Below are 247,784 nucleotides of genomic sequence, written 5' to 3'. Positions count from 1 at the left end.
TAACTGTACTCCTACCATAACCATTATGCCTCCGGCAATTACGCACAACATCTCTGTGGACCGACCAACATGTCAGAAAATGACTGGCATTAAATATGACATTCTGTCCTCATGCCATCATTTCAGAGAGGGCCATTTTCCTCTTGAGTGAAATAGAGGATGGTGCAGAATGGATATTTTTTTTGACAAACAGGACTAACGCAGACTTTGAGTCATCTAACTTTCACAGTCTTGGTTACGGCAAAATGAGTTCTTGCCCACAGCAATGACAAGTACGGGATCAAGAAGCCACGTATAGTACATTGTTGTTGGGTGCTGAGACATGTCGTTCCCAGCAGATTCACCGTCTGCTCGCCTGCGGCAGCACGACCTGCCCACTCCCGGGCTGTGTGCTGCGGCTGCACTGGGATCCTCTCTGCCTTTATTGATTCCAGCCTGTCCACCCACCAGAGGATCCGATACCAGTTAACATGGTGCAGCGTCCACATATTCAGGGGCTGGAGGGTATCAGCACACCAAAGTCTGATTGGCATAATTGAGAGTGATAGGGATCAGTTAGAGCCAGGTACACAATTGATTAGGTGTGCGTATCAGCAGATAGAGGCATCAATGGAGACGGGTCAATAGAAATTATAAGGCATTTTGACAAGCACCAGTGAGCAAAACCAGGAGTTAGGAGGGGATATGGATGGATGCCAAGCTTTCTGTATGTTAAACCACCTTCAGTTCTGAGTTCCGTCAGTCGCTTGGACCTCGATAGTGTCCATGCTGAAAGGTCTACTTACTGTTACATGTACTTCCAGAACTTTTTCTTCCATAATAGTGCCCTAACTACTATTTCTGCACAATCATTCATAATACTGCAACCACTATATTCTACTGCATCTGGATTTTACTGCTTCTACGACCTCCCCTTGCAAAGAAATATTCAGCAGCCGATCTTATTCAACTATTTCTCAGCCTACACATCATTTTATAGGGAGATATCTTTATTTGCCAATTTCCATATAACTGGTGTAATGTTGGCATCTTATCATTCATATTCTACTGTAGCCCGCTCTGCATCATTACTCTTGGGTTTGGAGTGGTGCTCAATCAAGCCGCAGGATGTTAATAAAACATGCTGGTTACCACGGCGAAATGAAGAATCGCAGGTCTCGAGCACGATTTCCAGTGCGCGCGGCCGCCGTCGCGCTAATGGGAGGGGATCACACCGCGCCGCCTGCCTATCAGGGTGGCCGAGCGGTGACGGCAATGGTGGCAGGCCGAGGGGAGGCAGGCCTGGCACGGTGCACCGCGCGATAAGGTTTCTGCATCACTGTGGACAGCGCTGGGGGATTGTGGGAGAGAGCGCTTATCAGTCTGCGTCAGGGTCTATCAGCATCTGTCATGTTTACTCCTCAGGTGTGCTGGCTGCTGGCTGACTGCTCTGCCAAGGCTTCTTCGTATCAGCCGACTGAGAGCTAACCGGGAGTGTAAACAGAACCCCCCCCCCCCCCCCCCCCATTGCTGTTACAGACAAAACCCCCTCACCATTACTAACCTGTTTCTTCCTCAAAGTTTACTTGTCACATTCTCCGCTCCTCGTCCTTCCACATCTCAAACGCCGGCTGCTCACTGGTCACTGAGCGGACATGGAGTGAATCGTCCCTTAAGGGGATATCATCAGACCTTACCAAATAGGGTCTTGATTCATCCGTGTCGGACTAGTTGAGCTCATTTCCTCTCGTTGCCGTTCACTTTTGCTTCTCTGCTCACACAGGAGCGAAAAATGTGGTTTGCAAAAGAGGGCAAGGCCCAGTGAGGGAGAGTGAGAGAGCAAGGCACAGAGGAGGATGATGTGAACTGAAGTGAATGTAAATGATAGAATTTAATCGTTGCGTAGAAGATGTGTGTGTGTGTGTGTGTGTGTGTGTCTGTAAGAGACAGAGTGGGAGAGACAGACACACACACACACACACACACACACACACACACGCAAACACAGAAAGGTGAGAGAAAAAGTAAGAGAGAACGAGAGATTTGAAAGAGACTGTCAAAATGTCACAGGTGGAAATGTCTGCAGTGAGGTGGAGAGGAGTCAAACTGAGCGAGAGCGGGAGGTTGAAACCATAATTAGTGTCTGTGAGTCACTTCAAGTGGCCCAGTGTGATGTCACCGGCTCCCCGTCCTCTGTATCCGCGGCTGCGGACGAGCGTCCGGGACTAGCACGTCCTGACCTCTGGCCTATCGGAGGAACGCGCTGTACTCACTTCTGTATAACCGCCGCACAGTCTCCCGGCTGTGTCGGCCGTAATGACCTCATCACTATTTGCGAGGTCACTCTCATGCCTGCTGTGACTGTCAATGTGTGCGCGCGTGCGTGCGAAATACCCCTCCTCCAGTGCGCATCGCCCTTACCACGAGCGGCCGCTGCATGACTGACGGCAGAAGCTGTCAGTCATGCAGCTGTAGCAAATACCGTCTGCCCGACCATCTCGCCGTCAAATCGATGGAACACTGGAGCGAAACAGAGCAACATATGAGAAGTGGCCTCCGTGCGTTCCTTTCCTGTTCTGTTCCGTTCGGCAGACGGCCGCGGTCCGTGTCGTGCTGTTTTTGGTCTTCACTGTGGTATCATGGGGAGACGGGCAGCCAGCCACTGTGAAGGAGGGCACTTGGGAATGACAAACAACCCACTTGATCTCATGAACCTGCATAACAAATGGTTCTGAGAGCCACGGACATGGCCAGTGCCACGAGAGATAGGAAGGTCGAGGAATTCAGACAGCGCGCACAAACTAAACAGAGCAGGGGAGGGAATCATATTTATAAAGAACCATTCAAACATGAAGGCAATTTAAAATGCTTTATATAAGATGAAAAAAACAACCCTGTAAATGGGTGGGAAAATAACTGTGATTTAACTGAACATTTACACGTGGCAACTGCCACGTGTTAACTGCCATGTAGCTCACGAAACGATAGTTAGGTTAAGATACTTGGAGATTTTCCACTCATTTTAAACAGCTTCATGAATACAGTAAGCAAAACAATAACCTCTAGACACACATTTCCCCAGTTGTGGCAGCCAATGTATCCCCGAATGAATCAAAGATGCGATATTTTGTTTAGACCCAATAACAAAGGAGTGAAACGAAAAAAAAAAGAGAATTGTAAATACACCGGTCTCAGTGGCGGTCGTTCCTGCCGCCGTCTGGTTTCTGCTGATTGTGTTAGTGATGCGCCGTGTTTAACAGATGAGACAGTTCCCGTGCTTCTGACCCTGCAGCAGGGAAAAAAAGAGCCAGGGAGACATGGGTAAAAAAAACCCCAACCCACCTGACTGGTGCTGAAAATAAGCAGGCTCTCCTCTCTGTCCGGTGTAACTCTCACACGTGTTCAGCCTCTCATGAAATTACGAAGTCCCAAAAAATCCTTGCTCTGCGGGGGATTTCACCGCCTTGCTCCCGCTCTTTTCTGCCCCGATCTCTCTGGCAAAACGTGATACGCAGAAGGTCTCATCTGTCATTTGAAGAAGACACTGTCTGATTCAACCTGGCTGGGAAAAGCACACCGCATTCATCTTGTACCCGCCCTGTACACACCCACCACACACACACACACACACACACACACACACACACACACACACACACACACACACACACACACACACACACATGCACACACACAAACAAAATGGACAAAGCGTACTTTGTGCTTTAAATGAATGTTGCACGGGGGCACGGCTGTCATAGCAAATCACAGTAACGCTCAGCGTGCCTCGGTGCCCCCTGCTCAAAGAACAGCAAGAGCTGCCTCCGTTTATCCATTCTCCATCTCAGGCATCTAAGTGCAGGGAAACTAAATGGGGCATTTTTTTCCCCGCCGAACGCGGCCTTCTTCTCATAATATAGCTGGTACACATAGTTCAGTGGCCTCATTTAGAGCCGTTGATGTTTTATTGCTGCGTGCATGTGTGAGCCTGTTTGCGTCTACCAGTAAGACGGGGCGGACCGAGGTAGAGGAGGCTGTGATTTTTAACAGGATGTGCATGTTTAAAATGTACGTGTGGTACATTTGGAGGACGACTTCATGAGGCGAGTACAGTGTTCGCAAATGCTCTCTGGGCAAACCTACAAATAGCGAGGCTGACATTCTGCCGTCTTTTCATAATTTCATAAATGTCAGAGAGGATCACCGTTGGCCATTGACAGAAAGGTTTTTTTTCATGAATTTCCAAGTGTTATTTATGAAAGCAATTTAAAAGGGAAGTGTCATGCAGGACCCATTGGCCCGCTCCACTGCACGCTTCTTTGATCATCTGTGTTTGTCCTCACTGCTCCCTCTACTTCAGGTATTTTTTTTTTCCATATCAATCACTGTTTTATATACACTTCCTCAAAGCCGCTTCGGGGCAAAATAGCAACAGAAAACCTCAGCAGAGGCCGCAGTTGGATTTCAGACATAGATGCGAGTCAAATGGGAGAGTCTTGTTTTCCTGCTTGAAACAATCTGCAGTAATCCTACTCCCATGGAGACAAATAGAGGTGAAGAGTTTTGTTCCACTCCCCTGACCAAAAAAAACGAAAACATGCCAGCCACAGACTTTGAGTTATATAGCCAGAAGTTAGATAAGGGACTGGGAACATAGGTGCGGTGCATGCAGTTGTATTCTCTCTGTCAGCCGTTTTTCCTACGACGATTTTCAGCAGCACCCGGAGACCGACATTGTATTCGGTTCCATGTAAAATGTGAAATTCTGGAAGGTTTCCTTCAAGAAATCAAGCCCCAAAAGAGCCTGAGTGAGAAACTACAAGATGCAAGAGTGGTAGAGTTTTTCCTGACATAAATGTGACCCCCCCGTTTGTTTCCCCACTATATTCCCTGTAGGAATCTATCAAATATTTGTTTCCTGCTTGGAATGTGTCCACCAGCCATTCATGGGTCACATGAGGTCCCCATATCCATCCATCCATTCTGCTAACTTGTGAAGTGCCTGTTGGTCGGACAGAGCAGAGGACATCAACTACACATTGCAATGCACCAGGCAATGCAGTTGCAGAGGGCCGTTGTTTCTCTTGCAAAGAGAAATATGGTGCAGGGATGTTTTGATAAGAAGGGAAATCTCGGTAAAGACACAGCCATGTGAATAATAAAATGTGCTGTCTTTATTATTAAGTATCTATGTGGAGGGCAGGCTCTGCCACGGCTGAATATGTAGCTGCATGGCAGGAATCATGATTTCGTCAAGGTAAAGGAGACTGACCCTGCAAAAATCTTTGCCTTGCGGCTGCATTTACTAAGACAACATGTCCTAACCTTTTGATGACATGCCATACTATATCATCAGCTTTAGCATCATGGCTAACTGTGCCGTAAATCGAGTCGTCACTTTTCTCTAAAAAAACGTGTCCCGTTGGCCAAGAGAATAAAAAGGGATGAAAGCAAGGCTTATAGATATAGCGATAGATATAGATATAGATACCAATATGAGCACAAAAAGTTGTCTTCTTCCGCTTTATGTATGAATCCCTTTGAGCCACCACATTAAAAGAGAGGATACACACTACTTTGACGATACAGCGTCCATTGTTTTTTCTGTAAAATAAAAACGCATGTTATGTTTTCCCCTGACAGCAGCTCTGACCTTTCTCTATCACTGTTTCCGAACGGAAACAATTCCGTGAGCTCCTGCGTCCGTGTGTCTGCACACCTCCCAAGAGTCATTTTCAAAATGTTTCATCCGGCGTAAGTGTTCACATTATACATGTAAAGGCAACATAGGATATCTTTAAATACCTCCATTAGCGAAACATGAATAATTCATCAGCTGTGGACCCGAGATAGTGTTATTTGTAGTCGAGATTAGGGCGACAACATGGGGTTTATGATTTATGAGGGCTCGGCTCGGATGCAACCACTTAACTGTGCCTGTGACACATGCTACTCATGAGTTGCGGTCGACTGGCCTGTTTTGTGTTCGAGGGGAGGGGGGGGGTCACAACTTCATTACGCTGCCCGAGATCAGTGTGAGAGTCCACTCAAACAAGCACCAATTATTCAGATTAATTCGATACGCCCTTCCCAATCTCATTCTGTTTGGAGCATCTGCCGTGGCTCAAGGAAATGATGATGCACGAGGTGTAATTTAGCCTTGAGAGAGAGAGAGAGAGAGAGAGAACCAAACCGCTGTGGCTAATTGTGGCCATGTGGAACTAGATGAACGGGCTTTATTAAGAGGTGGGGGCTACGGGGACGTACAGGTAAGGGGTATATCACCGTCTGTTGATGCTACGGCCATTTCCTCTGCAAGCTCTATCAGAAGGGAGCCGGGGGCGCCTTCATTCCTCCAAATGGACTTCACATCATCTGTGCCTGCGAACGACTGGAGATATTACATCTGCTCATCTGGGGGAGTCAGTTGACGCTTTCCCGAGTGCATTTCCCAGCAGTTGATGAGGAGCACGTCGTATGGATGTCCTCTTACGGCGCCGGTGTTATGCAGAATTAACAGCGATGTCTGCGATGAGAAGTCACATCGGGGAAGAGGCACAAAACTATAGCGACTGCAGTCCAAATGTCATTATTACTTGTGAATTACCGGGAGCTCATTTTAGCAGCGATGAAATCTTAAATGGGGTTACGAGAACATCATCACCACTGTGTATCACTGAGGTTTATAAAGTAATGGATTTAAATGGAAACTCACCGCCAGCCTTAATGAAGCATGAAGCGCATTCCCAGTTTACACAGAGGGAGAGCGAGAGGGAGGGCTGGAATGATAAAAGAGGAAGGGATGTCGCACGCATGTAAAATAGAATCAGAATAAACATCGATGGGATCATCAAGGTGATGCTTATCCACAGGTGAGACAAGCTCACATGCTGCTGTCCGTGTCGTTCAGAGGGCAGGGGCATCGTCGACTATACAATAAAAAAAGATATGTGGCCCAGTATAATCCAAATCTTTCATGCGTGTTGTCTTCCATTCCCAGCAAGTTTCAAAGCATTTTATAAAAAAAAAAGGAAAACTTTCATCTCAGTACTGGAGCAATCCCTCTAATCCTTTTATGATTTAAATTAGATTAGATCTATGGTTCATTCAAGTCGAGTTAGATGGCGGTAGGTAATCATACTGCTTCACCGCAGGACAAATACTGCGTTCAAAACCCTTATTTGAATAAAAGCTGGTGTTGGAGCGTATTTCTTTTCCCCTGCAAGGGGTATATATCCGTTTGTGCTGGACCCCACTTTGAGGTATAGATCCGTGCCTTTGTGCGCGCCCGGACGCAGCCGTGTGTTAGGCTTGCTAATGAAGCCGAGGGTGGAGAAGAAAGAAACCTTGTTTACTCAACGGAGATAACAACAGCTCAATCGGCGACCTGGCCTGAATCCTTAATTGGTATCATTATTAAACTGGGGACAACCGAAAGAAGATAAGTTTTCCGATTTGCATATGGCTCACCGCAGAAGATAACTGATGCTGCCTGTCACCTGCAGACGAGGAGACTTCAATCACGGCGCAGGCGAGATGTCTAGTTTGCTCGACAGTGAGCCGAAAGCATTTAATCCAAGTGAAGAGCAGATATCAGAAGATCACACGTATACTCAATATAATATAAATACCATATGGTCAAACCTACAACTGAACAATTCAGCAGCTCGTGGTCATCTGTAAGTCTCTCCTGTGGATCTATAAACCTGGTCAGCCCACTTGACGCTGCCGTGGCGGACACCGACTAATCCCAACTAATCCATTTGTCATAGCACTGTTGAAACTGTGATATTGCTTCCCGTTGAGCGCGGTGACAGGTGCCATCTGATGTGCGTGCATGCATTAGCCAGCCACCAGCGGGCTTAAGTGAAATGTCACTTTGTACAGTGTGTTTGATTGCATATGCCTCTCTCCGAATGACATCGACCCGGCCCAAACTCACAGGAGGCTTCTCTGGCGAGATATTAATTTCACTCAGATGTGCCCCCACGGTGGGCCCGAGTGCATGAGTGGATGAATGCACGGAGTCACTCATATATAGCCGCAAAACCTCGGTTTGAGCCCTTGCTCGAAGATTTCATTATCGCTGTGACTTTATTGCCACTACCGCTCCGTTGGCAGCCCATTCAGGAATGAAATGTCCCTTTCCCTCGTTATTTGCATGGCGACTACAGCATGTGTGTACGTGGCATTGTGTCTGTGCTTTATGGCCACACACACACACACACACACACACACACACACACACACACACACACATACACACACACGCTCGGCCTTTGCTGCTCTTTCCAGTGGACCTGTGTGACAATTTCACATCCTGCTCTGCTATCAAACAAATCCATTTTTATGGTCATTTTCTGTCTATGTGGATGCAACACTTTTCTGGCCCTCCGGTATAATTTAGTCCAGCGGTTCGAATGTCTTTGGAGACTTCGATCCATCAGGAGGGTACAGGACAGGAGGGCTGAGGGCACAGATTTTGGGGGTTTCTTATTGACGTGCTCGGTTCTATTCTGTAGTTGGTTCCAGTCAAACATTCTCACTCTAGAAACTCCAAATTGGCCTGTATGAAACAAAGAAATAGATTGTATCCATTACCTGGACTCTGCAGTGTGCACTTTGCATGTCATTACCCAGCCAGCTCCTATGTATCAGCCATCAGAACCCATTACAACAGGGAGTGGGAGTATAACTATATGCTCTAGCTCTATCTTTTCTATAAAGTAATTTGTAGTGAAAGGTGTTTCAGTCAGGCCTCTGACAGTGGCTCTGAATATTGAAGAGACTGTGTCATTCTTAAGTGCCAGATATTGTATATGTGTGCGTGTGTGGGAATGCGAGTGTGTGTGTACCTGTGTGTACTTGTACTGCCTGAATACAGATGGTCTATTATGGATATAGAGAACACTGAATGACAGCACTTGCTGTTCCAGCAGCTCAACAGCCAACAAAGGAACATTTACTGCTACACTGACTCAACTAAAATGGCTGGAGGGGAACAAAAGGCCATTTCCTTGCAGCTTTGCTGTGGTTTGTCAGGACAAAGAGGGCGAGCAGTGGTCGACCGGCCAAAAAATATGAGCTCAAATCGATTAGAACAATACAGAAGCGGAAGCGATATCGATAACTTACTTCTCAGAACAGCATTTTGTCCCATAAAGAATCGGACGTTGGGGGTTTGGGTTCATCTTGTTCAGTTTGCTCCCGCTTTGTTCACCGCCCTCTTGTGGCCGCATTAGGCGATTGTCTCAGAAAGCTAGTGGGACTGTTAGCCGCTAGATCTCTATTTTCTGTCATTTTTTGTGGGCAAGGCCGTGCCCCTCTGTTCGAAAAAAGACTGCGGCGTGTCAAACACAGGAGGGAGCAGCATTTTTTTGGGACGTTGTGCATGTTTCTGGGATTTTTGTAGGGTCACTATCTTGAAATAACACAACCCGCCCTTGACTAGGCTTCCACTGCTCTGAGATCCGTTATGAAATTGTGCACATTATTGTACCTTATGCCCTCATTCAAGGACAGCATTAATCTCATGGTGGTTGTGCGCATCACAGCTCTCCTCTAATGTTACCTGCACTGACACAGGGACAGCGACAATGTGACAGGCATACGAGTTAGAACAATACCCTCAAGATGTCAAAACGTCAAGCCTGTAAGCGTCGGTAAGTCGAGCGACTGAGTGTAGCAAGATGCACAGGAAAGACGGGCAGCACAAAACCATGAGACAGGCCCTGAATCTAAAAGATATTTGCTGCTTTACTGTCACGGAGACATATGTTTTATTCCGGTCCATTTTTCTTGTTGGTGCAGTGAACAGCTGAATCGCTCAGTGAGATTTCAGATAGTCACCAGACACCGCTGGTATCCAGTGTGTTGTTAGTGTAGCGAACTGGACCCCGGTGCCTCACAGCGACAAGAATTGATTGATGATTTTCACCCGGAGCTTCTTTGCCTAAAGTCCTTGCATAATGACTAATTGGCCAGCAAATAATTTGAATGCAAACAGTGGCAGTTGCTATCGAGTCTGCTCACCGGGGTGGGTAATTATTCAACAGCATTAACTTAAATACACTGCCGTTGTCTGCTTCAAAAAGGGAACGCTTCCATCACGCCGCAACCACTCTTATTAGTGTTGAGTCTGATTTGTTGGCCATTTGTTGGAGTGAGAAAGTGTAGTTAGGGGGACGGTAAATGAACTGTCTAATACACTGAATTCAGTGTGTGTATTAGTCCGTATCAAGGTTGGGAAATTCACTGGGCCTTCAGGGGAAAACACCCTTGAAAGTTCATTAAATGCCACCGAGCTCATAAAATGCACCTAAAATTAGTTCAGCGGGGGCAAAATTCTATCTGGTTATATATTTTAGTCGCATTTATGACTTTTACACTATGGGCAAAGATTACGGGATCATTAAAACATTAAGACACTGGGATGCTTTCGTACCCCAGGAGCTTTATATTACTAGTGTCACCATCAGACTTCCAGTTTCAACAGCAGGAGCAGAGGTTATTTATTACACACTGTAGCAGCGCTGTAGTCAAATGAGGCAAAGGCGTCTGATATATAATCGTCTCAAGGCTAAATTATGCTCCAGACAGAGTGGGTAACTGCCCCCCTGTTTGACTGTGTGGCAGTTTTTGATATTAGAATAACTACCAATCTTTTTGTGCATCACCATAATCTCTGAAGCAAAGGTCCTGAGGTGGCTGCTACATTTTTATCCAAACCCGAGGCCATGCTAGCTAATTTTGGCACCCATTGGTTTCCCACTGAATCTATGACAACATACCGCAATTATGGAAAGCCTAGTTCCAAAAATTATTTTGTTCACATTTGAGGACAGTTTGTTCATAAGAATGCCAAATTTTCTCTATCACAAGCCAAAGGGCTTTACATATCTGGATTTATTAATCAACAAAGTGAGAAAAATGAAGCACTTAGTATGCAGCGACATAAAACAACTGTACAGAAAGAACAGTAAATTATAGATCACAATCAGAATTTGGATGGCATCAGAATTTGGAGCCAGGGAGGAGCAACTGCGGAGGAAAAATGCTCTGCGTGCTTGCAGATTTTTTTCCCCCTTGATTCAGCAAGCTAACAACATCCTGCAAATGGAGTGTAGGCAGGGCAGGTGAAGGATGAGGAGGCTGAATGATAAGGGGGGAAAAGAGAACATGTCAACAATCGCACTTCAATATTCAAGCTGGCTTGAATTGGAAACTGTAAAGGATGTCAAAGCAGATATGAAAAAAATATATATAATCACCATAGTAAAAAAAATAAATAATAATTGCTTAAAAGAGGTCATGGGGAACCTATAGTTTGTTATGGTTAGTAGGATAAAGAAATGCACAACTGCATATCATCTGCATAAAAATGACTTATTGAGAAATGAAAGCCTTGACATTTTGATGAACTGTTGATGTGACCGAGGGGTGACACACACACACACACACACACACACACACACTCACACACCACACATATACATGTTCCTTCGGGGTCTCCACCTGAGTACGATTGGACAGAAAAGCGATGGGTTCCCATTATTATCGAAAACTTCCCATCAGAGAAATATTGCCAAATGCTAGCATTGAAGCAGGTAATGGGCAAGGCGTTCAGAATATTGAGCAGGGCAGCAACAACTGATGTATGTTGTTCTGCGTGGAGGTCAAGCGTGGGAGGGAACGGGCTTCATGGGATTTTGTTAGTATTAAGAGTTGTTGAACCTGTCCCCCAGTTGCGCAGTCGTCATCAATCCACAAGAGCTGTATCTTGGACCCATAGTTAATCTCTCCACTCTCCTGCTCTGTCAGGTTAAGTAACAGTACTAAGTCTTCATTTGCCTCGTCTTGCTGCTCGCCTCATAAATAAACCAATTAACTTGGTCTGAGCAGTGCTGGGCGTGCAGAGATGAAGTAAACTAACCCAAACCTGGGGGTGCACATATACTCTGAGATATATATATATATATACATATACATATATATGTATACCAAAATATATGCATACCTAAAACGCTCACTTGCCCACTCACTCCTCCTTTCCCTGCACACCTGCCGTGTCGTGTGTAGGTCCAGATGAATACAAATCAGTCCTCTCCTGCCTTTCTGGGTTTAGGGGATTGGAGCTTGGTAAATAACCAGAAACAATATCGCAGCAAATGGAAGTAGAGATATCACAAAGGACCAACGGATACAGGAACAAACAGTTGGGGGAAATGTAGTGTCGCCATTAGTCATCAGGGGGCAGAAGACGCACAAATCCTACCTCAACCACAGGGACAAGAGCATTATTTCAGTCATGTTTTGATATTAAATATTTCGGGTTCTCACTGTATGTCTTCCCATGAATGTCCAAACTGCCAATATGTCAGGACCCTGACAGCCTAGAGTTATTAGATTCATAAGAAAAAAATACATTTAAATGGAAAAGGTGAATATTCCAGGGACAGCTTCACTAAAGGGAGGGAGAAAGGAGCAGTGGAACATCTGGACCAATAGTATTTATTTAAAGAAGTAGAATTTTCCTCATTATAAGCTCATAAACAAGAAAAAAATATATTTATTAACTAAGTAATTGGTAACAAGTTACAGGAACTAGGGATACGCTGAAATGGCTTAACAACAAAGTGGTACCGATTTGTGTGTAAATCAATAAGGAAACATCTTCAATTTTTAACTTAGTACATATACAGTCTACCTAATAATAGGGCATTATGGCTGTGTATCAGTTTGTTGCAGCAGTAAGAAGTCAACGATTGAGCCTCTTATATGGGCAGCAAATAATGAGTGCAATACTGTATATTCCCATATGATACAGTTTTTTACCTCCTCAGCAAACCACGTCCTCCACATCTACCAAAGGCATCAAAATAACTTCTCACACTCCTCCGAGAAACAGATATTAAAGAAAAACCCAATCTATTGCAAAAGCTCAGGGAGAAAAGTAAGACATTCTTTTGGGGGAATGGAGAGGATGAGTGAGAGTGGGGGAAAAGGTAATCCATTTTAATAGAGCTGTCTCAGTATTATTGGCAACTTTCCCTCTGTGCACCTCTTTCCCGTTTCATATAGGACACTGCATAAAGTAAGATTGTGTGTGTCAGCACAATACTGTAAATAATAAAAGAGCCACAGTAGCGATAGGACACTGCAAGTCTTGAAATAGCTTTGAGGGGAGAGAATATTTATTCACTAATGATCAAGCCCTTTATTGACTTTTTGGAGAATCCAATATTCCGCCTGCGAGCCAGTGAGAATCTTTCTCATCGCACTGCAATTTCACCCTGGGCTCTGGGACAATAAGCATTTATAAATCCTGCGAGGAGACGTCACATGCAGGCACATGCAGAGATCTCCACGGACATAAGTGCAGATACTGATGTACTGTGTGTGCTTTTACAAAAATTTGCATCGGCTTAAAAATGAATAATACATTACTGATACTAAGGGTGTGTGTCCCGATAATTTGGGACTCGTCACTTTCTGTCATCGCATTTTGGGTGTGACAACGTATTCATACAGACAAACGCATGAGGTCCATATATACATATGGTTATATACACACTTGCATGAGAGACACCAACTTCCTGTCTCCTGGTCACACCTGGCTTTCCTTCTCTTGTTCCCAATGTCATACGATGTTGGACTTCATCACACGGCTGGAGCCAAGGATAAGACAAAACACGATTTGGTCTGGCAGTTAGTTTCTGGCGCTGCATTGATACATGGTAATCCAACTGTCAGCAGGGAGCTGGGGAGGGGGGCTGCAATGGGGAAGAGAGGAGGAGCACAAAGAGGGAAACAAAGACAGGAGAAAGTAAAAGAGAGAAACAGAAGATGGGAAACAAGCAGCGCCATATACACTTTAGCAGCAATATTGAACAGCATCCAGGAATCTAATGGGAAACCGGCTGCGCAAATAACACACCAACCTGCTAGTTACAGAAAAGGCACCTCTAGAGGATCGATGCGGTGAGGGCAAATCTGTTCAATGAAATTGATGTTAAGGTGGCTGTAATCAAATGTTTCATAATCATAGATCACATGACTGCTTGTACAGTGTGTGCAAGTGATGACGCAACAGAGAACCATCGTCAGATGCACAGTCTGAGCTCATCTCAGCTGTCAACCTTGCAAGAGAACGAGAATCAATCTGGGTCTTGAGAGGCTTCAGAAACGACATGCAGTTTCTTTTCTTTCTTCTAGATCAGCAAGTGACACAACCAGCCTACTTATTAATACAACCAGACAATTAACTCAAGGTATTTATTTGAAATTGAGATTTTTTTTCTTTATGGTTGGACAGTACCAAGGCTGCTGGCATTGAGTGAGCCATGATGCTAGGAAACGCCAGAAAATGAATTGGGAGCTTCAGTGTTTATAGGCTACTTATTCTTTCTTCACCTCCGTTATTTCCAGAGTGGTGGGAACAAACTCCTCAGGCTCTGAGGAGAAGTACCTGCGTCCCAACCAGCATCTGGCTACTGCAGCGTTTCCGCGACAGTCACCAGACAACAATACCACCTGGATCCACTAGGGGCACGAAAGTTGTCTTTTGCCTCCTAAAAGCTATTGAGTTTGCGATTCCTATGTTTTGTTGTCCGGACGGTTTTAGCTTTAAAGTTCAGTAGAACATAGTGGGCCCAAAATGAACAAAATTGTATTTCATTCCGGTGAGTCAGTGAAGTTTAACATTATAGTCAGCAGTCAATGGCGGTTACTCGCCCCTCACTAGCCCACCGGGGTGCCAGTAATGTCTTGTTCACAGACACTTTGATCCCTGACTTGATTATCAGCTGAGCAGGCAAGACAAACTCATCAACTTCCCATGACCATCGGGAGCGCTGATCGATTGCCGGTAATGCATCTGTGTGTAGATAAATTTGCGATACCTCATTAATGTCAGTCGGAATATGTTCAGCGCCTGTGTTCACCGGCCCCAGTTTTACAATACCAATCACACAGCGTTGCATAAATGCATTAAATTATCCTGCTATGAAAGTGAGAGAGGCTATCCGGAGACAAGCTGTCGGCATTGATGAAATGTCTCCACTCTCGGTATTGATGATGTATTGATTTTGCAGTTAGGTGTTAAGGTTGATTTAATGGCAAATGTGCAGTGAAAGCTTTTCAGTAAAGAATCTGGGGCAAATATATATATATATATATATAACTTATTGCTAAGCTGCCACGTTAACCACAGAAGCTTATGGTTAAAATAACCTCTAAACAGAGCGTACCATATTCCTGTATTCTGTTGCACTATATACTCAAGTGCTTGAAAATTGAATACTGTGCATTTATGTTTTTTCCTTTAGACCTCTGCACAATGGACAAAGTGTTTATGCACTGGAGTGTGCCACTTACAAACTGTCAAAGTTTGAAAATGTTCTCTCTTTTTTTTCATTCAGCTGTCACTTTAACACCACGGCCATTGCATGACCCACCTCCACCCGTGCACCACCTCAACTCCAGATGCCTGGTCATGTCCCATCAAACCGTCCAACCAGAAGCCCTTCATGAGACGTCCCAACTTCCTGCTCCATTTCTCATCGCCCGCGCCAGTGTCTTGGCTGCGGGGGGGGAAGTCTTCTTCATATTTGAAGCACCTAATTCAGAGGACAGCTTCCATGGTGTTCCACTTCCTGCCGGGCTTAAAGTGACAAAGTCTATCCTTCCTCCTCGAAATGAAACAAATTTTATTCTAACTTACTTATTCTCCATCTTTTGTCAGTAAATCTCTCCTGATCGTCACTTTGTATAGGTTGAGGCACAAAAACAAACCTGGTTATAGGTGTAGAGGAAGATCATGGACCTTAATCATCATGGTCAAAATGATAAACATGCGTTTAAGGTTGTGGAATAGTCATGGTTAAAGTTATAACATAATTGTTGCATACTGGTTTAGTTTAGTAAACAAAATCACCAAAGCCGTTGCTCTATTACACGTTTCTGTATCCAGGAAAAGCTTGGGCAAATCAATGTTCAACACTTTGTGATTTGTGTGACTGGAGCTCTGTGGTCAATTCAGATATGTACAATGTTCTATTATGCTGCATTTGCCATGTTTGCTCCAAAGATGAAACTCAGCATGTATGACATGGCAATACCGATTTGAAAATTTGACTCTGTTTCTTGCCGTGGTGGTGGAGCACCGTTGGCATACACAAACACTTAGCAGCTCTTAAGTCCCCTCGGATACATATTGAGCAGCACCAAAACAAGTGGTGGTGCTGGTGAGGATCCTGAGGCAGTGCCGAATGGAGAAACGCGGCCAACATGTGCGGCGTGTTGAGCAGACTGCCAGTGTGTGTACTCTGCTTTAATTAGAATGAGCCCATTCGAATCGATAACGACGGCCAGTATTTTTAAGTGCCTTCCGCACTGTAGCACAGCATCCCGTGTACAACTCATCTCCATGTTCAGACTGAGCGTGACAGCAGTATTAACAGCAGTGTGGAGGAGCCCTGAGGAGGGCACTGTGACGACATGGACAGAAACAGACTCAGAGTCTGAATTTAAATAAGGACACAGTTGATCAGACTCAAGCTCTGTTCCAACAGGGGCCGTGGAAATGACTTTTATTATATACCTTTAAAACCTTCAAGGGAAAACCACACCAACATTGTACATGGCAATAAATGTGCACAGAGGATGGATATTACTTTTACAGTCAGTCTCTATGAAAATGATATGGAGGGCCCACATACACAATCCTGCCATGTATACTTGCTACCCCTAATTAATTATTTTTAAATGGTAGCGGAGAAGAGGATTTAGAGAGCGTGGAGCAAAAGGGATCTGAACTCAAGCAGCTTAAAAAAACATTTATTTTTCTGTCTTCAGTGAAATTTGGAGCTTTCTTCAACATTATATAGATAGAATAACAAAAGTGTGTTTTAGAAAGCAATATGAGCACCATGGTTTGCACCCTATCTCTCTCTCTCTCTCTCTCTTTCCCTCTGTGTGTGTGTGTGTGTGTGTGTGTGTGTGTGTAGAGCAGATAACAGAATACACATGACAAAAACTAGGAAAATAAATTAGGAACAAAACAGGAAACCTTGTGCAGGAAGTAAATCCACAGGGAAACATGGGGGAACAAACACGGACTAATTGATAATGGCTGCGGACTAATAGTCTGTACCCGGAAGTATTAGTATAGTATTCATGGCAGCCCTGATAAGAACTATTTCAGTTCTCTAAATGATAAGGAATGAACCTTGTAGTCGCACCAGGGCAGACCCACGTGAGTATAGAAAAAAAACAAACAGCTGTTTAACTCTTGTGATACGATCTGAAGCTTGTGGAAATCTTCACATGACTTCACCACACTGAACTCCAATATCCATACATATAGATTTCTTCTTCACATCTGTCCTGTCAGGGGTTGAAGAACACACGGATTTGATATATAAGTTCACAATATGATCATCATAACATAATGCACACTATATAAATGTTGTGGAATGCACAAAAATTAATTTTCTTTTCTCAATAGATATATAGAAAATGTAATGTTATGTCTGACGATCATTTGTTGTGACGTTTTGCTCAGTTCCTTATCTTTTAGTTGTTATTTTAATGGTCTTTCTCTACTTGTATATTCCTTTCATGTCACTGTGTTATTTTAAAATGTCCGTCCCTATTTCCGTTGGTTTGTCTTTTGTAAATTTTTATTTTCAACGACATCTATTTTGTTGTTATGTCCTATGATTACTTGATGGTTTAATGTAGCCTATTGAAAACACATTTTCTCGGGAGGATAGTTTTTTGTAATTGAAAAAAGGCTTTTGTGTATGTGCAGTCAGATTCTATCCTTCAAATCTTTCCTTGACCTTCATCGGGTCAAGAATTTTTATTTCTTGCCATGGAGAATCTTTTGACTTTTCGCCCGCAGCCAACTAGACAAGGAGTCTTTCTTCTTTCTCTGGGTTTCAGGAGACGGGATCCATCGCGTTTGCGGCGCTGCTTGTCTCAGGTTGGGATTAAATTGCAGTAACTGACAAGGAGTGATAGGAACACAGACTCAAACACACAGGGTGAGGTGATTGGGAAAGGGTGAAACACATCAGGGCGAACCTGGAAGACAGGGAGTAAGCGCAACCAAGTAAAACAAAAAAATAATAACATTTAAAAGAATCACGTGGATTGGACTCTCATTAAAAAGGGAGGGAAGCGGTGTGTGTTGGTGGCAGGTAGAAAACAACAAGGCGTGTGTGTGTTTGTGAAAGACAGAAGGATTGGCAGAATGGATGGACGACAAATCAATAGATGGAGTGCAGAGCAGATGAGGAGAGCAGATGCTCATTTCTGCAGTAAATAGCCCCATGCTTAATGTGAGTGTGTCATTGATTCATTATTAAGCATATAGGAGACTCTCACCAACATGGAGTAACAGCCACAGTGAGCCTATACTGTTAGTGCCCTAGGTCCAGAGACAGTGTTGTAGAAAATTTAAAAAAAAAATCATCAAAACCTATTCATATTCTGGAGATGAAGCTCACAGTTGTTTAAGCCTTGGGTAATCGACACCCAGCTCAAAATGTCTTCCTTTGACTCAAGTGGAACCGAGAGCCTTGTCACCTGCTATGTACATACATTACCAAGGAAGTTCAAACTTCTGTGCTCAAGATTTTTTATATTGGCATTAGCAATTAGCATTGGTTAGAAAACAAACTACATTTATGTGAGAGAAGTTCCCCGTTGTAACCGACCTGCAGGTAATTGTCCCCTCAGCTCGAGCTTTCAGCTCCTTGTTTTGGTGTCACGGCCCACAAATCCAATGTTTCGGTTCTATCAGCAACTCTCTTTGGTTTTTCATCGATAAAGAGGACTAACATTGGATGTAGATTCATCAGGCCATCTTCTATAATCCTAATCCCTTGTGTGTTGTTCAGGTCTGCGGGACCCGTTTTCCGTGTTTACTGAAAGAAAAACTACACCATGAATTCTTTTTTCCAACCATTGGCCTTGGATCATTATGTGAAGAACACGGAAAAGGAAAACATTTTCATTGAGTGCACACTGTGTAGCCCCACCTACACATTTATATTACACCTATTTTGTTCACCGGACTCTAAGGGTGATAAAAGGAATTGAAGGTGAAAACAAATAAACATGGTAAAAATGAAAGAAGAGGTTTGCTGTGTGCCTGTCTTCCTGCTACCTGGGCCTGTGCAGCATGTTTCATAGATTGAACACGGCCCTCTCCACTGTTTTATAGCCATTACTGCCGCGTCCCAAGTTTTTATTCTCATCAACACACACACACACAAACACACACACACCCCACCTACGGCACTAGTACATACACACAGAAACACACACACACACACACACACACACACACACACACTGCTCTGTTTACCTCTGTGATCTAGCGGAAGCAAATAACATATATTAACCCCACACACCATCTATATTGCTTGTAACTGAGTAGACAACACGTTTGTGATTTTTTACGTACATCCACATTTGGTTTCGCTGTTTATTATAGCTGATATCGTTCCCTCTGAACGTTAACCTTTTGTATCGCTCCGTCAGTTTCTCTGTGGCAAATTTACCCACGCTTACACTGCTTAGTTGACATGCAGGGCCGAAGGCTGTGACTGTCCTCCCGTAAAAAAAAAAATACAAGCCCATATATATCATCTGTGCAAGCAGCTTATTATGACACATGGTTACATTTTATTGCTAGGGGACCACGAGTGGACAGAGTAATAATTATTACAAGAGCAAAGGAGGAAGTCGGGTGATGGAGTATATCGAACAACATCGACTGGGTTATTGGGCCATGGATGAATGGGTGGAGAAAGCACAGGACTTTAACACAGGAGACCGCTGTTCATTTCCTGTGTGAAACCAAAACTTAATGCTGTTGTTGTCGTTGTTTTCCACCATGAATGTTCCACACCCTTTGTGTGTATTATTGTTACCTTGACAACGAAGGTTAGCCAACCTTAAGGATGTACTCATTCTAATCCAAACCATGAACTTTTACCTAAACGTTTACCTAAAGGCAGATTTTATGCCCAAACCGCATTAAACCATGTTTGTTTATGTTACCATGATGAAAAAAACACTATTTTATGTGACTTGTTTTGGTCTTCAAGTTTTGACTGAAGCAAACTACTGCAGAAACTTCAGCAAATGTATGTGATGCCTCACCGTCAGCGGTTCTCCTGCCTCTCTGCAAATATTTTTTCTTGTCGGCTGCCTACAGTCATTTTGCATAATGGGGAACCTTTAATACATTTGAACTCCGTAAGCTGTTACAGCAGAAAACAGCTAAGAACTAAATTTAATAAAACAGAAACCAACTGTTCTTTGAGGTTCAAATATGAAGATACACAAATCAAAACAAAGTGTGAAAGAGGATCCTGTAATTATTATTCGACAAATAATGCTGACCATAAGAAATATGGATTAACAGTATGGACAAAAGATGATATTGGAGTTTATACATGGATGTCCGAAAATGAGACATAGCATAACTTAACGTAATCAGTCCATATAAAAATCAGGTAACATCCAGCATCATTTCTTGTGCCATTAGGAGCAGAGAATGATGCTATTTTTCCCCATCATTAAGTGCACAAGAGAAAAGGCAAGTTCTTTATAGAGTGGACTCTGGTTGGCAGGGAATCATCAGTCCAGATGCTTCTGAAGAAATCATTTCTTAGAGTTCATTCTGAAAGATAACTTTCAAATTGGTGTTTAACTTGACCCCGGGGGCATTAAAATAGGTCAGTGTACACCCCCCCCCCCCCCCGTCATTTCTGAATTAAAATCTACATTTTTTTTAAGTCTTGGTGGACATGAAAGCAACTCATTAAGGAAACAGATTTTTCACTGGATGTATCGTACATCAGGAGTCTCTTTCAGGTTGGGCATCCAATTAGATGGATTTCTAGGGAAGTTCTGTACTGCGGGACTGACTGCAATAAATATGGTGCCACTGTAGAGTGTTAAGGAATACCTCCTGATGAAAAGGATGAATGAATGTTGGCTATGGATGGATGAACTGTGGACCTGGCTCTGTGGATCTTGCTGGACAGATTTTTTTTGGTCCTGGTTGGCTTCAGTATTCAGCGTTATAATGTTAGAACAAAATGAACACTCCTTTTTTCCTTCCACGCATTAGATCCACAGAATCCTCAAAGGCAACCTGTCATGTTTCATCCAAATCCAGTCCTGCATGATAACTAGATTGATCCTCCAGGCTTACAACAAGGGAGTGTTCAAAATGACATGAAAAGACACAACTTGTCAGCAATGTGAGAGCAGGTTCATGCTCACCCAGGTACATACAGTACACATGCAGACAAGGGCAGATCCGCACACCTCAACGCCCATGTATTTTCGGGGCAACGTCTTCGTTTTTAAAAGTCAACACATGCATGCTGGCATCATTGCCTGGGGGATGTGGAATCAGAGCGGCGCCTACAATTGATTCGGATGTTTGTCTGATGTCCACTGCCTCTGCATTTAAATGAGGACGGGGAACGGAGTAAACACTGACAATGCAACCAAGATTGTCTCAACACAGGTCCCTCTGGCTACTTAGCCAGAATTTATTAGTTGATATATCATACTTAAGCCTCAACATTATGGCTATGTGTTTGTGCAAGTGTGCATAAATGCTTGACTGTGTGTGTGTGTGAGCATGCAAATCAGTCGTTCAGTTTCATAGACGTGATTGAATTCGGCCGACACATAACAATTGCTTCTGCAAAACCTTGTTTTGTGGCTCCTTCACTCACTGGTTCATAATTTCACCTTACCGACCCTGTGAAATGTAATATCCTCAAGCACACTATGGAGTAGGGGTGCCACGGGGGCTTCAGCAGCTTCTACTGGTGAGACACTGCAACTGCAGTGCAAAACAGTTGACCAAAATCAGTCTGTTTTAGTAGAAAATGTTCTAAAACTGGTAAGAATGAATGTTGTTGGCCATTCAAATTGTGCCACATTCATACACAAATCAAATTCACAAATGTTGCACTGCTATGTACACTGCATTCAATAGGAGTACGCCTTATATAAACTTGCTCTCAGCACTCTCCTCTCTGAGTGACCTCCAGCATCCTTGAAAAGTTTACTGCATCTCACAGTAAGGTTTTGCAAGAAAATAGAAAGGGATGAAAATTGACAGAGCCCATGCCTTAAGGGAGTTTGAATTCAAGATTTGGTTCTTTAAACACTCGGTGAAAGGTTCCTTAACCTGCACACCGGGTTGTGACATTTTTATTGACATCCCTTAGCTAGCTGTGTGGAGAGTTTGTTTCCAAAGTATGGTGCAATCATTGCTTTAGTTCATCTGTTGTGTGTTTACAATAAAAAAACAAAACTTTTATCACCTTCATTGCTTTTAACGCTCACCAGAAGAAATACTATCACAATCTGTTCCCTCAGTTCCCCTGCAAGCCTCCAGTCTGATTCTGACCCTGAAGCCCTTGAGCTCACTTGAAATCCCTTTTCTTGGGACTTTCGAGATATCTAGGGGTCAGAAACTCTGGAAGGAAAGCGTGGGTCTCGTAGTTGTCAGTCCCTGGCGACCCAAAACCTCATCTGCCAAGGGACCCAGAGCCTCAAGTGGCCAGTGACCAGGAGCCACAGCTGCTGCCCTGCGACCCAGAGCCTCAGCTGCCCTGCGCCATTACCAACGCCCCGGGCCAGGCGCTGAGCTGAGTCGGCTGTTCCGGCCGATGCATTGTCTGTTCCTGAGTGGGCCAACGTCACGTCTGCTCCTGCTCCCCACTTTGCGGCTCAGCTGACACCTCCTCCTGACCTGCACTAAAATCCCCAGTCATTTGTCCTTGCTGTCACCCTGCCTGATCTCCAGCCGACAGCCCCACCCCTGTCTCTACACCCCCTCTTCTCGCCTTTTTCTTATATTCAATCATCCACTCACACACCTTTTTCCCGGCCAGTAGTTAGCCCTGCCAGTGTCCTCAGTTCCTGGTCGGTTTGTTCTCTCGTCTTCCTCAGGGTGTCTGACAAATGCGTTTTGTAGAACCTGTGGCTGCTTGTAAAGCGGTCTGCCTGTACTGTAAGTACATTTTCACTATTCAAAATACTTCACTGCATCATTCTGTCAGTGTTTGGTTCCTTCCTGTGCTGTTATCAGCAACTGTGACACATATTGTATATCCATTCCAATGTTGAATAATTTAGGGCGGGAATGAAACATCGTTCTCGAAAGATAATATAGACAAAATGTAGCACAAATTGAACATTTCAGAAGAGTCACACATTGATAACACATCGCAATGTTGGAGTTGCAACTGGGAACATTTTTATTACAGCAGGGGAAATTGCCAGTGCCAACGGCCTTTTATTTTAAAACAGAAACCATAATGGATCTAAGAAATGTCAAAATTTTGACAAGAAACTCTGAGCTTCTGTTAAACATCCCATCATCTGCAAAACAATAAAATAAAAGAGCACAGATTTGGCTCAGTCCCACTGAGCATTTGCAGTTTTGCATTCACTGCATGCCAGACATCAAGTCCTTTGATTAAGGTCCTCCAACTCCTATTGGGAGACGAGATGTACAGTATTACTTCAACTTCTGAAACGACCCTTTTCATGCATATTAATCTCCATGTCATGTCCTGGTTATGCGTTTTCAATTTACATTTGCCTTGCACTTTTTCCCGTCTTCTCTTGTTGAAGGAAACTGATGTACATGTAATCCATACATTCAATATGCATTGAATAAAGCATATTACTTACCCTCAGATAGAAATAGTCAATTTAATCACGAGTGAGCAAAGAGCTATGGAGAGAAAAAAAAATTGTTATCATTCACCGTAGGCTGAGGAGACAGGGGGGAACTTTCCTTATGAGGCCAAGGAGCGTCAGGTGTGTCTAACCAGGTGTTTCTCAAGTCACCACTTTAGTGTTGATTTCTCAGATGTCGAACATGTCGAAGAAGAGATTTTTGATCCCTCTCCTTGCCAACACTCTGGTAGTTGCATGTCCTACACACCTATTAAAGGCATAGACAATATATAGAAAGTAACGTAGACTCCAGGTCTGGAAAGTGAAGACGAAGTGCCTGAAGCCTGTGTTCTCTGGAATCACCAGCAGAGGGCAGCTCCACTGATTCCAAAGTGGAGCCAGTTTCTATAGAAGTAAGAAGATGACCCTACTTCTCATATGATGTATAATGTCAGTAAAAAAAATTCTGCTGAGTGGTGGTGTGGTGGAAATTTCTGTAATGCAGACTCACAAACAAGAGAGCCTATGTCTGAGTTTCATCCACTTGCAAGTGGACGACCACAATCATCAACAGATTATCAGATTGTTGGCGCACTGGGCTGCTGGTACGATGGTTATTCATACAGTGTGGCCACAATGAAGTGGGCAACTATAAATCACCATCTCTAATGAGACAGTCTGCAACTACATCATGATACATGGAGTTCTGTCCTTGCTGATACAGTATATTCCGAGACAGCCTTGCAATCTTGCTTAATGGGTAAACTGTCTGCACAATGAGTACACTGTAGTGTTATGCTAGAACATTGTCCGAGGTTGAGGCTGTTAAGGCTGGATACCTGCATGTTGGGGGTTTTTTCCCCATTGCATAAGTTAAACTAATATCATGCATCATATTTACATTCAGAGGGACCTAAACGCGTTTTAATTCCCCATTGTCAGCAGATGATTTCTTACCTGACCCATGACATATACTGTGGTGTTTATGTTCTGCTCATGAGCAGACCTGTGGTGTGATGGTGCCTGCTCCTGACTGAGCCGTAATAACATTGTGGTCAACTGAGTGTCCGTGGCCATGCAGGGAACAGGAAGCAAGCGACGGTGACATTTAAGAGACACACCTTGTTGAGCACGCGGCACTGTCTTAACATCACTTACACCTCTCTGTTTCTGTTTCATTCATTCCACCGACAGCAGCCTCGCTGTTTCCTCATAAGCTCCCCTTGCTTGGGCGTTTTCACAGCTGTAATGAAAATCCATTACGCCAATGCAATATTAATCTCAGCACTTTTCTGCTGCTGTTTAACTGTAAAAGCCTTCCAGCTGTGTAGTATACCATTTGGTGCAGCACAGGTGCCCAGCCCAGCCCAGGGGAAATCTATTATGTCTTCTTCTTATTACCCTCCGCGTCGGAAGCAGGCTATTGTTTTCAACCCTGTGTGTGTGTGTGTGTGTGTTTGTGTGTGTGTATGTACAGATAAACTCAAAAACTGCAAACGGATTTTCACCAAACCTGCTGGGATTATTATTTCGGAGGGCATCTCCAGACGATTAATTTTTGCAGCTGATAAGTCAAAGGTCAAGGTCATTGTCAACAAAAATATGGTCATAATAACACATTTTCCAAACTATGTCCCAAAAATAATAGTGCTAGAGAAATAATCTATAACTTATATTGATCTGAAAAGTACTCCCCATTCACGAGCTACAGCTTATTTAGATTAGCCGATCATTTTTCCTCATGACCTTTTGATGACATCATTATGAAATGGCATCATTATAGTATAAAAAACATAAGAATGCACAGTATACATCGCTCCTCTCATGCTTTTTTATTTCTATTTTCCTCAACTACATAAAGGTTATTGCCTCTTACTGTATGTCCCAGTATGACTTCATGTCGTTTTTCATTAATATATTGTGTTGGGATTGTTGGTTGTCTGTGTTTTAAAACCTTCATTTGTTGTGATATTAATTAAAATTTCCACAACGAAGGTCACGACTTCCTGCTGCGATGGACCGGGGACTAGTGTTGGTTCATTGCATTGAACTGTCTCTAAAATAATCAAAGCATGAACAGTCAAACACAGAGAAGACAAGGAGTTTTTTCTGAACTTTAAAAGAACATTGTAAGAGTTTGAGGATTCAGAGGAATGCTGTAAATTCATAGTTCAGATTAAAGATTAATTTAAATAAAGCACATACTCAGTTATGCATACTGCAGTGCTCACTACCCAACTGCCAATTTTGTATTTTACTTCTGCCTGTGATTATACACAGACTGGGGAGACTTCCTTGTATCTTAAGCTGAATTGATTGACCCCAATTTGTCTTTAAGTACAACAGCAACAATGGATTTGTTGAGATTTAATGCCAAGCACTCATCTGCAAAGCTACTTTTTTGATATCATAACTGAGAAGTAGACGGATTGTTCAGAACATACTGATGCCTCTGCTGATTTCTTGTATATGTCTATTTGCACCCAGCTGAACACATTTTCTCTGGATTTTAAAAGGCATATCTGAAAGAGAAAATTACATAAAAGATGCCATTATAATTCGATGGCTTCTCCTAAGATAATAGGAATCATTTTTGTATGGCATTGGCCTATTTTCTTTCAGAATTAATGCTTAGGCTGGCAATCGTTCACCTACTTGGCTTTAGTAATTGCTTTATTTAAACCAAAAGTCATTACATCCACTCACACAAGATTGGACCCCGTTGTGCTCGCCCTAAAATGCAGTTTTCTCTTTAAAAGAATCCCTTTTACATCAATTACCATCTGACAAGGAGGTTTTGTTTTCACCCATGTCTACTTCTTCCATGTCTACTTACCAAACTCCTAAACTGATGCTCATCAAACTTGGTGGAGGGATGAGGCTGTTGAAGAACCCATCACATTTTGGGACGGATCCAGGAAAAGTTTTTTCCTTTCTTTGACACTGCAACATGTTTCAACATTTTGTCAATTTTTCAGGGAATATGCACAGCTCCAAAAGAAAAAGAAAAAAAAGGTTTATTTAATAGGTGGATATTTATGAGTGTGTAGGATATACAATTTGGTTGGGATCCAGGCAAAAAATTATTCTATCTTAAATCAAGCTCTATTTTCATAGGGAAGGTAGTCTTTTTTCAGCTATATAATACTGTGTTAAATTTATATACACATATACATACTTGTGCATTGATTTACAGGGTAAATAGACGGCATCACATAACCCCAGTTTTAGCTTCACTTCATTGGCTACCCGTCCATTTTAGAATTGATTCTAAGATTTTACTAATTACTTTCGAAGCACAGCTTGCTCTTGCTCCACGCTACATGAATGAAATGCTGATCCCCTACAAGCCAGCTCGCAGCCTTAGATCCTCAGGTGGGTCTTTACTGGTTGTTCCAAAGTCGAGGCTCAAATCTAAGGGTGACCGAGCTTTCTCCACCAGGGCCCCTCGACTCTGGAACGGCCTGCCTGAGGAGAGGAGCCTGGCAGAGTCTGTGCCTTCTTTTGAGACACTTTTTAAAAAACCATTTCTACAGACTTGCTTTCATGTGATGTCGTCTTTTTATATCTTTTTTTCACACAGATATGTGACCTGAAGACCGTACTATTTTTAAAATGCTGATTGTAATTGCCTGTGATTTGTATGTTTTTGTGAAAGCACTTTGTGAAGCTGCTTCTGAAAGGTGCTATATAAATAACAATATTATTATTATTATTACAATAACATGTCCACCACCATTCTGGACTACGTTTTAATGAAAAATAAAGCACTGAAGTCACCAGGTGACTTCTCTCTTTTCCTACAACAACAACACAATCATGTGTAGGATTGCTCAGACTCGGTGAAGTCATTGATGTGCTCTACTAAATGACACTGTATTTATCAATGTTGTCTCATTTTATTTCTTTCTTTCACATTATTTTAAGGTGTTGAAACAGCGCCCCCTGCATGGCGAAGGCTGGTAGGTGTCCAGGTGTGTCGTTCCAGATGAGCAGCCAGGTGAAGTCAATGAACCTTGATTACAAAGCTCTGCGCCGTGTGGAAGAAGATAAACCCCCTCAGCTTCTCGTGGACGTCGGCGAAGAGCTGCTGTGAATGGACTCTGACCTTCCAGGGAACTTCGAAGACGTCGGCATGATCCCAGCTAACAAGTCCTAGGAAGTGGACGACAGTATCTAAACGAGCTCGTCCTTCTCTCTCTCTCTCTCCCCCGGTGAATGGCCTTAAGCCACGGAGATGTTGTAGTGCTAGTGAGCCGAGGCGGACGTCGGACCTGTGAACAGTTTTTGACACGGAATATTTGACCACTTCATGTCCCCGAGGGGAAGGAGAGAGCACCTCCTCTTCGACTGTGAGTGGGTGAGTCGAACACCATTGTCTGTCCGTGTCCGCTGGCTGAACTGCCAACACACCTGTGTGTGTGTGTGTGTGTGTGTGTGTGTGTGTCATGTAGGTATCACGTGGTTGTAATTCAAATACACCACGCTGGAGCTGCTTGTCACCTGCTCCACTCACATAACCGGGGGTGGAACATCATTTTGTTTTTGTGGACAATGTGCACTAGTAGAGAACTAGGTCGTCAGCGTGGCTCCCTGCTGACTGGTTTGTGTGCAGCCTCTGCAGCAGGTCTGGTACTAACTTTTTAATCCAGGTCCAAGTCCGTCATCTGTGTGAGGATGTGCAGCGTTTTCATGTCTCAATGTAATTGTCACCCTGTGGTTTGCTAGTTGGATAATTACATGCAGTGCTACCTTTTGGACCGTTGTTTTCATCGTCCAGAAATCTGCTGATTGTTCCTCTTGAGCCATTGTTTTGTCCAAAGCAATCGTGGACATCGTCCAGTTCAGTCTCCCCGATCACAGTGTTGACAGCAAAGTCATTGTTTCGCTAGAAAAATGTGCAAAAATGATTTATCAGTTATTTAAAATGCTTGGTGATAAATTTCCTGTCAACAACCCCCCCCCCAAAAATGGACTGGCTGTCCCATCTCTAGTTTGTGGTAATACATCACAATGGAACCGCTGTACAAATCTGAATTTGTTATCTTTATAGTTGAAATGGCAGGGAGTCCTACTTTATGCCCTGGTTTTATTTGATGGCTTGTCTAACTTGGCTTCCTAACAATGTTTTTCTGAAAAATTCCTCCGCTAAAATAACTCATGGAGTTTAGTTTCAGGGTCAATTTAACTGGCACCTCTAAAGCAACAGCTGGTCCCTGTGGTTGAAATGAGCTGCAATGGTCTTTGGTTCATATAGTCACTGTTTTCTGGCTTTAATTATCATCATTATTTTTAAAACATTACAGATGCACACGATTAAACCCACATCTACCCAAATGGCTCCAGCACTGCTTTGCCAGATACAATTCCTGTTTCAAATCTTAAAATATTGTTTAAACGACAGTTTTTCCAAAATGTCTTTGGAGAGGACGGCATGTATCTTATTTGTGTTAACATTGGCTGAGTGCAGGTTAATGTGTTTTGGGTTGGAGTAGGGTTGCCGCAGTAACTAGTGTTCCTGGTGTTGTGATGTTCAGGCACACATTAATTACATGACTTGCCCACCGGCCCCACAGTCCATTCAATTTTTCATATAGCCCTCAAACCCATTTGGTTGATTTTCATGTATCAGTCAGTGGTTGTGCCCACATTTATTAAATAATTTTTTTTGGCATTTTGTAAAAATACCATCAATACCTAGTGGCATGCTAAAATTATAAACAGTGTTTGCTCCTTGCAGAGTCACATCACGTGAGAATCTGACTCATATCACATGGCAAGAGGAGAGTTGAGTCATGAAGGATTCGGTGTCAAAGTGAAAACCAAAAGCACCTATTTGGCATTATTTGGGATTTAACTCGAAGGCCAAAATGGAATCTGATAACAATAATATGGTAAATCTGCAAACGCTGTCTGTTGAAGGTGGCAGCATCAGTCAAAGGTGTAAGTTAGCGCTCCACAGATACTTAGTCAACACATGTCTTTCCCTGTATAATGTCCGGTGCAGTCGGTGTTGTCTCAAGTTTATTACCTAGTGGGAAAATGTCCACTCTGTGGCGTCCCTAGTACGGAGGCACACATTACTGTTGATCTCCCATTGTCGCAGTTCATGTTCCCTTGACTAAATGTCTGGACTTAACGAGTCCTAAAGATTTGCAGTGTTCAGTCATCCAGTGTGTGTTGATTCTGTTGGGAACATCTTATCGTTTGGAGAAAAAAAAAAATCCTTATCAGTTTGCAGCACCTGGCTTTATGACATTCACTGACATTTCTGCTGTTCCATTAAATTAATGAGGTTGACCTTTGTGACACCATACATTCATTTATGAATGGAAATATAATTTACTACACCATTAAAGTTTAAGCTGACTAAAATGGCTTTTTTAATCTTCTGATTCAGGCGGTGAAGTTTCTTGTTTCACTTTGTATCTGGAGAGAAAAAAAACCCTCTTCCTGAATGACTGTGTCCCCTGGCTGTGTCAGTCTGACTGCTGTCTCCTGTAAAATAAGGACCACACTCCACAGATGAAGTGGCTGCAGTTTTGTCTGTGTTGGATGTGCAGAGTTTGGAGTCCTCCAAATGGTCAGAGGTGCCTGCATTAAACACCCATGTCATATACCATCTATGGCTGTTTAATCCCTTTTGAAGCAACTTCCTCGAATTGTCTTCTCCCAGTGTAACGCAGGCTAATCCTTATACGCTTATCAAGTCCCCACATTGTAACGCTGTGTCTTTTGCTTGGAAAGCTGGAGCATTAATTCCATCTCGACTAATTCGGTGAATTGGAAGGCATTTAAAGTCTCCAAAGTCCCTCATTCCTTTTGTGCCTCTTTCCAATGGTAATACCTACAGTTTGACTAGAAATGTTATTTCAGTAATTTACCATGAATCTTATTTAAAAGGCCCTGCTCTTGAAGAAATCCTAAAGAACAGGCCGATTACATTCTCACGTGCACACTGGCTGCTGTTATCAACTGATTAGATGGTTTAGGCAACGGAAGACTCATTTGATGAGCCACAAATGTGTCATTTACATTTTGTTCTACCATTAAAAGGGGCATTACTGTCTCTGGGGCATAGCTCTGCTCTAACAGATTGGTTATATTTAAGGTGTTTATAGTCAAAATGTGAGAAGTTAATAAGTTTCCAAATGGCATAAACATTTAGTCTGCATTTAATTTTAAAAGCAGACATTTTCAAGATGAGCTGACAACTCACATTTGCTCATTTTGTTCCTTCTAGTACAAAATGTTTATGAAAAGTATCATGAATTGCTGAGTGGAAGGCAATTTTTAGACTCCAAGGGCGACGGTGCTAGACATTAATGGAATCTAATTGGTACAATATCTCTCCTCTGTCCTCTTAATCCTTCATATATTGTTATTCATCTCCAGTGGACCTCTCCTTGTTGAATGCTCACACAGCAAGGATGTGGCTAGCCTAAGCAGATGAAGTTTCGTTTGTCGAGTTGTTTTTGTCAACAGGGCAACGGTCTGATTAAAAAATGTTGATCCTGTCGGGCAACGTCTCAATCTGGTCAGGTGTACTCAAGGCTGAGCACTAAAGAGGAGGCAGGCTGTAATTTTTTGTTGAGGCTAATGGGCTATTTCTTACCTCTGCAGAGCATAACTCTGCCATCTGCTGCAGGGAGTCTCTTGCTCGCCCCTCTCTCAGGAACAGGAAATGGACAAATGGCAACCTGAGAGCCGCACTCAGCAGCTGAGAACAAGACTGTGTGCACATGGACTCTCTGCTATTCTCTCTCACCTCATCCTGTATCCTCTTCATCCTCCCTTACGCTGTTGCAACTTTGCTTAGTTTGGCCTTGAACACACGCGCACACACACACACACACACACACGTGTCATTGACATAATGTATTCCCTAGCCTATTACCTTAACCATCACAACTAAATGCCTAACCTTAACCCTAAAACAAAGTCTTAAACTATATATAGACTGCAACCTTTTCTGATGAAAGCAGCATTTAAATACAAACAAAACACAACAGAAGAAGTAACTTGCACCAGAGATAACTGCACTGGAGGGCAAAGTGGAAGCTTGTAATATAGGTGGAGGGGAGCCATCCCCTTGACATAATGCCCTATTTCACTGCAATTTGTTTTATTGGATGCTACTTTACTGATTATGATTGAAGATCATAAGAATTGGATGTTAAAATAGTAAACCTAATTATTTTTTCCCTCGGAGGCGACCTTTACCATTATTGCCCGTATTACATGGTTCAGGGTGCATCTTTTTTCTTTTAATGCCATTCTGACCTAAGGACAGTGGTGAGGTGAAATACAGAAGATTGCACAACTGCAGGCCAGTCCAGAAAAAGAGAATTACAAAGATTTAGCAGAGTGACAACCCCGGCCTGCAGGCACGTTGTCATATCACTCATGTTCCCTCATGTACGACAGCCGGGGCACGCTGCCCTCTCTACAGCCTCAGGAATACAATAATGACTGCACATTGTGCGTGTGGGGGAGAATCTATGTTCGCCCATGTGTTGCTGCAGACTGTTGTTTATATGCATACAGTACATATGTGTGGAGTGCTGCTGAAGCAAGCCTCAGTTTTTGCAGAACAAGAGGAGTCATGTTTCCTCTGATGAGCAACACAGTCCGACGATTAGGCTTTGTTTTTGTAATATGGTGGCCCCTCCTGGGGCTGAGCACAGGCATCTGTATTCACATCCTCAGAGTAGTCTCAACATGTACTTGGTATTCCTGATAGGACAGAGCTGGCTAACTCAGCTTTGCTGACAGTCTGTCAGATCTGTGCTATACGCAGCTCTGTGGTGGCACATTAGAATAGCATTACAAACAACAACAGCAGCAGCAGCTAAGCGGCAACTGAATGGACTGTTTGTTCATGACAGGAGGAGAATAATTGGTCCAATTTATCCATGTGGATTTATTGTAAGCTGTCGCACATTTGGTAGAGGCCGTTATTTTATTTTTTTTGTCATCGCAAAAAATTGCATGCATAAACATGGGCTATGTTGTTAATACTACTGAAAAAACATCTGTGATTGTGTACAAGCAGACACATTTAATATATAATATAGTCACAATATTTTCATTTAGCCATTAAAGCCAGTAAAACAGCTCAAATGGGAAGATGGAAATGTAATCTAGTGACTGCGACAGAAATCTGAAAATGTCATCAGCGTCATGTTGCACGCACTCATACTCATATCATCTCAGTGCATCTCCGAGCTAAGCCCAACTTAAGTGTTGTGTGATCCAGTCTCTTGCAAATGGCTTGTGTCTCAGGTCTTTCTGTCCTGCAAGGTTTTAGGGGCGTTAGTCTTCGAGATCAATGGAATGTACTCCAGTGGAAGCAAGAATGAAACACAAATCCATGTACTCATAACTGTCAGATATGAAGACTAATATATTCCTCCCACAGACTGGTTATGCTGATCTGTTTCAGTGCATCTATCAGACCAGTTCTAGGCTGAAATACTGAAGTCGAGAATATTTATGAAGCTGTGCAGGTAGACTCACACACATATATTATACAAAAACGCTCTGCTTTTGGGCTGGGCCATGCAGATGCAGACATGTGGCAAACATGATAAGCTCTGATCTGAATGATGAAAAATCATATGTATATATTTTCATTTCAAATGTGAGATTTTTGTGACATGAGCTATGGTGTGTATAGACTCAGAGGAGCAGGAGCAAAGAGATTTCAGTCCATTTTTGCTCTGATGTTATATTAATCTTGTCTGCCATTATTATCAATTACTATAGGAGTATACCAATCAAATCCAAATGATCCGTCTTTGATGGATCATGTGTGTTTGCTCCAGATATGCATCTGTCAGCCATCAAAGCGCCATTGCTTTTCTGTACAATTATACACAGTGATAAATCATCATTACATAAAAATGTATCCAACCGTTTTCTTTTGATTTCCTTCCCATGAATGAAAATACATCAAACTTTGCAGATTTGTCCATCCAAGGTCAAGAACTTTCAAATTGATTATCTATCTAATTGAACTCTTGAGTAAGGGCAGAGTTTATAAATGAACTTTTTTACTTACTTTGCACCCATGGTAAAATTTGTTAAACCATGTTGCTATATTGCTGCTATTACAGCTGTCATTTTATTGCTTTTCATGCAAGAGGCTTCAGCTCTGCCCTAGTGTCCTTGAGCAAGACACTTAGATATCAACTGCAGTGACCATGATCATTTTTCAGTCAGCAAAATGCAATAACTTAAATATTCAATTCATGACCTTTTTATTTCAGCAGTTATCAAATATCTCTAGAATACTACATCATACAATATAACAGTAGATTACATTTCCCATACGCTCTGCGTGTTTGCTCGTTGATCTGGACCTGCTTCAGTTTCACCTGACATGCACCTAACCATCATACGGCAGCTGCTATCATGAAGCCGTGCCGTGGGAGACGGCCTGTGAACTATTGATAGTTACTGAAGTGGAACAGTGGAACTTTCCCTTTGTTCTCTCTGCAGCTCATACAGGATGAGTTGTAGATTCATATAGAGATTCTCACCTTCGCCCACATCACCGGCACCCACTGCTGCTTCCTTTACACAAGCTCGTCACATCGATTGCTCCGATATCCCGAATGTTTGTTTCTTCCATGGAAGATAAATAAGGGGAACAGCGGAGATATGCTGTGAACGGCACCTTTAAAAGACCATGTGTTCACTGCCTCATATGGGCTAACTCGGTGAGGGCAGATACATTTAAAAATATGTTGCTCTTTAAAGACATAAAAACGCACACACTCTCGATTGTTTTTTTTGGTTTTCAGTGAACTTTTTCTGTGCTCTCAGCAGGAAGCATGTTCAATCATTCCCAAGGTAATTCTGGGAAGAAGAGATTAATCCTGAGTTCTCGAGTTCTCCCCATCGCCCCAACACGCCTCCCATTCCTCATGTCTGTCAGTGACCTTTTCTCCGCTGACTGTACGATTGTTATTTCCATAATAACTAGGCATCATTTAAGGATACACTTTACACAAACAGCACTGCCAACTCTTTTTCTTTTTTTTAAAAATTTTATTGTTGCTGTGGATTCAGCATTGTATTTAAGCATGCAGTATATATACATATTCTGTTGTTTTTGCTGAAGTACACGAATGTTGAGATTTAAAGGCTGTGTGGTTGTTGGAGGGAAGAAGCAGATGGATAAGGACTGTCTGTTGAGTGGCTGTAGGAAATTAAAACTCTTTATTACCTCTCATCCTCCTACATCCCCCCCCCCACACACACACACAAAGAAACATTCCATTACTACTACTACAATACAGCAAAGCGTGGCAGCTCCCAAAGCTTGTAGAGAGAGGGAGATAGGAAATGTCAGGATTATATGACAGTGTGAGCCGTAATGAGATGATAATGGTCTCCCATGCTGACGAGTTGACAGAAGGATGAACAGGCTTCTGGGATGTTGCTGTCAATAACCTGCTGAAGCAGATAAAATTACATTAGTCAATTAGCTCTTGAACGTGCATGGATGCGTACTGTAGCAGCGCATTTGGTAACGCAACACTTGAACCCCCGCAGATCCTGATGACACTTTGCTGTTTCGCTGTCATAAACGTGGCCAGAAAATGTTTTACATTGTGTAAACAAATCATGGTGGTGTATTATGCAATAGCGAATTTTAAATATTTAGGCAGAAACTGGTTATAAATGATGTTTGATAACGTGGAAGAGATGGAAATCAAACTGTCTGCTTTGTGATTGTCCAAGGAAACATATGATAGGACTTTTTTTTTCCATTTCATTTAAAAACCTTATGAGCAGCAGACTGAAAATAACATTGACAGTGTAGGGTGAAAAGATTTGATTATAACACCTCAGTGAATGCACAATATCTGGCTCTTCACTTGAGGTGAACTGTTTTCTCAAAAGCTTGTAGGGGCAATTTTTATTTTCTTAAATTAAAATGAATGATTCCCACATCGCCTCACTTTAAATGGGCTTTCAAACATCAGGGTTCTTGTCCTTTTGAGGAGTGCAGGAGTGGGAAGAAAAAAGTCACATTTTCTGTCCTAGAGTCGGTTTCATCTTTGTAAACTCACCTCCACTCCTCTCCACTCCCCTTTCCCTTTCAGTGTGCCTCTCACTCCCTCCATGTGCTCAAATCACCATCTGGGAAAGCCTGATAAGCTCAGAGGCAGACACTAGTATTTGGGCGTTGAGTTGAGGATCTGACTTGAGACAGCTGGTAGGTTAACCTGACCAATGCACAACCCTCGAAGCATGGAGGTTAGGAAGTCACAGCTCATTCTCTTCCTCTTTGCTTCTGTCTCTCTCGCTTGTGTTCCTATGTCTACATATTTTTGTCCCCCTCTGTCAATCCCCACTCCTTTTACACTCAGAGTCTGTACTACTTTTGAAGGGTGGTGAACAGATGTGTGGACACATTTGTCAAAGGGACTTAGAGAACGTGTCATCCTGCACGTGTGAGAGATTATCCTCACTCCAACAGCTTATGTCTTCCCAGTCTGAACTGTTTCCACGTTGAAGGCCATAATTAAACACAGCTAATTTTTTACTCATTTGATCCTTAAACCTGGACCTGATTAACACTGCAGATCAGTAGTCAGAATCTGGAGGACAAACCGTTTGTTGCAACCCTCTTTGTTGAATTCCTGCATGGAATTGATTTCAGTGTAGTTTGCTAAAGGTCTCTGAAAAGTTATGTGTCTGACACACACAAATACACTTGCAAATTATTTTTCAGGACCCCAGTGTGCTGTTACTAGCACTTGGGTGCATTTTAATTTGGTTGCAGTGTCCTTCATACGCGTCTGGATTTCACTCTAGCTTAAAGTTTGGCTAGAATTTTATCTGTGTCGCTGTCCATGGTCCTGACTTACAAATACTGTGAGTAAAAACCTATTACTGCCAATACCCTCTTCCGCCTTCTCTCCAGTGATTTAGTCCTTTTTCGTTTGTCTCGGACTCTAACATATTCCATCTAATAAATGGGTGGCAGCACAAATCTCTGCATGTCTGGCGAACATTTCTGAGTGGATGTCGATGCACCACCTGAAGCTCAATCTGGACTAGATTGAGAAGCTTTTCCTTCCAGGGAAGGCGTCTCCCATCAACAAGCTCTCCATCACAATTGAGAACTCTGTGGTGACTCCAGCGCAAACTGCAAGGAACCTGGGGGTGACACTGTATGACCAGTTGTCCTTTGCTGCCTCTTTTTGCCACTCCTGCATATTCATGCTTTACAACGTCAGGAGGATACGTCCGGCTCTCACAAAGAAGGACGACACGGGTATGTCTTGACTACTGCAACTCCCTCTTAACTGGTCTGGGCATGGGCCATCCGACCTCTGCAGCTCTTCCAGAATGCAGCTGGTCTTCAACCTACCCGAGTTCTGCCACACTCCACCACTCCTTCCAGCACTGGCTGGTGGTGGCGCAAATCTGATTCAAGGCACTGGTACTTGCTTACCGTGCTGCGAATGGCTCAGGCCCCTTCTCCATCCAGAACATGGTCAAACCTTACACCCCAGCACGTCCGCTACGCTCTGCTACTGCCAAATGGCTTGCTACTCCCTCACTGTGGACAGCCACTACTCAACTAAATCCCATCTTTGCTGTAGCATTAGGATAGCAGAATTTTTTTTTCTAAAATAGAGGACTTGAATTGCTTTGCCTATTTGATGAATTCATTTTTTTATACTCGCAAGTATGTAGACCCCATTTAAAGTCAGTAAATATAACGACAAAGTTGGGAAGTTGGCATAACTGCCTGTAAACGTCCTCCCTGAAGTCTTGGTAAGAGATGTATGTGCCAATTCATGTGGAAGGAACAATGGACGATGGTGAAACTCCTCATCACACAGACGTGGTATTTGATCAATTGTGTAACTATATCACAGTCTACTCACTCGGTCATGGACATTTGCTTTCATACAATGGATTTCGCTGTTGCGGTCCAGCCAAAAATGTGTAATGGCAGTATATCTGAAGTAAAAGGCACAGTGACGGGAAGGTTTACAGTTTGTGTGTGTGCTCTGAAAATCGTCACTGTGTGGAAAAAGGAAAATCACTGTCCACTCGGGTGTCATGTTTACCAGCAGCTTCACAGGGAGGGCTGACATGCACTAGCATGAACGTGTTCCCGGACTGGCTACTAATGCAAAGAACAGAGAATCTTGGATCAAAACACATTTGTTTGCTTGAATAATAATAATGATTAAAATATACAGTATGCCTATTGAGCTGAAATCATTATTTGATTAACCAATTTGTAGATCAATACAACATTAACTGTATTACAACATATATACAACATATTTCTGTTTAACATTTTATCCACCACACAATCATGAAAATAATTAACACATTTATCATTAAAAGTAATTGTTAGCCCTAGTTTCCAATGAATGTTCAGTTTAGTTGCTTTATTGTATTTTAATCATTTTCTTTTTGTATCCCCCATCCACGTTGCAGCCTTGTATCCCCTGATGGCAATCAGCACAGTGAACACATTAGAAACCGTTTTATTGTAACACAAAAAATCTGCTTGCTTGGCTTCTACCAACAAATGTGAAGACCACTCTTATTTAGCTGATGTATTTTTGAGTGTCTTTGGATATCTCTTGAACCATAGAAAACTAATAAAATATGTAGTTGAATCTGCAGAAATCCTTCATACAAATCTACTGCAATGTGAATCCTGCCTTTGCTAGCATCTGTAAATGGACAGTGTTACACAAGGCAGGACTGAATATTCCCAGAGGAAATCTAAAGAGATCTAGACATCCCTTCCTGGACACTCACTTATTCATGTGGGGGTGTTGGGGGAAGAAGGGAGGGATACATGCCAGCCTGGAAAGCTGAAGGCTATAGGGCCTAATGCAATGGAGGATGAGTGTGCTGAAAGGTTTGCAGGACAGGTATCAGATAAGGTCAGGGAAAAAGGGATTTGCCATCCATTCCTGTGGATTTGATAGGTAGACGACTGCCAACATGTCGCCTGTAACACCGACACCTCAGGCTTAGTATGAGGATATCGAAGGTCTGACGGGCAGTGAAAATAAGTTGGGTCAACTGTGCAGTGGGGGTTATTGTTCGGATCCATTATGATGGTTAACTCGACGATTTAAAAAACAAACAAACTACAAAATGTATAAAAATGCAATAAAACCAAAGCCGAGACACTGATGCATATTTTCCAGTGTTCGTCTCACAGTCGAGTAAAGAAGAGAAAGAAAGTGTGGCTACTGAAAATGAAAATCACAACTGTATGATCAAAGGTCGAATGTCCTCACATTTTACATTTGGACCTCTTCCACCAACTTAACAGGCGTTCTGGCAGCTGCTTCGGAAGTCCTATAACCTCTGATGATAATTGCAACCCCCATACCATAGAGGGGGGTTTTATTCAAATTAGTCATGTCATTATCCCCAAGATCACTCCACTAAATATTACTTACTGATGTCTATTTGGTGACAAAATGTCCTACTCTTCAGCGTGTCATTGCAAACCCAGGGGAAAGTTAATCTGAATGTTAACTACACTCACAGGAGTGAGATGCATAAAAATACTGAGACATTTCATCAGATCTGCTCCCCCCTCATCTTTTTTTGAAGTGGCCACATAAGGAAAAAAGCGCTGAGGACACTTAGACTAATGTCTTAGACTGATTTCAATTTCTCCCCAAAATCCACAACATGTCAAATGGAGTTGGCTGATAAATTCTGTATCACCCTGAAACAGTGTTGTTCCAGTGCTGTAAGAACGACTACAACGTCCTTGTGCATCTGACTGACAGGGAGTGCACGACTAGATAACTGGGGTTAGAGTGTGAATATAGAATAATGAACATAGACAAAAGGAAGATGGATCACATTAATCTGAGCAGCAGAGCTCCCTCCCATGCTTTTTTGTACAATGGATACTGCGGTTGTGTAGCTGACACTGCAGCCTTCCCATTTGATGAGCAATTAGCATACCCTCGCCTGAGTTTGTATCATGATGATCCCTTCATTTCCGTGGTGTAATTATGTGTATAAGGCTTCTCATTTGGAAAACATTGAACTCATCAATCTTTTTGCACCCGTTTTATAATTTGGCCCATTGAGAGAACCCTGGGGGACACCAAAACCACACTTAATTGTCGTCATTGCCGACAGCTTATAATTACACTCTGTGCTATATATCTGGTTAGAAAAAGTTCAAGATCTTCGCGCTTTCCCCCCCTTTACATAACTGCTCTCTGTAGCGAGAGAGAGAGTTTCCCCTCATCACCTTGCCCTCTGGCAGCTGCACCCTGGATAAACAAACACGCGTCGCTGCACATCAGTCAGCCGGTTGGGAGCTGGGGCTTGATTAAAAAGCTCCCTCTGCTGTATCTCCATGGCCTTGCTCCTGTGAGTGCCCAGATAAATAAATTAATGAAAAGCGCTTGTTGAACTAATGGAGGGACTGGGTGTTTGTCTTAACAACGGCTATACTGTATTGTGCTGGGTTTGTGTGATTGAGTAGCGACTGGAGCACATTGAGCAACACTATAAATCAGTGGAGTCCTGATTAGCACTTACACAGTAGATTACTAGCGAGAGCACATTTTGTCCTTACCTACTTTCCGCTGCTGCTCTTGTCTCCGGATTTAACTAGAGCGCCAGTGTTGCACCTGATCCCAAAAGTCACCATCCACATTCCTTGTGTAGGAATAGATAGATGCTGGAAACTGGCACAGATGGTGGAGCTTATTTCATTTTTCATGAAGCCAAAAACGGAAGGTATAATGGACGATTTAGATGACATGGAAGAATTGGTTTGCACTCAAGCTGAAATCATAGCAAGAGCCTTATATAAGGCAAAACAGTCCATCCACACCAGAACGATACCCTTAATGATAACGATAACGATACAAGCATGTAGACTGAATGATAACATAACTGATCCTCCTCCTGGTTGCCGTCTTCATAAATACTGTCACCTACGGACAATTTTAGAGTCTCCAATTAACCCAAGCTGCATGTGTTAGGTATGGGAGGAAACTGGAGTACCTGGAGAAAACCCACTTAGACAGACTACTACTGTTAAAAAAAAAAAGGTTTTGATCTTGTTTTGTTTTTTTATTACACAAGCCTGCAGTGGATGGGCTAAATGTCCTATAATACACAGAGCATAGCATTCCCCTTGTACTGTGTCATGCAATGCATTGGGGTTGAAAGTGTTATTTTTTCTTTTTCACCATCTCTCTGCCCTTTCATCAACTCATCTGACTTGGGACCTCTCGTCGGGTCAACCTCTCAACCAGCCCTCCCTCTCTCCCTCTCTCTCTCGCCCTGTGAGCAGGTCCTCTTATGCCCTTGCTCTAAATAATCAGCTTTACAGAATTATAAAGTAACCTACATCTATCACACATCTCTCTGCACCCAGACAATAATTTATAATGCATTAGGTGGTTTTCGGGTCGGGTGATTCACCTAATGATCCTCATGCAAGGATTCGACTGTGAAATTTTTATTCCCACTCTCTCAAAAACGCATATATAACTGTTTTAGTCGTTGTCTGGAATTCTGGTTATTAGAAACATGCTTTTCCTGCAATGGCACGTCAAGATGTCTGTTGTGAAAATAGCCTTGAGTCAAGAAAATCATTATGTTCACATTTTTCTATATTGTATAATCACACATCAAACAACAACAACAACAACAAAAAAGATTCAATGAAAGATAATTAATTTTTGGATGAAGAGAGTTGAAGAGCTCAGTCACTGCTATGGCAACAGTGCAGAGCTCTGATCGGCAGCACAGGCAGCGATGAGCCACTGGATTTCAAAGTGGAATCAGACTAGATGAAGATTATTATAAGGGATTGAGAATCAACAGCCTTACTTTAATCTTCAACTGGGTGTCTGTTCCCTTTAGTGAAATATCTGTGTGCTAATACAGGCTCATTTCACTAATACAGTGAAATACATTTTATGCTTGTCTGTTTGTGTATGTAGGGCTCACCAAAGATTTAGTCGACTGGTAGTCGCTAGTTCAAGACATTAGTCATCACGAGTTTGACATGAATTTCATTAGATAAATAAATATCTATACAGAAAATAATATAATAGTGAGAAAATTGTTCTGATAGTGCATTTCATTCTAGGTTATATAATGTCATCCATGCTAAGTGGCTAATGTTAGGTTTCAAATACTGTATATTTATATACAGTATTTTTACACACACACACACGCACACACACACACTGACCCCTGTCATCCTGCCATCTGCTAGACATCAAGGTCAAAACTGACCTGTGTGTACCTGAGCCAGATCACACAGCTGGACCACTGTGAAGCTAATGACCTTGGGTAACCCCCTCTTTCCCCCAAGACAGACACACACTTACTCTCTCTCTCATAAAGCAGTGTGACAAACGCACACACCAGATGCACCTTAGCATTTTAACTGAATGGTATTTTTGACCATATGAACACATACTAACCTAATATTGACCTCCTTAACTTTTTGGTCTTAAATGTACTTTTGCCGGCTGTAAAACTGATTGTATAAAGAATGTGTGTCACAAACAATGTCCAATTCATGTTACCCAGTCTTCTCAACGGTCATTCCTTAGCCATCAGCCAGATGCCCTTGGACTTTCCTTCCTTTAGCTCTGACATTAGCAATCATCCAGGTGTCTTCTTGACTTTTGAATTCCTGCCTTGACTGAAATAGTGGCCTCTTCCACCATAGAGCTTGAGCCCCCTTGTTGCTATTTGTCAAACCAGCTTCAAAGTCGGTTAGCATCAGGCCTGCTAGTCATCAGCCTGTTTCCCAGTTAGGTAACCTCTGGCCTGCAGGCAAACCAATTACACTCATGCTTCTTTGCATCATGCCTATTCTGTGGCTAATTCTCTGGCCTGCTAGCCACCCGCTTGCATGTCAGTCTACTATGACCATACTGGCATGACCATACTAGCCATGGTCATGCCACCCCCCCCCCCCCCCCCCCCCCCCCCCCCCCTTTCTACCGGCTCACTGCTAGATGTTGTACCTCGTGTCACTCCAATTCTGGCCAAATGACCTGTTGTCTGACTGCCTGTTTTTCTCTTTGCCTTGGCCATTGTTTCATTCTACTCTCTTCGCTGCATCCGCCTGCTGGTATCTCTGTATCCTCCTGCTCCTTACACCAATCATGACTGTGTGTTTGTGTGTGTACTCTGTTTGAACAGCATCAGCATGTCTGCTCATCCAAAGAGATTAATCATCTCACACACACTGATTCTCAGTACTTAACATCATTTTGTTAATTTTCATAATTACCGAGCAACCTTCACTTGTGAATTTCATGATTTCACAACAACACAGAATGATCCTATTTTTCTCAACACATAGAACTCTCTACATTGGATTGAAGACACTTGTTAGATTTAAAAAAAATTGTTTCATTTGTTAGCATTTCTTTCCTTGTTAAATAATATCTTCTTTTCAGTTGTCAGATAAAAGTAATTCTATAATAAAAGGAAAAGGCAAAGGTCATAAATTTCAACACTGCCTGTTACATGGTGAAATAGAAACTGTCATTCACAAATTCTACATCACATTGAAGCAGAATAGGATGAATGTGAATCCAGCCTTTGCCCAAAACATGGCCTGTGCACAGTTAATAGGAATGATATCAGAAAACCTCTGGTAAGACACTGTGGTGGTGCTCATTGCAGATATGAACTCAAAATTGCCTGACCTCTACTTATCATTAATGATTAATGGTGCCACATAAGATCATGGAAAAAGACTGTACATCTGTTAAAATGTTTTTCTCTATAACATCCTATGCATGATACATTGTCCTTCTACAGCCATCAGTCTGCTCCTCTATCAGCTGTCACCAACTACCAAACTGAAACTCTAAATGCAAACACAGAGCCTGGCTCACATTAGTAATTTAAATCAAACAGCCATGGACACAGTCAACCTTAAAACTGCTGCTTATTCCTGTAATATCAGTACGAAACCATCCACGGCCTTTTTGACCAATGACTAATTCTGCTCTCTGGACAAACGGGCAGATGTCCTTCAACATTTTCAACTAATTTCTTTTGCGTTCTTTGCATTAATATATTATGTTGTAAGGTATAACATTGCATGACATCGTAAGACATTAGACACACGTTCCCCCTAAATAAGTCAGAAAATGTTTAGGTTGGTACATTACATTCTCTAGTGTTTGTCTTTCTTGCTAAACTTAGTTGCATGCTGAGTTCAGAGGGAACGAGTCTTGCTCTTGCATTTAATGTAAAAACAGAACAGTGTGCATGGTCTCCCATAATGGAGCTGTCACTCAACGTTTGTCCTTGCAGGGTTTGTTTTAGTTGACGAAGCTCTGGGTGTTACCTGAGCAATGATAATTTGCCGCATCATGTAATGGAGCGATCTCCATTGATTTTTGGTCTTATGCTCCTGCATAAGGGACCGTTGTTTCAGAATTTTCACATTGATACAGTTGTGTGTGTGTGTGCGTGTTGAATTGCAGAGGGTTATTAGAATATAAACAGGGGGCCACGAAGATCCTCTACAGGATTAAGTCACTCACGTTTTTTGAGGTGTTTATAACGCTTCATTAACTGTTGTAACAACTAAAGTTGTTGTGCGATTCTATTTATGCTAAAAGATCAATGCATTAAATCTGCTCAAGGAAAACACAGCCTCACACACAAGAATATGCACATGCCACAATAATGGATTCTTTCTCTCCGACATATATTAATATGCCGTTATCATAAAAAATGTTATTATTGTCATTTTTTCATCTGATACAAAATCACCATAGTAATGTAACTGTGATTAAATAAGTCTGTATCCCTGTGCTGACAGTTTCCCTATTAATAAAGTGTCAGAATCAAGTTATATATGCATATTGAATGTCGAAAGGCTGCATACTGGCTCAAAGCTCATCTCAGGTGGTAATTTGTGGCCTATTTTCCATTTAAAAGAGACAGATTCTAGTTAATTCATCCAGCTGGAAATCCAGGATTGTCGAGCTCTCTGATATAGTAATTTGCCACCGTTATACCTGGGCCAGTCTTAGGTTTGTGCTCTGGCACGGTTTCTGTCAAATATCTTAACTTCAACCTTAACCTCTGCCTCAACATGCAGACGCATGCTCACAAATGCAAGCACACGCACCCACACACACTTACTCTCATGTAGCCACTTCCCTAGGGACACGAAGCGATGCCAGAAAAAATTGTTGTACGTTTTTGTTTGCACTTTCTCGTCTGTGCAGTTGTGCACGTACGGTCAGACTACACCTTTTACATCTCTGGGGATTGAAGCAGGTGTCATTCACAACACACTAAACCTGACATGGAGTTTGCAGTTGTATAGGGGAGAGAGGAGTCTGGTTTTGTGTTAGGAATATAGACTTGTGAGTCTGCGCTTCATGACTCAGAGGTGGTGATGGGCACAATTACAATAGCAGAAAATTTCATGGCATTACAATATTAGATAGACGATGCATTAAATTAATGCTAGTGGAGGGAAATGTTGGGAGAGGGAGGGAGGGAGCGAGCGAGCGATGGGAGTCTCATTTCTATTCAATATCCATTACCAGACCACAGGAAATAATATGAATGTGGAATTACATTATCAGAAAAAGTTTTTTTTATTCTGGGGGGACTGTCTGCTAGTCTGTATAAAGCCAGATTGACCTGAAGAATACATCAGACCAGAGAGTATGAATAAATATTTGTGTGACCGGCCCAATCATGTAGCATGCTATTACATTCACATGAGTGGTTGATCATGATGCAAGCTGTCCAGGTGCACTAGCAGACTCAAGCCTGCAGCCTCATCTGTAAAAAACCACCTCATGACCGTGATGCACGTTATCCCATCTGTCTTTTGTAGTCTCTGCTTAACAGCACGCAATCAAACCAAAATTAGCAACGGGGAGTGACTCTGAGCTAAATCGGTGATCCTATCTCCCTAAATGTGCTCTTTTGCCTGCCTGTGGAGGGGGCCAGCAAAAATTAAAATGCATATTAAATAAAATAAGCATTAGTATCATTGCTGGTGTGTGCAACACACGGTTCAATACAGTTATCAAAAGTTTCACGTGCTGGTTATTTCCAGGCTGTTACCAGTGAAATATAGGAAATTATGAAGAGCTGTACAGTTTTGCTTTAAAAACCAAATTGTGTTTTCATTTTTTTACGTGCAGTGCAATAAGGTATTGACCAGTTGAACTTGTTTTAATTACATGAGCAGAATTTAAAAAAAGGTAATACTTATGTCATGTAAATCCATAATGCTTGATCATAATTCGGTGCAGAACCCTCACCCTTGGTTATTGTCAGTAGTAGAATAACATTTTTAGATAGTGTGTACAAGCAAAAAAACTTGAGTGCTGTGTAGTAGCTGGGGAAAATGCCCGAGTGCACACAGTCCTGTCGAGCTGTGATGAATGAAGAGTCTTCACATGTTGATACATGGTCTCAGAACAGTTTACTCGATGAAACCTTCTGCTCTATGAAACCTACTGTTTGCTGTCGGACTAAAGCACCTATAGCATGAATGGTGTTTGAATGTTCACTTCAGTGTGACTATAAATAAGCTGGTGATGCAATAACATCTTACTTTACAAATAAAATTATTATTTTAAGTAGTATCATCTTGTTTTAAATGCAAAGACACAATCTGGCTACGGGTTTTGCTATGCCACTAACTTCATGTTATTACAGGTGGGCAATTATTTAAAAGTGCTAATCATCCGTATGTGAGTGATTAGTGGTGTGATGTCTGTTACCACGACAATCATCCGATTAAGAAATCCAGCAAGAAAACAATATTCATGAAAACGCATAATACATTGTGTTGAATACAATCACTTAGCAATGTGATAACTCATGATGCAATTATAGCACGTTAATTTTTCACAGAATTGTAAGCAATTATTAGGTAGCTTCCCTTTTGCAAATGAACATAATATAATTCAGACATGGATAAAAGAAAGTAGAAACCACAATCCACATTAAAAGTGAGGTAACCCCCCGCCCACACACACACACAAACCTTAGAAGGAAAAAGAAACCCACCATGAAAGGTCTTACTCATATTACTTAACTTCAGTGTAAAAGGTAAGCTCTGTATTGTCAGAAAATTTGAACATTTAAAAACAGTGGGTTGGCCAGTAAGTCCAGCCATTTACTCTGTTGGTTTGTAAATGTGGCAAGAGCGATTACAATCTAAAATCCTCAGTCAACACTTTGATTGAAAACTCTCTTTCCATATGAGGAAATAGGAAGTGACTGGCCCACAGAACAAGCTATTGATATTCATGTGAGGGTCCAGCAAACTAATGCCTTTCATTTGTACCTACGGCATATCGTAAATGGCAGTCTTTACCCCGATGATCTGGCTCTTTGACTTCAAAGGGTGGCGTGTAGAAAGATCCTATTATTCTGCTGCAGCAGAAATCATTAGGCCCCAAATCTCTGATGGGACTGTTGAGGAAAGTGAGTGCGAAATTAATACTTAGCCACTGTACTACTCATGTCCTGCTCAGAATATACACGGTATCTCCCTCTCTCCCTCAGCTGCAGGAGTACGGGAGTGAGCAGGAAGGGAGCAGGTGGACAAAAGGTCTAGAGGAGTGGTCCACAATGATTAGCTTACACAACATGAAAGAACTTGTATACAGTACATTTAGATACACACATTTAAAGATACCTACTGAAAGGTCTACCTTAATTCTAAATAACTTATTTTATCAAAATCATTTTTTCAGAAAACCAAAGTGTAGAATTTAATAAAAAGGTATACTTCCTAGATCAGTATTGGCTCACAACAAGTCCAGTCCTGCTAAAGTGTAAGTATCAAGATGCTAAACCTCTACCTGATACTAGGATATTGTTGTTAAGCTGAGTGTAACCTCTGACCTACCAGTTAAAGGAGACCCATATGAAGTTAAATGTCAAATCTTGAACTTTCCTCACAGTGGTTTTGGTTGCAAATTCAAGTCATTTGATTGTGTTTCTGCATATTGGTCAACAATGTGTCTGTTGTCCTTCCATGTTAATGTCAATATGTACTGCTATGACGTACAAAATGCAGCTGATAGCAGCTTTTTTAAAAAGTACAGTCGTTTAATGTATATTTTTATATTCTTGCACTAGAGCCCAAAAGGTTTGGATTTTCATGATATGGCATTTGTAAGTTTGCATACATTTTACTTGATAGATTACATTTTAAAAATGACATTCCTTTATATTGTTACAGGAAAAGACTGGTCACATTCTTTATTTTGCTTATTGTCATCAAGTCCCATGAAACAACAAAACCAACAATTAATTTACTCTATAGATTGATTCAAGATGCAGTGCTACTCACGTTTTCTGCCTGACCTAGCTCACAGGCATTGTCATTAATATTCAGTAGTCAAGACTTGAATGGCAACTATCATTTTAAATAGATAAGGTATTACATTTGTAAAATGGTTGACAAAATTCTTACATTAAGTGTTAAACACCGCAAAAAGTATGAACAGCATGTTTTTTTTTGTTTTTCCTACTTCAATTCCAAGTGTCCTCTGCTACTTTGCTTCCTGCAACTGCAAAGCTGCTGTTGATATTCTTTCCAGGCAACAGCAAACCACAAAGTACCTCCAAAACCTTTGAAAAATGTATGACTGAAACATCATTCACTTCGATCCTTAATTCCTAGCCAACACTACACACCTCCTTTCTGGTAAGTGCTCACATACATCATAGGACTGCATAAAAAGCCAAAGACCTATAAATCATGCAGTAAGACACTTTCTCAGTGCTGCAGTCTATATGATTTCATCCTCCATATCTACCATATCTCGAGAGCAATTTTTCATGTGCACTCTAATGCATGTGCACAAATATTAGTAACACAATATAGCAATATATTGTTTCTTAATCTGGGGTCTCATATATTAAAGTGGGAATAGCTATATATGAATTAAGACTAATGGTTGAATGACCATGAAGTGTGAGCAGAGGTTTATCATGGCAAACTACTGTGCAAGATTCATTAGCTGAATGGAGATGGCGCAATTCCGCTGCAGTCTTTTCAAAAGCAAATTCATGAGTACACATTGGCTCAGGACAACTGAGAGATTGTTGGTAAATTGTTTTTGCAGATGAAATGGGCAGGTGACAGGAAGCAAAAGTGCATATCGCCAGGCTACATCTCCCTCTCAGAGCACCTTCGTATTGGCCTTCCATCTGATAGGAGCGCTCTCCTTCCACTTCGCTGACTGTCCCCACAAGAGGAGAGCTCTCATCTCCAACTCCAACGACTTTCCCATTATGCAAATGATTTCCCCGCAGAAAATCTCCACGCCTGGTGCCCATCAATTCAATAAGGCTTCCAGTTTGAATACATGTGTCCCTCCCCTCTTCTCTACTCCCCCCAATTCCTCCCGCCATACTTCTGAAAAGGTATATTTCTGATGCATAGCACTGGTGTTCACATTGCTGTGGTGGGGGAATAGAAAGAGCTCTTAGCCAATCAATTTATACAACCCCCTTTGAAGAGTATGCTTTTTTTTCTTTCTATGTTGAGTGAAATTATAAAAATGTATGGGGAATAGCAGCTGTAAAAAGTAAGTACTGCTACATCCCCATGGGTTGTTTAGAGTGATGCCGTTGCCATTCCAAACGCATACATCTCACCAGGGTATATAAATAAACTTCCCCAACACATTTTATTAACTTCTTAGAGGCCCTGAAGGTATGTGGCCTTAAAACGGAACCATTGCTTAATCCTCTCTTCTGCAGAACATTCCTGGACTAAGACCATCAAAAATATCTTTATTCTTTGCATTGCCACTGGCACAGTCCATCTGCAAGCTCACTACACAGTGAGCAGCATTGAGATTATTTTTGTATTTTCACTCATACTTATCTGAGAATGCATTTTCTTTTAACTAACAGATGATTGAAAGATACCACACATACAGTTAGAAGTTGATCTTATTGTGCATTGATTTGCAATTTATTAAAAACTTACAACCTAATGTGTTTTAAGCATCAACATCCGTCCATCCATAAATATACCGCTTATCCTTTGAGGGTCGCAGGTGAGCCTCAACTCTACAGTTGTTTTCCAGACTTGTATGTCACAAACTCATTTGCTTTAAGCTACAGATGAGCAAAGCTGTTACTATCAAACCTGTTGCACACATGCCAGCCTGCTCCACCTATAGGCAAGAGAAGTAACACTTGCAGATGTTCAAACTTGCTCCACCTTCAGGCAATGTCTTTAGCTTCTGTTTTCTGATGTTGAGCTTTAAGATTGAATACTTGTACCACCTCAAGGCCACAATAATGTTCTTGCTCCTGCTGTTACTTCTCTTGCATCTTGATTGTATTGGAGTTTTAACTGCATAACTCACATAACCCAGTGCTCTCTTTAATCTTGGCACTTAGGGAAAAGCAATAATGGCGGCTGTTTCTGGGCCTTTTGGAGAACTGTGAACTGCACAGACTGCAGTTCAGATGCAAAGTAGCTTCCTTGTTTTTTGCCCTGCCAGAGATGTTTAGTGTTGTATCAGTGCGGGTGAATGGATGTCATAAATTGACAAAATGAATAGGTTAGTATTGGCAGGAATCGATGAATACTGACCCCTCAGCAGGAAATAATGACACATTTGAAGTTGATTGCCACAAGGGGCATTGTAGAACTTGAACTGACCAATTCCATAAAACTTGGAGTTTCTCTATGCAGACCAGTGCCTTCACTCCTTCCCCTGGTCTGGAAGTTCTATCAGGTCTCCTAAAAAAGGAGAACCTGCAATATCTGTCAGATTCTTTGACGCTCAGTGAGCGTTTGAAAACCATCACTTCAGTCCTCGAAAACTTGATTTACTTAGTCTTCACTAAATGTGTTTGGCTCCATCCACCTGTGTCACACTCAGAGCGAATTATTGAGCAGACAAGAGAGCAGGCAAATGAGTAATGAAAAGATTGCAATTCAGAATCAAGATGGATTGAAAAATGTATATTCTTGATTGGCGCTCAAATTGATGTTGCATTCATATCTAGCTTTGGCCAAAATGATTGATAAAAGGAGCTGCTAATCTTGGTAAAATGAATACATTGCTAACTTTCAGTGTATGATATTTTTGAGATGGGTACAGAAACACGTCATTATACGGGCAGATTATGAAAGACCGAAGTATTGATATGCGCCGAAGTTCTCGGTGCTGCTAGTAATTCTTATTTCCTTATTTTTGTTTTTCTGTTGCATATTTTCTTCATTCTAGAATGGACTGAAACTGATTTCATGTTTCATGCCCTCACATTTCTGAGAAGAGGTCTAACATGATGAGGAGTGTGTAGCTTTAAAGATGTTCTACATTTAAGATTGACTTTGTGTGGACATGTGCAAGACGTCATTTCATACTGAAGCGTGTGGCGGCGAGCTTTCATTTGAATGCCCTTCCCGTGAACTTGGCACATCAGCTGTTGTTTAATCGATACAACCTGACAAGTTCTCTCCTCCCGGGCTCCGACTGTGTGAAGTCTCTCACCCTCAAAAAGTGGACACTACATTAAATCAACCTGACCATGGGTTAATTTAACGAGATTAACAATCCCCAGCAGACGTCTCGCATAGAACTGCTGATCCCTACGCCAACATCACTTTTTTTTTTTACATATGTATGATCTTGCATAAGCTGTCACCGGCAGTGGTTTTGCTCCTTTTTGAGACATTGTCAGCAATGAATTTTACTTTAACATCTCATCACAGACAAGGAGATTATCTCTCTGGTATTGTAAAACCAACAAGCGGCAGATGACTAGGAGGCATGCCTCTTAATGAGCGAGTGGCCCATGCTATTTTGTTGTGATTCACCAGTGATTAGTGTGATTACAGTGTGACAGCTGTGTAGTTACATGGGAAGCCCCCAACAGGAGAGTAGGTAACATGTTTGAACAGCTACAAACCATGACATTGTCCCTCTGTCACTTTGCTGTGTATCAAACCCCTGATTGTGCTCACAAGTCTACATTTACTCCTGTTCCTGCCAACATTTGACGGCTAAATGATGTCTGAGAAAACATTGGTGGATGATATCAGTGTAGAAACTTGCTGTGGGTAGTGTGGAGCTGATGCTGGTGTGGGTAGTGGGGAAGTGTGCTGTTTTGTTGAATTAGGTTCACGATGCCTCAAAACTCTCAACCCTAAAATTAAATTGACAAAATACACTGCAAGTTATTCATAAATTACCTGAATGTGTACCCGACTCTATATCGCATATGCAATTTTTAGAACTTTATTCAGTCTGATGCCTTATTCCTCCAACATTATTATGAGTTAGGGGGGTTTGCTTTTGTTAACATATAAGACATATAAGATAACACATAAGCAAAGAAGTGATGAAATGTGAAGTGAAAACAGACTATTCATTTCAGCTTTTCCAATAAAGAAGCACAGATCCTCCACCAATCTACCTCACTTCTGTAGTTATGAATATGATTATTTCTGTTTTTGCTTATTTCTGTGATTATTTTTCACATGAAACAAGGTGTCTAAATAAAAATGAAATGAAATGGAAAGCAATCTTGCCTGCAATATGATACATTAATGATTCACTGGTTTTGTGATCGAGGTGTTTGGTTAAATTTCCCCAGTTTCTTTCCATCGTTCGCTTTCTGCATGCCAAGCAGAAGACGCTGACAGCAGCGCACCTCTCTGTGGTGTAGCGCTGCTGGTTTTATTCAACAGTCACGCTATGGGGACAACGGAAGCAACAATTGTAATAAACAAGAAAATAACATCACTTGGTTTAGAGGTGAAAGTGAGATAAGTAAAGTTATTACCTAATACTTAATTTTCAGTTTCAGTGTGCTCTTTTTTTAGTAAAGCTTTTCATCTTATTTCTGCCTCATATCAGTCGCAGGATCTTTAGGTACAATTACCCTTACAATCAGATTCTGGAACCAATTTTCTTTATTAAATTATTTCTTCATATTAAAAGATGATTACAACTCCATAGTCCAAATATTTTAGTGAGTTTAATTAAATAAGAAAATTTGTTGTGATTTAAGTTGGTTGTTCACTCATGAAAGAAAGCTTGAACACGCCTGGGTTGCATCTACACAGCAATCCAGTTTGTGTAGTGAAAAACAGCAGGTGTGTTGTACAGTGTGGAGACATCTTCAGGGCACAATGAATTTCAATAAAAGTGAAATCATTTGTAGGATGTTTTTGTAATTGTTAACCTGTGTGGCTAACTAGCCTACAATCTGTTGTGGTAAGCTTCAAATGAGAAGCCTGCTTTTGTATACCTTTCTGAAATCAAGGACTGAAAAATGACTTCTTAATTCAATGATACATCTGCCAGCGTAACCATTATAAAATTGTGTGAGAATAGAATTGTTGATGGCCTGGACCAACGGTTCCATCTAACAGTTCTTAGCAGTCATTTAAAAGCCTTTTTTTTCTTGTATTTGCTTCTCATGTCCTTCAAAACCACCCTTTTTAACATCTTCCCCGATCAACATCACAAAAAAAAAATTAAAATAGGTAACCAGGGCAATAGTTATGTGGGTTTTCCACCTCTTAAGACTTTGATCCATAGTTGACCAACATGTACAGCAGAATCTAACCATTTAAACAGTGTTAGATGGTTTGACTGCAGATAGGATTCAGTATTTGGAACATATATAAGTGGTGTATCCTTAACAGGATAATTACAGTAAACTGTTGTATTCTATTTGCTTTAAAAAACTTTTTTTTCTTTAATTTGATACTAATTTGATGATTTTGCAAGAAGAACAAGGATAAGGATGACCTGTACTTGTATTAAGAACTGCAGTGTTATCAAAGAACTCCGCCAAATACTGTGACTCTCGACTTTCAGTATGTCCACAAGTGTCAAGACTTCATGTGGTGGAATATGTGTATTTGCACATGTGACTCAGAATGCCCCGGACATCTTAAAGGAGCTGCCCTGGACTTTGTTTCAGTAAAAAGGGAAACATTTTTTGCTGCTGTTTGACCATACTTAATACTTTCTCAGTTGTTTAAACCATAGGTCTTTATTTGTCACATGAGTTGTGATTTGACCTCTCAATCTGGATCTTGCATTTTACAGACTGTGATCACTCGTCTGGCCGAATTGTGACAAGCATGGCTACAGTCTGTTTGGTGGTTTTCTGTTTGTGTGCATGAGCAATTCTAACACCATTTTTCTTATTGGCTTCCCTATTGTAGAAGGATGGCTGGTTATGAATATCTGTCAACACAACAACAGAAACAGATCCGTTGTCTGTGTTATATACTGGCTTTGTCTATCCTCTACCAGGTCAGTGCTAAGCTGCCTCCTGTGAGCTCACTTGCACAGCACACAACCCCCGCTTTTACTTCAATTATTTCTTCTTTTATACAGGAGACGTGCCCTTGCCATGACGAACCTTTTGTTATCAGGAGCAGACAGAAGTGTTAAACATCCTGTTTTCTTCACATTATCTTGAGTCAAAGAAAGCATATTAATAATCATGTCAGAAATGTAAAATATGTCGCTATACAAGGGATGCAATCATACTCTGCTCTCTCTGGTTCTGTCCTTGTTAGTCAGCCTTTGGAAAGAAAAACAAGGTTCACTCTCCTTTTTTTAGACGTGTTACCCAAGTTTCTTTTCAAAATTAGAAATCACTGACCTCAGTGGTTGACAATATACAGTACAATATGTACTCTACTGTATATTGTTGCTAACCCTTTTTAAAAGCAGATCTAGTATATCCCTAGACAAAGACAGGCAATGGAAAAATGACCCTCAACTATGGAGGTAGCCTCCATAATAAATAGGGTTTGGGTTTTGTTAGGGTTTTTTTCTGATATAGGTGCTAAATCCATACTTTTTAAATGGCACTGGTTCCTAAACGGTGCCAGAACCGATACTTTTTTCCCTTAAAAAAACACAAGATGACGGTTTGCGATAAGAACTACTTTTTTATTACTAATTTTAATTTAACTTGAAATTTAACTTATACATTTTTGACAGTTTTAAGTATACTTAAATATACAAATGTAAATAAGTCTAAAAACTTTGAACAAACCCAACTACTACTCCAGCTCCAAACTCCTGCTTCAACCTTATTCTCATGCTGCCGGCCGATGTGCTTGGAATGTTGGCATGGAGACAGCCAGCGACTGTCGGGCGGTGTTGAGAAGTCGGTGCAGTTGAGCTCGCAGAGGAGAAATGCTCACTCATGACTAGTGTTTTGCACTCGCAGATACTGATATCTGCCATGATGTAAACTAGGCACGTGTGATGATGTTTATGTTACCAGTACGGGGAAACCATTTCAGGAACCGAAAAGAGGCACCGGAAGCTGCGTTGTGATACCGGCCTTGTAGAAATGAGGCACTGGATGTTGATACCCAACCAAAGTAATAAATTCAGAAAGATAGAAAAGCACATTGACCAAAGGCTGCTGTTAATACTTAGGTTGTACTGTACGGGTGTATGATGCAACTCTAGTTCAATTCCTGTGTTTCTGCTCAGGCAATGGATGGAGGTAGAGCTGTGAGAAGTCAACACAAGCCGCCACAGTGGGGCAGAACACTTGATAACAGAAGAAGGCAACTCTAACAAGAGGCCACACTTCCTGGGATGAGTTTTTTGCGTTGGTGTCCTCAGAGGATCTCGGACTATTCAACCTCATTAAAATGTGTTTTGTTGTTTTTAGAAAATTGCTTGGTTCGTAATCGCAGCGTAACATCTACAGCTCTCAGCATGAAATATAAATAGTGTGTGTTTGAAGTCCATATTGTTGAATTCTAGCTGTGCTCCAGAAATCAAAGGGCAAGAGTGTACTCACTTACATAAGGCAGCAATGTGCCTTCTTCATAATGTGCTGCCTGTAACTGATGCTCACGTGTGTGTGTGTGTGTGTGTGTGTGTGTGTGTGTGTGTGTGTGTGTGTGTGTGTGTGTGTGTGTGTGTGTGTGTGTGTGTGTGTGTGTGTGTGTGTGTGTGTGTGTGTGTGTGTGTGTGTGTGTGTGTGTGTGTGTGTGTGTGTGTGTGTGTGTGTGTGTGTGTGTGTGTGTGTGTGTGTGTGTGTGTGTGTGTGTGTGTGTGTGTGTGCTATTGCTATTGCTATTGCACACATAGCCTGCCTGTGTGTCAGCCCACTCCTGTGTGTGATGCTGCACATAGCACAGTAGGGCCACTGGGCTGAAGCAGTGCTGCTACAGTAGTAATGAGCTGCCTGGTGCCTTCGCATTTCTGATTAAGTTTTCCCTGTGATCACTTCTCTATCTAATCCCTGCCGGCCAGGTTCCTAGCAGCCTTCCTCCCATTAGTAAAGCTGCTATCTAATGCATGCTATGGAACTCTCACATTGACCCTCTCCTGACCAGATTAATAAAAGCCTGTGGCCCACGGTTGGGCTTTGCATGCATTTCCATGTTAACAAATCTCTTGTAAAACATGATGCACATTTTGCACTGCCTAACGAGGCCTCGATACAATACAGAGAGCAAAAAAAGGGGTACACGGATACATGGCCTTTCCCAGCGACGCAGTAGCTTCCCCCAGTTCTGATTTCATGGGTGTGTGAAGTCAGATCTTGCAGAAATGTGGATTAATTTGTGCTCTTTCCTTCTGGGTTATGTCCGTCCACTGTATTCTTGTGTCCTTCATACTGGCTGAATTATTCATGTGCCAAAGCCACTGCTCATATCTGTTGTGGCAGCAGCTTCCTTATGTTATGAGCCCGCAGAACTGTGACTTTATGAGGCCTAAAGCTCTGTTTACTGAACCAGCCAAACCCACATTCTGTACTCTTTACCCCAGACTCTCTGGCGTTCACCCCCTTTACCTCTCTGTTCCAATTTTTAAATCCTTTTGCTCATTTGTCTCTCTCCATTTCTGTCTCCAATGACTCTTTACACCCCCTCAGCTTAAAGGTTTTCTTTTCTCTCCCTCTGATATTGCACTCTTCCTTTTTCTCATCTTCCAAACTCTGTCAGTCAAACAAAAACCTTCTCCCAGTTACTTTTTGAAACTTTTTTCCTCTCAATCTTTCCAAAAATGCTTGTGTTTGTCAGTCTTGTTAGTTCTCTATATAATATAGTGTAATATTTAGTCTGAGACGATGTTGATCTACAATCTACAGACCTCTCCAAAACTATTGAAACTGCCAGACCAATTCCTTTGCTTTTGTTGTACATTGAAACCTTCTGTTTTAAAAGCGAAAGATGAATATGAGACGGGAGTTCAGATTTTAAGCCTTTATTTCTTTGTATCTAGATTCATTTAAGTTTCGGACATAGCACTTTTGTTTGAACACAGTCATTGAAAACATTGGAAAACGTCACTGACAAGTGTTCATTTCTGCCCAGGTATCGCTTTTTAGATTGATTGATTGATTAAGTCCCGAGTTACACCTGTGAAGATTACATTTTTGGATAAAAACCAATAAACCAACATGAACACCAAATTCCTGTCAGTGGGAGAAAAGCAAGCCATTTTTAAGATGTGAAAAAGAAAGTATGAGTGTACTGAGCGACAAACATCGAAGAGGTCGGCCAAGGACGATGAGCAGCAGTTGATGACCAATATATTTTGTGAGCTGCGAAAAAAAACAACAGTCAATGACATCATCCAAGTCAATGACATCCACCCAACCCCCACGGGGCAGGGGCGAAGGTACCACCATCCAACATTTGAAGAAGACTGTGATTCCAGAAATGTAGATACTATACCTCACAATATTCAAACCACTCATCAGCAGTAAGAATTGGAAGGTCAGATTAGAATTTGCCAAGAAGTACAGAGGAGCAAAGCTCTGAAACACTTTGTACTTTTATGGAGTGATTTGACAAAGATTAACCTCTACCAAAGTGATGGAAAGGCCAACGTGTGGAGAGAGAGAGGGGAAGGATCTGCTCATTATCCAAAACGTACAATCTCATCTGAAGCACAGTGGAGCTGCTGTCATGGCTGCTTCTGGAACAGGACCACTAATCTTTATTGATGATGTAACCGATGAAGGCAGCAGGTCATTTAAGTCTACAGAAACATTCTGTCTGCCAGTTTTCAGAAATATACATCCAAACTAATTGGGAGGGACTTCATCATGCAGCAATACAATGACCCCTAAACACACTTCAAACACAGGACAATAAAGGATTTCATCAGGGGGGAAAGGTGGAAGGTTTTAGACTGGCCAAGTCGTTTGACAGACCGTAACCCAATTGAGCAGCATGTCACCTCCTGAAGGGGAGACTGAAGAGACCTTCCCCCCTCCCCTACCCTGACAAAGACAAGAACTGAAAGAGGCTGCGGTAAAAGGATGGAAACAATAAAGAATAAACAAGTTTGGTGATGTCAGTGGGTCGCAGGCTCAACGTAGTTATTTAAAGTTGCAACCATAAATTAAATACTATTTATATTAAGTTACTTTAACAATATCTGTTCCCTTACTTTTGATCACCTATTATGGGGTGGTCTAATACAAATTGTGTCCTCAGTTGTTTAACACATTTAGATGTTATAATAGGAAAAACATTTTTTGTCTTGCAATCATCCTTTGATCTTATACTCCAAGGTCTTGTGTGCAACAAAAACAAATGAATTGGCCTCATGGTTCCAATAGTTTTGTAAGGGGATTGTACATACAGTAATTTATCCTCTGCACATCCAGCTCCTGGATTCAAGGGCATTTATCATTATTTCCATTGAACCATACAGATCAATGCAAGGCCATGCGGGATTTGCAGGCAGCCATGTGTTTCAGAGATGTGGCCCAACAAGGTGGCCTCTTGGGTCTTTAGGATTTGTTTTGTAAAGTTGAATGTAAATTGAGAGTTTTGAGGAATGCTGAAAACTTGAGAGGCTCCCTTGAGAGAAGAAATACTGTTCAGCAGCTCACTGTCACTTCGTGGATGTTCAATTCAAGTTGTACTAAGAAAATACGATTTTTCTCTTACCTACATTAAAGCATCATGGCAATCCTTGCAAACAGCATAACAACAGAGAAATATGATATTTTGACAGGAAAATAATGCAAAAAACTATCTGAGGGTCCCAGTTCCCTGTGACACTGGAAAGTTTGTATTTATTAGGCTAACACATGTAAAGGTGACACATTTGTTACTGATTGGTCCAGACAGGCATGTCATTATTCATAGGGAAGAACTTGTTCACTGTTGCCATGCCTTTTTTTTTTTTTCTCTTTCAATTCCACAGCCTCACATTTGTTACTGATTCAGGCCATCACCTTACCCTAATGACATTTCAACAACTGTCATTTTCTCAATTCAACTTTACATCAACAAAACCACACGGCAAATCCGGCTGACCTCAGGAACACCATGCGTATGTGGTAAAACTCGACTGAAAATGCAGCTGCGAGGAGCAATTATGTCATGAAAGATGTTCATTGAAGTGTATTAGAAATAAATGCACTTTTATTTAATCAATAGGTCTATGTAATAAAAACATGAAAGCAAATAAAAAAAATACAAAATGCTCATGTCTTATATTTAAAGGGAGTTGGAAGAAAGAAGTAGAAAGAAAATCTACGATGTGTTAAATGTTTTTTTATTTTAGAATTGTGGCCTGTGGCTTCTCCTATAAGCTCTGTCTATTTGTAGATGGCTTTTAATAGTCATTGCGTTTGATTTCTGCCTAGTAGCACTGTGGGCATTCAAATGTCATAGAAATGTCTCCACTCAATTTCCCAAATTGTCACACCAAGCGAGGGGTCCTTCAGAAATAATTAGTTTGTCCCATGCTGTCAGGACCAGTGATGCAAATCAAGGCCCAACATCTTGTTATGTGATAATTTATCGATCCAGTCAGAGAAGATAACATCTAATTTACTAATGGAGGCTGAGTGAAAAGTTCACCCTGGGAGAGGGAGAGAGAGCGGGAGATAGAAGAGACCGGCGCTCTACTCAGCCACCTGGACAAGTTTTTTTTTTTCTTTTTCTCCCCTCTATGTTATCGGAACAGCTTGCTAATAGAAATTCTCTCTTTCCCTTCACATAGTGGCAAGATATTCATCACACTGCTTTCAGTAAGATGATACAGTAATGCATTTTGGACAGACCAATTTCCCTGGAAGCTTAGCCAGAATAATATGTTCTCTTTTTTTTCTTCATTTTTCGATACAAGGCGTGCGAGTTTTCACTGTCTGTACTAACTCCCTGTCTCGTTGGGGTCAAAATTCAAAGTGAGGGCAATGCTAATGTTGTTCTGTACTGATGCTGCAAATGTTGAAGAGTCAGTGAGTTTTCTAATTGTGGAAATACCTGCTAAGCACCAGAGCACAGCTTTAATCCGAGCCCCAGGAGTAGTTTCACTTCAAGATGTCTCCCAAAGTGTGAGACATATTGGTAGACTGATTCAATTTTCTGTTTGCTCTTTTGAAACTGGGAGAATATACTTTTCCAAGGACATGTCTTAAGAATAATTTTATTGCTTTTGAGACCAGCTGAGATCTGCATTGTAATAGCACAGGTATAGGCTTGTGTTTTATCCTAGCAGTACACCAAGGTGTTGTTCAGATCTTCAGCTCCGAGTTCAGTCGAGAGGAAGAGGTGTATAGAATAGATGATAAAACAGAATTGGAATACGGGATTGTGCTCACAACAAGCAACACAAGCCACCAGCCATCATGGTGGACAGTCTAAATGTTGGTGATGATAGTGAAGATGTTGGTGCCGCTGGAGGCAGCATGCTACTGGTGCAGCTAATTGGGTTCACCAAGGCCATGCTAATTGTTAACTGACTCCCATGTGTGAGAGAGAAGAATGGTGTGGAGCAGCTTCAATTAGCTTCTAATCTGATAGGGTAATAGAGGGAAGTAAGAACGTATATAAATGTAGACATGTGCCTTGATCTTATTAGATGAAGCAATGATTGAAGAAAGCTGAAGCATTGTTACAAATATTAAATATTCTCGATATTCAGTATCATAAGGTGAGGGTTACTTAAGTTAATGGAGCAGGCCAGATGTTTCTGTATATGCTACAAGATAAACAAATAGTGTTAGTAATTACAAGTAAAAGCCCTTTATTGCAAATCTCACTTTAGTTAAATTTTATATTTTCATACATTTTGGTTCCACTAAGTCTTTAAAGGTAGTCATTGTGTGGAATCGCACCTGTCAGACTGACAGGAACGCATGAATATTACATGAATGAATTTCAATGTTGTAGCTGGTTAAGGTGAATATGATTTCAACAACTTTTTACTGCTGAGAAGTTCAAGGTCTAACAATGCATCATATTCTATAAACTGATCCTGTTGTCATGTTTGCCAAGTAACTAGTTACTGTAGCTGTAAAATAGTACTCTAACTTGAAGAAAAATCTTTTTTCTTAACATAATGAGGTATATTTTTTTGTGCCTTAAACCAACCCGTGGCCTTTCCACAACCTTAGTGTGTATAATGGTTACCGTGACAATGAAAGTCTGGAGCCAGTGGCAACCCACTGTGATGTCACCCATTGGTTTTGTGAACTCCTGTTTTGGAAGGGTCAACGAAGCACATGACTTGGACACAGGAGGCTCCTATTTGTTTCCTGATTACTTTTCCTGCCCAAAGTCAACATCAGCTATTTCCCAGACCAAGTAGTTTGTTTGCAAACCTTACCGAACTTAAAACTATTGCAGCTGCAGATCAAAAACAGTTGTATCAATTATATTTTAATGTTGAAATGTCGACCTGCCAGGAGCCATCAGATAAGAAAATGCTTGTGTGTGACAGTGACAAATTACACATTTTTGTCATTTTGTTTTGTGGCACTTGTGTGAGATCCAATCCTCGAAGCCAAGAAAACTTTTACCGTCGAGGCCCATTTCAATTTTTATAACAGGCTGGAGGTTCCCAACCCCTGCTCCAAGTGAAACAATTCCAGAATACAAATTAACCATTATACCAACCCTGCCAAATATTGCATGGTCTTTCTAACTGCTTTATTCTTTGAAAATGTTCCCATTATGTCTCCTGAAACTTTGGAGGCAGCTTCATCTGCTCTCCAATCACTTCTTTTCTTCCTCTTTCATATGTGGGGTATTTAGGGAGTTTTGCAGTGACGTCCCCGCTCTGTTCTGACATCCTGACCCATGATATTACAGTGTGGCACACCTCTCCTTGTTGCCTTGTCTGCAAATGCCAGAGCCACTTTGTGCCTAGGGAGTATGCAGAGATCAAATGGCCACAATTCAGTGTTGTGAACCGCAGAAGAGGAAAAATGTCACCAGAGGTCTCCCCAGCGCACACTGTGTGCCAGGATGAAGACGTTTGCTGATCGCTGACTGATAGAGGTTTCAAGGATAACACCTGTGCTTTTTTTCTCACTGAAACGGCCTCTCCCAGTGACAGATAAGATGGACTCGGTGGAAAAGTGCTGTTATTTCCCCATCTTATTCAAGTGTCTATAAAAGTTTTTTTTCATTACGTAATTGTTGGTGTAGGGTACCAGAGGGAGACCTTGAATTACCTTGCTCATACGTCTAGCAAGAATAAAAGTTGAAAAGTGCACTACTTTAGAGTTACTCTCTCAAAGTGCAAATCCAATATGCATATGTAAACGGCTATCATCCAGCCTCACAATGCGGTTCATTTAAAAAAGAAAAAAAAGATAATGCACAATGAGTTTTTTAATGTGTGGTGTGTATGCATGAAGGATGTTGCTAAAAGAAGTTATTTGCATTTAATTAGCCATGAATACACATGAGCCACAGAAGAACAAAGAACGGTTACATGAGTTTTGGCATCCAGCCCCTGATGGGCCGGTGGCTGTATGAAGCTCTGCACATTTTAAGCTTGCATAATAATTGCACTTAGAGCACCATGTTCACAGAGATGAATATAACCTCTAACTTCCAAATAATTTGCGCTGCATTGGGAATTAAAGGTTTTTGCAAACTCCAGTTAGAAGGGCCATGCTCAATGCTTATGCAAGATACTTGTGCTGTTACATAAGAAACATAAACACTTTGCAAGGCCAGCTGGTTTTAGGTGTTGATATTCAATCGTCTCCGAGTCCATCGGTACGTGGGTGGTGTGCAAACCAATCCTGTGCAGGAACCGATCAAATCTACCGTGTCAGCACAGATGGGACTCCCTGGACGGGCAGAGCTGCCTACCTGATTGGCTGTCACTCAGCGTCAGTCACTCTAAGCCAGACTGTCAGTCATACAGGACCCACTCGCACATACAGAGAAATGAATTGGGCTTCGGAGAAGCCAAATTATTTGCAAGTAAATTGCAAAACTTAAATTCAGACAGAATTACCCCCGAGAATGGATTTGGAACGGTTGCCTGAGCTCACAACTGTTCCGCAGAAGCAGTTTACTTGTTGAAATGTGAGAGGCTCATTAGGCCTACGGGTCCCTGATGAGACAGTTTAATTACATGCCATTGGGACATGTGCAAGTGGTAAAGCTGCCATTACAACTTTTATTAGAACTGTGAACCAGCAATATGCAAGTTCTTTATAATGTCATTGTTTCCATGCGCTTGCAGTAATCTGAACACTGTCAGTGCATGCGGGTGGCTTTTATTTTGTAAGACTAATACTTTTATTTTGTGCAATCGATCCAATCAGGGTGCTGTGAATCATGTGTTTGTGGAGTAAGGTGAGCAGCTTCAGTACAGCACTGCAGGGCAGAGAGTAGGTGGCATGTCAGCTGAAGATTTCCTCTCCTGTGTGTACTACATAGGTGGCCTTCTAATGGAGCTGATGGCTATTGACAGGAACACCTGACAAGTGTTTAGGAGCTGATCTCTGGTGCAACAGGCACTCTTACAGGGACAAGAGGCCACCCAGAGGGCACTGTAATAGATTTACCTCTTACCTTGACCTGTGGTGTCCTTCACTGCAGAACTCATTCAGTTGAACCATGTGCCACACTTCTGAGCCAAGAATCCAGCTGTTTCTCCCTTCAAATCTGCCCCTGAAGAAAATGCACCCATTTCCTGCCTCTGTGGAGCCTTTTGTTTCCCTGTGGCCCAGCGGACTCTTTAGCATGCAGATGTGATTAGCTAATGTCACCGCACAGCACGGCTGATTCAGGCGGCTCCTCCACTGGAGTCACTGAGGCGCCGCAATCCCGGGAAAATCAAATTATAGAGCCATTAATTTGTCTAGGTAATCCAGCCTGTCAGTTGCTCAGGAGAAGTAATCTCCCAGGACTGCGTTCATCAAGTGTGTGATGCCTGCAGAAGTGAAGCATTATCTAATTAACAGGAGAGAACTCTGTGGCTAGGAATTACATCTGGCCTGAATCACCTGCCTTCACAGTAAAACTGTGGTGACATACAGACAATGTTGGGTCTATATGATTCTTACATATAATCCTGGATGAATATCTGTCAAAGAAACTCCCTGAATCCCAGGTCCTGAAGTTTAAAAGTATTAAAATTATGCTTCCTTACTGTACATGTTTAATGTTTCAGATGGACACCGCATTCGTAAACGCCCAGAAATGACTTTTTACAAACGCAGTTTTTCAGTAGTGTGAAGCTGGTTACATGGCACTATCTGCAACACGTCAATGTATATTCAATACAAACACATTTTAGAGAATATAATTAATATTTAATAATGTGAGTGATTAGTGGTGTCCACTGATAACTGCAATCATTACTGTCTATGTACAAGCTTTGTTTACCAAATGTTAAGTCACAGATGATATAACTTAAAGACCACAATATATTGAAGTCTTATTAATGTATTATTTAGTCAATATACGCACACACAGTCAGGGTTAGGGACTAAGTATGAGCAAGCAGCTGGTGCTAAACCCAGTGTTTAATCAAAAATAAATCCATTTCAATTTGTCTTTAAGGGTTTGTAGGCCTACTCGGGTATGATAAGGCCAACGTTGTGCCCTCCCAACATGCAGTACATGAAGGGGCCTGCTACAAAGACAACGGAGTAATAGTAACTTAAGTAACACCAACAGCATGAGAAAACATGAAGCATCACAGGGAAGCTCCATGTTTGCCCCGAACACATTTTCATGTTCAGAAAATCGGGACGGATCAGCCTGGGCCAATTCCACATTTGATACCAGTGCTTTTTCCTCCATTCCAGACAGGTGTACAGTACAATACTGTGTTGGATTGCCGTAGGGTTAAAAACGCAGCCTGCTATGTCTTAAAGAATGTATCTGATAGCCGACACACTTTGTGACAGTGGAATTTAACATTGATTTGGAAAAAAGAAAATGTAATGTATTGACTCTAATTTCGATCCAGCAGATTGGATAGATTCATGTCTGTTAATTTGGTATTTACAGGGTAATCATGACTTATAGAACTGAAAGCCTTTTAAAAAAAGGTAATACCTAACACCTCAGCTGGATGGAGCTCGATCCAGCACACTTAGGTTAATGGTCCCTCCTCTGCTCACTACAGTAACCTGCTGCCATCTATTATATATATATATATATATATATTCATAGTTTACACAGCACTGTCTTTTAGCCCCATGCAGCCAGCCAAAACGTCAGCATCATTTCCTGATGATCACAAGTTTGAATTAGCTGCCTGAGCCTTTAGCTTGATCTGCATGTACTACACATGTATCATGCGAGCACATCTTGATTGGATCCAACTTCTTAATGATGCTACAGGTCTGTCCTCCTGTCCTTTAACTGTACAGGTTCATTAATCATTAGCGTTTCTCAGTCTCAGTGCTGAGAGTGGAGGAAGTCCACATGACTTGATGATCACAAATGATCACAAAGTCGAATGTCATTACTTCGCTAATGATGCTGCAGGTTGCTTGACAGCATTGTCTTTTGTTTTTATTTTAGAATATTACTCGGATAGGATGCTGAACTGAACAGATGCCAGTTTGTAAAGCCTATAGTATTATTCAAAAAAGACTATTGCCAAGGATGGAGATATATTATGATCTACTTTGGAACAGAACAGCTAACAGAGCTCCATGCTGTGGTCCCCAGGAAGCGGCCAGTGAAGTGATCCTGTGTTATGTGGAGAGAAGGCAAGAAGGGGATAATTAAGAGTACATCAGCCTGTCTAGTGCCTCTACTCCTCTCTCATTAGCAGACATGAATGGAATTGAATATTGCTCAGAAAATATGATTTTAAAATATTAATTTTCTACTTGGTTAGATTTGAAACTGATTAGAAACTTGAAGCATAATTAGGCTTCAATAATGTCAGCCTTTACAGTGGGATGGTGGTGACAAAGAGAGGAGAGAGGTACAGAGGAGCATGTCTTTACTGATCTTTTCCATTTTGCTGGGGTCTTAAAGAAAGTCATGTTAACAAATCACTCACAGTAACAGAGCCTCCTTCTTCACCATCTACATTCAGCGCTCGGGGGCTTTACTCTGTAATCACAGTTACTGATCATTTTTGACTGCTCCTCCACAGCGTGCTACGTGTAACTCTAAAAAGATGTTTTCTGCCTCAGCCATGTGCCAAGAGGAGTTTTGAAAGCAGACATTTTGCCAAAATAGAAGAGGATACAAAGAGAATGCACTTTTGAAATTGTGAACATATTCATCGGCACTGTTTGTTTTGCATGCATTTGAATACATCTGCACACGTAGGAGTGAATAAATGCTAACGACACATCATTATCACCAATCCACTTCCTTCTGTGTGAAATGATACCTCAATCCTGTGAGAGTGTTCCTCCATTTTTCAAGACTCAAAGGAGAGCTGGTGGAGCAGACTGTTGAATCAAAACAGCTCCTTGCTTACTGAGGACACACCCCAAACCTTTGCAAATGTCATCTTCCCCATGACTAAGTTCACTGCTGCTATTTGTGTCACAACAAACAACCCCTGGGTGTGGATGATTGACAAGTTGTATGTGATAATTTGTCACATTCTACCATTATTCCTTCATACCGACTCACTGTTCATTCTGGAGTGCACAGCGCAACTGTCAACTGGAACGTGATGACACCTGTCAGGGACACTTGAGAGAGGACAGCAGCCTCTTATAAGAATGAAAAAAGGTTGAACTTTCAACTCGAGTATTTTGCATATTGCCTTTTTAAGTTGATGCGTCCTCACATTCATTCATAATTTCATCCGTTTTCCACTTAAGATATCACTTGTTCATTACCACCAGGGAGGATATTGTTTTAAAAGACTGCTGTGCTTTTTGCCTTACAGCATACTTCAGCTTGAGACGATGCACAGGATGTGATGCAACGGACCACAAAAGTGCCCCGCATCGACCACCGCTACCATCCCGGCAGTCTGCTCTGCACGGAGCTGTTTAGCAACTCGCGCCATTGATCACTTAAAGTGAGTACCCGCCACAATCGGCATCCTATCACACAATGGGGAAGCGGGGGAGTGCAAGAGGTGCAATTAACTGCTCCCAGGAGCACTGAGGCAATGACAGGCTATCAGGATGTGAAGAGGAGGAGGGTAGACAAAAATACAAAACGGGGGGAGATGGAGAGGTGTGTTATTATACATACATACATACATACATTAATACATACATATATACATGCATACATATTAATAATATAAAATAGAAGATGGAGGGTGGGAAAGGGAAAAGATGGTCATTACCCAAATGGGTCGTTATGCCCCATCTATCCATCCCATGCTGACATACCCCCTCGCCCACGCCAGAGGAGTTTTAATTGGCCCAATACACAGTGTTTGCTCAACCACTCGGCAAGTTTGGAGAAGGGCTCTGTAGGGGAATGCGGTAAGCTCAGTCATGCTGGAAATATATAAGATGGAAAAGCGTGGGTTGAGCTATGAAGTCTATTTGAGTGTGTGCGAGCGTGTGTGTATTTATTTCTGTGTATATTCTAACACACCTAAAACTCATATCAACACAGAATTTTATATCCAGCCACATGGATAATGAGCAGCTAGAGTTTTGGTGAGATCCTGTGAGGGGCACATAAAGAGGAATCAGCAATCTTCAGCACTCATTATATTGCTGCTGTCACTGCATTAAAAGTAGTGGTCACTAAACTGCCTGCTAAGATGAAGCCTCACTTCTTCTAGAGCTCAATGTTTTTTTATAACAGCTGATGCCATAAGAAATACGATTTCACCTGACTGTAACGTGTGAAATGCAAACTGTCCTGTAAAAAGGCTTCTATACTGATAACTTCACTGCATGCTGTGCTCATCATAAATCCCCGCTCAAATCCATGTGCCTTGCACCGCACCAAGCAATGTTAATTTACATCCCTTTGCAAGAGCGGGGTTGACTTAAAAGTTGAACAGACTCTCGCCCCCGGCAGAAGGTCAAACTGAAGCTCCCGGTTAGAAGAACTGTGAGGGAAAGATGGAGTGAAGTCTTGTATTTTTCAATCTGGTGAATATCCTCCATGGGATTATCCCACCTGGGCAAAGATTGATAGTCCTTGACAACAGGATAAATCTTTGCTTACAGTTGTGACTCTATTAGAGATACACTCTGGGTGTTATACCATTTTCATTTTTTTTGTGCCAGAAACTCGCTAGCAGCACAGTATAGCTCATTTCAATTTCAACTTAAATGGATGTTTTAAAAGTGTCCACTGGCACCTGAACTCTTTCTGCACATTTTTACAGACTCTGAAACATGCTAAATACATACTGTAGTTGCCGTAGTTTTGGTGTCCCATATGCACAGACCTTTATCTTATTAAAGTAAATTTAATTATGGCAAATAAATATTTTATTACATATTTTTTTTTATTATTATATTAGGAAATTAAAGTTTCTACTACAAACTGCACTGCAACTACGTAAGAACTTTTTTTTATCTGACTGCAACCTCAGATTTGACCTTAAAAGACACAAGAGTCATAAAACAAATCTACAGATGAAATGGAAACACGCTGGTAGATGAGTTTCAGAATCCCTACTCGCTGGCAAATAAGCTTTTGATCAGCTTTGAGTTTAGCTTCAGCTCTGTGTGCTGAGTCTCTGGTGCGTTACAGAGAGTTTAAACTGCTGCAAGATCAACTCAAATGTCTCCTCGACACAGTGGGCTACAGAGCTGCAATATTCTGCAACAAACATCTTCAAATGTAAGTCAAAAGTAGAAAACAAATGCGGAAGCAGTTCATTGCTCACATTTATTTCCTTCTAAAGACTTCTTTCAATTTGTCTTGCTCAGCTTGTAGGAAAATAATTGTTCTGAATAAGCATTTAAATTATGGCTAATCATTTGTATTCAGTGACTGTAGATGATGTTTTGTTTCCAAAAATCAGTAAATGTTATAAAGCATTTTCTTTAAAGTGGCCTAGGTTAAGGTTCTTTATAGTTTTACACAAAACATCAATACCATATATGTACTCCTTGTAGAGAAAAAGATGGAGCTGCTATGAAGAATCCTTCAGAAAAGGTATTATGGGTGCATCAATACATTTTCAATAAATTTTCTTTACGCTCTTCTCTCCCTCCCACACACACCCATATGAAAACGAACATTTTCTGATAGCCTTGTCCAATTGAGTTATGTCAAACAAAAACACACTCTCGCGCACACATGCACAGGTCCAAAATTAATGTGCTCAACTTATCCAGTTGGAGCAGAGGAATGGGTTGGTGAATTAATCATGGATGGCTGTCTGTGAGCTTTTAGGAGAGAGCGAGCATGGCTGTGCTCTTATGAGTGATGATGAAGGTTAGGACAGACAGGACTGAAGGCATGGACGCGCTGCACATTGCAGTCATCATGTAGAGCCACATGGCACTGTTCAGTTCATGACTTGTAGGAGATGACCTCATAAATACAGCAATGAGTCATGGCAGGAAAACTACTTGACATGAATACAATATTCATCACTCAAGTCTGCTGCAGAATGAGCACCTGTGGTCCATTTGATAGCATAGTCAACTAAATATTGTTCCGTCCATCATATAGGTAAAGGTAAAAAGTTTAGCTGTACTCATTCTGTATTTCTTTATTCAAAAATATCAAAGATGGATGGTTGGAGATGAAATGGACAAGTTTCTGTAAATGTAAAAATCTGAAATGCTGGGTAAAATGGAGGGAAACGTAACATTGGAAAAACTTCAAAATAGCATTATCTCTTCCAAAAGGACAATGGCCACAGTATGGCTCACTGCTAAGACAACGCAGGAGTGACTTAGGGACAACAAATATCATTGAGTGACCCAACCAGAGCCCTCGCTTGAACCCAGCTGCACATCTCTGGAGAGATGACGACCCACTGCACGATCCACTGACGATCCCCATCCAACCCGACAGAGCTTTAAAAGATCTACAGAGAAGAATGGCAGAAAATCTCCAAATCCAGGTGCGCAAAGCTTGTCGTGTCATTACAGCATCAAGGCTTCAACCTGCTAAAGTGGCTTTAACCACCCTGAATAAAAAAAGTCTGAATCCGCTGATTCTCAGGGGTGAAATGAGGGGTGGAGGTAGACAACAATCAAGATAGTACATGAAAACTCCCTGGGATGAAATATGGACATCACGGCAACAGTTTATTGTCTCGACTGTAGAAACGTTTGATCCTGTCCGCCCTAACCATATGGAAGCTGAGAATGGCAGCAGTATCTTCCTGTTACCATACCCTTCTGAAATATATAACATTACTCACATGTGCCTCTGATTCTGCAAGCTCCATCCTCTCATCCAGCAATCTCATATACGTATACTCATTGACTCCATCAATCCTGTTGTCTTGGTCCAGCTCTTTTCCCTCATCACTTTGTTCCTCCTCTGGATCCTTTGTGATTTCTGCAGGAATATCTATAGCAATGGCATCTGGCCTCAGTGCGATCAGCTGGACCTTGGTGTAAACAATGTAACTGTTGTAACTGTTGTTTACGCTCACAACTAACGGTTAATCCTGCCTGTCTAACAGGCCTTAGATTAATGTCAGAACTGTTATGAAGGGGCAAGTTTTAAACATTTCTGATTTTGATTGAGTTCTGGTTAGACCCAGGTGATTTGAGAAAAAGGGCAACGCTTAAGTAATTGGAAAGAAATTGAACTCGCATGGTGGCAGAAACTAGGGAAATAACCTACACTAAAAAAAAGTAAACTAAACTAAATTATCCTTTTAATGTTGGAGCTATTCATCTTGACGCCCCTGCCTCAAGCCTTTGTGATGACAAGAATCCCAGTCAGGCATCCTGAGTGTGAAAACTCATCTATCTGCCATTGTACAGTACAATGCCTTTAAACAATATAATGTATCTTTGTCTGGCAATACAGTTTCATTTTATGAGTGCAACTTAGATTGTTCTATCCAGGTTTTTTTCAGTTGTGGCAACTATAGAGTAGTAGAGCAACTATGAAGTTAAATTACATGGGCAGAAACTCACCTCCTGGCCACTTTGAGCGCCAAGGTCTGTTATGAACTGTTGTGATGAAGTGACCCTGTGTCAGAGAATGGATGTTTGAGGTAGTGATGTTAACAGTAAAGAGAAATCAAAGCTGAGCAGTTTTGACTTCTACTAAGAGGCTCAAATACCATCTAATAACCGGTATTAGATGTACTGCGGAGGACCCATGTGCTTCATGGTCCAGCTATTTCTAGGTCTCTTCCTCTGGATCCCTCTTCTATCTCTCTCTCACTAGTTCTGCCTGTCTCTCCTAAAATCTGTTCTGCTCCAGTGGATACCCTTCTTTAATCCTATCTGTTCAGGACCCCAGTACCCCCCCCCCCCCCCCGCCTTCACACTACAGCATAGAGAAATGTATGCTAATGTGACCCAACTGCAAAAATGGAAATTAGACTTGCACTCTTGCAGCAGTCAACGACAATGCAGCCGTGAAAGACGCAGCATTGTTCCACAACAAACCCCAAACAGGAAGATACGATCTTGTCAGATTTGATCATTTGATGAATTATGCATCAGTGGCCACTGAGTATAAGCATTGTGCTTTTTGATGAGTCCCCTTTATCTCTTCATCTGCTTTAGCAATCGCACACTGCTGTCAGGAACTCTCTTTATGTACATTTATATATGCATGTGTGAATACACAGTGTCTTATAACTCTAGTGTGTATACTTTTTGTTTTTGTGTGTGTGTGTGTGTGTGTGTGTGTGTGTGTGTGTGTGTGTGTGTGTGTGTGTGTGTGTGTGTGTGTGTGTGTGTGTGTGTGTGTGTGTGTGTGTGTGTGTGTGTGTGTGTGTGTGTGTGTGTGTGTGTGTGTGTGTGTGTGTGTGTGTGTGTGTGTGTGTGTGTGTGTGTGTGTGTGTGTGTGTGTAGTTTTAGTTTAGATTCAGATTTAGCCTTTAAACAGCTCTTCCAGGGAAAACTTAGATGTAAGCAAATAGAAATGCTTATCATAAATTCCTCTCCATATCGGTGAGTGGTTTGAGAAAGAGCTGGTAACTGGATTATGCCTTGCGTGTTCATCTTTACTTGGCAGAGGGTCAAGATCGATATGTGACTAATGTGATGAGGGAGGGTTATCACCCCTCGTCTCCTGCTTCCAATGAAACCCCATTAACCATGTGACTGCGCAGTTCCAGCACAAGACTGCAATTTTTCTCCACTCCAAGCCCAAAACAATATGTTCTTGAAATGGGATGTGTCTGATATCATCCCGTGTATCACAATTTGCGAATTTGAATCCATGCTGCTTTGGCCAGATATGAGAATCTGCCACATTGCAAACAAATTAAGCTTCTTGTCGGTAACAATTCAGCGTGTGATCTGGTTCATTTTCATTTACCTACAGCCCAGGACTATAGGTAGCGTGAGCCGAGCATATCTCATTATAGTAGAGGAAAATAGCTCTGCCTTTTCTATTGTGCCAAGTAATTCCTTGGTGATATTCCTCCCCTATCCTGCTAATGTAACAGCGTTTCAAATTCCTAACCCCCTTTGCTTCTCCATTTCCTGCTTGTCTGCGAAAAGAGTCTGATTTCCAGCAAGTTAATGAAATTGTCACAGCACCTTATGAAATCGCCACCGTATAAGCAATAACATCTGGCAGATAGATGGCGCATGTAATGTCCGCTGAGCTTCACTACACACAACCCTATTAATGAGTGGAGAGACAGGCTGACAGACAGGGATGAAGACAGACAGAAGCAGATTGACAAACAATATATGATAGACAGAGACACAATCACCACTGTGACAATGTTTCAACAAAAAGATGGAAAATTAAAAAGGATGAAAAGATCTTTTTGAATTTGAACATATTGTGTTATTAACTAAAATTTGACAAAAGCCAGGCTTTGATCTCAAACAAAAGATTACAGATTTAATAAAGAATTATCATCTGCAATCAAAGATGCAGTTAATGGATTTAAAAAAAGACATAATTTCTGTGTTTATCTGTGTGACAAAAGATGAAAAGATGGAGAGATACATGAAATGACATTCTCAGGTAGATCTGAATTTCTGACATTTCACCCAGCTCAGTCATCAGGTTGAAACTTTAATTTGGCCTAATGCCTGTGTAACTGATTCTCATCAGTCTCTTCTAAACTAGGAGGATGAACGTTATTTTTGCTAAACTTCAACATGTTAACACTGTAATTGTGAGCATGTTGGCATGCTTGCGTTAGCAATGACCTCAAAACCCACTGTGCCCGTGCACAGCCTCACACTTGCCAGCATGAACGTGCTGTTTAATCCTGTACGCATGTATACAGGTTACTTCTGTAATAATTTATCAAATATCTAATGTTTGTAAATTGTGATAGCAATGTCCATATTATTCCTTTACCTTCTCCTGGTCTGATTCGCCCTTTATGGTGCGTTCAAACCAAACACGAAGCAAATTTTCACATGGCGTTACTCACGTGAGATTTTTCGCGTTGCTCAACAGACGTCACATGATTGGTTGCTCTCACTGGTTGCAGGTCTATCCAATTGCGTCTGGTGGCATTTTAGTCTGTATCAGTTGGTAACGTATCTTTGCAATTGAAAATGAACTGAGGTCCCAGACTATTTAAGTATTAGTCCGGCTACGCCAGGCTATGTGAACGCATCATTAGGCTTGAAATTGAGAATGTAGTCAAGAGGCTTAATCTGAAGGTTATGGGATAGAGCACATAGTCATTGAGGATTCTTGTATGTGCTGTGTAGTGATACAAATCTGCTGTTTGTTTGTGTTGGTGTGTGTTTCCTGTCCATGCATCATGCTGAGCAGCGCCCGGCTCATAGACATGCCTCTGACCGTCCGTGCTGGCTGCCCTCCCAACCTGCCCTTCCAACGGTATGCCAGCTGGCCCGCTGCTGCCACCGCCAACACAGATCCACCACCAGCCATCATCATCACCAGGGAGGCTGGCTGAGTGAAGGCGGGCGTATAAGAGGAGAGAGCGAAGGTGGGAGATGCCAGTTTGCACCATTCTCACATGCTCACTGAGATGTTAAATCTGTTGTCCACCTCTCCATCTCTTGTCGCTGGCTGTCCGATTTGTATGCAGACGGTGAATGAAATTCACTGCAGACAGCCTCCTTTACACTTTCTCTCATCTATGGGGCGCACTCACATCCCTGAGCATCTCCAGCACCACACTGTTTCGAGAATCATTCATAACAGAATAATCAGTGAAAGCTTGTAGAGTAATACACATCCAGCTATCGATGTGGTCAGCCTCCTACAGTGAGAGTAATGCTACTTCTGCTCTTTAATGAAGTTCAGCCTGCACTGCCTTTAACCAGCCAAAGAGGAAGAAGGGGAGAAACTGATGTGATTATATATTTATCAAGCAGCCCTCCTTGTGTTTTCACATGCTCTTTGGCACTTGCATGTCCCATTAGAAGTGTTTGGTCAGCAGTGCTGAGGGCAGCACATTGAACCCATGTCACACCATAATTAGGCCCCTCTCCGAAACCACAGTTCTGCTTGGCTGTGCTCTCCAGAGATATACTCATCATGTCGACACACATACCCTGGACACCCAACCCCCGACCCCTTTGACACAGATGCGCCAGAGTATACACCCACAAACAAGCTCATATGTCTGTGCCTACACGAACACATACAGTATAATGCCATGGTGCACTATTGTTTATTTACTCCCATTGCCTCTTTTCAGCTATTTCTGTCTTGTTTTAGGTGCAGCAAAGGTACAACTCTTCTGATTAGCAATTTTCAAATCAAAAGGGATCAAACTATGAAAGAAATCAGTTCTTGAATCGTCACACCGAGTTATAGTACAGGCTGTCAAACTGTCAAATACTCTTAACAACTTGTGTATTTATGTTCCCTCTCAGCTGCCACTGGTGTCTGTTCTCATTTCACATGTATTAGCGACACATAAGTCTTGGGTGTTGGATGCCTGCCCAGCAATTAAATGACAGGCAGAAAATGTGATGAATGGCGATAAGACATAAGTGTATATTTATAGAGAAAAGACTGATGATTGAATTATTCGATCTTCCCTGATCCACCCACAATTTCAGTTAATGTACTTACAACACCCATGTCGTGGGTGCATTTCCATACATGTTAACGACAGACATAAATATAAAATGATGTGCGAAACAATGCCAGCTTTATCTTCAGATGCAATTTGGCATTAGCATCTCGGAAAAGATTAAATCTAATTTCATAATGAGCTCTGCAGGAAGATTTACTTCTTGTGAGCTCAGAAAATCTACAGGGAAGTGAGAATTTTCACCTACTACTAACACACACATCTATGATGCCTGAATTATCATGGAAATTATATCTCAGTTGCTTGGACGCAGTAATGAGAGCCACAGTAGAGTACACACTGAATGAGCAGAGTTTGTTTCTGAATTAAATATTTCTTCCTTTTTGACAGCAATATGCTTAGAGCATATCGCTTCCCAGACGCTGCTTCTTGTGAAGATTGAGATTATTCAGACGAGGTCTAAGAGATGATGCCGTGTGATGAGGTTTCAACAACCTTCTTAGACTTGTTCTCTGTTACTGAGGAGCTTACAACATGATTAATATTTTAGAAGTTGGCAGAGCACGTCAAAGTCGGCTCATATCATTCCCCCAAAAGCGCACTTAACTGAAGGTTGAGTAAAATACATCTTAAAAGACCAACATACTACCAGACATTCAGAGAGTACACAAGTAAGGCATGAAAGGAAGTAAATGCCTATAATTATTAATAATTAATATCATCTGTATATATATATATATAATGTTTATATAATATTATTCATAATTCCTTTAACTGAAGTTACCCAAACTCAAATTGATGTAACAAGGCCTTGTTGACAGTGATGCTGCTTAACTTGACTAGCAGCATCACCGAACTGCTGAGTTTTGCAACATTTATGATGACAGCATGTGTGAACAAAGGTTTTCTCCAGCCACCAACTTTATAGTGAGAGTCCACACAGACAGCAAAGACTTTTCATGTACCAAAAAAAAGGATCTGGTCAAATGCATATCCATCCCCTGCCATAAAGTAACCAGAAGTGCGATTCTAAAATTTTATGACATCGCAAAGAGATCATCCCTGCAGGCCCTGTCTTCCTGGATAGGTTTTGGCTGCTGCTGTCACACCCTGCAGCGAACTTTGACTGATGTCAAGTCCAGACGAGCAAAGTATGCTAGTGTAAATCAGTTCCTATTGATCCCTAAATCACTCCCAGTTTGTTCAAATAGGTACAAAAGACATGGAGCCGATTACAGTTTTTAATACTACTTTACTTTTGTGTAATGACATTTTAAAGATTCAAGCTGCTCATATAATACATTTTGTGTTTAAGATGGATGATCACCAAACAGCAGATGGACATAGTTGAGCGGTTCGGAGCCAAAGAATTTGATGTTTTTCAGGACCTGTTGACCAAATCAGGTGTAAAAGAAGAGTCAGTATTGGACTCCTCATCAGGTGGCCAGAAAAAGTTCTGTACATTAATTCATAAATCAGTATCTCTGAGCTCTCAGCTACAGAGCTGGATGCATCAGGAGTAGAGATGGACCATTTGGGACCAATCCAAAGAATAGCTTTGTGACCCACATGACTTTGTTCACACTAAGATTAGGCCTGGGTTTGAACCTGCTCTGCTGCTGGTTCCTGTCTGTGTGGAGTTAACATAATAATAATTATAATAATAATAATAATAATAATAATAAATATTAATACATGTAATATATCAATTTCATTTATATAGCACTTTTCATTGCTAAAAGCAATCTCAAAGTACAAACATGTTCTCCAAGTGACTGAGTGGGCTTCGTCTGTGTGCTCACGTTTCCTCCCACAGTCCAGACAGAGTCGAACCGAGGGAAGTGGAAGCTCTAGATTGCCTGTGGGTGTTAATGCGGTAGTCTGTCTGTGTTAGCGCCGTGATTGAATGGTGACCCGTTTGTGGTGGACTCTTGAGTTCCATTTCATTTTATCATTTGACAAAAGGCAAAGAGCTTCACGATATGACATTAAAACAAAACACAATAGAAAAAAGGATAAAGGAATTTAAAAAATAAAATAAAAATGGAAGTAGAAAGAGTTGAGAAAAAATGCACTACATGTAAGCCTAAATGTTCAATATTTTTTTAGATATGAAACCAGAGATTGCATGTCTAATGTAACTAGGATATTTCCCAGTCTTGAAGCTAGTAGCTATAAACAGTTTCCCCACTTTTTTGGTGGGCCATGTAACAAACTGTTAAAATACCAGCATCAGAGGACCCAGAGCACCAGGACCATTTCTGTTCTGTGGTTGGATCTAATATCATTTTTAAAATACAGTTCTCATTGAGAAAGTTATTACGTTGATTACAAACCACTTTCTCAAGAACTTTGCTCATATAGGGTAGCTTGGATATAGGCCTGTAATTACTAAGGGTGTTTTAATCTGGATTTAGCCTCTTTAATAGAGGCTTCAGTACCACAGTCTTGAAGGCAATAGAAAAGGTAAATATTTCTAGTGGTGTTACTTATCTTTATAATAAGTCTTCACTCATGGAGAAGTTGCTAGGGAATGGATCAAGAGTGCAAGTGGAACAGGATGTTTGAGTAATAATCTCACAAAGGAAGGTATGTGAGATTACTGGTAAAGCATTGACAAGGGTTGCATCAACGGACATATTATCTGTTCCTCTAATGCCTGGCCTAATCGAGACAACTCTGTCATGACAGAAATGAAGGTAGCAAACTCCTCACATCTCTAAACCGAAGCCTGCTTGAAGTGAAGTGGAACCTGATGTAACGGCCTATCAATGGTTAAGGACTCTGGAGATTCCATTATCCTCAGTGATGATCTGAGGAAAATCTGTCCGTCTCATATTTTTATCATGTTAGGCAAATATTTCATTCCGTAATACTTTGGTTTACCTTTCACTTCTTTTTTGGACAAATATCATTGTTCATCCATGGCCACACTTTAATGTGATACCATTTTAAAAATGTTATAGCAGTAACTCTATTGACTGTCAGCCAATACACCGTTGAAGGTTGAAGGTTACATCTCCAGGATAATTAAACATATTTAGGAAATTGAGAGCTCAGCAAATAGTTTTTCCGGAGTCGTATTTAAATGCCTTCTTCTTATGGTTTCAGAATGATTTCTCATCTATTTAAAGAAGTGATGAGGGATACACAGTAATGATCAGAGACATTCACGTCATACACCACAAGATCAGTGACGGTGATTCCTCTGGAAATGACTAGATCAAGAGTGTTACCACGGTTATGCACACTGTGATAGGCTGCGGCCCTTAACCCCGAAGAGGGACAGAAGACGGAAAGATCAAAGTGAAATCAAGTGTTATATTTTCAATATAATCTTCTGGTTGTGGGACTCGGACCTAGTGTGAATCTGTGCCAGAAAACGTCAGCGTGCCCTCTGAATGCATGTTTTTGTTTAAATACAATAGAAAAAGGATACAATTTAAAAGACACGTAGGTGAGCAGATGGCCGCGCCATTATTCCCCTACATCTGAACCACGGTGCACAATAGAAAAGCCAATGGTTACACCGCGACTGTTTCAAGCTTTGTTTGACCACTCGATTGCTTTTTAAAGTGGACACATCAGAAGGCAATGTTGGGTGAAAATAACGGGCACAACATTGTTTATTGGCCATGGATGATAGAACCATAAACATGACTGAGCTCAACGTAAAAAGTCAGTTCCAGGGTCCTGTAGAGGGACCTTGTTTATGTTGCATGTCAGGAAGGACATGAAATGCAAATAACCTAACATAGATACATTTTTCAAATATCAACTGCATGATGGTTGAATTTTCTGTTACATGTAGAAAAAAGTGATTAGAGTTCAGCTTCCATGGAATTGAATATTCAGCCATGTAAATAAAATCCGCTGTCTTATGAAGGAGAGGCAACAACAATTTTGAGAGCAATATGCAATATTCATTGTTCATAAATAATTAATGTTTGCTCGCAACTCGGCTTAAAGTGATTGTGGCCCTTTTTCATTTGGGTGTATATCTATGGCAACTGTCCTGCTGAATGGAGTGGCATTTGTATTACACACACACACACACACACACACACACACACCACTTTACCCATACTTCATTTCTTTCTACTATTGCCCCTGGCCCTACTGTGGTTTCACAAAAAGCTCTGAACCACAATGAGGCTTTCACGCAGAATCAGGCATAGAATCTGCCGCAGATAAAGAAAATAATAACTCTGTAATGGCATCTTTCTTATGAAACAACCAATTATCCGCATGGGTTTGTGTACTCACACATACAGTGATTTCTAATAGCCTTTCTACTGGTTGAGGTTGGATTAGGGTGCAATTTGTTGCCGAGGCAAGGTTGCCTGGATACAAACAAAATAGCCAAAGTTAACTTTTGAATGAGGATTTCCTCTGTCACTCTTTACCTGCAATTTGAGCGGAGTAAGTAATGTAATTTACTGTCTGTCGAGTGCAGTGTGTAGTGCAATGAATGTACCCAGAATGAGATCTGCAGCCAAGGACACAAAGGCTAACATGGGCTTCACTTTACCTTCTTTACAGAGAGATAATTACATTCTCAGACATTGAGCCAAGTAGTGCTGCATACTAAACCGTGAATCACGTTTACAACGCGTTTGATGGGTTTTATATTGGAAACCTGATTGTACTCCCTTAGATTATGGTATTTGTGATGAGCACTGAACTGAAAATACACAGCAGTGTTTTACAGTTGCCATGACAGTAACACATCGTCTGCTCAGTTTCTTATTATACTCATTATTACACAAAGATACATTAGTATTAATATTACACATAATAGTTACACCTGTGTCTGTAAACAGTTCTTATTAGTATATTTATGTATGTGCTTACATTTACATTGTATTATCAATAAGTCACAATTATAGGGACCAATTAAGAACAATATATTTCTTATCATAGCATACTATTACTTTACTCTCCATGGCAACTGAACAAACTCCAAGGCCATGAGACGCATCTGAAAGCTCGGAAACCTTCCTCAAATACAGCATACAGCTTACTTAGCATGCCATTTTAACTCTGTGCTGTCGCACCAAAACAGCCATGGCAGAATCAATCATGATGAGTTGTGATGAATCACTAGGGAGTATAGCTGATCAATAGGCCAATAGGAAGTTCTCCTGTGTTAAAATGGATAGCTGCATTAAGGGAAACATTAAAGGTTTTCCTAATCACGGTATAGACAGATGAATAAATTGATTGGTGGGGATTTTAATCAGTACTGTTTCAGGGTGTCATAAAAATTCTATCGTCCTCTTGTGAATAAAGCAAATAAAAAAAAGTTTGTGGTTTACAAACTCATTTTGGCTGTGCTTTGTACTTTCCCCACAGTTATTTTGGCAAGTTTTACAAAGCTTCAAATGTGAAACTGTCATTGCACCACTATAAAGAATTAATTGACTGGTCAACCTCTGAGACCAGCCCTGATATCTCAGCGGGGACTGTGACAAAGACCTGCCTTTTCCGGATTCTGATGGCATCTTTGTACCAGCTGCCATGATCCGCTGCACCTCATTGTGCAATCTACCTCTTTTCACCCCAGTTATGTGTGTAAATATTGCCGACAGGCTTCCTTCTGCCGTGAATACAGAGCGTGTCAGAGTGCCGTTACCCAGAGAAATCGGGGGTGTCCGAGGGAACATTTGTAGAATAGAAACACATCATTCCTTTCGCAGCTGCCTTTTGTTTTTATAGTTAGGCTAAGGCCTGCCTCTCAGCATGAGATCCTAGACTAGTCCATGTTAAAAGGCTGTGCTGGGGATGAGTCTTTCCTCAACAGAAAAACTCAAAACGCTGAATCTAAATGGAGACCACGTTTTTCATGTGGAAGGGCATGCAAGAGCATTCAGTACAGATTCAGTCTCTATCCCATTAACATAAAAGACTGCGTTTCCTCCTCAGAGGATCACCAGAGCGAGTATGCATCAACTCATCAGTGCTTGGATTTTTATCCAAATAAGACTGCACTTTGCCTTTGCATCTCCATAAGCTGCAGCCTGGAACAGAGTAGTGTGATCTTTTTGGATGCATTTTTTCCCCGCTGTGACTTCCCCTCCAGCCGGGCTGGAATAAGCCACATTCAAGGCATTGCCTCACTGTAAACAAATCATAACATGGAGAAACCTAATCGTCTGTCCATTTTTAAAATTTCCAAAATCCTGACCTATTTTCTAAGAGAGACATTCGTCGAGAGAAGCACACGGGGGGATGCTGGGTTGCGTCCTATGAGTGCACACTGTAGTGAAAAAGTATGCAAGGGTTGACAGGAAGTGCACATTTTGAACAACAGCCATAGGTCCTTGTGCATTAGATGTTGCAGATTTCTGCATGCTTAATAATGCTTCAGGTTGTTCAGAGGAGTAGGTAATTGCAGTTGGTTGTACCCACTAAAAGCCTTTTGAATCCAAATGCTCAAGCCTATGACGTTTTTCTCAATTCCCTCGGGGTGTGCTGAACGACGTCCTCTCGTTCCCCGGAAAGAAGTTTAAAGTAATCATTCACTTCAGATGCCACATTAGCCAAGTGATGCTGACAATTTCAATGAAGCAACGTTGACTGGACAAAAAGAAATTGAGCGTTGTTTGACAAGCAGTTTTTTCACAGGTGGCCACTGGCTGTTATATGACTTTTAAGGCAGTGAGATGGAAAAAAAATACACGCTGTTCCATTTGAGGGGTGCTCATGTGTGATGACAACCAGAGCAGAATATTGTCTAAGTACGAAAGCCCTAACCCTATCATGTTCTGTCTCACACACTCACATTTAGACAAACACAGATACACACTCCTCTTTGGCCGAGTGGCCTTGTATTTAACTCTGACGTCATTTGGGTCTTTGCTGTCTGTGAAGATGAATGTGGGGTCAACAGAGGTTTCCCCAAATGCCAGATTGTCTTGTTTCATACCATATCCAACACCTCATGCATTTTAGGACTGAATAAATTTAGCGAAATGTCATTCAGCTTTAACTACAATTGTAGTGAGGGCATTTTATATTTATGAAACGCATCATGATGCTACGTGTAGACTCTGTGTTCACAATGGGGTTCATAATTGCATTCCTACTAATGTCAGTGCACTGTAGTAACAGAAGATATCTTAAATATGAAAGGCTACACACTTAATTCCACAAGGGAAGAAGAAGACCGACAGTGTGAGAAGCTCATCCACGATAGACAGATGGCGAGTTTAAGTCCAAGCTTTGCCACTTGCCTCCCTCTCTGGTCCATATTGAACGGGTGATGCAGAGGTACATTCGGGCAGAAAGAGTATACATGTTAAATACTTATTCATATTTTGTATCCTAGATACAGAAGTATATTCAGTCACAGTTATAATTTAACTAGGTGTAATCAGAGTTCTCAAAATCAACAGATTACATTAAGGGATTACTTTTTAAAGTCTGCATTATTTACTCTAGATTTAAAAGCACGTGGATGTTTAGTTGAACTACATGACAAGCTATCTACTTAACCACATTGCTTGTCGACTACAGATCAGCCATAGACTGTATATAAAATAGAAATAGTTACCGGGTCCAAAAAGTATAGCCATTGCGGAATTGCCTTAAACCTGTTTTATCTCGAATGACCAGCAGAGGGCAACTCCACAGGTAACAAAAATAAGTCAGTTTCTATAGAAATCTAGGAAAAAATGACTCTACTTCACTTAATTACATCAGTATTACTATTCATATTTTGAGAGAATTGGTCACAAAACAAAGTAAAAAAACAAAATGTTCTATGGACCTGTAATTTAGAGTTCACTCTGACATAATGCTAAAAAAAATAAAAGGTCAAGATCATCAGGCTTTTTACCAGAAAAAATATCACCAACTGAGCGACTCCTGAGGTCTGTAATTTGGGCAAGGATTTGTTGTTCTCGTAACTTCAGGTCTAACTCCGAGTTTACAGGGTTACTTTGGTGGTTCCCATCTCACCGTAAATCATCTTGTTAACCTAGGAAGATAACAGATGAATACATTGAAAAGCACCACCTACTGACCATTATTTCACTTGGAAAATGATGTCCCCACTTGTAGATGATCCTGTGGTGCTTGGTGGGTGGATTGTGAGTGGGTCTCATTTAGGAGGGCGGAGTGTCCAGAGACCAACAAAGCCCTTTTGCTCTACCCTGACAGTTTTGGTTTTTTTGCGAGCAACCCTCATTATTGCAGAGGGCCAGCTCCTCAGCTGGAGTGTACTCCAATGTAGGAGAGCCCCCTCCTGTCTTCTTTATTTCATTATTTTCATTTTGGCTGCAGCAATGTCGAGGCATTTCATTGTGCTTTTGTATACCGACAAAATCCTACAACAGAGTCTTATTGAAGCCTTGTACCTGTTGTACTTATAAGATGTGAAAACCAGCCTACCACGTTGAATCATGTTCTTGATTTGTTATTATTTCATCACCAATACATTTGACACCACCAGGGCTGCAGCTAAAGAATAAAGTCATAAATGGAAAAAGGATACATCAAAGAGCACATTCATTTAATGGAATAAACAAATGTACTTGTGCGCTAATGATGGGGCAGTGATATTATAAGCCTATTGACTTGCGTATTCACACAGTCAGCAATTATTTTTTGCCAACCGTCTTACATTGCATAAAATAAAACGAATGCAAACAAATAAACACAACTTGACCTATAATGTGAACATAAATGAACATATTTTCTGCATTGCAATGTATCAGATATTAGGGCAACCGGTAAATTGGTCTGGCTCAGCTGGGTACACTAAAAACAGAATGCTTAGCAAGCTGATGGGGTCAGTGACATACATCATCACATTATAAAATGCACATTTATACGTTAGGGTATTCAACTGACATATCTGGTTAACTCTTCCCAAACAGTCCTGACAACCAAATATTTATCCATGTCTTGAGAGACATCAATATTGCAGTCGAAGTAGGTTGGCAATTAAAATAAATGACACTGCACTAGCTTCAACCAGCTGTCACGGTTCTCAGAGAAGGGACCCTAGAACACAACTCAGGAGGCAGATGTAAAAGCAAAGAGTCTTTGCTGAGCAAAAAAAAAATTCAAGCAGGCAAACAAAGTACAAAGGGTCGGGCTGAGGCAAAATCCACGAAACAAACAGACACTGAAAAACACTGACAAGGTCCAAAACACGATCAGGATCAAAACAAGCAAGCTAAGAACAGAGTGCTGGAAAGCAAAGGCACATGGCACAAAGACAATCTGGCAGCGGGCGAGCGGAAGTGAAAGCGGTGTACATGTTTATACTGGAGAGCGAAGGAGGGAATTGAGAACAGGTGAGCAGCTGAGTGGGGAGGATGAGCAGGTCAGGTGATTCTACAGGTGGGGGGAGGCATGTGATAGTGTCAGTGTCAGAAATGGCAGACAATTTAAAACACATGCAGTGTGAAGTATGGGTTTTCTTTGGATACTCATGCATGCAGCCTTTAGGTTAATTGACTCTAAATTGCCTGTAGGTGTAGGTTGTTTGAAGAAAATTCAATCTGAATTCATCAACACTCAATATTAACTGATGTATTAACCGGACATCTGTATTTTAGTTATTTATCTGGGAATGAAAGGAGCATTTTTCTTACACCTGCATGAACAGATGCACATTTCCTCTCACAGACAGGGAGTGAGAGGATGGTAGAGGGAGAGATGGTTAAACATCCTGATTTAATGAGGACGAAATTATGGAGCTCCATTCCACACAAAACAAGGCCAGTTATTTGCAGAAAATAAGATCTGAAACGTTTAAATGATTACAGTTGCAATCTCTACTGCTCCAAGGACGCCACACTAATGACCGTATAAAATGGATGGACAAAATTAATCATTTAGGTCCTAAAATTAAATTTTGAATAGCCAATATCAAATATTAACTCTGCTAAATTCACTTTACTCCTCTGTTCCACTACAGGCCCTCGTCTATGGATTAAATATTGGCAGCTGGGCTGGATAACACTGATGGAAATCTACCAAGGCTAATAAAATGATCACAACGTCATCTTTATTTCTATTTTAAAGTCAGCATGTGCAATCAATATTACTGGCTGATCACAAACTGGACATATCCTCCAATGACTGCACGATAATGGGTTTAGTAGATTTAGCCCTGTAGAGGGTGCCAAACCACTCACTGGTGCTCCAGCAGTCCCTTGCCTTGCAGATCCCCAGATGCATGAGGAGATGGCCCTTCAAGTACAGTCTCTGTTCTTCATTTTTCACTTTTTACTTGGCTTTATGGAAAAACATTTTCTCTCCTACTTGATTTACCTTTTCAGACCTTGTTAAAGTTTTTGTTAGGATGATCTAAAGCTGAAATCTGGCTAGCGATCCGGCTTTAGTGTTGCTCCTAAAACGGACGGCAGCTGGTTACAGAATTAAATAGGCCCTAAAATATGATTGTTAATTGCCATGAATCACAGTGAAGTCTAATCGAGTGCAGATTCATAGCCGTGCCTTTGTTGTTTGTATGATAATGGATCAAACTGGGGCTCCTGACATTCATCCGCATTTGTCCCCAAAGTATAACTTCTCCACTGGGGAAAATATCATGCTAATTAAGACCATTAAATGGAAATTGTGTTGCTAGGAAACTGCTTTGTATAAAGATCCTGCCAGTTATTGATATTATTACCAAACACTTAACAGGAAATGCGATGAAGAGGAACCATTTACAGTATAATGTTAATGTTCCTTTGAAAAGCTCTGTGAGACCATCAGTCAGTACTTGGAGTGGTGAGAGTGAAACCGCTGGTCAGAACAGTCCTGGCTGCGCGCTCTTTCACTGACATATTTCTAGTCACTAAATACGGCAAAAGTGGATGCAGTGAAATGGAATTTTTGATTTTGCAGGAGCCCCCTCCGGAACTGCCAGCAGGGCCCCTGAGGGCCTTCTGGGACTCCATTTTGGAACCACTTAGCTGTGACTCTTAAAAACTTTAAAAGTTATCTATTGCTGGAAAGTTCACGGTGGCAATAGCAGTGGTGTGTGTGTGTGTTCTCGGACCAACATGGACACGCATCACTGTCTCGGGCCAAAGAAGTCTTGATGCAGCAGATGGATGCTGCACATGACAAACAGCTCCTCATCCTCCCTGTCTGATGGAGCATGGCACGGTGAGACTGACACACAGGAAGTCAGACTGTGTGCTCAGTGTTGATTGCAAAGCTCTGTCAAAGCTCGAGCTCCTGACTTCCAGTGGTCCCACCTCTCTCTCTCCCTCTCCTTCTCTCCTCTCTCTCTCCCTCTCCTTCTCTCCTCTCCTTCTCCTCTCTCTCTCTCTCCCTCTCCTTCTCTCCTCTCCTTCTCCTCTCTCTCTCCCTCTCCCTCTCCTTCTCTCCTTCTCTCCTCTCTCTCTCTCTCCCTCTCCTTCTCTCCTCTCTCTCTCTCTCTCTCTCTCTCCCTCTCCTTCTCCTCTCTCCCCCTCTCTCTCTCTCTCTCCCTCTCCTTCTCTCCTCTCCTTCTCCTCTCTCCCCCCTCTCTCTCTCTCCTTCTCTCCTCCCTCTCTCCCTCTCTCTCCCCCTCTCTCTCCCTCTCCTTCTCTCCTCTCTCCCCCTCTATCTCTCTCTCTCCCTCTCCTTCTCTCCTCTCCTTCTCCTCTCTCCCCCCCTCTCTCTCTCTCTCTCCTTCTCTCCTCTCTCTCTCTCCAGCAGCTGCGCCTCTCATGCCTTTCCTGACGCTGAGCGAAGCCTCCCATACAGATGAGCGCTGGAAGCCACGCACCTCTTGACGTAGCCACAGACCGTTTGCGGTGCCACTCGTTCTCCGTAGCACGTATTGCGCAACGTGACTGATGCCCAACTGGCTCCACGGCGGCCACGTCCGGCTCCCACCGTCGCGTGAATTCATTAGAAAAGTGGCCTCATAACAGCCGAGACATCAGCGGGGGAATCTCCGAGGAGCTGTGGAGCGACCGTGCGCCGCGCCGCCGCTCACCGCACCGGACTGCAGCCTCCCGTCGTCGTCGCCACCGGGCGTCGGTCGGGGTGCAGTCGTGATGTGACTGAGAGCGCACGAGTCTTCACTGTCAGCATCGCCAACGGCAGCTCGGCGACTTTATCGAGAATCGGCGAGGATTGTGCAGCAGAGGTGATGGCTCCGTTTGACAGCGCGCAGTCAGTGCAGCAGCAGCATCAGCACCAGCATCATCCGCGGAGCGGGTCGTGGCCACAGCTGGAATAGAGAAGCAATGTCCGTGGGCACCGAGCCTCCGTCCGCCCGTGGTCTGCAGCGTCTGTGCGCCCCCTCGGTTTTCCACCCCGGGTGTTTTCGCTAAAGACGAGAGGGACACGCGGTTTTCCTGCAAGGAGGGCACCCACCTGGAGGCGAGGAGAGGTCGCTGTTCGTTATAAGGCCGGGCTTTCTGCAGCCCACTCCCCGCGTCCTCCGCGGCGTCTCCGTGCCGCCAACGCTGCGCTGTTTCAACTTAGAGGCAGTGGACACCAAAACCCCCGCTACCTTTCCTCCTGCCTGCATACATACCCCCACAGTGTACACTGAGACTACATTCGTCGACGTGTGGATCAGAGCAGTGCTGTGTCTATGCACCTCAGTCAGGCTGCACCTCCCCTGAAAGGACTTCATGCCATTGAGAGCTGGATATGCATTGATTAACGTGGAAAGGATGGATCTTATTATCTGTGTTTTGGGGCTGCTGGCGCTGATCGTGGACGGCATCCGTTGCCAAGGAGTGTATGGTGAGTGTGTGCATGTTTGGTTCTCCTGACACCATATGTGATGACCTTGTAAAAACAGCGATGCTCATAAACTGCTGCTCGTTCCCTATAGAATCACAACGTCCCGTTATACCATTTAAAAAATCAAACAAACATGCAGCATCAGCTCCTGTTAGGGTGACAAACGAGGTCTGAAAGTCATGTTTGAGTGAGAGGCTCCAAATGTTTTCAGCAACCCTGAGGTTATACAGCAAATCGTGTGTGCAGCCAATCATGCACAATCCCTTTTATCATCCAATCCATCACTCAGGACGGTGTGTGAGCCAGCTAAATTTAGTAGGCTACCTATTACACTGGAACCCGCTAGAGCTCCCTTGAAGCCTATAGCCTCTCAGACTGGACACCCACACACTGTACATGTAAATTGTTGATTATGATTCAAAAGGTTGGCGTGGCATTTACTTTACATGTGGCCAAATGTGTTTTTGGATGTAAAGACTGTAGTCTGCTGAACAGTAACGTTTGGTATGCAGAGTCATGAGTGCTTTTATATTTGGTTGATCTGTCTGTCTATACTTCTTCCTCATGTCTGTCTGAATCTCTCTCCGTCTCACACACACTTCTGTCTCTTACCCTGTCTGCTTGTGCAACCAGTGGCACAGATGATGTCAACTCTGAATCCCAGCAGCAGCAACGAAGCAGCAGCAGCAGCAGCACTGTGAGGAAATAATGATTCATGTGCACTAACGTTGGGCGAGGGAGGAAACCTTGAGGCGCACAGCCCTGACCTGTCACCGGTGACAGTGGCTCTGACCACAGCAGAGATTGTGCTTGGCCGAATCCGAACATGAGATCAAGTAGAGATGTGGGATGGTGTGATTCAGAGGTCGTTGCCTAGCACTAAAAAGAACTCTGTCGTAGTGGTGTGTGTGTGTGTGTGTGTGTGTGTGTGTGTGTGTGTGTGTGTGTGTGTGTGTGTGTGTGTGTGTGTGTGTGTGTGTGTGTGTGTGTGTGTGTGTGTGTGTGTGTGTGTGTGTGTGTGTGTGTGTGTGTGTGTGTGTGTGTGTGTGTGTGTGTGGAGATGATGTAGCAATAAGAGGCTACTGTGAGCCTGACAGGAACAGTCAAGGGGCTGCACCTGACCAATAATGCACCAGGATTTTCCCCCCTTTTCTTTTGCTGTAGAGGGAGGAAGTTATTAAGATAATACAATTTCAGCACATGGCTCATATATGTGCACAGATATTCTTATAACCACATGTCTGATGTTCTAGCACCTGTTGCTTTCACATTAAAACATATAAGAAAATGTCTAGCAGACACGTATCTTCAGGATCTTCAAACCTCTCAGCAAACATGGCTGTCTCAAGAAATTATCGCATCTATATGCATTCCATATCTACTGAATCGGTCTCTCCAAGACAAACATATATTCAGGGGGAGACGGGCATGTCACCAACCATCACAACTGATCGCACGACTGTCAGATCAAAGCTGCAGATTCGTGGTGTGCGCAAGCTGTCTATGCTACGGCATGTGTGTGCAGATGAAGACGCAAGCTCATTAGAAGGAATCCGTCCCATACTTCTCGACGTGGTGTTGCCACAGTGGTATGTGTGAATCTAGAAGGCTTATGCAGCAGCAGCAGAAGAAGAAACACAGGGACATAGTATTTAACAGTTTCTGCTTGTGTGGTTCTGTTTGCTGTTCAACCTGAACATACAGTAGCCCCCTATTCTTTCCATTACTATTACCTATTCTACAGTATGTGTGCTTTATTAAGGATTTACCCCCTAAACAGATGTTTAGGACACAAAACTTACACATGATATCCCATTCTTGTCAATGGCGTGGGGACACTCCTGGCAGAGCCCTCTATTCACCTCATGTTTAAAGCATACTGCATTTCTCCAGTGAGGTGGTCTGAATGAAAATTGCAAGGTTCAAAAGTCAACATTTATTATTGATGGTGGCAAAAATCCGCATGCATGCCCCCCCCCCCCCCCCCCCCCCCCCACCACATTGTGTGCACTGAAGGTTTTGACACATGATGGAGGTAAGGGTTAGTGAAATTGAGTATTGCGCACCACAGGTGAATGTGTGACTGAATGAATGACACACAATGGTGCCAAGTTACTTAGAAGTGGGAGAGTTTCTCAACAAGTTTTTTTTGGTTTTAGAGAGGCCAAGCCCTCAGCCTTATCTCTGAAACTCACCCAGTGCTGGATATTCTTATTTCATTCAAATTGAAAATCATTTCAATAATACCTACCACCAGATTCAATCATCCATTCCATCATCTTTCACGAAAATTAGATTTCCAATGATTCTTTTTCTCCACCAACAACAGTACATGTCATCGCTGCCAACTAAATGGTGGAATCATGGTGTGGTAATGAAGAAATCACATACTGGTGCGTTAAGTGGTGCTGCCAGAGTCATTAAAGAGGATTGATGAAGGCTAGTCATTCCACCACGACTCCAGGCGACAGGGAGAAAAAAGAGGCACCTCCGAAGTTCAACATCTGCCGCATTTCTCCTCTAACTCGTTCTCCCCATCTTTTCCTCTTTCTTTTCTTTTGGTATATGCCTTTCATTCAACACACACTCATCCATTCACCATTCTCCAGAAGAAGACTCCTCTATTATCTCGACCTGTGCTCATCTCTGCGTTGGTCTCCAGAGCTTTGATTGACCCTTATAGCTTCTCCTCCATCACAGCAAATGGAAACATCCTGTGACGTGCCCACAGACCTGCTCAGTAATCTCAAGTGACGTTTGTGTGCAATGTTGCTGACAATCAAACTGCACTAAATAATAATATCAAGCAAACGGCTACATTGGAACACGAGTCTTATGATAGCATGGTGATGATCTTCTGCTTGCAACTTTATCTGGAGACGTACCGCCTTCACTGTGTTCTCTTTGCATCAAAGTCAGTCGGCGACAACCTCCATGGGATGTGCAGATGTTCCTGATCTCGTTTTGTGTTATGCTGCCGAAGAGAGAAAGTTCCTTCTGCTTTTTCTCCCACCCCTCTCTCTCTGTCTCTCTCGCTCTTGCTCGCTCTCGTTTGCATTGAAGTCCAAGCAATTGCTGGGGTTTCTTTTCATGAGCCCCGGTTCAGACGCTTTGGCTTCTAAGCTATGCAAATGCATTCTGCCAGTGAAACTAAAGCCGTCTTTGTTGGTTCTCAGAGGCCTCCTCCACAGAGTCCTTCATCATTCCCTTGGATCGGGACCCTCACATTTCCCACCGTAATGAGACCATGGATAACTCTATCTCCTCAACACCCTCCCTCTCACTCTCGGTCTTCTATTTCCCTGCCTGTCTCTCCTCTGCCTCTTCCTCTCCATCCCCCGGGGAACACCCAACGGACGTCTACAGTGTATGTGCTTCAATCAGAGACAAATGAGGATATACAGTCGGGTAGGAGAAGTAATTCGTTGGAGTAGAACAGTGTGCTCTGCACATTGGGGATTACGACGTACCCCTGGGTGGGGCTTCAGATAGCACCAATTTAATCATACAAGAATGTCAGTTCTCTTTGGACCCTGTCCTCTGAGACTGGCACTGAATATACACTGCAGAGACAATGTTTGAACTTAAAGTCTGAAGCACTCTGCTGTGCTCGGCATTCACCGGCTAATCGTTGACAGTTTTGCCTAAATCCTCCAGTACAATGCCATTAAGGTGAAACAGCTGTATTCGAGTGTGGTGAATTCTGCTAACTAGACTTCAGTATTATTTTACCAAGTTTAGTACTGCATTTCCACAAAGCCAGGGGGCATCCTGACTTTTTCCTATGAGTATGGGTCAAGCTATCCTGCAATGAGGTCACTATGACATCATCAGGATTGTTTCCTCAAACTCCCCAGAGCCACATAAGATAATATACAACTGTAAAATCCGTGAAGTGTACCTTTAATTTTATCTCTGTGACGCTTATCTGTGATGCCAAGAGGTCACGTTGCCCATGTGTTTATGTGGGGTGTGTGTCTGTGCGGCTGGAAGGATGCCACTCTCGGATTTGCCCTCTCCCTGCCCCCTTTAGCTTTTTTGGAAAATCTGGCTGTGCAAAGTTTGGCAGTGAGCAGAATGAATGGGAAAACCAGCTGTAAGCTTTAGGGTCTTATAGTTTTGGGGATCTTTTAACAACCACACTGTCCTCTGTGTGGTAGCAAAGATGAAATCATGCAGAGTTGTGATGAATGGAATATGTTTTCATTATGACTGTTTACTCAGTGTTATTTTTTATTGATGATTTGTCTTCAAAACTATACATATATATATATATATATATATAACAAAGTATAATGTAGCTTTGGCTACTTTTCACACATCATGAACAGCTGTAATACTTTCCCTCCTCTACTGTGAGGATTTGGATGAGTTCAGCAACACAATTTACCTCTGGATCATTCAAGGCCAAATCCCCACTGCGGACCAAAGAAGCTTATTGTAACCTGGCTGGCGGCTTCAACTGTTAAACCCACGTCCCCAAACCCTGAGCTACTTGTCCTGCTCTGCACAATGCTGAGGACAGAAAAACTGCTGCTAATGATCCTGTAGTCATTCATTCATTAAGTCCTGTTCCGGTGCATGTCAGGGCCAACCATCTTCCCCGGTTTATTTTGAATCAAAAGCAATTCTGTACTTTTAATGAAGTCTGCTGTGGCCTCTAACCTGCGGAGAAGGCCAGTAGTGAACCAGAACTGTCCAACGTGGTCCAACTAATATACCTTGTGCAGCAGCAAGCTTGTTTTATCTGCACTGACTTAATTTCTTGTAATAGTGTTAATTTCCTCCTGTTGACAGACACATGGTCCAACTCCAATAAATTAAAGCCACAGTGTCTCGGTTTAAAAAGCCAAACAGGTTAATGGTGCTGTTGCCGATATGACTCGTGACAGATCCCTGGAATAAGACTCCCATTGGAGGAACATGTGAACATTTAACCTGTCACCTTGTTTCAGATCAATACAAGTATATGTGATGATGGGCCTTGAAAAGAAAGCGGATGTATTATTAGGTTATAGTAAATGATTGAATATCTGACAGACATAAAGCTTGATGAGGAACTGTGATATATGCATACGTTGCTTCATTTCTTCATCTGTAGTGACATGAGCCCAGTGCTTTTCCTGAGGACGACAGAAGGTTGGACTGTCATATACACTAATGTAATAGTTGAAATCTTGAATGTCAGTGACAAGGGCAGCCTAGAGGGTTCTTGGTGCTGTTACCATGTGAATGCAACATCAGTGGTTCATCTCTGGTCTGCTCTATACTGCATACTAGAAAACATGCTATTGTTATAGCTTTATAACACAGAACAGAAATTTGAAGAACAAAAAAAACGTCACTGTGCGCCGCCTTAAATTAGCGAAGTTTATGGTCTTTTATATTATGTAAATATTTTATATCATTATGAAACTAAATAAAATATATTTGGTATATAATGTATACAGGCTAAAGTATATACAACGTACGCTGGATATGCATCGCCCCATCAATGCTGTTTTTTTGCGGTGACACGGTAGAAAGTTTGATCTTACTGTGGGCATCACGTGATGGCGTAACCAGGGTATTGCAATAATCATGGCAGCCCTGTTAAACAGCTGAGAGGAAGCATAAAGAAGCACTAAATGGAATAGTCAAGTAAGCTACAAGTATAAGTTAAACTATACTTTTTATCTCTATCTTTCTGTGCTTGACCAAAAAACTAAAACGTGACTGGAAGTCCTATTCGGTTTACAGTAAAAAAAAAATGTTTTTTATAAAAAATAAAAAAATTCTTTACTATAGTACCAAAACCAGTCCGATAAGTGCAAATTCTGTTGCATGAATACGACAGAGTTTCTGAATATCTGATGGAATAATGAGAATCTTAATTGAAACAATCGAGTATAAACCCTATAGGCTTAAGCATGATCCCCTCCTGAGTCAGAGCTCTGCCTCATGCTGCACTTTCACACTTTCTTCACAATTTATAGCCACTGACAGATGAGTCATAACTCATTCAAATTAAATCATCATATATGCTATATGCCCCCACACTTACCCATTCTTAACAGCAGCATTCATACTTTCATTATTCCATCATGTATCTTACATGCATTGCAGGACAAACAAGGCCAGCTGCAAGGAGAGCAAGGCATTCGGCCGCACACATGCTGAATGCTGATAAGAGCAAATCAAAATCCCTTTAGCCAGGGTTATTATTTGTGCATGAAGAGAAACAGGTAGACATATACTTGTAGAGCGACTGATCAAATACAGTCCTTTTATCTGCTTTACAGCTAATGTGAGGACATGTTAGGGAATGTACATGCATGACTTGAAACTTCTTTTGTAAATTGATGATTCATTAAGCGTTTCATCATTTTTAACTCTTGGATTCGTTTATTACTATTCAGCTGGTGCTGCTGTATATGATTAATTATTATGTGCATTAGATCTTGATCAATGACATACACTGTGTACAAGTGTTATGATATTTTCCTGATGGGCTTTAAGCGTCTGTGGTGTGTCTCTGCATCTTGAGTTATTGTTTCCACGATTGGCATCACTTCAAATCACAGAGAATTATACATACGGGCTTCAAAGTGACGCAAACGATGAAAGGGGCTCATTGAATATGAATGTCTCCTCATGTCTTCCCGTAAGCATTTCAGTCAATTGAATCTTCTTTGTTAAGCCAAACTGGCAGGACATGCATTTACACACAAAGTACAAATCCCGCAGCAATCCCAATAGGTAGCTGACGAGAGCAACAGGGCAGCGTGGTGGAAATAAAGATATGAGCAAGCCGGGGGAAGGATTGTTATGTTGTGGCACCCACAAGAGGCTAATGCCAACCTTCAACTATGTCACTTCAGCCCACACAGGCATCCTAAGTGCAGCTCCTGTGAAGTGATGTCTGTTGTCATGGCGACAGTATGTGAGCCTGGCATCGCACATCCTCTGACTTCCCTGTTGCCTCCCTCGCTTGCTCCTCCCTCGCTGCCTGCCCACCCGCTCATTTTCTCCTTCGCACGCCAGCAAATCAATCGCTGAAACAAATGTGAAGTGATTGCAGCGACGGACGCTCCGCGCAGCGGCCGTACAATTGTGCACAGGAGCAGATGAGATGAGCTGTGAGGAAAGGGGGTTAGTCGGAGGTTCGTGGGTAGGAGAGCTGAATGTGTCTCTTCAAAAATCACCACCATTGTATTGCTGTGAGGCAACTGCGGGAAGGGGCCTACTTTTTAGCAAATTATGCCTAAGCTCCTCTGACAAGCAGGAACAGTGGCAAAGTAAATGTGTAGACAATGATGCCTTTAATAGTCCCCAGCTTCTAAACCGAAGCCAAGCAGCCAGACAGCAGGGGAGCAGCACACAGAGACACTGCTGCATAAACTTGCATCATACCGATACCTCCTCACCCCTCCCATCCACGTAAAAAAAACCACACACACACACACACACACACACACATCCATAGTGTGTTTTTTTCCACTCTGCTCTCGAATCCAGTCACTCCCCTACCAGTAAAAGGAGACCGACTGTGGTGTTGTGCTGTGGCTCTGCAGAGGCACTGTGAAATTTTGATACAGTTGAACACGCAGTTTGTGTGAGTGTGGGAGCATGTGTACCCATTTTCTGTTTGCGTGTTTTTTCTTCCATCTATCTAGGGCAAGACTTTGCTGGGAAGCAAAGTGTAGCGATGTAATTATCACCGTGTTCACACATCAGCCCATCTGTGCAAAACTCATCGCGGATGCTGAACGTGCCTCAAAGTGCCCGTGAACACGTGATGCAGTTACGTTGTGCTTTTTACACTTACTAAACCTTGTAGTGTCTCTAAAGGGATATCACACTGTCTGCTGAGCCCTGCTTTTGTATTATTTGACTCCCTTTGTAGCCCTCAATAGTCTCTACAAACCTTACTCTTCTAACAGACATTCACAATGTAACAGCTAATCTCTTTGGCGTCATAGTCTCTTCATCTCTCCGCCAGACGCAGCATATCCCAAAGGCGGTTCCACCCATGGGGATAACCTCAAGCCGTGCACTGTCAGTTAATGGCTTCCTATGGCAAAGTAAGCAGAGTTATCTGAAATAGGCAAAGCACATCCCCACTGAGAGTTCACTCAGTGGAGAAAGAAATCTCAGAGCGAGATTTAGTGAACATGTCGGAGTTCTTGCTCACTTCTGATTGTCTGGCATCTCCTTTCTTGTCTTTATTTAGGCTGCCGCTGCAGCAAATATCCTCACAGCTCCTTTTACCTGGAGATAAACTGTGTTCATACGCTGTAGGTGTCGGGTTTACTGGTAGCCACGCATCCCCTTCAGAGAACAATACAGATAAAGTGAAGTTCGTCCAGGATCGTGGAGAAAATAAACCCAAAAACAACTAACTCTTGGTATGTTGCCTGATTACGACACAGTTTGGTGCATCCTCTTTTAACTTATGCTTTGGCGTTCAGTTATTAGCAATCTATGAGTTGTGCTCTGGAGAGCTTCTCCCTTGCCACAATCAGACAACGCTTTTCGCCCTAAGTGAAATTCTTACTTGATTTGGTTAATGCTCCCCTGGCCTCAAACAAATGTTCACATCCACTATTCCTGGCCTGGATTTCAATTTTATCAGTCCCTTTTTTCTATGACCAGGTGTTTTTGTTTGATAAGCGAATCAAATCATTACACTTATGTTAAGAGGAATTTTTTACCGAATCAAGACTTTTCCAATTGCTGATTAATTCAAAATTGCTGTTGCATGTTAAGACTCTTTTTGGGAATCTGATGCTTTCTCGACTAAATCTTCAGCTCATCAAGATATCCTCATATCTTGTGATGTGTGGCTTTAATGCATGTGTTCAGACCATTTCTGCCTCAGTGGGAAAGGTGTGATCATATCATATCTATCAAACAGTAGATTTCAATTATTCAGTGGTCCCAGATTTGAAACCAAAAAACCCCACCATCACATGCCCATAAATGTGAATACACAGAGAGACACACTGGGCGGTCCTTTTCCTTGTATTCCATGTCACTTAGATGTGTTTCATCTGAAGATGACTGAAGCCAGGAGGGGGGCCTCTACAAATGCCACATTCACAGCTTGAGCTGACCTCCTGCCCTTTTTTATCATTTCTGCTTCTCCCCATTTCCTTTCATTTCATGTTCCTTATGTCTTTACATTGCCTTTTCCCTCGCACGCACTGTCATTGCTCCTCTGGCTCTGGGGGTGCACCTAATGTCTCACAGTAGCATTATCTCTGAGCAGTTAAGACGCTTTCAGTAATGGGCTTGTTAGACCTCTCCATTGACCCTTCATCGGCATGATTACCTGGAGAATTTTGCAAAAATGTATATTTGGAGTAGAGTTTATGTAAGTATAAAGAATAATTAATGTAATATAATGTGAAGTCTGCTCTCGGGCTGTAATCAAAGGTCCGGAGCAGAAAACCTCCTTACTTGAACAGGAACTTTTTTCTTCAGCTGACTGCCAGACTCACCATAGATTTTATCCTCCAAAGTGTGTTTGGAGTAAAGTTGAGTGTGTAAAATGCAGGTCAATATTCGATCTGCGGTTGATTGTTTGTATCAGTCCTTGCGAGCTCAAGAGGAGCACTATTATCTACTTATCAAATGCACATGTTCCTTAATTTGAGGGGCTGTATTAAGTTGAGGGGTAGAAAAATGAAAAATAAGTTTGCACATTTTTTTAAAAGAGTTTTTAACGAAGGAAACTTTGCCTGTGACCATATTTCCTGAGATTAGTAATCAGGTAAAACGGTTTGTCCAACATTCATTGTATTAGCCAAATATTTAAATGGGGGGATACATTTCCCCTGTTGTGGCACAGGTGATTTAAAACGATACAAATATTTCAAATTTGTCAGCTTAATGTTATTCAAAGAAATGATTAAACCTTGTATAATTAAAATACTAAGTAAAAAAAAAAATCAATTTCATAGTAACATCTGGTGAAGTATGATTTCCCACCGGCCTTCATCCCCAGTTTTAAGGAAAGAGGAAATATGAAAGTTATTAACCTGTGTAGGTAGAAGTAAAAATAAAATAAAAATATCTGAATGCATATTAATTCCAGGATTCTGTGTTTTAAATGAGTCTGCCATGGCTGGGCTAAGTGTTCAGTGTGCTGATGTGGGACCATGCAGTTATTAAAGTTTGTTGGTGGGGATATTAAACGGCTAGAAAACCCAGCTTTTGCCACAGAACAGAAGAAACAGCTTCTAAGCAGCTTTGAATTGCACCAATAAACCTCAACACATTAGTGGATCCGCGGCTCCTCTTGGCTCATCAGAGGAGCCCCATGCAAATCCAGTAATGGCTTCTCTGAATGCATTAATAATACTCTCCGAAGAGGTGGAACCTGGGTGGTGTTTCCATATTGCTATCCATATTTATATCATAAGCCCCATATCAGTACATGGTGATAATATTCATGAATGCCGCAGCAGCAGATCCAGCAGAAACAGAATAGGGATATTTGGCTGCGCCCCTTATGCAGTGAGAGCCTGCAGTGGGCGTCTTACATATTGGTGTGTGTGTGTGTGGGGGGGCCCGCGTGCCCAAGTGAATATGTGCATGTTTCTGTTTGTGTGTACATTCCCCGTGGATTTCTGTGATGCTACCGAGGTAATTGGATGTGTGACGCCCACCAAAAATCCCCTTTAGCCCTGGGCGAGCGCTCTTTCAATCCCAGCGTGCCTCAGTGGAAAGCACAACCCAAAGGAAGGCTTATTCTTTCAACTGGCAAACATCAAATGGTTCCCTGTTCTCTCCATCACAGCCTCCGTCTCTCCGCTCCGCTGTAGCGTCAGAGGAAAGCCCATTAGCATGTAATGACATGACCATACTACATGCGTGGCAGTCGTAGGGAAGCATGCAGCTGAGGACACACCCTGAACACTGCACTTCTTCAAGTTAAGAACTGTTGAATTTGGTAATGACAATTATTTCTAATTATTCTGGGTGGACCGGAGAACTCATTGTTCCCTCATGGAGCTGATGCAGCTCTGGGCTGGGTTCTCAAAAGCATCCAGAGTGTTGAATGATTCCCGATGGGCGGAAATGTTGCCTCACCCTTGCATACTGTTGAAATTCACTCTGTCCGAATTTAATTAATGATGGTTTGCGACTGACAAACAGTTACAGCAGACTGCAAACTTGTAACCTCCCAAAAATGTTTGTTAGATGACTCGACAACATTAGCATGTAAATAACCAGGATAATGAGCAATTAACTGATGTTTATTGTGTCACATTATCATACTGAATACTCATTTATAGATGAGCTGCTGTGTTTGTGATGATAGCGGTCACATGGCATGGGCAGTTGGTGTAGATGGGGATGTGTTAGGGGTGCTACAACATTTATTTTTATTATCTGTTATTATGCCATTGTTATTGATAGGTCTATGAAAATGTCAGAGAATAGGGAGAAATGACTCACACAGCCATCCGTGTGTTCAAATGACTTGTTCTGTCTGGTCAACTTTTCAAGGCTCAAACGTTTTTGGTTTTCGGGCTGCAACTTAAGTTTTCTGTGTCATTTCAGATTTATCTGTAGCATACCTTTTAAATAAATAAATCAAACACTTACAAAAGTGTGAAAAATGTGGTCACAATTTCCCAGAGTCCTTAAAGTGCTTGTTCTGTCGAGCAAACAACCCAGTATTCATTGTCATGGTCATGAGTAGACTAATGGATATTTTGATCATTTATTCATCTGTCAATAATCCGATTATCTGTAGAAATGGCTAAACGTAGTGACATCAGCATGTTAGCATTTCTGTGTTAGCATTTAGCTCAACTATGCTGAGGTGCAGCCACACAGAGCTGCTGGTATGACTGTAGACTCTGACTGTTTGATTCATTTCCTTGACTAATTGAGCATTCAAATATTTATCTTCTGATGCAACTGTAATTCGTTCTCACAAAGCAGCACGGACTGCACAATGATAGGTTTTATTTGCTGGCTGTTTTTGAGTCACACGTGTCTCTCCTCCTTGGCAGTAATTGGTATTGTTAATCCCCTGTGCAATGTACAGGCAATGTGTCATTTTAGCTCAAACCAGGAGCCTTATTAATAATGCATGACACAGAGGGATCAGAATAAGGTGTCTTAGTCAAGAGGATGCCTTGTGTAGGGAATTTGGTCTTAACTGCCGGTGAGTCTTCAGAATGATACTCCTCTCTTGATCACTCACACACACACAGACACACACGATGGACCGCGTCTCGTTGAAACTGTCGGTGTCTGACGTGTGTGTATAGCCCACATGCATATGTGTGCATGTGGGCTGTTTGAGTGTAACTGTGTGTCCACGGGACATTTGTATGCGTTTCACGATGCCGGCTCTCTCTTTCCACTTGTCTGACCTCCTGCTGAATCACACACACACCGCAATGGGCGCAGGCAGAACGAGAGGGTGGAGATGAAGGGGATCTTCCTCCCCTCTGCTTCCCCTCCTGTTTATCTGCTATGATTCCTCCGTGGATATTTCCGTGACCTTGTTTTCTGAAGTTGCATAATATGTTGCTCGAGGTTTGGGTAAGGGAAGGGGGTGTGGAGGCAGCGGGGGCGAAGGCCAGACACTGATCTAAACTGTGATGACAGATGAGGCTTTCTCCCTCTCACCACCTCCATGCTCCTGAGGGGCGGTGAGGGGACAGAAAGAAACCTTAAAGACAGCGGGGGGATTTGGTCGTATAGCCGAAAAACCCGGTTTACTGAGAGGGACGTGAGAGAATAAAATGGCACTCCCTGAACCGTGCAGTTCATTCACACACAGATAGAGGATCACACTTGCATGAGTTTGCTCTCTGTTCCTGTATGCTCTCTCTCTCTCTCTCTCTCTCTCTCTCTCTCTCTCTCTCTCTCTCTCTCTCTCTCTCTCTCTCTCTCTCTTTTTCACACACTCATGCAAGCAAACTAAGAGGCAGAAGGCCTCTGACTCATTCATATCGCCATTAAGTGGCTTTTTGTTCTTGTCATCATAGCTGCAGCGGAAGTGGGAGTCAGCCATGGTGATAACGTCATTAAAATAGCTGTGGGAATTGCTCACTGCCCTGTCTAATGACATAATGTGCCCAAACTCATTGACTTATGGCATAAAATCGCATGGTCACACAGATCTGCTGCAACAGATCAAGCTGAAATAGGGTTGTTGTTTTTCTGTTTTTTAAGGACACATTGCGATTAGATGGTATTTGATGGTATGGATAAAACCCTCCACCATCAAATTGTATATAATTAATTTAATTTACTTAGAAAAAATCAATCAAGAAACTGTCAGTGGACAGAATAATTAGCTGTAAATGTGTCTGTCTAATCCAGTGAATGAAATATGTGACATATCAAGCTACACACCAGTGCACAAATGACATTAAAATCCAACTAACCATCAATTCGATCTTGCTCACTGATAGGCTTATCTGCCCACAGTGGTCTAACACACTAAATAGCAAATGGATAAATACAGTGGAATAAATTATTCTTGTTATGTTGTTAACTGTTTGCACAAAGAGTATATGTTATTGTGACCAATTCTGTCTTTTCTGGCTCATGTAGAGTTCGCAACATAATTTCATCAACAGCAATATAACAAGAGTTCAATCTATAGCTTCATATATTTCTTTTTAATTTTGTATGATACATACTTGGTTTTAATGTTCTACCTCTAGATATGTAAATTTTTTTGCTGGTCAGCATGTGTTTGTCATTTTCTTTGAGTTTAAAACCACATCCTTCACTCAGGAGCAAAAATCAATACGTTTTTTAAACTTGAAAGAAATTATAATTAGACATTTTAGACATTTATCATGATATTTATTGATATTGATTGATCTATTATTATTTTTAATCTTGATAACATATCACTCAGCCCTACTTGGAAAGCTGTATTGAAAGTTGAAAGTTTCTCTTTCTTCACCTTAAATGTCACTTTAAAACATGTGGTTATGAGCATCACAACTACTGTAGTTACAGTACAACACACAAACACACACACACACACACACACACACACACACACACACACACACACACACACACACACGTGTGATGTCCTGTTCAAATAAACTGAGAGCAGACTTTTCAGTGAAGTCAGAGACAGCTGATGCCAACAGTCAAACTTTGGAAAGAAAAAATATTTTCACATTCAAAGATTCTTGATTTTTCCATTTGGGAGAGGGGGGTAGATGTAATTTTAAGAATTAATGAGGTAAATTAAAATTTTGTAACTTAAAAAAGATTCAATTCAGAGTATTTACAGATGCTTCTTTAAACATATCTGGAGGGTACCTATAAGAATAACTATACTTTTTTATTTGCAAATGTTACGTGCTTACAGTTACATTTTAATTTGAAGGAAGCCCTTATCAAAAGCAAGTCATAATTTGCTTGACAAAAATAACTATACAGCTGTGGGAATTTCTCGCTCTCCCGTACTAATCATATATATATATATATATATTAGATCACTTAGATCCTTCAATGATCGTTGTCCTAGCATTTTGAACCTGCTGAAGCTTGGATATTTATTTGTTGACGTCTTATATCGACTTGAATTAGATGATTCATGTCTTCACTCGCATACAGAGCAGGAATCCCAGGAGGCATTTTTCTCTTGAAAACTGAGTCACAGCAGTCTGCACAGTTGCCCAGAAGAGGGGGAAAAAAGAAAAAAGTAGGTGGTTTGTCAATAAAGATCCATCACTGAACTCCTGTAGCAGCCTGCTCTGCCTGATCCTTCCCAGCACTGTAGTGACAACTCTGGTCGATGAAGACCAGGAGATGCTAGATCCACCACACACCCCACCCCCTCTCACAGAGGGTTGAGATGAATCAGATTTACTATTGTATGTTCTCGTTTTTTAAGGCCTCATTGACTGTGTGTACATTATTCCCTCTGTTCGTGATAATAGCACCGTTTTGTGTGAGTCTGGGCGTTTAAGTCTTTTGTGTATTATTTGCAAAGCTTCCGCTTTATATTTCCTCAGCTTGTAATCCAGGCTGCCACAATGCAATGCAGACGCCTTTGCCAGAAATCCTTAACATATAATAGTCTGTGTTTTGTCCCCCCTGCTCTCCTCAGATATTCGGTGCCCCCCAGATATATTGGCACACTAAATAAAAGCTAAACTCCAAATGCTGTAAAAAGATAAGGAAGGAAATTAATGGACAATATTCTCGACTTGGAAAATATTTTTTTTAACGGCTGTTGGTTATCACTTGTACTCAGGGACACACAAAAAAGGAAAGACAATGGTTGCACTCATTCTGCAAAGCTTTGTAAACTCAGTTATGTCAAACCAACGACCACCGAGATCAAGAGAACAAGCTCTTGTGTTAATATGGTTAAGTGTTCTTTGCAGCATTTAAATTGATCCGCCTATATCTGCATTCGTTTGCGACTCTGTGCCATGTTGTATTTGCCGTTTGACGTTGACTTTGCTTTTCTCTGGATGAATTCTCGTTAGATGGACAATCACTGTCCCTTTTCATAGCATTACAGGTCGTCTAAAGGCTCTTGCATCATCAGCTGACATTAGCGAAATGCTAACAGCCGTATGTCATCATGTGTGCTGCTACGTGTCTGCTTTGCTCTGTGAATCTTTTATTGGTATACTGGGAATATGTTGGTGGATCTATTTACATAATGGGAGTTCTTTTATGGCAGGCTTACTGGAGACGTCTCCCCCTGGGCAGAGGTTGGACCCGTGCTCGGGTTTTCACCACATCATCTGTGACAATAAAACAAGAGGACATTCAACGTTATCAACTTTGTTTTTTAACATGCAATCATTAGATGATGTTGCGTTGCATATCAAAGGTGAAGCACTGAGGTTGAGTTATCCCGAGCTTTTGGTATGCTGCGCAGTCACTGAATAATGAGTACCAGCTCTCTCGCTTTGACAGTGCTCGCCGTGGCGTCCCATAAACAAGTCCAGGATCCAACAATGCTCACCTCATTTGTTAGCTTCACTGCGGGGTGCCAGCTCTTTAAAGAGAATGAAATGTCTCTGTCAGATAAAGGGCACATGGAGCTCACTTAAGAGCATCCTGCTCTTGTTCTTGTGCTTGTATGCAGGCTTCCAGTGCAATAATGGGGACAGAAGGAACAAAAAAGAGCACTGGAGGATGGTCATTTTTAATGAGGGGATTTTTTTGTGACTGCACATGGTTTTCCGCAGCGGATAGATAACCCAGAAAGGTAAAAAAAATAATTTCTTCATCTGCTATCCCCTTGGTTACGTCATATGGTCATTCAATTTGCATCCACCAAGACAAGAAAGGGGATTCTTCATCAGCACTGTGTTTATCTTCCTCGACCGCATTCTGAATCTGGGGCTTATTGTCTCCTCCTACTTGGCTTTACTTCCTCTATCATTTCCTGTTTCTTCTTGTTATTATCCTAAAGCCAAGGTGCACATTGTAAGCGGTGGCTCCTTTGACTGGGGTTCTGGGGGAAAGTTTTAGCAAGTGTGGAGAGGAGAGGAGGCTCAGCAGGGAGAAGATTAAATTATCTCTTTTGAAGGTGTGCTGGCGCTTTCATGAGACAGAGGCCATTATTAATATGCAGTGACACATGCATACATCCAAAATGATCCCGGACGCTTCGTCATGGATCATAAAATTCCCCAAGGTGCCTTTCATTCATCGCCTACTGAGAGCGGCCAACCACAGCGCTTATGAAACACAGCAGCTCCGTCAGGATATATGGAAGGAGGGCAGAAGAGACGGAAAAGAGAGGCGAAATGTCTCTTGTGTTTTTTATTTGATTGTCCGGACAAAATGATATTAGTTTTGAGCAGTATGACTCTGTGGCAGGTCGTTGTGGCACTCTCCGTCAAAGGGTGACATGAAGGTCACTGAACAGATTGTGGGGTTTGCATGGCGTGAAAGGAGGTTAAATGGGTCATCGTAGCTGCTGTCAGTCTGCGGCATGATGTAGCCAGTTTTTCATCTGTTGCTGGCATTTAAGTCGAACATTTGTCTCAAACACTGCTAAAATGGACCATATACTGCCTTAGGCATTTGACCATATAGCACGCGGTATTGTAGTCATTCTAATCAGCCTGGCATAGTCAGTCTAGTGGCGTAATAGTCTAGGAACTCTCTGTTCATTTTTCGATTTCCAAGAGGAGTTTCCAACGAACGAATGCTCATTCATCAGCGGCAGCATTGTTTGTTTACAAAAGTGGCTTCCGTGTGCGTCTTGGTATAAACCCCGCCCGCTATCAGATACTAGGCTGTGATTGTACCTGCAAGTTCTCTGGCGGAGGAAGTCACTACCCAATGGAGGGGATCCAGACCGAGGCAGAGCAAATGAAATGAGCTCCCAGGTTCAACCAGCTATAAGGGATACATTTCCGGTCTCAGTGTGATAGCGAGCTAATGCATCCCCCGTCTGTGATGTCATCTCTTCCCCTCCTGACTTCTCCATAAAAGCACCTGGATCTTCTTAACAATTCAATACTCACTCCGCTGCTCTAATACGTAACTCTATTGAACAAGTTACGCCCACAGCATGCTCATTATACAACTGGATGGAGGCGTCAACAACGTCTGCCAGAGGTTACACATATCCATGGAGCGAATGGGCATCGACTGTGTAATTGGAATTTTTCTACCCTTTTATTCCCTCTCCCTGCCTTCCCCTGGTAGATAGCCCAAATGAGCTGTCACCCATGATTGATTTTCACATTTCAGGGATGCCTACTTTGACTAACCACGGACTATTAGAGAAGCTCTGTCATGCCTGTGGCGTGGAGTGGGCCGTTAAGTTCAGAGCGGGAAACAGTTTGGCTCTCATCCAAACATGTAATGTACGTAGAGGCCCATGTTGAGTTGTGCATGCACGGTTGAAATGTAATGCCTGCATCAATAAAAGCTGTTATGATCTCCAAACTATGTTGACGGTTAAATTCTCCTGCCGGCAGTGTTTATGTCAAGTCTGCAGTTTTGAATGGTGCACAGTGGAAAGGCCGGTGTTTGCGATATCTCTGCACTTTATGTCATTGTCTGTCACGGCACGTTGCTGTGCGTGACGGCACACTGCAGTGCAAATAAGTGTCTCATTTCTTGTGGACAACATAATTAGAAGCCTCTCGTTATGAGGCTAACATGCCATTTCTTTGGTTGGCTTGGTTTAATTCACACAAAATATGCGCATAGAGTACCACGTGCAGGTCGTATTGATCTAGTGTAGCATCACTTCAGTGTCACACTGGTTGTAGCTGCAGCCAGGAACAAGTATGAATCATTCTTTTGGTTACTTTGTTGGTTTTAGAAAACAATACTGGGCATGTATTTTCGTGAGGCAGGTTTTCTGTTTCATCAGTTTCCCTGTGAACTGGTGGCAAACCCTTGTGTGTGCACGCGCCGTATGCAAAAAGACCACTGTTTATCGGTGGAGGCCGGTTGGTGGCTGCAGTATCTTGGGTTCGGATGTAATGGTCCAGTCTTTCTCAATTCGAGAGTTCTCAACCCCAAATGAGTCAATTTAACGGCAAGCTGGACGGAGCTAGTGAAAATTTTGGTTTATTTCTTCATAAATGACTTGAATCGTGTGCACTTCCTCTCAGCAGACCAATTCAGATACTGGGCTTGAGTAAGTGTGGCAGATAATGCAGCCATCTTATTAACATGGTTCAAACATCGCTGGGTGATATTCAGGCACTTCACTGGATCGTTCATCCGATAATTCATTCATGCAAATTTGGAGTGAAAGCTGTGCTGTTGTGATTATACACTGTCACATCCACAAATGCGCTGCCCATCCAAAAAAAAAAACAGTAAACCATTTTGAAGGCATGAAATGTTGCCAACTTACTTGTTTGGCAGCAGTGTAATGCTCAGCGTTGCCGAGAAAAGATATACTTTGACTAACAGTGTACAGAACCAGACCTCCCCTTTGACCTGTGGGCTTCGTGACTGGACATTGATTTACTCCCTCTGTGTTTTCTGGTCTGACGATCAGGGCAAAGACACTTATCTCACTAACAGTGTGAAATGGAGTGTATCCTAAAATGTGACACTGTATGGCAGACACGCTTATGCCTGCACATAATACATATGTTTGCACATGCACAAGTTTGCAAGTGCAAACACAGATTCAGAGCAACAGGGTGACATGGCACAATCAGACACAGTTTACTGCGCGTGAAATGAACAGAGCAGACATACCCTCCTCCCCTGAGGTGGGTGTAGCGTATTTTAGTTTGCTCAAGGCTCGTGTGACGGCCTTCGCCGCGCTGCAAATAGAAGAGATTCTGTCTCCTTTTCGTCAGACTCTAGTATGTTCTCAGTATGTTACAGAGAGAAGCAGCTGCTAAATGAATATGATTGCAGAGTGTTTTGAATGGGCATTTGTGAAGACCCCAGCACTACCCATTACATCACATTACATTCATTTAGCTGACGCTTCTTTCCAAAGCGACTTACAATAAGTGCATTCAACCATGAAGATATCACCCAAAAAGTGCCAGAATCATGCAAGTACATCAAAATTTATTTCAATAGGCAAAATGTCCACATGTGCTTTTTTCCTCCCGCCATGGACAATGGATTCATGGACTAAGGTGCACTCTGGACATGTCACTTTAAAGTCTGCGACGGACAGTTTGAAGTGTTTCTGCTGTTTGACTGTAGCAGAGGCACTCGCTGCCCAAAACTTATAGCACCTGGAAACATCATTTTGTAACAATACCACATACCTACGACCATAGTTTGAGTGGGCAAAAAACAAAAGTGCACACTAAAATCCACAAATCCTACACATCAGGCCAATATACTGTCAGTGCCAAAAGTTTATATGTACGTGTGGGTATGTGCCTGCAGTGCACGACCTTTAACCTGAGGAGCTGTCAAATACATACTGCATGTTTTCTGCTCCAGGATACGTTGCTTCCCGAAGCCCTGTAGGTGCCTGTCATGCCCCCCAGGGCAAGGTCCCGCATTGTACATGCACGAGTGGAGGTCACAAACAACGAATCAGAATAGTGTTTTGCCGGCAGGGACCCTGAGGGTCTGCTTTAATGATTACCCGATGAAAGTCGGAGGCCACGAGAGAAAAAATCCAGTCCTGGTTACCAGCGGATGTGAACGGGTTGGTGCAGACATTAGTGGGTGAAGGATTTTTCTCTTGCAACATCTAGATGGCAAGAGGTATTTATTTTGTCCGGTTTTGATTCATATTGTATCTGCATTGGGATCATATTTTACTTTTTATTATTAAAGATCTCAAGCATTTAAATATTTTGTTAGTGCACGAGAAAAGTACCCCACCTCTTATTATCAACTGGTCCAAGTGTTCGCCCAAAATTTTATGTAATTTCTGAAGAATATGAATCAGTTCATGGGTGTGACCTTATGTGAGGCCTGCTGTCATTGGTCATACAAAAAGTTGCAAACGTACATTGTAGATGTACACAAATTTTTTCATCTGCAATATCCCAATATATCTTTCTGCCTCTCCCCCTGATAAGTAGATGAAGAATAGAGAGCAAACGAAGAGCGATCGGATTCAAGTTGGCTTAGAGCAAATTAGGAACAGAGGAAACTCATTCTAAGAGATGTTTTAGCGAAGTTTGTCGATATACAATTCTAAATTCCACAATGTGCATTTAAATTGCAGATTTTTGGATAACATATCTGATTTCAATTGTGTTTCCATTGTGCACTCGCTCAGCATTAACCGGGTTTCACCTGCTGCCATCCATCTTGGCATCAAATCACCGGTGAACACCTTATGCTTTCTGTCACAGCTGCCAAAAATGAAACGGCCAGGTGAGTGATCACCAGGCTCGCTCTCTTTCTCCTCCCTTTGTTCACGGACCGATCGCGTTGCCACAGTTGCTGCATGATGTTTGCTGGCTCCTCAGTTGGGCAACTGAGGGTCCCGGCCTGTGGGGAGACATTACAGGTTGCTCCGCTCTGACAGGTATCTATAGATGCCTTTGACTTTAGATCAAAGCCGAGCGTGAGGTGATCAATCATAAGAGTGCACTCTGTACAGAGCTGCGGTGTGATGCATCGGCTTCCCTCCCTGAGCTTTAACGACAGTGCACTGCGATCACAGCTGAATTACCCAGATGACCCACACTCCCCCTCCTCCTCCTCCTCTTCCTCCTCTCCCCTGCTGTCCTCCCTCTCCGCACACTGCCAAGCCCCCCCTTTTTACACTCTGTGGAAAAACACTTTGTTTTTTGTTACCTCACTACACCCCTCACGCAGCCGCTTTACAAACGTTGTGTTTTTTTTTACTCTGTGGTATGTTAGAGCTTTAGAAGTGCACTATATGTCAAATTGGAAGTTTATTACTCTGCTCAGATCAGGTACAACGCGTTCAGATTGAAAGGCCTGTCGGTGTTTGTGACAAAGGCCTCGATCACGCCGTGGATGCTCTTGCTCTGCTTGGGCACTCGGCTTTCATCTCACACTTATCATGTCAAATGACACATGATTAACGTTACTGCTAACACGTGAGCCAATGTCTTCAGATTGACGTCTCGTTGTTTTGGCAGTCACTCATTACCCGTTATTTTACCACGGTGTAAATCACGCAGAGATGGCATCAAATGAAGTCTCCTTTTGTCTCCTCCTTTAATTATCACCACTATAATGTAATGAGAGGGGGGACTGCTTTGAAAAAAACGTGTTCAAGAATCTGCTAATATGAAATGATCCTTCTCACGTACTATAGTCATCAATGCAATACTTGTTGGTTAATTCAATGTAATTTTTAGTCAGTTGTATCTGGACACTGAAGTGGGATTGCATTGCTCTTCACTGGTTTGCTCAGACATGTTTCAAGCTATTTTAATCAGAATATCCAGTGGTGGAAAGTAACTAAGTGCATTAACTATAGTACTGCACTTGGGGGCACTTTCTGGACTTGAACTTGACTATTATATTTATTTAATATAATGTTATGAATAGTATGATATTAATATATATCACTATACTTAATAGGGGAGACATTGTATCCTCCACTTTTTACTATAATTGATTTCTGGTTCATTCTGGTTATTTATTAAGAAACCCCGCAGTAGTCTACCTCATTCTTGCTCTCCAACATTAGAAATGCATCTTACATGTAGATGCATAAATACAGTGTGTGTGTAAATATATATAAGTTTCCATTCTGTTAATTCTGTTCTGTGTAGGATAACAGTACTTCTTTCATTATTATAATTTGATCCAATGGGCCACACACTCATGTATTTCTGTTAGTAACTGCTTGAGCACAACCTTTTACAGAAGGAAAATGAAAATAGTGTGAAACAGCTGTAACAAGTGAAATAAGCTACGCGAGGGGGAGCTGAAAGTAAAAGTCCTATTTATTTTTGTCAGAGACGGTGTTTTGTGATTATTAGTCAAGATTAAGTTCTTGACATTTTATCTGCATTACACAGAAACACTTTATCTGCCACTTTATTTTCCTGCTGTCTCCCGCAACAGTTTTATATAAGGTAACATTGCTCAATTTCATGGTGTAATGAGCCTCTCATCGCATGAGGTATCATACTGGCAAACTACATGTCAAGTTTGCTATGGGAAGGGGAAAAAAAAATTCAATTAGTTTCTTTTACTAACTGGTGTGGAACACTGCCCACTCCAAACAACTGCTCACCAAAAAGAGACTAAAACTATTCCTCTCAAAACAAGATGCACTTTCTTTTGCCACAAACTGGGGCTGAAACGTATGCTCAAGATTGTCAGATCTGGGAGCTGCAAATCCATTTATCAGCGTGACACACAGTGCACTGTGGCTGACACTTGAAGATGCTTAAGTAGAAGACAGAAAAGAAAATGACAAAAGGAGCCTCACCCTGGCTTTAGCGAGCAGTTACATTTGAAGAGGCTCCTCTTGTGTCATCGTCACATATGCACCCACTTGCAAACTGTCATTGCACACACACACACATATTGTACAAGTGTATCCTCACTTCATTTGTAGATTGAAGGCTAACATTCTCGTCTGCTTCCGTTTACTGCATCCTGGGAAGTGCAGTTCCCTAAATCCTGACGTCAAGGGTTGCCAGAAAACTACGAGATGCTTTGTTCCCTCCTTCTCCGATTTGTGTCAGATGTAATGAACTGCGAGCACGAGAGCGCATCCACATCACTACACGCTGTTGTCACTTCCTCTGCTCTAGCGGAGAGGTTTCTTATTTTGGATTCACGGGTGGTTTGTGGACCTCACAAGGTTTTGTATCTCTGCCAATCGCTGGGAAACTTCCCATTTGGAGTTTCAAACACAGCACAAATGGATTTGTTCAGAAGCAGGACGTTTCTCCAGGTGCTATAATTGTACAATGGGGGCAGGGGAATGGGATCAAACATGAGAACCCTGTTTAGGTTTTTTCCAGATGGGAAATGTATTTTCAAGCAGGATGCAATTCTGGTTTAGCTTGAATGGCTTGAACCATAATATGAACTAAAACACAAAAGAAATGGACAAAATGTCCCCATAAATCCCTCCCTCTGTACTGCACTCTGTTTGACCTCTCTGCTGATTTAGCATGTTCTTGCGGACAGTGCGCTTTGCTCTAAGACAGAGACATATATTGCCTGAGCGGACGTTCTAGTGCTCTCCAACCCAGTCATTCATCGAGAAGAAATCACATTTTCCGATTTGTCCGCAGCACCATGATGGAAGCGTTTGGGGGGAGGCAAGAGGATGTGTAGAGATGCACAATCAGCTCCGAGAATAGAGCCCGCAAACATACCATCACAAGTGGATCCCATTGAAATTACATTTTCACAGAATCACAGTCAGAGACTTTTGACCTTTGTGTGCATCGTTTTTGGTGCTTTAGCCGTTTTTTTAATTTTTTTTGGCGAGGATCATCCTGGCTGTTTGTTAGTCATATGCATTAAGTTTCACACATTCCTGGAAGCACAGTGCTGCTGTATTAATTAGAGCTTTAATTGGGCAACATAGAAGTATAGTAAGTTAAGAATATCTTAAATGTGCAACACATCTCTGCAGGGACAATATGTCCTCATAGGGAAATTATGCTATAAACAAAGAAAAAAAACATTTAGATAAAAAAAAGGAAACGTGCTTTTGCCTTATTTGCTATATCTGTGAGCGCTGAATTCAACGCTAAAAACAAGTAATCGTCCTACCTTTGGGGATCTCTCTTGCTTCATCTTTCTGTCATCTCATTATTGTCTGCTTGTCCAATTCCATATGATTTTTCATCATGCACTCATGACACAACTGTGCTATGATTAAACCACACTTTGCAAATCACGATCCAATTTATTGGCCTAAAAGTGATTCGGGAGCCATCACCAAAAACTTAATGAGGCTAATTCCCACACAAAAAAATAGATTCATGAACAAACGAAAATCAGAAACTGCTGTTGGGCGAGAATCCATATGGGTTAGTCAGCGAGTCCACAAAGCACAGAGAGAGTGAAGTACAGTCTAATGCCATGATAATTACCTGACAATGCTAAGACTATGCTTCCTGCTTCTGAAAGCAAGAGAGGGGCTATTAACGGCATCAAATAAATGGCTTCGGAAAACTTCATGGGGATTGGAAGCTGTCATCCACTCCGCTGCTCAAAGAAGTCAGACATACATCTGTGTAATTGCCACATAGAATTGCCACGTTCAAGGATGTAATTATATTTCTATAGCAGTAATTATACAATCCCACCTTTGGTATGCATGTTCAAATGTACTGCTGTTCATGTGGTTACACGTGCGCATAAAATCCAGTTTTCAACTTGCTTTTAGCAGTTAGCATTTACACAGCTCTCACACGTGGGAGGCTTCAATGGACACACTGATCGTTCACTTTGAACGGGGCGAGGTCATGCGTCGGGAACTGCATTGTGGTTCCGTCGCTTTGCTTTTTCGCATAAGATAGAAGTTCAAGCGGGCAGGAGCAAAGCAAATCGCGCTTAAACAAATTCCCATTCACAGGCACTTGCTGTGGCAGAGTCAGTTGGTGAAGCTGGTATGTGTTCACTCTAATGTGGAGTTTATTCCCTGTGTATTTCTCTTTAGCATTGCATGGGCAGCTAGCATTGCATGTTAGCAGGAAAGCCGCCCTATGTTATGTGTCCTGAGTAGGATAGAGTTGTTGTCGGACGTATGTAATACCTACGTCTGAGAACATTTGAGAGCTGAGTAAGAGAAAACCAGCACACACACCCGCAAACTGTTGTATACACCTTCTCCTCATCACTCTGACACAGTGTTCCAAAGTGAATTAGCTGATGAGGAGCCAATCAGGATTGATCTCCTCCGATAGGCTGTTTGGCGAGACACATATATCGCTGTGTCATATTGAGTGTGTCTGCAGACAAATTTGAGCTCAGAGTGAAGAAGTGTGAGTGTGTATATATGAATAAAACTCAGTGAGAGGCGTTAATATGCATAATGGTTAACATGCAAATACATTTATTGAGCATAGCATATATTTTGATTTGCTCAAAGGGAATTCTTTTTTGCTTGCATATCATTTCTCTTCAAAATGCCATTTTGTGCTTGCAAAATATATCTACTTGTGCGTTTCTCAAGTGGTTCGCTCAGGAAAGAGCCTTGTCTCCTTTGCGACAGTTGTTGTGTGCCTGCGTCTTTATGTGATGCACATAGCTCAGTTCAGAGGTGAAGAGATGTGCGGGATGAGGGATCAGTAGCTCCCTGTGGATAAACCTGCCAATCTCTTGGGGCACTAAGTATTGTGCGTCTCTCTCTCTTTCTCCATCTCTGGTCAACTCAATTGCTCCAGTCACCACTTTGATTCATGTATTTCACTGTTTCCTCTCCTTGATTACCGCCCCAGTCACTCCTCCTTGCTCCCCAGTCTCATTGTTCCCATCTCCATTTGTCTCATCTTATCTCCCCCATCCTTTTTCTCCCTCAACCGTTTCCCCCCCTCTCTTTCTCTTTCCTCCCAACCTCTCTCTCTCTCTTTATCTTAACCCCTCCATCTCCTCCATTGCCCCCCCTTCTCATCAGACACACACAGAGAGCGATACACAAACATCATCCCTCAAACCTCCAATGAGTACCTTGTTATCATCTTGTCCCCACAGTGCCTTTCTGTCTGGCTCCGTCTCAGCTTGGATTCCGTCACTAATGGGACCGCATCATTTTCGACAGCTGCAATTCTTCAGCGCTGACAAACAGAGATGTGGTGCAGCTCTGAGAACACAGCTCAGAGGGATCCCAGACTAATGCCTCTGTCTGATTTACACATTTACAGAGGCCGTTTTAAAACATCATTTCTCTTTGACGCAGACGTGCCCGTGCTGCATATAGAAATCCTGCTCGGCCTGTAAAGACACGTGTTTACAGACTCTCCTTATATTGCCTCGTCTCACGGTCATTTTTTTATTGTATTTAAAGTAATGCCAGCCACAATCTCAGTTTCAGAAAACACAATGCATGGCATATTTATGAGATTTGAGAATGCGGCGATAACAGACAGCTACTTTTCAACAAGCTGCTCTAGGATCAGACATCTTTGAAGTTTGTATATGGCTCCTCAGATGTGTAGAAGAGAAGCTGAGTCAAACTTCATGAAAGCTTTAACAATGGCATGATAGTTTGGTGCTTTCGATCCCTCAGCCGGCTAATTGTTTCTACTGGGTCTGGCAGGGCAACAACAAAGACTTCAAGGATTTGTATGCCAATCTGTTGTTTCTTTTGATTGCGACCTTAACTAAATTCACTTGTTTGTGCGAGTCCGGCTTTTATCTTTCTCAAAATTGGCACTTAGCAGCTGACTTTCCTGTGAACCAGCATGGGGTTTGAAACCAGACATTACAAACCCAAAACAAAGAAAATGTAAAGACAATTGAGATTTTTGTCTGAATAGCCACAGGTTTCCCACACACTACCATGGATTCAGAGAATTATATTTGTTTATATTTTGGCACATTGGCACCAATAAAATAACCTGACAAATTTAACATTTTTCAGGTCCTGCTTTCTACATAACCATGATTGCAACTGTCGGTGAAATAGACTCAGAGCCAAAAGGTCCTGTGTCCAAACCCGGGTTTTGCTGTGGCCTCTGTGGGTTGAGTGTGCTGTTCTCCCTGTGTGGGACTTCTCCTGGGACTCTGGCTTTCTCCCACAGTCCAAAGACATGCAGGTTAGGTTAAGTGGCCGGGGATGGTGGTGAGTCTCAATATGTTGGCCCTAGGGTACACTGGACACATGTCCACACCTGTGGCTCGACATAAAACGGGATCGGCTGCAGCCCCCCAACAATCCTCAAAGAGTAAACAGCATATCTAATGGATAGAAGGATGGCTTCTTAGACAAGTTCTGGATTGTTTTGTAAGTCACTAAGGATCTCAAAATGTGATCATTATGTCTTTAGATTTGACTGTGCTGACTCTGAAGAGTGTGATTAGCTGGGTGCAAAGAATGAATTTGGAAAACCTGCTGCTAAAGCTTCATATTAGCTTTAGAGAGGACTGTGGTTTCTGTCCCTCATCTTCTATATTAGAGTTGCAGTAAAACAGAAATCTCATTTATAGAGAAGAATGTTCACAGACGCCACTAACAGTTTTTAAGTTTTTGTTTTTTTCTCTCTACAAAGGTTAAAAGCCTCCCTTTCTCAAAGAGAAATGTAGAAAACGTTCTCCAAGGTCGGACTAGCGATGACGGCAGCACCACCGCGTGAGAACACTTTAATTTCCTATTGGTGGGTGTTAGGCAGCTCCTGGGGTGAACTGAAGGGAGCTGTGTGTTGAAGCTTATCGTGTTTGAAGAGAGGCAGGTACACTGATCTGTGTTAATAACGGGGCGGTAAGAGCTGCTCAGCCAGCCAGCAGTTATGGCGTGCCAGTGTATTACCAGTGACATCACAGATCAGACCACATTTGGCTCCGCTCGGCCTGTTCTCATTAGAGCAGACATCCTGCAGGAGACTGTGCTGGTCATATACACACTGCCCTTTAAAGTACGGTCAGAGAGCAGGGCAGCTTCTCCGAGGGCCCCGCAGACAGAGACTTTGAAGCTGTTATCAAACAACAGTCGGTAATGCTAGTGTGAGGTAATACACTGCACATTCAATACGTTTCACATATCATTTGGCTTCAGTAACACCAAAAACCGAGCGCGGCACCCTTGTGGAAAATCAAAAGAAAGATAGAATATCCCATAAGATGTGTTTTTTTCGTGTACGTCAGGCTCACAGTTCAGAGAGATGGCTCTCATTAGATTTCAGTTTCTTCCGGACGTCCAGTGATTTGTAGCCACGCTGTGTTCCAGTGGTGGCCTGTTTACACCTCAGTTATTACTTATTCCTTGTAGGACCTCTGGCTCATTGGTGATTTTATTTTAATCATGGATCCTGAGAAAAAACAACTTTAATTTATTGCCGGTCGAAAAGTCTCTCTGAGCTTCTTGGAGCACGAACTGAGCCGCAGCGTTAAATATTTCAATAAACAAGTAAATGTTGAATATTTCATGGGCAGAACGATTGATATGAACTGAAACTGCCTAATGAAACATTAAAGGCCCTGTGTCCATCTGAACTATACAGATTATCTGGCTTTCTCGGAGCACCGCTTGTGCCATGGCCTCTTTAGCTGTATTTAAGCCAGAACACCGTAAAAAAGACATGCAACGCTGTCATGATTGTTAGTGCGTTCATACATCATGGGAGGAGGAACATTTTGCTTAATAGGAATCTGTTCTCTCTCCCAGGCCTTTTCCCCCCCTTATCTCCCCCTGAAACTCCCCCGCTATACTCCTCTCTCAGCCAACGCCGCTCTCTCTCTCTCACTTGGGTGAGTGCAGAAGAATAACAATGCGTGGGATTTCAAAGGGTGGGAGAAAAAAAAAAGACGTTCAAGAGTGTGGGATGTGGCCAAGTGGAAAAAAAAGAAGCTGATTTCTCTGCAGGGTTTGGGAGTACAGTAGAAGGAGAAGGGTTTATCTATGTGTCCTAAACACATCAGAGCCGCAGCCCTGCAGAGTTTGGCTTGGACATGCTGCACAATGATTCACTCTGATAAAACACTGTACTCTTTACTGATGTACAAATCCCAAACTTAATAACTGTGAGATTAAATGGAAATGAACTCCATCATGGAAATATTACTACATATTTGCCCTTCAGTCATTTTGGTGTCTAATTTTTTTTTTTTTTTTTTGTCTTTTGCCAATATTTCGAAAGTTTGATTTCTTACTGAAAGTAATATGCAGATAAAAGATAAAAATAAAGCAATAATAGATATAGTAAAATCATTTTTAAAAGTTATTTTATTAAACAGGATTTTACCAAGTATGTATTGCACGCTTGCTAAACTATTGTGGGATTAAGGGGAAATAAAATGAGAATCACCAAAATTGATGTGACCGAGTTTGTGATCTCCTGACCTGTAGTCCTTATTATTGGCACTCTAATATTGGTTGCCTCCCATTATGCATTTTGAGAGTGGTTTTTTTTTTTTATGAATTCCTTCCTGCCTGGTTAATGACCTCATCCATCAAACTTTACCCCTTCTTTGAAATGCAGCCTTTACTGTTACATCAATTTTCAGTCAGCAAATTGACTTCAATATGTACAATCCTTGAAACGCCCCTTTTAAACATCCATCTTATGTCACCAGAACCCGAAATACGATCCGTATACGTTACGAAAGATTCAAGTCACAACTTTTATTTATTTTTCTTCACACTGTGACATTAATGTGACCATCGTCAGAATCAAAACATCTTTTGGTGAAACCTCAGTTGAAGTAATGCCAGCACTTGTAGAGCTTGTTGATCCTGAGAATGTCAATGCTGGAGAAACCTTTTCTCTGGCCGATGGGAGCAGAGGGGTCACGGATAGGAGTAATGGTTTCCGCTTGGCGAGTTCCGAAGGCAGTTCTACAGATTTGGACATTGTTGAAAAAAGAAAAACTTATTCAGAAAATGTTTCCAGAGTTAGAATTTGATTCGGTGTAGTTTTTCTGTCCTCCCTTACCTTCCATAGTGCATTACTGAGGAGTAGTCATATGGAGTGTTGAGATTGTCCGTGTCCATCTTTTTGAAGTTGTTTACAAAATCTGTTTGCCGGCAGAAAAAAAAGACAAATAAGTAGCCAATAGATGAAAGAATCTGAATCAATCGCTGATGAGGTGAAATTCTTACGTTTGTTGATGTTTTTCCAGTTGATTCTGACGTACTGGTCGCGGTCGCTCCGAGTGTGTTCGTGGTAGAACCCGAGGGCGTGCAGCACCTCGTGCTGGATGATGCCGCGGTTTATGCAGCCGTACCGCTGCAGCGACAGCACCTGCTTGTCTCCAATGTAACCCAATAAAGAGGAGCAGCTAATGGCAGACGGCGTGAGGGAGCGACAGAGATAATTAACATGCAATGTGCAACTTGACATTTGATTAATGTAGTAATGTAATTCACATTGTCAGCGACCCTGTGTGTACATGCTTAAATAATTAGTTTTCCGAGGGTTTAGTTGGAAGCTGAGATGTGGCTGTCGACCGCAGACGTGTGGCGCTAACAAAGCCAGGGGACGGACGAGCATGTGCAGGATAAAGCCGCTGAGCACAGATATGTGAAGGACCCCCGCCTCTCCTACACATTCCCCCCAGAGACTCAGAGAGGTCCGAAATGATTACAAATGGCACGCCCTGCAAGGTTTCTACTAACTTTGCATCCCTTTGTTGTCATGTTGTCTCTTCTCATTGTTGTTTTGTGTTTTTTTTCTGCATCTCTGGTTATTTTGTGTCTCCACTGTTGTTTTTTTGTCTCTTTATGGTCGTTTTGCATATTTTTGTTGTCATTTGTGTCTCTCTGTGGTTATCTTGCATCTCTTTTTAGCCGTATATTTATAGTCTTTTTTTGTGTCTTTTGCACTGACACTCTTTTGCACAGATATTAAACTAAATACTGGAGGCACACTACAAAAAATATTGTAGGAAGACATCTTCAATAATGTCACTGTGCGGTACAAGAATAAAATGTTACTGGAGCCTCATTATATTGTGTTGGTGAAATTGAGGACAAATCCACAGAAACAAATATTGAATTGGACTTGGTTTTCAAATACTTATCACTGAGAGACTGTAATGCTGATCAGAACAAAAGAAAAACATGATTGGGACCTTTAAAACTGAGCTTCATCACAAAATGTCAAACAGAAGCTTGCCCGTTGGTGAAGAAAGACCCTCAGCTACCTAGCTAAATTTTCTAGCTCGGTGCTTCTCAAACATTTTTTGTCACAAGGCAGAGCATCTGTAGGAATAAGCATTTCCAAAGCTCACCCGTACATAGATTAAGATTAGTAAATCATCATAAATAGTGTTGATACAGGTTTTTCCTGCTCCTTTTTTTCTCTTTACGGATTTAATTATCTTGAGTGTCACACTACTTACACATGTACCATATTCTATATCGACTTACCCGGATCTTGGTTCAATACTTAGGTAGGCCCTCTGATTCGCACGTGGAATTGGGCGAATGCAGGTATTTGCTTCAAATTCCTTCAAGGCAGCCAAGATCTCTCTCCTCTCGGTGTAGTCTAAAGTTGCGGGTAAAAGTATTAAATCAGTAGTATTAGATCAGTAATGCCATCCATTCAGCAGGTGATGTGTTAACACGCGCAACCCAGCTTCACTACTGTGTTACTTTAAAAAATTTAAACCCGCCATATTTTTGGCTGAGAATGAAAGGGACTTCCACAAATCCGCGGGCAGACTTTGGCCACAGACAGGAGTACGGTTTGGCGAAACACTTCATGGCGTTCCTGGTTCTTGGAATCAACACATCTCCTTCCATCAGAAAATCACTAGAGCCTATCAAAATAAAAGAAAACATGCTTTTTCACCCACGTGTTAGAAGATCAGGAGGATAAAGGCAAGAAATTGTTTATTTTAAATTGAATATAGAAAACCTGCACTAATATTGCGAGACAGTGATGTTCCCTCGTTGTCCTTGTAATGACTGAACACTCACCATTGTTCATTCTGAGAATAGTTGCAGTGATGTCCTCATCAGACCCAGACACTGACATGTCTAAAGGATAGAAGAAAAGCAAATGTCACGCTGCTCCATTTTCTCAATGACATGTTTTATAGATGTAGTTGGTTTGACGGTGCTGAAAATATATGTGCTGAGGTTCGGTCACTTTCCTTCTTCAGCCCCATGATCCTGTGGAGAAATAAATAAAAATAAAGCTCTACATCATTTCACAGGTTTTAAAATCTGTCTAATACAAAGATCTTGACGGAAACAGACACCCATGCTGCGGGAAAGAAATTGAATCCATTACATGCAGTGCATACACGCTGTTCTACACTACGTTCCGTGCATTGTTTCTTACATTGCCGTCGTGAGCGTTGCACAGGCCCAGAAGCAGCAGGAGGAGAAGAGAAACTGTCGTTTTGGAGTCCATGGTTGTCCGAGAAGGATGGCGTTTCAGATGTGAGTGTTGCTGAAGCCCAGCCGCGGCTGAGTTTTTATGCAGGCTGTCAAGGTGTGTCAGTGTACAGAGATTACGATAGGGGTTCAGTGGGCTCCGTCTTAGATACACAGCTGATGGGAGTGCCCTGCTCACCACGGCCCACTGTTTCCACACAGCGATAATCTCATTCTGGGGGGATTACAGTGACCACGGGCTGCTGTCAACTCGCTCAGCATCAGATTTCAGACGGGCTTTTTGACCAGCAGGAGGTCTGTGCGTGAGATCTGTGTCCGTCCCAAAGTTTCATTCTAAAAATAGCAGCTACAACATTTGAGGGGAAAAAAATGACAATGACAAAACTTGTCACCTTAAATGATCGGCACTGAGGTGAATAAGGCTCCTTTTAATATTTTTTTTCTGACCCTGAAACATTTTTAACTATACATAATTATTAACTATTTTTTTACTGAACAATTGATGAGGATACTGATAGTTTTCACACATTTTTCATGCTCAACATTTACTTCCATCTGCTGATGGTTTGCTGCTTTTTTTGCGTTTGGCTCTGTTGGTTGAACAAAAGCAAGGACGTTGACAATATTTAGAGAAAAGGTTATTCCACTATTCAAGAAATTAATCTGTAGATCAATTGGCAATATAAATAATCCAATTGTGTCCCTGATAAACATCTGCTGTAGTTTGACATAATTATTTGTTGTTGTTCTTTCTTACCAAATGTTCATGTTTGTGCAACTATATTATTTAGATTCATTGCAGGGGTTGGGGGGGGGGGGGGAGAAAGTAAAACACAATCAGAAGAAGCTGTGCTGCAACTCCCCACTGCTGTGTTTTTCTTGCAGCAAGAAAATGCTGTGATGCCAAGGAGCAGTTTATATCACTGTTGGTATCAGTTAGCTAATTATGAGCCTTTAAGAGCCTGGTGACTAACAACTCTTACACTTATAACCATCAGTGCATCTCTTCACAATAACCTGCTGTCCCATTATTCTCTGTGGCCTTTACAACCCTCAGATTCACAAGGAGCTTTGTGCTCTACACGGAGTTTGAGCGATTGTTGTGCTGCTCCATTTAAAATGTGCTGTTTCAAATAATAACAATGGATCAATTAGTGAACAACTCTAAAGTCTGGCTTTCATTATTGATGAGCTGCCGGTGCAACAGTCATGATGTCAGTGGTAAACACTGGACCTCGGCGGTTAAGAAGAACAACAACAACAACAAAAACTCTGAGTTCAGAAATGGATTGTTTAGAGAGACGAGTATTCAGATTTATTGACAGCCTCGCCAATAAATCCTCAGGTTCTGGCGGACTGTTTACAGGAGAAGAGGGATGCTGTCTGGCCTCACAGCACCATAAATAGTTAGAGGATCTGATTTCATATGTCAAGGCCGGCAACTTCAAACAGAGATTCCATCAAGGCAACCTTTACATGATGTGGTCCTCAGCTGTTCATCACAGTAATGTGGCATTTATTATAGGGGAACAAAAAATTGCACTCTGGGGATGTGTGTGTGGGTGTGTGTGTTTTAGTGAGAGGTAGACTGAAGGTGCTGTATGTGTGAACTCCCTTAACTGGACCCAATGCATTTGTAAATTTGACTCTTTTTTCATCATGCTTATTCTACATAAATAGGTATATGTTCTTTAGCATGTCTGTCTATCTGTCTGTCTGTCTGTGTCGGTCCAATTCCAGTATTTTGCGTACGTGCACGGGTAATCTAATTTGTGTTTCAGAGGCACAGGACGGCACGAGTAATGCTCAGTGATGTATGACCCATCTATTTCGGTTGAGCTTTATTCCTAATGCTTCTCCAACTGCAGGGGGAGGCAAATCTGATTCAATTGGATGTCAGTCTAGTGCTGCCAACGAAAAATGATTTGCTCTTGGAACATGTGCACTTTGTTAAGATGAAGAGAGGGTTCAGGGAACCATACGATGTAAGAGTCAGAGTAAAAGAAGTGTTAGACTTTGCCAATATCACATATACTTGGTTTATTTGTCCTTCACTGAACTTTTTGATGAGTTCCATGGATTGAGACCTCAATTGCAATCTTGATAACTATTGTTACATTTCAAAATCTGTATGTCTGTACCTCAAGACATCTCTGACTGCTGTGGTTGCACAGTTTACATATATTTTAACCACATGATACTATTGCTTGACATTTTGTCACCAATGGACCATACAGATATGTCTTTATAGCCTAGTATATGTAAATAGGACAAAACAAAAATGCTATGAATTGTACATATTTCTAGATTGATTGATTGCTTGATCAACATAAAATAATTTCTAATTCATTAACAGTTTTATTTTTATTTTTTGACAGTAATGTGCTAGTTCCAGCATTTGCGATGTGAATGTGCTATTTTTGTTGTCTGATATGATGCTAAACTGAAAAAATTCCATTATTTAATTGATTAACCAATCTACTAAATGTAAGGCAGCAACTGTTTGGCCTATGGGTTCATTGTAACATTCATTTTTTCCCCCAAAAAAATCTCCTATTTCAGCTCCTCTAATGTGAGTAGTTGCTGCCTGTCTCTTTTATATCATTACAAAAACTTAATATGTTTTTGTTTGCAGATTGATTTATGATGCACACGATCCTTAGTTGCAGCTCTATACAAGATTTTGAACCTATTCATATTTCAGTGTGACTCAAACAATATTAATAGTGGGATGGCGGGAGGAAGTGGAGCAGATGGGAAGTTTTGGCACGTTGTCGCTGAGCACCAAACAGCAGTGATGGCACATACCCTATTAGCCCTCCGCTGTGCTAGAGCACGTCTCTGTCTTTCTGTCTGACACTGCGTGGGCAGCCAAGGACAACAGTCAATGAGCAATATCAATTTACATAATGGACTATTAAACAATGTGCTTAACATTTAGAATCGCTACACTGGTGTTCAGTGGGAGTGTATGCCAGGAAGTCCGCCGCCACGATAGCCGCCCTGTAAGTGAAGTGCCTTCCCTGCTCCGCTGCCTCCTCTCCTGCCCTGTCTCCTCCTACAGTTGGATGTCTGACCTGACACACTTGCCCTACTTGTTCCTCCCTCATTTGCCTTTTGCTCTACATATGACTGCAAATCAAAATAACAATTAACTATTATGTACTCTGCATCCACATCGAGCCTCCCCTGCAATCCAACTCATTGCATGCAAGTCTTCAAATAAGACGGGATATATCTTCTCTTCTTTCATCCCTGGCTGACTAATTTCTCATCTAGTCCGTGGTTAACATGTTGTTTTTCCTCTGTTGTAACTCACCTTGAAGAATTTATTAGTTTTTTGTTTGCCAACAAAGTCTTTGAAGAATTTCTAAAAGTAGCTCTCTGCCTGTCTCCCTCTGACTTGTCTTCTCTCCCTGTTGGTTCTCCCTGCCAAAGTCAGTCTGAGAAGGTACACATCTTGTTCATACTAACTGACATTCAGACCAACGGGAACAAATATATTGAATATGAACATGGTTTTAATTGGTGTGAATTACCAGACTTGTCAGCGCCATGCGAATTGCAAATTAAATCGGGTGTGTCATTGTAGTAATGCAATTGATTAAACCACATTTCTGCTGCACCGTCCATTCAAGGAATAATTGTGTTTGATGGATGAGCTCGAATTGAAAATTATACTCAAGAAGTGCTGAGAGTGGCGGGGCAGGTAAAAGAAAATGGTCCGAGATGGAGAGTATTTTTTAATAGGAGGGGTTTGTTTTATTGTTTTTATAAAAAAATGACTGATTTCATTAGTTATTAAGGAATCAGAATTGATACATATCTTTTAACTGCAGTTAACAGTTAGACTGTTTGTCTGGCTTACGTGGTTTCGGTTTACAACAGTCCCACTCAGACTAATGGGCGGTAGACATGCACTTTCAGGTGGCTACTGTTAGTCAGCAGCTTATTGTATCACATTACACAGTGCAGGGGCCTTACAGTATCTGTCTAACAAGCTTTACGAGGAGGTTCTTTTAAACAACCCTCTGGTTTTCTTTAGGACTTTTCTCTACCACTTTTGGGATGGCGTGTCGTGCTGAGCACAGCACTGTAGGTGAGCAAACATGGGCGGAGTATGAAAGGAATTCATGGACTGAGGAATCAGCAGATCTGTTCCTGTAATATCTTCCGATATACATACAGTATATGGTTTAATAGAGTCACTTTTCCAGTCAGACGTTATTACTGCCTAAAGAGAAATTACAAGCAGCATTGCACCGCAAGTCATGTTAAGTCATCTCACTCATTCTCTTGTTTCAAAAATGCTCAAGTCATTTTGACCTATTGTGTTTCTTGAACATTTTGTACCATTTTCCCCTCTTATTTCTAAGATGTTGCATATGACCAAATTTGTGACACATTATCGTGTAAGCTCAATTGAGAATGCATGCTCGTCTGTAGACCAAGAATAATCTCACACACTATACATCTTTTCTTCCTCTATTTCTGTCGTCTACTTAATCTTCCTCTTCTCTGCCTCCTGCTTTAAATGCCCTGGTCGGTGCCTATAAGCTAACTTACTTAAGTTTTTCACCCAAATGTAGAAAATCCCCTAATGAGGCTTTAGGCCCTGCTATTTTTCATCTTCATCATTTTGCTGAGCTGTATATAATATCCCATGGAATAAGCACCCTTCAGTTAACAAGACTCAGTGGGGGGAAAAAGAAATCTAATTCATTATGGCTCTAAAACACTCATACCCAAATTAATTTGCACAGGACTGTAACAGTTTGTTTCCTGCTATTACAGTAGTACACGCTTAGTGAATTGGTTTTGAGTTTTCTGTGAAGTGCTGCAGTGTAGCTAAATTGAACTAAATAGGCATTCCCCAGGTCTGTGCTGCTGATGTTGGAAGACCTGTAACCCTCGTTTCCAAGAGCAGAGCTCAGTACGAGATCTCTAAAACCCATTTCCTGCCTGGCTTGGAATAATGAGGTGTTAGAGCCTGCTGGCAGGGCTTAGCCGCAATGGAAAAGTTATGGATGGTATACGGACGCGCACACACACACACACTCAAAGACATGGACATATGCCCCCTGGAGGTGTTATTGATAGCTGCATATTGCAAAGCCATCCAGCAGGCAGCACTGTCAGCCAGCCTGTGCTGTGGGCATTGATAGGACAATCAGTTCTCTCCGGAGTTACCACAGCCAATCGTGAGACACTTTCTTGGCGAGCGGCATCCAATCTTCCGAGGTTTGCCAGATACTCTCATCCTCGGCGAGCTGGTTGCCGGCTCACCGCTAGCCAACCATAAAGAAAGCCGCCGCCTTCGGTCAGCCAATCGTGAGAGTGTTGGCCACAGTTAGGCCTATCAACCGAGAACTGCTGCATGGTTATAGCCAATCTGGGCTTTATCCTTCCCTACAGATGTCCGATTAGTGTTGTTTAGGGAAATGAAACTGCCACAACAGGCCGACCATGCCAAGGTGGTACTGTGAATGGAGAGGCTGGTAGAATAGGATAGGAGAAAACCTACACAGGCTCACTTCACTGTACCACTGTGGTACTCTGTCACTGAGTGTTTGACTGTGTGTCCACATGGGCAAACACAGTAAAGCTTCACACCTCAGCTCGATGACCTGTCTTAATAAAAACGTGAGCTAGCAGGCGTGGTTAAGCGGTCGAGATCTTACTTTAATCAAATTCTAACTCTACCAGCATGTACTCATAAAGGCCAGTAAGTTATTCCTCATAAAAGCTCTTCTGGCTTAAACTGTAGCCAAGGGCATGTTCAATGAACTCTGGTCACGTACTCTTTAATGGGCCTAGAGCATATCTGCACCTTAAGTCGACAGGCATTAGATCAGATGGTAGTAAAGCGTTTTTTAGTACCGATCAAACATTGTTTTTCCACTAAAATTAGCTTAGTATTGTATGCGTTTGTTGGATTGTGCAGATTGTATGCTGTTCTGCCAAATTATATGTATTCAGACACATTAAGCAGCTGTTCAGCATTGCAATTTTCAATTAAAGCGGAGTTTACTCTCCATCCCTTTCCTTGTTTTTACTAAAAACTGTATTTTACGGCCAACTTGGCAGATACAGTATGTGTAGATCAGAGCAGCTGTAGATTTGATTATATTTGATATAATTAAACATTAAACAAGAGGTTATATAGAAGCATGGCAATGTTTCACATCATGCATCATGTAGCTGAAGGACAGGAGGCTACAGTTTTACCATCAACACACTCATGTGTTATGATACTCTGTAAAAAAAAAAAATGCTAACGTGTGGAGGCAGCAGGTGTAGCTGTGTGTTTTTTTGCAGCAGGCTCTCCTGGCATCGCTGATTTAACAGCTGTATGCTTCAGCACCATGGACAGAGACAGACAGAGCGCCGGTTCAAGCCAAGCACCTCACAGCACCTCACAGCGTAAACCTCAAACATTTGATTTGGAGTGAAAAACCAAGTGGCCACTAATCGGCTTTGGTGAATACATTACACAGAACCAGGCTCGCTTATTTCACTTCCTCAAGATGGCTCGCACGACATCGAGCTCGCGTGAACATAATGGATGCAGCTGTATGCAGTCAAGCCCTGCAACCCCTGCTGTGGAGTGTCATGATGTTTGAGCAAAGATGAATCCGTCCTCTAAATCTCCCCCACCTTCACCCTCCACAACCATCGCTCTCTTCTCTCTCTTCCTCTCAGAAGGACTTTAGAGTAACAAGGTGTGTGCGAGTGTGTGTGTGTGGGGGTGGGTTTGGACATGTTTGTGCATGGGTATGTGTTTTGTAGGATTGTGTGTGTTTGTGTGTGGATGTCTGTATTGCCCAACTATAAATAGCCCCTCTGAGAGCCACAGATGTGGGTAGCTTTTTTGTTTTTTTGCTCCCTTGGTGTCCCATGTCCGTTAAATGATTGGACAAACTGCCCCCTCTGCTGTGGTGGACACATTTCGAGCTGGGGTCATGAGGTTTTGGGATGCATCTTAAGCAGACCACGTATGAACTGCAAGATGCATCAAGGAGCAAGAAAGATGTTAACAAGTAAATAGTTACAATTCCACCCTAAATCTGAGGCTGTATATATATAGTATATAAATACTCTCAATGTCTTATGTGACTCTTAACTTGCATAAGGTGGATTTGTACCTCTCCATTATATATATGGAACTATTCTATTTGAAAGTCAGATGTAGCATCACTGCAGCCCATTACCAACATGATCCATATTGTAACACCACTTGACTTCCACCCTGCTAAGAAAGGAGGCAGTTAGCTTCCCCCCTATCTGTCTTTAGGAGTGTCAGACCGTTGCACCTTTCTAAGAATGTTTGGACTTTCCTTCAGTTGCTATCTGCACAGCTCCTTGAATCATGCTCGGTTGCCATGGTAACTGCTGATGATAATGGGGCCTATCCCACTCTGTAGATAACTAGTGGACTGCGATGGCTTTGTTCAGACCTTGTATTGTGTGAGAGGGCAATATTGAATAAGGCAGTGCAGACTAATTAAGAAAGAGAATAAAACGTAATGAGAAATATACATTTTAAATATGGGAAACCTATTTTCATCAAGCACCCCGATTCAGCTTGCGTATGTCCCTTTTTTGCCGCACACAGACCACCTGACATTTCTCTCCGGATTTTAATAATGACCGTCCTCTATCTCTGCTGGACAAACGTGTTCTCTGTGATGCTGCAGTCTCTCGCTTCAAATGAATGTCTGTGTTTTTCAGCTTGGCAGTGCACACTGGGTAATAGATGGTCTGTGCTGATAGTGCGAAGCCGGATCCATACAGAGTCTCGTTTACAATAACAGTGTGGGCCCCAGAGTGCATGCCAGTGCATTACAGTGTGTAATCAATACGCTCTGGCGACGTCTGATGTAATAATATGCATGTGCTGCCGACAAACCCTTTCAAGGCCTTACACACATGGATGACCTCATGGATGGCTTGCTTCTCAATTATACAGTGTTTATCCATTTTCAAAGTTAATATCCATCGAATTTTCACTGGTACAACCGATGACAATGTTCTGTATCGTGTGAGAAGTTACAGCAAATACTGTTCTGACTCTGACTAACAAAGATAGCTACTAGGTGGTGAATGCAGTTGGCAGCTAAAGAGCCAGTTGTATCCCTTAGGACTTAGTCGACCAAAGCAGAGCCACAAGGAGAGTGACTATTGGACATTTACCACGTGGCCACACAAAACAAATCCCATTGAATACTAATGTGGTTTTGTGTCTGCAGGACATGTCTGTCTGCTGCCCCCAAGTAGCCAAACAAAAAGGAACAAAATAAATAAATCTCTGCTTTAAAGATATTTAAGCATAATAGAAAAGGGTTTGCTGTTGCATTATATGGAGACCAGGTAAAATAGTCACCTGCTGCTGCAGTCTTACTTAGTCTGGTGTGCCCAATAGCTTATGGTGAATCTGTTGGAATTCATGACCTTTCCATACTGGTGCATATTAAATATTAATTAACAAAGGGAGTTGTCTGTACAGAACTTGACAAGTTTGAGTATTCCTTTTTCAAAACCCATCATTTTGAGAGAATATGGCAAACATTAAATATAACTCTGCAGACTTTTTTTTGGACAGCTTAATAATGCTGAACTTACTCCCTGTTATCACTAAGCTTTTTTTTTTAAGTTGGCTTTGTGCCGTTTTATCGTACAGCTGAAATTGGCTTTTCCCCCCTCACTCCTTTTATAACCAACCATAAGTTTATTTCCACTGGTCCTGGCACAGAATTGATGATGAGCATGGTGTGATAACAAAAACAATTAGTAGTTTTTTGTAATTGTTAGCGTACGCATATTTCATGTTTTGTCCTCCCGTGTCTCGTTCTCTCCTGTGACTCTCTATCTGGATGGCCCATCCTGAGGAGATGATTACGGAGCCAGAAAACTAGCAGGATAGGGTTAGTGGCCCTCAGGGGTTGGTCTGAGAACATTAGGCCCACAGCGACAACGAGCCCCAGCTGTTTGAGGGTTTTTTTGCATTCATTTGTTTGTCAAATTTAAAGTCTCTCCCATTGCCAAGAACCCCCTCCGCCACTCAGACACTCCAGAACTGTGGTGACAGGGATGCTTTTAGCCAAATCCAATTTAATCTCCATTGGGCGTAGTGGATAAAGCTGTCTCCATGTCCCCCAACTGAGTCCAAGGGAGGCTAGACACTGCACTGGGAGCTGCTCCCTCAACACAAGGACACAATGCGCGCACACACACACACACACACACACACACACACACACGCACACGCACGCGCGCACATGAACAGACGAGATGAAGGGAGAGCACTAAACTAACAGTATAATGAGCACAATGGTATGTGCAGAGGCACTGTCTTGTTCTCCTCCTCTTTGCTACCTTTTTTCTCGCCATTGTGTGTTTCTGCAGAGGGGAAAATGATGTCACTGTTATGGAAATGAAATGGAAAAAAAGAGAGGCTCCTGCTCCTGGCCTCAAGCTCCCCTGTTTTTAATTTTTAATTTTTATTTTAGCCATCAGGAAGCTGTGAGTGTGTGAGTGTGAGTTTGAGTGTATGTGCCTGCAGATGGTTGGATGGGTGGGGAAGTGCGTGGGAGTGACACTACAGCCGGAGATGCACATTTATGCAAATGCAATATCTTAACCCACAGGTTCGTGACAACATTTGTTTGACATTTGCAACATCACTGTTTAATTTAAGTGCTTGTAGAGCAAATAAGCGAGCGGTTTCAGAATAACTCTGCATCAGTTTGACTGTTAAGATCCACTCAATATTTGGCATTGATTTTTCCTTCCACTCTTTTACACTTCTCCCATTAGTGTTAGTGGCAGATGTGCTTCTTATGCCAATGCCAATTCCCCAACTTGCAGGAAGAAGAAGACAGGAAAAAAAAACAGATCAGAAAAATAATCCAATTAACGTGCCAACAGCAGACTTGTTGTTCTTCTTAGCTCATTGCTCCCAAATGACCTCTGCTCAGCTGCTCAACCAACACTCACACTCACACTCACCGTCGTCACATCGTTACCTACTTTTATGTATGTAACAGGAAATGTAAGTACTTATTCCATCACTGAGCTGGGTTCAAATCCACTATAAAGCATTGTATTGTATGTGAAGTGAACCATCTATTGATTGCACAAATATAAATGTGCAAATACTGATCATTTTGTTTCAAAATTAAATGTAGATTAACTTATTATGAGCTGCTTGAGCTCAGCCTGTGCAAAACAGTTGTTTGTGATTTTACACATTGTTACTTCCTTCCTCATTGAAAATCACATGAATTTAAAGCAAACCATCACAAGAGGGAAACCCCCCCCAAAAAAACCTTAACCCTACTGTAGTTTCTTTTCGATCCAAAAATGTGTATGTGCTTGGGCTACATTTCCTGAGTAATAGCTAATCCATGTCTCCGTGATGAACTCGTAAGTGGCATGACCGACTGTGTGTCCTGCTGTGATACACTCCAACATTTGTCTACCACCTGTACCCCTTCTTTCACTCCAGACCTATCGGTGTGTTGACATCTCACTTAATGCCCTTCCCCCAAAACCCACCGCATTAATGCCTCATTATTTACCAGCAAACATCTTTTATGGACATGCCGTGAGTAGTTACTGTCAGGAGAGTATCAAGCGGCTTCATGAAAACCAAACAAACAGGACATTATGTGGTAATGACGGCGGTTTCAGTTCCTGCTTTGGGCCAAGTGATCTGAAGGATCTTAGCTGTACAAGGATATGTGTGACTGTGAGAACATTGCTGTGCTCATTATGTATGCTTACGAGAGGGTTATTTGCTTTTGTCGCTGCACGCTTAGCGTTCTCTCTGTAAAAGAGCAAGTGTGTGTGTGTGTTGCAGTAACAGCAATGGCAGTTGAAGATCATTAAGTATGGGTGTTTCTCTACATTCCTCCAGGACTGATAGTATGCTGCAGAGATACTGGCTCATCGGAGTAAAGGGCATTAGCACTTTGTTTGTCTAGAGCCCTGGGGTCTTGTGTCTAAGCCCTTTTTGTTTTAAGTGGCAGCCTTGCGTGAAGCTGCCATACACTGAGCCCCCCCATCCCTGTGGAATTCATCACCATTGTATTAATCGCCAAATGTTGCGAGCAAGTGTAAGAGCAAGAACAGACCATCAGCCCTTAGTATTTGTATCAGCGTTCATCAATCGGCATAGCGTGTAGACAGGCGGGACAGGCCGGACGGGGCATTAAACTACTGTACCGAGCTGAATGAGACAAATGATTGGTAACAGGGAGGGACAAGTGGTTAGCGCGTGGCTAAGGACACACTGTGTCTGAGACTGTGGTGTAAGGGAGGAGTGTTGCCATGCTCATTAGCATCACAGCCTGTATGTAGAGAGGTAGAGCCGAGTCTGCTGCCGGGGCTGAGTCTGCCGAGAGAGGCCCGCACAGGAAGCTGCTCCTCCAACATGAAAGGGACGCGACGGCCCCTGTGATTTCTGCCTGGTTTTTCCTTTTAATTTTTTTTCCTCCTCCACCAATTTGCACTCCTCCTGCTAATCATATCCCGCATCCGCTCTCTAAATCATCTCATCCCAAACCTTTTCACAAACCATGCAAGTTGGAGAGGAAGCGATGCTTAACAGATGCTAGTGTTGTCAGGGGTCGGCTCCATGCAACTGAGCTTCCACAGTCTTTCAAGGCAGATCCCTCGTTCCTCCTTTCCGTTTAACCTCCAACTCTTGTGCCTTGCTGTACGTTGGTGTGTGAACTTAAATGTCCTTACTGTCTCCTTCTGTCTTACTGTCGACTACAGTATGTGGTAGAGAGAAGCCCCTGTGCAGCCATTTCAGCTGTGGTTAGTTTAAAGTGCTGTACAGTACTTGTACTGCAGTGTGTGCCTTGGCTGCAAAATCATGAATATGATTACCCCATATTGCAGTTTCTGGCATTTTTATATCCCTAATTGCATTACATTAGAAAGTTATGCTGAAAAGAATGTGCTAAATAATGGTTTCTGTTGCAAAATTAAATATCCACCTTTTAAATGTGGATATCCGCTCTCCCTATAGTCTAATGACACAGTAGCTCAGAATATTTAAGGGTAAACATTGGAGTTTGTGGAAAGGATCGCAACATCACCTTCAGACATTTACTTAAAAAGCAATAATATATTCATTGTTTTTCAAATAAAATATATAACTGCTTAATGTCTCTGGCTTTTAAGAGCACTTGTTTATATTATATATTTCTTAATTAAAATATTCTGGCAAGTAATTAGACTAAGTTGTAAATTAATTCAGATATTTTCCCATAACGAGGAGGTGGAGGAGAGATACTGAAAGAAACTACTCTTCTCTCCACTAAGCATCAGTTTTTCTATAGTTGGTCATCTACTTGACACTACTCATTGTTGCACATGCTGGCTAATTAGGTTAAGAGGCTCAATTGAGTGTCAGATCCATATTGGATTGATATTTATTGGTTACTGCTTCTGCCACAACTACCACGTTTATTTTTCTGCGAAGACTATTTCATTCTCTTACACTCTGCATCGGGTCTAGAGGTACTGCAGAGGGTCAGTAGGTTATTTGACCTGGTAAAACATGAAATCAAAAGGACAGAAAAGATCAAGAAAGAAAACATGTGGCCTCCTGGCATATCACTTCATAAGAATACTTCTTCTAAAAAATCCATCTGTTTGGGTGAATTTAACACTGAATATGTCATCATGTCATTGATAACATTAATTTGACTTACCTTAAATATGTTCCTAAATATTAATAATTTATTGTGTCTAGGGAAAATCAGAATGTAAGATTATAATTGAAATACAGGCCCATTTTACAAACGTTACAGTTTAATGGCACATGAAAAAGTTTTGTATTTTAAAAATCCTGCCAATTAATCTGAGCGTGACAGACACTTTATTTATTCTGTTTGTTTATTCTGTTATGATTTTTGGCAGAGGGGTGACCTCTGTTCCAAGTGCATTGTGCATTTCAGAGCCAATCAAATACTAGGGTGTTCTCACATTGCAGCAATACTTTATACTGAAATTATTGACTTTAATTATTAAAAAATGACTTGGCAGCACAAAGCCAGTAACAAACATCTGGTTGGTTGTGCTCTGTGCTGTACAAACATGGCCACAAAGCCTTGAAGGAGCCTTGTTATAAGTCTGACAACCTCTTATTGAATATACCATCTGTTGTGCTTGCTTAACTGCTCACTCCTTCAGAAATGACCAGAATGCTAACACACTTTGTGCTTTTTTCCCCTGCAGCACCTCCAACTGTTCGCATTATACACTCAGGGCATGCCTGTAATGTTGAGGAGGAGAGGCACACGGAGAGAGTCTACACCATCAGAGAGGGAGAGACCCTGGAGCTCACCTGTCTGGTAACGGGGCATCCTCGGCCACAGGTAAGGGACATCTGTCTTTCAAAAAGAGCTACACAAGAGAATCATGGGACAACATGCTGATTTTGTAGCCCATCTCTCCTTCTGTTTCTCCTTCAGCCTTGCTTTTTTTTTTTTATTCTGTATTGGCGTCATTGAGTGGCAGCAGCTTAAAAGTTTAATCCTTTAATTATTGATGGTTTGTGTTGTATTGTGCACCTGCATATTGATAATGAAGTCTAATGAGAGTGCAGACAAACAGCCCAAACCATCTGCCAAAACAAAACCTAATGAGTGAGAAACAGGCCACAGTAAAAAGACTCTGGGTCATGTGAATGCGCATGGGTCCTCAGCATCTGAAAAAACAAACTCTTTTACTCACTGTTCTGATCTGAATTAATTGAGAGACCTTCCACCTTTTTCTGAGAAAAGCCGACTTTTAATTTCTTCTTGCTGTGGCTCTTTCGTATTGCTCATCTCACTCAAATCGGAGACATATGCGTATGAAAAGCATGTTAATAAAGGAAAGCAAATGGCAGAAACAAGATCCTATCTGCTCGCTAAGACAAAATGCCAACTAACGTGATGCATGCAGGTAGAAATGTCAGCTCTGCCGCGGATAACCTGACCATCGCATTTTGTTCTCGTATTAATCTGGGCTGGATTTGCAAACACTAACCTCTATGACATTTACTTTATGTTGTTTCCAATTTGTTTGATAACACAAATGACACTGAATTCAGCACTATCTCCAGACAGGACTGAGCTCATTTACATTAATTACTATGATTCCCCGTTTGATCGATAAACAGAGCCATTAGTTTGTACACGTCCCCTCTGGATGCCAAAGCAAAAGAACATATTGATTTTTATATTTCTGTTGAAAAGGTGAGGCCTCTTAAATTAGAAAGAGGTTCAGAAACAGCGTTCATCTCTTTCCGTCATGTGGGGGCAACTTCCTACTCATCGTATGTCTTTCCTCTTAATTAACCTTCTGAAAAACAGCAGAGTGAGGGGAGGAAAGCGGTGGGGGGCTGCGGTGGATGGAGTGGGAGATCAAAAGCCTTGCATGGCTGTGGCAGGAGAAGCAGGAGCTCCTTTGAACAGAGTCATTATGAGACTCACACAGATCCCCTGGCACAGCGGGTCTCGGCTGTGTCTCTCCGAACTTTGTAATATGTCAGCTTTGTCCCCCTCTGGTAGTGGCATGGGACCGAGGGCAGCGCAGACTCATTCGGACGGGTTTCGGAAGCTGAGGAGGTTATCTGGGGTGGCAGTGGACCCAAGGCTGGTTTTGTGATGTTGGTGGAAAAAACACAAGGGTGTGCGACCTCATCGGGGGGAAAAAGACTACTTAATACAGCGATAACAACTCATCTTTTCATTAGAATTAAATATCAATCCCCAGAACATGTTCCGAGTCTGTTTTAGCCACAAAGTTCTACATTTTAATTGAGTTGAGTTTCTTCATCTTTCAAGATCATACGTGGGGAAGAGGAAATCAATCAATCCTCGTTGTAAAGGTCGAAGTGCACTTTGCATTGTGTCCTTTCTTGATTAATGGGGCATATGTTTGGCTTAATGATTGAGGGGGACCTTTTATCTGCCAGACAACCAATATGACTTTTTTCTGTACTTGTTCCCTACATACTTAGGCTACAAAGGCTACATACACACGTACAGTAGACATCAATTCTGCAAGACATTTGCTTCAAGTATTTGCTTGTATAACCCACTATAATGAAGGTTGTTAATCTTTAAATTAACCTATACTCACATCTAAATATAAATTAGTGAATTTGAGACCATCTGAATGATTTTTCCCAGGAAAGATGTAATTTAACCACACAACTGCAGTAGCATGTCCATCAAATACAAACCAGAAGACCATTTCCAGTGATTCAGAATCAGCATGTCTAATTAAGTTTTATGTTTTGTTTTTTTTGGACTGAGGCCTTTAGTGCTCACCTGAGATGGATGACATCCACCCATAGGCACAGTCTGAACTTTTAGGTTGGGGGTTCACAACAGATACCTTATACACTATGTGCTGCTGCGGGCCCCAGGCTAAGGGAAGCTGCGGCTGTTTGTCTCAATGCAGGGACCACAATTAGTACATAAATTACAGAAAAAGACCCCAACAAGTTAACTTGTTGCTTTCTTATTCTAACAATAAGAAAGAGTCTTGCAGTGACCGGGATTGACCGCACAGTTTTGCTTAGAGAACCAGATGTGTCGTGACCGTATTTGCCCCCATACTTGCTTTTTGCTACACATAAACTACGCTGTACTACTGGAAAATTGCACTAGAGGTCACACCACAGAACTCGGACAATATAGAACTTCCAGGTTTGGCAACACTTTAGGGGGTTAGTCTTTGATTAGTTCCGAGATCTCAGCTTGCGATGCCATTATAGATGGTATGCAAGGCCTTTACATCAACGACGTCATGACAATGGCGAGTATCTGCCCTACACTGCCCCTACTGTTCATATGCTTGTTGCATCTTGCTTTCATTTTTCATTACGTGCACAACTGACGCACCAAACTGAAACAGGAAACGCTGAGGCAGCCACGATGCATAATTAAAAAAAAGTATATCTGACCTTAGACCCTGAATGAGAATTAGGAGTTATATATGAGCTAGAGCTTTAAATAGAAGAGATCTATAGATAGTGCCTGCATGGTGCGTGCAATTGTTAAAAAAAAAAATTGCCTAATGGGTTAATAGGCTCTATCCACACATTATCAAAGCAATATTCTGTGATTTGTGATGGCAAAATGATCAAACTTATCATCATCACCATCATCACCTGAGCCTCGGCAGGTGAGCGGGAGACGGCGTTAGGAGCTGCCTGTCCTGCCAATACTAATAAAGATGAGGAAGAGGTCTTTACGGTGGGGGAGGTTCATTAACGTCTTCGCTCTGCATCGAATCAGATGAATGAGATTTATATTCTGTTTGAGGTGAATTTAAAGCAGCAATTATTGATCGTTTTATTCTTTTTGGCCACCTCTACTTCACTTGTTGGCCCTAAACACAACTTCCCATTGCATCATGCAAAGAGGAGTTTCTGTTATTTAGCCTACCCTCATTGATATGAATGCTGCACAAAATAACAGAAAGACCCATAATGCATCACAGTTCAACAACACCGCAACATACACCATCAAAAAGGAACATGGATTTGAATCGATACTTCCCTAAAACTGTTCACAAAATGCCATCATGAAAGGGGCCAGTAGAGCCTTTAACCCACAGTCAATGTACAGTAAAAAAAAAATTAAACAGCTGTTTAAATCTTTGATTTGTTTCTTGTTACAGTAAATCTTTTAGTTTCTCATTACTCACTCCATGGTAAAAATCACATGACCAGAGCCAGTGGAATCGAAAGCGAAAGTCACGGCGTCTGCACTATTACACATAGACTAATAAAGACTATATCACACATCTGTCTGCACTGTCCAGGGGCGCGTTATGGTATTACAGGTGCAGATCCATGTCTCTTTAAATTATGTTGATTAATTGGTCCATCCGACTTAAAAGGTCGTTGGACCAAAGGAGTTTTTTATAACTTCTAATAAATCCCCAGTTTGTGCCTCATGTTTTAGCATATATCAAATCAAAGAGGTAACCATTCGTATCTCTGAGATAATTTAACAGTTATCAAGAACATGTTTTTCTCTCTCTCTGTCTTTCGTTTTCGTGACAACCGCACATCCAATCAACTTCAGACGTTGCGGTTGCATTTCTGAGGTCCTGGGAAATGCATGAGGGGCCAACACGGTGTCGTGACTGCCCCTGAGATTCAGTCACTGTCATGTTGAAGCAGGGTCTCCCTGGAAACTGCTGCTGGATTGGAAAATGTAGTCAGATCAGCACAAGGGGGATGCGTAGAATGAAGAGTGTGTCGCTCAATGTATAATTAGATGATGTTTTAATTGCCTATCTATAAATACCAGACCTCTAGATCTTTGTTCAGTCATCACCAATACGCAGTGAAGCCTGAGGCCTGTCAGATAATTTGGTCAGGATTCAGGAATCCCCCTTATCGTGCTCTTTCAGAAAAAAATACAGGCTCTGCAACTAGAATTGCTATGTGTAGTTAAAATGGCAATTGAATCAAAAACATCTGACAGAACATCTCAGTCATAACTTGACATGATTAATGCTAATTTTTTTTTTTACAACCTAAATACCATCAGTAACTTAAACCACACTTACCATCTGGACTGCAGTATCACAGGGGGCCGTCACACTACTCGATCACTGTTAATGGCGGAAATTAGTTCTGCATAAGTAAATCACAAGATTGCCTTTTTTTCACCATTACTGTCCAGATTTCAGTCTATTTCCACTGACTTTGATATCACTAGCTGCGGTGAAAACATAGACAGGGGTTGTTTTGGTGCCAAGTACAACGTCAGCACCACAAAGGACCAACCACAAGAACAAATGGGGCCGCAGTTGGCAATTTTGCCTCCATTTAATTCTTCAAATGTCTATCAATATGTACACTCCTTGAATTACTTAGACACCCATCAGGCCTTGCTACTGATGGAGTCTCTGGATTGAGTCCAACCAGGCAGCAGCTTCTGCACAGTGAACCTCTCTGTCGGCCGCGTGCAAATCCACCCACTCACCTCGGAGGAAAAACAGAGGCTTTCTAATAATAAAATCATATTTGCACACACACACACACACACACACACACACACACACACACACACACACACACACACACACACACACACACACACACACACACACACACACACACACACACACACACACACACACACACACACACACACACACACACACACACACACTCTCTCTCTCTCTCTCTCTCTCTCCCTCTCTCGCATACAATGACACAAAAGCACACCAGTGGCAGCAGCAGCACTTGTCTGCCTTCACATTTAATTGTCAAATAAATACATGTTCCTGTCAGTCACCCACACACCGTATAATATGTGCTTATCCGCTATTGCCCCATGGGTTTGGCATTTGAAGGTGTTACTTTGGACGGTGCAAGAAGACTGAGACTGCTGGCATCTGGCTGGCTCGGGGGGCAATAAAGTCAAATTCTCATATAGATGTGTAGTGCAGACATCACTGGGAGGATTTGTGGGACATGGCTCTCTGAAGGGAAGGAGAAAACTAAATCTTTGCGACTGGCGCCTTTCCATCACTCTCTCATGACCTGATGATGACATTGGATGAAAAGTTGGGGGATGAAGAAAAAATAAAATTGATCCTGTGGGGAATATGAGCGTCTCAACCAAATTTTGTGGCAATCTGCTAGTAAGACAAAGCAAGAATTTTAAAAATGTCAGGCTGTTAGAACTTCCCTTTACTTCACTTTTCGGACAGATTATAGATTAAAGGATTAATTGACTAGGTGGAAAATGAATGCTGCTCCCTGCTCTCAATATCTTATATAAGACAATCATGGCCCTTCTTGCTCTCTCTCTCTCTCTCTCTCTCTCTCTCTCTCTCTCTCTCTCTCTCTCATATCTCCCTCTCTCATCTCCCTCTCTCATTTCCCTCTGGCTATTGCTGAAATGGTTTGTCGAATCATTGATTAATCAATAACCAGGCCATTAGGTGATAGTGTTCAGCAGTTGTGAGCAGATAAAGAGATCCCTAAAACAATTAACATTTACAGCAACAAAAGACAACACAAATTGCGTGTCACATCAGACACATCAACTTGTAATTTCTCAAATTAGATGATTTGCTTGTTTTGTATCAATGTGATTTGAATATCAATGCAATTTGAAAGTGTCACGTGGTGTAGTTTTGTTTTTTACATTTTATAGATTGGAGGATTAATTGTTCAAGCAGGAATTAATTGAATAAATTATCAATACTGAAAATATAAGATTCAACCTTTTGTCCATTCAATATAATGACTCATAAACCTGTTCCCCTTTTTGTCTTTATCTCTGTGTCTGCATCAGAAGACCACATATACTGTACAGCTCTATGTGTTCTACCTTCATGGTCACTGTTCTCAAGCTTTATCCGTTGTCTTTGATGCTAAGAACAGATATCAAAGAGTCCCGGATGATGAAGCCATCTGCCCCTGTCTCCCCCGCCCTGGCCTCCATCCATTATGTCCACACTACTTTGTTTGAGTACCAGGCTGCAGTGGCCAGCAACACCACATTGCAAACACCTCTTTTTTGTTTCAATTATTGGCCAGCCAGATTCAACTCGCAGCGCCACGGGTCAGCGAGTACAAATAAGCTGACCTGGGGCCCTGGGACATTTCACTTTATACAGACCAATTGGAGTATGTGATCTGTTTTGGATGCTCCCATGACAGTTAGCCTACAGTGCTGGTGTCTTTAGCAGATGGTGTTTTATTTTTACCCATGTATTTTTTCACTGTTTGCCACACAACGTGCAGCATCAGAAGGAGCACAATATCAGTTACCCCTTGAACTGCACGCTGTCTAATGCAAACAGTCATTCAAACTTAGTTGTCTTAAAAGTGGATTTAACTGCAAATATGCATATATAGTTTTTGATTAAAGTAAAATAAGTTGATTAATTTCATTCATCTGTTTGTGTGTGCTTGCTACTGTATGCAATTCTGTTTTCTGTTTGTATTTTTCAAGTTTTTTTAGCAAAGCCTTCACTTTGGTTGGTGTTTCACAGGATCATCCAGGTCTTATGAGGAAGGTGTTTTCTAATAAAGACCTGTAGAGTCTGTGCACTCACAATTTGTGATTTGGACCCCCCGCGGCTTCTTCTGATCACTTGATTGTCATGCTCAGCCACACTTGGCTGCACCACCGAGCAGCACAGACCACCATCAGTGCCTAAAAGAAAAGATGGCAAGCAATTAGAAACCAGTCTGTAGTCGAGGAGGGGGAAACGTCACAGCAGGCATTATGGGAGATTCACTGAATACGCGTGCTCCAGCATATGATCCCTGCATAACAACAGACACTGGGCGCATTGTAATTAGCTCTTGCCGTGACATCGCAGCATGTGCGGTCTCAAACACTGCTAGGATTTTCAGTTGGATACTAACCTAGACAGGCTTCTGCTTCCCTTGTAAGCAAATGTTGATCATTCTATTGGGGTGTCTGGTTTAACAGGGAATGGCTTTATTATTGTGTTGACTTTGCCTTTCCCAGTGGAACTAAGTGATGTCCTGTTTTTTATGCTTTTTTTCCCCCCAAAAATAGAATATGCAAAATGTGGATGCACAAGCAGTGTGGGGTGAAATATGGAAACCAGATCCCATTCATATTTCATGGTAATAATGTATGCGTGCAATTGCAAGGCATAGGCAGGAATAATACATTTCTGCCATAAAACAGCAGCTGGGCTGTACATCTTGGGCACTTTAAGTTATTCCCCTGTGTATACTTGTGGGCTCCTCGTGAGTTTCAACAGAGGATTGAGAAAAGAGCGGCAGCAAAGAAACTCAGCCAGGCTGGCAGTGGGCAAGGAGGGGCAATTATCATATTGCTCAAATCCGCCAGCCCCTCTCAGATCAAGAGTATTTGCATTGCACCATGCAGAGTGAAGAGGGTCAAACTGTTCTCACCAAGAACACTTCAGGACTCCCCCCTGAGGCTAGTGGTGCCTTAAAAAAAAAAAAAGTCAAAGCAGTGGAGGAATGAAAATAGCTCCAGGCTACACGGAGAGTTGAAAGCTCACCAATTGTGTGGTCCGCTGCCCCTGTGAAACAAACAGGAGCACTTTCCTGTAGAAAATATGAAGTGTTATTTGAATACCCACTTCTTAGTGTCACTCTAACAATGCACTTATTGATACTGCGCTTTCCTAAAACTCAGAGCTCTTTGCACAAAAGGCAAAGGAAATAACTGGGGGTATAAGCTGGGAGAGTATTGAATTCTGCTGAGGTCGCCGTAAGCCAGCTTGCATGAGAGGATCCAGAACACTGTGCGAGTGACACAGAATTCAAAAACTTTGCTCCTGCTAATTTATGCTCACAACCTTTTTAACTTTAGAGATTGTTTTGCTGAAGCCATGATGTCCCTGACTGTTATAATAAGGCCCCAGATTTTCCAATAGTCTAACTTTAGCATTGATCACCGGCTTTCTCCCAATGTCTCTTGATGCACGCACTTGAAACCTGCCAAGACAGAGGTCGATGAAAAGGAGCAATACAGCACAAACAGTTTCAGCGTGAGCTAATTTATCTCTGCTGCTCTTAACGCGAACACTAACGGCAGGGAATCTGAAACTCATGATAAACTTCAGCTTTCACTGCAATCAAATTTCTCTCCTTGTCATTCTCTATCCCCGAGCTCCGTAAAAAGCCTCTGGAACGGGGCACTATTATCAGGTGATTCCTTTGTGAGCCTCTACAGGCAAAAGCCGCCAGTTTGGAAAATGACCAAACTGCAAGCTGTCGTATCCTCGGGGCCGAAGCCGCCGTGGTTAAAACACCACAGCTAGAGTGGCACAGCAGCAATCTCCCAAGATAGCACCCTATCCCCCATCCCCTGCATGCAACAATATACCTGTTCCATCTGATGCTATCTCCGTAAAACGGGATGCTATCAGGATCCAAGATGATGCTATCACCATACAGTGTGGAGATATTGGATTCTAATTCATAGCCGCCCCCTGCCTAGACAGAGATATGTGAGGCTCTGCAGGCAGAGCCAGTCCATCTGCAGCTTACTCAGGATGAGGGATTGAATGAAGCTCTGTGCTCCACGGTTCTGGTTGTGTGGCCCTCAGGCCAGAGTTGTCACAGGACCTGTTCATGCTGTATGCTTTAATGAGGACAGGAGAGGGAGATGATAGAGTCAATTACAACCTCATGTTGGAGAGTAACACTATTTCACCTTTCATTACACCCTGGTGCCATGGGCTAACTAGGTCTCATCAGTTAGTGAAAGGTACTCATGCTGAGAAAGCCAGTGACATCCGTCATGTGCGGAGCAAAGGAAAGAGGGAGGTTTGCTGGAAATGTTGTAGCTATTGCGTTTCACACAAGTGAAATAGACTTTATTAAACCGTTGTTTACACTGTGGCTCAGTAAAGTGTGAGCTCAATAATGCATGTGACTGCGCCACATTGAAAACTGCTCTTAGCACTGCACTTCCCTAAATGAAGCCGTGTTGGTTGCCTCAGTCCGTTGCTTTTTGCACTAGACCAGAAGGTGAACTGGTGAAATGAGACTGGGAAAGAATTTATCTCTTCTACATTCTTTTTTCTTCCAGATCCGATGGACCAAGACAGCCGGCAGTGTGTCGGACCGCTTCCAGGACTCCAGTGTGTTCAATGAAACGTTGCACATTGCAAAGATCCTGAGGACCCAGGGAGGTCGCTACTACTGCAAGGCTGAGAACGGCCTTGGCTCGCCTGCCATCAAGTCCATCAGGGTGGACGTCTACTGTAAGTCTGAAGTCGCATGGCTAAAAATCAAACATTATTTTGCTGAAAATCACAAATCTGTAATGGCTTTTTCCACGAAATTCTGTCTGGAGTATGCATTATTGTTTCGTCCATTTTTACAAAGACATCTGAGTGAGGCAGACTGAAAATGGTCTATTGCCCAGAGATGTGACTATCAGAGTCTGTATCTGTGTTACCCTGCCCATTTGTCTTCTGCACTACTACGGATACAGTAGATTGCAAAGAGCTGTGACCCTGTGAACCGTTTCAATTTGTCTTATTTATTTACAGGTTATGCAACAGTCAGTCCTTTTGTAATGTAGTAAAACATACTATAATTAAAAAATGTGTTACTTTAGAATCATTTTGAAAGAAAATTTAAAACACAGACAGCTGTAGCACAGACATCCAAGAACATTCGGAGCAGAATTGTTTTAAATACTGAAAAAAACGTTCATGGTTTTCTCCTCATCCACTACAGACCTAAATTACCCACCAATTAAAACATTAAATGGCAACAAATATTTCATTAGTTGAATATTACAAATACTTAGGAATCTGGCTTTGACAGCATACTTCTATTCAAAACCCACATTCATAATCCGGTAAAAGGTTGCCTCTCCACGTCAAGTCGCAAAACATTGTACGATCAACACTCCTGTTCTGGATTATGGAGATATTCTTTACTGTCATGCTTCACAAACACTCTGAATCAGTTAAATCCCGTTTACCACAGCGCCCTTAGGTTTATAATTAATGACAAAGACCACACCCATCGTTGTTCTCTCTATCACAGTGTTGGTTGGACGTCACTAGAATCAAGAATAAATATTTACATCATGTTATTTATATATAAAGCTATACTGTTACAACTACAAGATTATCTTACATCACTCATTTCTGTTAAATCCAGTTACTCCCTGTATTCACACTAATCTTTGAAAAACTTGTTTAAACTATTATGCAGCTTTTAAATGGAATGAATTACAAACCCACATCAATTTCACTTGGAGAATTCAAACGGTTATAATTAGAACACTTTACTGAATCTTGCAACTGCTTTTAGTTTTCTATTCTTGTGTTGTTGTTTGCTCTTGTTGTCTGTAATTTGTGTCGTCTTTTGTTGCTGTAAATTTTTATTGTTTTAGGGATCTCTTGAAAAAGAGATTTTTAATCTCAATGAGTTTGCCTGATTAAATAAAGATTAAAAATAAAATTACAACATGAATGCTTGCAGCCCAATATAGCAATGTTACAAATTTCTGCTGGAAATGGAAATGTAGTCGTTTGGATCTAAAGAGACCCCTGAGCTCTCCAGGGAATGTAAATTAAGCTAAAAATGCTTTTATTATCCTGACGCAGCCATCGTCTGTAAGTGCAACCTCTGCACGACAGACGGGGAAAATTCATTAGCACGCATCAAAGGAAATGGAATCTTCCCCCTGAATTGCCCACTACTGCTTTAGTCTTTGCTCCCTCAGTCATCCTCAGTCTTTGCTTTTTTTTTACCTAGCTGTAAACTAGAAAAAGAAAATCCTCCTCTCCTCTCCTCTCCTGCCCACATCCTTGTACCTGTTTATCTGGACTGACATGGGCTGAGGCATGGAATTGAAACTTGTGTAGAAAGCTTGTGGGAGGCCTCATAGTGGAGCAGCCGCGCAGGGGCTGAACGCGTCTCAGCAGCTGACAGTCAGAGCCTTGTTCCCTCTGTGCACCATTTTGCCGTGGCTGCGCTAAAGAGCTGAAGGAGCAGACGAGGAAATGAAGCCAGGTAACGCTCCGGAGACAGAATCTGAGGATAATCAGAGAGTGTGATTCCTCAGTGAGCATCATCACCTGGCATTTTGAGGTCAGACTTTTCATGCTGTTTGAGAACCAACAGTGTCACAGAGACTTTCATTATTTGAATTAATTAAAGACAAATTTAATTATTAATATATATATTACATTTAGCTATACAGAATATACTGTGCATTACAATACTTTAATAATGTACACATTTGAAAGAGCAACACTGTACACACAGTATATAATACATATGGAAAAGAAAAGACCTCTACATAACATATTATATATAAACATACAATAATAAGAATGTACTAGTACTTTAGTAATACTATATAGTGATAAAAGAATGCAAGAATATAACCTGTCAACATGAACAGAAGAGGAATATTGAAAGAAAAGAGAAAATAACAAACAAACACTTTAAATAAATCAAGATTAATGTTTAGCTGCTTTCCTTTTTTTATTTTGAACACAGTGGCCTATTACATTGTTATCCGGATGACGTCCTTGCATCTGGCCTTGCAACGCTGTATGTGTGTAGTTCATTAGCTGGCACTGTGTTATGTTGCACATCCAGCAAAAGCACATCATTCCTCCTGAGCAATGTTATAGCTGTCCCCCATGGGTGAATTTAATTGATGGGCCTCTGCAGGTGTGCGCTATTTTTAGTGGTCTGCAGCTACGATTTTTAATTAGTAAAAAACTGGTGTTATGGAGCCGGACCTCCCGACAACAACACCTTGAATTATGTTCGCCGTCTCTGTAGCTGCCGTGTGTTTGCTCAAACCACTCTTTTTTCATCTAAAAAAAAATGACGCATGTAGTAGTAATGGACTGCACCAATACTGCCAAAGGGAGATATGCTACAGACAAACGGGCTCGAGCATGTTTTACATTAAGAGGCTTAAAACCTGAAGGATCATTTCTACAGTCCCTCCTTTCAGTTTTCTTTTCAGACCATTTATTTCCCTTTGCTTCCCGGAATTGACTGTCTTGTTTACAATTTTGAAAATAAGCACTAGAGATCTCTGGCAACTTTATTTGATCAAAGTGTGTTTTCTGGAAAAAACAGAATATAGAGGCAGCCTGTGCCTGCTTCACTCAGTTTCAATCATATTAAATGAAAGGGGGAAAGAAGCGCTTAAAGTAAGTACATATATAGATATATTGACCGAACAACAGACCGACCGTAAAAGTTTGCTGTTTTCAGAGTTGTCTGTGAGCAGCACACTGAGACAGGAGGGATAATTAATATGAACAACTGACCTCTGCAGTCCAGAGGAGCTAAAATTAGCAATAGAGCCAGCTCAAAGCTAACTTATTTACAAAGCTCAGAAGTCCGTCTAAGCACATTTTATACCTGCTGACACCTCAGTTGTGTTTGTTCGCAGTTAGGTCTGTGGGGAAAGTCCTCTGCAAAGTTAATAAAGAACCCTGCCCAACTCCTACACTGATCGATTTTAAGCTTAAAATGCTCACCTCTCTTTCCTGCAGGGGAGCCTTTTCACTGTTTTCATTTAATTTCATCTGCATTCATTTTGCTGCAGCATCTAATGTTTCGTTGAGTGACTGATCGAGCTCAAGAGCTCTGCAGGGCAGCGCTGCAGACTCTGAGAGCCAGTTGACCATCGCAGACGCCATATGTCTGAAAGAGAATCCAAGTGAAATATGAACTATTATTATAACAGTGTTGGGCAATGAAACATTCTTATTTACACTATATTACAGCTAATGGATTTACAGTTTTTAAAAAGCATATTATGTATGGGACTAGGCTACTTGCTACATGATGATATGATTAGTTGATTAACCAATTGAATAAAAACGATCAAGAACAATTTTGGTAATCAAGTCAGTCCTGTAGCGAAACCAAAGCGCCAAACATTAGTCATTTTAATATTCACAAATGTGAAGGTTTGCATCTTTTCTGTCTTTTATAATATTTAGGCTGTTGGTCAGACCAAATGAACCATTTTCTAGACATCATCACCTCGGGCTCTGTGATGGGCATCTTTTTTTCCACATCACGTCAAATAATTGTCATGATCGTCAATACTGAAAATGATGAGTGGTTGCTCTCCGCTTTTTACTGATTCAATACAACACAATTCAAATCCATTACTGGTGCCCAGGCATAACGTTTGTCAAATTATCTCAGCGAGAGAGTGAAGCAGAATGGTCTCAGCTGAAGGAGAAATAGAAAACAAATTGCGAGGCACTTATATACAGTAAGGTTGTGATAATAAAGGTTCAGTTGAAAACTCTCTTTAAAATTGCCTGAACAAGTCCTCAGAGTTACAGTGTGGGGGGGGGGAGGGGGGAAACATGTTGTACAAAGTTAACAGAAGAGAAAAAGAGCTGTTGCTAATGTTTGACAGACAATATTAATGCTGTCTGCCTAGTCAGCCCGTGCCAGGTTGTCGGTGGCTGTGAAATGGTAAGAATCAGGTGGCGCATGTACTTTTAGGAAACACTCACTGTGCTGTAGATATCATTTCACCGAAGCGTTCACACACACACATCTTGCCTCCTCTATGATGTTTCTCACTACATCCTTTCAAAAGAAGGATTAGAATAAGACAATAGCCGGCTTTCTCTGTGTTATCTATGGAGGGACTCACACAGACTTTAGTCCACACTGCTGGTGCACACACCGGAGAATTTTAATGAGGATACTGTGTGTTTGTGTGTTTGTCAGCACACGGACTGCAGTCTGAGCTGCATTCAATTCTTTTCTTCTTTTTTTTGGCAACTGCAGCGATCATCTAGATTTGAGACGTGTGAATGTGTGTGTATTTCTTTGTGTGCTCATGCATGCGAGAGGAAACAAAAATAGAGGCTGCCCAATGGGTTCAAGCGCACGCTTATGCATGAACACACTCTCCACCAGTGAGGCCCTGACTCACACACATGTCAAAGGCTTAACTAGTCTTGGCATGCGCCTCCTCAGCTGTGCAGTGCTGTGCAGCAGCGTGCGGTGTGAGGCCGACTTGGGGAAGTGTGTGCTTTCTGTTTGCCTTCCATCGATGGAGTTCATGAAGGAGCTCAGAGACCAAACAGCAGCTGATGGTGTTTGTTTAGCGGCCGTGCAGGCTTTGCATTATCCAGTCGGTCAGTGTAACTGGTGCTTCCTATCTCATCAGGTGTACAACTTGTGCCGCCCCTGCTGTGATGTGCCTGAGTAAATGTCTGTGCAGAGTAAGAGAAATCAGGAGGATTTGGAGAAAACCCTGACCCGCAGACCACAACGATAAAAATTGAGTTGGGGCTTATGCAGCTCCATTAACTCCTGTATCCCTTCATTACTTGTATTTGCACTCTGTGTTTGTGTTTTTACACCCGACCTCTTTTAAAGTAACAAGGTAATTTATTTGGGTATGCAGAGGTGTGTGGGATGAGTATCTCAGTGTGTGGGATGAGGATCTCAGGGGAGCCCATCAATTAGTGGGTTAAGTTGGATTAATCAGGTGCTGGAGGCAAGTTCAATGGGTTCAGTTATGACTCGGAATGAAATAATATATCATATTGACTGGTTGACTGGTTGACCTTCTGGTCATATATTTTTATTTGGTAAACAAAAAACAAAACAGGTGTTCCATCCGTTGTCCCATGTTCCCTGATGCTACATATGCTGTTTACAATGATGGCAATTGTACATTTAGAGCACAACATTCTTCATGATTGTTAAAGTGACAATGGATCTTTGATTTCAGACAAAGACAATTTCAAACTATTTAAAATGACAATGGCTACATCCATTTTCACAAGCTTCATGTTCAAAAATATCTGCATCCTCACCAGGTGATGACCCATGTATATGCTTTGTAAAAATATGAATGTTGTTATTTTATTATTGTGTAGAGATAATTACCACTGGTAGTATACAGTTTGTATGATGACAAAAAAAAAAAATAAGATCAGACTATTAGCTAACATACATGCATTTTGAATTTTTTTTCTCTTAATTTTATTCTCTTTGAATTTTGCAAGAGAAAAAGTTGAGGACTAACCAGTGTTCTCAGCCAACATAACACTATCTCTGTAAACATGTCTAGGATTGCTGCCGTGAAAGAGGAGCTAACGGTTGCATAACATGTGATAGACTTTGGTGAAATACTAGACATACTAGTGTACATTTCAAGCACATTTCTTGCTCGTTAAAATTGAACAAAACCTAACATAACACATCATTCATCAGTGTTTATACTATACAAACAGTTTGTGCCAAAAATGGCAGAGGCATGTCTTAGAGTCTCTGCATGATGTGATTCTATATGATACCAGTTGATGTGCTACACAATCTTTCGAAACTAACTTTTGAAACAGATTGAGGTAATAAGCTCATGATAAAGCTTAGTTTCTAATGAAGGTAGTGTTCTGTGCCTAGTCAGGGCTGCTAAGCTGCGATTGGATCATCGCTGTTTTTTGAGGAGGGACTTAAGTAACTGTCAATTTGCGTAACCTGTTATGTTTTTGTTCTGTGTGACACATATACATGCGAAAAATTGAGGAAAAATTTAAACTGAATGAGTGTAAAATAAATCCTTTTTTTTTCTATTCCATTAGTTTCAAGCTCATTTCATGTTTTTTTTAAATTGAATTCAAACATAACAAAACCTCACATGACACATCCATCTTCAGTGTTCATACTAAAAACAGTTATGTGCCAGAAATGGCAGTGGCATGTCTTAGTGTCTCTGCATGATGTGATACTATATGATACCAGGAGATGTATTATACAATCTTTCGAAAAGATCCTATAATGTATTTAGACAAAGATATATGTGCAGCGGCTCTTAAGTGCTTTTGGATGTAAATGAGCTGGTGTGATGAATGGTGTGATACAGCCGGGCTGAGTTATCGGAGCCTTGTTTGAATCAGGATAGAATGATTCAGCACATTATGTGTACATTATGTAAATGTTTGCTGGTGTTGTTAATGGAGGTAAAGCCAGTTCACGACTGCCCATTATTCTTTCAGGGACTTGCTGTGGGGAGGGGCGCTTAATCAGAGTAGAGAAGTCAACCTCATCTCTTGCCTCTGTTTTTCTCCTCATCAGGAGCTTGAAACATTCTTCAGTGTGTTTGTGTTGTGTAGGCAAAGTCATTATGTCTAGTAGAATTTAATTCTTAAATCCTTTTTGTTCAACATGTTCTCCCTGGGTTAGAAAAGGCCACAGATGATGTGCTGACATCTCCTTCTTATTTATGTTCTCCAGTAGTTTGGATATGGACAACAACTTCCAAAGTAGGGTTGTTGAACCGTTTTCTTATCAAGGAACCCTTTTTTTATAACATCATGGACCGTGAACAAATACACTCTGACCTCTCCTATGCGATGGTTGGAACTGATTCTCTTTTGCAAGGCGTCTGATGTCGGATGGTAGTGAGGGAGATGATACCACTAGCAGCTGTGTTTAGCCAACTTGCCTAAATGGTAGATGGACAGTATTTATATAGCGCTTTTCTAGTCTTATTGACCACTCAAATCGCTTTAAAGGACAAGTCACATTCACCCATTCACACACATTCATACAGCGCTGCTATATACCGCACTTTTTCAGTCACATTCATACACTGCCTCATACACTTTCACATCCATATTACTACGTTTTATTCAGTGTTTTAAAACAAAAACGATCTCTGTCCAGTATTCAACTCCATATCAGTTTTGAGAATGTTTTGTCTCCACCGCCGGTAGTCGAATCGTCACTGATAAGAACCAATCAGGGAGCGAATGCTGGTGACTGTGTCATCATTTCAAACTAAGAGCAATAATTCCAAACTTCTAATTGGAAGTTGCAACGACAACAAAGCTCCTTCACAAAGTCACATTCTGAATGAGGTTTCAGCTTCTTGGCTAATAGCTCACTAACTTTCCTGTGTGACATTGTGTCTGTCAGAATGTGGTCTCATGAAAGCTGCTCGTTGGAGAACCTAAACTCCAGCAAGGGCATATGCTCTTGCATTTGTTCTTCGTTTCGAGCTGTAATGACATCTTTTTTAGTCCATTCATCTTGGAAAGTGCAACATTCCACATCTACTTTTCTTTTCTTGAAAGTCGCTATGATGCTTGTCAGTGATGACCTAACTGATTTGACAGGCATACTGCCAGAACGGACCAGTCTGAAGGACACGTTACTATACTATTTCATGTTATTTTCTTTTATCACTGAAAATGTTTTTATTTGATTTACTTTTTTGCTTCTTTTGTATTCATGAATTGGCTTGCAGGTCAGACGTTCTGTACTCCTGAGTTATAGGAAATGAAAACAGCAAAATTCATGAGGGATAATGATCCTAATTGATGTTGAATACTGCTCATTGAATCACTGGAAAACTGGCTTCTGAAGCAAAGCAGCATTTAATGACTGGCTGTGAATGATAAGATGTTTGAAGAAGTCTCATGAGGGAAAAAGGCCTGAAATGTTGAAAGGCAAAATCAGAACTGTGTATATATGGTCTCCTTTTAATTTAAAGTAAAACAACTCCATGCCATCATTCAGGGAAAGCTCTCCCATCCCCTGTTGCTGTTTGTCCAGCCCAAACAAAAGGGTGGGTCATTAAACCAGAAACCAGAAAAGAACTTCATTATGTCACTGGTGCTTCGCCTCCCTCTCGATGGTTGGTTTCAAGATGGTGTTGTTGTTTAGACCAGTGGTCTGCGGCCGGCTTGTTTTCTAGGTAGACGAATTAGAGAGGAGATGGGGTGAGGCAGACGCCACTGTCTGAGGGAGAGGATGAAGAGGAGATTCATTACCACTTATCCCCTAACATGGGCACGCACACTCGCACGGACACACACACACACACACACACACAGAGGAGAACCGGGCCTCATTGTTTCCTCATCTCCATCACCGGGAGGAAGTGAGGGGTTACAGGCTCTTCTGTGAGGCTTCTGATATCTGCCCCTCCATTTATCAAACACATTGTCCACCTGTGCACAAAGACACACACACACACAATGTTTTTTTCTGCACACACCCGCGGACCTGCGGTGTTCCTCCATAGACAGCGTAATTGGAAAGGCACTGTCACTGAGGAATATGGAGGTGCGGCAGCCCCGAGGAGTGGGCTGCAGCTTCCTGAACAAAGCTCCAGCTCTTTAAGAAAGCGTTGAAACAGCCCAGTTATGGCACAGGAGGACCTCATCTGGCTGGAGGGAGACGTTATCCACTCTGTGAGGATGAGCATCCTCTATTTGCATAGCATCGACTTTAAGGCAAAATATGGAATCAAAAATCTGTCGTTTATGGCACAAATAAAATGCTTTTTTACATCCATTCTGCATATAATCTAAAACCGTTTTGTTTTGGTTTTTTTACACTTTAGCAGCCAGTGGCTTGAGGGGATTAGCCCACTTTACTGTACATTACAGCATCTTCTTGCAATGTTAACGAGACCGTTGTCCTCTATATCCATTTACTATCAACAATGTAGAATGCTCTATCGTTCACTATCGCTCCATTTACTCCATTCTGCATAGCTACTTTAATTGGCGGTGATTACACTTAACCAGGCCTGATGACTGTGGCCTCCGAGAGGGAGTTAGTTACCATTACCTTATTGCCTTAATGGTCAGTGCTATGATGGCTAGAGAGAGAGTGTAAGGGGCTGCAGAAGTCAAGTAAAGGAGATTTTATGGAGAATGAGGGGAATGCAGCTTCTTCCCCCCTCCCCTCACTGGATGTTTAAGTACAAGTTAACACAGCAATGTGGAAATGCCTCATGAATAATTCAGCACTTGTTTCACAGCACCACTGAGGCAAGCCAAGCTGCAGCTATGGCAGGGGTGGTGTGTTGCCCTTTACAAACCTTAACCCCCCCCCCTCACTGTGTTTCTGGCAGAGACAGAAGAGTTGTTTGTATAAACCCCTGATCTCAAAAGGCCTGTCCCTTTACAGTGTATTAAAACAGGGTTGGTGTGACCCCTGATAACTGCCTCACGGATTAATTTTCAATTCAGGACTTCAAACATTAAAGCCTGGAAAACACACACTTTTACAGTTATTGTCATGTAGAAATTGTAAATGCAAGTAACTTTTAGCAGCTAAATGAATGTCTTAATTTAAAAATTGAATACTGATTTACATTTTTTTCATGCATGACTCATCATCTCAATAGAATTGCTTTAGTAACACACTGTATCTTGTGTAAAAAAAAATAACCATATTTCCCCCAAAAGGTCTGCTATTTAACCAGTTATCAATCTATTAAGTTTACAAGATAACAAAGACCCTCACAGCTGTTAATTCAGTTTATTGTGTTAACAGGGGCAGCCTTAACTTTCATTTAGACAAGCAGTGGCTAGTGGTAGATGCTTTATGATATTTCAAATGCTTTGAATTAACACCTGAATCTGGTTATTCTCAGTAATCCTTTTCGAGGTTAATGTGAACATACCACATGCATGCATGGTAGATTTCAGTCGGCTTTTACTCAGATGGTCTGCCAGGCTGTCAGCCTGGTGACGAGTACTAATCAGTCATGATGTCGTAAGATATCAGTCACTGCTGGATCACCAGCCATGTTTGTGTTACCATTTATATCGTGTGGCGAAATGCACTTAGCTTCCTTCCTTTATGACGTGTCCAGTCACGGTTTGAGCGCATGTGTCCTGTCAAAGTCAGGTATGACACACGGACTGAAGAGAGCGGTGCGGGAAGGGGAAGCTGCTCATGTTCGTATACCTCATGTCTTACAGAATGATATTCGGTTTGCTGAGATATCTCTGTTTCACAGGCGCCATTGTCAGCATGAACTTATTGCAGAAATTGATGCATCGTGTCCTTATCCACCCTGCAAACACATCCATCCTCCACCACTATCACACTTAAGTAGGAAGCTACAGCGGACAGCGAATACCAGGAGCTAGTTAGGGAGGAGTGTAGCCAGGAGATAGAGGTCACTGTTCCCAAGGTGTTGAGAGATGTGGGGAAAGGAAATGTTCTGACAGTAAATTACATGTGGCATTCACATATTCCGTCAGAGGCCTCCACAAGACAGCGATGTTATATATCACCAATATAGCTCTCTAACCTTTCGACCCACATTCATGAAATGGATTTAAGTGCACCATTCACTTAAGTGTAATTCAACTGACATTACACACCATCTGTTATATGTTTTATTTGTGCTCTCTTGTTTCATGTACTGTTTACACTCAATATACTGATGTTGCATATTGTTTGCAATTTTAGGCCTTCCTACAGTGCATTAATCCCATGCATTATGCATTAGCAGGGAATAATCACGGATGCTGAATCTCATATTCAGTCTTTTCTACACATTGTGTCACTTTTTATTGAGGGAAAAATATTATATATATATAAAAAATCCTTCAAAATCCACAGATGCCTTTGATGGGCATTTAATCTGGCCTGAGACACATTTTCATAAGACAGTCTTAATGTCTAAAAGAGCCTGAATATCCACAAGTTCACCTCTTATAACTTGGATATTTAATCAAAGGTGGTTCTCCTTTTTTATGATTTGCTCTTAGACTCTGGCTTCTAAAAAAAGAGGCTTGAAGGTGAGATCCTTCACAGGGCAGCTCGCCAGCTAATAACTTTTTTAATCGCTTATGCCTCGTGCCCAGATCTCTGCAAAAAAAAAAAAAAAAGCCCTACAAAGAGGGCAAGTAACCGTTATTTGGAGTGAGGGTAGGAGACAGCTCCTATACAGTACCATCACCTCATTAACCCTGCATCTGGATAGCAGCAATTTAAAAGTTTTTACGCTCTTGACCCTCCTTTTCCTGTTTCCATCTGCCCACGATCCCCCCCGCTGTCTATCTCCCTTGGTGTCTCATGGCACAAAATAAAATCAAATTGCATGTCTTTGACAACACAGGGCTGTTTACTCATGAAAGGCGTTGCACAAATGTCATTCAGATCAGCGACTCCCGCTGGTAATCAAGCTGGGTCAGTGATTAGGTGAAATTAATCGCAGGCCTCTGTCACTCATGGCTGACAGTCAGGGAGCCTGATAGCTGTTCTTTTCCCAGGTGACTTCAGCTGATCAGGCGTGGAGAGCGAAAGACATCAAAGACAAGAAAAAATTGAAAAACCCATATTAGAGTAACGCCCGTGAGACAGCCCCCCAAAAAGGTGTGTGTGTGTGGGTGGATGTTGTGAGGTAATGAGTGTGAGTTTTTGTGCAGGTGTCTGCGCTTTTTTTTTAGAGGGTTGGAGGACATGAAAGGAAGGAACTAAGGTTTGATGTGATAATGAAGCACATTCTTTAGTCTCCATCTTCTCTTTTATCCAAACCACTCGCTTGTGCCTATTTGTCCAACAAATGTTTTGGAAGGCCCATAAAGTAAACAATCTGCCCTCTGCTATTCAAACAGGAAAATTGGCATCTCCGGGTTTTGAGTTTTTAATCACACAATAGAAAAGAGGAAAACATTATATTCTTACACTTTTCTGCATGTGAGGTGAGACCTCTTCCTACTCACTGTCTAGTGTTTCCACATTCGTGTGCCATGCTGCCCCCCCGCCCCGTGCTAGGGCCCATGCTAAGGTTAGCTCGCTGGAGCGTCTCGCTGTACATGGGCAGATTTACAGGCCTGTGAATCCATAAACCTGCAATTACAAACCCTAACAACTCTGGCGCAGGCAGCCCATACACCGCGGTTTTCCTCTGGGCTCAGGGATTTAAGCTTCACAATCAGTCAAGCGTGACTTCGGAAGCTAATTGCACAAGGGTGACACACACACACACACGAACGCCCGCAACATCCTTACAGGAGGAAGACTGATGGTGGAGGTGGAATTTAGCTTGAAATTCATCAAATTTTAATCTAGTGCGTACATTTCCATATTTCCATATTTATCACTTTGCACTTCTTGCATCCACTTCCTCTCTGCATATCATTTTGGCCCTATTAATAGCTCAAACCGCTCCTGACCTAATAGACAAACATACAGATACACATTCACACTCATGTAACTACAAGACAAGAAAAGAAAAAAGAGACAACCTCCCATCAGGTCCAGCTCCCGAAGACACGTGTATTCCAAGGTAGATAGGGCTGTCAATGGATCCTTCCATTTCTGCCACACTTGGTTAATGGACTGTTTGATGCAGGAAACGGATGACAGACAAGCTGGGAAAGGTCAGAGATAAGGTGTAGGATTCATACTCTTCTCCTCCTCTCTATAATGAATCAGTGTATTTACTTAGGAGCAATCTGCTTCTTTAAAATGGCCCGGGCAACAGCTCTGCGTTGTCACCCGTCACCCCCACCCCCTCCCTCCCAAAAGGTAATTGCTCCTACCTGAGACACTGTAATGGATCCTGGATGAAGTATTGACCGCTGCTAGATTTTGATTAAGGAGCTGTAGGGCAGAACATGTCTTTAATGAAACCTAGGAATCAGCATTCTCTGGCTGGTGCGTCAAGACTGGATGCTGTGCGCTGTGGCCCACAGGCACCTTGATTAGAACCTGATCCTCAGCAAATCCAGGGCTGGGCAGCTACTGAATTAAAAGTGATGAATTCATCCATTAATAATACCTCAGGCATGTGTAGTTTTTTTTTTTTTTCCCCCTCTGGAGGCTTATAATCGTTATGGATTTGGATATTAATTTACTGTAAGCTGTTTGCTCTAACATATTCACACACCAGCTCTCTCAATCACTCAATCATCCACCTTGTTGCTCACTCCATGATACGCTTGCCCCATCATTAATACACTCAATCACTTTCTCTTTATGTGCAAAAGGTCAGCCTTTAGAGGTTGGAATTTTAGTGTGAGGGATAACTTGCATTAGCTTCTCTCATCCTCTCCCTTAAATTGCCTTTTTGCTCGTGTTAAAAACTGATTGCATCTCGGAGCGAGATGAAAGGGAAACAGCTAACTCCCAACGATCTCTGAGCATGCAAATGGACATAATCTAAAAGGCGAGTATTAGCATGCTAAAAGACACCAGAGCTATGATGAACACCATTTGCCAAGGCTTAATGGGATAGCCGGGTAAGATGATTAACTTTGAATCCATTTAATCAACCACGAGCGCTTTCTCAAATAACCAATTGTCTCGTGTTGGTGTAAAACTTCCATCGGATCTGCTGGGAAATGAGTACAGTGGCAGATGTGCCGAATGACAGAGTGCCAAAAATCCGAGCTGGGGTTCAGCCAAACAGTATTCTTTGAAGTGATGGCCATCAGACAGAATGTTTTTGCACTATATTTGTCGTCCCCTCGCTCATGTTGTTCACGACTTGGAACACTGCTCGTTCATTGACTGGGATGTCAACGCGCCCTTGGGTTGTATCCTATTGACTGAAGTAGTCCAAGTAGTCGAACTCTCACCTCCCTCACTCATTGACCCCATGTGTGCGCGCCGATAACTGGCTGTCATAATGCAATGATAAGGTCTGACCCCTTTGGTCAGACTTTCCTCCGCAATCAAGAAGCATGGATTGAGGGAGATTGAATGTGTGATAACACAGTTCAAAGATCTCACCCTGGATTTGTTTGTCTTCACGGCAACAGCTGAGCAAACATAAAAGAAAATTAATACCTGAAATCGTGTTCAGCAGGATTGATTTATGAACAAGAAATTATCGACTCATTCATCAATTAAACAACTCACGGAAATGAAATGTGTATTGACGGTTCTTCCTCTGCCCCGTGTGTGCTGCTCTCACAGACCTTGATGACCCTGCGGTGACGGTGCATCAGAGCATAGGAGAAGCTAAGGAACAGTTCTACTACGAGAGGACGGTGTTCCTTCGCTGCGTGGCCAATTCCAACCCGCCTGTCCGCTACAGCTGGCACCGTGGCAGAGAGGTCCTGACGCAGGGCTCGGACAAGGGCGTGGAGATCTACGAGCCCTTTTTCACACAGGTAAGATGCAGGCAACGTGGAAGAAAATAGCATATGAATTGGGTTTGAGTTAGATTGTCTCCATATTCACAAATGATCCAGTGATCCGGTGTACTGCATTAAAACAAAGCTAGAAAAATGTAGACCAGTTTTCATTGTGTAGTTGTTACCAGTAATCAAATTGCCATATAACATATTGTGGATTTACATTCGCTGCAGGGCTGTAAACAGACTCTACAAATATGTAAATTATGACCTTTATCAACCTCTTGTGACAATGAGTAACTCTCCCTGCGTCAGTGATGAGTCAGTCACAGTAGCTAGATACACCCAGTCACAAAGGTGACATCACTGTGAAAGTCGTGTAATAACATGACTGCTGTTTCATTTGCCTTTATGTTTTATTGAATATGAGTTTGTGGCACTGGGGGGTTTGTACCTCAATCCCTAAAACTACCCCTTGCTGTGCTGTAGCAAAGTAAAAGTTGTACTCATTAACCACTATGAATAGCAATATCAGTTTCACTAGCTCAGAATTATAATCTCGCAGAGGCAGAACGATTGGGTTCTCAGTTCCTTCCATGGAGCAAGTGGATTTTCTTTACAATCTGAAAACTGAGCGGCTTTGGTCTAAAAGAGACCTCGTGCAGTCAACAAAGAAACTGACTGAGATTGTTCTGTCACTAGTAAGGGAATTGTAGTTTTGGAATTGAATGTGGTTGTGGAATTGGGAATCAGAGAGAGTGGAAATCTACAAGACAGAGAAAAAGACATACAAGAGGGGAAAAGAGGTTTAAGAAACACAGAGAGGGAGAGAGGAAAAAGGAAGTGAAATTGATGTTTGGCCAAATGGAGAAAGATGGCGGGGAACTAATGGAGTGGGCGAAGGGGACTGAAGAAACTGAACAACTGGGCCTCATCAGACGCTCCTCCCGTCTCCATCCTGCTCCTCATACCTCTTTGCTCTTTTCCTCGCTCTTTCATCCTGCCCTCTATTAAAGCTTTAATTGGGTCTGAAATTTTGAGTGCAACCCAAACTGAGAGATTAGCTTTGTCCAACCCTAAATAAATCCTGACTAAACTCCTGGTAATTTGCCACTATAAAGGGCTAATAACATATTTTTCAACGATACAGTTGAAATGGGCTTAGTTATCTGCTGACAATTAACAAATAATAACTGACCCAAATCGCGCCTACGGGGTCATATTGAGACCATTTGTGTCCGGTCAGTCCAGGATCTATGAGTTCCATTCGTCTTTTTTTCCCCTTCCTCCCTTCCTCTATTATTCTTTATTCCAGGGCACTGTAATACAGCCAAACAAAAGTGTTCATATTCCCACTGTTACTGTAGAAATGCAGAGGTGGCATTTTAAAATCTGTGTTGAACAACTTCATAATTAAATGAGGCCCAAAGCTGTGCTTTTATAGTAGCAACCCCGTCCTTTCTGATGTCTTTCTCTTCCAGCTCTCGCTCCATAACTCTCCCCGCAAAGTGCCTCAGAATAACACAATTATCAAAGGTATAATGGAGCCATTTTTCATCTCTCAGCAGATCCTCACCTCGTCGCAGTAGTTGTTTACAGTATGTGGGATTTTCTTGCTATGCCTATTTTAGCAAATAGTCTTGATATTGAGGAAGTTACCTTTTAAAGCCCACTGAGCTGATGTACACATCACATTTATTTCAATTATGATTCAATTATCATTTTTCCCTGACTCTTTTGGCCAGCATCTTTTACTCATTTTCTTGGCCCCACAAAGTTTTTTTGTTAGTAGGAAAGTTCAACGAGCTGGTTTTGATTCTTCATTTTTGTTTCCACAATTTAATCCCTGAAATTGAATTAAAAGTGACAACAAAGTTGGAGATAAAATATTTTCCCTTGATAGTGACAATAAACTCCTCTATAATTTCTTTGCCCTTTACCGACAGCCACACATCCTGTTCCCGAAGCTCCAGTGTGCTTTAGCGTTCAATCTTTCCATCAATATGTCCGTCAATTCCCCCTTTCCCATTCGGTTTAATATGTTTGTCCTTTCCATTCCTTCTCTGCCCCTTGCATTTTCCGAATAGATTTCCCTTCCAATCTGCCCTTCCACTCCCCCGCCCTCCGGCCCCTTGCTGTGCATAAAGCTTGAATAGCGGAGACCTCATCTCCTGATATCTGCTCCGAAAGCAGAAGAGGTGACAGAGGGAAGAAAGGAAGCGGAGTGTGGGCTGAATGGCTAATCTTATACTATTAACTTATCCTTGAGCCCCATTGGATACGAAAGGGTTTGAAAGATGCAAGTGATCGCCATGTTGTGTGTGAGCGGCCTCAGCGTATGGCTGACTCGCATTTTAATCTGCTGTGCACTCCGACCCCGACACCATCATGCGAGAGTCAGTTAGATCAGAGGTTCCCATCATCATCAATGCCTTCAGGGCGGGGCTCAGGCCCAGCTGGAATCAAACTGACATTCAGTGAGATTGCTGTTATTTTGTGGAGGGATCCCCCGCTGAGCTGTTTGGTAAAAACACTACAGGGCCATTGACTAAAGGGTAATCCACATGTCGCTATTGAGTAAGTTGACATATAATGTTCTTGAAAAATACTAAAGTGATTTTACAGCAATATCAATGAACTCTGCTGCCTTTCCTTTTTTAACTTTTGAATCCATTAAAACTTTATATGTATTTTATTTGGACCTTTCTTTGGAGCCTTTTGGCCTTTGTCATCGCCTCCTCAGTATCTATTTTTCTGCATTTTTTTGACTTGATTATGTTGATAGTTTTTGCACACATTTGCATACCAGTTTTGGTTTGGTCTGAGCTGCAGGGGGAAACGAAGATTTTGAAGCTGAAGAACCTGCGTCCGCAAGACTATGCAAACTACAGCTGCATCGCCTCGGTCAGAAATGTGTGTGGGATCCCTGACCGCAGTGTTATCTTCAGGCTCACCAATAAGACAGGTAAGACAGTTTCTGAGACTCCTTTTCTATAGTAAGCCCAGAATTATAGTAAATCCAAAAGTATACCCAGGTGCCTTAATATATGTTGAACCGGCACATGAAGTGGTGTGCACTTTCTCAGCAGAGTTCTACTGTAACTGTCATAACTGCCAAAGTTGTCCATCTTCTGCCAATCATTCCTCAACTGCAAACTCTTCTTCCTCCACAGCCTCCCCGTCCATCAAGCTGCTGGTGGAGGATCCGATCGTGGTGAATCCGGGCCAGACGGTGTTGCTGGTGTGCATCACCACAGGTGGGGAGCCTCCCCCCATACTCACCTGGGTCAGCAGTAATGACAGCCTGCCCCAGAGAAGCGTAGTGAAGGGTGGTACGCTCACGCTGCCGGCCATCACTTCAGATGAGGCGGGGGTCTACAGCTGCGTGGCCAGCAACAATGTGGGAAACCCGGCCAAGAAGTCCACCACCATTGTGGTGCGAGGTAAGAAGGCGTGAAGTGGTCAGTATTAAATAAAACAGATAATCATCTAGAAAAATGTGTACAAGAACAAATAAATAGTTAAATAATATAATAAATATATAATATATAAAATACAATTATTTGAAGAGTGGTTAAGAGAGTGAGGGCTATTACTACCTGTTTTGGCCATTATTTTTTTCTCCAACCTGCTCGTCTTGAGTGATACAGGAGTCTGAGAGACATCCGATCTTGCTGTAGCCCATTAACAACTGTTATCAAAGTACCACTTTACACATACACCTCATATTGTCAGTTTCCCATCAAAGTGGATAAACAGAATGCTGAAGGCACTTTTATTTATGAGCCAGACACATATTATATACAGTAATAATTCTGCAAAAACTACTTTGAAGATTAATATTCAAGACGGTTAATTTTAACATGGGTGCAAAAAGCTGTCTTGTTATAAGAGCTGCACATATGCGACATAATGCATGAGGAAATTGACTTTCATACTGTTAAATCAACTGCTATTACTAAGCTTGAGGATTAAGGATGATGTGTGACTAGGCTTTCATCTGTGACATAACGGAGGATCCCAAAGCCCTGAATGTGAAACTTCAGGAACCTCTTGCAGGTGAATAAAAAAAATTGCATTAACGAGTGGAATCCTTACTGGCAAAACAGCATTCATAGGATGATCCAAATTCAAAAAGCCTATTTTGTTCACATTTTAACTTTCCAATCAACATCATTTGAATCAGAGTTCAGTAGATTGGCTCAGAAATTAACGTTTCTCACTGAGTTTTCTCATTTCATCTCAGAGATTATGCCACAGGTTTGTCATCAGATTCACTCTTAAGACGCAATTATTTAAGCAGCCACATACTCCCTGGGAAAAAAACTGATCAATGAACATTGAATTGTCAACGAATCATTTCTGATAAGCCCCTTCTTTGAATTGTGAAAGTGTCCATGTAGTTGAGGACTTATAAAGTGAGAGACTGGTGTCTCATGAGAACAACTTTATCAGAGCACACTCACTGGAGGTAATCCCTGCATCAATCTCATGGCCTCATTGATGCGTCATGTCTGGAGATCACATATCAAAAAGTCCACACCCTGTCTTAATTATGTATGCATTTGGATGCAGACATTTAATTTTTTCACATTCAGGGCTGCAGAGCATCATCCAAGGCAAAAGTTAAACAGGCTACACACGCTTTATTCTGCTTGACTAAATGTCATGCAGGGTACACAGCCATTGATTACGCAGTTCAGGGCTTTGTGGAAAAACAAGCATTCAATTTGTGCAAGATGCAACCAATTGACTCCATCAAGCCAATACAGCGGTTCCTTGACCCTTCTCTCTTCATCCCCAACTCACTGTTTGCTCTTAAAATGTTAGTGAGGATACACTTGCTGGGGGATGTGTACACAGGATTCACCATATCCGTCATTTAACTTCAATAAAAAAAGACAATAATACCCCCTTTGTCGAGAGATGGTCATTGATCAATAGTCTTTTGTATTCCCATAAAGCCATCACTGTTTGTGCGTGTGACTCAATACTTAACTGTAAATATTTAAACAAGAGGCAGTCACATCGGAGAGGGGATTAGTAGATTAAGAACTGACAAGAGACTCCGTCCTAAGTAAATCAAGTCAATGAGTCATCACACATTTTGAATGTGAGGTAGCAGTGAAAACAAACCGTAGACATCTAAAAGAGGAGGGTGGGGGGGGTGCCTAAATGACACGAATAATCAATATATGACAAAGTAAACTGGGTACAATCTCATGAGACTGATGAACGGTGACTCTTGTCATTACAGTTGTTGAATCAGTTGAACAGGTTGAAGGGGCTTAAACGGCATCTAATCAAGACGAAAACGATGCCCAGAGTGTGACAAACTGTCACTAAGGCCAAATTCTGGATAAAATACTTTAATGACATGTCAGTTTAGCTTGGGCTTGGAGACATTGCTTATCAAAGCAAAGCCAATTAGAAAGATATTTAGTTGACTAAAGCACCACTGACATCAGTGGAAGCACTAAAGCTGCTACAAAAACAATAAAGCGAAAAGTATTACTACTTATTTAATTTATATGACAGGTGTATAAACTATGAAAAACAATCAGTTGGATAGAAGGAGGGGTCTGTCTGACGTTACTAATTGACAGTAGATTAGTTCAGCATTTGATATTATCGCACATCTCGGGGACGCTCTCCTGAGTCTGATGAGCTGTCACTGACGCAAATGCAATTTTTGGATCAACATTCGCCAGATGACGAGGGTGGGCTCTTTAACTGCACAATGATGGAAATATGTCCACATTTATAACAGGGGTTTTAATACACCATTTAAAAAAAAATGATGTGTTGATACCACACTATTTAGTGGATTGTAGTTGCCACCTACAGTGGACTGCAAACATTCTCAAGACATGCACTATTCCCATGGTATTGTCAGCATACTTATTCTCACGCACTTGTTTTAAGTTTAAGAGATAAACAAGTTCTGTTGTACAAGTTCTGTACAACAAGTTCTGTTGTTCTGTACAACAGAACTTGTACAGTATATCAGAGTAAATAATGCCCTGATCATTTTTCTCTGGCTGCGACTTGGCATTTTAAAACCAAACCATGTCCACGATGCACCCTTTATTCGAATCAGTTCTCCATTGTTTGCTCATGATTTTGCAGCATGTCTGTGGCACTTTATCATACTGAGCCCTTCTGCTACTGAGAGTCACGCTGCATGAAAAACAAGCTCACAGCTTCCCTCCATATTAAAGGGACTGTGTGGCTGCTTTGGGATGGGTGTGAACTACATTTCCACCCTCAGCAGAAAACTTCCATCACCATGGCTACTGTTAGATGTTTGGACCTAGAAACAAAGTGGTTGTTTTTTTCATAATGGTCCTTGAAGGGAAGGCGGAGTGAGGCTGAGGCTGTAGTGTCCACACAGGGCTTAAAAAGTTTTTTTTCTTTCTTTACACACCTTCTCTTACCACAAATTAGTCAAATTATTTGAAATCATTCAAGCAAACCTACCACATAAACAGCACAATCATGGCACCTGAATCAATTGTACCGCATCTCCTACCTAATGCTGGTCCATGGTGACTGAATGCCACTTGATGCATGTTCTCTAGTCGGCTAGATTGATTTACTTTGAAGTGAGGAGAAAAGAAAAAATGAAAGAATAAGCCAGAGACGAAGCAAGAGCACAGACAAACAGTGCCCACACGTGCATGCTTAAAAAGATATATTATGCCATTGATTTTATTTCAGAATATTTCCACTGTGGACTGCAAATCAGTCTTCAATACACTAGTTCCTAATCAAGATTGTAAAAATGCCGTTCCAGTCTGTAACAGTTGTGTGTAGTTGTTTACATGTGGCCATGAAGGCTAAAATGTGGAATTATAAGCACTTGGGAAAGAAAGCTGGTTGTGTGTGTGTGTGTGTGTGTGTGTGTGTGTGTGTGTGTGTGTTTGTGTTTGTGTGTGTGTGTGTGTGTGTGTGTGTGTGTGTGTGTGTGTGTGTGTGTGTGTGTGTGTGTGTGTGTGTGTGTGTGTGTGTGTGTGTGTGTGTGTGTGTGTGTGTGTGTGTGTGTGTGTGTGTGTGTGAGAGAGAGAGAGAGAGAGAGAGAGAAAACACACATCCCTTCCCAGCAGATGGTAGTTTCTCTGGCCATACTGTCCCACCAGCCAGACTGCCTTCCAGGGCTTGGCCATCTCCACAGCTTGCCAGGCAGGCTACTGGCATCACATCACCCTTCTGACAACATCCTTTTTATGGATTAAGGGTCCGCAACATGTCTTCAAATGCAGGTCAATACCAGGCTTTCCCCAGCCACTTGAGTCTTTTATGTCCTCAACAAGGACACCATTGTTTACTACTTATTACATTACATCTTAACGGTAGCTTTTCTGATGGGTATCATATATGTGTAGGCAGCTCTCAAATAGAGAGTAATTGATCTCGCACGCTCACACACATACACACACACACACACACACACAAAAACACATTTCTCATGTGTTTTCCCTCTGTGTGATGTAGAGAAAACTAGATTCCTGTAACCATCAAAGATAAAAAATCAAACACTGCTGCGCTGTCATTGGATTTTCTCGACAAATCCTGCAGGACTTCCTGACAAATTCGAGTATGAGGCTTTTACAACCAAGACATCCATCATTCCGACCTGCTAACAACTAATTCCACACCCACACACACACACACACACACACCAGAGCATGAATCTAAAGTCAAACACACTCGCTACCATCCACACTTTGTAACTCTGATTGGAGACAAGCGAAAATGCCTTTTTTTCTCTTCTTTTCCCAGTGTGTTTACCGTGTTTGGTGGGGAGAAAACAATCATGACGTGCCTTGTAAAAACCTGGCTGTCAGCATATGAATCAACATGTGAATGACCCTTATCAAATTTGCTTTCGAATAAATTCTGGTCGAAAGCCGAATCTATTTCCATTCATGAATGCCAGATTTAATGGCTGGATGGCCAGAACTGGCACAGGCGGGCCAGTCTCTTGGGCTGCGGCCCTAAGGACTGTCTGTCTGTCTGTCTGTCTGTGTGCGTGTGTGCATGTGTGTGCGTGTGTGTGCGTGTGTGCATGTGTGTGCGTGTGTGTGTGTGCGCGCATGAGAATGCCTTGTTCTGAGCCGTGCTAATGCCTGTTGTGCTTTTTGTGTTTAACCTTGAGCAGAGCACATGAGGCAGAGGAGAGTGGCAGTTAGAGAGACATCCATCTGGCTCTGAGAGATGAGTTCAGCTTCACATGCTGATATTCTCTGCAACAATGGATGGAGAGCATGGTATGATGCCTGCTGAGAGAGGGACATGCAGGACTGACTGAAAAATGAGATGGGCTGATGGCTAAACAGGAGGATAATGATTCCGAGGGAGATTGGATGAGACATGTCTTTCTTCTCTACCAGACAAAGGCAGAGAGAACGCACTAGAGAGAGTGAGGGGGAAAAAAACATTCAAACTTTTTTTTCTTTCTTCTGTGGTCTTCTGTGAGTGATGCCATTGTGTATTTGTCATCATGTACATACATACAGTATGAGCATGTCAGAAGGGCTGTGTGTACCTTTGCCCTGCTAAGAAGCTCCCATGAGGCAGTATTGTAATCCTGCCATGTGACATGAGCTCTCTGTAGAAGAAGGCCTCAACCAGAGCTTTTCTCTTTGTGTGATTATCTGCGCTTTTCATGTACAAGCCACAAATTATTCCCACAAGCTATTAAAGCTATGGAGAATCATACTTACAGACTCCCTGCAGGCAAAGGCACATGAGTTTGTGGTACTAAAAAAGGAACATGAAAAAACTGCAATGAGTAGAGAGATAACCTATGATACAGGAGCCCTGTGATGCAAATGTAAGCACAAACAGAACTTTTTCCTCGCTTGATTTTACGATGAAGAAAGTACCTCCTGCAAGTGTCAGCGGGTGTTTCACTCCTTGGCATGTTGCCACAATCAAGGTTCAATGACAAGAAGCTCTGATGATGATAAAGGGGAACTCGCTTCCAAAAAACCCCATCAATAATGCATGCAGAATTTGTTTGTGCATATGCTGACTTGTGTTGTGTGCCCCAGAGCTTGTGATACTGGCAATGCTTTTAAAAATATCACTAGTATTTCCGTCTTGCCAGAGATGTGTGCGCTTAAATTTTGCTCATCGTACCTTGCTTTAGTTGGCACCTAACAAAGCAGATGCCACATAGTCCATGCTAACAAGATGTGGTATGCTGTAAATCTTGCATCTGCCTCCGAGCCCTGAATATTTAACATGCAGTGCAAACTCTAAACAATATGAAATTCAACTAAGTTATTATTCATTCAGACAGAGATCACTCAATGAAACTTTTCGGAATTTTCAGACAATAGTTGTGATGTTGCCTCAAACTAAAAAAAACCCAAAGGAGTTGAATCCACACCTCTCAACTGAAATATAACTGCATAATGTTCATGAAGCTTAGCATGAAAGCTAACTCTTGACGTTGGAAATAGCAGTGTGACAGTAACACCTCAAGACTCACTCCCTCAGAGCTTTTTGACCACATCCCATGGCTATTATCAGTGGATGGAGTTCACAATATTGTTAGGATGATACATATCAGAAAACCAAAACGCACATTGGTATGATAATAACTACCAGTGGCACTTGAGCGTTGACAGTAAATTAACTGAGAGGATCAGTCCGAGGAGCCATTGTATCAGTCATATCACAGCGCTCTTTTCATAGCCGCCTCGTTGTATTTATTTTTACAAACATAGTCTTGTCTCAAATTCACTGAAGTACAAAATCAACTAACGGAAATAGGTTGAAACAGAAGGCTGAGCAACGTGTTCCTCCGTTTGCTTCTCTAATCAGATCCTGAATGTAAGTTCAAGTCCAGAGCTGGTACTGACCTCCCTACAGCCATTAGCACAATGCTGCTGAGGGGGCCCACCTACCTGACCTGTGAGTCATGAAAGCCATTAGCCACCAGAAACTAGCTCCACTTCCTCTACTACCATCTAGTGCAATGTCATCTTTGACAGCCCTTTCAGGAGCAGGTGAGGACCAGAATGTTGTGATGAAAAAGTCTGACTTAGGTACAGCCCTAGTAAGCAAGGGAGAGAGACATTTTTAAAAAAGACAGAAAAAGACCTAGGTTGTCATGGAGATAGATTTGAGCTCCCATGTTAACAGATCCATCTCCATAACAACTGAGCAAACTCAATCTGCTAATGAAGCTCATCCGACAATACTCTAACCTCCGAAAAGGAGTTAGTAAGTGGACCTTGAGCTGCAATGGCTTTATCTTACTTTACAAAGGCAGAGGAATTTTACAAGGCTATAATGTTGGTTTGCACGGGCGTTTGGGATTTGTGTCTACCTAAAGTGCAGTGCTCACATTCATAAAAACAGCAATACCTTTGTAGGATATTAATGACGTTGAGGAAATTGTGTAACAACAGTTGAAGACAGACTTTACCTCCACAGCAAATGGGAAAGTTCTGTCTCCATGCAGAGCCTTTTTAAAGATTCATGTGACTTGTGCCATGGATTGGTTTTCAGAACTGTAGAGGGGAGAGTGACAACGCGATGAAGTCTCCCAACTCTGCACTTTCTCACCTCAAACACTCACCGCAGTCCCTTTTTAAAAATACCTCTAGTTTTAGCTTCTCTCCCATGCATAAAGGAACAAGCACCATTTTAGTCACAGCAACTGCCCAGCAAAATTTACCACGACCAGGGGAAGTAATGCCCACTTATCTCTCTTGTACACAAATGTAGTCGATTTACAGGAATGAGTACTTGCTCTTTAATATTTATGGTCAGATAAAATGGCAGGAAAGGAGGTTTGAATGTGGAGGAGGCGGCGAGGAAACCAATTCTAAAATATGCATGAGTGCACATATGCAGGACTGGCTATTTTGACGTGCACTGCAGGCCTGTGTTGAAACAAGGGAAAGCTGAGTCACCACAGGGAAAAAGTATTGGAAATGTATAGGGACAGAAAGGTGACCACTCAGATTTAATCAGACACTTTTTCACTCCCCGGTTAACTAATGTTTTAGTTCTGTGCTTGTGGAAACTGAATCTAAACATTTACGTCGAAAAGTGCTGAGAGCAGTGGATTTTAAAATGAGAATGCACCTTTACACCTTGCATCGTAGCCTTCATTGATGTTTGATGTACAGTTAGTGTTGCAGTATGTCTGTGTTGTCTTTCCTCTAATTTTCTGCAGATGACCTCCCGATAGACTAAATCAGATTTTTCACAACATTAAACAAATGGTGAGAGTCAGTTTTGTATTTCAGACAGTGGTGCTATTTAATGAAAAAAAAAAAAAAAAGATAAACGTATTGATCCATTTCTTTCCACTTACAACCTGTACCTGTTAATAACTTACGTATCCCTCATTAATTTTGAATTAATTCTTCATTAATTTTAAGCAGTTAAAGAGGAATAGCTGCCTTATTTCTGTAAAGTAATTTTCACGGGCTGATGTTTTTAGGAATAGTTTAACTAGATGCTCTTCATGTAGCCTCAGAAAGAAACCTTGAATCACCACTTGTTTCAACACACTGTGTTTGTAGCACTGCAACCAGTGAGTGAACCTTCATTCGCTCGCTAAGTGCTTCCACGCATTTGACTCAGGTACCAAAATGTCTAGTCAATTTCCATTTCAATTTAAATGAATAGAGAAGGAACAAAGGGTAAAATAAGGCAAAGAATATAACTTGAAGAAAGAGAACCTTCAGATCTACTCCAACCATCGAGTCTATATTGTCTACATTCTAATACGGACCATTTACACTCAGTAGTGATTAAATAGCGGCAATGGGCCACTTTAAAGTTTGATTCATCACATCCTGTGGTCAGTAAAGTTCATCCACTAAGCACCAGAATTTCCATTCGGCCTCGAGGTCCAATTTTTTGGAACATTTATTCAGCCTTACACTACTAATACTTTTTATTCAAGAGCACCTGGCCACCTTCCTGTGGCGACTTAAAACATGTATGAACATTTGAAAACATCATCTGACAGGCGGCTTCATGAAAAAGGTCAACTCTGGCTTTGCGTTATGTTAAAAGCCTCGTTGTGTTCCAGTTTCTTACGTTGAGAGAAGAATATTCTTGAGCTAGATGGAGGTTAAAAATTAAAGGAAAAAAAGAGGAGAGCAGTTAATCTAAATGTTTATTCACTGTCACCTGTGACAGCACAATCACTCACGCAGATGTGTGCGTACATGCGTGAGTGTGCGTGTTTGTGTGTGGAGTGGATGCGATACTACTTTTCTGAGAAGCAGCTGCATCTCTGCGGAGGATGTCACGGTGACACAAAAGCCTATTCAAACCTTCACGATAGACAACTCTGTCTCCTGGTGTGTTTTTTGCAGCCTGACATGAATGACTGAACTGAAATGTGTATTTCCTCACAGATGTGCTCACGTAATGGCTTCCACTATGGACTTTGCATTGTCTCATTAACCTATGTATGTTGGCTTTAAGGAAATTGAATCTTGCAGTGTGGTAGGTGTACACTCTGGTGCAGAGCTGAGCCCAAATGGGAAATGCGCGTGGCTTGTTGGTGATGCCTTGTATTATCTGCATATCCATAAAGGTCACAGATATGCTACACACCATATTATGCTAATTACCACTGTTTCCTTGCCAGATGCTGAATTATATACAACACGACTGAAAGGCATCGCCTTGGAGAATAGGAATATATAGGATACAAAAAGATAAATGCAAATGCACATTGGTGTTTGTTCGAGGGGAGGGGTGTTGACATGATTGTAATATTTGTATCTGACACGCGTCAGAAACAATATTCTATTCTATGTGAGGGGGAGGATCACGTCAAGTAGGCATGTGTCGCTCGTCTCTACCCCGAATGTTCAACTCGGCAGGCATCACGATGTTTTGCACATTCAATTTCCTGTGTTTAAATCTGACACGCAGGTTTTGTTTTCATTTTGCCGTTATCAAACTGAATATGATAATGTCACTTGGGAATTGCAAGATGAAAAGATTTCCATGGTGCCGTCAGCTTTTTTTGTTGAGGAGATGAATTGAACAGTAGGCACAGGGGTTTGGAACCAATACAGCATGCATTATAATGAAATCATCTTCTCCTTTGCTGTTCAGATGAGCTATGCTTTCAAAATGGAGTTTGGAAACCAAATTGGATTAGAAATGGTGGATATTTTGTTAGGTATCTCTCCAATTTCACAGTGTGTGCTTGTGTGCACTTTTGTGTTCGTGTGCATTAGCCTGCCTCTCTGCAGTAGGATTTTTTGGTCTGTAGCTATCAATATTCATGTTGGTTCAAAGCATCTGTCAAATTCACTGTTTGACCATTCTGCTGCATCGGAAGCTGTAGTTTCACTTGTGTTAAAAAAAGCTGTTCCAGTTGTCATATCAGTGACTACATTGTGAAGATTTCATAGCCTAGGCGCTGAAGTAACACGAGAGGTGAGGTATAGTCTAATGTGAAGTGTGCAAAAGCCGAGCAGTTGTGAGTCAGACAGACAGTCATAAAGTGCATTCTCCGGAGAGGTGCGTAACATTCATTTATAGCGCAAGTGTGGACATTAAGCCAAGTAAAATCGCTAAAAAAATATATATTTAGCAAATCCATAAAACCCTCAGAAATGATATCAATATAACAAGGAAAACCTTAACCTACAGTGAATGTCTCAGAGTGTCACAGACTTGCAGAAAAAAAAATCTTAAATCTTCTTTTAATGAAGTGGATTTTCCTTTCACAGCTTTGAAAAAGGGTCGATTCTGGATCACACCTGACCCCTACCACAACGACGACAACATCCAGATTGGACGTGAAGTCAAGATATCTTGTCAGGTAGAGTTAAAGAATACACACATATACTGTATATGCATATATCTAAGCAAAGCGACACTGAGTGTAATACTGAGAACATACCGATTGTCCTAGGTGGAGGCGACCCCACCAGAGGAGCTGACATTTAGCTGGCTGAAGAACGGGCGCGCCTTGCGGAGCTCAGAACGCATGGTCATCACCCAAACCGACCCTGACATCTCCCCTGGGACCACCAATCTGGACATCATTGACCTCAAGTTCACTGACTTCGGTACATACACCTGCGTGGCCGCGCTGAAGGGAGGGGGCATCCCTGAGATCAGCATCGATGTCAACATCTCGTCCACTACTGGTGAGCCTCACACCCCTTTGTGTCAGTGACGCATCTACACATCTCCCCCAACATATTTCACACACACACACACACACTATTGAAGATCACTATTGTCAGAGTACACCTGATAGTGTTTCTTAGACTGTGGGGATTGGGGCTTTTTAATGCTATTATAGTTATTTTGTTATTATAGTTTTTGCTATCAATCCTATCAGTCTTATATTTTTCACACTCTGAATGTTACTCATAGCTATAATAATCAACTGCACTGTAATATTTGTGTATAAAACTATGTTGTGGACAGCAGAAAAAAAGTTGAACCAGGAAATCACTATCATCTAAGATCGAATGAGCATTTACAACTGACAGGTCTAAAAACAACTTTAAAGATAACCTTGGTAATTGGTTAACATACATACAATAGTGTCATTTACATTGGAAGGTGATGAAAACCTGTCTAAGGCCTGGTTGCTCTTGAAGCAGTTTCTTGTTGTATAATAATTCTCACCAGTTATGCTGACATGTAAAAGATAGGAATGGTAGCAATAATGAAACGGGAATTTTTCTTTAAAAGGTCAGTTCACCCAATTTCTGACAGACACGTTTGCCCATGAATCTCTGGTGGTTTCTAGCCCTGATAGTTTTGTTTAGTTCCTGCTGAGGTTTTCACTTGTCTGCCACTGAAAATAATGCACCTGAGTATAACATTGAAAGCTGCATTGTAATTACAATTAAAACATTTTTTTTCAATTTGTCAGAAAATAGTCCCAATACAAATATGCTTTCTAAATGATCATAAATAACTGGGGCATTTTCGGAAACTGTCTTAAAGACAAGTATATAATAACCTATGAAGATGAAACAAAAAACTGCCAGATAGTTCTCTGTATGTGTGTGTGTGTGTGTGTGTGAGAATTGGGTGAACTATTCCTGTAAGCCCTTTTCCTGGACGGTCTCCACTGGTTAGGAATGTTTACATGTCCTCTTTCGACGATTGTTCACCGCCACTTTGCATTCCAGTATTCTATCCCAGGCTGAAAAAAAAGATTCAACAGTTCGATTGTGTTTGCAGTTACTGCACACACCATTGTATTACACCACCAACACCTCTGTTTTGCATCGACTGTTTAATTGGATTCCCGTGAACCAAAGCCGATTCCCTCAGTCCAACTAATCAGAGACTAAACATCCATCGTCCTTCCATCTTATTGGCTGCTTCCACCACTGCTCTTACTAACGTTTTGCATACATGTAAAGGGCATGTTGATAACACAACATATCAATCCACCTTGTCTACCGAGCTGTAGAATTGTAATGTCAATCACAGCATGTTGAGTAGTCTCTGAGAAACAGGGTTGCAGCAACATGTCACTGTATTTTTCTTGTGGATACTCTGCTTCTCTATCGTATCATCAGTAAGAAAAATTAAATCAAGATTCTGACATAGAAAGAACAATCAAAGGTTAGAATCAGCTGTCAAATGTCTGTTTTCTATCTTCTGTCTTTTAACATTTATCAAACCCTCTCCATGTCAGATGATTGGATTAGAAAAACCTGGAACAGTGCCAGAGGCAACGACAGAGCTTGAATTTAGTTTTCTTTTCTAAAGGCTTTACAATAACGGTAAAAGCAATGGTAAGAGAGACTTGGAGACAACATGTAACGGAATGGGAATGGTGGTCTTGTGTACGTTAGAGCAGGAAATGCGTGGTAACGTTCCAGTGTCACAATGCATTAATCCATCACCCATGGACTCCAGGGATGGGACCCTGATCAACTCAACGCCTCAGAGATGCCACGATCGGGAGTTTCCTGCTTGCTCACTCATCCCTAGCCAGCTTTTTCGTGAGGGGGGACCTCCGTTGGTCTGGCGTTGCCACTTGTGCGGTAGATTTCTGTTTTGCTTTGAATTTACTGCCGTGTGTTCACTACTGATAGGTGACTTTTGGGTTGTGTGATGTTGTGAAGCTTTAGTTCCCCTTATGTGCTCACACTGCATGCACACACAGTGACAGACACACTCACCACACTCATGCGCCCTCATCTCCTCTCAGCGTCCTGTTGTTCCTATTGCACACACACCTCGCTGCCACTCACAGCGTGAACATGAAAGCCGCAAGTCGACCCTGGGTGCATAATTATTGTTTGATAATCCTTTGATAATCCCCGCGCTATAAAACAGTAGGATCAATCGTACTTGCCAAGATTGTTTCCTCATTATCATTTAAGCAGTGCGGTGCCTTATTTTGGAGTGCCTGGGTGATGCCAATGCATGAACACAGACACTTTAATGTGTAAAAAAAAAAGTACTGCTATCTAACTGAGGAAATAAGTGAGGAAATGAATGTGAATATATGAAATGAAAGGTTTTCGTAAGGCTTAGATGTGATGGCTTCTTATGCTTTTATTGTTCCAGTCAGATGTGTTGGTATGAAATATAATGAAAGCGTTGCATTGTCATGGAGCTGTCCCTGTCAAAGGAAATAACATATTGAATTTTGCTTCTGCCGGTTACTATTCCCACTGCTTCACCTGGATGTGACTTGCCTGTTTTCCTGGTGAATGCCTGTTCCGCGTGATGTTTCTTCCTGTCAGATTGATGTCATGAATCAAAGGAGTGTCTGCGCTAAGCGTAACAGTATAGCGCCTGTGTACTAAAGCGCTTCGTGCCTCCGCCATGCCGTACGCCTGCAGCCGGTTTTGGGGTGAATAAGCCCCATTTTTGTTCCTGTGCCTGTTCTTCTGAAGGGAGAAAGCCAGAGCCGCAATTAGACGTCTTAATAAAAGCTTTTAGAGGAGATTACACTGTAGGTCTGCCAGGGTTTGGAAAGCGATTGTGCCTGAAGTGTCTCTAGTCTGAACACTGTTCCAGTGCTGTTCCAGCATTGGCCCCGGTTCTAGATTCCAAACCCCAGCTTAGCCCCATGCAGCCACAGCACGTCTTCATAAAAGAGAATATTTACTATCTCCCACTCTTTCAACTTTTGATGAACACATATTTCAACAGCTTTCAAGATTTCTCCCATTTGCAAAACAGCACTAATATTTACAATGGTGACATGCTCATTGAATAAGCGACTTCTCTTCTCATCAGGGCTTCCAGAGATGGCAAGGCTAATACTTATTTATGAGCGCAGTCCGGAAAGAGGAGGACACAAACCTCCCCTTTGGACACTGTCAGGATTAAGAACCACAAGACACGGCAACTGCAGAAAAGAGTTACGAGCATTAGTGTAAAACATAAAACATCCCATAAACTTCTAATAGGAACTAGCCAATTAAATCTGCTCATTAGATTGTGTGTTGATGTGTGTTTAGTGGGTGTGTATTGCTAGATTATTTTAGATGTTGTGATTATGGCCATCCTACGGCTGGGGCACTGAAATGTTATTGGGTTACGATTGGACCTACCAGTGGGAACATCTTAGAGATTCATTTTTAATAGCATGTAGAGTTATTTTGGATGGATTATCTGACATTTCAAGTTATCAGTTCTTATTCACGAAGCTGATGCACCACTCGTTGCACCAGCACACTTTAATTATTATAAACACTGGATTCTGCCACATTGAAAACCACATTTCATTTAAACAGCCGTGGTGAGAATAGTGACTGTTGATACATCCCAGCATCAGCACACACCAGGAGCTTATCCCCAGTCGGACTTATGATCACAACTAAGTGTTAGGATGGAAAGTAACCTCTCTTGTGTCATGCAGCGGATAAATCCCTCCACGATGAGTCCCTCGATTAGCACCCAGTGTCTCTGTCACTCTCAAGAATCGCTGCAGTTAATGAAACAAGTGAATCAATTAAGTGGTCAGTTGATTACAAAATTAGATGGTTTAAAAAACAAAGTACAGCCATTTTTTATATATATATTTTTTTTTCTGAAATGAATTTGAGTCATCTAAAGCTCATAGCAGGCTTGCTCATCTCTGTCTTTCTTCCTCTCAATCATTGTCTGGTTGACTCTGATTCACCATGAGCTGCCATCATCCGAGTGGCTGCGCCACATGCGAGTCTCTACATGACCGTTGGCTGTCGCCTACGCGTTTGCCTCCGCAGCAGATTCACCGGCCGCAAGGTCTTTATCCTGACTCACCGAAAAGTTCAACTGCTGTTTGCTCCCTGTGAGTGGAAACCAGTTGTTTGCTGTTTTATTTCTTCAGATTTGACCATGTAAAGTTTTCACAAAAAATGTGTTTATCGATTGATTCTCTTTTTTCTTTTGTGTTTGATTCGTACAGTAGGAGATCTACAGTAGCTGGTTGAATAACTGTTTAGAAATATGAGTATAGCTCAATTTCTAAGGCTTTTTAAAACAAGGTATTCTTATTTTCAGAAAGAAAGAGAAAGTTCTTAATTTTCAGCTGATGACCTTTGATACTCGATAGCTAATTAAGCTGCATTAACTCCATTGAGTTCGTTGAAATCCTCAAAGTCTCTAGTTGACTTTAATAATTCAAGTTGACTGTTTTTTTTTTAAAGTTTTTAACATGCACGTTATGGCTACACACATGATATCATGAACAAAGACTGGGGCTCAAAGTGCATGACCGAGACAGAGGTCATCGTCATCAGTTGATGGTGTTGATAGAGCTACTAGTGTTAGCTCTAATAGCATCCAGGGCCACTTCGCGACCCCACAAACTAATGTGGTAGGTTAATGTGCTCTGTAGACTTTGAAGTAACAGTTAGTAATTAGTTAGCAAACACACTGTTTAATCCACTTCTTACAATTTTGCAATTGTGTCTTTAGCTTTAGAAATGTTAAAAACCACCTTCCACTCAGTACTTGTCCACTATTCTAACCTGTGTAATGTCAAATGTCTAAACCAGGGTTGCTACACTGGTTTAACAAATGGTCAGTAAATGATAATATGTGTTGGTAAGGATACAACTGACTAGAAATGAATGCGATATGATCTATAAAATCCCTCAATACCATAAATAAAAAGGAAATGTACATGTAAAAAAAAAAAATGTTACCTTATGTGTGAAATCACACAAACTGAACACTTTTCAGATGCAAAATTAAGTAATGAACTGCTGACTTGGCTTAAATAATTGCATCTTAATGTTGGATAAACAGGTCCCAAACAAACCCCAAGCTGTGAACTTGGATGAACAGGCCTAACAGCTGTCCCACAGCTGTGATGCTGTCCTGACAAATCTGCCATATGACAACAGTAGATACCACAGTGATGCCACTTCTATAATCATAGGCATTCAACCGCCTGGCGGCATACGTCTGCACAACACACTTTGCAGAGGAAGGTAATAGATGCCATAACTGTCTAGGTGAAATCACATACTCTTTACTCTGTAAATACAAAAGGGCGATAGGCGTGTTCAGATGCAGCTATAGTGTGACCAATGTTCACTTTGTGCCAAGTCCATAAAATATGTTAATAAGACTAGATAACTGGGTACATTATGCACAGTGTGCCAGCATCTAGCCTCAACTGCACCACCTGAAGTCATGCTTTATGGTGGCCATCTGGGAAATCACCTCCCAGTCCAGCTGGGACAATCTGGAAGGCAAACATGAACAAGAAACACTCTCCCTCCCTCATTAACTACTATTGCGGCCCCTTGAGCGATATACATAAACTCTGGTCCTTTTGGGCTCCAGTTCAGTGCTTAGCAGTGGAAAGTGGCGGTACTGGAGGTGTGTCTTTGTGCATTTCTAAACTGGGGCACTGGCCAATCCTGTATGGTTGGGTAAATGTAAAAAAAAAAAAGAAGTACAGACATTACAGAGAGCAGTGTGGCCATGAATCAGATTATAGCCGTGCAACGAGAGTGTTGGTATTTAAAGCCTGCTGCTGTACACTCTCACCCAAATGAATTCATGGTCCATGTGATTGATCGTAAGACAACTTCTAAAATCTCAGGGGAAAAGCATACAGCTCAAACACACACACACAAAATAGTATGTCAGTGTGGTCAGCAATGTGTCTCTTCAGTCTGTCATTGCACTTAGCCAATTTTAACACATCTGTTGTCATTTATTTCACTTCAGCAACCTGTATGGATGCTTCGCTCTCTCTCTCTCTGTGTCTCTCTCTCTGTCTCAAACAGACACACACACACACACACACACACACAGATTCACAAGTGTGCCCGCAGTGGACTTACAGGTCTCCTGTCTCTGTCCCAGAGGTCCAGGACTCAGAGGAGTACAGAGTCCTGTCACATTGTGACCAACTCATTGGCCCCAGCTGTCTAAACACACACTCACTCACACATACTTACACACTCACTCCGCAGGAGTTTCAGTAGTAGAGAGAGCTGTTGCCATGGTGATGGGGAGTGATGTCACAGCACTTAGCAGAAAGGGGGCAGCGGTACGTTGTTTATTCTCGATAAACGCCCATGCACACCACTCTGGCTCGCTGTTGCTGTAAAAAAAAAAAAAAAAAATGCAAAGAGCCAGGTATTTTTATGTTTTGCAGTCAGCTCACATTGCACTGTCTGCCACAGCAGTCACAGTGATGGCTGATGGATCCTGCTGATAGGCTCCAGCAATCAGCCTCTATGCTTGGAGATTCATTCCAACTGAGGCCCTGGAGATGTGTACAGCTACTGATACTGAACAGCGAGGTCCAGTCCCAGGGCATCCTGTTGAGGAACTGAGGCAGGTTCACAGCATGGTGTCACCCATGGGCGGGAAGAGAAACACTCCGCTATAAACACAGAGAGACATAAAAACCACGTAAGCGCACTCTACACAAGCATACGCACACAGCGGGCTTGCCCTGCAGGCATCACTGGCATTTGGATGGCTTTGGCACAATGAGAGCACAGTGAAGACCAGTAGTGGGCTCGCTGCCACAGAGCAGCGCAGTGGTCAGTCTCACACACAGAGACTGGGTGTTCACTCGGAAAAGAGGGAGCAGGAGGAAGAATGAGGTACAAGCGAAGCGAGAGACATTCTGTGCGCATGTACGTCTGTTTGCGTGTTGCGTGATGGTGCTGAGAGAGACAATGGCAGCTGATGGCCAGTATTTTGTGCTGCCAAACCAAAAGGCAGACAACTGTAACTGCCTGCCTAATGTGGGCTGCGGAGAGGCCAGGTGTAATGATGGCAACTCAGTGCATACACTTTCTGCTCCGCTCGTTGATGGAGGCTCGCCTTTCCCTCCCCTCCGACTTCCCTGCTGCTTTCAGTTCACCATTTCACCATTTGGACCCAAGGAATTTGTTCTGAAAAAGTGGAGAAAATATGCTGTGGAAATGATATATGTCGGCTCTTAACACCTGGCTAGCTCAGTCAATGCATTGTGTGAATACCGATCAGCAAATGTATGAGAAGGAAATGAGTTTCTGCTGTCATTGTCTCGTGGAGATAATTTTTTCTGCTCCTTTGGTGCCAACTAGCATTGCCAAGATTCGTCTGTGAATGACCGGTCCCCATTATGCCATGCCTATGACACCAACATGTTTATGCATCTCACGCCTGAAAAGGTCTTGACAACGTTGAACTAGCTGATGAGCAGCCAAACCTGCATGTGACGAATGGCTGGAAAGGCACATTTTCATCGAGCATAGAAAACTGGACGCTGTCTCTCCTTTTACTTCTGTCTCTGTGGACAGAAAGCAGGCCTGTTCCAGACGATCTGAGAGGTCAGGATGGTTCATAGCAGAGCAGAAGATCACAAATGTATGTTGACCCTAAACCATTGAGTGCTTTGTAAACCAACAGTAGTATTTGGAACTCTTCTTCAACACCGCATGGTGTTCATTTTTGTAAATGATGGTCCCATTTAGAGTAAAATAGACGATAAAGCACAGTGTGCATGGATATACAGTGTGATTGACGGCTAGTACCGGCCAATTGGTGCATGGCTACAGGTGTAGGTTGCAGCCACACCCACCCCTCGCTCTTACGTTGTGCTAAAACGTATTTTCTCTGGGGTTAACAATAACCTCATTTTGCTTGTTGGTTTTATGATTGGTTGGTTGGTTTATCACCATTTTTTTCAATTTAAATCAAGCATTTGATTTCGCAAATTGGAATCAGGAATGCATGCTGAGCTTCTACCAGTTTGATCCGTCTATGACTCACATGCAGGTCTACATAAGGTTCAGCATGCTGGGTGGGTTTGTGCCTTCTGACTCACTTTAAGGGCAAAAGGCACAACCAACATGGAGCATCCAGACGAATGCGGGGTCACTGCTTCTCACCTAGACAGAAATGGGGTCAAACGAAATGTGTCCGGACTTGTCTGTGTCGTATTCTGGAGATTGCCGGTGATTTCATCACTACGGAACTCTACTGTGGCTTGACTTCATCCCAGCTGCAGCATTGTTTCGGCAGAATGACAGTGATTCGAAAAATCATCAGAGAACCATGACACAGTTTCATCACAGACGATTTTCACTCCTCAAATTGCTGGCTGTAAACTATTTTGGGAAAAGGACTACAAAATAGTCCTGAACTCTGCTGATTGTTTGGACTTTCACAAAAATGCATGAACACACACATACAAACACACACACACAACCACACACACAGTACTCTGGGAGCCGATGCAATTTGCCAGGTTTACTAATTAAACAAATTTACTTGGCCAGCATGCTTGATGAGAAACCACACCAGCCTGATCCAACCTGCTAGTTTCACCACTTTCCAAACTTCGTACACACACACACACACACACACACACACACACACACATTTTTGTGTCCTGCAATTTGGCACTTAGTGCTTCTTTTATTATTCATTGCTAACTTAAATCCAGGCTCTAAAATGTCCGTTAAACAAGGGCAAAATATTTATTGGGTCATATATTGTTACACGGCCAGCAGTAATGCTATATCACCTTTGGGAGTGTGCTGTTGTAGGTGCTCTGAATTATATGACGCTGTGGATGAGATTGAGTAGCTCCATGAGGAGGAGGGCAGGGAAGGTAAAAGCTGCAGAGCGATCATGGCATTGATGCAAGTGGTGGCGATGTGATAAGGATTATAAATGCTGAAACGATGATGTTGGTGGTGAAAATGTGACGATCATGATGACGATGATTGTGCAATGCTGATTATTTTAATTGCAGTGCTGACAATGATGATGCTATCTTAGAAGGCTAATGCGATATCATTGCTTAGGAAGATGTGGAGTACAGAGAATTTGTTTATTGAGTTGGGTTATTTTTACCCCACTCAATGAATTACAGCCCATTTCCACTGAATTCGTCTGCTGTTGTTCCTGGTGAACGAATAGAGCCTTGTCTGGGCTCTGTACTTTCCGATGGCCCAGGAACTGTTGGGTTGGAGAGTGTGAGAGCGATACAGGGACCAGGTGAATCAAGAGACCAAAGCCAACAAAAGGAACAAAACTTAAAGGAGCAGTTAAATATTTTTGGGAAACATGTTTATTTGCTCTCTTGCTGACATGTAGATGAAACTCCAGACCAGTCTCTTATCTTCCAATTCAATTTAAAGTTAGAGCGTGGTTAAGGTTAACTTAACTTAGCACAAGGTCTGGTACAGGGGCAAACATCTAGAGAGGGCCTGTTCAAAGGCAACAAAATCCACCTAGCAGCACCTTTACAGCTCGCTTATTAAAACATTTCACAGTGTCTGAAGTCTTGTTTTCAGTGTGAGCTCTTCAGGCGATCCTCTTTAAATCTGCTGAGACCCTGGAAAGTGACTTTGCCCACCCAAGAAATAGTCTGATACACAACCCCCCGCCCTGTAAAAACTTCATGCACAGGTTAAAAAAATGGAGACGTGAATTAGTGAGCTTTAGCAGTGCTAGTAGGTGGATTTGAAAAAGAAGACTGGGTGAGGCTTACTGTTGTCCATTGTCATTCCTGTCCTCCACAGGTAAAAGCAATAATCTCCTCACCTAATTCAGGAGGAAGAAGTCAAATAAGCATATTTATCAAAAATGGCATACTGTTCTTTTACTTAGTTGATTGTTGCTATGACATATATATATACTGAAGCTGAAAAAAGAACAACACAACACGAGTATAATATGAAGTACAATAACACTCAGTTATTTCATTGTTAGAATCACAAATGGGGATGCACAAGAGGGACATTTACTTTCTGTTTTAGTTCCTGGAGCTGTACCTGGACCTATTTGGTTGCCAGGGGCTATCATTTGCTCCGACCGGTATGGTAACATAGTGCATTCGTTTGTCAGCTCTTCATTGCATTGTTCATTGTTTGCCATTGCTCCTCACTGCTGCCCTCCATGATGGTTTTACGTAGAGTACATGCACAGATCGTCCAGTGGCAGCTGTTAGCCATTGCCGCTGCTAATATCTGCATGGTCCTTCCATACCAAGCTTTGTGTGTGGCTGAGACTCAGCTTCATTGCCATTGCAACTTGGATGCTCATTCGCTCCCCCCCACCCCGTACTTTCCACGTCATTTCTCCCTCGCACTCGACCATTTCCTCATACCCCGCCTGCTGACTTTCTAGAGCCCCATATCAGTCCCTCCTCTGTTTTTCTCTTTCTTAGTTCCTCCAAACCTGACAGTCCCCCGGGGCAAATCCCCCCTGGTGGCCCGCGAGGGTGACACAGTGGAGCTGGAGTGCCTTGTTTCAGGGAAGCCCAAGCCCATCATCCTGTGGTCACGGGCGGATAAGGAGGCGCCGATGCCGGATGGCAACATGCAGATGGAGAGCTACGATGGTGTGTTGCGTATTGTTAATGTGTCCAGGGAGATGACGGGCTCGTACCGCTGCCAGACCAGCCAGTATAATGGGTTCAACGTGAAGCCCCGGGAGGCGGTGGTGGAGCTGATCGTACAATGTGAGTAGTCAGATATGTGTGCATGTTGCAGCTGTGACATAATGTACGTTTACAGTGTCAAATGTTACAGTGATGTATCTTCTTCGTATCCAGTATAATTAATCTAAATGTGTTCAAGTGACTAGTATGTTCTGCCATTCCTCCGCTTCCATGCCCATCCCATTCCCACTGAAAGATGTAAAATTAGTCCAGTCCCCTGGTACCTCAGTCATGTCTGACAGAAAACAGCTCTGACTCCACCTCTTACACTAAGGAGGAGACTTTATCTGTGGTGTAAACTTAGCACAGCTAATATTAACAAAGGCTCAAAGCTTGTTAGAATCTGTCTACATGTTTGTTTGGTTGTTTGTTTTTGTGTGGGTGTGTGTCTATTTTTGTGAGGACCAGTTACAGTGTTATAGATCATACTGAGTAAGGATATTTTGGGGAAGTGAGGACATTTTTGCGGGTCCCCAAAACGTCAAAGGGTTTAGACTTGGTTTTACAGTTCAGGTTAGAATTAGGCTCAAGTTAGGTTCAGGGTAAAGAGCTAAGAAGTGCATTACGTCAAAAAATGTCTTCGTAGAGATAGAAGTACAGTGTGTGTGTACGCACACTCACATCAGAGGAGACTGTGTGCCATAGCTTCAGGCCTCGGACCCCCTGCCACTGCCGCTGCCGCTTACTGACAAACCCCTTCCCATCCTTTAAGATGTGACATTCAAAGATGGCTTAACAGCTAATTAGTGAGCGGCTAATTTATTCCCACAAGTATTCATTTTGTATTCATTTATGGAGATATGAATGGAATATTTGCAAATGAACGTCAGAGACTCAAAGCGCTGTCACTCATTCAAGGGCTGGGGAGGATTCTCCCCGCCAAAAAAAGAATTGAAGATGGATAGGAAGGAAATTAAAGTGATCCTTGTGGGGTGCTCGCCATTCTCTGGCAATTGATTACAAGAAATAGAAAAAGTGAATCTCGTAACCACAGCTCCATTGTTTTTTTTTTCATGGCCTACTTTGTTAATCCACGCATTCTTCCATCTCAATTTACCATAATCTGTGAAATGTATGGCAATTAACATACTGCATGCTGACTGCCAACTTTTGCCAAGTGTCCAAAGCATTAGATTTGCCAAACATAAGACTGCAGAAAAATGTCCAGCAACTTTTAGAGTGTTACTAATAAAACTGAATTATGGCAGCAGCTCAACCAGTTTTGGATTCAAGACGAGTTTGACACTCCCACTACCAATATTTTGATTGAAGAGGATCAAGAGCAGTCCCCGTTCTCTTCTTGCCGACAAGGATTAGCGCATAATTTCTGCCCTAATTTTTTTCCCAAGTGTTATTGTACTCTTTGCCATGGCGTTCACGTTTCAGCTTAGCTGTTACCAACCGTGCTGTGTTAAGAGAATTAATGAAGTTTTGATGTGCTTTGAAGAAAGTTGTGTGGAATTTTTTTGCCTGAATTGATTATGATTATGCGGCGATGACAGCCCAAATCAAAGGTTAGTAGCTTTGCTATGCACCAGTGCTGACACTAAAAAGTAAACAAAGGATTTAGACTGGAAGATGCCCTTCATTAATTAGCAACGCTCGGCGGATCTGCCACCTCGTGCAAAGAAAGGATACAAAAGAAAAAGATTGGTGCTAATAGCCTCTCTTAAAACAAGGTTAAATTGCTGTTGTATATTCACACAGCATCCTCATGTTGAACCCGTCCCCCACTTGGCCCTTCTTTTAAACAACGGTTAAACTGCGTATAGTCTACGTGAAATATTGGAAGAATGGATGAGGATGCTCTCCCGATTTCTCCCTCTCAGCAGAGAGCAGTTTACTGCCACAAGCAGCAATAGGTCACAGTGATCCCGCTGCCGTTTGGAGACCAGCGGGGGTACTTACTGTATTCTGTGCGCTGTTTGTCTCGGGGCAGCACGATTATAGCACGGTAAAAGTAAATTAACCCTAACTGTCCAAAAGCTTTTCGGTCAGCAGCTTGAAGTATGCAGCCTTTATGAGAATATTTTATTTTTGCCTTCATGTGTAGCAACATCACATGATACAGCTTCATGTGCAAATCGGTGAAAATTTGAAGAAAAAAATGTGACACATTTAAATAAGGTATGCCCAAAATAAAATGCATTTTTCACTGACTTCATAGCATAAAGATCCCTCAGGCCTTGATGTAAAATCCTTTTTTTCCCCCGTAAAAGAAATGTTTGACTTCATATAAAACTATCCAAGAAATTTCAACTGGTTAGTACTTTATGATGGTAGGTTTGAAACACATATGCAGAGTTGATTCTTTTTTTGTGGACATCATGGTAGAAGTCGTACCGTGAGAAAACTCACCCCTAATAGCCACAGGTCCTGACCCTATGGTGGCTGCTGGAGATATCGCATGCCAGTCTGGGCAGTATCTTATAATGTGTCTGCACAGAAAGGCGAAGCATGAGCAGCTCACTAGCAGACTCACAGCAGCAGCTCTGGTGCTCTGTCTACATGTATGCAGGCTGTGTTTAGCCACAGTTCAGAGTTGTAGGTCACCCACATGCTCAGAGCACAATCACTGTAATTAAGTGAATATGAATAGACCTGATAAATAGACCTGACCTGCTTCAGGTCACGCTGACAAGATTGCAGCGTGTAAGATGGACAACTAAGAATTGTGGCTGCAACACTTTCTCTGTAGACACGCCGTTACTCTTTTCTCTGCTTAATTCCCTTTATGAATTTGGTCTTTGGTTTTTGCCCAAGCAGTGACTCTGAAGAGCGTAAGTCAGTTGTTAGTGTACACAAGATACTTGATGATGCACTTCATTGTTATTTATTGTGACTTTATATAGCAGGACTTGTTTTTAATGTGTGTGTGTGTGTGTGTGTGTGTGTGTGTGTGTGTGTGTGTGTGTGTGTGTGTTACTTCTTTTCCAAAGTCTGTGATGCAGAAGGATTGTTTTCCGTCTGCTAATATACACTATTCATGAAATAAAATGAACAGAGTTCAGATCAATCTTCATACTGTAGGGCAGAAGTTAAAATCAGTAAAGCAGAGATGCTAACTCTCTGTTACCACATTGATCATAAATGTGCTGTGAGGAACTTTCCTGTGGAGTGGGTGTCAAGATGCCATGAACATGAATCGCAGCATCCTCGCTCCACCATCTATAATAAAGACGCATAAAGTACCAAAATGTCCAAAATGCAAAACTAAAATCCAAATGGCTTTTTTGTAGGTCTTGATGTGATACACGTGCCTACCAAATTTCATTCATCTAGAACAAATTTAAAGCTGGGGGAAATGTGGTACTATCGAGTCAATAAAATATCAAATTTTTCACCATTTCTGATGCATGTGCAGAAGAAGAAAAGTATAATAATAATTCCTACGATTACAATATGTCCTCGCCTGACAATGCAGTGGCTCGGGCCCTAATTAAAAAATAGATGAGATTTATACACAAATCAAATGTATCAGCAACAAAAACTTGAAACAATATCTGAAAGGTGACCACTGAACAAAGGAAATGTGATCCGCCATGGCACAACTTGAATGCAACGCATCAGCATCCAGTGCACATGGGTAAATGTGCAGGGGAGGAAAGAAGCCAAGAGGACTCCAACAAAGTTCCGCCTCAGTCTGAAAACACAACGTCAAATGTGATCTAGATGAACCGTAAATATGACAAGGCAGAAACAAACAAGAAAAACAAGAAAAGGCAAAGGAAAACTGTTTCACCTCAATCGGCAGCTGCCTCGTTGTCTGGCGCGACGGAAGATCTCGGGGGAGGAGAGGGGGAACGAGACTTAAGACGATAAATTCAGGTGGCCTTAAATAGCTACAATGAACACTAAAAATCCAAAGCAGGTGTTTTAAAATTAAGGGGGTTTCATATTTCCCCAGTTAAATCCAGAATGATATACATGTACCTATATTTTCGGCAAGAGAAGGTGTAATTCTCAGGACAGTCGACAACCTTTTAATGGCAACGTCTCATAGTGGAGGTCAATAGCACGGGCGCTTTCTCTCCTCGGACATGCAACCAGAAAAGGTCATCTCCTATCGCACTTTGTTGCCCCCTCCCCTCTGGTCTCAGTGCCAGTGAACAGGGGTCACTTACAAGGAGAGCATGTTGTCAGTGACACTCAGATAGAGAGGACATGCCTCTGGAGGCGAGGGGAAGGAGAGAATGACACACATTATCATTACTCTATTCCTTCTCTCAGACAGATTTGCCTTGGCGTGTAGTTCCATCACAGGATGACACACATGAACGAGACACGGAGAACTCCTCTGTCTCTTCCTTTCAACACAATTCATTCTGAGAATGCAATTATTTCTGATTATGTAGAATTATTTTAATAAAGCACTGCAGTTCTCGATGTCAAACGGCACTTTCATCTGGTCTTCATCTTCAAAGCAGACCACATAATGAAGAGGCTTATTAGGGCTCTGGTATTGATAAATCAATCATCCTGCCATGTTCTCACTTCAAAGCCAATTGTTATCATCAGACTCTTGTTACTTATTAATAGTTGGCATCAAAGCACAATCTAACAACCCTTGTGTTTTTAGATTGCTTTGACACAACTTGTGTATATTAGGGAAATATGTCCACCATGTGTACACATCAACACGCACTGTTGACTCTGTTACATTTGCCAAACACCTAGGCCTTTGCCCGCCGTTCTCAGCTTGAGAATTTGCTTTATTAACACAATCCAGCCCTTCTTTGTTGTTCGCTCCGCATGCCTGTCGGTATGCCCTCTGCCTTATTTCTTTTTTGGCCTGTCTCGTGGCGTGTAAGCCCAAGCCAATCCCTCGAGATGCTTTTCTCGCCTCCATTTCCAGGTCCCAGCATGAGCAAACCCGCCTTTGGTGGTGAGCCATGTGCAAAGCCGCGTTTAGTAACTTGATCAAGGGACTGAGGTACAGTCCTCTGAAGCAAAGAGCATTAGAGGCGTGAAGGAACGACTCTGGCAAGTCAACAGCTTTGATATGTAAAAACCTGCATCTGTTGGCTGGCAGAGGCAACGCCACAAGGAGAGGTAGAGGGAAGGGAAGACGTTTGCCTTTTAGAATTGTCACACTAATAGAATTGCAAACGCCAAATCCCAAGCTGTGACACCCTAATGTTCTTAGTCAAACTGACTTGGCATGGTCCAGGGGCTTGAGAGAAGAAGTGAAGGAACGGAGAAGAATAGAGGGAAGGAGGAGGTATAGAGTGCTCTCCTGTCCTAGATACCACTGTCTGTCAGAGGGGGAGTTATCAAGCTCCTCAGCACAGATGCACAGGAATCTTTTATCCGAACATCCTTCTGTTCCCCCTCACATCGTCCATGACACCTGCCTGATGCAACCATGCGATTGTCCCCCTGAGCAAGCGCCTCGCTATCTGACATACATCAAAAAGACACACCAGGATAAAGAGCTACTGTCTCTGCAAAAGTAATGAGCAGAATTACATGATCATTGTTTTTAATTAATTTTCCTTCCTGCGTCAAGAAGGCCTGCAATGAGGGCCCCTGAGGCCCACTCTAATGTGAATCATATTAAAGCGATTCACATTAGCCTAACCCCAGCAAATTAATCTTTTGCATTACAGCAGGGCGCGCACACCCTGTTTGGGATGAAATTTGAATAACCTTTTTTTATGGAACAACATTGAATTGACCAGCTGCATCAGGGCCACACCAGAAAAGGTCAGCAAATATGTAGGTTGTAAACACAAGACTTCACACGGCTAAGACATAATAATTCGCAACTTTGTAAATGACTGAGCTAAATCTGTCAGCGGATCACTAGTCTTCTCCTCATGCATTGATTATCATTAATTGTATATTTATGTTCATAAACTATCCCTAACTTTTAATAACTGTATGGTAAATGCAGATGGTGCTCAAGTTCATTGTTTGATTGCAGAGGCTGTAGCGTGAGGGAATGAGGACGCGTTGAAGCGAAGCATTGTTTCCCTACATTATTCAACACAGGGACTCATTATACATCAGTTGAATCCGGGTTATCATTTAATATTCTGTATATAACTGTTTGACTTCCTAATGAATGTCTTTTCCTCTATCAAGACTTAATAGTGAAACGTGTTATGCTACAGAGGATATTCTCCCACAAGGATGCGTTTTCTTTCCATCCAAAAACAAGGCCCTTTGTTTTTCTTTTATACTCCCACGTACAGCTGCTCAACACAAAACGTGAACTATATCAGACTGGAGTGCAGGTATGTCACGCGTTAATTCCAACATATGTCAACAGACAGTAACAACATGGAAAACGCGGCAAGCCGATGTCACATCGGGCATGTTGTGCTGGTGTAGAATAGCTAAAGTACATTTAATCAAGCAGCGTACTTGACTTGACTACTTCCATATTATCCAGCTTTGTACTTCTTCTCCACGTACTTTTCAGGGGGAATTGTTAATGTTTGACTCAAATCCATTTATCTGACAGCTGGTTACCTTTAAGATTCTACATCTAAAATATAATTCATTGTTAAAGTTAAAACCAATGGTTCTCAAAATGTTTGGCTTGTGACCAGTTACAACTAGCCTAGATGCTATGATTAGTAGCATTAACAATCTAATGCTGTAATAATATCAACTAAAACAGTGGCCTTTATTTAAAGAAAACTGATCTTTCTGGGGGATATTGTTATATTAGGCCTTTATTTGTAGTTCCCCATTTAATGCAAACTCAAAACTAACCCCATGTTTACCCTCTGCCCTCATAAAATCAGCCTTGTGTCCACTCAGCTCTAATTCCAGTCTACACTCTTGAAAAATGTCCACATTAAAAGCAGCCGTCCTCTTAAAGGTGGGCTTTTAATGCGTTGAGTTTTGTTGACAGTGACTTAAGAATGATCTGTAGTACAATAAAGACGACGAGTGAAATTAATTATGAAAGAGTGTAAAAGCTTTGTTCAGATTTTTCTTTACTCAGCCTATATTAGTGCCACTTGTTATTGCTAGCCAGAGCACCAGCTATTATTTTATACTCATACAAATTATTTGTACACCAGCTTTTATTACCTTAGAAATATATTGGGCCATTATTCTTCAATGCTCCACGTGCTTTTATTTGTTTTTTTTTTCCTACAATATTTAACAGCTAGTGTGGTAGTTTTAGTTTAATGCAGAACTTTTACTTGAAATGTCCTATTGTTCAGTTGATTTAATTGGTACTGTTACTTTTTTAAAAGATCTGCATACCGCCGTCAAGTTAGCCATGAGAGAAGATGAGAAAAACAACAAAGACCAAATGTACATCCAACTATAAAAGAAATGCAGTCACACACGCAGAGCACAATTCTCTTTTGGCAGCACGTCCACAGGAGTTACATGTCTTTTTCTCGATGCACTCACCTGAAGTGCATGGAAGAAAACAATGAAACCCATTTTGACTGAAGGTGAAGTTTTCTGTAAAACAGTCAAGCGATGTTTGCGAAACACAGGTGCACGCAAGCACATAAATTCCACTCGGCTCCCTCCTCCCTGCAGACGGCAGCCTACGTGGACAGCGGGGAAAAGGCCTCTGCGCTCCTAAATGTTGTTTTTCTCCACATTACTGTCAAGGTATCCACTGATGATGGATGACTTATCAGCCAGTGCTCAGGGTTTTCCCCTGGCCCGTGACTCACAGCCACTGCGAGCCCTCGTCGCTCTCGCGGCTGCACTAACCATGGCGAGCCATGTCAGGGAATATTACAGAGGACCTTTTTGCTCCTTTCGCCTCATGTTTGCTGGGCAGCTGTTTCACGGGGGGGGGGGGGGGGGGGGGGGGGTGAGGGATGTGCCCTTGTTTAAAGGATGTTTTGATTATATAAGAATTTTTGTATTTTATTTTTTCATTTGCTGCAGACCCCAACCCTGTCTTCATTTGTCTTTCTGTGTGAACGGAAATGCACTTACTGCAATTTGGTCTAGTGCCACTCAGGGAGGCTATGGAGCTGGGGCTGGGATTCACCAAACACAAACCTACAATTTTAATGTGATAAGTAGAGATTTCGGTTCCGTCTTCTGGAGTCGGAGATAAGCCATCAGGTTTTGGGTAAAAGCCCGGTCAAGGCTCATTTGAAGGAGGAGCCGATTGCTCTTTCATTTAACGGTGCTGAAGACCACTTTGCTCTCCACCTTGTGAAGAGCATCAGGTGACGGAAGATTTGTGTTTACTTCTTTTGTCGTCCAGTGTGGCTTGTTATTTTTGCTGCTCATTATCTGATTAATTGGTGTGTCATTAATTAGGGTAGCTTCTGTGTGAATTGTGGGTTGTGTGATAATTAGCACAGTTGGTAACAAAGTAAATTCAGACAGTTATATGTCTTTGATTATTTTGCACACAGTATGATATTTGCCTATTCTCTTTTCTGGGTTAGTAGACCTGCCTTCTTGCCATTAAGAAAATCTGGCATTTTAAGGAGACTGATTTCTATTAGTCTGTGTAGTTTTATGCAGATCCAATTTATAATCCGGATCCAGCGGATTTAATTTTGGTTAGGGGACTATTGTGCCTTGGTGGAGGTATGAGCGCTACAGAGTGGCACTGGTTTAAAAGGTCACGAAAAAAGAAAAACAAACCAGTCCTATTTCGTAATGTTTAAGATTGTGAAAATCCTTGATCTGCCCCTTTCTCGGGATCCGCGCCAAAATTGAATGGGTTGTTCCTCGGCCAATGTCCCAGCCCTCCACTTTTTGCATAATCCTGCCAATAAACACACAAACCAACTGACCAACAAAGAAAGAAACGGTCATGTGTGAAAACATAACCTTCTTGGTGCAGGTAAAAATGGCTAATTAAGGTTGTGGATAATGACATTAATAGTGTTATCAAATGATGTGCTGTAAATTTTAGTAAGCTGTTAGTTTAATTGCATATCCCATCAAGTTCAGAAGACTGTGATTAGATTATATTGTCTAATGTGAATAATGTTGAAGATTATGTTGCAGATTACCGTTTCAATCAGGTAATCAGTGATCTGTAACAGATTACATTTTGAGAAGTGCCATCCCCAGCCCTGGCTGCAGCTCCCCGCCTCTCCTCGACTCAGAAAAGAATTATGCTAATTTCAGGCAATTAAGGCTCTGTGTCGTTCTGCATCTTCTTTCTAGCATTCACTGTTGTTTTTCAGGCCCTGCTGTGAATTTTGTTAAGCATCTGTTTGAGCATGTCAACAGCAAAGACGCTTAAAATGGGGAAATTATTTGTTACCATTTTGGTGCTTGCAGACAGATGCACTTACATTTTGACCTCAAGAAAAGCCCACAGACACATTTTGTACTCATTCACATTAATAGAGCAAATAATGAAATAAATTAAATCCCACATTTACATTGTGAGTTGCATTGAGGTCATATCCAGCACCTGACTTGGCTCTATGACGTCTGGCTGAATAATTCTTGGTGGGAAGAGTAAGCCTGTCAGATACTCAAATAAGTGATTGGTTTTCCATTTTCAAAGCTTGAGATGCACTTCATCATCCTGTTCCCAGGTTTCTGTGAAGCATGACTGATTTCATTCAGAACTTTGTTCTAGTTGTTCTGCAAAATTGATCTTCCCCCAACCTCTGCCGCTCTCCCCACAGTTGTTTTCATTCGTCATTTTTCAGTTGTCGCTGAGTTGTCCTGACTCTGCAGTGCTGATTGTTTAACGTTTACTTACACTATGATCAAATCTCACTTTTTTCCTTTCTGCTCAATGCTCCCATCCATGTTCTAATGTTCCTCCAAAACATTTCTCTCCTTTTCAGTGGCTGTGCATGTTTGAAATGTATTTTCACTGAAAAAGCTGTGATTTCCTTCCCAGTTGTGTTCTTCTTACTGTAGGTCGAGAACATTGCTCAGAGCCATTTTCCTTGTGTTTTGATTTTCACTGAATGTCGATGTTTAGGTTTTTAAAAATATTCATTTATTCTTCTCATACCTAATCCTTCTAGATTTAGTATTCTGACTGTCTTTTCTGTCTTCCAGATATTTTTCTCTGTAAAAGTAATACCTCTAGGGGTCAGAGACAATCTAGTCTGACCACAAGGACCCTTGTCTGAATAGTGTCTGGCTTGTATAGATGTCAGTGCATCTTCCCCCACACTCTCTCTTTTTTCTCTTCTCCCCTCTTCATCAATTTATTTCGTATTCTTTCACATTTCCATTGCATTGACATCCTTGACAGACTCTTCTGTCCACATTAAATGCCGGCTGAACTCATCTGAGTCTTTCTGTCTCTCGCTCAGACCCTCCGACAGTGGAAGCAGTTTACACAGAGATGCGCCAGGGCCTGGGGAGACCTGTGGTCATGACCTGCAGGGTGCTGCGAGCCCACCCCTCCCGTGTGCTGAGATTCGAGTGGCTTCTATCAAATCGCCTGCTCCACGCTGGAGCCTTTGACGCCCAAAGAGACGAGACGGAGTACACGATCCGCAGCCTGAATCGAGACGGCTGGGGGGAGTACACCTGTAACGTCATCAATGAGGCTGGTGCAGGCAAATGCACCTTCCAGGTTACAGGTAAAGAATACTTGTCATTTAACATTGGTCTCTTAAAGTTTTCTTACATGTTGAACTTTTCATGAAGTTCTCCTTATTAGTACATTCGTGCAGTTTACACATATTTACCCTTCGAAATTCTCAGTTTTTGTAAGAACCTTTTTTAATTAACTCACAAAGTCTGAACTTTTTTAATGTGACAGTGCTGTAGTAATAGTTTAGTTAGTTGTAGGTACAAAAGCAGCTTGATTACATCAAGGGAAATATCAGGGTTTGGTTTAATGTGCCTTCGTCGCCATGGTTACAATAATAAACACCTGGTTATGGTAGTGAAATACTAACAGTTGTAGTAACAAGTAGCTACCTAGAGACATAAGCTCGGTGAGTAGTTTGAAACTACTGTCACCAGCTCACTTTTGATTTTCCAAGCTTTTAAAACAGAATCCTTTAAAAGCTGTTTGATAGCCACAGGACATAATGTGAAAAGACTGATCCAGGTAGAGTTTAAAGATGTGAAAATAAAGAATCAGCTTCTTGTCCTCGTATTCAAAGTTTGAGTTAAAAAAGGCAGCATCAGAATCAATTTTCAAACCCCCTGTTTGGCTGCTTAGCCATTTTACTTGGATAAGCAAGATAGTGGTTAGATTCATGTTTTACTGTTCGTATTCTCAAACAGTATATTTAACTTTGAACGTTGTTGAATACTAACTAGTTGGATGAAAAGTTTAGCTGCTCGTCACAGTTCCCCAAATCCAATAAAGAGCAGGAGAGAGGAGCTACCGCCGCCATAAACTGATCACATCCTGGAGCAGCTTCTACACGGTGGAATAATACTACAGTGTTGCAGTGGACAGTTTTTTTATATATATATATATATATCTTATCTTACCAGAGCCCATGCACTGCACTTCAACAACTTCTCTGTCTTGTTACGTTCGCCAAGCTTTGATTTTTACCTGTTCAAGGGGGACGTTTACTAATCGGTGAATTATGTAAAAGTCACATACTGTACCGCACAGAAGATTTCCCTTCCACTATCTTGCACTCAGTGGAAGGACATTTACTTTTCAACCTCCAACCTTGAAGTGGCACTTGATGGCAGGCGTTTTGTGTTCACTCTCACGCCTGCATGTCCGCAGCCAGTTCTTCGGTACAGAATGCTCTCCTTTGGGCTGCTGAAATTGGCTCCACAAACATCTAACAGCAGTTGTCATGCTCTGCTTTGGGGGGGCGGATGCCTCTGCCTGTGACAGAAAATGATTTAAATAAAAAAGCAGAACTGAAAGAAATAACGTCATAGATTGTCAGTCCGAATGACAATCAACACAACAATGGGACACATCAATCATGTCGGCTCTCTCTCTGCCTCATGTAAAGCTGTTCTTTCAGATAATACACACTTGCCCCCCTTCCTCCTATCTTTCATAGATTGCCTCTTTTTTTTTGTTTTTCTGTTCTTGTTGGGGTTTTCTTTTTCATCAAAAGCACCAAGTGTCCATCTCTTACTGGGTTGTTATGACAGGACCAAATTAGTTTGGCCACACTGAGTGACCGCAGGAACTCTGGCCAAGGTTTCAATCTCCCAGACCTCCCATTAGAGACAGGAGCTGCAGGGTCACAGGAGGAGTATTTGTCACTTTGATCCTCTGCCACTTAGGTTGCTCTCCTCTTTGATACTGTCCATTTCTCTCTATCTGTTGCTGTCTCCTAATCATACCTTTTCTGCACTCGATTTTTCGATTTCCTTTCTTCCTCTCTTTGTCCGTGTTGTCTTCCTCCTCATTCTTCATCTTTCTCATTTAAAACATTCCGCCCCTGCTGTGTGCCATAGATCAGGCCTCCCTGGTGAAACGGGTGGAGCAAAGAGACAGAAGCAGATAGCACCCTCTAGCCATTTGTTTTTCTCAGCAGGGCTTGGGATTTGCCTGCTATTGCTCAGCCTCCACTCCCCTTCCTTCCCTTTCATCCTCCATCCCTCCTTCCCCTTTCTCTCCTGCCATCACTTCATTCCCTCCCTCCCAATGCTCCAGATTCCCACCATCTGGACTCAGTGGTTGCCAAAGGTATGGAGGCTCTTTCAGTAACCCCGTGAGTGTAAGACCATGGTGCAGAAAATCTACTTTGGTTCCTCCCATCATCTACGAAATCTGGCACACACTATTCCCTTAACTCCAGCTCTTATTCTCTAAGATTTTTGACTCCATCCAGACACCCTACAGCCACACAATGAGATCTACACTTTTCTGTAGTGTGGCTGAAATGAATAACCTGCTCGAGAGCAGCCCGGTTTCAGCTCCTCTGTGACTTCTGAGCCCACCTCGAGATGAAGCTCATGAAATATTTGTAACGGTTCGTACATTTAGGTGGTATCATGGTTGGCTCACTTCACAGAGTAAAGACAGGTAGATGCCTCAGTGGATTTCTCTTCACCACTCTCTCCCTGACTCCTCTGTGGGCTTCATAGATGTGTAATAAACATATCAGTCAGGAGTTTTGGCCTGTGGCCAAAGTGGCTCGATTCAACTCATGAGCCCAGTCAACACACCATGGAAACATACATGTTACCATGCCGACAGACACATGCAAGCACAACAAAGTCGGGCAGCTGGCCAATCTGGGGACACTATATTCTGATGCCTTAGAAAGTATGTGTGCCAGCGGAGCATGTGTGTACATGTGCATGAATGCCCGTGTGCCAAGCCATCGGGACATCTGTGGAAACAGTGAGTTGGCAGCAGTGGCCAAGTTGGCCATTAAATTGTGCCAGGGGGGAGACCCCTCAGAGGGATGTAATGTGTACCACTGAGCCTTGGCTTACGCTCTCTGTCATGGGAACCCTGAGGTTTTTTTTTTTCTTCTTGTTGTTGTTTTTTTAGCAAATGCTGAAATCTTGCTTCATCCTTTGAGTTAGATAGTGAAAAAGAAAGTCTTTGGGTCGTCAGCCGGCATTTCTTCTCTGATTTCATTCTAGTCTGATGCAGTCAGCTATTTATGCACCTTACATTCTGGCCTTAGGCTGCAAATGTGCACTGTTGGAGAGGAGTTGAGATATTATGAATTGGCATGTGTTGCACTAACCATGATGAATAAAATTAACTTCATGTACAAAATGTATTTGAATTTGTATAATTACTGCAAAACTGACATTCTTAACAAACTGATGCCTAGTCTAATCTTCCTCCCCCTTTCTCCCAAACAATAAACAGTTTTGCTAAAAAAAATTGCAAATCTTCAAAGAAAGGACAACATTATGTAATTTATATTTTCATCGTTTGGGTAATGTGGCCGCATGTCCTCAATCTGAAGAAAAAGAAAAATTCTCCAGGACAATATTTAGTATTTTGTAGGTTTGCTAATGCATTGTAAGTAAAGATGTGATTTTATGGTCCAAGTTTCCCTAAATTGTAGCCAATATCCATAATGATGCATAAATCACATTGTGGAACTCTAAAACTTCAGTCAGATATCTGTATTTAGGAGGGAATTGTATTTTCTGTTGTGTGACTCAAACACTGACTATTTTATCTCCATTTGAATCCCAGTTCTGCATTTAGTCTATTTTATCATATTATTATTGAATCCATTATCCGTAATGCTTTTGTCATCTGGATTTATTTATTTTTTCGTACACTTGTTTGGTTCTTTGAGGTGTGTTTTAAATAACCTCCCCAGACATTGTTTTTGAGCTGGTACAATCTGATGCTCTGGTGTCATTTTTATGTACAAGCAAAAAAAGCTCAATAGATTTTACCTTTACTCTAGATTAGTTAGATTGAGGTGCTATGAAGACCAAGACAGCATCTACAACATAAATGGGTGGTTGACGACAGTAGATCATTTTTTGAAGAAGCTGTTACATAATTGAAATTATATTTTGAAAACATTATGTAGCCTACAGGTTTTCAAGCTACTGGGTCATTGTCAAGGTCAAACAGGACAAATATTTTATGTGAATGAAATAGCCGCACAACAAACCACAATGTTATTTGGCATAATTGGAGCTAGTGAGAGATATTTCCATAGCAACACCTTTGAAGTTGTAACGTTTTACAGGACTACTTTATCATAACTTATAAACCTGATCAGCGTTTGTCTCTTAGCTTTTCAGACGTCCATGTGTGGTTTTAAGTAGCTCGGCTCTCTGCTTTTATAGTCTACACCCACTTCACATGGGGTTAACTTCCCCACTGCAGTAAATGGAGGATGATGTTGAATTCTTTCCACAGCTCATGACATTGATGGATCCTGTAGGAAGTAATGACTGACATTACATGGTCAAAGTAAAAGGCAGCATGTGAATAATGTCATCTGTGATCAGACTGAAAGTCTGTCAGGCTTGAGGGACAGACACAATCTATTTCGCTTTTTTTCTGTCATCTCCTCTTTCTTTCTTTTATTTATTTTTCGGACTTATTTTTGTGCTTGTCCTTTTTTCAAATCAGTTACAATACAATATTCACTCTAGAGCAGCCCTCTGTCCTTTGACCAAGAAGGATAAAATCAGAAGAAACATCATTCAGTATATATACATTTTAGTTTTCTGAGATTGATTCATAGAATGGTCAAGGAGGGAGGGAAGTGTGGAAGAACAAACTGGATAGTGACTCATTACCAGTTCAATCTTCAACATGTCCCTTTAAGGAAAAATACCGCAGCGATTCGACTCTTCACATCCCAGAAGGACACAACCAGGCTATTACCACTGAGTCTTCTAATCTATCTAATGCCTTTTCCCAATAGTCACTTAGCTATTTGCGTTGTGGTGGTGGTGAGTTTGTCTCGGCCAGCTGTGCATCCATATGTGGACGTCAATTCTGCTACAAAGGCTTAGATCCCACATCAGCCCAGTACCATATAGCAACACTTACCATATGGTGGGACAAAGTGTTTTCCTGAAGAAGAAAACATGTTCGTAGACCCATTAAAAGAAATGAAAAGGAAGTCTGCAAACAAGGTCAGCCCTGTGCCTGAAGGGTTTTTTCACAGAACTGTTATGAATCATTGCATTGGTTCTGCAGTTATAAACAGGATTAAAAAATAAAATAAATCAACTGAGTCTGCTTGGTTAGGTTAAGTGGGTATGGTAATGTGCTTCACCAGACATCACCTATTATCAGGAGTAAGCGACTTTTGCTTAATTAAACTGCATATTTCAATAGACTCCGATTTTACCAATGAGCTTGAGATAATAATAATAATATTTTTCTCAAAATAAGAGAAAATTGATGTATGTATGAATATATTAAATTTATGTAGTGTTTTGTAAAAAAAATTAGAGGCAAGGTGTGCATATTAATAGTGTCCTTTCCTTAAGTCATGTGCTTTTTAATTTTTTGGGGGGGGGGGAATCTTTTAAGACGATTTGTGAAAACCCATTGTTATTTGTCAGTATAATTAACCTTTCGTGACTTTGCTGTATTGGAAACTACAGCCTTTTATTTTCCTTATTAGCGTTGCTCTACAGTATACACTGTATGAACATAACTGACATTATCTGCCCGGCTGACTTATGTAACATTTGCTGTACAGTGTGCTGTAAACACAGCTGGCTCTGTAAAGCGAAATAGTGCAGAGTGAAGTACAGACACTAATTATCCTGTCCTTATTTATGTATTTGCAAAATGTGGTTTTCTGGTTGCGTTAGGATTTCAGCTGTGCATGTAGCCAGGTTTTATTGAAGCATCTTCAGTCCCCACAGAAAGGTTTACCCGCAGTATGACCTTTTCAGATGCCTTTCTTTCTCTTCTCTACATAAAGATAAAACATTTAAAAATATATTACGTCCTTAAATAATTAACAATATTTGTCTCACTTTTGCTCGTTATTTTCCCCCTGAATGATTTTTATCTGGCTGATGAACGTGTTTTCCTTTCCCCCAGATCAGGAATATTGTATTTTAAATAGCCTTATCCATGTAAAGGCTAAGTGACCTGCGGTTGGCAGCCCAAAGCATCATTAACCTGATTAATTGTCTAAAATGCAGAACAAAATTTCCTTAGTGTTGATTTTGACTTATTATCATGGATAATTATGAGAATTGATCAAACCAGTCAGGGGCCAAATTAAACAGCTAAACCTTTTCTTTTTTTTCCTCCTACAAAGGCACCTCACCATTTCAATTTGAAGTTTAAATGATTATATATTTTTTTCCTTAACTGGGATCAAACAATTATTAGATTTTTTAATATTATGAATGTACGTGTATATGTTTTCTCCATCTAATTCAGCAGTGTTTGACCCATTTTGTTTGCATTATGGTAGCCTTCATCAAAAGGCAATTTATACTCTTGGCATTTCATATCAGTCGCTGCATGATTATATAGCAGCGTGGTCCGATCCCTCCATCACTGTGAGTTTTTTTTCCGGCATATGAAATATTTGTAAAAGATAAGGCTGGTCTTGTATTTTTTGTCTAAATGCCCTAAATCTCATGAAAAGACCGAAGCAACAATGTGTGCGACCGTCACTCAGTACTGTCTGCAGTGTAGTCATCTGTGACTGTCGTCCCAAGCTACTGCAGAACGTTGAGAATTAGTCACAATAACTACAGTTTCATTTTTTTATGTCTAAATAATTTCCCAAAACGGCTAAGACCTGTAGTGCTCAAATATTCAGCAAACATTACATGAACTGATTTAAATATTGCATTTGTTGGGGACTATTTTCAGCTGTGGATTAATGCACATTTGTTGCATTTGTTGGTATTTAGGGCAGCAGTGCAGGGAACGTGTAGACTACTCAATGAAGACTACTTTATACATTTGCTTGTTAATGAAGGACCATGTCACTCAAGCTGAGGTATGGCAAGTGAGGCGGCCATTTTTTCATTTCTTTTCTAAAGCTAGAGTAGATGACATGATGTTACACAGTCTTGTGCAGTAGGTGGCGTTTTTCCTCTTTTTCTTTTCCCATGGGGTGGTGATCACTGCCATTAAAATCCCCTGCAAAGAAAATGCCACAAAGAAAAACACAGTAAAGGGAGTTTGTCGACTGTTTGGCTGCACAAATCTGCCATCTTCAAAGTGTTGGTTGCTAGCGCTGACACACGTCTTGTTGTTTCCCTAAGAAAAAGGTTTTTTTTGAAAATGCTAAGAAAGTGGAAGGGGAGGAGAACGCAGCCTGAAACAGGCGCCCAGTGAAAGACTGATACCCACAGTGTTTTGCTGTGTCAGACTAGTGCTGCACTCAAAGTCAAAGGACATCGATGGTTCAAGGATCTTTTCACACCAAGGACATAGCCAGTTCACCACATCTACAGTTCAGGAGAATAATTATAATCCTTCAATGACGTAAACTGACTTGACAGGTTTAACTAATTGCCTGACATATACATCAACTACTTGCTGCATCTCTGTGCGGGTACATGAAATCCCAGTGCTGCTTTTGTTTGAACTAACAATGGCTGCTCCGCCGTCTTTTCCGTGGAAATTAACAATCACTTGCCTTGGGTATTGTCATCCTTCAACAAACAAGCCCAAATAGCATGGGACCAATGCCGCAATGTGTCACCGAGGTGAATCACTATTCTTTGCACGAAAGGTTATCCTGTAAGCTTGTTTCTAGATATTTCTTTAAGCACAATGCTCTGCCAGCTCCTTTGTCAGCTGTCAAGAATCAACCTGCAGACTGTGACTGGGAAGCTGAGAACTTCAACATGTATTCACTTCAAGCCACAATTCTTTGGCTAACACATCCTCACACATTCTATCAAAGCAGAATGTGCTATTGAAAGAAAGGTTTCAGGAGATCTGTGTGTTAGTTCAGATCTAGCTGTGTGACATTATTTTTTACTGCGGAGGCTGTTGAGGTGAATGCAGGGACATTTAGAGCACATTGCATGGGACGGACACTCAGGATGCACTTACATTTACGAGACATACATTCTGGCACATGCCGTGATTCTATGCCACGAATGTTTTGTATGTCACGTAACATACGATGAAACTTTAATGAGCCTTGGGGGGGGGGGGGGGGGGGGGGGGGGGAACTGTGTCAAAGCAGAAACAGGAATATGTGCCCATATTCAATGGGTAGAAACAGAATTCTTACTATGTCAACAAATCAATCATTTACATGTTTATATTTATTCATTCTTGAATTTACACTTGTTAGAGTATGCCTGAATTATGTAACAAAAAAAAAAACGGCAGAAGGCACAGCTTTTCTATAATGCAGGTAATTTCATAATAATGATGAGAACAACAATTTTACCCCAGCAGCATTCTGAAACTGATGTGGGAATTTATTTTTCTATATTTTTCTAAATAATTATACATCTCTTATTGCACTGACCTTTCTAAATATTTCTTTCTTTCAAATTTTTTTGTTACATTCATGACATTTCTCACTGTAAAATCCTTCAAACTGCTTTAAGATTTCCACCTTGTTGTTCAATGTGTTCATTGATCCATGTGTTCATTGGTTTAAAAAAACAAAACATACAATAAGAGATACTATACGGTGCTGCTTCATCAGAAGTCATGATATGGTTCATAATTTTTTGATTATCATAAAGGGACATGCCACCATTTTTACAAATATGCTTAGGTTGAACCATCATGGCAAGTACTACCCAGCGAATGAAACCTGTTGCATCATATCTTCCATGGCTCTGAAGGGACCTTTCAGAAGTTTGAGAGAGAAAAATATTTAGAGTCATGTCAATAGCGTTACCTATACTTATACAATACCTATACTGTATGAATGATTTGTTATGAAACCCTTAGATTCATTGATATGCTTCTAGACTGTTATTCCATCTTAAATGAACATTGCCGTATTTAATATCATTGTTATCAACGTTCTGTCTCCAGGAAAGGCCTACCCCCCTGAGTTCTACTATGATACCTACAGCCCTCTGTGGCAGAACAGACCCAGAGTCTACGGCTTCAAGCTCCAGTGGACCCAGATGAACCCCAACGCTGTGGACCGCATCGTGGCCTACAGACTGGGCATCAGACAGGTAGAATGACTACGAGCTGTCGGCCAGAGTGCTCACCCTCCTGCCCGCTGATATGTGTTTGACTTTTAACCGATGGGTGCGTCATTCACATTTGTTGCACTTTGTTATTCATTCCCACAGAGCTTTATTAGAAGAATGCTTTCTTGGCTCCTTGTTCAACAATTGTTGAGTGATTGGTATTGGTCAGCCTCTTTTTGACTGTTCACAGATGAATTAAAGTCAGCTCTGTGCCATGGGTCAGAAAAACCTTTCTTACTGCCAATTTAGGCAAGTGTTAGACGCTACTGCACAACTTTGTCTTGCTTTTTGTTATCCACTCGACAATGCTGGATCTTCCATCTCGATTCATTGTCTGTCTTATTCTTCAGTTTTTGAGGATTTGAATGAGACTTTTTATTTTTTTGGGGCCAAACAGAATCACTAAGAACCTGTCAGGGGCAGTCGGTTGAGCGGGTTCCGTGGTTTCCACAAGCTGCGACTGTTTTTGCTCTCCATCAGATGCTCAGTGAGAGGAGTGGAAGGGAAGCCCGCAGAGAGGAAGAGCAAGCATAGCTCCTGTTTTCCCTGCTACTCGAGTAAACTCCACAGATGACAGGCACCGCAGCATTGATGGATGACATGGTTACATTTGCTCTCTTTGGCAATCAATGTGTACCTTCCTCTGCCTCTCTCTCTCTCTCTCTCTCTCTCTCTCTCTTGCTCCGCTGATGGCGATGTGCACTGCATTTGGTCTTAATTTTTTTTTTTTTTCAGCAGCATGTGTGGTATCACATTTAGATAGTTAGAAACTGTAAACTACCTCCATTGGTGCTGCAGATTTTCAAGGAAAAATTGCCTTTGCGTTTGCAAACTGAGCTTCCATTAGGGAGCCTGTTTTTTTCTTTATTTAAAAAAAAATCATATGTCAGATTTTTTTAGTATTGCATGTTGCAATACTAAAATCCGTTCTGCTAAGAATTAGGGAGCACTCCCTGACAGTAGCGTCTGCAATGAATAATATGATTTCATGTTTTTTCACACTACACCCTCAAGAAATTGAAGCTTGAAAACACAATCCAAACGATTTTTCTGTCAACTATCTCACTCGGTGTGTTTGGTAATAAATTATGTTGTGCTTGCAGAGCCCATGTTTGCACGGGCCATGCGTTTGTCTGAAAACTTGCCAGGGTTACTGTATACATTTGCTTTTCCTTTTTCCAGCTAGTCCTGTGCGGTTGTGTTTTTTTTCTTTTTTTCACACGTGTCTGCATCTGTGCAAGAACAGACCCACGGTAATTCAGAAAATCCCATTAACATTTACATTTTCTCCCGCATTTGTTTATTAAAAAGAGAACATCGCTACCCCATTCTGTTTAGCAGAGAATCAGTGTTTGGGTAAATTAATTTCTTTCCACCTTCTTGCCTTGATATCTCAAGAGGGTACACTGTGTGACCATTATTTCTTTCCTCCCAGGCATAACAACCAATCTTCCATTGTCTCAGATGAAAGAGAGTTTTTGCTGTAGGGAAAATTCAGACTTTTTTGGCAGCACTTGCTGTACAGTATGCCCTCAGTGACTGATTGAGTCTCGGCTTTTAGTATTGATTTGGACAGATAATACGATTTTTTTTTTTCTGTAATGTCTTTTGGTGAGGGAGACTTGGAGCGAGGGAGTGAGCAGGAGGAAATGAGAGAGGAGTGGAGCGAGATGAGTGCGAGGAGAAGCTTCTTTTGTAAATAAATAAATACAGAGATACCCCCACACTGACTGTGAAAGAGTGGTGCAGTAGAGAAGGCTCCGGCTCATGGACTACACCACCACTCTATTTATAGATCCAGCCGCAACTCCCCTACCATTCCCTGAGAATGATTATGACTTTCTCTCGCTACTTTTGAATTAATACCTCGAACGGGTTGACCTTGTGACTCCGTAATGGATCGCTCTGTGTTATTGCCCAGTGCCCCTCATGACAGAGAGTCAAGCTGAAGGGGAAATGGGGAAAGAAGGTTTTGCCGAAAGGAACGCACAGACGTGAATCACAAAACACAAATCACTGCACCTGTCAGGGATGCAATGGACACGTGTGACATCTGCTCTTGTTTTGATACTCTAGCGCGCCACTTCAGAACCTTCTGTGCTGTCCAGCAGGGTTGATTGGCTGTCTCCCGTCCCTGAAAATAACCCTTTTCAACTCGCATCTTGCCATCCTGGAGCTGCTCCTCGCTACTCTTCCTTCTCCTCCTGCTGCTCCTCCTTGTCTTTCTTCTTTTTCAATTGATCTGTCAACTCAGAGTGTGTGCGCAGATCAACAGGAGCCATACTAATTACACGCAGGCAATCTACAGTAGATCAGCACTTGCATACCGTTACACTTTGATTATCCTCGTGTTTCTTTTGGATCCAGTTATCGCTTTGATCAATCCTGCTGAAGTTTCCATAAAAACCCCATGAACTGCCGCCGCACTCAAATGAAATTAAATCAATAAGGCACTCTGCCTCTGTGGGGAAAATGTGGAGAATAAAAGGTACTGGAATGTAAACCGAAAACTCTAATTGAGCAAAGGCACCGGGATTCATTGAACATTAATGGATATCAAAACAAAGGTTCATGCACCAGTACGTACATTATCTGTATGATTCAAAACGTCTTGAAAGTTCAATGTTTTTCTCGATCAATGCTTCAAGTTTGATGTGCACATTCGCTGTAAGCGCCAGCTCCGATTTGATGAGGGGAAAATCCATTTGTTTCCATTTGTTCATTTGGAGTTCGGGCGGCGTTTGCCAAGACCAGCATTTGAGGCCTCCATCTGCCTGGAGCTTTGGGACACACGCATGCACACACAAAGACACACAACAACACAATTAGATGTTTTTAAATCTGACACCAGTCTGAACAACACATTTAAGAATTGTTATTTAATCAAATAGTATTAAAGAACCACCTGAACATTAGCAAAGAAGGTGATGTGGAGTGGGAGTACAATAATGAAGTTAGATGGAACCCTCTAGGGCATCTCCTGGAGTAAATTGACAAGATACTCACCATCACATTCTGGAATCGGATCCATTAGAAATTAAATATTGAGACCTACACAGTGTTTTTCTTTTTTTATGGCACTAAAGTAATCAGAACATTTTATTAATTTCATAAAGCAACAGAAAGATGTTAAGTGCAAAGTGTTTGCTTGATCGGAGCTTAACTGGGCCACTGTCAAATATCTATCAATGGTCTCACTTATGTTTTAGCTACAGATTTTCAACATAATAAACCATTCAAACATCTGTAGTTTTATATCATCAGAACTGATAACAAATAGCACATTTCAGTTACAGACCTAAAAAGGATTCGCCATTTACGGTAAATGCTTATACAGATTTTGTAGCTTAACACTTTGTAGGGAAATGTGCTGCAACAAATATACTGGATCTGAATATTTGAACATGAACTCCCACTCTGTCCAAGGATCGTTAAGTTCTTGATTTAAAGACAAACTGAAGTAGATCAATACTTTTCTACTTCCAACATCTGAAAAAATAGATTCTATGAATATTGCCTTTTTTCTGAATGCTGTGGATATTTTCACATTCTACAAAAGCAGAGGAACAAAATATGATGACCAGTTAGAACCATGTGTCAACATTTTGGGGGATGTGAAATTTGAAACTTAATTTTAAGTAAAGCAGAATCCTGAAAGAAATGAGTGTTCTTCTCAGCCTATGAAAAGTTAAAAGACATTGTGGAGATACATGGTTTTCAACAGTTTGCCTGATCACATTAATTAGACCAGTTGGCCTAATATGTACTACAGATTGGTACGCTGGTTTTCATGCGTTTTTTGCTTTTTTTTCTGGATAGGTCCTAAATATACAGTATCATGTATTATGCCATGAGTATAAATAGCAGTGCATACATATCTTCTCAATGCAGCTGCCAGTCTGCAGACATTACCCAAACTGTCAAATAGGAACTCAGAACAAAAGGAGGAGGTAGTGTCATCTTTAAAACGTCTCTGTGTCTAGTTATAAACATCACATGCTCTGTTCTTTCAATCCAAATCTATTGGTTTAGAGGTTTGGTTTTCACACATACTGAGCTAGATACTAGCATACTGGCAAAATGTTCTGAAAATGATCATTCCCTTTTTTTTAAGTGATCACACTCACTTACAGGCCAACACTGTGTAATTCATGGCAATCAACTACAATGCCTCTTGTAGAGAAAAGCTAACATTTTCAAAGGAGAGGTCGGGACAAGTTCACCGTCTGCAAAATACCGGCGACAGACAAAATACTCTATTTACCTGCAAACTAACGGTGATGAAAACTTGCAGCCCATAATTGTGGCTCATCCAGACTCTAAGTGATTATTTAATTAGTATTGTTCTCACACACACAAACTGCTTCACTACTAACACACCTTCATTCACACCCTCTCCTTCTCTCCCTGCTCGTAATATACTTCCTCTTTTCCTTTTGACTGAGAAGAGCATGTATAGTCACTTAATTGCAATGCAGAAGCTGTAACTTGTCTTTGTGCAGCTCTTCCCCTTAAACCGATTCTCAAGGATAAAATGCACCCCCACCTCTCTCTCGCCAATGCAGCAGCAAGCCCTCGTTTTGATGAAGGGGGCTGTATTGTATCACAAGACATGAAAAGCATGAGCTAATCATTTCTGTGATACCTGCACTTAGTCATTAAAGACAGGTTCACTCGTGTGCTCTTCACTGTTCAAAGACGAGTTGTAAAGCTCTTGTCAGTTCAAGGTCCTTGTGTGAAGGGGTAGCAAAACAGTTTGGAACGTGATTAGGGTAAACTTGAGAAGGATGAGGCAATTGTGTAGGGTGTTGTCTTTACTGTATTCAAAAATGATTGTATAATGAAGACTGAAGCATATCTTAAATGGGGAAAAATAAATCTGGATTTTTCTCTCTTCAAATATAAGAATATCTCTGCTTCATGCTTCTGCCTTTGAATTCAGAGGCTGGGAGCTGCTTCTAAAGTAAATGTGGCTAATGAGCAGCTAGCTGTCACAACTTAGAGAGAAAAAAGTGTTTTTGTTGTGTAGCATCTAATGTCGGCCGATCATACAAATACCTGGACAAGGTTAACTGGTAGATGAGAGGGAACATCCTACACAGATGGCGAGAGGAATACATATCTGTTATGGTCATATATTCCAACGCCTCTGAAGAATGTCCTTTGTACTGTTCATGTTCTTTACATGTCGAGATTCAAGAAACAAAATCAGTAGAGTCGTGGTATTTATTTTGATGATATTTGAATGTGCATTGGTTATCTAATCCAATTCCACAGTGCCACAGAATCTAAAGCCACAGATAACGATGTTTGTATTGCGTCATGAGACTGTCTCTCTGGAACTGTCCCGGCTACAGTCAGTCTCTGAAATAAAGTCAATAGCTGACTGGCAGCGGGTGGTTGTGTGCTTAAGGAGAAGCCCCTCAAGGTAGCCAGCCAAATTATGTTTTGTTGTTTGTGATTTTTCAAAAAGCTCACACATCTGGAGGTTGTCAGTTTAACAGTTGTCAGCTAAAGACAAGGGGCTCTATCTAAATGATCTAAGCTCATGGTCTAATTAAGGGTGTGTCCAAATCCACTTTTTTCTGGTTTAACAGTGTAAAAAAAGACTTTTCTGTGCCGGGCTTATGGTTCAAAAGGTTTGGACTTACCTATTTATAATTGGGGTGTGTTTTGGCCACAACATGCAGTGCCATCTCCTATTCCCATTGAAAGGCAGCTGTGATTGCACCTTGGTGCATTGCTATTGCAGATTATATTTAAAGCAGGTCAGTATGAGAGCATTTTCTAGTTCAGGGGTCTCAAACATAGCGTTTGGCAAAAAAAGACCATTAACGACAATTCTGGTCGAGCTTGTGTATTTAGGATTTAATCTAAATAAAATGATGAACACAAAACCTATTTCTGTCAGCTTATAAATTAAGAGATTCTGGTTGACATTTGGTGTTTTGTGTCAGTCATGTGTGTATAAAATGTTTGTGTGGGTACCAAAACCTAAAGTTACGAGGTTCTGGTGATTTTCTAATGATTCAATCCTCATTTGGTTCCTCTCTCTACCCAGATGGGGCTGCAGCGCTGGTGGGAACAAGAGATCCCTGTGAATAGAACAATCAACAAAGGAGAGCTCATGACGCACAACCTGACTGAGCTGATAAAGCCTGAATCCTATGAGATGCGCCTCACCCCCATCACACGGTTCGGAGAGGGCAACTCCACCATCCGTATTGTCACCTACAGCGGTGAGTGCTGCACACTGGACTAATTCTAGAGAGAACTTTTTCGGAGAGCATTAATCGGCCTGCTCATCACGCAGTTTGGAAAAACCCGAGAGAGAAGGGGTAGACACAGGAGAGAGTAGCATTCACCTTAGTGTGCCCACACATGTGGCTGCACAGGCGGAAGAATTATAGCTCCAGCTGGTATTGTTCTCCTTCAGCTAACTCAGACACAAACTCCAGCTCGAGTTTGCGCTGCTGCACCGTGACACATGTTCATCAACACTGATGGGGGTCAAAAGTTCACTCTGGTGTCAGCGATCATCATGATGATCATGATAATGATGTATTATGGATGATATGAGGCAGGACTTGTAAAAACGTCAGTAATAACCATCATTTAATCGCACACCCAGTCGTAACAAGGCAGCTTGGAATCCGTTTGAGATAAACGAATGCTGATGAACTGACTAACCGTCTCTTCCTCGCCACATTTATCGCCCTAGTGAAGTCTATCCTGGACAGGGGGAAAGCTACCTTGTTGTTTTCTGCACTTGAGAGATCATCCTGATGTCAAACCATCAGATGACTCAAACGTGTGGTTTGGGTCACAAGACCAAACAGACTTGGTCAAAGATGAGTCAACCTGTGCTTCATTCAGCTTCACCCAAGAGGATGTTGTCTCCTGGAATATTTGTCATACTACCAATTTTTGTCAAAGTTCTTTTTCTGTTTAGTTTCTTTTGAGTTTATATTGCAAATATTTTGAAAGGTCCTTGTCAAGCCCCATATGGCCCCTCAAACAAAATAAAATGTCACTCTGTGTTTGCCCAGAACCAGTGGACAGTAGGAACAACAACAGTGATGTTTAACTAACTTGATATGGGTTTTGAATCAGGACTACACTACTATATATCTCTCGGATGCCAGAACAACGTCCTCGAGATTACCGGGCACTGTGTGGCACACCAGCCTGGTGAGGCCAGTGAGAATCCATGAAGACACTGTTTTTCTTTGCAGAGTGAAATAGCTAGAAAATGGAGGTAGATCCTGTGGGATGATATACTATACTGAAATACTAAAGCTACCGTACTATCCACAGTTGGCCCAGCAGTTCCAGTGTACAGATGCACAGGTACTTGAGATGTGCATTTTCAGAAACAAACAGGCTGACTGTTTCCTGTCTATCACCGACTGCTGAGCGCTTCCTGAGTGCTGCTGCTCCTGCAGTTGTGAATAATTCAGTTTCACTGCAGCTCATCATGACTGGTGAAAAGAGAATTGGGAAAGAGAGGAAGAGAAAAGGACACGTGAAGTTCCGCTGCCGTTATTTGTATTGTATAGTTTGTGATTTTGTGCGGGATGTGCTCAACCGGAGGAACTGAATCAAATTGAATCCGATCAAAGTGAAGGGAGGAGGATTTGGGTTAATTAAGGCAGAGAGGCGCAGGAGGGGAGATGGAAGCAGCCACGTTGGGACTGAGGAGAAAACGGAGATACAGATGAACAAGGTCTTTTTTTTATAGGGAAAGAAGGGAGCCAGTGCTGATGTGCGAATCTCCTGCCCAGCAAGCGACTGGACTAATTATCACTCCAGGGCTGCTCTGTTCTCCCATGCACAGCACAGTGTCACCACAGCAGGCTAATGTAGGTCTGCGCTGAATCCACTCTGTCCCAAAAGACTGACGTATGAAATAAAGTCCAGAATCGTCTCCATTATCACTTTCACTGTGGAACAGGGACTCGTGGGGCATCCGTTCACAAGTTGTAGCACGGTGGCTTTATGGTTATCTGGTGTGTGGTGAACTGAAACCAATGTATGTCATTTTGTAATTATTGAAACGTATATGTGGTTAAAATGAATGAATATGTTTGGTTGTATAACATAATATTTTCATGCGAGAAAGAGATGCCCAGTTATTCTTGTAACCAGCAACATTTATCTGTATTCAGCACTTTCATTGTGAACATTGTGTGAACTGACAAACAAGTCAGACACTTGCATCAAGGATTGACAATTTATTTGAATGGGCATAGAGTTAGATGTGGCTGCTGTTTGAGAATGTATCCACCCTTAAATAACACATACAGTAAATGATCATTAAATCCTAGAACAATCAAAAAAACTTAATTTGGTTGTGAAGCAAAAATAGCTTTGGCATGAGTGTTGATTAAGAATTGAATGTATTCACTCAGCTGGTAGTCAAGCAGATGGTGAATTAACCAGTGATTGCAAGTCATGAATAAAGGAGCTTACGCCAATCAGCTAATCATAGGCCAACTTAGGTGCGCTGTCTGACCTTAGGCTATTGCAAAGCAAAGTCCCCTTACAGGAAGTCCCGAAAAGCACTGAATCTGAGTAAGATTGAGGTATGCAGTGTGTTTATGCTGAAAATGTACCAAACAGTCAGTATACATACTTAAAATAAACCTGCTCGCTGTTGTACTCTCCCACAATGCAATGCGCCAAAAAAAGGAGAAGCTTCTCATAGATTCAAAAAAACAAAAGAAATTGTGGATGGTGGTAAAAAAAAAACTTAAGTATTCTAAAAGCAAAAAAAGGGTCCTATGATGTATGAAATGTTCTCCAACAATTAGAATACATGTAACGTTGAAGGAAAAACCTCTGCTACTTGTTTCAGTTTCTCTGACTCAATACTCAAGTCACTTGAGCCGAAGACATACCTGTGCAGAGAGTAGGCAGCGAAGATCGCAGTTGTGTATATGCCATGAATCATTGTTTTTCACTTCAAGGACAAAGTCTTGTCTGAGGTTTTGTCTGAGCATCCTGCTCAGACATATAAAAGAAAACGTTGTTCATATGTGAAAGTGTGTACATTGATTTTTTTCTTTATATACCGTTTTCTAATTAAGTTCTAATTAGTTACAATGATATTGTAATTATCATCATTGCACACTAGCTTTTGTTGCACCACCTTATGTTGTATGTGCACATGTGGCACAAATATTTACATTTTGAATCAAACACAAAGAGAATACTCCAAAAAGTGATGATCTGCTGTGCATTCATGAACTCATTGTGATGGTTTCCATCAGTGGACGGTTGGAGGAAGAAGGACGTGAGTGTGAATTCACCTTTAGCCCCTGTCCTGACAGTGTGAGACGTGCAGTTTGTCCCTGTGTTTGCTGTTGTTCCCTACAACAATCAAAAACACATACAGGTTAGGAGTCTCCAAATAACCCTCCGTTGTGGGCGTGAGTTTATTAGTCGCTCCATGTTTGTCCAGCCATGTGTGTTTGTTTGTTTACCATGCAGCGGTGGACATGGTTCTTTATAGTCTCCAGGTCCCATGACCATGAAAATGAATGTGTGTGTATGGAATACCAAAAAAACAAACTAAACGAATATCACTTTTGGTTTGTCAGTGGTAGGCGTAAACATTACTGGCCTACTGTGAAAATCTAAGTAGGAGAGAGTTTCCTCATCACAGACCAGAGATCAAAAGATTATTGCGATGCACATAAAGCCGATGGTAGCAGCTTTTCTGGGAAGGAAAAAAAAACAACACAAAGGAGTTATAATGTCCCCAGCTGTAGGATAAAAGATGGCTGTGTCACAGAGCCCCAAAGACACTTAAAATTTTTGCTGCAGTGACAAACTCAGCATCTGCTTGGCGTTCCTCATAACACGTCTCTCTCTCCCTGGTTTCCTCCAAGAAGGAGTCTTTAATGTTTTAGCCTCCCGCGACCGTCATCGTGGCACGGTAAAACACTGCCGCTATTTCTTAATATTCCATTTTTATGCAGTTCATAGTGACATATAGAGTGAGACGCCTGTCTTAAAGTCTAATCCCACTAAATCTCACATTAATGACAGTCTTCTGCTCCTAATGTTTTCTCTTCCCGGGGTGTCAGGGTGATATTACTTGGCCATTGGTGGTGCAGTGTAATCCCTGTCTGAGCATTGATTCACTTATTGTCTCATCTCAACGTTATCTGACAACATGATTATATATTATACTTTATAATATTCATATATTTTGAAGCATTACACCTCAAACTTGCAACATAGGATTTCTCAGAATGGACAAAATGTCCATACATATCCTGATATTTTCATGTATTTTTGCAATATGATTCAACAAAATATAAAATACTTGCAGCAACATAGAACCACATTTGAAAGATATTAGTGTGGAAAAATCAATGCTGCCTTATCTTTGTATGTTTGTACCTGCTCAGTAGTGCTGTCTTTAAATATTTTTATCTTATATTTTCATATTAAGAAATAGGTTAACATTTGTAGGGGAGATAAGAAGACTGGTGCCCCTCTCACAAAACAGATTGGTATCAATCATCTCATCTAATTCTCTGCAAGACAGCAAATACGTTTATTTCCCAAAAGGCTTAACTACTCATTTAAAGTAATATCATGATATTGCAGGTTATTCTTTTGCTAAAAAAATGATTAGGAAGGTTTTAAAAAAGTATTTGATTATTTATTGCAGCAGCATAGAAACACAAGTCCACTGACGATAGTGCGGTTATATCAATGTTTTTCGAATATAATTTCTTGCCACATTCTTCTATTTCTGTCACAGTTCAACTGAGTACAACCTGCCAACACTTATTAGTGAATATATTTTATCTTTTTGGTTGTTCAGACCTTGTGTAGACCAGCTGCACTCTCATCATGTAGTTCACGGGTTGTCTCACACTTACGTGCCTTTGCTTGGTTGTGGGAAAGTAAGTGCCCCCTCTTTTACCATCTTCTTACTGCTTGCATATTATTTCAGTTTGTGGTGGATGTGACCTTTTACACCCAAATCACTTCATCACCATCGAAGTTCTTTCCTTTTTTGGTGGCAGAGTCCGCAGCAACATTATTTTTAACAGGTTCTGATATCATTAAAATCTTGATATGACAAATTTTCATAACAAAGAAGATACCAGTAGTCAATTCTCTGTGGTTTCCATTGGTTATATGTTTGCATTTGAAGTTTCTTCTTTTTGTCTATTTACCTTTCTCACCCTGGGCAGCTGGTGTCAGTTCTGTTAAACATTTAAACCCGACCGATCCATGTGGAAGAACATTAGGGATTCTCTTGCTTGTATGAACAAAGCATACACTTGCTGATGCAAGAATAGGAAAACACATAGGAAATACAGTAACTGTACATGGACTGGCTGTGTGTGTGTGTGTGTGTGTGTGTGTGTGTGTGTGTGTGTGTGTGTGTGTGTGTGTGTGTGTGTGTGTGTGTGTGTGTGTGTGCGTGTGCGTGCGTGTGCATGCGTGTGCGCAGAGCAGTCTCTGAACAAGAATTTGATTGAAGGGCACAATACTGCGATGGTGCCTGTGCTATTGTCAGGGAGACATGAGGGGAAGATTGCTGAATTACATTTGCCCACAATGTAATTATTCCAACTGATGGTGGAAGCTGTGAAGCCATCACAGGGCTTTCTCAGAGCGTCACAAAACCCAGACTCAGACTAAATATGATGGATGAGGATATTGGAGAGTGTGGATTATATGAGGTCTGTTTAAAAAAAAGAAGAAGAAGAAGACAGCGGGCTACTGTTGTGTGTGAGGACACTTGGCTAGAGCCTAGAAATTGTCTGCTGCTTTGTAATGTAGCCGCAGGCCAGTGGGCAGGGAACCCTGCCAAGATGAAGTCAGTGTTTGTATCCAGAATGGCCTCCATGGACCACTGTCCTTTGACGGTCAATGCGCTCACTTTGTGTTTCAATCAAAATTAGGCAATTTGGATGGAAGGCACACATGCCTCAACTGGCAGTTTGTTTTGTCCTGTCAGCTGGAAAAGAAAAAAAAAACAGGAGTCAGACTGTAGTGCAGCTCATGCGTGGGTTGAGGATGTGACCTGTCACAACAAAAATGCTCACTTCTCTCAATAATTGCAGGGTCTGTTTATTTTTGAGAACCATAAAAAAAATTGTTTTCATCGTTGATCATTATTGGTGGATTTTCTCCTTTTTTGGCTGTTGGGGTTAAGCAGAGTACTGCAGCATGAAGAAAGGAGAGATGTTTTTTGCTTGAGGGTTCTTCATCTATGCTTTAAAAACACAGAATTTTGAGAAGAGCATTTGAGGTCCACTCATGTTTTCAGGGGCTAAAAGATAAGGCTGCAAAACATCAGGAAAAAAGCAAAATGGTTGAGTCAACAGCAGATCTCGGTCTCAATTTGTTTTATTTCTTGTTTGTTTTCCCCTATCCAGTACAGTCATCCGAATTGGAAGTTAAATTATCTGTTGTTGTGTGTATGTGTGTGCATCCACAGCAGTAGCAGAGTTGCCTGTGGGCCTGCTCTATGCTCAGCTTGATTTCTTCAGTGGGGGTAGAGACACTGCTCTAGGAGACACATTCATCTGGACTAAGGCGCACTGAGTCATTCTAGGCAAGCTGCAGGTAAAAAACTGACAACAAAACATATTTTTCTTAACCAAAGTCTTAAAAGAAAGACGCGGAGAGGAGGCGAGGAGAGTTGCAGAAATGGGACGTAGAGAGAGAGAGAGCCAGTGAGTGAGGAGGGGGGAGCTGAAAGAATAGAGGTTTGTCGGAAAAGCCAGCATCCGTTTCACAGGCCCGAGGCTGCAAGTTGTCATCTGAAACATTTTCTCTGCAACAGCCCAGATGATTCCCTCCCTCTCTGCAGAGTCTTTCATTGCAGCAGTGTGCAGCCCAGTGTAGATTCACAGGGACACAGGGAGTGTTCGGATGCAGGTATTCAGTAATATAACAGATAATTAAAGCATTTATACAATGAGGGTGCGCAGCCTGTTCTTTCCACACAAGTGCCTTCCACAGCAAGGATTCAGCTGCGGCGTTGCAGTTCACTGAACGTTTGACATGATTCAACTGGAAATGCGATGGTTTGTTCTCTGTTTCCCTCTGTGTGTGTTTCAGTGTGTCTTTGTGTTCATCTTCCTTTTCTCATCACTGCGAGTGAACAAGTGGACATACTTTTTCCATGTGGCACACAGCCATACAAAGAAATCACTATGTGCTTCTGTTTTTAAAAGACCAATTCCGCCAGCCTCACAGTACTTCCACGCATTTCAGTACATGTTTGCTTTGTGGGAATGATTTGTTATTACTCACTTTAATTGCTTGGATTAAAATCAATTCCCCCCATGAACAGCAAGGTTTCATAAATCACAAAGCAACATAGTTTTGTGGTAAGGCTGACGTATCGCATCTATTCAGCCGGTCAGCAATCGATCATGAAAATGCCCATGAATCTTCTTGGCAGGTTAAATGGTATTTACTCTACAAAAAAGTGAAGTGCCGACTAACTGGCTTGTTGCAACTGTGTGATACCCTTGACCTTTCTGTGTTTGCTGCAGCAGTCGCCTCTTAAATTATCAATAAGGGAAGCATTGAACCATGATCAGGTGGACAGAATGCAAAAGCATCCCTGCATGACTTCAGTGGACTCGCCTCATCAGTGTTTCCATAAAATCATAGGAAGACTCATGGATCGTACAGGAAAGTGATTAGCCGACACACTTGTGATTAATACTCATTTTTTATGATTTATTGGCTTCTAAATGGAAGTATCAAAGAGGCTTATTGGTTTAAGTGGAAGTCACCTTGGTCAAGAACATCAGCCATGCTGCTAAATGGCAGTAATGATAAGCAGTCATGCTATAAGCTTATTAATGTGGTCAGGCTGGTCTTCCTAATCCCTCTGTCTTTCACTTTTAATATCGGGCAGAGACGGATTCCTTCCACCTTTCCCACTTCAAATCCAGACATCTCTCTTTCCCTCAGCTTATTCATCTCTACATTGTGTGTGCCAGTCAAATGCTTCCTGATTTGTATATGCTTGGCCCTTTGTTTGCGCACTGTAGAAGCAATAGGGCTTGATGAAAACGCTGTGCACACACTCAGTGTTTTAATATCATCGGACAATATATCTGGTCTTCCCCATGGGCCTCTTTCATTTTGTTATTATGATAGTGCAACACTGAGCAGCATAGTTTGATACATGTGGACTTTTTATTTAGCTCCAAACCAAACAGTAAATTGCAGAATGTTGAAAAGTTAACAGCAGCAGCCGCTGTGTACATGCAATCTGTGTTTTCTTTAAACGCGACAGTTTGAGTGCTTTACATGTTTAACAGCTGAACTGCTAATGTATTCTGTACTAATGACTGTCCCTGGCCTTTCTCTCTCACAGCTCCCATCAACCCTCATCTGAGTAAGTAATGTGCAACTCTCTTTGCATTTCCCGCAATCTCCTCCTGCCGTAACTCAGTCTGTGAGAACAGTGGGGAAACTCAAAGTGACTGTATGTCCCGTAGAGATCTGACTCTCAACATGTCACACTGCACTGGAGGATCCTTCTAAGGATAACTAAATAATGTATGATAAATAAAACCTCCCGGAATGAATTCAGAGTAAACCTGCATTAGGCATGTTTGACATGTTGGGAACTTTGAATCTCTGCAGAATATTCTGCATTTTGGACACTTTAGTGGTTTTGTTTACGCCTGAGCACATTTGCACGCTACTGTGCTAATGTTTAGTCCCTCTTATGACGCATTTCATTGTTGAACCTTTATGAATTCACATTATTCACACCTTGAGAGTCCACACTTAATCACTATTTGCTGCAGTGTGCCATTGTGCATTGTGGTTTGTTTATTTATTTATATAGATATATATTTTGTTGCGTGTTCTCTCAAACATCGCCAGCGTGATAACAAACATCCTAATCACCAACATCATTATCCAAATCCCTTAAGGAAACTATCTTACCTGCACGCCTCCTCTTCCTCCCTCCTCCCGCTGCCTATCCTCCGAATCCTCCCATCTCTCCCGGGCACAGAAGGCGAAAACATTTCGTTTAGCTCACAGTGGATGGGGGCGTCAGTGCCTAGCGCCATGAGCTAGACCTCCATTTAAATCTGCGCGCCTATGAGCAGAGGAGTCAAGAGTGTCTGCAACCTGGCCCCTTCCATACTCTCCCTTTCCACCACTGCTTTTTTTTACCTCCTGCTCTCGCTTTCTATCTCTTTGTCTTCCTCTCCCTGCCTCGCAGCATCGCTGCCCTCTTCCATTCCTCGGTCCATCCACCCACACTCCAACTCTGTCTACATTACCTCCATTACCTGAGTAAAAGCCGGTCCTCTCAAGGTCACCACTCCAAACTGCTCCCAGCTACGTTTTAATAAATCAATGAATATTTATCAGAACACATGCCTGCATCCTGAATCTAAATGCTCTTTTTTTTTATTATCTCTTTGAGGACACTGCTCAGCAGTGCCACGTCCTCTGGTTAGGTGTTTTGCTTTGTTTGTTACAAGAATTAAATCGAGGTTTTGACACTGTTGATCCTCCCTCTACCCCTTAATTAAAGTGAGTGGGCTAGTTCTCCACGCTTTTTTTCCAACCGTTCATTAGTATTTTCACTGTTAGACATTCCCCTGCATGTGACCCATCACAACCTCATGCTGGAGTAACAATTACTCTTTTTTCGCGAAGGGTGTCGAAACCCACACTTTCATTCCTTCTCTGCACACTCCAGTAGTTTAAATATTGCTGTCAAAGGGGCGTGGAGAGCAACACAAGAGAGGGGAGAGCGAAGGGGGGAGAGAAGGGAGGGGAGGGGGGCACCCAATATCTCCACCTGCACACCCACTGCAGAGAAGATGGAGAGTGTATGCGAAGTAGGAAGGCGGAGTTAATTTTACAAACTTATTACATAGCGTCCTACGAGTGAAATACTACAAAACATCCAAGGACAATCAACTCACAAAGTTATTCAAAATATTAGTTTCTCTAGAGATTCGGTTCCATGCAAGTAATACTATTTCTACAATGTCAAATAACATCGCAAAAACCATAACAAATTCTGATTCAGTGTTTCCAGCAATTTTACATGAGATTTATATTTAGTGTAATATTTTTTACTGAGGTAGTGAGTGTGAGATTATTGATTGCTATCCATCATGATTCAGTATTGGGCTGTCATGTAATAACCAGTTTTGATACACACAAAAACACTGCTGGTGGGTGTTTCCAGGGTGCAGAGACTTCCTCTCTGAACTGAACCAAAGTGCATGTAATCGTCAGGGAAAACTTGGAACACCACTCAGTGACGTCTCGCAGTCAGCGAGAGGTCAAATCTTAATTTAGAAATTTGCTCAGATCGTATGGTGTAATTAAGTCTCAGCTGTTGCATATCCCCCTGTGGCACTCAGACACAGACACAGAGGGAACTCATACATTTACAGTAGGTGTCACGCTGCTCACATGCTGTACTGCAGCTTCTGGACAGTGTATGACTTTTTTTGTAATGATGTGAATGTACGAGCCCAGTTCTGCTCTGTCGCTCACCAGGAGAGTTCCACTGCAGCTTTGAGGAGGAGCCCATCTGCATGTTCACCCAGGACAAGAATGATGATTTCGATTGGACACGTCATAGTGCTGCTACCCGCGACACCAAGTATACACCCAACACCGGGCCAAGTGGTGATCGCAGTGGTTCCAAGCAGGGTAAGTATTACTAAAAGTCTAATCGACTTCCAAGGCTAAACAGCTTATCATTAGCTTATTAGTGTACAATATTTACTCCTGGTCAATAGCCCTGTTCAGTTTCCATGTCTATTGTCATTAAATGCACATTTTAGACCCATTTACTGTGTATTTTGGGCTTGGCATACGTCTGGAGTGTCTGGAGGATCCTAGTGTGCAGTTGTTTTTTAATATTATAGAGAAAGTATGTCTCTATATTATAAAGAAAATATTATAGAAAAATATGTATCAGTTTTTTTAAATTGTCTCAATAATGGATTCCGCAGACCTCTCCGAATCGGTGGCACCCATCTTGGTTGTTAATGAAAATGCTTCAGCGGTGCTCCCATTGGGCGCTCCTCTGTCACTCATCGTAACAAACCCGTCCCATTATATATAAATGGTTGCGATCGCCCTGAGCAGTGTCAGGGTGGATGGAAATCTGTCTGAATGGGTGGGTGTCGGGCAGACACATTTGCAAGAGCAACTACACATGAACTTGAAAGTTTTCAACCAACTCAAATTGTTGACATTAATTAAATAAAACCTGCTTCTGTCTGTCATTTCAGCCAACAAAATGAATGAACTCTGCTTTCAGCCACAAGTCCAAATCAGTCCTTAATATAGCTTTGTGCAATTTTAGAGTTTCTTAAATCATTCCAGCTAATTTGAGATATGAGTGCTGATCAGCATGACACCACAAGTGTGAATATGTTGTGTTACACCTGTTCCCTGCAAATTAGATACAAACAACTCAAATAGACACCAACCTGTGAGTAAGATGCCCAGTTAAATTTCTCAGCTGGGGATTTGGGGAGCTGAACAATCAAACGTAAAATTACGCACCTATTGGAAATAAAGCAGTCGGTCTGAGTCTAATCAAGTATGCCAGCGTGGGCTCTGCATACATTCCACCTGCTCACTGGGTTGGGAATAAGTTGGCAGAATGCACATATTTAAATTGACAGCACTCTGTTATTTCACATAAAATCCATGCATGAATGCAGGAGCTCCCACAGGGCTCACACACAATACTGTGATTATCATGTTGTTTCTAAATCAAATGGTGAGATATAAAATTAGCAACACTGAACCTTGATTATGTTTTGCCTTTATTTGTAAACATGAAACTTTTTTAAATGTTAAAAAAGGTGGAAAGATTCGAGTGTTCCCAACTGCATAATCAATGCAGATGTCTGATGATAGCCATTGATGCTTTTTTTTTCTCAAAATGATCTCATGTCTATACTAAAGAATCGGCTTAATATTCAGTATTCAATAACTTATTTACATTTTCAGGTATTATAATATTCAAAAAATGAAATAGCCAATTATCAAAATGAGAAATCTACCGGATGATTCATGTAAAAGTTATCTGTGGTGGAATGTACGTGTCTGCTATGGCGCTGTGGCACCAGCAGCAGCTGAAGCAGTAAATAATGTATTGGCTCTAATCACCTAATGGTTTCAAAATGTCCAGCATTTCATTACCAGCCCCATTCCTCTTTGCGCATAATTATCTGATATGAGATTCAACTGAGGGACATATTCCATTTGATTTTGGCTGGAGGGGCGTGGTGCCGCTCACGAGCTACCTTCCCTGTGGCAGGGTAGAGAGTGGCTCAGACACAATCAGAGGACTGTTTGACTCGCCGCCAGGACTGTCGGACCGAGGGAGCAGAGATGCGTAACCCCATTTTACTCGTCTCGATTTGCCCCTGGTTATTGCTATTAGTAGAAGGAGAACTGTCCTTTGTAGAAAGTCCTGCTCCTTAACTCTGATATGGAATGTTTCATTTCCATCATGCTATCACAGAAGCAGCTGAGCATGACCAAGGATGTTTTACCTGTGTTTACAGTGCCAAAACAATTGTTGGTGTATCAGAGGGTAGAGAGAAAGTACTATATTCTGAACACTGCCTGCCTTCGGGGCAGTTTGCCAGTATATATATATAAATATGGAAAAAACATACCCACTGTCTGTTAAGCCTTTTTTGCACAATCTTATAATATGTAATCAGATCAAAACAACAAAATAGAATTATACTTAAAATGTTTCTCATCCTGAAAAAGCAGCTGAAGGACAAGGGACTTGCATCCTCAAGAATCAGAGTATTTCCTTGTGTTTTTATTTTACTGCATATTTGAAGATGATTTACCGGTTCAATCATGCTTGCAGTAACTTCCTGTGTGTATTTATATACCACTGACTGTGCCCCTGTGTTTCAAGGTTTCTACATGTACATCGAGACATCGAGGCCGCGGAAGGAAGGGGACCAGGCGCGGCTAATAAGCCCATTTTTCAATGTAGCACCTAAGAACCCTTACGGTATCACCAACCCACCTGCCTACTGCTTCGGTTTCTTCTACCACATGTATGGGAAACATATTGGTAAGTTACATTTTATATATGCTCCCTCGCCCACAGCTTGTATAAAATACTTCTGTGCTGCTCATTGAAGAAACCAGTGAAAGGGATCTGCTTAATTAAATTCATTGCTCAATAGGTCATGGAAAAAGATGAAGAACGAATAATTACTCCCATTCTTTGAAGAATCTGTCACTGTTCTGGAGAGATTTTGGTTGCTTAAGCATCAAAAGAATATTCAAGTGAAACTCAAAATGCTTCGGCAATTCTCTGCTAAATGAAGGGGATGCATTCTTATCAGTGTGCAACTAAACAGCCAATGAGAAAAGAGAGCAACAAACCCCCCCCCCCCAAAAAAAAGTCCATCATCAAGCATCTGTGGGACATCACAGTGGCTTTGAAATATAAACTGAGAGATCAGATTCTTGAAATTGCGTGTGTCCCAGTGGGGTTTTCTGTGTGTGTGTGTGTGTGTGTGTGTGTGTGTGTGTGTGTGTGTGTGTGTGTGTGCACGCATGCGCGCGCGTGCGCATGTGTGAAAGAGTAGTTGTTTGTGAGACAGAAAACACAGGAGTCACACTGTGGAAAAGAAAAGAAAAAAGCAGTTGCACTTCTTCCTGTAAGCAACAGGATTTTAGTCGTTTCCAGACAGTTTTTCTCTGGAGCGAGTTCAGTGGGGAGTTTTGTGTTTTCATGCTGAAATTTTGTTAAATGCAGCTGTTAGATGTTTCATGCTAAATTTATCTCATTTTTGCAACAAACACCTTCAAAGGAGTGTACACAAATCCTGGGCATTAGCTCGCACATTCCCCACTGAATGTTGATAACAAACTCGCATGGCCCGATTGAAGATGGCAGAGCGACTGAAGGAGTTCTCTGTTCACCGGGGACCAGATCAGTCGACCACAAGCACTCCTGCTCCGAGTGCAAACTGTTTGTGGTGAGCAAGATTGGATCTTGAGCACAAAAGCAGCAGCCTCACACAATGTTCAACACCACTCGTGGTGATTTTTCTGTCTCAGCTGCACCCTGTAGCTTTAGCGACTGCACAGGTCTATAAGGTGAGTTAGGGGCTGCTTCAAGGTGGGGTTGTAGGGTCATCTTGGTGTCCTGGGTCGTGGATGCTGTTAAGGTATGAGAACAGGGTTGTTGTTTTTTTAGACAATTAGCTGATGTTTGTACTTCTTTTAGAGAAAATATACCATACAGTTCAATAAATACTGTCTGCATGGCTGAATTAATAGACTTCTCCGTATCAGCGACAACCATGTTATACTAGCGCTCCTCTGTCAATCATCATATATATACAAAACTGCCCCCTTTTACATTTGTGGATGTGATTGGGCCGACAGTCTGAATAGGACGGAGTGTATATAAAGATGAACGACATGACAGGTTCGTGACAAAATTGAAGCCAAATCACCTGGATCGCCCCCTGGGGGCGGACTGCAGTATAGGTCACAAACCCCGCCTCCTCCATGTTAGCAGATGGGACATGGAAGTCAAATAATCTTTTTTCCCAAACATGGTTTCTGTCATTTAGGGTCATTATCATCACACTTGTATGTTCAAGTGTTCATGTTTCTGATAAGTTAAGTTTGAATTAGTTATTTGGTGCTTTAAAAACAGGGTGAAACATGATTGACAGCTGACACTGACCTTGATGCCTCTCCACAACGGCTCCACTCGCAGATCATTACTGAGCACACTCTGGCTCCAATGACGTCGAAAAGGGCAAGATAGCAGCTCCTGTGTCTGAAATATTTTAGCTTCATTTTTTACCATCTTTATATACTCTCCACGGGGCCGTACCCATCTGCGAGAGCGAATAAACATGAGCTCACTGATTGTTCTAGTTTCCAGGCTAATTGGGCCATTCATCTGCAGATATTAATGCACCCAGTTTAATCCACTTGAATGCCTGACAAACCAATGCAGCTCTCACACTGTCCTTTATAGTCAGTGCACCATTGTGTATTGGAGTATAATGTTTTGGACTATTTATTACTTGATATTGCCCAAGCTGCACAAGTCAAATTCATCAATTCACAAACATTCATACAGAGCTGCTATTTACTGCGCTTTTTCTCTCACATTCCTACACTGTCGGAAGAGCAGCCAGAGGTAGTTGAGGGGTTAAAAGTCTTGCCCAAGGACACATCGGCATGCGGACGTGGGGAAACTGGGACCGAACCGCCGACCTACGGTTTATAGTGGACGACCGACTCGACCTCCTGAGTAGTGAATGGACACCGCTCATAAACAAAAGGGTGTTGTGTTATGCACCATCACTTTTGACATTTGCGCCTTAAAAAAGCCCAGTGACCCGTCCTCCGGGATCTGTTCACATGCAAAGCAAGCTAGACATTATAGGCACAGCAGCCTTCAAGCACACTTTGTGTGGCATTTGAGGTTGACATGCAAAGTTGGAAATTTCAAAAGCTACACCTGGCAACTGAAGACATGGATTCAATCCAATATTCATGAGAAAATAGGCATCAATCAAGGTTAATGTTAAGGAGTGCGACCTTGGGCATTTTTATTTAGAGTTTAACTCTCAAAAAAACTTAGATAATCGGCTCTGTGAGGACTGTTAATGTGGTTTGATCCAATTTGATTGATAGCGATCCAACAACTCACCAAGCATCATCAGATTCTGATTCAAATGTTACTGAAATCTGATTGATGTAAGTAAGTGACATCACATTTTTTAACAGAAAAAGAAACCCTAAAAAGAAATATCTCATAACAAATAACCAAAACTGTTGAGATTTGCTGGCAGATTATTTTGTATTTGTGTAGAACACCTCGCTGATAGTGACGAGCTGATTGAGAAATGATCTTTTCAGGGCCTTTTAAAAAGAAACTGCACCACAAAAAATACCCACACAATTAAAACATACTACTTTACCAAAGATATGTTTTAGTCTACAAAATGAATACAAAACTAACTATTATAACTATAAAAAAATTGATTTAAATACAGTGAAGAAAGACAAAGAGCATTGATCATGAAAAACACAAGAAGTTCTGCTTTTGTGCTCATTAATGTTGAACATTAAATTGCATGAAACTGTGAAGTCACAACAGCTTGGCAACTCCCCTCTCTCTTGATGGAGTGTTTACAGTGAGCATTTGGCTGCATTTACCTCCGTATTCTAGTGAGACGTCGATGGTATCAGTGTTGTCTCCACCCTCCACCTGCTCCACCCTGAGCTTCTGCTGGACCTGCTGCTCCATCTCCAACCCGCCCGGCTTTCTCTCCTCCTCCTTCTCTCTTTGTCTTCACTGGCTTATCACTTTTTTGTAAGCTGTAATTTCTTTTGTGAATCTTGTGTTATTCCAACATTTCCATTCCCTTTGGAGCTCGTTTAATGACTCTTATTTGCATTAATCATAAGAATAGGCTTCGGGATTGTTCCATTCAGTAATAGACTGTTTTTCTCATTTGGAGATAAACTGCAGCCTGTGGAATTTTTAAAAAATATTTTTATGCAGCATTACATTTTATTTTATTTTTTGATCAATTCAACCACATTTGGCCCATAAAATGCCATTATGAATACTTTGAACATAAACTTTGAACATTTTGATTATGATGAGTTGACATAACATTGTTTCTGGAGAAAAAAAGATCTCCATTTGGGGCACCACAAACTAAAATTCACCTCCACTGTATCTAGGTGGTTGCAAATAACTCTAATGTAAATATCCTAGAAATTCTGCCCAGCTACAAATCAGTGCAAAAAAAAATTCCTTTGAATAAAGTGGCCCATCTGACCCTTGAAGCTTAACAACAACCCAACAACAGAACCCCATGAGGGATGAAATTTAGCCGGGCTACTTTTCAGCTATCCTCAGTGGAGAGGCCGACTGAAAGTGTCCAGATGGGAGGGAAGGACCCACACATCTGGAGAGGTGGAGAGAATGTAAGGATAGAGGTGTCGGAGGGCGACTCAGCGGGGAGATGAGAGCTCCTCCGGCTCCCTGCCGAGGTTGAGTAGGCCATGACATTTCCAATTTGCTCAAATTGATCGCCAGCCAGACCCTCTCTTCCCTGCCCTCCCCATCTGTGGTGAAGCCCATGCCCAAACTGTGTCGTGTTATGATGAATGGGCTAAATGTCAAGGACTTGAAACCCAGATCAGATCCTCTATAGCTACGCTCCATTTAGTATTCTGCCTCTCCAGCCGTGAGAGAAATTTGCCCCTGAGCTCAGGAATGTTGGTTTGTGATATTCTCTACCCAGGGAATCCTTATGACAAACGGTCTATATAATGTATGCTCACGTACACTTCACTGCACTACAATACTAGTTTTTTTCATCGCAGAGAACTTTGTTGTTTAAATAGTTGAAGGCGTTTTCTCATTTAGAGCTGCCGTGGCACGGCACCGTCTTGAATTGCCGGGAGTTTGAGGCTCTCTGGGTCTATGCTGTTGAGGTTAGTCACAGTCAAGTTGTGGCACGGCAGCGCTAAAGGCCAGAATCAGTCGATAAGGAGTCTCGCCTACACACTGATGAAAACAGTGGCACAGGCTCAAAGAAACTCCTCCACTAGTTAGCTAGCGGAGGGATACCTGAGACAAGGTCACACTTAATTACTGAAGCGCACATCAAAGTTTGCCTTTGGAGCCCGTGTCGCATTTGTTTATAGGATTAAGTCTCCAGCAAAGCACACTGAGCAAGTCTGTTTTAAGTCTGACCTTCTGCGAAGCAATGGAGTCATCCTTTCATTAGCAAGGAGGGTGGTACTGCACCTCAATCCCTCTCTCGCTCTCGTCCTCACTACATAATTGAAAATTTCCAGGAGCTATTTCTCACTTTTCACTAGACTCACGTCTTTCTCTTCTCAGATCTCTTTAAATTTCACAAGTGTCTGCCAAAGGTATTTCTGTTGAACAAAAAAAAAAGAGGAAGGTACTCCAGATGAATATCCAGCATATGCCTTTACTCGGGATGTGATGACACTGGCATAACCACCTACATCGCAATGAGTTCAAAGAAAACATAAGCCAGCCAGCTCAGCAAGAATCCTCCTACATCCTAAACACTTCAACGCTAGATGAAACCGCAGGTCATGTTCTGTACAAGAGCTCATCTCTCACTGGATATTGTGCTGTCGTTGGGGAAAGTGTATACTGTGCCGATGAGAGAATGTGAACAAGGACATACAGTATACTGTAGCCTTCCCTCGTTTCCTCAGAGACTTTTTTTTGTTGAAGGGGGCTGTAGAGTAATGAGGCACCTTGCTGTGGCAAAGATGCATCAAAAGCAAGGTAGCAGTCCTCGACGCTGCTGTTTTTGCTCATCGGTTGTGTCAGCGCAAAGGCACTGCTCTCCATACTTGTGATATTCACTTGACTTAAGAGCAGTGGTCCTGCTGAGTTTCACTATGGTGCCAGTGCTAACCTGATTTGAGTCTTTGGATGCAGCTCTTTCTGGCACGCTGCTAAAGCAGTGCTGTCTCACACACACACACATAGACTCGCTGCATGGCAAATAGGAAACACAGCACAATGTGTGTGTGTGTGTGTTCGGAAAGGAGGGCAAAGTGGTTGCACTGGGTGTCGTCATCCGACATCATCTGACAGTTTTATATCAAAGTCCAAGGCCAGACAAGAGGAGAGTCTTGAATTCCGTCTTAGTGTCTATTCTATCTCAATAAGAGACAGTGTTTCTGTCTTATTGTAGGGGTTATGCATGAATTCAGTTGAAATGAGTTTGTCATATTCCTTTTTAAATTCAGAGTTGGGTTCAAAAGTGACGTCTAGTACTTTCTCCAGTCCAGCGTTGTGGAAATGCAGGTGAGATTAAAAAGGAATCTGGACTGCACAGAAATAGTTTGAAACTAACAATAAATTGGAAAGAACTGTTTTCCACTGTTAATCATACATTGCTAATTAGTGATCATTAATATTAGCTAGAAAATAATTTTTAAACCCCAGTTGAATAAATGTATTGATTCATATGACCTGAGTTTAACCTTTGCGTCTGGTCGGCTCTGCTCCTTAATACGTTAGTTTGAAATGCAGAAGACGGACAAATATGAAGCTTAAAAGTCTAGATCCAACCCCCCCTCCCAGGAGAAGTGGGCAAGCATAAAATCCAAACTTAAATTACTGTTTGTATTTTACTGTTGTTTAGAATTTAAATGGAAAAAAAATACAGATAGATCTATTCAACAAACAGCCGAGCTGATACAGAACTCAGTCAGACTAAGCCTGAACACCTGGTAATCCCATCAGAACTGTTTGGTGATGATGAAGACAACTACATGTTGTGCATTATTTGGCATGGAGGAATATGGCCCCCTAACTGGCTAAAAGTAATGTAAAAATATTGCTTTACAAGTAACATTTCAGCACCAAAGTAGGACTGGTCGAGGGCCTTACAAAACTCTTCAACAATAAGTACAAGCAGCTGTACTGTAAGTGTGGCCTGTAGCGTTTCTGGCAAATTTGCCGTCCACACAAATCCATCTCCCTGATTTTCACAGACAAAACAATGCTGAAAGGTGGTGACAACAGAATGGTTACCTCGAGTACTGTTGACCTACTTTAGTTGAATGGCAGTGTATTCATGTTTGGAGCGCAGCAGGGAGGAACGAGGGCAAAGAGTTTAAGATAATTACCACACAAAATAGTCTATAACGTGCTACACAGTTACAGTATACAATAATTATTATGCTTTTTCTTCAGGAGAAAATGTTCCATGGCTCCGTGCAGGTCCGTGTTTGAGTGCTCTGACCTCTATATGTTATGGCCTCTTCACACAGGAACACTGAATGCCTTGCTAAAGCAGAAAGGCCAAACGACCTCCGAGGGTCCTGCATGGTCGCTAAGCGGTAACCAAGGTGACCTCTGGAAGCAGGCTAAAGTAAGCATCCATCCGACAGCGTCCTTCCAGGTGAGACCACAGAAATGTAACCAATACAATGAGCAGCAGCATTCAGGCTTCACGTTGATGTAGCACTTCACAAGCCTCAATATTAACCAGAGAAGTGGACAGGATCCATACACATTTGTTATTGAAAAAGCAATATCACTCAGACTTTGCCATCAGGAAGCCTAATCTCTGTGAGTAGCGAAAATAGAACTGCAATATTCTCCATCATTTTTACTGCTGCAGTTGTGGAAAGTAATTATAGCTTCAGCTACACTTCTGTGTGCGTGTGTTTTTTCGATCTCATACTTCTAACTGTTCAAACACCACAAGCTTTTTTAGTTTTATGACATCAAAAACTGAAACAACGACTTGCCACCTGCTGTTATTTATTATAAGGGGCAATTTAGCTTAATTACACTGTGTACCTGATTCTATTATCTCGCTCATTCTATTGTTTCTGTGATCTATCAAGGCTGTACCGGGGGAATAAAAGCACCCATTTGTTTTTCTCTCTCTAGGTGGTACTGGAAGGTGTCCGGGGACCAGGCATTGAAGGAGACATCGCCATCGATGACGTCACATTGGAGGAGGGCGAATGTCGAGACCCACCACCCAGTGAGTAGCACTGCTGTGCTCCCTCTTCTGTCCCCCCTCATCTGAGCTCCAGGTTCTCACTGCACCTCGCTGGACACGCTTGGGATTTACGAGAGGGGATCTAATCTAAGAGAGTTGCCAGCTTTGAACTACCGTGTCATGGGGAAACGGGGTTGTCATAGCAACAGTGTTGTAATCACATGAGTGATAGCCACGCTGGCTGAGTGGAGCACTGTAATTGCACTGTAGGAACAAGCAGAAGGTAAAAAGAGAAAACAGGACACAGAAAATTGGCAATATTGTTCGGCAGACAAACACTGTTCCTGTGATTTGTTTCACATTACTTACGAATGGAGGAATTTTATTTCCAAAAACCTCTTCAAACATCCCTTTAACATACCCTAGGTGGATCAGGTTACTCTTTTTTTCCATTTTCCATGTCATTAGTGGAAAATAAGCCAGCATCTAAGAGAGAGTCAAAGTCTGCAAGATGAATTCTTGTCATTACTGCAAGATTATTATTCAAGTTATTTTTCATTCGGATCATTTGTGAGTCAAAGCGACAGCATTAATTAATTGTTACAGGTGTGGTCGCCAAGGCTCAGGACAGAGTAATGTTATGAATAATACAATTGAATCTCACATGATGAATCTTACATGACTTCATGGGGGCTTATCTGACTGTAGAGAAGCTGTTTTCGGGTCTGGTCATACAGGTTGGTTGTGAAAAATACATTTTCCCAGTTTTAATCCTGTGTCCCTGTGATAATTGATTATTTATTTCCAATTATTACTAATATTAATATAGTAAACAATCAATTATACATATACATACATATATATATATATATATATGTTGTAAAAATCAATATCATTGTACTTTTTTGACTTCCCTTCCTTTCATTAATCAACTGTCTGGTATCCCACCCTGCCCTGTGTGAACTCATTTTGTGTGCTATGATAATTATGTTGTATGATGTTTGTTAATGTTAAATTCACAGACGTGCTTGTGGCAAGAAGTCCTCAACAACAGAGAGCAGGCTGCTGTCACGACTTCCATGTTGAGCTGCTAGTTACTGTCAACACTATAGGCTACCGTAAAAGGCAATCAATATCTGCGACAATTACCTCCATGGCTTTGTGCGTTTACCTGACACACATATATGCGGCACAATCAGTTTCGCTGTTTTTTTGTGTTTTTTTTAAGACATAATTTCACATTTGGGGAATTGTGGCTGAGAGTTTAATAGGAAGATCAATATCACTTCCATGTCTTGATTTTATATGTGAAACTGGAGACAGGAGCTTAGCTTAGCTTAGCATAAAGACATAAAGCAAGGGGAAAGAGCTAGCCTGGCCTTAGCCTGGTAACAAAATCTATCAATCTATACTCCTGAAGCACACTAACACTTAATGCTTTATTGGAATATTTTTTTTCTATGACCAGTTATTGACAGGCAACTAACAGAGACTTACTGTACTTGAAGCCCAGGAAGTCATCGTCATTTATACACTTCAGTTTTTGTTTCTTTGCCAGAGTCAGGCAAGCTGTTTCAAGTTCTGAGGCTTTATGCTAAGCTAAGCTAATTTGCTGCTGGCTGTAGCATATTTATCGTACACACATGAAAGTGGTATCAATCTTGTCATCTACCTATTGGCAAGGAAGTCAATAAGTGCATTTTCCAAAATGGGGGACTATTCCTTCGAATGCATCTGGCTTCTTTATGTCCATTTGTTCTGTTTTGGGGTCTGGAGGCATATTAAAGAACAGCAGATAACATTGTTTTCTGTTTCCTTACGTATTTAGATCTCAGCTCCGAGGCTCCGTCAACAACCTCCCATATATGGCTGCTATGCATCACCTTGGTGATGACCCTCCTAGAAGGTCAGAGGTGACCCTTTTCTCCGTCATCTCAGAGGCAAACATTCAGACCCACCGTCTGTGAGCTATCCTCGGCATCCAATCACCAAAGATTCATGCATCCTGAAAGCAGCAGCGGTCCTCTGACGGACCGCGGAGGGACCGAAAATTAATAAAAGAGAGAAAAAAATTGTGATAAAAAAGTTCCACAAAAAGTAATAAAGAAGTTGCTCTAATTTTTTTAAAGAGACCTCTTTTACAGAAAACAATCCTCGATGCGGAACTCGGGACGTCTTTACGAGCACAAAGACGGGTGGGCAGTGAGTGAGCCTGGACTTTGGTGAAAGAGTTCACAGGTGTCGAGGGTGGACAGTTTGTAAAGCACAAGAACAATTTTTTGAAGTAATTAAATATCTTTGGAAGGCGGCGGAATATAGACACTGCTGACTTTTTCAAAAGGAAATAACATTTCCCTGCTCACAAATACATGGAGTCAGACCTTTCTCTGTGTATCTTCATCTTCATCTTCTCGCACCAGATGCCAATCCCCGGCACTTGTTTTTCACTCTAGCCCAGCCACACGTCACACCTTGGCATTTCTTTATCTGCTTGGTGCTGTACTGTAGAAAAACAAGGACTTTGGCCACTTTTAGTTCTGTCTGCTTACTCCCCTGTAGCTGCCTATGTATCTTTTAACACTGTGCTCACGAGTCCAAGTGGCCAACCGACAGTATGGTGGCAGAACAATGAATGAAGAAGAATCAGCGGAGACGTAGATGGCTGGACTGAAGGGCAGTAAGAAGTTCAAGCTTATGGGCTGAAATGAGAGATAGAGGCGGAAGGAGGGCAGAGAGGAGGGCTGTTTAAGGGAGGGAGAGGAGGAACAGGCAGAGAGTAGAAAAAGGTCAGATTAGTCAGGCCTGACTCGAATATTCAGTCAGCGGTCAACCTGTGGAGCCGAAGCCACTTTACTTTCTGCCATGAAACAAAGTGCCTTCAGATTACAAACCGAATCGTGAGCCTGGGCGTTAATCAACATCGAACACATCTCTGTTCATGTTTCCTCTGATGGGCTATTTTCTACATGTTTCTTTTGCCCCACAAGTGCTGATGGGAGGATATGCGTGTTGAGAGGGAGTATGGGGGTTGTGCATCACCTGGATTTTACTCCTGATGGGACAGTCGCCAGTGTGTGTGTGTGTGTGTGTGTGTGTGTGTGTGTGTGTGTGTGTGTGTGTGTGTGTGTGTGTGTGTGTGTGTGTGTGTGTGTGTGTGTGTGTGTGTGTGTGTGTGTGTGTGTGTGTGTGTGTGTGTGTGTGTGTGTGTGTGTGTGTGTGCGCGCGCGCGCGCGTGCGCCTATGCCTATGCCTAGTTCTACATGAGGGCAGGCGGTGCTGGCAGACCCCAAGCACAGGTTTGGGAACAATTTGGATAAAAACAGCGGCTACGGTGAAAGTGAGGCTCTGGATCTTTTTTGCATAAAGACAGTTTAAGATCATGCAGCAGGATAAAGACACTTTGTTGAATTAATATCCTACTCTCTTCCCATAATTCTCCCTCTCTGCTGGCGAGCTTTTTTTTTTTTTAAAGAAAAGAGCAACTGCTGAATAAACATTGTGTTGTACAGGGAGGAGAGTAGGAACCTTTGGACTGCAGGCTCTTCATTAGGGTGATTTGCCTCACCCCTGTGCTCCACCATTTATATGGAACAATATGAGAATAAAAGATAATAATGACCATAATAATAGTCATGATATTTTATTACTCTAGCGAGAATGTTTCTCTGCTTTTACACAAACTGTGAAGATTGACTGTGGAAGATCTACCTGAGACCATAACCTTAACCAGCGGGGTTTTTAAAAAAAATGTATTGTAAAAAAGAGAAAATAAGAAAATGAAAAATTCCGTTCATTGTTGGTTATGACAAATGTTTTGAGGACTTGTGTCTTGTTTCTTATTTTTTCTGTTGAAGATGACTTAACTTCCTTTCTCTTCTTGTTGTCTCCCTTTGCATTGCTGAAGTATCAAAGCTGATGGAAGCATAAGAAGTAAACCAATTTGGTAACTGTATAACTTGTAAATGTTAAAGAAGCTCTATTCAAAGGTTTATGATAAATGTTTTATGTTGGAGTACAGGAAGCACAACAGTTCAAGGTCTCGACATATAATATCCATTTTATATTTCTCTGCACATGCGTGACCCACTTCCACAAATTCAGGCTTATCGACATTCTGAAACAAGTCTAGTTTGTCTACTTGTTAAATTCATATTTATAGTGCAACCACAATGCAAGAGAACACGAGCCCAGCATAAAGATGGGTAGAGCTTCACGGTGTTGTGGTTGTGCAGCGTATGTAGCCTCCTCGGTGGAAGCCTGGGTTGGTCTAAGTGGGTCATGCACATGTGTGGGTATAAAGCCGTGTACAATAGGTGTGAAAAGAAACTGATACATGTAAAGAAGATAAATATGCTAAGCAAAACAGAGCAGGCTGATGAACATTTCAGGGCATCCTTATTATATCATTATGGTTTGTATTATGTTATTACAGAGACATTATCAAAGGTATTAAATGTTGTCCATCTCTTTTTTATTTTTATTATTTTTAGACACTTTCAGACATTTTCATTTCTGTGTTTTTTATTACCATAGGCCCAAATCACAATGAATGTAAATGGAGTTCTGGGGAGAGTTGTTTTTGTTACAGTCTTACTAGATGTAATGTTTAACTAAAAATCTGGGGTTGTGTGTGTGTGTGTGTGTGTGTGTGTGTGTGTGTGTGTGTGTGTGTGTGTGTGTGTGTGTGTGTGTGTGTGTGTGTGTGTGTGTGTGTGTGTGTGTGTGTGTGTGTGTGTGTGTCTGCGTGCGTGCGTTCGCTCGCGTGCGTGCGTTCGCTCGCGTGTGTCTTCGCGCGTCTGCACGCATAGGCTATTTTGGACATGTCAAGAACAGGAAGTGCGTCTGAGTTTGACACAATTTCCAAAAATATAAGTTCTGATAAACTCTCCATTTGCTGAAGTCGCTATATCATTCTGTGGTATAGAAGTTAACTAAAAGTGCCAAAGTGCCCTGTGTAGTTGTCAGTGTGGATATGAGTTTCTGAAGACATTTTGGGTAACTGTTTCTTTTACAGAGACCCCGAGCACTGAGGTCAATTCAGGATATGAATGGGTAATTTGCAGAAGATATAGTTAGAAATTACAGCTGAATTTACATAAAAGAGCACCTTCGGAATTTGTTGTTGTTGTCAATGGATTAAAAGAAAGGTGTTAACATTTGGAAACTAAGTTAAAGTCACTGCCTTGTCAAGAGTCACATATCAGCCCACTGATTATGAAACTCCCACCAGTACCACCAGTACCACCAGTACCATGGCTTAGTTCAGCTTATTTGAGACTGAAACAAAGGGAAATGGTTTGCTTGGCTCTGTCTGAACAACTTCCACTTTTCAGCACTTCTAAAGCTCTCTAGTTAACACGTTACATCCCTTTTGTTTATCTGTACAAAAACCAAAGAATAAAAAGAAGTTGATTTAGTTGTGCAGCTTGCCAGGACAGTAGCTGGAATGTCAGGAAATCACTGCTCCCAGCCAAGAAGTAGTTTGGCATGTAACATTTTTTTGTACGAATTAAATAAACCACGATATAACAAGTTAATGTGTGAGCTGTAGAGGTGCGGCCAGGCTGATTTTGTCATCATCCAATTGGGTCAGGCTTGATATGATCCAGTCTTTGTGCTATGCTAGGCTAACTGGCTACTGGTTACTTCATATTAAAGAATCAAAGTTGTGACCTTTTTATCTAGTGTATTGTGCCAAATGTCAAACGATTCCCATTGGTCCTGAGCTAGAACCAGGAGGTGATAACCAGCGAGCCTGGGTCTCAGTAAAGTTCAAAAATACGTCTCTCAGCACCTCTAAAGCGCAGTTATTAACAAGTATTTCACAAAATATCATACTAGTGCTTTGATATAAAGCTGAGTTTTTAGTATGAAAAAAAAATCTGTGTATTCCCTCTCAGTCACTTTTTCTTTTCCCTGGGGGATTGTTGGACATTTTATTAGCTTTTCAGAAAATATGAAACACCTCATTTTTATCCTAGTTCTGTGATGTATTAATTATTGGGTACATTCATACATATATGCAACATTTTTCTTCAAGTTTTCTCACAAACACAACTGGAATTAGAGGTCAAACTGTATCCTTGTTTGTTTTCGTGGTATCACAGCTCCCACCGTTTCCTTTATTTCCTTTTCTGTGCCGTTCAAACGGCCTCTGCCCTTTGTGTCTGCGAGAGATGTGAACCTGGCGAGTGGCTTACACCCTCAGCTCTGTCCAGTCTTTTGATAACAGTCTTCTAAGCACCTTCACTACTAAAGTACAATTGGAGGGGATTAACAGTTTCTGAATGTGGAAACACTGTTATGTTACAGTTTGGTTTCAAACAGTGTTTACTGAATCTGTTTTAATGACGAGAGGCCTCAGTAGTTCCGATTAGTTTGGGTGCTGGAGCTGAAGGTGTCCACGTGGGTTGTGGGGGGGGGTCGTCTCTGCACCAAGACATTCAATGTGTTATGCTTCTCAGTAAGTAGACCATCAGATGTTTGTCACAACAGCCACTGAAGGTTGACGCACATGTAGGCGCACCAACTTTAAGTGGTCAAACAGTTTACCCTAAACACCCTAAACTAACAAGTTGTGGTGATCTTGCCATAATTTGTACTAAAAGGTTAAAAATAATTTAAAAAAATTATGTTTCCTTCTTGGTAAACCGTCCATGATGAAGTAAAATTGAATGGTTTCTAATTATTTTTAGATTTCCTGTCTAAGAAAGACACTAATAGTACAGACGGAGCACTGAAGTCATCTTTGCATTAAGTGGCTGCCTTACAGTCGATGGGCTAATCCGCTGACTAATAATGTCCAATCATGTAGCTGTAGAGTGCCGCCACAATAACCTGATACGTCTCTCTTTTACTCCACTTTCTTTAATTCCTTCGATTCCTTCGACCAAACATCGTTATTTATTGTCCACATCTGGTCAGGAAGGTGTTGCTTTAACTCCTTAGTTATTTTGAAGCAGTACATTGTGGTGGTGTTTTATTTGATTGTATTATGTTTATGCCCCTCTATAAAGTAAATGGTAAAATCAACTGTATTTTTATAGCACTTTTGTAGTCTTATCGACCCCTCAAAGCGCTTTACAGTACAGTACAGGCCACATTCATGCAGCGCTTTTTCTATCAGACAGGGTGGCATTTCTCAATATGATGCAATCAAATAAAACTACCAGAAAGGACCGCCTGGAAATGCACTGTTCAACTACAAGTCAACACAGAATGCTAAAATAGTAAAGCTTATACTCTAAACAAATACTAAATCTACAAAAAGAAAAAGGCTGTTTGAATCAGTTGTATTGCCATACATTGTAATGGTCACAGTATAACTTGGAAATTGCCTTTTTCCTTTGCAACACTGCTGAAAACAAACAACACAAATAAATCTTTATTGCATGGAAGAGGCGATAACCATTTGGTAGATGGGAGGAGGGGGGCTGTATGCTGTGCAGGGTAAAGTGACAGACAGTGTTTTCCTCTTTGAAGGCAGTTTCACCTTGCTTTGTGAAAACATGACATATTTGACCTGCTTCTTTTGTGCAACTTCTTTCTATGATACATTTTTAAAAGGATTAAACAGAAGAGGAAATAGCATATTGCCGGATATGGTGGGGTCCTGGAATACCAAGGGGAAAAAACAAAGACTTGCTTTCAATGCTATTTCATATTAGATTGTTTAGAAAAACAAAAACATCTGTTTTTGTGCATTGATGAATAAATTAAAGAATTATTCACTTGTGCATGAATGTACCCAGTGCTTTGGCTAATGCCATTAAAGTGGAGGTACTGCAGGATTAAAGGATGGGGTCTTTCACAGTTTGTGCAGGCTGTTGATTGATACGTCGCAATCATTTCCAAGGTTCTTTTGGTAAATTTGATTAAAACTATTCATGTGAGTAGAGCCATGGCTGGTTTGGTACGTGAGAAAATAAATGTCATTTAAACAAACTGTTCCTAGAAAGTGCAGACCTTGTAATATACAAGTGGCAAAGATTTTGAGAAGAAAGTCATTCTGTTCAGACACGTGCTGCTGAGCTCAGCCAGTTTCCAACTGTAGTGCCGTGAACCGTGCATTTAAAGAAATCATTTTTCAGCTGTAACTTGAGTTACTCTACCTGGTAGTTTATTTTTCCTACCTTGTATTTAATGCCTCGTGCTTCGAGGGGGTCTGAAAGAAACAGTCCCAACATTTCTTTCTGAGTGAAAATGTTCTCATTTTCTGTTCAACCTAAGAAGGGCTTTGTCACATTGTGCCATTCATCACCCCCATGAAAAGAAAAAAAAGTCATTTCCACTAGCGTGATACGATTGCCGCTGGTAGCCCTAATTATTGCTACACAACATCCAGCTCTCTTGGTATTGATTCAGCAAAGACGAGGGGGGAACGAGCACCGTGGTTTCACACGACCTGCGCTGGCAGAGCTGACAGTCACGGGGAACTTGGCAGTTCAAGTGTTCACATAAAGGACTCAAACAGGGAGCAGAATCTCATTGTAAAACTGAAACTTAAAAAAAAAGAACTGATTTTGAATATATTGGTGCATCCCGTTCACTTCCAGACAAAGGCTAGGCTGTAGTGAGTGACTCGCCGACAGGAGGCTGACTGCAGTCTCAGTGAATAGCTGGAAAAGATAGACACCTCTCAGAGATCTCATGTTACTCTGTCAGGACAGAGGCAGCATGTCGCTCTTTGATGCCACGGCGGCTCAGTCTGACAACTTCACCAGAGGGGAAACCGCCGCCTCTTGCAACCTACTCTCTCGGGTGTTGGAGTGAGGCTCACTGCTTCTCGGTGGCTTCCCTCCTCTGTCCGTCCTCGCATTCTCTTTCACCTGCTCTGATCGGGAATCACAGGCCAGGCAGGAGAAACGTTCGTCGCGCACACACTCCCCCTTGTCCATGTCCAGCTAATAACCATCAGTGCACCCAACTGTGTCCAATACAACCAACCAACCCCCCACCCCCACGCTCTTGAAACGTCCCCTGGAAAGGCTGTGGAGAACGCTGTGTGTCAGTGATGTTATTTATCTTGTTCCGTGCTGACACCCTGTAATGATGATGACCTGTCACTCTTCTCTGTTTTGTGCTCTATATTTATATACCGTATGATCAGGCTTCTTTTTCACTGTATTTCTTTGAATTTGTCACCCATTTTTTTGTGCCATACCTGCAACTAATGAAAAAAATAAAGAAAAGGAATATTTTATATGTTGTGTCACATACATTTCCCACTGTGCACTCCTGGACTAGAACATAATGAAGAACAGACTATGACAAGAATAGACTTTCATATCCCGTATTATGTGCTAGTGATGAAACACACAAACTCTGTGGCTCGCTTGTACTCGACACCTCGGTCCCCGTAGTTTTTCAAAGGGAAATCCATGTTATTCCCACAGTGACCACCCATCTCCCACTCAAAGGGTCTGGAAACAAAAGCTTTTGTGTTGTGCAAATTGTTCTTTTGACAGTACTCCCCAGATTGTGCTTCTTCTGAGGAGCTAGCCGGCTCGCTTTCCTCTCAGAGTATCAGAGCAGCGGAGCGCTCGTGGCACGAAAAATGACATCTGAGGGAAAGACGGAGGAATAACAATGGTGCAGGGAGGGACTTGAAAGTCATCCAAGGGTTAGCCAGCAGGGGCCTCTCAACTGAGGGAAGCGTGTAGAGGAGCAACCTGTGCTGAAGTTCCCATACACAGCCTGAAATGACTCTTCTTTTCCTTTCTCCTGAGCAGTCCACGTGTTACACATGCAGGAAAACAACCACAATGTCAGAGAAATGGCATGTTGCAATGTTGCTAATGTTTTCACACTGTTCCGTTGATCAACAGGTGGCAAGAAACGCACACACCCCCTAACAAAGACTGAAGAAGACGGCCGCAAGCTGCGGAGCATAGACGGAAACATTGCAGGTGTCAAACTGTCAAATTATTTTGTGTGTGACATAAAGCTTAATGTCTAACTCTCAGTGAGAATCTAACTATGCGTTTCTAAATGATAATAATAATAAATTATATTTATATACTGCTTTTCATGGACTTAAAGTCTTAGAATATCAATTAATTTCTTACTTATTACTGATAAAAAGAAGTCTTGAGCTAAAGCAAGCCAGGGAGGGAGTTGGCAGGTAGTCTGGCCTTTTCCAAAACAACAGTTCTTGTCTCGAAAGGGTCTTATGTGGTTTTGTGACAAACAACAGTTGTTCAGTCCTCACACACAGGAAATTGCTACGCCCACGTGTGTGTGTGTGTGTGTGCGTGCGTGCGTGCGTGCGTGCGTGCGTGCGTGCGAGCGTGCGTGCGTGCGTGCGTGCGAGCGAGCGAGCGAGCGTGCGTGCGTGCGTGCGAGCGAGCGAGCGAGCGCGCGCAGATTAAACAAACTTTCATGCTAAGCTGAGATAATCACCTCCTGGCTCTTGGCATACAAACATGAGACTGTCCTCATGTAATTCATAGCAAGAAATGAACGTGCTTTCCTTTGTAATTCATCAACTATAAGATGTTCTGGAGAAGGTTATTGACGGAGCATGCAGGTGGAAATGTGTTTTGTTCATACAACACTGATAAATATAGTGAGGCATTTCAGGAAGATGTGTTTACACTGATTCGGCCTCTCCCACACAGCGGAGCCTTGCTGTCGGGGCTCAGGGGCTCCAGCATACAGTCGGCTTTCACCAAGGCCGAGCTGTGGACACACTCCTGAAAGGCGAGCTGCTGTTTTTTTCCAGGAGCAGAGGACTCTGCTAGTTGTGTTGTATTTTCCGGCCCTGTACCCTGAGGGAACTGCTCAAGAGGTTTTTTCTGTTGTTGTTTTATTGGATGCAGATTCTCGTCATCTGTCTCCCTTTAGCCCCGGGGCTCTCCTGAGGCTGCCCACCCATTTGGAGGATGCCATGGCTGTGTGTGTTTGTGTAGAACGTACACAAATACGTGAGCGGCAGTGTGCGCCGCATCCCCACTTGACAAAACATTGAGTTGTCTCAACACTAATTTGTAGTGTCAATGTGTCTTTGCCCTCCGGGGGGCTATTGTGGGAATCTGTAGCTGTATGGGCGATCAGAAACCTATCACGTCATATTCTGCAGCGCTTTACTTTCACGTTTGTTTTGCTCTGCAAGAGCAACGATTTAAGCCTCTTCACTGATCCCTGTTTCTCTGTGCAGATGTGGACCGGCTCGTGACCCCAGGCAGGTGCCTTGTGGGCAGAATGTCTGAGGGTGCCGCAAGAATTACACTCACTTAAGTTCATCAAGCCTGGTTATCGTAACAAAATGATCAGCAAAGCCTGCCTTTTAATTAATAATAAGAATACTGCACCCCACTGAATTCACTGTGCACTGAGAGTGAGGGATAACAGTTTACAGTCTGATGCATAGCGCTCAGCACAACACATGGATGCAACACTGAGTGACTAATGGCAAATGCTAGATTGGATCAGCCGGAGGAAGGCTTTAATTATTATTAGTTCAAATTATTTCCAAATGAAAAGGTCCAAGTCTTGCCGTGCGCAAGGAGGAATACAGAGAAAAGAGAAGTAGGGGGGAAAAGCCCATTATAGAGATACCCAGAGTACCCAGATCCTTTACTTCAGTATCACAGCAATGTACAAATACTCCTGAATGAAGACAAAGTATTGAACTTGAAGTTCAACTGCTTTGGTCCCTCGACAGATATTATCATACATAGCATCATTCGATGAGAAATACCGAAGCCGTAACTTTCACGGTTGAGAAAATGGAGTGATGAGTGACGATATGTATGTATCGTTATTTGGATATGAAATGACCTGTATGGGGATATTTTCCAGGTCATATTGCCCAGCATCCACATCCACATTATAGAGTTTGTTCTATTACACACACGATTAATACGAAGGGAACAGCTAGTGGAGCACATTTATTCAAAGGGTGTCGAGTACACAATCCAAACATTGCTCCTGCCAACAGGGTGGTAAAAGTCATTTTACAGTGCTTTAAAAGCACTCTAAAGTTTGCTTGTGGCCTTTATGATCTTACTTTATCCCGCATGCCCTCTGCGAAGTGTGACAAACCTCCTCTTTTGTCCGGATAATAAGTTACTCCCATAGAAAATTCAGATTGTTTCTCCAGCTGATAACCCCTGGTAGCGTTTGGCCTTTAAAATCCTAAGCACTTTCAATTACCCTGACGCATGTCCAATTCGTCCACTCCCTTATCTCCTCCCTCCTCTGTTTCACCCAGCCAGAGGTTGCCCTGTGGATCTGCATTAGAATGTGCACCTGGTGTCTCAACCACTGAACAATGCCATTTTACATCACAGTCTATTCCCTTTTCTCCTTGCCATGCACCGCAACAGCACTTTGTTTACAGGGCCGCCGCTGCTTTGTGGACGGACGGTAAAATGTCATGGAATGCTAATGGTCTGCTGAAGCCCCTCCGACAGGCCCCCGCGTGTCAGTCAAATAGCTATTGCTTTATGCCGGCTGTGTCGGACTCATTCAGGCAAACATGAGATGGCCACATCTGTGGCCGGCGCAGCGTTGACGCGCTATCAATAAAAGTAAAAACACTCCTCGTTCATTCACCACATGTGAACTCATTTGTGTTCGGACGAGATTATTAAAATGGATCGCTTGTCACAATGAAACACAATGATGGGATTTTATTTAATTTATCAGCTGGAACTCTCTTTTTCCTGCTCGGTGCATCTTTTTTTTCAAACTTTACAAGTTATTGTTTTTAAATAAGATTTGAAAGTTTTCAAGGCAGACTGTAATAGTCTGGAAACAATAACTCCAGTCAACAGAGAGAGTCCACGAGGCATTCCTTTGTGGTTTTCTTCATCAGCAGCATCTCTGGAAACACAAAGATGTCGTCGTCGTACAGTAACTTAGCAATTAGCTATTCTTCAATTATGAGCAGTGATTTGCCTCTCCACATACACATCGGCACCTCTCACTCAACTCGTGGCTCTCCTGGATGTTGCATAAATTAATCCCTCTCATGCGCTGCCATCTGAGCTGTGTTGATGCAAAACTTGGGGCTGAATAATTTATCTGTCTGCCCTTCGGAAGCCAGCGCTCGCACCGGGTGCCACCGCGCATAACAAGGAGTTCTCATCACAGACCTGAGCCTGCTGGCGTGCACACAGACATCTGTGTCGTGTGATAAGAGCGCACGTCATGGGAGCAAGACTTCAGATCTGCTTTGAATTGTGGCCACGAGATAGACAGACAAAGGGGGAGGAGGAACCACTGCCTGTGAGCAGAAGAGTGCCCACCTTTTTAAACGTGTGCTGCACTTTGGCCTCATCTCGAAGGGGATCTCTCCTGCTGCACTGGACAGATCCAGAGCACTTTCACACGGCGACCTGCCTCAGTGTCTCACTTTCAGCCTTCCAGGTGATAAAACAGGAGATGAAGAGATCTGAACTCCTGGTGTTTATTGGCTGATTGGCTGCCGAATTCAACATTGGTGACAATGAGTGTCACCCTGCGTCACAGCTTCAATACTTCCGTATTGTAATACTGTCTCATATATAAGATGTGGCCTCCCATGTAGTTCCCTCGTGGGTACAGCATGACCTGCTTCTGCAGAACATGAAGTTTCTCTGAGTCGGGGAGCAGTTTTCTTCAGAGAACCGAAAAATCTCTCGGCTCATATTCATTTCTACTTTGTTGATTTTAGGGAGTCGATTCAAATGAGACGTCTCATTCGGCTTCTCCGAGTAAATATTCCCCTCAGATTTTGTTAGCAGAGCGTTCTCTCTCTCATCTCCTATACTCTCAATGCATAGCTTCCGTGCTGAAGGATTTAGCGATGACTTTGAAAAGGCATTAGGCATTTTCTGACATCATGTCCATCACGTTCACATTATCTTACTCTGGATCACTTCTCAAAGAGCTAATTGACAAAATGTGATTTCATGAACTTTGTTTACTGGTACGACATGAGTATAATGCTCATGAGCTACCAAGATAATGATTGTTGCGCCGGTGCATATCAAGTAGACGATTCATTTGCTCAGTATGAATTGAGTGTTCATCGAAGCAGTGTCTCAGGTGTGAGGACTTTTCATTTCAGTTAAAGTTGCTGACACAGATCAAAAGATCGTCAGTCTGCTCCCGTATGGCTTTCATGTCAAAGTGAAAGTTGAAACGCACCGGATTCCCTCGACTCTGATGTTTGCCATCGTAGTCTGTGAGTTGACATCATGAGTACGTTTGTGGTAAAGGTTGTTCATCATGTGAGCGAGCGAGCCCCACCCAAGCTCTCATCCGCCCACCAGATGAGCTGTTAGCTCTCTTGTTCTCTGACGGCGTGGAGAGTGTGGAGGGCAGTCATCACATTTGTTTTGCATCACCCGACAGGACAGGATGGGCGTGATGACACGGGCGACCTTTGGATCATCTATCAGCGCTGACGTCTTTCTCACAGAATAAAAAATGTTGCATTAGCACAAATGACCTTTTCTCATCACCACATCCTGATTGCACAATGCCACAAGGATCCTCCCCCACTGCTCTCTTATCTCGCTGCTCTTATGAGCGGTCACGCCATTTAATATGAGCCCAAGAATTGTGATTTGAGACTGACTCCAAACGCCCCGCTCAGAGTGTCGCGTCCCGTGGTCGCAAATTTGATTTGGCAAAAAGAAACAAAAAAACAAATGGGGGTTCTTTTTCTTTCATTGTGTTCTGTGTGAATGTGGCCGAGCATTAGTTTGTGAGGGATGACTTACTTCTCAGTACAATGAAGTCACATGCCCTTTAGACAAAAGTAGGTCATACAGCATGAAACAGAGCCTGGAAATAATTTTCAATTTACACTTCTTGAGTCGGCATGACGCTCATGTGTCTTTTAAATGAATTTTGATGGAAGTGACACGACTGTATGGTTGTTTATCAGATCAACCTTCCAGCAGAAACAGTTCATGAAAACCCACTAATACTAGTACCACAGTAATGATGATAATGATAATAGTGATCACTATATTGTCAGAATGGATTAGGCCTTCTAAGTAACTTTTTCCCCCCTCTTCCTCTTTTCTGTACCTCAAGAAAGAATGAAACATTTTATCTCTGATATCTGCAATTGATCTGCGATTGATCTGCGATTGATCTGCTTGTCCTGCGTCATGGTCCTACACGTCACCTCCTCTTGACTTCTTCTCTCTGTTCTGTGTTGAAGTCTAAGTCGTAACTGTTGTTCGACATAATCAGTGAATGAGTCCTGCACTGCTGCAGTAAGTTCGTTAGCCTTGTTTTCAACAGATAATTTGTCTGAACGGTTTGTGTGTGGTCATGTGTGTGGTATGACACGCAGGGGGCAGGGCATGTTTGGAGCGGTTGATTAATGTCTTAATTATGGAGCAGCCGTGCATGTCATTTTTCTTCTCTGTCAGTTTGCGTGCACACGTTGTGGTTCCTGGATCTACCGGTGCGGTGTTGTTCAACTGTAGACAGAAACTTTTGTTGCACTCCTTCACTCCCTTGTCAAAACATCCATTTTTCTATTAGAGTTTATTCAGTGATTGTGTTTTTAATTTTCAATGGATTGTGTATGCTGAAACTATTGGCTAGATTTTAGTATTTTCATTTGGTGGTCACCCCCGGGTGGGGAACAGGCTTGGACCAGTACATCAAATGGCTAGGTGAAATTTACACCTAGCCATTTGATCTGTTGTTAATATAAAGAAATTGATTTGCAGCCTTAAGAAATAAATAGGACAGGTTTGCCTTATATAAAACGGGCAACTCAGCTTTAACAGGGACTCAAAATGTATTCTAATCCCTGACAAGAAGTATATTCAAAAGAAATATACCAACAGGACACTTTTTCACCACATTTGTTTGCGCTGTTTCAAAAATAATGACTCCTGTCAAACTCCTGTTAAAATGTCTATCTAAAAAACATCAGTGCTTAAATTGAGCAAGAATCTAGATCTCCAATTCCTAATTTTTTATTTCCTCTTTTCGTCTTCACTAACCACTTGTGGGTCTGGTGTCACAAGAATGTCATTTGAAGGACAGGAGCCGAGCATAGAGTAGCTCACAGCAGGAAGTTAGACCAAGTCTGTTCTTACATCTGCAAAGACAGAGTGCAATAGATAGTCTAGACACAGGCAGACAGACGTGTTATCCTCCATCTATCACAGAAAAATACCTCTCTAGTGCTCACATTTTTGCTGAGTGCCTGAGCCCTCATCTGTATGTGAGTTGGCTGGAAAATCATTTGAAAAATGTAGCGTTGCCAAGACTTTGACAAGTTCTGCTGATCCCTGGTTCCACTTAACAGGTTGTGCTTCTCAGATTCCTTGACAAAATCCACCTCACAGCATCGTAAACTAGTTTTTACCCCAACAAAGGCTGACAGCTCGGCGAATCCAATGGGTTTTATTTGGTTTGTTGCTGTCAGTCCTGTGGCATGTGTTCAATTTGAATTAATTCTCATCGAGATGGTCAAATGGATTTAAAATCCGCCTTCCAAACCAGGGATTGTGTCATGCCATGTGACATGGCATTTCTTTTGCTTTGCTTTGTTTTTGCTATGGCCAGAAAAGGCGCCGCTTAGTTCACTGCAGCTGAAGCGGTTTCATTTTGTCATGTCTCACGGGGAACAAAGCAGCCATCCTGGGCCAGCTCTCCTCCCAGAGGACTAAACCTTCAGTGGGGGTGAAGAAAAACAGCTCGGAATAGAACATCCCACAATTCAAGGCTGTAGTCATTCTTCTGTCTGTAACATGACCTTTGGTGTACAGAACTTGATAATAGTTGTTCCAAAGTTGTCATACGGTTTCTCTTTTTTTCTTTTTTACCATAGCAGTGTGGCTCTGTGACAATGTGTGTCTGTCCCTTCATCAGTCAGTCCAGTTTGGATGGAGTAAGGTGACATTTTGCACATTCGCGATCCTAAAGACCTGGATCATCCCCTGACTTCCTCCCGCAGTGCAAAGACATGCAGGTTAGGTTAATTGGCAACTCCACATTGCCTGTAGGTGTGAATGTGAGAGAGAATGCTTGTTTGTCTCTATGTGTCAGCTATGCGATAGACCAGGCCACCAGTCTATCGCATAGCTGACACATAGAGAGGGGTGCAACCCGCCTCTCGCCGCCCGCTGTCAGCTGGCATTGGTTCCAGCTTGCCTGCTCACTAATGGATGATTTGGTAGAAAAGGGGGCACATTTTTTTGTTCTTGGTATAGTATATCTATTGTCACCTACACATTGTAAAGATTATACATCTACATGTTAGCATCGTCATCTTGGCATGCTGATATTAAAGGGTCGCAGAGCATCTAGCATGGCTGTAAACAGTGTGTAGAATTTAGTGGCATCTAGAGGTGAAATTGAATAAATATTGCAACCAACTGAACACCTTCTCACCTCACCCTCAAAGTGGGTGGGAGAACCTACACGGACCTTCGGGAAATGACAAAATGTGACAAACCCTCTCCAGAGCCAGAGTTGGGTTTTTCTGTTCTACTACTACTACTACTACTACTACTACTACAACGGCTAGTAGAAATATGGTGGTGATACTTGGTGTACTCCATTGAAGAGGACCTGCACCCAATGTTTATATGAAGGGTTCATTTTAAAGTAAGATAGACACAACAATTCTTAGTTATAGCTGATTACACACTAATGAAAGTGTAATTATTACTATCATGTTCAATTTATCCCGATATGTACTCCTTAAATCCAACACACTTGACCGTTGAAATAACCTCTTTACATTGTTGTTGTCCCTGCATCAGATACTTTTATAGGTTATTAGTCCTCTTTAACTTTATGTTTACTGCAAACTTTGCTGCTATTCATTTTCCTGATATTGACAGCCTGTGGAATGCAGTCGAGTGTGAAATTTTAATTGTGTGCTGAGATCCATCTCCAGGTCCCTGGGGTAAGAGGTGGAGATGTAGATTTGGTTCATTGAGGTTTTCACTGCCTGGAGCGCCTATTGATCAGGAGAGAACTGTAAATAGTTGGGCATGCGGACAGACGAATCAACCCCTTGCTCTGCGGCTTTCAGCAAACACTGCCTCCGCTCTTAAAAGATAAAGTCTTTCTCTTTCACTTCTTTCACTGACAGTGGTTGGATAAAGTTAGATTATTGGAAATCATGGTTTACTAATGGGAAACCAGAGACATTTAAAACCAAGGATGAGGGATAGAGGACACGGTGTGGGGGGAAAACGAGTGGGTGGAAGGCAATGAACCATAGCTGGCTCTCTCACTTAAGAACAAACTATTCCTCCCCTAAAGGAATTAATCCTTGTATTGTACTGAAAATTCCTCCTGAATGAGCTGCACTAAACCACATTCAGGGCAAGAAGTCTGGCGTGAGATATTTGTGTCGACATTAGTGCGTACGCAAGAATTTTCCGAAGACATCGAAAAGCACTTGAAACTCCATTTTGCTTTCAGGAACTTAGGGTGGATTTGTATTTCAGTGTAGCTGAGTGGCTAGGCAATCAGACAGGAGCCTGAGACTAACAAAGGGTAACGATGATCCTCTGGCTGCGCTGCTCTTCCTCCTCCGAGCTCTGGTGTAAACATGGAAAGCTATTTTTGGTGCTCCTTGGGTGCAGGTGTCCAATTATATTTCACACTCTTGTGATGGTGCACTGAGAGGCTGCTGGGGGTGGAGTGGCCTTAGCTTACTTTAGTGCCCCTCAGTGGAGCCTGGGGCCCTAAGAAGAACTAGTCGAAAGAGAAAAGAAACATATGGCAAATTCTGTCATTGGTTCATTTTGCTGTTTCATTTGCACTGTCTCGGTTAAAGAAACAATAAATTCACATTCCTTCCTCCTCATCTTGAACAAATGTCGCAGGACCCCCAGCCGATGTGAACTCAACATCTCTGACATTACGCAGTAAGCTCCTCTCCATATTCCATAACCTTTAACCTCTGAGGCCGACCTCGACACACTTTGGTTGGGTTGTGAACACCTGAGTTGTTTCTCACCAATCAAAAGACCATCGCTGAGACCCTTTGCTGTTTCCTGGACAACAGGGGGAAGGTTTTCTGAGTGCTGCATCGGAGGGGTTGGGGTTATTAGGTGAGGGCCAAGTCAGCTCTGCAGCGTGAGGTGAAGTTTTGAGCGTTTGATCTGAGCTCTCGGAGACTCGAAGGTTTGTTCCTTGGTTATTTGTTTACAGCTTGTACACATTTTCCAGTCCAGATGGTTTAAGATCCTTTGGGCTTTATTTCAGTGAGCTTGCTTGGTTGTCTTTTTTTGTCGTGCAGAGAAAGGAAGATGTTGGTGGGTGGAGAAAGGATTTCAGAAGTTTTTGTTCCTTTAGGTGCTTAAACGTGCTCCACATTTTTGCAGCAAGAGTTTTCTTAAAATCAATACACACATCTACTAGAGTAAGACGACTCTTGTTTCAGAGTTATTCTTTCTTTGTATTTCTGTGCAGAG

The 247,784-nt window shown here is 41.9% G+C and overlaps 2 protein-coding genes and 1 long non-coding RNA gene across 6 annotated transcripts; 1 reads left to right on the top strand and 2 right to left on the bottom strand.

The window, feature by feature from the left end:
* The first annotated feature begins 86,677 nt into the window (after positions 1-86,677).
* LOC118290204 (MAM domain-containing glycosylphosphatidylinositol anchor protein 2-like) lies at positions 86,678-237,586 on the top strand. Of its 4 annotated transcripts, none has more exons than XM_035617699.2 (18): positions 86,678-87,740; positions 133,360-133,499; positions 142,698-142,872; positions 157,322-157,518; positions 160,315-160,447; positions 160,656-160,925; positions 171,213-171,304; positions 171,398-171,635; positions 182,099-182,392; positions 192,613-192,885; positions 201,678-201,826; positions 207,906-208,083; positions 216,219-216,239; positions 218,384-218,539; positions 220,788-220,949; positions 227,702-227,832; positions 228,330-228,426; positions 230,213-237,586. In XM_035617699.2, the coding sequence occupies exons 1-18, from the start codon at positions 87,626-87,628 to the stop codon at positions 230,299-230,301; spliced, it is 2,910 nt and encodes a 969-aa protein (XP_035473592.2). In that variant the 5' UTR covers positions 86,678-87,625; the 3' UTR covers positions 230,302-237,586. The 4 variants fall into 4 exon arrangements, with proteins under 4 accessions (XP_035473592.2, XP_035473589.2, XP_035473593.2 ...); XM_035617696.2 differs by having other exon boundaries at positions 182,072-182,392; XM_035617700.2 differs by lacking the exon at positions 216,219-216,239.
* Positions 117,373-120,165, bottom strand: LOC118290208 (low choriolytic enzyme-like). The gene is made up of 8 exons (XM_047328772.1): positions 120,053-120,165; positions 119,867-119,880; positions 119,686-119,750; positions 119,379-119,525; positions 119,134-119,251; positions 117,865-118,043; positions 117,698-117,779; positions 117,373-117,600 (listed from the first exon to the last, which is right to left on the bottom strand). Exons 1-8 carry the CDS (start codon positions 120,122-120,124, stop codon positions 117,459-117,461), a joined length of 819 nt encoding a protein of 272 aa, XP_047184728.1. The 5' UTR covers positions 120,125-120,165; the 3' UTR covers positions 117,373-117,458.
* LOC124849600 lies at positions 185,242-186,254 on the bottom strand. Its single transcript, XR_007030113.1, has 2 exons — positions 186,114-186,254; positions 185,242-186,014 (listed from the first exon to the last, which is right to left on the bottom strand). It is a non-coding gene; the product is annotated as an uncharacterized LOC124849600 (long non-coding RNA).
* Positions 237,587-247,784: the final 10,198 nt, after the last annotated feature.

This window comes from Scophthalmus maximus, chromosome 18, assembly GCF_022379125.1.
Source record: "Scophthalmus maximus strain ysfricsl-2021 chromosome 18, ASM2237912v1, whole genome shotgun sequence".
Classification (NCBI taxonomy): domain Eukaryota; kingdom Metazoa; phylum Chordata; class Actinopteri; order Pleuronectiformes; family Scophthalmidae; genus Scophthalmus; species Scophthalmus maximus.
Note: the sequence above shows the minus strand (reverse complement) of the source record. Positions and strands in the feature narration are given on the sequence as shown.

Bases quoted from the DNA above. Each gene is read 5' to 3' on its own strand.
- LOC118290204 (XM_035617696.2), top strand. From the start codon at position 87,626: ATGCCATTGAGAGCTGGATATGCATTGATTAACGTGGAAAGGATGGAT. The intron at 192,886-201,677 runs GTAAAGAATACT...TTCTGTCTCCAG, and splicing joins ATGCACCTTCCAGGTTACAG to GAAAGGCCTACCCCCCTGAG. The intron at 227,833-228,329 runs GTGAGACCACAG...TTCTCTCTCTAG, and splicing joins ATCCGACAGCGTCCTTCCAG to GTGGTACTGGAAGGTGTCCG.
- LOC118290208 (XM_047328772.1), bottom strand. From the start codon at position 120,124: ATGGACTCCAAAACGACAGTTTCTCTTCTCCTCCTGCTGCTTCTGGGC. The intron at 118,044-119,133 runs GTAAGTCGATAT...GTCTGCCATTAG, and splicing joins AGTATTGAACCAAGATCCGG to CTGCTCCTCTTTATTGGGTT. The intron at 117,780-117,864 runs GTAAGAATTTCA...GCCGGCAAACAG, and splicing joins CTGGAAAAACATCAACAAAC to ATTTTGTAAACAACTTCAAA.